The sequence below is a fragment of the Athene noctua genome, chromosome 11 (genome assembly GCF_965140245.1).
Source record: "Athene noctua chromosome 11, bAthNoc1.hap1.1, whole genome shotgun sequence".
Classification (NCBI taxonomy): Eukaryota; Metazoa; Chordata; class Aves; order Strigiformes; family Strigidae; genus Athene; species Athene noctua.
The window spans coordinates 13781949-14067673 of NC_134047.1; the positions used below are offsets into that span (position 1 = coordinate 13781949).

General features: G+C 51.4%; 2 protein-coding genes across 4 annotated transcripts in view; one reads left to right on the forward strand and one right to left on the reverse strand.

Annotated features, from left to right (window-relative positions):
- Positions 1-74107: 74107 nt before the first annotated feature.
- Positions 74108-191499, reverse strand: MID2 (midline 2). 2 transcript variants are annotated; one of them, XM_074915261.1, is made up of 10 exons: positions 191415-191499; positions 164997-165718; positions 114618-114713; positions 104951-105058; positions 96391-96539; positions 95761-95888; positions 94577-94720; positions 89221-89382; positions 80115-80322; positions 74108-77516 (listed from the first exon to the last, which is right to left on the reverse strand). In XM_074915261.1, the coding sequence occupies exons 2-10, from the start codon at positions 165660-165662 to the stop codon at positions 77114-77116; spliced, it is 2064 nt and encodes a 687-aa protein (XP_074771362.1). In that variant the 5' UTR covers positions 165663-165718; positions 191415-191499; the 3' UTR covers positions 74108-77113. The 2 variants fall into 2 exon arrangements, with proteins under 2 accessions (XP_074771362.1, XP_074771363.1); XM_074915262.1 differs by lacking the exon at positions 191415-191499 and adding an exon at positions 175795-175827.
- Positions 191500-271364: 79865 nt separating this feature from the next.
- TSC22D3 (TSC22 domain family member 3) overlaps positions 271365-285725 on the forward strand; it is a 16677-nt gene continuing 2316 nt past the window's right edge. The window contains exon 1 of one of the 2 annotated variants that reach the window (XM_074915168.1): positions 271365-271809. In XM_074915168.1, coding sequence (XP_074771269.1) covers positions 271487-271809 — 323 coding nt within the window. In that variant the 5' untranslated portion in view covers positions 271365-271486. Of the gene's footprint in view, positions 271810-285670 lie in introns of those variants that run through there. The other variant, XM_074915170.1, reaches the window with a different exon arrangement.

Genomic DNA, 285725 nt, shown 5'->3' on the forward strand with positions numbered 1-285725 from the left:
TTCTTCCCTGGGGGAGGGCAGGCACCTGGAATGAGATTCCACTGCAGCCTCCAAGGCCTCTTTCTTAAGGTCCCTGGACTTTTAAGCTTCATTCTACAGCCACAGTGGATCCATACATCACCCTGGGGCCACACTGATGAGTTACCCAGTGCTGTGTACCACTGGCCATGTCCAGGCCAAGGACAAGCTCAGGGAGGGTCAGGGTGACAGGCACAGAGCAATGAGTTGGGTTTTCCAGTCCTTCGGCCAGGCTGCTCACAGCGAGGCCTCAGCTTGGCACAGGAACTCGGCATCTTGGGCAAGAGCAGCAGTGAGGGCAGCAGTGAGGGCAGGATCCCTGCTAGCACTCAACGAGCCTTTTGCCCTTCCCTAACCAGGCTAAGTTTAACATGTTCTTATTTGATCTGTTCTTCATGCCAATATTTTTTCCTCTTCAGTAATAAAAATGTGCATTGGCAGCATATTCTTGTGGCTGTATGGGTGTCCCCTGAAGGGGATGCAGGCCTGAAGCAGTGCTGGGGAGGGAGGGATGGGGAAACCCTTTTCTGGCTCTCTAGGGAGGCCAGGTTTAATCTGAAAATGCATATACTAGTTCCTTGCCTGCATCTGCCCCTGTGCTGGCATGTGTCCTGAGAGGTCTGCAGCAGCACAAGTCAAGAGAAGAGTGGCCATGGTGGGTGCACTCTCAGATCCAGCTATCCTGGCACCCTGTCCCCAGCAGCCACAGTTGCCTGAGGCACAGTAGTAATGGAAATACTACTGGGAATTTCCAAAGCTGGTTGCCATTTCTCCCTGCATGGTGAACCTTGATGGGCTCCTAAACTATTCATGCTCCATTTGGGCTCCATGTGTAAATGTTTTTGCATCCAAACACAGCTCCACAGAGCTGCTACCACTATGTGAAGTATACACCCTTCCCTTCCCTTCCCTTCCCTTCCCTTCCCTTCCCTTCCCTTCCCTTCCCTTCCCTTCCCTTCCCTTCCCTTCCCTTCCCTTCCCTTCCCTTCCCTTCCCTTCCCTTCCCTTCCCTTCCCTTCCCTTCCCTTCCCTCGGTAGGGAGCCGTGGGCAGGCAGAGCCCTGGAGATGAGGGCTGTCCCAGTCTGAGCAGGACAGAGGGTGGAGCGTGAGAGCCCTGATGAAATGGTTTGGGATGAGCAGAGCAGCTGCCAGCAGTCTCGGAGGCGGTGGAGGGGAGAAGTCCAGCTTTCCATTGTGCACAGCAGTCCCCACGCATGCATGTGGGCTGATGCCTCGAAGGGGAGCTCTTCCAGCGGGCAGGGTCAAGCTGGAGAGGGCAAATTCACCCCAGACAGATGTGTGTCTCCCCATACAGCCTCACTGGGAGAGGCCAGATTTTGCATATTGCCTGTGAGACCACACAGTAGCTTTGCTGAGGCACCTCCCCTGCCAGCACCATGCAGGTCTCTGTGTGTTGCAGATGGGGAAACTGAGGCACGGGGTCACATCCTGTCAGGAGGTAAAGCGGCTGAAGTCAACCTGATTGTCTTGGTTCTGTCAGTCCCCCATCATGAATCATCTTCCAGTGAGGAGAGCATCTGGAGCCCATCAGGATCACTGGTACAGGTCTAGGGGAAAGAACAGGCTGTGCTGGGTGCGGGGAGCCCACTCCACTCTGCTCCGCTCACTTCCCATCCCCAGCCCACCCGCCCTTCCCAGCACTGACCTCTCCTACTGCCAAATGAGAAAGAACACACACGGACAGTGTGCCTGTTTTTGTGGCTTTTCCGACAGAGATCTGCTTATTTCAAGATTTCCTTACAGAGCAAAATTCAAGAACCAGGTTTAAACTGTCCTTCCTAACATCTGCAATGCACACCCAGTGCCGGCGGTCAGGGGCAAAGGCAGAGAACCCTACCTAAATCTTGAATTTACCCAATTTTCCTCTGGTTTTGAGGGGGTTTCCTCTTGATGCAGGTTTGTTACAGCAGCAGTGCTGAGGTATTTGGTGTTTGTTTCGGCTCATTCCCAGGTTTCAAGGCTGCTTTAGCAAACAGGAGGATTTTAAGACTAGTAAGCGGCAAGGGTTTGGGTTTTTTTTCTTTCTGTGTTCCTTTGGCCTCTTTTTCAAGACTTTCTCTGCAACTGGAGAGGTCTGAACACATCACCGTCCAGTGCAAGCGGAGATCCTCAGGTAATCACCTGACTCTGGGAGCCAGGGGATTCATAAAACCATCACATAATGAGACTTAATAAATCACAAAATCTGGTTGCTTGGCAACTTAAACTGGCTTTTTTTCTAAATGGAGTGTGTTTTCCTTAGGTCTTCTGTCAGATATTTAGTGTGAGAAAACTAAAATGACCCTTTAAATGTGAAGTAAGCTCCATAATGAAGTCACCACATTATTATGATGATCACTACATTATGAGCAGGGATGGCCAGGATAGGAGGGCTAGAAATGAGCCACCACTGCCGTGCAATAACTCTGGAGCTGCTGGACAAGCCCCAGGGGAGCAATCCCATGGGGAAGTAATGCAGGAGCAGTGTGGACCTGTGCCTGTGCTGGGTTATTTCCCCTCAGGTGCAGGGTCTCAATTCTCTGCCAGGGCCAGACCCCTCGGCGCGGGCAGAGCCAGGAGCCAGGCGCTGCTCCAGGGATGCAGCTCACTGTAACGGATGTGCGAAACCCCAGCGCTTGGAGCGATGGGCTGGGGATCCTGTGGGAAACAGCTCAGTTGGCTACTGGCCGGGAAGGAGCTTAGCCAGTTCTGCAAACACTGATTGCAACCAGATGCTGCAGGGGATGCTTTTCCTGCTCCAGCTCCGCTCCGCCCCGGAGCAGAGCGTCTCCCCAGAGGAAGGGGACATGGCATGCCCTGGAGGTGATGTCTCAGGCGGGCTTTTTTGGGTGGCAGGGCTTTGGATGAGCCTCATGTGCTGGTGAGGGGGCAGAGGATGAGGATACCAGGATCCCGGAGGGGATTAGCAGGGAGACCTGACCTTTCTCCTTCTCCCCTGCTTGTCCTGGGGCCTCCCATTGCAGCAAGCACCAGGCAGCAGCTTTTAAGCTATGAAATACTTGCCAAAGCGCATGGGCTCGGACAACTGCTGGCTTAGCCTCTACTTTTCTTCCAGCTGAGAGGAGCAGCAGGGAGGGAGCAGGAGGCACATCGAGGAGCGCAGAACCCTGAGCGCAGCAGAGGAGCAGCCTCGCCCGACGCCCTCGTCCTGCAGCTGACGTAACACTGAGCTGGAGAGGGGATGGACATGTTTGGCAGCAAGGGCTGCCAGATGCCTTGTATGGTTGGGATTTCCTCCACTCTCTCGCTTGCTTGGGACTCCTGCAAGCAGCTGTGCAACCACCCAGCCTTGGACTTTGCTGCAGTCTCTGCGAGGTGGCCAGCCAGGCAGCTTGGGTTGCCCAGTCTGCCCTTGCCTCGCAAACCCCGCTGGGAGACCGTGAGGCTGACTGCTTGGTGCACACACTGCAAGGACAAGAGAGCAAATGCCTTTGCCTTGTGTCTTCTCACTTAACATATGGTGATATGAGTAAAGATCATCATCTCTTTACAAAATTGTCCACCCCAGATTCACTCTTGGAAGCCTATAAAGCCAGGGCAGTGACACTGGCTAGGACCAATGCTTGTGGGGTTCAGCGTCTAACAGCCAAACTTGCACGTTTTGCATTTACCACACCGAGCCTCCACCCGAGGGCAATGGCTGGCTGCAGCCCACAGCTGCGGAGGTGAATCAAGGTTGTTCTTCAGCATCTGACTAGAGCAAGACGCTATGGGTGCAGGCTCTGGGCAGGAGCTGCTCTGCTTTGGCTGCTCCCAAGACCTCTCACCCCTGGTCCCTGCCATGCTGCCTGGGTGCCCGGGTCCCTCCTGTGCCCAGTGTACAGCGAACAGCAGGCGCAGGGCTCCCACTGGCCTCCCAGTGCCCACTGGAGGGTGCTCTCTGCCAAGGTTTGCGCAGTGGATGCTTCCGAGCAGCCCTTGGTGCAGCAGCTGGTGAGAAAAAAATTCAAGGTAGAGGTTAGAGGGGTTTTGCTGGGATCTGCAGGCAAAGTCCCTTCCCCAGCAAGAAGGCAGCGCTAGAGCCCACTGGGCACAGCACAGGACCCCCACTGGAGCCAGCTCCTGCCTCTCGTTTGCCCTTCCACCACGCTGTGTTGATTTGCCCTTACAGGCCTTTGCGGTGGGGCCGTGGTTTCGTGGTGTGGCAGCCGAGGGAGCGAGGCTGCTCCATGTGCCCCAGCTGTGGGTCAACACCTCCTTCCAGCGCTGTACAGCCCATGCCAGTCACCGTGGCCTTGGGGCATGTGGCCTTGGAGCCTGAGGGGCTGCAGCTTCCAAGCCATCTCTTATGCTCCCTGTGGAAAGTCCCTTTCCTGCTCCTGCTCTAAAATCCAGCCGTTTCTGCAGCTTTCCTACTCATCCTGCACCTCCTCCCAGGATTCCCCAACCAGCCCACACGATTTTATTGAGCAGCTCCCAGCATGGGCACACAGGCTGGAGGGGCTGTGGGTCTGGTCGGACATGGTCCCACAGCTCAGGATGCTGAGGGCAGGACAGGGAACAGTGCGTGGGGTTAGATTTTTCTTCCGTGGAATCCCCTTTATTTACCGAGCTGGGTCTCCAGAACTTCATCTGAGTAGCATGAAATATCCCCACTCAGGCAAAAGGACCACAGCTACTGTCTCCTTCCTGTCCCTATCCTCCCACTAAAAATTAATTGGAATACCAGATACTCCAAGAGCATCTCCTACAACCAGGTCTTCTCACTGATGCCATTTGCTTTGAAAATTGGATACAGCATGCCCCGTTCTTAGCTCACACACGGTCATAATAATTACAGTAGCTCTTTTTCTCTTTAAATTAACTCCCCTCTACTCTGGTGGGGACTGCTGCATGCTTTGGAGCCAGGCTTTGCACTTGCTGAAACTTGTGTGCTGTAGCATTTGTTTGTTGAAGTGGATATACAGCTACAAACTCATCACCCAGTTCCCTGGATTAGGTTTCTCTGAGGTGCTTATGGATTTTTCTGGATTCAATTAACTTCCCTCTGTGTCATCTATGAACTGGGCTCTGCTTTCCAATTCTTTCTCCTTTCCAGATTACTGCGGAAAACATTAACAAATGTGGTGATGAGATCTACGGTGGTAGTGTTCACCAAAAATTGAAGATTAAGTCCCCTTAGTTTTCTGTCTGAGTCTTTTTTTTCCATAACGGTATTCCTCTCCTGGCTTCTTGCCTGTCTTTAGTACTGCACCTTGCTCAGACCTTTGGCTAGCCCAAATAAGCCGTACCTCCTGTTGGAAGTAGGAGCAATATCGGGGATGTTTTGGAGAGAATGACACATTTTCCTTCACAGAATCCATGTCATCCCATCTGTGCTCTGTTAGTCTATTTTTAACCACAATTTAAAAACATTTTCCAGGAACAAATACAAAGTTTACTGGCCTGTAATTCCTTCAACCCCTAGCGACGTTTTAGGTCCAGGTACATGATTTGCTGCCAGGTAGAACAGGCGCTGCATTAAAGGGTTGCAGATTTTTGAAAACAGATCAACCATTCAAGTCTCCCCCTTTTTTATCATGTTATTACACCTTGTTGAGTCACTGTTATGCACCTAATTGGTTTCTTGAAATAGAGGCTGGTAATATTCCCCTACTAACTTCAGCTCTTGACAGCCTGCATGCTGAATCCTGCAGATGCCTGACGTGAGTGTGTGTGCACACACTTGGCATCGTGTCCTTCCTGCTTGGAAGGGTATGCTGGGATGAAGGGTTTCACTTAAGAAGTAATGTGGATTTCATAGGCTGTTCTGAGTGCAACTTGTTGTACTCCCTCCAGATTTCCTCCAACACTGAGAACAGCACGCGCTGGTTCTTGGTTTGCAGCAAGCTGCCTGATGCAGGACATCAACAAAGGAGGGGTGCAAGGAGGGATCCGTGGCGGGGTCTCTTGGGGCTTTCCCCCCATGGAGGAGGCATCTCTGCTGTACTCACATGCAAAGTGCCCCAGGACTGGGGAATAAGGTTGTGCGATGCTGTGGCTGGGCCCTGTGGGACCCTGGGGGCTCAGGGTGGGAGAGGACTCTGCACCCTTGAGGCACCAGTACCACCAGCCTCTGTGCAAAGGGACAGCAGAGCACCAGGCTGTACCCTGGGGCGCAAGGCAAGGGCAGTGCTTTAAACTCTTTTCCATACTGCAGCCACTCTCTAGAGGCAGAGAAAGCAATCTCCCTCTTCCCCAGTGCTTTTAACAGCTCAAGCCCCTGTGTTGGGCTGTTTGGTACCTGTTGTACAGAGAGCCCTTGTGGCATCCATCCTGTCCTGTTCCCAACAGGGATGCAAGGATCTTCTCTTACCTATCTTAACAAGGAGGCATAAGGCTGCCCTTAAGAATGAAAATTAACCTGTGCGATACAGCTGTGCTGAGGAAATGTCCCACTATTCAAGTGATCTCTCTCAGTATCAAAAAGTTAATTAAAAACTTTGCAAAGTTCAACTATATTTCATCCCCTGTATTTTGCAGCACGTTGCTGTTTAGTCTTTGGGGACACAGAACTCATTATTTGATGTGCTGACAATTATGAGTAAGTGCTTAAATAAACTAGTGCAAAATAATTATTATCTGACAAAACCCACAGGCAAAATTCAATCTACAGGACAAAGGAACATGCTTCTTCTAATACACTGTAGGTATTTGTGTCTTTATGGAAATGATACTTTGATACTGTGTGAATACTTGTGATTTTTGAATGAGTCCTAATATATGGGTCACTTGGGTAGAGTCTTTGTGGATGTATCTTGCTGCATACTCGGAATTACTTATCCTTTTCTTTTGCTGAAACAGAGGGCTCCAGGCATGCTGGCAGCTCATGGCATTCTCCACAGAGTTTTTCTTTGTTCTTTATTTCACCCTTAAGGTAATTTACTCTCACATTGAAATGAGAGATTTTTCTTTGCCAATAGATTTTTAAAAGATTTTTACCAGTTTAAAACCCAGGGGCTAATGTAGCCCTGTGGCGGGCAGTGGGAGGACACGCACCCATGGGCACCAGGAGCAGGTCTGTACTGTGACAGGGGAGAGCACACGGGTGTCCTGACACTGTCACTCAGCATGTGAAAACAAATGCAGGTGTGGCGCTCACTGCCGGAAAACCGAAACGAGAACCAGAACAGGGGTATTTAGAAAAATAATTAGATTCCCAGGTTAAATGATAGCCAATGCCCTGGGGAGGTTTTAGCACTGAGACTGGGTACTGTTAAAGCTCCTGAGGAGGAGAGAGTTGGGAACAGGCTGTTTGACATCTGTGTGCTGCAGGAGGCTCACAGTCTCTGGTGACTCCATGTCTGCCCATCATCTTCAGGACGTGAAAGTGCTTGGACTTTGGTTCAGGTCCTCTGTCATCCACCGGGTGGAGACGTTCCCTGTTATACATGTAACTGCAGTGATGTGTTGGTAAACAAGCTTCTGAATTGGGGTCTGAAATGGGGTTTGTCTCAAACATAAGCTTCTGAAGCTCCTGAACAGGATGGCCACACACTGCATGAGGGGTATTGACCATCTGTAAGCATCTTTGTGGAGTTATTGCCAAATCAGTCAGAGAAACTCCCAGAGACTCATGTTTATTTGTGTGGGGGACACATTTTGCTTAATATCCAACTGGTCAAAGGTTTGACCCATTCCCTTGCCCACAGTCACCTGCTTTAGTTATAGGGTATCTTTTCCCCTGAAGAAAAGTTATAAGGTTTCTGTGAATCGTGTAACAAGTTTATAGAAGGTTATATAAATATCTGCACGTGTGCCATGTCTCGGTGGCTCCCTGGAGTTTGCAGCTTGCGCAGCCGGCTGAGGTTCTGTCATGCCGTGGGACAGGATGGTCCCTCTGGGCCTCTCAGAGACAGCCCTGACAACCGGGCAGCCAGATCCATCACAGGGCCTGGCAGGGGTGACATGGCTGGCTGAGGACATCACAGGGGACATCTTCTGACTGCTGGCTTTGGTGCTTACCAATGCCTCCACCGGAATGGCACTGTCAGCGAAACTTGGGATGTTTTCCTGACTGACCTCTGGGTGATACTGGAGAACATCTGAGCATTAAAGTCCCACATGCCCTGTCTCAGCATCAGCACCTGTTCACCCATAAACCTAACACATATTATGATAACTTACCCTTAATCCCCGATTCTCAACTCCAACTCAAACGCCAGCCCACACTTTAACTTCAGTTCCATTTTCCTGGCCCCCAAACTAACCTGAATGTGAACCGTGACACAACAGCCGCTGGCCTGACACCAACCTTCATCCCATACCCAGTACTCAGCTTTTGGCTGAGCAGCCAGCACCTTGCCTGCAGCCTGTTCCTGGAGCTTAACCTCATGTTCTGACCCAATTTCTAACCTGCTCTGCTCTTATGCTCTCGTAGTGTTGATACTTTCCTGGTGCAGGTTTTCAAGACAGTGTGCATGAAAGCTCCTGCTCTATAGGCTCCAGGATTTTCTCACTCTGCAAGATTATACATGGCTGCAATGCAGCAGGGATAAGGGCCACCAATTTTCATGGGGCTGTGCTCCCTGGGGAGGAACGCCTCATGTCTTCAGAGGCAGCATCTGACCTGTCCTCCTTGCAGGGAGCACAACATCACCAGGATGTATCCTCACCTGCAGAATTACCTCAGTCCCTTAACACATGGGAGCCAAACATGCCAATGCCTTTAAGAAATGCCAGGCAGAATCGGAGGTACATGTGTTAAAATGTGCCCCATCTTACCCAGGGTTTGGCAGGGCTTCTTGCACCCCAGCCTGCCTCAACAGCTCATTCTCTTCCATTAGCATGCAACAGTGAGAGGAGTGTCACTCAGGGTGATCAATCAATGCCACTTCCCATTACGTTAATAAATGTCTCCTACTTCCTAATTTGCTCTCCTAGTTCTGCCAGCCGCGGCCACGCTCCCCACACATATTAAATGCATGACGAACATAGCCATTACTGTCTGTGTCATTCACTAACTGACTCTCAGCAAGTTAAATAAATGTTGGTTAGAATTTCTCCCAGTAACAATGCACTGCCATGTGCTTGGGAGCCGTGCTCTCTTCCCTGCTTTGCTGCCCAGCGCCTCTCCTGGAGCCCTGACGCCCATGAAGAGGCCAGCAGCCAGGGGTGGCTGTCAACACACAGCTTGCACACTTGCTGCCCAAACTGGTGCCATACTGGCAGTGCAGCAGCACAGAGCTCACAAGTCTCCTCCAGCAGCTGAGTCCTGTGCTGAGCATTGCCCAACATGACTCCCTGAGACTTCAGACCCATCAGAGGTGAAAGCTCATCTTTCTGCTGTCTCCCAGGCCCATTCACTATCTATCTGGTTTCAAAATGTTCCTTTACCATCCTTCCAAGCAGCATAGCCCAGAAGAACATCAGACAAGCTGTTCTGTTGCTAATGCAAGTGTTGATAAGGTCACATATGGCTCCTTGTGCATCAGCTGGTTTACCCATGAGCTCTGTAAGCTGTCGCTGGCCTGCGTCTTCTGAAGCAGCAGCAGAAAACAAAGATACTGAGAGTTTTTGCACTGGGGCACCCCGCATCTGACCTGATGCCGGCAAAGCTCCCTGTGGGAAATGTCTGTGCAAGGCAAAGGAAGCCTGGCAGCTTCCCTACCCTGCCTGCGGCCACACCGTGGGAGCCCCAGCACTGGGGAGGTTAAATTGGCCACACTGAGAGGGTTGGGATTTTGGCTGCACCAGGGTTTTAGCAGTAACTGTGGTTTCCCCAAGCTGTGGCACAGCAAGCGGTGAGGTGGGGAGGTCTGCAGAGGAAATGTGTGGCAGTGCTTGGGGTACACCAATAATTTAAATGTTGCAGTGAATAAAAGTTGATGAGGGATCTGGGAAGAGTGAGTTGCAAGTGAATGCTATCATCAGACAAGTTGGAAGCTGGACACATCCAGAATCAGTCTGAATGTGTTGGGGCTTGCCAGGGAACCAGGGCAAAGCAGTCTCTGAAACACTGGCTGAGAAAGAGAGGTCAGAGAAAAACCTTTAAAAATGAAGCAAAAAGGAAACAGTGGCCAAAGTGGCTGGTGCTTGAGGCACCTGAGTGCAAGCTGGGAAGCACCAGACCTGGAGTCCTCTCTCTTGAGGGACCACTAGTTGTGGTGGTGCTGGTGCATCAGCTCAGGAGGGATGCGCAAGTGGGAAACTGAGGCACATGGGGTGCCAAGCCTCTTTATTAATAAAAAGAAACTTGTTGCCTCAGCAGAAAGCCAGCAACACAGGTCAGGACTGGCCACATGCTTCATTGTGGTGCAGCATCCACTGTGCACCACGCACAATTTACATGCTGAAAACTGCAACCAGGGAGGAGGGGATGAGATGCAGTGGCAGTTCAACTAATGCCTCGTTTGAGAAGATAAGTGTTTAAAAAATGATCTGCTGATCAATATTGCTGGTTATTCCATATTACTGGGTGGGTTTGAAAGTGTGCTTTATTATGGGTACACCTTGTTGGCTGGAATAGGCAATTCAGTGTTTCATTAACACATACACTACATTTCATTTTTCCCCTCAGAGGGGGCAGAAAGATAAAGGGATTCAGAGGGCTGTGAGTTTGATACAAACCCACTGAACTGTGGACAGCAACACACAGGCAGCTTTCCTTCAAACCCTGGGCCAGCTGGAATCTTGTTTGTCAGAGCTCAAGCCATTCAAACCTCAAGAGAAATCAAGAAAACACAGCTCAAGACACCTAAGACCATAATCCCAGCTGCTGTGAGCAGTAATCCTGCATGCCCGCACCACCCAAGGGGCCCTGCACGCACCATGGCACAGCGCGATTTGCAGACCAGAGCCTGAGGGTTGCAGCCAGGGTAGACACTGTGCTCAGGTTCTTGCTCTCCCCGACATGGAGGTGCTGCCCAGCACCATCTTTTTTACCTGTCCTTTGCCACAGGGGCCTGGCCTGCCCCATCTCCCTGCCACCAGGAGAGAGGCCGTTGTGCACTGGTGCTGTCCCAGCTGTCCCAGCCCTGTCCCCAATCTCTAGAGGTGCCCATACAGCCTTGGGGTCAAGCGTGTCTCAGGGAGATCAGGATGCCTCAAATGTCCTTGTACCACAGGCGTAGCTTTCCCATAGTTCCTTCAAGCCCCGATTTACTCAAGCTGGCTCCTAATGAAGTGTTTGCATGTGCAGTCTTGCCTCTTCCAGAAAGAGGGCATTGAGATTGCTTCTGGATATATCTTGCCCTTATTTTCAGAGATTTGTGTGCCCAGTTCCTGGTTTGCAGAGCTGTGAGTTTTGCTGAACCTCCTCCCATCCTGAAAGGGCTCAAGATACCATCAGTGACCTGGATTTCTCCCCTACAGTCCTGTGACACAAACAGGGACAATTTCTTTGCTCCGTGGTGACCTTTTAATTTATGAGCAGAAGGAAATGGTTGTGGGAGGCAGGAGTCCTGTGCTCCCCCTGGCTGTACCACCAGGGTCCACACCCCCCTCATGTCCAGGGACAATGACCTACCTTCCCTGCAGTGGAGATGCCCCTTCTTGTGCAGGGCACCCTGGTCTCCCTTGAGACGTGTGAGCACCTCCAGGACCTGATCTGCTCGGCCTCCTTCAAACAGAAGAAGCACCAAGTGTCACTGATCCTAAAGGGCATTTGGAGGATGAAGCTGAGGATGCTTGCACATGAGGGCACAGTGTGTCCTGCACTGTGAGACCCTGGGTTTGACTAGTCAACATTAAGTCATGATTCTCCCATGGCCATGCTCTGGGCTGGGCAGGCTCTAGCTGTGGCATTGGTGTCTGAGCACCTTGTTCCTGGACAGGCAAAGGTGGTGTGGGGACCGTGCTGAGCTGCCTCTTGCTACACATGACTGATAGCAGCATCTCCTCCAAGTGGGAAAACATCCCACCAAGCCCTTTGGAGCACAGGCCACATGGAGCAGGAGGAGCCCAAGAAGGTGGGGTGGAGCTGTGGCTCATCCCAAAACAGATAGGATCTGTTTCTATCAGCTCTTGGCCAGATGGACTCAGACCAGTGCAGAGAAAAGGTCATCTTACAGAATTGGTGAGGGGTCCAGAGCAAAATCCTTCTGTGCCAAAGTGTGAATTTACATTTATATTCTGTGGCTTTAGTCCTCTTTCAATCTAAACTTTTAATATATTGATGTGACTGCAAACGGCTGAGCAACAGCCATATACAATGCAGCCATGTATTTAATTAAATATGTGCTGTGTTTATATGCAACATATATTTTAAAGACGTACTAAATTACCAACGTGGTTTTTTGCTTGGCTTTATATAAATATTTATAGGACCCTGGGGGAAACTTCCTCTCCTGGAAATAAATAGTGTTACTTTTCAATATTGAAATACATATTTCTAGAACAGAAATGAATTATTTATTCTCCTCATGTGAGATGTGTCCAGCATCAAAGCAGACTACAGATGGGGAGTGTTTGCCTCTGCTCTCCATCCTCAGTCTCTCTGTGCAGAGATCCAGAGGCATCTCCACCACCCCTGTCCCGGCACTGTGGCTGGGTGTGATGGTGACAATTTTCGGGCCCTGTCCTCTGGGTGTCACTGTGCAATCACTCTAGAAATGTTGAGCATCACTTCTTGGAAAGGGATTTGGCCCGAAAGAGGAAAGGAAAATATTTCTCATCGTCTGCAACAACCCCAGGCTGCTGATGGCCAAGCACTCTGTCTTGCTTTGGGCTCTCTTCCTCCTTGGTCAGCTTGCTCCTGACTGTTCTCCTCCAGCTGCAGCTCTTGCTTCCTTCCTGCCAAAATCCTGGCCCCCTTCAGACTCTCCCCTCCTCCCCCTGGCTCAGGCTCCCTCTCCTCCTGGGAGGCCCGCCAGCACGCTGCCCCGGGATGCTCGCCCATGGGACACCTGACGCAGGGTCCCCTCTAGTGTCGAGGTGCCCCATGGTCGTGGCTCTGTGGATGGAGGGCCTGGAGCTGGGAAGCCTCTTGCTGGCAGCCTGGTGTACAGGTGACCTGGGGGAGGCTGACCTTTGTTTAAGACCTGTGCTAATTTTGAAGAGGGGCAATACAGCAGGCCGGGGCTAGTGCAAGGTTAGAGGAACAGCACCACCACTCCCAGTCATTCACATTTTACCAAAGGCAGATAATCTATGTGAGAGCCTCCTGAGGACTGATGAGTCCCATTAATTCATGTCTCAGGGGCTGGGAGTCCTGTTTGAGAAGCTACACAGTGCCAGCCAGTAAGCCTGATCCATTCCCCACCAGTGGAAAGCTCTGTATCAACTGCTTAATGAGCATTAGGTGAAGCTTTTTATCAGCTTTGGGGCAGGAGGTGTTCAGCATGGGACTCTGCAAGAGGGATCCATCCAGCAAGGGGTTTGTGCTTTGCTCGGTCAGGTGCAAGTCTGGGGAGACTCATGCCCAAGTGTGAGCCTGACTGTTGAACATGCCAAGCCAGGTCATGGCTGCATGCTCTAGTTGTTTTATTCCTCCTCCTGTGGCTTCTGGAGTGTGCGCTGCAGGCAAAAAAGTCTCTGGGAATGAGAGGGAGACCTGGGAGATGACCCTAGCATGATAACATGGGCAAGGAGCACCAGTTGGGACATCCCCTACAACCTGCCCTGTCCATCTGCTCAGTGTCACCCAGTGTGACCTGAAAGGCTCCAGGAACCATATCCCTGATTTGTTAACAGCTACCCTGGTTGTTAGGAGTGCAGAAAGGTCATATCAGTATCTGATCCTGGCTATGCCGCAAGCAGAGTCAACAGGTATCCTCATGCAGAGATCACCGAGGAGTCCTGCACAGATGCTGCCACCAGCCAGAAATGTTCTCACAAGACAGGGCTCAGCCTCCCAAACACCACACAGGGAGGGAAATGTGTCTGGGAATAGCTCTGTCTCCAGACCAGAGGAAACCATCCCCTAGGAGCACTTCCCTGCTCCTCCTGTCCCAAGCTGAAGGGACATGAGTCCCAGGACATCCCCTCAGCTTCCAGGGCACACAGCTCCAAAAAGCCTTCAGGGAACTTTCCTCTCTTCCAGATCGAAAGGGAAAGACTGAAAATCCTTTGTAGAGCAGAACTGTCATTCTCTCTCCATCCCCCAATGTCGTATTCATAGAGTGACCACAGGGTCTCTCTGTCTGTCTGCACCATCCAGAAACTTTGAAACAGGCAACAAAAGCACAGGCCGTTGGTGTCTCATGCCCAGGACATGTGCAGCTTTCAGCTCTAGCAGAGGAGGGTGCCAAGATCACGCTCCATCAGAAGGGCTGAGACCTCTACACCCACCGTCCAGCCTGGGACGGCTGGGGAGGGATGTCTGGAGGCACAGCACCTCCCTCGCAGGGTTCAGTGGCTGTTCCTGCCCTGTCTCACAGATGCTTGCATGCTGGCAGCCCTGGGCAAGTGCTGGAGCGTCTCCTCCCTCACAAGCCCGCGCGTGCGCACGCTGCAGATATAATGGCCCTCTCCATCTCTGGCTGGCCCCCCTTTTTTATTCAGTATGCTGAGATAATTACAGCATTCCTGTGCTGCCTGGACAGCCCAGCAGCCTTAGGACTTGTGTGTGGGCAGCTGTGGAGAGCTGCTTTCTGCAGGGAATGGAGCTTGCAAGTGACGCTCTGCAGACCCAATTACGGTGTCAGCAAGACAAGCAGGAGGGCTGGCAGCCCTCATGCCTCCAGTCCCGGAGGTGTCCTCTCTCACCAGCTCCGCGTCCTGCCACAGCCATCCAGCCCTTTCCTCCACCGCACAGGCCCTTACCACTGCTTAAGCAGTGACAGGATCTAATTAGGGTCTCCTGAGGAAGGGAGGAGGAGGAGACTCATTGAATGGAAAAGCCCCTGCAGCAGATGACAGTCTTGGCAGGTGGAGATGCCTGTTTATGTTGTGCCTGTTTATTACGTTGGCTGTACGATAGCAGCAAAATCCGCATGGCAAGTCCTTGGGTCTGTGGAGGAATGATGTTTGGGCTGCTGAACCCTGTAGCTATGGGGCGAGAGGTAGGTGATGCCAGGCAGCCTGGGCCGTGCACACAAGGAGTTCAGCTACAAAGTGTGGGGGAGTGTGGGGAGGAGGATATCCCGTTTCCAACCCGGAGAAGGACCCAGGAACTCTCTGGAGCAAGCACTTGTGCTTGGTCTAATCCATAGATTAGTGGCTGTGGCTGTGGGGAGAACCTCTCCTGGCACAGACCCTTCATCTCTGTGTGGGGAATCGACCTTCCCCAGCATGCCCCAGCCCATCCTGATCACTGTTCCAGGGGCTGCGTGTCTATGTGAGGAGTGCTGGGGTTTCCAGCGGGGACAACAGGGCTGCTGATCCCGGGGTGTGGACAGTCATTATCTCATTGTCATGAAAATGGGTGTGTTTCACTGCTCTTTGTTTTACCTGCCCTGGGTTTTGACCTGAAAAGTTGGACCTTTTGCTGATGATGCTGTTAGGACACACAAATAGTACTGTAGATGGATGGGGAAATGGAATTAGACTTTAATAACAGGTGCACCTGAAGGCACTGGATATCTCCATCCTCAGTAGATTTCTGCCAGATTCAAAGAACAAACACAACCAGCCTAGCTGAGCACACTTTTGTCATCCATCACAAACACTTACTGTGCCAGTAGACAAGAGCTGGGAGAGAGAGAGAAAGAGAGAGAGATAGTCAAACAGACTGGCTTTGGAGAGCAAAACCAGGGCAAATTTATTTGCCAGAGTTTCTTGAGTTTTCCTGAAATCACACAATCCCTTTCCTGGGAACTCAGTGGTCACGTCAGCCTGGTGAGAAGACTTTTGCTTTCTCTAGACTCTTCCTTGACTTGCTGTTGGGTCTGCTGCCACCAGTTATGCCCATGACCTGGTAGTTGAGTCCTCCAGCTGTCCAGGGAGAGAGAGGCTGATGGCCACCAGTCTCTCTGCACAGCTCAGGCTTGCTGCAGTATGCCCCCTCCCTGTCCTGCCGTGCCAGCTCAGGCTTGCTCTGTGCATGCTCCCATGCTCAGGACTTCATGTCTTCATTTCTGCACGTCCTTTGTATTCCACCATGCACGAGAACGGTGGCCAGGGCACACCTAGAGTTATGGTCCTGGTGAGTCATTAGGGATGGAGGGGACAGCAGGGTGACTAAACTTGCAGAATATTTCTTGGCCCAGAGGAGTTTTCTGCTTAGCAGAGAAATGAATAAGGCCAGTGTAGATGCTTAGGGCTTCTCTGCCCAGGGAAGGAGCCTGCACTGGGCTGTTGGCTGGAAAGTGGGAGCTAATGGTGTGCAGGGGTCCTCGTCCTTGGCACACTGAGACAGGAATGGTTGGTCCAGCTCCTCTGAGCAGTGCCTCCTGCTTTGTGTGACATGTGATGAGCTCGGAGGGAAGCACAGGTTCTGTTCCTCCACTTTTGTGTGCCTCTCCCCTTATACACACGTTTTCTTCTGAAGAAAAGGAGTTGCTGGGAGAATCAGAGCCTGGTGCGGACCCACCTGTGGGGTTACAGAGGGCTTGTTTTTCACTCCAGGACAGAAAGTCTCTGTCCCTCCAGGCACGGTAGAAGCAACGTTAGAGGCAGCACTGCCAAGTTCCCAGCCCAGTCCTTGCCTCACCCACACCCCATCCAAAGCTTTGTTGCAAATGTTGTCATGAATGAGGGAAGCCAGCCCAGGAGTCGCTCTGATACAGCGTGCTCACAGCATTGCCCCTTCAGTGCCCGGGTGATGCCACAGGTACCTCCCTCCCAGAGAAACACAATTTCCCTTCCCTGGGACCAGTGAGCCTTTGAGGAGGGGAAGGAGCTCTGGGGTGGGACCGGGAGAGTGGGGTGAGGGTGGTCTGGCAGCACAGCACAGCTGGGGGCTGCTGCAAAGAGCAGGCGAGAGCACACAAGGACAGGCCTTGGAAGGGCTTTGAAGAGCTGCTGTAACTCCTGAAAGTCACAGAGCTGGGGTGGAAAGCAAACCCAGAGGAAAGGACCTGCTGGGAAGACTCAGGGTAGGGGCAGGTTTATTTACGATCACCTTCCTTTTTTGTTCTGATACACTTGGCTGCCTCTGAGGTTCCCTTACTTACAAAAGCAACTCGTTCCAGTTTCTCTTCAGGTAAAACTTCACTTTTGAGTTTAAAAGCTCTTTTTGGAGCAGGTCATTATATAGAAAACATCCAGGCAAATCCACCTTAAACCTCTTGCTGCTCAGGGTCCTTCTTCCTATCACAGATACAAAACCTCTGGCCGCAGCAGACTGCTAGCACTTGCAGCCTCTGCCCACTCTCCTTGTCATGTCACTGTAATGTATCCTGGCACCATCCTACTCTCTTCTCCTTACTTGTGGTCATTTTTTGCTTGAAATCAGCAGCTTGTTGGGGAAGAAGTTGTTTTTTCAGGCTGTATTTGTGCAGTACTGTAGCAATGTTGAAGGTGATGGGCACTGCAGGCTCCAGCTCCTGGCAGCATGGTTTTGCAGTGGAGTCAGCTTTTGCATAGTCTCACACTCATGGTTGTAAAGAGAAGACGTTAAACATAACCTGGGTTAAGCACCCAGAAAATGTTTGCCAGAGTTTGAGAAATCATGGGGAAGAGGCTGCTCCTTAGAACTGGATGCTCTGTGCAAGCAACTCAGAGGCAGTGGCTGATGTCCTGGGATGGTGGCTGTGAGATGGGAAGAAACACCAAGAATTTGCCCCAGTGTGCTTCTTGCACCTGTGGGGATGGGGATGGGTGCCCATAGCACTCTCTTCCAAGAAAGACCCTGACATACCCCATGTGGCTCTGCCCAGGGGCTATGCTTGCACAGACTCATTAGGGACCTTTGGAAGGTGGCTGTGTCCTGGGTGAGCAGTGTTAACCTCTGGAGAGTGGGGATCAGGGGGTGGGAGAGCTGTGCAGCCCCCCCAGTGCTTTACAGAGCAGAGGCAATGTCCTCAGCAGGGTGAGGAGCAAGTCCAGAGGCTACACTTCCGTGCTTTCCCACCTTGCAGGATGTGGAGATGAGTAAATTCCCAAGTTTCTTTTCCCTGAATTGCCCGGGTGAGGGTTTTCTGGGGCCTTTCTCATGGCTCTGCTTGGACCCTGTTGGATGCTGGGGAGAGGAAAGCCTGAGATGTGCTGTGGTGGTAGAAAATGGTTAAGAAACTTTTTCAAACAGCTGAGCCACAGGGTCAGTTCAGTATTTCATGGTGAGCACAGATATTTAATTACCAGGGTTGCAGGGCAGTTTGGCATTACTGTTTCTGCTGCACTGCAACCAAATGGGTTCATCCAGGTTAATGATCTTGGGGGGTATTTATCATGATTGGCCACTGATGGCAGGATGGGGCTCCGAGAGGGACGTGCTCAACCCAGCATGGCCCTGTGACATATTCAGCAGGCCAAGGCAACTTGGCACCCCATGTGGCCTCCTGACTCTGATGGGGACCTCTCTTGGCACTGGCTCTGTGTGGCACCCACACCAGCATGGTCTGTGTGTTGGGGTGCCGGCCTCGTAGCTGGCCTGCTTATTTTTAACTCTCCACATACTGCTGGGATGACTTGTGTCCTCCCTGATGGTGGGTCTCAGCTCCCGTAGGGAAGGCAAGGGCATTGCCACCGGTGTTTGCCCCATAAGGAGCAGCAAAGCCTGGTGGTATGCACCTGTGGAGGACAGCAAGAAGGGCAGGGTGACCCACTGCAACCACAGCTGATGCCATCCCAGCGTGGGCATCCCAATGTCTCACAGGACTTCAGAAGCCAGTAGCCAAGACTCCTCTTGGAGAAGAGAGCAGTGTGAGGGGAGGAAGGACCGTGTCCTAGACTGTTAATGATCTACAGAAGGATCAGAACGGTGTTCTGTACCCATAAGAAGTGGAGGAATAGAGTAACTATGAAGGGGCAATCAGAGACCTGGGACTGAGCTCTTCCCCAGATTCTGGGCAACTCACCCCTGTCTTTCATCCCCACACTGTCTGTCTCAGTTCCTTGTGCTGCAGATCTGGGATGGGGAGCCATCTCACTTCTCCTGCATAGGTGGGCCCAATCTTGGTAGGAATGGATAGGAACTACAGTTCCATAAAGAAGGATCACAGCAGCTTTGGGCTCCCCAGAGAGGTGACGAAAGTCAGCATAGGATAGTGGGAGAGGAATGGGGGAGAACCTTGCAGATTATTTCTGCCTGTCACTGCCGAACTGCTACGCTGGCTTTCAGCCCTGCCTGGCCATCTGGACCAGACAAGTGTGCTTACAGCCCATGGGCAACTTCCCAACCCTGGTGCTGTGCTAGGGCATTTTTCCTACTGACAGCAGACAGACAGCAAGTGCAATGCTTCCACCTTCAACCATGGGCCAACACTCCCAGGAGAGCTCTGAGACCCTCTGATGGGGTCTAGTGCGTGCCTGGAGCTGGAGAACTGGGCATGAACAGTGTCAGCCCTCAGTTTCTGCAGTGACAGATCCTTCAGGAAGGAATGAGTCATTTTGCTTGGACACTTCTGTGCAGCAGTTCAGGAGGGGTGGCAGACCCTCCAAAGCCCCCCTGTTCTGCAGTGGGGTGAGAACAGGCAGAAGATGCTCATGCTGAGCCCAGGACTGTTGGCAGCAGCTCCTGTGGGAACAGAGCAGCAGAGGCTAGCAAGGAAAGAAAGCAATGGCAGGGAACGGATGGAGCTGTGATTCCCTTTGTCGGGAAATCAATAAATCAGCAGATCTTGCACTCCTTTTGACATCTCATCCCACTTAGAAATCCAGCAGGGAGGAGGGCAGTGCAGGTGGCTCTGCAGCGAGACACCAACACAGCTCAGTTTGCTAAAGTCAAAAGCCAGAAAACACTTAAAAATAGCAATTGGATGGCCTTCTCTGACCCCATTAGTCATCTTTCTCCCCAGAAGTGCAGATAAGACCGGCCTAGACTCCCGCTGAATGTCTGCTCTTACCCAGTGGGTGCATTAGTAAGGAGTGGAGGGAGGAGGCTCTTGGGCAGAGATGCTGGCAGCTGGGTCTGGTGCTTGGCCCCCCTTGTGAGCAGGCTGTCCCTGTGGCACCAGTCCCCAACCCCTGGGAGACCCACTCTGGAGCCTGGCTTGGAAAATGCGAGCTCACCAGCCCAAGCCAGGGCCACAGCTCTTCATAACGTGCAGGATCTCATGGGTTGGAGACGCCAACAGCACCTCGAGTTTTCCTCTGCCTATTGCTCGCCTGTGTTACCTGGGGACAGTGTAAGGCAGCAGCTCTTTCTCTGTGCAGGCAGACAGTTCCCACACCAGCCCATCAGTGTAATTCAGTCACTGCTGGCAAAGGTAGGGTGGAAGATAGGGTGGGAATGATTTCCATTTCCTTTTACAAGCAGATCTATCTGAGATGAAAGCTGATGTTTGTGATTTCTTCTTTTATCTCGCAGAAGTTGTATGTCTTTTATGGCTCAGCATTTTTGGCCATTTCAAATTGAAAATTCCTGGTGAAAACAACCAGAAAATGCATTTGATGGTTTAACTCTTGACGGTTTAATTCTTGGTCCCCAGTTAGCATTAGCTGATTTCCATTTCAAAATTAGCAATTGTAATTGATACCTGAGCATGGGATAACTACTTCTGCATTGAGCTTCTGTCAGCCTTCATGACAGTCATTCAGTCACAAGATGATTTAAGCAAGCTCAGGGCTTCACAAGTACAATTTTCTGTCTCCCTGCCTATGAACTGCTTTTATTTTATTCTCTTTGCTTCTTATTCTAACTCAGAAATTGATGCTCATCTTCTGTCATTTATTTGTATTAGCTTAGGCCTGAGTGAACACAACATTCGTTAAGGAGATGAACACAAACACAAGGCGTGTGTGCACATACATTTGGAGCTGTGGCAGAAGACAGAGAGTCCACATCCTGCAGCTGATGCACACATGAGCAGACTCGCAATTCTTTAATCGATTCTCCCTTCCACTTCATGGATCAGGTAGAAGCCCTGACTGGATGGGAACGCACAAAAAGCTTTGTAGGTCTGTCATACTGTGAAAGCTGCTGCATCCCTGCACGCAGTTCAGCCACCACAGCAGAGTGGCTTCTACCACTCAGGAGTGAGACCTTCATAGCTGCTGAGGGGACTGGGTGCAGGAACAAGGCAGACAAGGTGCAGTGGGCTGCTCTGTGGGCTGGCTTATGAGCTGTGCCCTGGCAGACCAAATGAGAGATGGTCAGGGAGAGCTGCCTGGATGGTGCCAGGGAGGAGGAGGATGAAATGCAGGTGTCTGCCAGGCTGCTAGAGGAAGAACAGAAGACCACTGGTGAGAGATTAATTTCTATTTTTCCAGGGCTGCTGCTGCAGTGGCTGGAGGAGACCAAAACCAACGCTATGTCTGGGTCAGGACAAGTCACCTCAGGCATGTGGGTGTTTGTTAGAAGCCAGAGCTGTCATGCTGGGTGGGATGGCATAAGCCATTGCCTAGACGTGCTCAGTGCTGTCCCGAGGGTTGGGGTGTGGGAGCACACTGCTCCCCGCGAAGGAAGGCTCATGTCCCAGACGCAGCCCCTGTGCTTGGAGCTGCCTCGCCTGCCCGAGGCTGGTGCCTGCAGGCTGCAGGGCATCCCATCTCCAGCTCCAGCCGGGGCACGGAGACAGACACTGCCTCACGAGGAGCCCAGCGTGGCTCAGCAAGCAGAAAAAGAGTCATTAACGCAAAGCCAAAAAGCAAATAAAAGGCCCTTTGTCCTTTTCCTCATTAGTCTGTGTGTCTCCTCAGTGCAGGGGAAGTAATTATCCATTTCTTCATGTTGGTGTGGAGAGTCTCTTTCCCTCAGTGCGTGCCCAAACACCTTGTCTGCAGAGTTAATTGACACACACAATGGATTTCTTCTTGCTATTCCTATTCTCTGAAAGGGCTCTGTGTTGTGAGGGGTTTATTTTCGTGGGTTTTTGGTTGTTTTTTTTTTTTTGTGGTGCCCACTCAATTAACCGAATAGGGGCAATTTTGCCTTTAGGGAAGGGATTATTCCCCAGGCAGTGAGCAGCATTCAGACATGCACATAGAGGTTGTCTCCCTTTTCTGGGCTGTGTGGGGCCCTGAGCAGGCAGTTTGTGCTTCCCATGCAGGGCTGGCCACCAGTGCAGGGCAGGACACACTTTTGGGGACTCATGTCTTCGGTTACTTGGCCTCACAGCTCTAGGCACTGCTCTCTGCCCATGGACTCCACTTCAAAGCAAACACTGCACTGCCTGTGGGTCACATCTTATCCAGTAAAAGGAGATCCACAATTATGAAAATTAAATATCTGTTCTTTCCCAACAGCTGTGGCTTTTAGCAGTTTACGTAAGTGAGTCTGAATCTGTTGTCCAAAGAGCAGGAGGTGATTTCCTGGAGCAGCATCTCATGGTGACTGGTGAAGGAGCTGCTCTTGCTGTTGCTAGTTTTAGCCCAGGTGGTAAATTGTGTGCCCAGCACTCGGCAGAGGGGCTGATCCCTGCATGGTACAGGCCCTGCGTGGTACAGGGACATGCACCCGCAGGCAGACTGAGGGTGAGGGCTCATCATTTAAAGCCCCATCCAGCACTGCTGGAGCCAAATGGAGTTTGCTGGAGGCATGACTGAGTCCCGATGTCTCCCAGGGGTCTGGAGTCCCACCTGGGTTCTCTCTCTGCTGTGCTGCAGGAGTTTGGAGTGTGCAGATACAGCCAGGGACTACTGAGTCCATGCCAAACCCAACCCCCCTACCACTGCCGCAGGGAAGCCTAGTCAGTATAATCTCAGAGAAGCAACGGCTCCGCAAACCAAGGCCACACAAATTCTTGTATGTCTGTCTAACAGCCGTTCTGACAGCCCTAATGATCTCTCAGTTTAGCCTTGAGCTCTTAAAAAAACACCACCTCCTACCTACTGGTAATAACTAATTTGGAAGGTGTTATTGAATTAATACTATTGATGTCCCCTCCTGAAGGTCGGGCTGGTAATAAAGTTGTACGATGGTATTTATGCTAATATTAAAATTAATTACCTGTCATTTTTATGTGTATTAATGATTTGTTTGTGATGCTCTTTATAGCTGTAATGGAAGGCCAGTGACTGATATACCTCTGTTCTTTATGAACGTAATTAAAAAGAAAGCACTTTAAAGCATTGATTCACAAGTAACACCCACCAGGATCTGAACCTTAGGTGGTATGTATGATCCACACTGTTTATTAAATGTCATAGTCACAATTATGGGCTCCCACATGATTTACATCAGGTTGCTAGAGTGGGATGTGATCTCTAGGTGCATTGCTGGGTGAGCCACAAGTGGGAGTTGCAATGGGAGATGCATGGTGACGCAGTTGAGTGCACTGTGGGCAAGGAGTACAGCATCTTGCCTCACCTTCCTCCAGGCATTTTGGTCAGTAAGAGGCTCAAAAAGCTCCTGGACATGAGCATCCTTTGACCAAATGCTGTGCACATTTGTGCCGGGTCCTCGTGGTGCAGCAGCACTTGGAGCATTTGCGGTGAAGGCTTGTGGCTCTTCCCTGTGGTGCATAGCAGAGAAGAACATGGAGGGGGTGTCTGAGATTTTGGGGTGGTACAGGCTGCTGTGGGCAACAGTGGTGTTCTTGGATCTGTGTGTTGAATGCCAGTTTCTTGCACCTGCAAGCCTGTCTTGGATATCACAGGGCAATTCTCTCCCCATACTAGACTTGGAGCTTGTTTGACTTCCAGATGCCCTTAGAGATATTAGCACAGTAAGAGCAGCCCTGTTAAAGGTGACAAAGACCTCACCCCTAGCTGTTTCCTAAGTGCACTGATTTACACATTCTTTTAAATCCTGTGGCTGCAAGATGTCTTGACCACTTAGATTCAAAAACTACAGCCTCAGAACAAGAAAATGTCAAGCTGGATTTCTGCTGATGCACTCCCTCCCCCAGCAGCCCCTCATCTCTCTGGTGTCCACCAGCCTACACTGGTGTTTAAGACATTCCACAATTTTCATATCCAAGTGGGATATTTAAATTCAACATGTTTGCCCAGGAGAACTTCCCCCAGCTCTGAGTGGGAAGGTCATCTCCAGCTTGCTGTGTGTCACTGGACATTTGGGGCTGAGCTCTCAAGAGGTTTTGTGCAGGAGATGCATCACTTGTGGGTTTCGTTCCTCCAGATGACAGTGGAGAGGTCTGATTGCACTGTGTCTGACAGCCAGGGCATCAGTACAGTTAAGTCTCTTCCTTCTGGCTTCTCCTCCAGCCATCTGACCTCCTCTGTAGAGATCTGAGATGTCAGTGTTGATTTTAATACTCTCTGTTTATGCGTTGCTTATTTTCTGTTGAGGTTGGTTCCTGCTGCACAGGAAGCCCTTGTGCTCCCAGGTATGAGGAGAGCTTTTCTCTGCACTCATCCAGCTGGTTCCATCTCTCTGGCAGCGCATCCCATGTTGTTCTTTGTTTGCCATCCCAACTGGGCCACATTTTTGTCCCATCTGCTTGGGATACCTGTGGAGGTGGGACTTCATGATGGAGTCTGCAAAGGCAGCGCTTCCAAGTGCTGTGAATCTGTGGGGTCTGTCTCCATCCACCCCTTACTCTTCAGTTCCCCTTGCATGCAGCCCACAGTGTCTCCTGGATATTTTTTTCTCATAATCTCTTGGTTTCTTTCATCCAAAGGGACTATTTTTAAGACCTCACAGCCTCCTGCAGTCAAGGTGTGGAGGTGAGGTTTCTTGTACAACAGAGATGATGGAAGCCTTGTAACAAGGCTGTTTTCATTGGAGGTTGGCTGTTGAGACCTGAAAACATGCAGGACTGCAGCCCAGTTTTGCTTGTTTAGGATCTCTGGAAACCCAGGTTTGGAACTAGTTCACCCCAAGCCTGCTGGGGATGCAAGTCATTGAGCTGGGCTTAACCAGGCTCCAGATGAGGCAAGCAGCACTCGTGCTGATATGGTGCGGTGGGACCTGTTTCACATGGGACAGGGTTGTTCCTCTCTGCTCTCCACAGTTCTAGCTGAGGCCACTGAGCAGGAGGATGTGTGGAATTGCTCTGTACCTCCTGCTCTTATGGAGGCACCTCTAGAGATCCTCCATGTCATGCCTCTTAGGAAGCAGAAGATGTATTATCTGCAGGAGTAAGAGCACAATTTTCTCTATCTTGAAGGAAAAAAAGGATCAGAACAAGCTTCAGAAAACCTACTTCTCAGCAGACTGAGACACTCAAAAAAGAAATGGTTTCTCATAGAACTAAAGTTTTTTTCTCTGTTTTAACTATTTCTTAATGTTCTAAATATATTTTAAGGCATTTTTTTGAACTTACTCTGGAGAATTACTTTGGGAGGGGTTCTGACATAAGCCATTTGGTGAGATCAGCAGGAATCTGTGATTTATTCTGGAGACGAGCTTGCGTTTGTGATGTTAAAACCTGTTGGAAAGTCTCACCTATCTCTAATTCCCCTGGAAGATGTTACCTGTCCCCTCTATGCTGTGAAAACTTGAAAGCAGCAGCAATTGTCAGGCACTGCCTTCACGGCACATATTTCTGTCACTCATGTCAGTTCACCTGACTTTTTCTGTTATCATCAACTGCAATTGTTCCTAATTTATATTAAGTAGTGCCTAGGCAGCCCAGGCAAGATCAAGGCATTGAGACTGGTGAGTATCCCTGCCATGAACAATGTGCAGTCTGAACAGATGGACAGAGAAGCAGGAGACAAGCCATGGAGGATCACTTATGACCGTTCATTTTGAGGCAATGGTGTACAGTTCCTTATGCAGAGAGGGAACAATCTTCTCTACATCTGATTAGTATTAAGCATTTCACAGCTCACGAAGTCCCGGCGTGCATTAGCATATGGCAGAGTTGCCTTGGTTTTGGCTACTGCTAGAGGATGATTAATTAGTAAGACATTTTTATGTATGAAAGGAAAAACATTACAATCCTTGTGGTTGGCAGCATGCTGATGTTTTACATTTCTGTAAGGAATAGGAGGATATGTTCATTGGCACGCTTCCCTGAAATGTTTACCAGCAAACATTTATCCTTGTTTTCTTAAATAAAAAAATTACATATTATATGTTAGAGTAATAGCATGTTGGAAATAGGCCTTTTGGAAGGGAAATGGGATAGTGTGATCTTCTGCTGCAGAAATGCACTTCTCTAACTTTAAATGTAAATATACAAATTGTTAGGAGGAAAGTTAAGCTTGCAAGAGGAAAGGAAGTACGGAAGAGATTTGTAGCAGAGCCAGTGAGAGCATTATGAAGTAGAAATGGAAATGGAAGTGTACGAAAGCACCAGAAACAGCACTAGAAAAGAGATTGGGGGAGTGAGCCGTAGTGATAGCTAATGACAAGACTGATGGCTGAACCAAGAGGCACTGCAATGCGTGTGGTTTGTATCAAGACCACATCACATACCATTTTTTAGTGGAGAGCCTTCACTCCAGTAACAGGAAGATGGCACTAAGGGACAACTCATCATATGTGCATTTCTCTTCCTATGGTCTCAACAGGAGGACAGATGGTGCATGAAGGTGCCCAAAACCAGAGAACAAACCAGAATGGGCAGTAACATCATCTGAGCACCTGACATTTAGCAAGCATGGTCCTGAGACTCCCCCCCACAATCAGTGTTTGACTCCTGAAATAACGTAAGAGGCCAGTGCCCTGGGCTGCAGAGGTAGTGGGAACAACAGAGCAAAAATTCACCCTGGATGGAGACCCTGGATTCACCCACCCCGAGATCTTCCTACAGTTCCCATGCTTTTCCAGCTGCCGGCTCCTTTTATGACCCCACTGTTCAGGTCCTCGTACTGGCTGCTGAAGAAAGATGACTTTCTGTGCAAATTGAATGCAGGTTCAGCTTATCCTCACAGCCTCCTCACTGGTTTGGAATGCATCCAAGAAAACCTTTTTTTGATCCCTTCCCAAATTACAAGAGTTGCTTTAAAGCACTGGCATACTGTTACAAGGATGCTCAGGATGGCACAGGCAAGCTCAGATACCATATGGCTTGTAAAGTGGAGAGAGCAACAACAAACAACAAGACTTACAGGACAACAGATTCCAGGGCCTGGAAGAACCACTAGCTCCTGGTCAACAAGGAAGGACTTTCAGATCTGTCCCAGAACCTTGTTAAGTCATGTGCTCAGGGAGATGTCTTTAGGATGGCCAGTCCATCTTCTCTGTCAATGATCTGATCTAGGGTCAGACAGCACTAAGGCCTGAAATGGCATCTTCTCTCAAGGTAAAGCATGTCTAGTTTCCTGAGACAGAAAATGGTCAGACCTCCAAAAGCAGTCTGCAAAGCTCTGAGCTGCCAGGACTGTTCCCCATGCATTCGCACCCACGTGCACCTTGATAGGTAACTCCTGGAGTTCCCAACACCTCCTCTCAGTCACCTGCTTTCCAGATCCAAATGTACCATTCCAGAAACATTTGGCTGATTAAATCTATTTCACTGAATTGTGACAAATCACTTGGCTCACCCCAGAAGAACAGTTGTCCATCCTGAACCCCTCCCCACTGAGTTTTGCCATTTGCAAACTGCCAGTGATGACTTTTACATCATTGCTGGAGTTCTGAAAGTGTGCTCTCCCAAGAACCACTTCTGGGGGATCCTTTCTGCAGGGGAGCTACTAGCAAGCTAGTTTTAAATATATCTAATGACTGTCTGACTAATTTTGCATGGTACAAGGATTTGTACCAAAATATCAGCGTAGCATTGAGTCAAATTCGCTGAAAGACTGCATGTATCTCTAATAATACAATTGCTTTTACCCTTCAAATCCTTTGTCCCTTCAAAAGGATGAACATATGTAGGTCACACAGGTAGGGATGCAGGAGACAAGGCATGCTGGGACAGAGGTCTGAGTGAAATGGAAGGAGCTGCATGCACAAATCTCCAAGCTCTCCAGAGAAAGCAAGCACAGAAGAAGGCCCAAGGGAAGATGCACATTAGCCATGGTCTTGCTGGAAGATTCAAAGCACTGGAGCCCAGCTTCAGAGAGGTTTGGGTCAGGAATCCACTACAGCTTCCCAATGGACAACCAGTTTGTGTCTCCAGCTCATCACCACTGAGCAACCTATGTTCCTGCACAAATGCCACTGCAGAAAAATCCCTTCCCTTAGGGCCCTCAGGAATTTAGCAGCTCTCAAGGTCCATGTGCAAGGATTTCTCTTCAGTTGCTTCTCCCTTGTTGAATAAGTGGTGGCAAATTAGGTCACATGGAGATAAATTGAGCATTAACTGTTCTCCCTTCAGAAATACTGCTGCAGCCTCTCCAGGGAAATAAAAACTGTTTCAAAATGTGACTTGGATCAGATTGCTTCCCCTCCAGTGCTGGAGACCACTGGGCTTTCCAGAGTGACTGGGAGAAAGCTCCCGGCAAAGAGCAGGGCTTTGGGGAGATTTAAGGACGAGCAAGGGCAGGCAATGGTATTAGAGTCTCCAGCCTGCACTCTCAATCTGCATGTTGCTCCCCACTGCTCTGCTGCTGCATCTCATGGCTCTGCTGCAGCACCCGCTGCCAACTCCCTGCACACCCAGTGATGCCTCTTCATACAGAAACAAACCACAACTTGCTATTTCAGGCCTTCAGAAGTAAGCATAAATCAGAGACAAAAGGCCAAACACAGCTCAGATCCTCCTTCTGCTGTGACCTGCCTGTTCCAGGGAGAATGCTCAGGTCCCCAGCACCACTGATCTGGCCCCAAGTCATCCTCGTCCCTGCTGCCTCCCCTGCTGCCGATGTAAGATGATGAGGTGTGAGCGGCACAGGCAGGGCTGGGACATGGGGCAGGGTTTCACCTTCACATCATTTGCTATGCAGGCAGCATCCTTGCCTGAGTTGGCTCCTTGGACTGTCCTACAGTCTCTGGAGAAGTCCTCTCCTAGGGCTTCAGCTGTGCTCTCCCAGATCGCCCTCCAAAACATGTTGCTGAATTGGTCCTTGATAGCAAATTCAAGGGTGCACAAGTAGGCAGCTCAGAGTGGTGGGATCAATCCCCTTTGTGATCTCTTACAACCTGGCTCCCTCACAGCTGTTACAGGGGCCTGGAAAAAGCTTCTGAGATGGTGGCAAGTACTCCAGAGACTCTCCTACCCCTGTGAAACTTCGAATGGATTTGGCCTGTGCTGAAACCCCCACCCATGCTCACCGTGCTGCTGACAGCTCAGCTCTTTCTCATAAAAGCATCCTGCCTGTGCTGAGGGGCAGCAGGAGGACCACGGGGTTCTCAGTCCTGCACTAACCTCACACCCGGGGCCCCCCGTCCCTCTGTGTCACAGGGAACTGCCCCAGAGATGATGCTGGGCACTCCTGCCCCACAGGAGTCTGAAGCATTTCACACAAGCAAGAGCTGTGACCAAGAGATGCTCTCCATCATGCTGCCTTCAGATCAGTTATTTCTTCCAGATTAAGAAGAGTCTGTCTTTTGGCAGAAAACCAACATTGGCAGACAGGAGAAGAAGCATCTGCTAAATCAGACACATGCAAAGCTTTCCATGTGTTGATGATTCAGTCCAAGGCTGAGTGCAAATGCAGGCTGAGCTTCAAAGGCAGCTGGTTGGTGTGTCATGGGACGTGCAGATGGACCAGGGAGGAACATGTTCTCCTCACTTTGAAGGCACCTGGGCTGGGGATGGTGCAGCCTCCTGTCTCTCCTAGAGACACCCAGACTATTTGGCCAAACCCAAGAACTTTGGAATCAGTATTTCCCAGCCACATATCAGGCTGTGATGGGCAAAAGGTGTCAGGGGACCTCTTCCCAGGATCTCAGGGTCTACAGTGAGATAAGGTGATAAGTTTGGCACTGTACAAAATGGTACCAGCAGGAATAATGGGGTAAAACTTGGCAAAGGCTGAGTGCCAGGGAATAGCTCCAGACAGTGAGATCAGGTTGGGTAGGACAAAGCCTTTGGATACACATGCCAAGTCACTCTGTGGGCTTTTTTTTCCTTCCCACTCTTTTTCCAAGCTGCCCTTTCCAAAGGGTCTCTCCTCACATGCAGATTCGATGGATACATTCCAGGTTAGTTACTGAAACCCAAGAGCTGCTTACGGCTGCTTCGGCATCAATGAAATAACAGTCTCCTGTGCGTAAAATGGTGATAAATTCACCAGGGTCAGCTTAGCTTGTACACACAGTTCATGCTCTAAGCAAAACATCCATCCCTAAATCCACACCACTGGGGTACCTTCCTTTGAGGTTAAGTGAGCTAACTTTAGGGGAACAAAAAGGACAAAACGCAAGGCATTTACAGAGCTGGACAATTTCTCTGGGGGGACTCTGCTACTTGTCCAGGTAGCTGGAGACCCTGTGCCCCAGGAACACCACTTCTCACCTTCAGATGCTGAGTGTCCCCTTTCCCACTGTGTGTCCCCTTTCTCACTGCACGATGGACCAAGCTAACCTGGCCCATCATGCTCTGATCCATCTGCAGTTACATACTGGGCTTCACCTAGGGAAGGGTGTCCCAGGGCTCTACTTTCCAGGGCTCCTAGAAATCCTGCATAACAGCTTCCTAGCCAGGCATCCCCCTGCATTGATAACCAGGGAAAGGGTGGTTGTCTGAGCACTGCTGAACATCCCCCTTCTCCAAAAACCACCCTCCATGTAGGTCAGCACTGTTCCTGCCATGCAAGACAGGCTGCAAGCCAGCAAATGACACTGATGCCCCAGCTCCCACCCTCCCAGCAGGCAGCAGAGCCTTCCCCTGCACAGCACTGGTAGGCAATGGCTAGTTAATGACATGTAATTTACTGCCCTAGTGTTTACTGCCAGGGGGAATTATCCAGATTAATCACAACTGCTACTACAAAGTTCTGTAATAAAAATATAAATGAAATAAAAGACGGTCAAGTGATTCATTGATGAAATCCCTCCCCTGTTCCCAATGAAAGCACTTGCTGTAATCTCCGTGGCACTGTTTCTTTCAGTTCCCTCACTTTAATCCATAAAACATTGTTATAGCTTGGAGATATCCTGCACGTTGGGAGAGCTGGGAAAGGGATAATTCGTGCCAGGGAAATGGTGATGAACCCTTCAGGGTCAGCAAAGCTCAGGCAAAACAGGACAGAAGCTGGTCTGTCTGTGCAGCATGAGGCATATGAGAGACATGACCTCAGGCTTTCCTGTGTTGTTGGACCCATGAACTGCAACAGCTGTGGCTCTCGGCTCTCACAGGGGTGCTGACCCCGAGGCTTGCTGGAAGTGTCTCTGCCCCAGCAGCTCTCAGCGCAGGCAGAGCTCGGCCTTGCTCAGGGCTGCACAACTGGAGCTGGGGTCCAGGGGTTCCTCTCTGCAGCTTCTCTGCAGAAACAGCCAAGGGAGCGATAAATCAGCCAGCTCGCCTCCAGTGGCATCCAGAGGACACCAGCACTAAGCCTAGCACTAGCTCAGCCTGCTCCTGGTGGGCCACGTCTGTCCCACACTGTACTAATCGCAGAAGCTACGCTTTGCAATAAGACAGACTGTGCATCGTCTTTCTTTCTTCTAGTTCTCTTCAATCTCTTTTGTAGCATGAAAAGGTGGGCGTTCTTCATCAAAAAAATGTGGTTTTTGATTGAGCACTTTTTTCTTAGCTTCCAGGTGCTCCTTCAGTGACAACTGGAAGCTGTTAAATCCTTTCCAGGCAGTTGTAGCAGGTTGGAAAGCTCAAACGTGTCTGTCAGGGGCAGTAAATGGTGCTTTCTTCCAGCCAGCGTGCCTGCCAGGTTTGCTGCTGTGGTCTAAAACCATGTTTTACTCCAGAGGAACCTTGCCTGATGTCACACCACTGATGGTTGCAGCGTGCTGTGTTGCCCACAGTGTGTCTCCTCCCTCAGCCCCCTAGGTCAGGTGCTGAGAGCAGGACCCCATCCCTTTGCCCTATGCCAGCACCAGAAAAGGGGAGCTGACGGCATGACCCGAACTCAAAAACTTTAATGTGTAGGGTAAGAGCTGCAGCTTGGATCCTGTAAAGGGGTGGCTGAGCAGAAAGCTGGATCCATGCGAGCTGTCCACAGCTGGAAGACAGCCTGCAGCTAGCCGCCTTCCCCTTGGGAAGCATCTGCCTGATGCACGTTATATTTGTTACCTGAGATGAGGAGCTAATTCAAGCTGTGTATTGGGAAACTCCATATGCTCAGGGGACCACAGGAGCCTGGCCACTTGGTCAACCTGCCAGGTACCTCCAAGAGATTCCTAGAAAACACTTATATTTGGCTCCTGCACTCACAAGCCCTCTGCCAGTCAAAAGCAGAGGACTTGTGTGCTGTAGAGAGGAAGAGAAAACCCTGAGAAAGTGGTCTAGGTACCTCAAGAAAAGCTGATAACCTCTAAAAAAAGATTGCATTTCTTCCCAATGCTCTTCACCTGATCCTTTCCTCACTCCCTTGTAATTGCCATGCTCAGGCACTGAAGAGCTCATCAGAGCAACAGCACCCATGTGCTCTTGAAACTTGTTTGATGGGAATTTGAAAGTAGTTGCAAGCACTGGCCTGGTGGCAAGGCTGGTTGCTCAGGCTGGTGTCTTGTTTGGTTGTCTTCTGGGGAGGTTGGAGACAGGTGAATTAGTGTAGGGCTCTGACCTTCTAGGTCAGGCTGAGCTGTTCTGAACTTCCAGGTAAAAGCATCCTGCAATCCTGTAGGCTTGAGGCAGTTCTGCCACTTGACATCTGCAGACAGCAGGAACCTGCTGGGATTTATCTCCTTCCTCGGTGTCCTCCTTTCCTTGGGGAGGTCATGACAAAGGAGAACTCCACAGCTGAACAGGAGGCCAACAAGGCTGCCTGAGAGCAGGCAAGCCTGGAGTCTGGGCAGCAGCACAGGACTTTTTCTTGCTCCTGCAGTGCCTCTAAGTCCAGGATGTCTGTTGGATTTTCCCAGGATGTCCAGCCCAGCAATCCTAGCAGCAAGCATCAGGACGTGGTGTGGGCAGAGAGGGGTCCCTCTTTCCTCAACCTGAAAGTAGGTAGTTGTAAGTACCCTGGGGGATATTGCTGACCACGCGCGGCTTTTTGGAAAGACAGCCACATTCCCTAAAACATAGTCTCCTGGCCAAGGCTGAGATACTTTAATGGGACCTGAGTTTGAATAAAGCTGGTTTAAACAGATCATTGGTTTTACTTAGTTATACAGTGCTAAGAATGAATAAGATTCCAAGTTCGTGCCAGAAACAAATGTATGTTTGCTGAGATTGAAAATGTTACCTGGTTTCATTCCATCTGAGATGGGTTGTTTACTATAAATATGTTTGCACTGGAGTTGTGAAAATTAAGGCATGTTGATTGAAAACCTTACAGCAGATGTTGTCTTAGCATCCCCCAGGAAACTGTCACAATCGTCTTTTCTTAATGTGGAAGTGACACTTGCTCAAAAACAGTCTGGGAAATGAATGTTTCGTTGAGGAGGGGTTTGTGTTGTGTTGCCAGTGGAATATCATATTCCTGTTTGATGCATTAAGCAACGTGTAAAAATTTAATCAAAACCACATTTATTATACATGATAGAGGAAAAGAAACAACCAGCAAGGGCTTCTGCTACTCATTAACTGCCTTAAAAATGGCTAGAGATAAGAGGGAAAGTGCCTCTGCTTAACAAAAAGACTTGAAAATAAGAGTGCTGTCATTAACTGACCTAAAAAAGGGTTTGGCATGGGACCCCATGGGAGTTTTCAGGGAGAAAACGTAGTGCTTGGGTGAGCGGTCGCGGATAGCCGAAGGGATCATAATGCACTTGGGATCTTCATGTGCTGGGGTTCCTTCTTCACACAAGAAGCAAATTGTCTGTGGGGAAGCCTGGGCTGCCCTGGTCTGTGCTAGCTTGCGCTGCTGGGGCAGGGGTTGCTCTTTCTGTTTCTACATTCAGCTTTTTCTGTGGTGGGTGCAGCATGGATGTGGCAAACAGATGTGACTTTTGACACTCCAGCCCCAGTCACCAGGCCCAGTGGGTCCTCTGATGGGTTTCCTCACAGCTGCAGGGACAGTGATGTGCACGGCGGGGTTGGGCTCTAGAGCCTGAGCTGTGGTACAGCGATTCCAGGTGATGTTATGGGGCTGTGCAGGTTCTGCCTCGGGCAGTGGGTCCCAGGGTGTTGCAGGGTGGAGGTGCCCAGGCTGACCACAGGGCTGTCCCCAGGGACAGCCACAGAACCTGGCTAGGGAGGCGACCCGGTGGCATCCACCACCATATGGTATCTCCCACATCTGGTGGGCATAACCTCTCCCATTACAGCTGTGCAAGCTTTCACAAACCTGCACAAGACTACTGCTTTTTATTCCAATTTTATTTTCCCATGGCCTGTATCGGCCATGACTCCCTGATCTGGGGTCCCTGAAGGGAAGCGGGGAGGGCTGAGTGTGTTTGGCTGACAGGTGGTGTCAGATGGATGAAGGGGGGCTGCTGCTTACAGCCTTGCCTGAGACTTTTCTTCACAGACAGCCACCCTCAGTCCTCCCAGACCTGACAGTGAATGGGCTGGCTGGTCCATTGATTTACTTTAAACAGAGGTTTGGTAAGGGTCTCTGAAACTGCAGTTAGTAACTGTGAAAACAATATAAAACCAGGAAGGTAAATAACTATTATTTCAGGGGTTGCAGCTGCATGGGGACACAACAGCATCCTTTGTTGACAGAAAGAAAAAAACCCACCAAACAACAAAGAGGATCCAGAATTCATTCAGAGCAAGAAGCGCTGAAGCAGAATGAAGCAAAGGAGCTGAGGGGGCTGTAGAGGGATTAAAAACTGTATTAAACTGTAGGGTGAACTGAAATCTGAGAGACCAGGCACTCCAGGGCGGCTATTCTGGCAAGAAATGACTGTTCCAGTCAGGGGGAGCAGAGTGTTCCTGAGGGGCTGGTGCAAGCCACGGCATAGCAGTGAGCATGTCCATGAAAGCTGCAGACCCCTGGAGAAGTGGGTGATGATGCTCTGTGGAGCTGCATGGGAATTCAAGGCTGGAATAGTAAAGCTGAAGATGTGGGAGCCTCTGCTCCCACATAACTGAAAAGATCTTGCTGTGATTTATTATTTGTCCACTAGAAGCACGATCATGCTGTCTAAAGAGCCTCTTAAACCAGGAGACAGGGAGCAGAAGAATAAGAAATCTCTAGTAATGGTATTTACAGGAAGGTCAAGGGCAAACCAGCTCTGAAAGCCTGAAATGTCAGGAATTTCAGACCTGGTGACGGAGAGAAACGTCCCACTGGTTATCTGGGACAGATGAAGTTATGTTGGTGGAGCCCTGCTCAGCAATGAAGAGATGAACCTATAACAGCACAAGCAGCTCCCCGTCAGTCCTGGAGAGGAGCTAGCACTTCTGGGGTGGGTCTGGTGCTGGAAATGTATCTGATTATTCTGCTTGGAAAAATTGCAGCTGGCCTTGAATTTTTCCTGTCCTGCCCTGGGCAGCAGCTGGAAGGACTGCTGGGCTCTCGAATGCTCTGCACGCAGGGGGAGCGAGGGCCGTGCCCAGGACCATGGGGATGCTCCTTAACACTCGGTGCTGAATGAGACCAGGGAGCTGGTGGGGAGCAGCTGGGTTGACCTGCAGCTCCCAGCCCATGGGGGCCCCTGGGGACGGGAAGAGAAAATGAAGGTGGGGGAAACAGGAGAGACCAGCCTGGCTCTGCATTGCAATGCAGGCACAGGAAGAGGAAGCCTGGGCAGCGGCTGGTGGGTGTCCACTGCTGGTGGGTCATTCCCAGCAGGAGGGGATGGGCTGACCACGCAAAGGAGGCTGGAGAGGGAGGGGCAGGCACAGGCTTCCTACAAACCTGGAGAGACCAGTTTTAGAGCAACCCTGAAAGCCCTGGAGTTGCTGGCAGAAGCCAAGCATACAAGACTTGTCTCCAAAGACATGGTGGGCAGCAGTAGGAGTGGCTGTAAATCCCTTTTTCTAGTCTGCTTCCAGAATTGCTTTGTGTCTTCTTTTGAAAGAGTTTCTTGTCTGAGGAACTGCTCGAAAAACCCTGGTTCTGAGTCTGCAGTCCTGTTTGATCTTTCGGGGGGTCCTTTTGAAGAAAAGAACAGATGACCCTCAAAGCCCTCCCCTTCCCAGTGTGTTGCCACAATCCCAATACACAAATTTCTTAGGAGAAAGGGTCACCCAGACAGAAAGTGTGAAGGCATCTGGGAGCTTTGTAGAAGGACTTTAGGTGCAAGAGCTTGAACCATGGTAGGGCAAGGTGCTTGCTGCCTGACCATGGGTGGAAACACCATGCACATGCAACGGGATGGAGAGTGTAGATGAGCCACTGTGCATGTTTGGGACATTTTTCTTATGGCACCTGATACATTTTAAGGCTGGGTTTGATGCAGAACTACTATTCAGGTTTAAAAGGTTGTTTCTGCATGGAGAGAACAGTGCATAGAACTCACAGAGTGGGGGGAAGCAGTCTGGAGTGGGGGAAGGAATACATGTATAGCAGAGAGATGAGTCAGTCTCTCTTCTGGGAGGATTTCCTTGCCCTGTTGTTTCCTCTCTGAAGCTGCTTGGGTGGTGAGCGTAGTGCAGGGGCCATCGTGATGGAAGGTGACCATGGGAGGAGTGGGCTTGTGCACAGCCCCCCTTCCAGTCCTAGCGCAGCTATTGCCTTACTGGGGGCAAGGAACAGAGCCCCAAGGAAAGCCATTCCTGGGAAAAAGCCTCCCTGTTTTTTTGGCTGAGAGAGCAAGAGTCTGTTGTCAGCCTGCCTGAGCAAGGCAGTTTCCCGGGGAGATCTAAGCATGCTCACTCCATCGAGAGGAGAGTGCAAAGGATGGGGACTCACTGCTGGGAACTGCTTTTCTCTTGCAGTGCCCTGCCGTGAGGGGCCAAGTGGGCTGGAAAAAAAGTGGGAAGGTTCTTATGGAAGGGGTAAAAGTCTCAAGTGCAGATGGGAACTCTATGGAGCAAATAAAGGGACCAGACTCGTTCTTTGTGGTGTGCATAAATATTGTTGAGGCTGAGAGTTAAAAGCCGTGCCTGGCTGAGTGCAGCTGAAATGGCTCAGAGGAGCCGTGGCAGCTCTAAAGTCTTGAGGAGTCAGTCTGTAGGAGGGGATGGGGCAGAGGTAATGTCCTTGTCCTGTGTCCTAGCATAAGGGCTGCACTGAGGTGGATCCAACTGGGGGCTGTTGTAGCCCCCTCTGTGGGATGGTGATTTGTCCTGTCATTTTAAATAAACCCAATTTGCACTCATTCATCTGTCTTCTCTTCACAGAACATGGTTTGGGCTGCAGCCCTGGGTCAACAATGAGAGCAAGGAGCGGAGAGAAAAAGGCTGGTGTCAACAATGCTTATAAATCGGATAATATTTGGAAAAAGGCAAGGCAGTTAAAGATAAATTTTTTTCCCAGCAGTAAAAATTACATAGTAACAAAAAAAAAAAAAAAAAAGAGAGAAGAAGAAAGAAAGAAATGAAAGGAGAAAAGCTGGTGGGAGGAAAATGGATCTGGAAATCAGGCATCTTGGTGTCAGGGGGAAATTTCAGAGAGAAAATTATTGCAAAATACTGCATGAATAGTATATTCTGTCTGTCAGACAGAAAAATAAAGCCAAGGGAAAGGCTGGACTGGTTGCAATTGTAATTGATTTTGACTGTAATTTCGTAAGGGCAGGAACTGTTGGAGCAGGGCCTAGCAAAGACTGAATTCTCTTGCTTGTAAGAAGAGCTGTGGCATGCTGCTGAAAAATGACTTATTCCTTGAAAAATTGAGTTTGAGTACAGTTATTCAAATATCCAAGGTAAATTGAAAAGAATAATTGTTTAGGGGAAAGCTGAAATGTTTAATTTTGAAATTTTTAAAGAAAATAATCCCATTTTTCTTTTCAAATTAATGTTCTGAAATGCGGTGCAGGTTGGTTTGTTGTTTTTTTTGGTTTGGGTTTGTTTTTTTTTTTACGTTAAAATGAAACAAACCCCTTCCAAATTAAATAAAAAAAGTTTTTAGTTCAATAAGAAAATTGTAACATTTTCATTTTGGAGCAATCTAAAATAGGTTTTATTTTCTTGGTTTAATGCCAGACTGAAAAATAAATACCTTGCAATGCTCTGGTGCATGTATGCTGTCAAAGCAGACAGGGGGGAGTGGGTCAGCTGGGGCTTACTGTGGAGGAGTACATGAGACCTTTTTGTACTGAAGGGGAGAAAATGTTGAAAACAGATGTGTCAAGAAATTTATGACAGGTTATTTATCACTGGCTGTTGTAGGCACTGGCCGTATTGTCAAGCTTTTCATTGGAAAATCAATAATAATTGTGTCCTCCGCACATTAGCGGCAGCCAGTCGGTCTCTTGCAGACCGGTGGAGATGAGCTGGTCTTCTTAAGTCATCTTGATTTAAATGCTTGGAAGGTTTGGGGGAAAAGGAAAAACTCTTCGAAAAACAACACAAATCATTTTAAAATGTGATTATTTCTGCAAAGTTTTTCCCAGAGAACTGTGTTGCTCCCATCACGCTCAGGCTGGATGTTCGCTGAGGACACATGGATTGGTGTCTCCTGACTCTTTTTAGCCTGACCAGCTTGTGAAACGAGGTGTGTGCAGTGAGGTCGTCGGTCTGTCTGTCACAGCTTGTGCAGGCTCCGACCCTGCTGACACGGGGTGGATGGAAAGAGTGTGTAAGTGTCTGTCCTTGGCTATGCAGCCATGTGCTAAAAAAATTTGGCTCACCCAGATGGGCTCTGTCTGCTTGGTAAACCGAAAAGTCACCGGGGAGGAAGGCAAGATGTTTGCATGGCTAGAGCAAGCCAGGATATGGGGAATTTTCTGACCATCAGAGCACAGAAAACAGCCTTGCCAGGCGAGACGGGGAAGCAGGAAGGCAAAACCTCTACTATTTCAGAGGAGGCATGTGATAACTCCCTGGATTAGAAGGTGTTTGTGGTGGCAAGATTCTGGAGTCAGTCTTGCTCAGGGTGCTGCTGATTCGCTTTCCCTTTTAGACCTTTGTTTCTGTTCTTTTCTATATTTTGCCGCAGACCTGCGTTGACATCAAAATGAGCAGCACTTCCTTGACAGCTACTGACTTTTATTGTTGTTGGGTTTGCTACTGTCTGTATCTGCATGGCAACGGGTACAGTTTACCTTGCATTTAATTTTAAATGATTGTGCATCTCCCCACTTATCGTGCTTTCTTAAAATTAAAAAAAAAAATCATACAGCTGGTGAGCTGGTCTCCAGGAGAGTGTCTTCAATTTCATTTTGATCTTTGTGCACCCACTCACAGACATCTTGGATGTGACACTTTAAAAGCAGCAATACACTGGATTTCGCATGCCTGCATTTCTTAAAGATTAGCAAAACGTGCAGCTTAAATGATGATGGGGAAATCAGAGAACATGCAAACCTTCACAGAAAATGCCATGTGGCTGGCTGGCTCTCGGTCAATGTGTCAGACTTTGCTTTGACCTGCAATGATGCCTGCAAATGGGCATCTTAGAGAGATGATCCTTCCAGAGCCCATTGCCCTCTGCAGACATTCAGGGTGAGAGTTGCATACCAGAACATACAGATTTGATGTAGTCTGACCTGGTCTGGAGTGTCCCAGCTGGCATCCACTGCCTTTCCAGGAGCCTTTGGTTCTTCCATAGAGCCCATGGAAATGTGTCAGATGCCCCAAGACTTCCACACTGGCACAGGACACCTGCAGTTTGGTACCCAGTGTTTTCTTGGAAGTAAGATCGCCTCTGGGGGCCCACAAAATTTATTTCAGGATGCAGGTTCATTTAAGACTTGCCAGACAACTAGGTATTTGTGTCAAGTGGATGTGTTTTGAGAGTGGATCTAACATGCTGCTGAACAGTATTTCACAGTCACTTTGTTTTTTATCCTGGAGATGCCAGACATTTTCAGGTTCAACTTAGACTTTGTTCTGTGAAGTCAGGTTTAATATCTGTATTTTCTCCTTGTTTTATAAGGGAATGCAGTCTGAGCATGAATATTCTGCCCTGCAGGCTGGTTGTGCTTTCAGGTCAGGTAGTGTCTGCTTGCTTAGTACAGATTGTCTTGCCAGCCTACAGAGGAATAAGGTCCTGAAATGAGGCAGTGGATTGCCCTGTCTGTCCAGGCTCTCAGGCAAGCTGCCCTATACGCACTGGTATAAGTGAGCTGGAGTTAGTTTGTAATTGAGGTCATTTTTCTTGTTCAGGAGGAAAATAAATGTCATTCATCCCTGAACTTCTGCTTCTCAGCAAAACCCTTAGGGAATGTACACCATCATGGTGAGCATCAAAGCCATGAGAAACCCATCCTGGCTCCAGTACACTCCTGGACACTGCTGCTGGTGTCATGAGGGCTGCAGAGGACCAGCAACTCATGACACTGGTGGGATAGGGTGAGCCCAGCAGTTCTTTCCCAGTTCTGAGGGCTTCAACAGCCTCCTCTGAGCTGAGAACAAATCCTGCTCCAGGTCACAGGAGCAACCTCTTTTCTGACTCATTTCTCAACACTTACTGCTCCCTCCCATGGCTGGAGCCATTCTGCAGGTGCTACTTTTTCATTAGCCAAGTGCCCGTGGACAATGTGGTAGTTAGCTATGAACATGCAAAGTCTTCTCTTTTTGTTACTCAAACCTGGAGTTTGTGGTTAAATCCCAGTTCCTGGACTTTGAACGACTCTCTTGTCTGTTGCAAATCCATGTGCATGTGTGCTCACAGCCTTGGCACAATACCGCTTTTCTGCTGGGCACTGCAAACTCTGGAGATCAGCAATCCCAGCAAAAGACCATGTGTCTGTTAGGAGGCAAGGGAAGAAACCTAAGCAGAAGTAAAAAAAAGAACAAGACATCCCAGGATACATGCGGCACTGCATGGAGTTAGTCTGACAGCCTGATGACAGGATAAATATCAATTGTGAAATAGGTCGTGAAGTTTTTCAGCAACACTCTCAAGCGTTTTTGAACCCTGCCTGCCTTCAGGCCCCAAGGACAGTACTTCCCTGGTGTGCAATATATGGCCAGTGGATTCCTTGTGTTGCCTTTCTACATTACTGCATAAATGTAAAACACAGCAATATATGCGGTTATCCAGCTGTGGTCAGCCAGTCGCATCATCTCTCTCTTCCCTGGTAATTTTTTAACTAATTCCAGCTGACTTCCTCAGATTTTCTGAAGTTTTTTGTGAGTACTGGGAGCTGAGTAGAAAGTCCATTTCTGTCCAGCTGCAAGAAAGCCCAGCCTGTGAGCTAGTTGTCTGTCTCCTCTGGTGGCCAGTGGGTCGGCACGTGCAAAGCAGAGGCCAGGTAGACACGACCAGCTCATGCGGATGGCTCGGGTATAGCATAGCGCCAGCATGTTGTGTATTGATCCTATGAGGGAAGAGCTAGTGCAGATCAACACTTTCGGGGTTACTTAATAGGGGCAAAATGTAATTAGTTGAGTTGAAAATACTGAACTAAAACCTCAGGATGCGGCAAAGGTGCTGCAGGATGACAGTTACAATCCACAGGGAGGACTTCAGAGAGGAGTTCAGGGGACAGTGCCATGTAATGCAGGGTCAGTGCTGCAGCGGCATGCTCTGCCTTGGGGTGGGCTCTGCAGACAGGCCCTGATGTCCTCCTGCTGCCCTCTGTAATGGGATCACAGCACAGGAAGGGAGAGGTTTCAGAGAAGACACTTGACTGTCTCCTACTGTACTTGGACACTTTGAAGTCTGCATATTTAAATGCAAAACCCATCACGATTCTCACATAAACTCTTTGCATAAAATATTTTGTCTTTCAGTCCTTGCCAAGTTTAACCCCCCCACACTATAAGGCTGCTGTATAGCATAACACTTGACACTCTTGCTGAGCACCAGTCCTGCCATTCCTTTCAGACTGCGCCATTCCTCTTTCTCACTGGTTTTAGTGTCAGATCTGTTGAGTTTGCAGGTAAGAGGATAATCCCTGTATCTGCTGCTACAGGACCCTTTTCCTGGATCCTGGGATATACACCAGCTTCACCTCTGGGTCTGTATTAAGACACTTGTGCAAATTTGGCTGTGTGCACATCTAGTTGGGGAGAACGATGAGGTTGGGTTGATGTCTGCCAAAGATCTTTAATCTCTCTCTAGTTTACCCGATTCCAACAGGAGCTGGAGGTTTTGCACCCTGTGCTGGACCTTCAGTCCTGCTGAAGGCATGCAAGTCAGAAAAGGCTCAGGTGGGCATCCACATTGTGGCAGTGATAAAAATAAGGCATGGTCTCACTCGATGAGGACACTCTTCTATTGTGCAGTATCCATCCTTCACAGACCTGTCCTTTAGGAGATGGTGCAAGTCCTGGCTTTCACTGCCAGTGGTTATGCACCAGAGAAGTAAACATTTAAACTTTCAAATAATGGACAGTAAAAGGTAGAAAAATTTCTCAGAGCTGGGATGGCTTTGGGTGTCTTCACTGGACCTGAGATTTCTGCTGGGAATTAGATCATCTTTATGTAGCAAAGTGTTATACAATGTGCATATTTTTGGCATTTCTAATTCTGCTCATCACCACTGTTGCTAATGATATAGCAGAAGGGAAACAACTATGCCAAATGACCAGTAATCCCTGGATCTCACTGGAGGAGGGATGGGGTCCCAGCAGGAGTAAGAACAGCTCTGCATTCTCCGCTGTTTAAGTTCCCTAATGCTTGTTGAGCTGCAAGGAGACTGCGCTGGGCACCGGCACCATCTCTCAGACTTCCTATGTAGTTTTTCCACTTGGCAGTCCCAACGCAAGTGCTGCCTTAACAACGCCATTTTCATGTCTTGCCCTATTAGGCATAATCTGCTGATGATAGTATTCTGGGTGATTTTAGAAAGCGCTGCCTTGCTACATTATCATGAATGTGGAGTCTCATCAGTCGCAGTGTAATTCTTCAAGATCTGGTGGTTTGTGCTAGAAAAATCTGTGACAAAACATTGCTGTTGACCTAGAAGATGATGATAATGCTTTACCCTGATGGTAAATACAGGCCACAACATGCTCTGAAACATAAGGTTACTGTGTTGATCAAAGAGCTGGATATGCACGCTCATAGATTTCACCAAAGTGATGGTCCTGTCTGCACACCATGATGAATAGGCATCATTGTAAGGGCATGGATACAGCCCTAAGTGAATTGTACAACTAAGCTGTCATGTTGCAAAAAGTAACCAAAAAAGAATTAAAATTGCAGTAGTTCTGGCCTGTGGAAGGATGTCATCTGTCTGCATACCGGAGGCGCCTGTGTGAGTGTCAGTGAAACTACCCCAGCAACACGGTTGAAATGGAGTTATCAAGGAACTGAAGCTTTCCCAGTTGGCAATCGCTGTGGTGTTTGTGCCTGATAAACTGGCAACATGTGAGTAATTATCTAATTAACCTCAACCTGGCAGAGGTAGCACAGGGGAAGTGACATGTCCCTCCCACTTTATTAAGATTCACTCTGTTTCCCAGTGGATTTTGGCAAATGAGAAGAGGAGAAACACCCTCCCACTAAATGTGGTAGTGACAGCTGGTGCTCCCTGATGCTGGGGATGCTTGCCGATATGGCTCCCAGCCCTCTTCCAGGACTAAGCCTGAACCCATGCCAAGAGCCAGCCATTCCGATTGCAGTACTGTGCCCAGGTCCTATGGAAAGAGCCTGGTGCAAAGACTTATGAGACTTTGTAATCTGAGGCGATAATAATGGCACTGTAAGGACGCTGTGAATGTCACTGCAGTGCTGGCTGGCTGGGCACTGGGAGCTCTGAGAGGAGATCACACAGAAAAAGTGTGTTTGATGCAGTGCCGTGGTCCAGTTTTGCAGGTGTTTGCAGGGTCTGCAGAAGAATAGGACAAGCTGTATCTCAGGCACGTGAGGCAAAGAGAATCCACCAGATTCAGAGGTATGCTGGGGTGAGGACTACAGGGTAGTGCAAGTAGAAGATGACACCTATGTGAGAGACTGGGGTAACTGGGAGGACAGGGGGGTTCACAGAGGCTGAGGGGGGTGTTGATGGTAGGGTCAAGAGAGATTAAAACCCCTGCTGCAGTAAAGTGTCACTGGAGGTGGGAGGTGGGGGACACATCAAAGGAAAGGCCAAGGCTTCACCTGAGATGAGGAGGCTGCAGCTGGAACCTGAGGGAGGTTGCAGAGATGTTAACAGAGATGTATTTTCTGTGGGGGCTTCCAGGCACAGAGAGAGATGAGGGCAACAACAGACCTCATGGGAACTGCTGCAAAGTCAGTGGCTGGACAGAGACACACCAAGGAGAGGACAGAAGTTAGTGGGGACACCAGATGGGGTGGTCACAGCAGCTAGCAGAGGACAAAATGAAAGAAGGGCAGCAAGGCTGAGGGTTTCAGTGGAACCAAAGGCAGGAGAGGGGCTGGAAGAGGGAACTGCAGGCAGCAGGATGGATACGTGCTCAGGAGGCTCAGTGAAATGAAGGCAGCTGTGGAAGAGATCTGAGCCAGCAGGGGCTTTGAAAGGTAGCGAAGCTAGAGGTGATGCTGGGACAAGTGGGGAGAAGCAAAAGGGACAACGAGTGGGGAAGGAGTTGGAAGGTAGAGTCTGGGTGGCCAAGGGTGAACCATGATGCAGGAGGTGGCCTTGCTTCACATTCAGGCCAGGGTGAGAGAGTAAGAGCTCGTTTAGGAACAGTATACTAAATGAATTTTTCATTCTGATGTCTTAAGAAGTTTTTAGTTTACACACACACACAAGTGCTTATATAGAAGTCTTTGGGATATCTCTTTGCCTTCCTTTGCTTTTCTCTCTGAAGTGAAAACAGGGTGGTTGTTTTTCCCCTCCTTTTTTTATCCCTGGAGAGAAATGTTAGACATGGAAAGCAGAAGGAAAAAGGAGACCCAGCAGCTTTTTAGGCATAAAGATGAAACCAGACAGTGTTTTAGCAGAATCATGGAAAAAATCAGGTGGAAGCAGACTGTGTTTGTAGAAGCATAGGAAGTTCTGGGTGGGAAGAGGTCTCTGGGAGTCTCAAGTCCAATCTGCTGCTGAAAGCAAAGCAAATCTTAGAGCAGGCTGTCCAGGGCTTTGTCCAGATAAGCTTTGAAAATCTGTTTGGAGATGAATGTGGTGGTGGAGATCACACGGTGATGACTAAATAACCTTGTATTTAGCCTATACATCAAGTTTCCTGGCCAGTGCTTGCAGCTAGTCTTCTTTTCTCCTAGAACTGAGGTTCTCCATTGCTTTTCACTTCCTCTGTGACAAGTTAGGGGATAATGTAAACCTGTAACATACAGTAGGAACCTTTTTCAGCCCATGCCAGGGTGAAACAGTTGATGTGCAGAGCCCAGCTTTGTGCTTGAGCCGCCAGTGACATGATGGACCTGAGGACCTTTCAGCCCAGCACTGTTTCACCGCAGAGGCAAGTGATGTGTGACCAGACTTCCCTTTGGTTTGGGTTGGGGAGAGAAAGCCAGTTTGGGAGTATCACCATAAATTTTGCATTCATTTTGCAGGCATGCAAGCAAGGTGGGGTTGAGGGAAATCAGTTCTGAACCCAGCATTTAGACCTCCGAAATGCGTGGTTACAGCCGAAGTTCTTACCTGCTCGTAGTCGTGCAGTAGCGATGCTGCTATGCAGCGATCCAAGGCTGCAGGGGCTCTCAGACCCCAGCGCAGTGCAGACACAGCACACCAGCACGAAGCACCTTTACACCACTAGAGCAGCAGAAGGGCTTGTGCCAGAGCAGTTCCCAGTGAAAAAGACCTTTTTGTTGGCCAAGCCTGTCTAAGCATTAAAGACTGTGTGAAAAACTGGTTCTCAGAAGGTAATATTCCCTGTCAGGAGCAGAGAGATCCCCAGAGCACGTCCGCAGGTCTGTGTGCATCAAAGCCTCACTTGCAGAAATGAGGAGCTCCACATTAACCCCAGGCAAGCAAATCCTGCAAGCAGCAATTGTTTTAAACAGACCTATCAGTTGTGTGGGGTATGCATGAACATGCTTGAAAGAGTGTGGTGAGAGACTGGGCTTAATGAGATTGCAAACACCAGCCAGCACTTACTAGTGTCTGGTGATGCTCATTATTGCACAGGGCAGTGTCTTGCAATAATTAAAGCATGCCTTCCATGTTGTGATTAATTTCTTTTCTAATTGAGTGAGTTACATGGTTACAGCTTGTTATTTGTGGATAATTAACGACTTTTCCTTCCTTTATGTATTTAATATGTGTTTTTTATGTTTGTGCTATGTTTCAATGGCCCCATGGCCCCACAAGTGCTCCTTGCTCCATGAACTACGTGAAGGATCTTGGGGGGGACATGGGGTCCTATCCTGCTGTTTAACTCCAGAGGGCTGGCAGAGCTGGAGTGAGGCAGGTTCACAGTGTGCTTCACTGGGAAGACAGACCATTGCAGAACTTTCCCTTGTCTTGTCTGCTGTTAACGTCTGCTGTGACCGTGTGAGAGCTGTCCCCTTCTCTAACATCACCTGTGCTCCCTGGACAACCCATCACCTCTTTGGCTCTCTCCCACCTTCCCCATGGACATGCACTGCTGTTCCAGCAATCCTGACCATCAGTCCCTGGGCTGTGCCACTGTGACCCAAAGCAGATGACACTGTTGAAAAATCAGGGTCCATTCACTTTCCTCAAACCTGCCTGTATCTGGCGAGTAGCCCGAAAGAGAAGTTCACTGGTGATTCATGGAGATGAGGGATCTCCATTGCTGGGTTCCTAATGAACTGCCACAATTTTGGGGTTAGCAGCCCATGAGGCCATGCCGTGAGCATCTCAAACACAGCAGCAACATCTGCCCTGTGTTCCAGCTCTCTGACAGTCTTTTTGTTCTCGCAAGCGAAACCCAGCTTCTCCCCTCGCTGCAGGCACCTGCATCCAGGCTACATCCATGAGCTACTTCACAGCCCTAGCCTTACTGCTGGCTCCCTTGCTGGTAGCAGCTGTTTCTCTTTGGAAGCTGTCCTTGGAATACATTTGTCTCAGCTGAGAATATACAAGCCGAAAAGATGTTTGTCTGTGCCTAAAGAACAATCGGTCATCGTCTGGGCAGATTTGGAAAGCCCAGTGCTCGGCTATGAAGCCCCTGTTGAGTCCAGTCTCTCCCTTTTCCCAGTCCTGTGTATTTTCTGTTTTCTCTGCTGGATACAGATCAGAGGGGTTTTTTTCCAATAGCCAGCTCCAGATCAGTTATCTGACAGAGTTTCCACTGTTCTCTTGCCTGTTTATCTCTGACTGAATGTGAGCACGTCTCTAGGGACAGCCGCTATGGGCAGCAAGTTTCAAGCGAGAGCCAAGGGACTAGGGGTAACCATACCTTGAGGTGGGGCCTGTGAGGCAGGAGAGCTGCAGATAAAGCACAAGTTGGATGGACCAGGGTTGCCAGCTGTAAAGGCAGCGAGAGAACAGTGACGGAGCACCAAGTGTATGGCATGGGCAATGCTCCTGCCTGTCTCTTTGAAGGCTTTTTAGAGTTTTCCTGATCTGCATTCAGTGGCAGAGTTACTGTGACCTGCTGATCTTTTCTTGCAGGGTTGGCTCCAAACTTGCTCTTATCCAGCCTGCCTCTGTGCAGCCACGTTTTCCCTTCTCCATGCAGTCACACCCTGCTCATTTCTGAGCTTTCCTGTATTTTCTTCCTGCCCTCCAGTGTGCTTGCACCTTCTGGCAGCCCACACTGTCTGCCCTCTTAATCCTCATGCCACTTAGTCTGTTGTCCAAGCCACTGATGAAACCATTGATTCCTGCAGAACAGATCTCAAAAAAAGTGTGAGCTGAGGTCAGAGATGTCTCAGCACTGCCCCATCGTGACATATTTAGCTAGGAGCTTGACCTTCTGCAATGCAAGATCTTAACACTAATTAATCTTAACACTAATTGTCTCCCCAGACATAGCTCTGAGAGCATCCAGAGGACTCCCCTGTTGACAGAAGGGTGGTGGCCTGGCTGTCCAGGGATGTGGGCAGGGTTATTTTTTTTTCCCTACTGATCAAAAATCCCTTTCATTATCTCCTGATTTATTTAATTACAAACTGGTTCTGGAAAAAAACAAAACCAAAACCAAACAAAGCCAAAAAAACTAAATAGGGACAAACGCAGCTCATTTAGCCTCAGGGGCTGAACACAAACTATATGTTTCATTAGGGAACAGTGCTGCTGTGTTGCTGTTAAACAAACAAATCAACTTTGAAGACATGCTTTTGGGTAAATAAACACTATGGCCAAATGACCTGTCCCAGTATCTGGACACACTCCAGGGAGGAGTCCTCAAGCCCAATTCATCTTCCCCAGGAACACAACAGTCATGGGGGGAAGGGACATGGTGAAGTATCTGCTCTATCCCCTTGCTCAGAGCAAGGCCAATTTTGGTCACATTTAGCTTTGAAGTGAAATCCTGATGCCTGTTTAAAGCCTGATCGCAAGATCCTTTAATGCATCAAGACCCACCCACATCAGAGACTAGCCTGAGTCTGCAAACTGGGGAAGATCACACAGCCCAAGCCCCAGTTTATGACAGCTGAGACTGAACTAGTTTAGCTGGGAGTGTTGCCTGTGGAACAACTGTCCAGGGAAGGCTGAGCAGAACTTGGCTCAGGCAGTAGCTAGAAAACCCTCCCAGTGAGACTGGTCCCCCTCTGCTGCTTCTCCTTAAACATCTTGCCTAAACCAGCAAGAAAAACACAGCCCCTGTTGGGCAAAGTCACCATCACACTGGGTGACATCAGCATAAGAAAAAAGTGGGACACCCTCCCCTCCCAAATTTGGCCTCATGTGACTGAGCCCAGCCTCAGGCTCAGTGTCTAAGGTCATGTCTAACAGGATGTTTCTGCTGGTGATTGCAAGGTGGGCAGCTGGACTCTGGGCAGGAGCGTCCCGTCCTGCTCAGCACTGCCACCGCACAGTTTTGAGCTGGACAGGAGGGGATTGTTTCGTAGTACTTTGGGATTTCTTGCAACAAGCATCTTTTTTTCCCTTGTGTCAGAGAATATAAAGGTCTAATCTTTGCCAGATGATGCATGGGTTCATAGGCTCTTCTCCAGACCTTTCTCATCTGTCTTCCCTCTGAAGGAAACAATCAGTCCTTTCAGACTCTCTTCATAGCGGAATGTTTCTGGACATTTATCTTCACTGGGTTTTTTTGCTCAGAACCACTTTTCACCCAGAGACATCCCCTCTGGGAAAGGGCCATCTGCTCCACGCACAGCATTTTCCTGAGGCTGCCTCCTTGGCTGAGGCTTTTTCGGTCTTGAGGATTCTGTGTCTGCTGTGAAACATCACAGAAAGGTTCTCACATGCTTACATCCTCTCAGACTTCACCTGTTAGGGTCTCTGGAGTATTTATAGCAGATACTTTTTAGCTACTTTGCACCCTTCAGTGTCATTGTAGCTGCTTTTATAGTAGTGTATTACTATTCCATTCTTTTCAATATGAGATCAGTAATGGAGCCATTACTCAACACAGCTTCCATCTAATTGCTCTGCCTCCAGGCTGGTCTCTCTCCAGCCGAACTCTCCCTCTCCCTGGCAGGTTATTGCAATGCTCCTCTGCTGCTCCAGCAGAGCACCCTTTGTGGTAGGCAGCCTTCTTCACGGGGGTTTGTGAACCCAAGTGATCATGGGATCAGCCATGATGAGCAGAAACATGAGCAGAGGATGACCCACCTGAGCTTTCACCCATGCAACCTGCCGTAATGGGGTGCAGAGGGGATTTAAAGTGCCTCTCTAAAGAGAGGAAGGACGTTGCTTCTCGGCCAAAATAAGGATGGATGCGGAACCTTACTTAACGCCAACTGATCAGCTGTGGCTGACTGAAATGCAGCTCTGTGTGAGTGGTGGTGGGGATGCTGACTCTCCTTGGACAGCCTTGGGGCACCACTGGTTCCCTGCTGAGGGACCACTGCCCCCCCCAGTGCCTTCCCTTCCACTCCATCCCTGTCCCCTTTCGACCAGAGCTCCCAGCTGGGATCCAGCAGACAGGTGGAGCTCAAGACAGATGTACCCAAGTCCAAGCACCCTGACCAGAGTCCAACTTTTGCTCTGGGGTGGGAGTGTCAGAGCACTCACTATCCCCATTTCAGACCAGATTTAAGCGCATGGGCAGTCAGCCTCAGGGGAAAAGGAGGGAGCCTGAGTGCTGGTCTGGTTTGCAAATCCATGGATGTGCCTATGCCATGGCTACTGCTGCACAAGGCAGCTGAGGCTGTCACAGGCCTGGGAATACAAGAAAGAAAATTTTTCTTAAACACAAACCCTTGCTATAAAAGATGAAAATATTAACTGAATGTTCCCAGAACTCTGTGAATATCTGCATTAATGAGGAAAGTTACAGCTATGGCTCATACGGAAAAAATGTCTCCTAATTATTTCTGGGCAGAAACAGTACTTCCTGATCTGTGCTTTTTTGGTTTAAATATGATGCCCCAGCGCAATGTCATCAGAAGAAGCCAGAGTGATTAAAATACATCCAAGTCATGCTTGCCAGTGCAATGAAATCACCCGATAATAGCTCCCTGATTTCCTTTCTCTGTCTGTGCCATTTGTATTCATTGTGTTTATGGGGAGTTTACAGCAGAGGGGACAGCTGTTCCCAAGACAGGCCCGTGCACAGCATCAGCTCCAGTACTGCCTCTCCTAGTAAATAAATGCCACTATTTTTCTTTTTTATTCCTTTTTTGGTAAGGATGAAATAAACATCTGAGTAATAGCCTTCTATTAAAACAAATGTTTGCTAAGCTGGAAGGTTTGGCTGGGTGATGAGCTGCCGCAGGGGAACAGGCACTTGAGCTGGGCTAGCTTGAACACATTGCTCATGTTGTTGCAGGCAGGAGGTGCTGGAGAGGTTGCTGGTCTCAGGAGGAGGTTTTGAGCAAGTCCAGTGTGCAATCAGCAGGGAATCAACAGGAATCAGGGAGCTCCACAGGGATGTCAAAGGGGCCATCGCTATTTCCATCAGTGACCTACGCTGTAACACAGAATGACTTTCTAAAGCAAGCAGCTGACACAGGTCAGCTTGGCAATGTATAAAGAATAGATCAGGACAGGCACAATGGGACAGTTTGAATTCCCTAATAAGCTGGTTTATTCAAAAGGTAGCACAGACCCATCACACAGCCAGGGCTCACTGGAAAACAGTGAATCTGGAAAGGTTTTAGAGATACCCTGAGCAAGCAAGTTAGTGGGGGTTCATGTAGAAAGTGGCATGGTGCGGAGGGTGTGTAGAGCTGGGACTGAAGAGGCAATTTCTCTCTCTATCCGAAGGGTTAAACCAGGATGACAGAACAGGTGTGTGGGAGCCACAGATCAGATGTGCTGAAGACTCCAGGGTTGATTCACCAGGAAGTTAGAGACCTGGGAAGGATGCAGGAGAGGGAGCTGCCCCATGCGAGCTCATCACCCCAGCCTGGCCCTTCCCCAAGCACAAGGTTGCATCTCAGCCAGCCTGCCACAAGTAGCACCCTGGGAAGCCCTGGATTAAGCTTTTCTCTTCTTTTAATTTAAAAATACAGACACTTGAAGATGCATGTGCAGCTTCAGTGAATCCTCCGTCCAAAAAGCTGCTGAGTGGATAAATGGTTTGAAACGGTTGATACAAAAACTGGGTCTTAGCATTTTTAAGAGGAGAAGTTCCAATGTCTTTTCATTTTAAAAAGTGCTTGAAAATGAGTTAAAAGATCGGCTGAAATGGAAGCAAAAGTGTTTGAAGTTCTCTAAATATGTGTGTATATATATATATACACACCTATAGAAAGAGAAAAAAAAAGGGAGGAAAGAGAATTCTGATTTGAATCCTTTTCTTTTTGCCTTAGATACATTAATTTTATTTCAGCTTTTCATCTTGTTTTGTAATAAGGCTTTTACTTTTTTTTTAAAAAAAGATGTTTCTTGGATTAGGATGCAGCTTTCTCCACTTTTCAGCATCCTGGGAGTGAGGAAGGAGACTTGGCACAAAATCTTGAAGTACCCTACAGTTGGCAATGACAGAAAGTGCTTGTGCTAACATTTACATGTTACGGAAGAAAAGAAAACCTTTGTGCAACGTGAGTGTCTCAAAAATAAAGGGTTACACAACAGTGGTGTGAATATGTGGCTGGTGCAATTACTGCTGTCAGGGAGGTGTTTTACAGCACAGGGCTGAGGAATTTTAGCTACAATGTTATTTCCTTCCTGGCTAATTCTTCAAGTCATTAATCTTCACAGACTTTTATCATCACCTGATCTGACCTCCCGTGTAAGGCAGGATGATAAATCATTCATGGGCAAACTCTGGTTTAGTTATGTTGTTATTTACTGAACAGCTTCAATTCCCGGGGCTTAGCTCGGGTTTTTCGTGCTGTTCACCGTGAGCATCCGCCGGTCCTGATTTGTGCTGTTTGACTGAGCCTTGCCGGGCAGAAAATCATTAATGAAGACTGCATTTGGGGACTGGAGCAGGGAATTAATTTTTGGCCAGATAGCATTTTCTGCTTAATTTTCACAACTTTGACTCTCTGCAAGGATCTTCTGAAGTACCAGACAGCTTCCTTGTAGCAATCACAGACCTAGAACCAGAGGCACTATGCCCGGGGTTTTGGGTAAGGAAATAGGCAGCTACTCAGGCCTGTCCTGTCTGCAGCTCCTCTGCGGCACCAACACAACAATTTCTCTCCCTGTGCTGTGCAACACATGGCTTGTGCCTCCCCGTGCTCGGTGATGCCTCGGTGGTGCCTCCCCTGCCCTGCAACCCAGTGCTCCTGAGTCGCACCATCACCTATGTAAGTTCAGCAGCTCTGGTGGATGGAGGGATTGAAGTCCCATGTTTTATGGAGAGCTGAAAGTGGGAATATGCTTGCTTTTTTTTTTTTTTTTTTTTTTTTTTTTAATGAACAACACTGTGATGCTTTGTATCTATTTAAAACACATTTCTTCCTAGGAAGCCAGCATGGCATGCTGTTAAAACCTCATATTGGGTTTTTAAATAGGGAAGGAGATAATAATGTAATATGGACATTTGTCTGCCTACCTCCATTTGTACAATCCTTCTCTATTTACTGTCCTAATGCTGTGCTAAACTATTTTACCATCATCTGTTATCTTCTGTGTAATTTAATTTAAATTCTCGGCCGCCGGGTGCTGTAGGTGTATTAAACATGTTTTGAACTCTCTCTGCTTTTGAGAGCTCTTTTCTCCCTCACTCCAGTAAGCGCCTCTTGCTGCCGCTGCTCCTGGGTTCAACCAGGGGCATGGCTCAATGGTGCTGAAGGCAGAGTTAAGGTGAGAAGACGCAAGGTCACCAGAGGCCTGCAAGAGCAGACCAGTGTTAAGAAGCCGCCTGACAAGGTCACTGCTTTGGAAGGAGCTGTGTCTCTGGGTGCACAGACCCTGGAGAATGCTCTTGGCTCAGCTGCATGAGGGTCTCCTGCTCTCCTCCAAACGTGGCATTCTGCAGGACCTGTCTGTGCCAGGTGTCTCAAGGACCAGCCCAGCACTCCTCCTCCCTCATGCAATGGAGATGATGGCTGATAACATATTCCAAATGCCTCATTCCCTTTCAGTACTGATTTTCTTGCACAGGAACACTCACTCTTCTGCATCTATGCTGCATACCAAACACGCTCTTTCTGCCTCCAACGTATTCAGTTCAAGGTCTTTTCTCTAATAGCCTCAGTTTTACCTTTTCAAAATAGTTCCAGAGAGATCTCACTGATGACTTGGGAGCTACAAGGGATGGTGCACAGCAGTGTCATCATGGATATGAATCTTAATGGCAACTGCAAACCTTCAGATGGATCTGAGAAAGGAGGAGGTAATGGTATTCCAGAATACACCCCTCAGTGTTATGTTCCCATTTGCCATTAGTCCTGTGCACACTTGGAGATTAAAAAGAGACCAGTCTAATTAAAGCCAATATAAATTTGGATCTCCTAAAATATGACTGATTAATAATGTATTACGCTCTAGCAACAAAGAGCTGTAAATTACCCAGGCAGTGGCACAGCCGCCAGCTTGCTGTGTGCCACACTAAGAGCTGCCACTAATGCCTGGCTTCTAAATCATGTCTGCTTGGGTTCATCTCCAATAGACTAGAAAGACTTAATTCTCTGAGTTCAATAAATAATGTGTCTGTCTTAAACACGGCAAGTAATTCATTGCCTCCTGTGTAACTAGTAACTCAAAGATCTTCATTTAAAGCTCTTCATAGGGGAATGACTCTCCCATGTGTTAAGGATGGTTATGGAGTCTCTCATTTTCCAATTACTGGGTAAAACCTAGACCCATTTAAATCTGGCCATTAATTAGAGGAAGTAATTGCCACTCCATGTCTTTTCAGTCACTCTAATGTGAATGGAAACAGTCATTTTGGTTTGGTTATTGGTGGACAGGTGCCCACAGCACTTAGCTCTGCTTGGGTCCCAACCCAAGGGATTGAACAGCAATGGAGGCTTTCAGACTGCTTTGTACATCCATTCAGTGGTGACAAATTCATCGTTTAACTCCAGCAGCCTCAGCACACCCCACGGGCTGAGGGATGATGCGATTCATGTTAATGAAAGCTGGGTTTTTTTCTGGTGTAAATTAGTACTGCTGCCGAGCAAGAGGGGTGGGCTGGGTGGCAATGACCTGCCTCTGCCATCCCAGGAACCAGCCCTGAAGTGCCCCTTGTCCCTGTGGTGAGCAGAAATCTGCATGCACATGCCAGGGAAATGTTTGACATTCATCCACAAAGGTCTTTCACAGTTTAATGAATCCCTCTGTGTCACCAGGGTACGTGCTGAGGGAAACGGCACATGGTGTCTGCCCGTGAGGGACTGTGACACCAAGCAAAATTCTTCCTCATCTTAACAGGAGACTATGTCATGGACCCAGTCACGGAGCCGCTGCCCATGGAAGCGCTCTGACTCCCGACAGAAGAGTCATCTCCTCTGCCTGCTCTTGCACAGGTTTAATGGCAGTGCTAAGCCCCCAATTTGGAGGGCTCCTGTTCTGCTCTCACCAAAGCACAGAGGAGGCAGCTGCTCTCTGAGTAGCCACAGTCAGATTTGGGGTCAGATCTTCGCTTCTGCAAGGTCTTGCTTTTAATTCCTGCATCCCTGAAAGCCACCTGGATGCTATTACAACACCTTCCTGCTGAAGAAGAGTGAAAACATCCCACTTACCAAGAGGTTTTACACCCTTTACTATTGGTGCCTGGAGAGACAAGGGATGAATGCTGCTTTCCACAACATGTGCACAGCAAATAAGGCTGGCTGTAGAGCTGATGCTCTATTTAAGGAAGATGTATGCTCCAGCTGCAGGCTAACAGCTCTTGGCTTGGTGATATCCAGAGACCAAGTGTTATAAATAATAGGAGATTAGCAACACTCTGTTAACGCTTCAGACTCCTCTGATGCGTTTGTTAATGTCTGCAAATGAGCTGTACTCCAGTGTTTAGCAACATCAACTTGCAGATGTCACCGACAGAGAAATCTAAATCTTTAACTGATTTTAAAAGCCTTTAAAACTGCAGCACTCCTGTTCACACACAATTCAGAGGAGCATAAATAACACACAACTTACTTCTATGCTTCACCCTTCATTTGGAGCATGACAGAGGTCTGCATGGCTTAGTGCAGAAACTGCAAGGGGAAGGAATATTTAAAGAGAGATTCAGTGGAGGGAAACACATGGCAGCTCCTGGGAAAAGGACACCTGAGGTGTGTGGAGGAGTGAGAGGTACAAGGAGTAGGGGGTGGAGAGAGGATGTGAGAGATGATGAAGAGGAGCTGATCCCATAGAACAAGATCAAGGAGGGTCTGAACTCCTAAAGCACCTTTTGCCTTTTCTTGCCCTATATTCTGGTGGTGATTTGTCAGAGCAAGGGCTCCCTGTGCTCTGTTGTGTTCAGCAATAGAGGAGAGGAGCAAAAGGACAGTGTCCAGAGTTCAGTGTCCAAGTCCAGTTAAGCTTCTCCCAAAGAAGACATCCAAGATGAGGCAGAAAAATCCCACACCATATGTTCCCATCTCCCTCCCCCCTTATGTTTTTTTCTGTGATTCTGGTGCCTCTTGTCCCATACTGGGAGTCTGTGGTGTGCCAAGGGAGAGAGGCTCATCTGAAAATCTCTGGGAAAGCTCCTGGCTACAAGACAGGCTGTGAAGGGACTTGGTAGGAGTCCAAGAGGCTGCTTGGTCACTGGGGGAACACACAGCAGACACTGCTCCGGCTCTGGAGAGTGCTTCCTAACAGCTGTTGTGCCCTGCAGTCACACAAAGGCATTGCACTGCTCTTTGCAGTGGGGACCTCCAGGAGTGAGGGTCTTTTCTTTGCCCCCCTTACTCCAAACACGCAGAGCCCGGGACTCAACAAAGCATGTCCAGGCAGCTTTTAGCATGTGCTTCCTCCATCTCTGGCTGTAGCCAGTTCTGGGCTGTGCTAGGGCTAACTACTTTCCTGACACATGTGTCGTCCTACGACCTGAACTGGGGTGCTTTCTGTCCCCTTGGGAGGGTGTGAGAATAGCACATGTATTGGGTGTGGACCACTCCTGTAAAGAGCTTCCACTACAGTCTGATTTAGGGAACAGTATATTACTCCACTGAGTTCAATAGATCAAGCTGTCAGGATTTACCTGCTCTTGGAGGGGAAGGGGGAAGGAGCTCTAAAAGACAATCAGAAGAGGTAACTTCTTTGGTTTTTCTTTGACAGCCAAGGTTTCAAATTCCTCCAGTAGCAGAGCTGTGGATTTCAACACCCACATTCTCCCAGCACAGGGGAATGGACAGTAAGGGTGCTGAGTGTGCAAAGCTATGCCACATCCATCACTTTGGGAAATCAGAACAGTCAAACTTATCTGGCAGGCTGATGATTCATTAATGGAGAGCATATTCAGCACCCAGACAGCAGGAAGATGAAGGAGGTCTTTGTTATGGGAAATGACTTTGTCAGTTGAGGTGGGGGAGATACTTATTGGATCAATTTTCACCAGTGGTTATAAAAATGTATTTCATCATGATCAGCTGCTGTCTTGTCTTCCACTCCTGCCACTAACACACGCTACTTCTGCCACTCACCCTGCTAATCATGCCGCTGCTTATTAGCCTGGGAATGGCTCTTGCAGCCTTTTCATCTCCTGTGGTCGCCTGGCTCCACCAGTCCTCTGAAGTGCCAGTGTTCTGCAGGTCCATGAAGGACAGCCTCTGCTCAGAGATATGGCCAGGAGCTGCATTCAGGGTGTGCAACAGCTGCAAGTGTTGACTGGATCATGGGATCACAGGATAATCCAGGCAGAGAGGGACTTCTGGAAGTCTCTGCTTCTGCCTCCTGCTCAGGACAGTGTCAGCTATGGGGTCAGACCATGTTGCTAGTGAAAGTCTTGGAAAGCAGACAGATATAGGCCTGCTCTCAGGAAAATAGCTCTGAGTCAGCAGTAGCCTGGAGAAGAGGTTTCTTGGACAACCCAAATTTTCATGGGTCCCTTTGTTACAGATGGATGTGGGCAATTTGCTGGGGTTTGGGGCTGCAACTGCTAAAAGAAATGGTGTGGGCAGGGACCAGCAATCACCTTCAGTGTTTTCACCCCAGAAAGTGGCTTAGAGGGAAACAGAGTTTGATCAAATGGACCTTTGCCAGTGGAGGGGACAGGACACTGCCTGGGGATGTGCTGCAGATTTGCAGTGGGAGAAGCAGGCCTGGCATTCAGAATAATCTCCATATGTTGAACAAATAGTCCAAAATTGATGATAGAAGATTCAGTAATAACAAGTGCAAAGCACTGCACTTAAGCAGGGGCAAAAAAAACCCCAAAAACCAAAAAACAAAGAGTGCAACATGATGGAAAGAGGTATAACTGGCTCTGCAGTAGAACCACAGGGCTAGCCAGAGAGAGCCTGACTTGCCTTACAGGATGTCTGGGAGCAGCAAGCTTCACTCAAGAATATTTTATCACAGACTGAGAGGTCCTGTGTGGCAACAGCTTCTCGTTAATGTGTCACTGGTGGCTGTGGTGTCCAACCAGGGAAAGGCAGCCTGGGCAAGGCTATGCTCCTTTGCACTGCTGGTGCCAGGACTATGCAGGGCGAGCCCTGGAGAAATGGTGGGAGTCAGAAGGTTTGCAGAAAAGCTGAGAGAGCAAAGCTGGTTCAGTCAAGGAGATGGGGAGACCCACAGTAACAAAAGTCTACCCTGTCAGTGATTGCTATGACAGTGATGAATTTGTTCCTTTTGGTCAGTGGGAGCCAGTCAAAAGCAACAGGCACCTTTCTCATCAGGGGATACTTTAACTAGCAGTGTCAGCAGCAAATCTCTCTTCTGCCATGGGCTGGGTCTGGCTACCTGGGGGCAGAGGGGTCTGGACATCAGCGATGGTCAGAGCTGTCTCCAGGGAGGACTGTGGTGCATCCTGCCTGGGAACAGCTGGGGACCAAAGGTCTTGTCACTGTGTGCTGGTAGGATGTGTGAAAACAAGCCCTATCACTTCAACACTTCTGTAGAAGCTGCACCCCTCTGATTTCCCTATTTATTTATTTACTACCCATTTTCTATTAAACCAGCTTTCCAGAACTGGGGCAGAGTGCCACAGGCAGGTTTGAACAGATGTGGGGAACCCACTGCAGACCAGGGGGGATGCAGAGGGCCTGGGGCATCCCCTGTGTGTCCCCTCTGCCTTGCTGTCAGCACCTCCCACCCTGTCTGTCCTCTTGCAGTTCATGTCAGGCATCATGATCTGTTCTCCCTCTGCACCAGATGAGTTGCTCAGCAGTTCCTGTGGACCCTTCTTTGGTAGCAGGCTCTGGAGGGAGCTGAAGGGAACTTTACTGTCTCTAAAGCTGGAGGACAGTGTGACCAGTACGACCAGGAAAGGGAGGCTTGACACAACGAATGCTTTGCAGATCTCCCTAGCCCATCTGGCTTATTGGGATGGTACTGAGACATCTTGAGCTGTCATTTCAGCAACCCACGTTTTCATTCAGCCTGCCCCTGCTTGGATCTTTTTCTTGAGAGTTGACTCAGCAGTGTTGGAAATGAAGCTAGAGAACAAAAGCAGTTGATTCTGTCCTTTGAGTGTAGAGAGAGAGGACATTTTTGCTCTTTCCCCAATAAGGAGAGCTAGCCACATCCCAGATCGTGTCCCTGAAAGCCAATACCTAATGGCACAGGAACAATTTCAAAGACAGACTGTATCATCTTCACAGATGACTACAGGCATCCCCACGCCCTTCATACCCAGCTTGGATGCTGTGGCTAAAATTATCCCAGTCTGAGACAGAGCCTGGTGTCAGCCCAAATAAACAACCTGCACAGCAAAGCCCAGACGGGAGCCACAACTCCTCCTCATCCATCACGCAGTGGAGTGACTCTGCAATGCTGATGAATCTCGGCTGCAGAAATGCAAGATCTGACGCTGAGCGGAGGCTGGAGTTAATGAATGGGAAGCAGGATTCAATGTGCTTTAGTGTCTGTTTGAAGAGTCAGGAAACAGTGGGACTATTTAATTGAAAGTAACTGTACAAAACCCAGAATTAATTCTTATTAAACATCCACAGTGACATTTTCTTAAGTGGAAATTAAACAGGGATTAAGGTGAAGCCTCCTCAGACTTTCCCTGCTGTGACCGAGAATATTTTAAGGCACCAGACTGTGTTAAATTTGAAGAAATGAGCTGATCTGGATGCACTTTTATGTTTTTCCCTCTCTCTGTCTCGCTGCTCAGGCAAGCAGAGGGAGCTGCAAGTACTGGGGTACTAAATAGAGAAGCTCTTAAATTGTGTGCCTCCTCCAAGTCCTGGTGTCCCACCCTTGTTTGCAACCACCTCCTGAAATGGGAGGGAAAGAGAAACACTTTGTAAAGGGAAGCCTAGATAAAATGAGAAAGACCGTTTTTCCTCCATGTACTTGCTTGTACTCAGGAGCCCACACTCCCTGCCCACCCTCTGGGAAACCAGCAAGAAGTGTTCATCACAGACCCGGAGAGGGTGGTGGTGGAGATGGAGCTGTCAAAGCCCTCATGCCTGCAATGCCAAGGCAGAAAGGCATCCATGGAGTGAGACACAGGTGTTCAAAAGCAGAAGGTAAATTGGAAGTGAAACCTTCATTTCAGGCCTTCTGCTTCCTTGGGGCATGTCTACACAGCAGCAGCCCTGTTGGTGGATTTGTATCAGCAGCTGGCTAAAGATGCTAGCGTACCTCACCCGTTAGCATGGGCAAACAGCCAGTAGTTTAAGACTGAAAAGCTCAAGAGCCATGTGGCTACACAACATGGATTGGGAGCTGTCAGAGCCCCACCACCATGCCTGTGGGTATGTGTAAAGGTCTGAAAGCTTCCCCACTGCTGGTATGTTTTGTGTAGTAACAGCAACTGAGCAATGCAGGGAAAAGCATCTCTGTAACAGGTTGGGGGCTCCGTTCATGCATGCAGCATCCGCAGCCAAATCCTCGTGACAGCACACAGGCCTGCTCATCCTCTGCTGCCTCTTCCCCAGGGCAATCCCTGCTGCCAGCAGTGACAAGGCACAATGAGCTTCTGTCTGAGTAATTTTATCATACTCATTTCAGCCATGGGCAAAATGATAGGCAGCTGAATCTTCTCCAGAAGCCTTCTGCTCCTTGCTTGGAGGTGGTCAGTGGGAAGGATTCCGTCCGCATGCATAAGGACACTTTGGAGGGTTTCACACCTCTGCCATCGTGTTCAAAAGGGCCGTTTTCTTCTGAGGCCATGGAGAAAACCTTCAGGGTTTGCAAAAGCATGCAGTGCCCAGCCAACCCTGAAGAACTGACGGCTCCAGGTGGACATTTAGGGGGTTGTAGTCAGCCTGGTCTCTGTAGTGCATCGTGAACCAAGGCCATTGGGTGGTCTTCTCCAAGCCCTTCTTATTCCAGCTTCTGGAATGAAAGATTTAGTTCCTCCTTTTACCTCTGCCACTGCCTCTGCCTCCCTGGAAAGCAACTTCCCACAAAACTCTTCTGGAAGTTATCTTTACTGTTATAATCCTCCAGCTAGTTGTTTCTATATAGTACCAACACAGCTTGCCCAGATGAGCTGACACATCCCACATGCTAACACCCTGCTCCCCACCAGCAAAGCACTGCTGATCAGCCAGCAGCAGCACTGTCTTCCCGGGGCTGCCTGCACATGCAAGTGCTCCTGACTCCACACTGGAGACTCTGAGCTCCAGCAGCCCTTGCAAGGAGTCAATGACTTTGTAGCTTGTGTAAGTCTGGTTAGCTGGTAATCACAGCCTTTTCTTGCCCCCATAGCCTGGAGAAACTGCGCTCCTTTGCCTGACTGCACCATCTGCATTCATCAGACTTGCCATTCTCCACATCAGATCCCCCAACAGCGTCTGCAGCTCAGCACCGAACCCATAGTCCAGACTTGTCTGCCCTGTGGTTTCCCTTGAAGTCGGGTCAGTTTGAGACAGCAGTGCTGAGCGTTACCCAGTGCTAACCATGTGGAAGCACAGCAGAGGAGGGCTTTGAAGGGCTACCAGTCCCTCTGCCCATCTCAGCAGAGGTCGGACCCCATCTGAGCTGTCAGCATGTTTGAGAAAGAAGAAGAGAGGGTGGAAGAGGTGTCAAGAGGGATGCAGTGTCTTGGGAAGGGAGCTGAGCAGGGCATCTTGAAGCCTCCATCCTTCTTCAAGTGCGAGCTGGGTGACCTCTGTCAGTTCACTGGGGGAAGAGCCAGGAGAAGCAAAGGCTCTCTTGGCAACAGAAGCAAGTTGGAGTGCACTGTCCTATTGACAAAGACATAACTTGCTAGAAGATGAAAATTTGGCTGGAAATTAGAAATTATTTCTTGCCCATCAAGGCAGGAGAGTTCCTGTGGGAGTAATATGGACAGAAACTTGATTTTTTTATGATGGTGCTTACTAAGTTTCCAAAAGAGGTTATATGACAGAATGCCCAGAGCTGGAAGAAGATGACTGCCACCCACTAGCTCCTTTCGGTACGACTCCTCTGCTTCTCACTCAGCTTCCAGGTTTGTCCATCACATCTTCTCATCCAGTGCACTATTCAATTTATTAAATATTCTCTCCTACAGATTGCTGGCTGAGGGTGACACATGTTTAATGAACAGCTGCAGGTCCCTAATCACATTGGCAATTAGGAATGTAATTAGAGCACTTGCAAATGGTTTTCACGCTGATAAAACATGACAGAATAGAGCGTTTTCACTCACTGTCAGCTGCCAGACAATCTGTTACCCATCTAATGGCAATTTAATTACAAATTCCTTCACTACCTTTATTTCCGATCCCTCAAGTCCATGGCTTGACTGGGCAGCTCTTGGGTTCAAGTGCAATGCTACCTGACATCATTGCTCTAGAGCTGTGGATAGAGAAGCTCAGGTTAAGAGGAGGTTTTCAGGAAAGGAGATCCAATAAGCTGCTCCCTCCTGTCTGGCTGCTACTGATCCAGGCAAGAGCCTGTTCAGAGGGGCAGAGACTTGTCACAATGCTGTTTCTCAAATGGCTAAGCTCAAAAAGCCATGGGAACCACTTTTGGAGGAGGTCCCAGCTGGAGTGGCAGCGAGCAAAGCGAGGGCAGGGCTGGAACACAGGGCAACCTCCCTGCCACCTGAAATGATGCTGATTTGCCCTCAGTGAAAATGCGATGCTGAGAAACATCTCACTGGAGGCCTTTCAGAGAAGCAGTGAAAGGCTTGCTTTTAGGCACATCACAAACAGGCGCGAGATCTCGCTCTAAAAGCTTTCTATTTTGGTGAAGGCTCCCTTCATTTCTTCTCTGTTTCAAAGAGTTCTCTGGTCTCTTTTGTGCAGTAGTGAAACCTGACCCTCGAACTCATGAGTCCCTCACACTGTGCTCAGGTCCCAGATGAGGGCCAGTCACGCCTTCCCTCCTGCCAGCCTCCAGGGATCAAAAGTGGCTTTTTTCCTATGACCCCATTTTTAGCCCTGAATGCCCTTTACTCTCCTGGGCTTTACTCTGAAGTGCAAACCCTGCTTGCTGTGAGCTGGCATAGCCACAGGACAGTCTTTTTCTTCCCAGACAAACCCCCGCCTGAGCTGAGATGGTATTTGGAAGTCACAAAGCTTGTGAGCCATCACATGGTACTCCCAAACTGTCCGGCTGCAGCTCTCAATCCCGTTGTGAGCAATGCAGCATGATGCGACAGCCCTGTGCAAGGGGCTGTGGGGGAAGGCAAAGCCTCAGCAGCAAAGATCTTCACCCGATCTGCTCTCAGTTGTGCTCCACCCTGGGGCTACGGCTATTAAACTTGAAAACTGACCCTGTCTCCGTGCTATCTTGGCATTGTCTTCAGAAAAAACAAGCATGTTTTGTTCCTTAAAGCCTTTCTTGAAGCAGCAGCTCTCATTTAACTGGCACCAAGTAGTCATGAAAGAGAAAGCAAGGGCAATGTGGACAGAAGGGGCTCCCATTTTAAGGGGATTGAGGTGACACCCAGGTTAAGCACAGCACGGCAGCCTGTACAGAGTGAATTGGGCAGCGGCAGAGGTGCTGGGAGGGCTGTGCAGAGGGCAGGTGGGGAAGCAGATCCCAGCTCCCAGCTCCCATGGAATTGCACACAGGGGAGGATTTGCTTGCCTTGTCTTCACTGAACCACAGGCCATGGGGAGAGTGCCACCTGGCTAAGGAGCCCCTGAGGGTATAAGTATTCCCCACAATGATATGAGGCATCTGATGTGCCCCCATCATCAGGGATATCTGGTAAAAATTTTCCCATCCCATTAACCAAATCCAAATTGCTCCTACACTGCCTCTCCTGGGCAGGCACAGAGATGCAGTAGAACAGCAGGCAGCATCCCATCCTCGCCCACCTCCCCACGCCAAACAGGGCTCGTGGCCATTTCCACACCTGCTTTCTTGGACCTTTGTGGTGGTGACTTAATTGGGAAACGCATGTGGCTGTGAGGAGTGATGTTGGGGCTCAGCTGTGTCATGGGGCCACCATGCCAGCCTGGCTGGGGCGAAGAGCAGGGGCCAGGGCTGCAGAGCACAGCTGGAGGAGCAGAGACAGGGGTCAGAGCTGATTAGGGTTATAAAATATAGCAAAGTCTGGAGAAGAACAGACTTGTAGAGACAGACATTCCTCCAGGATTTGTTGCTTGTAGGGCAGTTACGTTTTCAGTGTGTGGGGGTGTGTGGAGTGGAAGGGGGCTGGGGATCCATCATGGCATGAGGATGAAGGCACGAGGGTGTCTCAGTTGTCTCAGAGGATGCTGCTGTGTATTTGTGCAGTTGCCATGTGCTGCTGAGCTGAAATAACACTGTAATTTTGTCGTCAACAGCACTTCCCCTCCATTCTCAAGGTGCTGTGTAAATGTTAAAGAGTGTCTTTAATTCATTATCGGGTAGAGCAGGATTAAGAAGCATTTACAAATGAAGACACTACTCAGGAGAAGTTATTCACATCAAGGTCACATACTGAGACAGCTGGGAACAGAACAGAGGGCTTTTAATGACAAGTGAAGGGCAAAGATCTGACAAATGACTGCCACATTTTTGAGACATAAAATATCAGAGCCCAAGTGTCATCTAAAACAGTGAATCAGCCTAAAGTGGTGATGCCTCAGTGTAACCGCTGCTAACCACAGTGGCTGAATTCCCAGCTCTGAAGGGCCTTGTAGAAAGTCTGCAGGTGATTGTTTCACCGTTCTCAAAACTTGCAGCTGATGTTGAATCTGACTGTGTACATGTTAAAAATGTCCCAGAGCTGCACAGCATGCTGGCATCAGCTGTGCAAGCACAGCCAGTGCTCGCAGCGTGGCCGTGGGCAACACGGGGCGACCTGATGCTCTGCTCTGCCAGTCCCACCATCCAAGGGCTCTTTCACTTCAAACTGCCTCACTGATCACTTCTGCCCTGACAGCTCAGTACTGGCCCTGTAATTGCAGGTAATTAATGAAGGATTGTCATGGCAAAGCTACCTGTATGTTAGAAACAGGATAATGATGAAGCCTCTGCCACGAGGCTCCCAAGTACACAGGCAAAGGCAGGGGCTGCATCGCTTGGATCCAGGCTCGACATTGCTGCATTCAGATGATCAAAGGCAGTGAGCTGAGGTGCCATAGTCCCTGTCAACGAGTGAGCCATAATGAGCATTCACATGGATGGCTTCTGCAAAGAGAATCCCTGGCAACGTATGTCAGCCTGCCTGTCTTTGTGAATAAAAAAGGGCCAAATTCAAGACAGGAGAGACGGAAAAGCAGGGACCATGCAAAGAGAAGGCACTTGGCTCAGTGTGGTTGAGAAATAGAGGGAAAGATGCATTTCTGGGGCACAGTTGCTGAGAAGTCAGGCAGAAGACTGTGGCCAGGGGGCTGTCTGTGCTTACAGGCTGTGCCTCTGCAACTCCACAAAGACTCCGCTCGGTGCAGCCGTGGGTGTGCTATTGACCGCAGAAGCACCCACCAGAGCTGTAAATGAAGTGCCACCCAGCTTTCCCATGGCTCCTCTCCCTGTGTCCTGAGCTTGAGCAGGGCTGGGAGACACTGCTGCACTGTGTGACACTTGGTGGGAGCTCTGATTCAGCTCTGAGGGTCCTAGGTACCCAGGGCTTGAGGTCCCCTTGTTCCCCGCCCTGTTCCCATGGCTCTATGTGCCTTTCTGGCTGGGTGTTTACTTTTAAACTCCTGGGAGCGTTTGCCTCCTCGCATCCTGCAGCTGACCCAGTTCTTGCTCGTTGCCATGGAGAACTGGACTCGTTTCCATTTAACAGTCTTTGTGCTGCTCCTGCCTTGACCCAGCGGACCAGCTCCGGAGCAGGGAGGATGCTGCAGCGAGCCTTGACGTGGTATTCCCAGGAGAGGGGGCCAGGTTGGCCTTGCAAATACCACTGAATGGTTGGAAGACAGTTTCTGGCTGCCTTTCTCCAGGTGGGTCAGTCCGTGTTTCTGTGCTGTCATGTCGGTAATTGCTTGCAGCGCTCTCACAGCTTCTGCCACCGGTGTGTCCTGCTGTGCGGTGACCACCGAACAGGCACGGCCAAGCTCTGCTGGCTTTTGGGCTGGTGCTTCTGGATGATACTTAGCATTTTATTTGCACTCTCCTGGGACTCCAAGAGGAAAATAAACATCTAGTGGCTCCTTCTATCAACTGATTCCCTGCTTAGTGGCTCAGCTGTGGTTTGTGATCTTCTTCCCAAGCAGAGGCCAGGACCCATTGTGTTGTCTGCACAGAGGCATCACCACCAGTCCTGTGCCAGCCTCACCCCCAACTCGCTCCCTAGACACTGGTACCCACTGGTGGCGGCTGAGACATGCTGGTCTGTAGAAACAGGAATGCCGTTGCCCCCACACTTCTCCGCTCCCCCTCCTTTTGGCAGGTCCCTGCTGTTTTCGGTCTGAGATGCAAAGTGCTGACGATGTCCTCACCCCCTGCACCCCGCAGCACACTGCAGATGGGCGGGGTGGAGCATCTCTGCTGCTCTTGCACTCATGCAGGGCTGGCCAGAGAGAACCTATGATCAAGAACAGCCAATTTTAGGGGCTGACACTTCAGATGAGTATTTCAAATCTCAATTAGAGTTCTATTAAGGAGGACTAATTTGGGGCCAGTTCAGACAATGTAGAACAGACACCATAAATCATTTACCCCATGCAGTCTGTGAAAGGCTTGGAGGTGTAATTTTCTGTTCTGTCCATTTATTAAACCGTTGTGGGGTTTTTTAAACCTGGAGTGAATTCACCAGTTAAAGGAATTTTCATTCATGAATGGAGGGATTGCAGCTTTGTATTCCTGGCTAGGATTATTACATCTCAGTGCAAGCCATTGTTGTTAGTAGGCAGGAACAGATGAGGCAGTCTCTTGATGTCACTTGCTGTATAAAAATAGTAATTTGTCCTGTCTCTTTGCCTTGCAGCTTCCCAGAGAAGGGGTGAAGCCCCAAGGCTCCCATGAAATCAGTGGGATTTTTGAGCTTTGGTGAGGGAGGTTTTTGAATTTCTTGTTTCATGCACTCCAGAAGAAATTAAAAAAAAAAAAAAAAGCCAACATCAGCCTTCCCCATAGCCCACCTGAAAATGTGCCAGTAGCCCTCTTAAACCCATGCAGCAGCTTAGAAATCATCCTTCTCCTTCACCCTCCAAGTCTCACAGACCGGGGTCTCAAGAGGAGCGCCCCGAGCATCTGTGCCGTGACAGGGGCCTGCGCCGGGGCTCTCGCCTCCTGCCCTGTCCCTGTGAGCAGGAAATCTCCATGAGCCGTCCTTGCAGACCCAGGCTCGTGGCATCCCAGACCCTCCTGCTCTCTGTGCACACACACCTCGGCTGGGCAACATCCCTCAAAGACACAACCGTAACTACCTTCATTACGCTAACAGTTTGCAGGCTGATTTTTTTCCCTCCTGGCTGTCTTGAGGAAGCAATTTCTAGTTTGATTTGTGGCGCTTGTGACATTGAAGCCTCATGTGTTTGAAAGTGCATTCCTGGAAAGCAGTGGCAAAGCTCATTTCATCTTCTCAGTGAAGTCTTTTTCTTTCTATGAAGCAACCTGCCATTCAGTAATAGTTTTAAATTGACTTTCACAGATGCCCATCAACGAGAGATATTTTTTCCTAGAAGCCAGACATTAATGGAGAAAGGAACCAAATAAAGCAAGAAAAAAGAGGAAAATTCTCCTTCCTGCTCTCTGGCTAGCATCAGCTGCTTTGTAAAAATAAAGACAACCAGAAATTGCATCCTTTTTACAGAGTAAAGCTTCCTTTGACTTCCAGAAAATGTAGATAGAGAGCCCTGGACCATACCCAGCTTGCTGAGGGGGCTGAAAGAAGTAGCCCTGTGCTGGGGCTGGTTGCACTCATCCATTTGTCCTGGGATGCTGGCTGAAGGGTAAAGCAGGAGAAAGGAGGGTTCTATGATGATGACTGCTCTCCAGATGCTCTGGGTACAGCCAGAGGACATGAGAGGGGACACTGCCATGTTTCTGTCCAGGGCAACTGTTTCACTATAGGCTGACCCCTTCCCATCTACTCTCCCTTTTGCCCCATATCCTCCTGTCCAGCCTTTCCTGTTACCCCTGCCTGGCACCGAGCGGACTGTGTGCCGAACCACACAATGCAACCTCCACGAGAACAGGCCTCCTGTTCTGCTGTCCCAGCGCCCCAGTGGTTCTCATCCCACTGGGACATTGGGTTGGTCTTGTGGTTTATTCTGGAGATGTGGGTTCAGGGTCAAGCTAATGAAACTCAGCTATGAAAAGCCTCAGAGGATAACATGTACCTCCCTCCCACCTCTCAGACACGTCTCATTTCCCTGATTAACGCAGTCATTACATGGCCAATAAAGCAATCTCCGGAGTGGTGGTGTGGAGTTTCCCTTCATTAGCTTGCAGTGGAAGGCTCTGGAGGGTGCAACTCGCAGCAAACCTGAGGCCTTGGCTTCCCAAAGGCTTGCTTTTCCCAGCAGCTCCCAACCCTGCCAGCTCTTTAGACATCTGGATGAACATTCATCCTTAGCAGCGCTGAGGCTCATTCAGCGAAAGGGCAAGTGCCCTGTTTATTCACAGCAACACCCAGTCCCAATCTGATCCACCAAAACTGTGATTCCTATCAGCAATTAATCTACTCCGCAGCATGGAAGGAGCAGCGTGTTTTAGACCACATCCATGCACAGGAGGATCCCTGGCTTTCCTCCACTGCAGGTTCCCTCTGGAATCTCTTGGCCTCTGTGTTGCCTCATGCACTGAAGTTTATGAATTGGTCATGGCTTGAAGAACTCCTTTCCAACGTTTCAAAGTTGTTATTGTGCCTGACAAAGGAGGCAAACCAGGAGGTCTTTGCCCAAACCCTGAAATTACTGGGGTGCAGGTTTTGAAACAAGTACAATTTTTTTTTTTTTTCCGATGCTGCTTCGCTATTCATGGACCCCACTGCTGCAGGATGAATGCAGGAAGAGAAGTTATTATGGGTGGAAAATGCCATGCAGAGCTAGCCTAAAGCAACGCAAACATGGCTTCCAGCTCAAAAATGTCTGTGAGCTGTCAGCTGCCAGAGCCTGGGAGGATACACTCAGTACATGGAAACAAATCCCAAAGTGCTGCTGCAGAATCCGTCCTGGAGAAGGCTGTTCGGCTTGCTGGAGCTGTGGGCAGATGGCTGCTCCTCTTTCCTGGCAGGCTTCAGGTGGTGATGGCAGCCAGTAGCTGCAGGCAGACGCAGCGTGGTTCAGCCACTTGCTGAGTGCAGACTGTGCTTCACAGCTTTTTTCTTCCTCCTCTGGGTAGAGGAGAATGGGCCCATGAGTACGTCTATCCACAATGCCTCAGAGGTCCTCGCCCCAGGGAGGACACGTTAATCCTCCCCCCAGAACAAGAAGGGCTCAAGGTTGCCCAGGACAGCTGGGATTGGAGCCAAATGTTGTTGCAGGTGAAAGTGGATTTCACAGGCTCTTCTGAAATTGTGAGGCTACTACATCTTGGTGCATTTTGGTGCTCATTTAACATCAGATGAGCTTCAGTGGCTCATTAGTGAGTAGTTCATCAGCCACTGCCTGTGGCTCGTGCTCATCTCTAATGAGGACCCATAGACGAGGCTGGCTGCTGCCTCTGACTCATTCCATGCATCAGAGGGGATGTCCTGCTTGAGGCTGGGGATGTCTGATAAACCTCTGAGTTCCCTGGTACCACTGCTGCTCTCTGTCCTATGAAGAAAACCTGCCAGAGAGTCAGAAGAAATGGAAACTGGATGGCTACAAGCAACCCTCAGGAGCCCTTTGTGCTAGCAGTACATGTGTACATGGTGGCAGCGAGGGAGCTTAGACCCCCACCACAGGCCATCTCCCTCCAGACCCTCTGGAGCATGCAGTACTGGTATGTGTGTGCTAGAAACTGCTGACACAAGGAGGCACCATGACTGCTGAGGGGAACATAGTTACCCCTGCCGGGGCGGGGGCTGTGGGCATCCTAGTGTTTTCCCGATCTGTGTGGAAGACAGTATGCACGTGCATTGGTCGAACTGTGTCTCCAGGGAGCTGCTTTCTACAGGGATCACTGCCAAAGTCAGCGTGATGAGGCCTCTCAAAAGGAGAAAACACTGATGGGTACCCTGGAGACAACAGTGGCTTGTCCTCTCCCTGTCCCTACTGCTGGTGTGGGAGCATGAAGTCGTGAACTGGTTGCAATGGGTGGATGGTCCATGCTGTTGAGCTGTTGTGAGAGCTGGGTGCAAGTCTCAGCAGAATAGCCTTCTAGAGGGTCTAGGGGCTCAGCTGATGTGCAGGTGGGGCTGTATAGAGAGTATTTTCACTGCAGTTTTGGAGTTTTCACTGGGTGGGATAACAGGCAGAGCCAAGAGCAGTGCCTGCCATTTCCCATGGTAAGGTTCTGCCTTCTGCTGTGTGACTGCCAATTTGTAGCCATTCGGGTAATGTTTTTGCTTTGGAAGGCTTTATTTTTCAATTTTAAAAAAAAGGTCCCCATGCTCAGCCAATCCCAGCAGTCACTGGAGTGAGCATTAAACACCATCCTCTGAAAGTGTTAGCAGCTCTGTGAAATGCAGCACCCCGCACCACCGACTCCCGACAAGACGCATCAGCCTTCCTGTGCTCAGGTGCCAGCCCTCTGCAGAGCGGAGATAATACTGCTGCTTTTCATGGGGGCTCTGGAAATAAATGAGGATTTGTGAGCCGCTCTGTTATCGTGGTGCCCAACACCATAGACAAGCTCACGTGGAAAGGACAAATTCTGCTTTCTGCACAGCGTGGGAGTGCTGAGGGTAGAAAGGTTTAACAGCCACTTCATTTCAGCAAGCAGCTCCTCTCCCAAGAAAGAAGTCCTCTGTTCAAAGAGCCAGCGATCATGTCGTCTGGATAGCATCAGCTTATGCACAGGAGGGGACATCCAGGCCTCTTGGGCAGGCCTTAATGTTGACTTTGCAACACTACCGTCATTTTCAAAGCATTTGCTCCTCTCACTTTCCTTTCCACACCAGCCAGTAGAGACAGAGCTCTGGAAAATTGGAAGGGAATAAATGAAAGTGAGTGTGACTCACGCTCAGGGAGCAGTCTCTGGTGCTGATTTAGGAAGCAGCTGAGTGCAGACCAGTATTTCTGGTGTGTGTGTGATTTGCCCATGATTTGTGGGCAGGAGCTCTGTTCCCTTGTGCAGGCTTCAGGAATAATCAGATCTTGCTCTTCTTGTGTCCTCACTGCTCCTTGGGTGTTCACCTGGGCCCGGTCCAGGGCTGGGCTCCTAGCTTGGCGTCTCTCCTACCATGGGGTCTGCTCACCCATGCTAGTGTCACCTCCAGCTTTTTGCACGTGTGTTAAGTTCTATATTAGAGCCAAGTGGGAAAATGGCCTCCTTTTTGATTTGGTAGCATTGGAAGAAAATTTGGGAAATTTTGAAATTAAAGGAGAATCTACTCACATTTTGTACTGATGTGTTGTGCTTAACTTTCAAAAATGTTTTGGGGAGGGTGATTGCTGAAAGGCTTTGATGAATGTGGCTTGTGCTAAATTCTTGGTGTGTACCTGAGGGCTCCAAAAATATAACTTGTTCAGTGGGTCAAGTTTCCAGGTTGGATTTCTGTCAGGCTTTGTTCTTGCTCCTCCTCTTGCTTTGATGTGGGTTCTCCAGCCACCAAAAAAGCAGAGCTGAGTCTCCCCAAGCCTGGAGCCGTGTCTGCTGGAGGTCTGTTCACTGTCTCCTACCCCTGCCCCATCCCCTAGCCCAAGCTTTGATGACCCATGTCCACAGTTCATATGAATTACCCATGTGAGAAGGAAGATTGAAAATGCACCAAAACATTTAATTTCACTTGTTGATACATCCCAGATCATTGAGAAGCATTTGATTGAACTTGAAAGACTGAGGAAACATTGAATATGAAGAAAGGGATCTTTTTTTCAAAAGCTGAGGCTCATTCCCAGTCTTGCTGATGTCAGCAGCACCTCTCCCAGTGATGTTAGTTAAAGTAGCATTAGGCTTATTTCCTGCGATTTAGAAAGCCTCCACAGAGCTGTGGTGCTGGTGGCAGCACAGGGTTAGAGAAGCACAGGAGGCAATCTGAGACCTTCCCATCTCATGCCTTTGATACCAGCTCTCCAACTGTAGCCACTTCACAGCATCCCTGGCAACAGAGCGGCATCTTCATCCTTTGCTAGGAGACTGGAGGCCTGTGAGCCCAGGACCTGACCAGATTGTCAGAGTCTGCAAAGGGTGGGCTGAGGCAGCTATCACGGGTCACTCTCTTGTTTCTTCATGTTCTTACCTTCAAGTCTGAGAGCATCTCCTCTCCCTTTGCTGTTGGAAGGGCAGAGTTTTAGCCAGGTGATCAAAGCTGTGGGTCCACTCAGGACCGTCTGCTTCCTGTCTCCAGACCTGCCTCAGACAAATGAGCAGTTGCCCTTCCCCAGATGCTGCAGGCCCCTAGACCTTGTCCCCCCAGTGCTGGGGTCCTGCAGATTGGCTGGACAGACAGTGCTAGCAACGGGGCTGGAGCTGCTATCACCACCCAACGTGAGTCCCAGCACCCTTGGGACCCCTCTGAAAGGGAGGCAGGAAAGGCAGGGCAGCTTTAGGCAAGCCTAACCATCCCCTCCAGTCCATGGCCAGTGATGGCACCAGTGCAGGTCCCATGCTGACTGGAAGGGCTGAGCCATTGCTGCAGAACTGCTTTGCTCTGGTGACATAATGAAGTAGCTACTCAGTCTTGATGCCAGGTTCCATGTACTGGTGGTTAATGTTTAATGGGAAAAAGCCTAGAGCAAAGGAATAAAGTAAGAAATACTTAATTCTACAGCGATGGTTTGCACCATATGTTTTCCACTTAATAAATATTTTACGCACTTAATGCTCAACAAAGATGGGCTGTCTTCCATGGTCTTGTGTCTTTGCTTCCCTTTGGTGAGGCAGGTCCTGGGCTCCCCACCCTCTGCTGATTCCTATTCTGCAGGCAAGTTGGGGCACATTTCTGCCCTGTGGCCCCACCTTAGTCTGCAGAGCCCCTGCAGAAGGTCCAGCTTTGTCTCAGCCAGGAGAGGATGGGGCAGTGCAGGGCTCCCAGCCCACGTGGGGCCAGTGCTGTTTGGTGGGGTCCAGGAGAGCCCCCAAGGAATGTGCTTTTGGTTGGCCAACCCAGCTCTGCCTTCTCCCAGAGACCCAAGCCAAAGGGCGTCGGGGCAGGGTCGCAGTGCTGTTCAGGGCTGGTGAGGTCGGGAGCCCAGTGCTGGGGGCTGAGTGAAGGGGCTCTCTCTCACGTTTCTCATTGCTGGGGCTGGCTGGACTCCTGCCTCTTGAAGCAGCTCTCTGGGGCAGATGCAGCAGGATCAAACCCCATGGCCCACAGCCACAGCTTGTTTTACCCCAGTACAGTCCCACACGTTGGCAGAGCCTCCCCTCCAAGCAAACGGCAGCAGAGATGGGACAGGGAGGATGGGTTTACGGTCAGGGTTGAGTTCTGGAGCTTATGCTCGTGGCTTCAGGGGCTGTGCTGGGGCAGAGGGACACTAGGAACGCTGGCATGGCCCTCCCAGGACAGAGACACAGACAGCAGAAAGGGAAACCAATATGCAATAAGGGAGATGAGCTGGCTGTCAGCCACACTGTGCTGGGGCAGGGTCTTCTCTGCAGAGGGGAGAGATGTCATGGTCCATGCTCGGCCCCACCATGAGCTCAGTCCAGCACCACAGTGAAGGATGGGGTTAATCCCCCCAAAACCTCCCACAGTTCTTAAGGCACCTGGGGGGTCTGAGGGGGACCTAAGCTCAAGGGCAGCAGAAACAAGGCTCCAGCAGTACCTGGCTGGCACTCAGAGATTTTCAGCAGTCTCTGTGGCCATCACAGAGCCTGTGGCTCATGAAAGGGAGGCTGGAGCACTTGGTGTCCTGATGACCTGGATAATGTGCCTTTGCATGACATCCTCTGGGGGCTGACAGCAGGGTGCAGAATATTTACGTGTACGGACTTTTTTATATGGGGCTTTAGCATCATGTTAGGGTGATCTGCCACCCCCACAGGCTCTTAAGTCTGGTTTGCAGTCCAGGACAAGAAATGCTGCCATTGGATGGTACCACGTGTTCCCCCACTCCTGTGGATGCACAGCCATATGTTTGGCAGGTTCCCCTGAACAAGAGTGACATGTAGCATCATACCTGGGGAGAGCAAACCTTCCCACTATCTCCTGCTGAGCTGCCCCATGGAGCCTGCTGTGCTCTCAGGGCCTCTGCCAGCCAGGACTCAGCTGGGCTGGCTCCCCATCCCCATCCTGGGTTATAAGTAAAGGCCTTTTCTTTTGTGTTGCTGATTTATTACTACACCCATGACTTGGTAATCCTGAGGCTCATGGTCTGCATCTTGTCAGAGGTTTGAAGAATGCCAACTGTGACTGCCAAAGAGAGCATCCCAGGGCCAGGGGTGTCACACATTGTACAATTTTTGCCACACACAGACATATCCAGTAATGTATATATATTATATTATATTTTTATATATATATATATATACACATTAACAAAGAAGTTGCAAAAAAAACCCCAACAAAAAAGGGAAAATCATAACAGGAAGAACAACCCTCCCCCAAAACAAAACCGAAACAAGTATGTTACATATGGAAGAGGAGAGGCTGACGGGTCGCACGGTAACCAGGAGTTCACCACATCCCAAGCCGATACAACGGAGTCACCAGGAGCAGAGGAGCCAGCAGCAGCACCCAGCCCCGCGGGAAGCGCCGGTCCTCCCCACGGCCCCTCCACCCGTGTCCCGCCCCCCCGCAGGGGCCGTGGGAATTGTGTTCATTCATAACCCCGGGCTGCCGAGCCCGCCGAGGCTCGGATTGGCTGCAACTGCTGCTGCGTCATCATACACCAGGCGGTTTTAACCAATGGGATCGCTCGCTCACGGGCTGGGGGCAAAGGCCGCCAGGCAGCAGCGGAGCATCATGTACAGAGCAGGGACCGGGGATGGGGCTGATCCCCCCACCCTCCTGGTGACACCCGGGTGGGTGTTGCCTTTCCAAACCCAGGAGAGGCAGATGCGGGTGACTCGGACAGGGCTCCCACCCCCAGCACTGCCTGCTCGGGGTGCGGGGCTCCCCTGGGCACGCAGCCACGCCAGCTCCCCGCTTCGTCCTCCTGCCTGGGTATGAGAGAGACGTGTGCGGCGGGGTAGGGGGATCCCACCGCGATTAGTGCAATTTCATCAGGTGCAAATGTCACATTAATGGCTCGTGTGCTCTGAGTTAATGGATGCGCTGAGTCCTCTAGCAATAAGCCAGTCAAAGCGGTGCCAGTGCCAGCGGAAAGCTTGGCACCTGGATTGCAAATGCTAAAATCCATCTCCAGTGCTTGGGCGTTTGTTTGAGGCTGACACATTATGAGCGGCCCCGGATGGGACCAGCACACGGGGAAAGGACTTTCATGATAGCCCCATGCGGCTTTGAAAAAACATCCAACTGAAAATGGCAACTTATCCTCTTAAAATTAATGGTGTTTGTGTGCTTAGCTGTGGGGAATGGCAGACGTGACCCTGCTGCATCCCCACCCAGCACTCTCACACGCTGGGGCCAGAATTAGTAAATAAAACTGCTCAGGAGGGATGCACCACCCACTGCCATGCACCACGTGAAAGCAGCCTGGATCAGAGGCAAAATCACCCTTGGCTTGGCAGTGCAGGTGGCAGATCCCTTCCCCTAAGGTGACACCCACCTCCTTTCCCACAGCGTCAGGTAGCCACTCACCAAACATGTCAGCCAGGTAAAGCAGAGGGATGCTGTGCTGAAAAACAGGCTCTTTTTATACCCACTCTCCCTTGACAAAGCTATCGGCTTTGCAGCTGCCATCACCAGACTCAATGACAAGTGTCTCCCAGGCCAGGTCGCTGGCGGGGAGCACCCACTTCTGGACATGGCCAACTGGCTCCAGCCTCCAAGTGCTGTTACCCTGTCTGAACCGGCCACCTACCCCTCTAAGGCTGGGCTTTGAGGTAGTTCCCTATCAGCAAGGTCCAAAAAAATAAAGGAAAAGGCTGGCAGAGCTAGGAGGTCTCAGCTTGACGGTCCCCGTGCCATGCCACCGAGGCATCTGACAGCACCACATCCAGAGGGGAAAAAGGGGTTTTCAAACACCACAGACCAAAGCTCAAGCACCAGCCTGCCTTGGGCCACGGTGCTGCCTGACCTCCTGGCTTGCCTGGCATCCCCACCACACCGTGCTGCCTGCTGCAGGTGTGACGTGGCCATTCACATGCCCACCTGCCCCGAGTCGTGCCATGGACTCTGGCTGCAGGTGCCTGCACTGGGTCTTTGCTCCCTGCGACACAGGGACTGGTGTGCCTGGCCCAGCTCCTCCTGGCTTTTAAGGAAATGTGGAAACTGAATCTTGGCCAGGGGACTCGGTGATTATGGTTACTGGGAGCACTGGTGGCAGCCAAAGAGCTCCCAGTAACCGGGGGCTGGAGCCGCTGGGACAGATTCAGTCCTTTGCCACAGACCAAAATCACTCCACCATGGTGGAGAATAAACCAAGAGCCAAGACTTGGGGTCATAAATTGGTCCTAGGGCAGGACTTGACCATCTGCTCAGCACAGGGAGATGTGTCTTTTCTGCAGGGACATGAAACTAATGGAGGTCTACATGGAGCTGCACGTGGTGGGGCAGAGCTGGCTGGACCTGGAATCTGTCAAACCTCTATGCCGGGGCGAGACGCTCCTCGGCTTGCTCCTTAAGGGTGGGGGCCTCCCTGACTCCTAGTGGGCTCCCAAAGGAGGAGACACACTGGGGTGGGGTCTGCAGCTGGCTGCCCTCCACTGTGGGACTCCAAGCCCGGCCAAGCACAGAGAACATGGCCAGCAGCAGCATGCATGTGGCCAGGAGAGGCAGCAGGACCGTCCTTCCCAGCGCTGCCTTAGCTCTCACAGACCATCCACCACATAACCAACATCCACCACTCAACCAACGCCAGCGCTCACCAAGTGTGAGGGGTCCATGCAATTATCTACCATACCAGAGAAGCTGCCGAACTTCAGCCAAACAGAAAGTCCTCCCTGGAAAACACTGCCCAGGTCCCACCCAGCTCTCAAGACAAGCTACCAACGCGCTCCAGAAAGCCAATCCCTACTTTTCCAACCTGTGCTTTGCAGAGACACACGGGACATCCCCCTGAGCACAGCAGCGCCTCAAAAGGTCACCTGAAAACCCACCCCAGCCTTTTCAGCCCCCAGGGGAAAAGAAAACCATCCAGGTGACAATCCGCTTCGGGAGAGATCGGAGCACACCACCAAGGAGTTGCACAAGCCGCACTCGCACACAAGCGGAGCTCGCCAACAGGAGTTTATTTTCAGCTGCGGTTAGAGGTTCTTCCTCTTTTCCCCTTAAAAAAAATATTGAGCTGTGTGTGGGAAGGAGCTCACTTGCTGGAGCGTTACGGCTGCACGGTGGCTCTCCGGCACGCCGACTCCGACCGCCGGCACCCACCAGCATTGCTGGTGCCACCACGGGGCACGGGCAGGGCTAGGGCAGCCTAGTGACAGGCTTTCATCCCTGATACGTACGGGGACTCCTGGGGCCTGCAGTTACACTCCTGCTGCTCTGGGTAATCTATGAAGTCTGGGGCGGGCAGACCCGAGAGGATCATCAAGGATTTGTTCCAGATGGTGAAGGTCGGACACACCGGTAGAATGAAGGAGACTTCAAACGTGTGGAGGTGGAGGGAGTTGGCTGGGTCGTAGAAGGAGAGCGCGTTGTTGTCATAATCCAGGAGGACACCGAGGCGCTTCATCTGCGGGTGGACCTCGACCAGCATCTCCTTGTTGTTGTGCCTCACCACAAAGTTGTTGTTGCAGCGGGAGAAGACCCAAGACGAGGAGTTCTTCCCGATCCACTCGTTTTTGGGGGCCGACTTGTAAGCCACACCGATGGCGTACCTGCAAGAGAGGAGAAGCTTTGCTGAGCAATGCCCAGCCTCAGTACAGGATGAAATCAGCCCCGCCAGCTGCCGGCACCCCATGCTTTAAAAGTCCATTTGACTGTGGAAGCAGCACAGCAATGGCTTTACAGGACTGAAAAGTTGCTTACAGAGGCTTGGCTGGGGAAAAGCATCACTCCCTCCCCATGCAACCGCCTGCTGCCAGCGGGGCAAGAGGAAGAGGTGACACAGCTGGGTGCTTGCAGCAGGAACTGTCTATTTTAGCCCCATTGTGCTGCACCAGCACTTTAACAATGCAGCAGCTTGATAATGCTGCTGTAATGCCTCCTGGCTCAGCTCAGTAGCAGAGGCTTTCTGGGGATCTGCCTGGTAGGGGCTTTCTCATAATAAACCCCGATTGTTTCACTTCTAAATGTGCCTTGTGCGAAGGCATTTTTCAGCCCGGGGGATGGATGGGAGGCAGAGCTCGATGGGAGTGAGCACTGGGAATGGTTTCTGAGCTGGGGCTGCTGCTGTGCTTGCTTCTTGAGCTCCCTTGCCCAACACAGAGGGGAGACAGGCACCCCCAGAAACCAGAGCCAGTTCTCTGGTGCAGAGAAAGGGGTTTTCTCTGTTAATAACCCCCGAGCATCAGTTCTGGTGTTCTGCCTCAAGCAGCAGTTGCAAGCACAGGGGTCAGGAAAAGGCACGAAGTGACACCCCTCTCCTCCAAACTCCCAGGACAAAAAGCTCCAGATCTGCTCCCCCTGCCACTGCAGAGCAGAGCTGCCAGCCCACTGCGAGACCTTCCCTCCTGGCTATGCCTGAGGCCCCTAGGAGAAGGGTTTCATTTTTCCGTGGTCATGTGTTAGCAGGCATGAAGAGAGCACGTGCTCTTTGGCTTTTGACTGCTGCCACTCGCTGTTCTCAAAACCCCTCTGGTTGGAAGAACCAGCAAGCTTTGGTCAAGGGCAACCTTGGTGTGAACCTCACCAGGACACAGGGCTCCAGGCTTGCTCAGAGTCACAGCCACAGCCAACTCAATTAGCTGCCTTCCAGCACACAGCCGTGCTTGTTCTCCACCTGAACGCACCCCTCTGCACAGCCCGAGGAGCTGCTATATATTTGAAAGCTATTTCCTCCTCTGAAGGTCTTGCAGTATTCAGTCATCAGCAAAACAACACCTGGAACAGATCCATTTCTAAGAACAGCTCCAGATATAATTATTGCTTGAGAAACAACTCACAAATCAAGTTGCTAAAGTCAGAAACTGCCTTTTAACGGAAGGTGCACTAGCTTGCATCCCTGATTCGTCCCTTCTGCTGCTGCCCAGATGCGTTTTGCAGGCAGAGGCTTGGGTTGAGGGCAAGTCTGGGCTGGGGTGCCTGCTGAGATGCAGTAGGGAGGTGCTGTGGGGTCAAGGATGCTCCTTGCCACTACTGGGAGCAAGAAGCTGTACTTGGGGCCGTGCTCCTGTGCAAGCATCTCTGACAAGGACGCTGGGGAGAAGGCAGCAGGCTGCTAGGGAGGAGTGGGGCTAAAGCAATCCCCATCCTTGTAGCCCATGGGAACGCCACCTTCATCTCCCATGGAGCACAGGGAGGCTTGGCTCTCACCCTCCCACACTCACAGCATTCACCCGCGGAGCCTGGAAACCTCAGCTGAGAGCAATCACTGCAGAGGAGGGGCTGCATCCAGGGCTGCCATTGCTCCTGGTGCTCCACCAAGACTGGTGGCCTTAAGCAGATGCCAACGTGCCCCGAGATGGGGACAAAGCCCTGCATTCCTGCTGATGAGAGGGAGACATGGACTTGCCCTCCCTCAAGAGAAGCAGCCTGTGGGAGTGAAGGCAGCCTCTCTTGAGGCAGAGCCACCTGTCAGCAGCACAGGGTGATGGGAGAGCAAATGGTGAGTGAAGCATCACCCTCTGCTTTGCCCCACTGGGCCCTTTGCTATCACAAAGCAGAGATGTATGTCCCTATGAGCTGGAGAACCTGCTGCTTGGGATGGTTTCTCCTGGCAGCCTGCAATGCTGGGGTATGAATATAGGGTGAAATATAGTGAAGCAGGCACAGGGCAGGTTTCCCCTGAGCTCCCTGCCCTCACAGGGTATTCCAGTGGCTTGTCAGGCCTTTGCAAACTTCCCCTGAAGACATCCCTGTCTCCCCTGCTTAGTCATGGTCCCCCTCTGCTTAGCCTTCCAGCTCACACTTTATAACCACATCTGGCCCAGCTAAGTGGGACCTTGCATGAGACAGCCCAGGGGAGGGCTGCACATGGGAAAACCAGCAGATTTAAAGCTCTGTGGCACCTCTGCCCTGCCATCGAGGTGAGATTTGAGCCCTGGCAGGCATTAGCAGGTTCAGCAGGTGAGGGAAATGAAGATACAAGCTTCACCTTGCAGCCTGGCTGGATCAGACCCAAAGGATTCTGGCAGAGAGGAGAAACTCATAAACCTCTTGAAAGCCACAGCCACCCAGATTTAAGGTCTCAACCACCTCCCTGCTCATAAGCAGCTCTGCCAAAACCCTGGCCTTTAACCCTAGTGTGTCCCACAACATCTCTGGGGAAATCTGAGGTCTCTAGGAGAGGGAGGGAAGACAACAGTGCTGCCTACCAGGTCGAGGATCCCACCACCACCTCCCAGTAGTGGCAGCCGCTGTCAATGAAGACGTTGCCCGCTGCACCGTAGCATCCTGTCCCACTGAACCTCTCAGGCGTGTGGCTCTTCTTCAAGGAGCTCTCGTCCTTCTCCATCTGCAGCCCGTCATTGGAGATCTTCAACTTCTTGTGAGCCATTTTGGGGTCCAGCTTAAAAGGCTGACCTGTTAGAAGACAACACATAGATTAGGATTTATGTTTGTTACCATCATCGTGCAGGCAGAACACGGTGGTAAACATCTGCCCCAGGCTCTCTGGACATCCTCTGGGAGCCAAAGGTTCCCCCACCAGCCAAGGACACTGGATTATAGATGCCCAGCAAGATGCCAAGGCACATCCACATGCCTTCTGCATATATTGTCATGGGCTGATCCGTCAACCATTGGTCCCTGTGCTGCTCCCATGCCCCCGGTGTGTGCAGCAGCTTCCCCACTCCTGCTGGAAGGAGAAAGCAAGTCACTGCTGCCCGTGTCTGCAAGCAAACCACCACCCCAGGCATCGTCAGTGAGACAGAGGGGAGCAGGGATGAGAGCAGCGCCTGCACCTTGGGCTTCTTTCCCAGCTCAGGAATCACTCACATTCCCGGACCAAACAGAGGGAAAAGAGGTGAAACTCGAAAATGCAGAGAAATTAGCTGCAGGGAGTGACGTCTCCGAGAGCAGCCAGGCTGGGCACCACAGCATGTTGGGCAGGGCCACATTGACCTGGCAGGGATCCTTAAGTGAGGGGCTGGGGAACGTCCAGGGTCCCCTATTGTGCACTGCCCCCTTCCAGTGCCTCATTTCCCATCAAAGCAACTCCCTTTTGCCTTCTGTTAATGATATAAAATGTGGCAGAAACAGGGGGGATGTTTCCAGGTAAAGGAAATGGCGCTGAAGATGCCATCAAGATGCACTGCGAACCAAACCTAGGCAGGGTATGCAGCCTGAATTCCTGAACAGATCCATACTCTATTAGCAATAATGAGAGTTACATGAGCACAGGGAAGGGAGAACAGACCCTTAAGTGCTGGTATAACAATACTGAATCACAGAAGTAGTACTGCAGCATCAAGCATGTCCCCGAATCCCCATCAGCAGCTGATGCAGACTGCTCCCCGTAGCGCACAGGCTGCTATTACATGCTACAGGAAGCACGCCTGAGGTTTTTCAGTGCTTCTCCGCTGCCAAACAAGGTCTCACGGCTTGGAGAATAGAGTCTGGGCTGCACACAGCAGTGGAAGCAAATCAAAGGCATCAGGTCCAGCCCATGTTTAGCAGAGGCTGGAAGGGAGGTGTGAGCACAGGGCCAGCCAGCGAGTGCACGCCCCGGGGCTTCCTCTGCAATTAACAGAATTGAGTTTGATGGATTTTTCAGATCTTTAATGCTGGCTTGAAACCCAACTGCAAATCCTTTGTAACATTACCAGCACACAGAAAGCTTAACTGTTTCCTAATTGACACACACTGGCTGTCCTGCTTGCTTTGATAAAACTCTCCTGAAGAGCCGCAAGGCCAGGGACCATCTGCCCTCCATTGCACCAATAAACACCATCTCTTCTGGGCACCAGCTTCACAACACATTCAACAGTGAGCACTAAGGATTTCTCTGGAAGGCTCCAATTTTTGGTGCCACGCAGCCTTGCTGCAAAATCAGCCCTCACTGGCTCCTGAGTCCAGGTCTTGAGCATGCATGGACAGAGGTGGGGATGGGGTCAGAAAAACACCGACAAACACACTTATTCAGTGTGGAGGGTCATGGGATATGGTGCACCTCCTGCTTGGGCTGCTCATGGGCAGCACTGCCAGCGATGCCCAGGCTGATGCCCATCCCCTGAATCCCCCACTGCCCTGCCAGAGCATCTCTTCTGAGCCAGGTTTAGCTTTTGTGGGGCCTGGAATTCACAGTCTCTTTTGCTTCAATGTTTTTTTTTTTTCCTCTTTTACTAATTTAGGGTCATTTTAAGACCAGGTGTGGAAAGGAGAAGCCAGAAGGTTGCGTTTCAAGAAGCCTGAAACAAAGGCCTCCATTTTGGGGCAGCAAGCGGAGAAGGACAGCTCATTTGGGAAGCCTCTCTGCTCCCTACTCCACCATTTTCCTGTCACTCTCTTTGCTCTTGATTCAGGACAGACTTCGGCTTCTCTATACAGCACCGTTTTTTTCGTACAGTTATATGAGTCTGCTCAGCCCTGAGGATCATCTGGTCCACCCCCACATGGTCACAAGCTTTGGGCACAGACTGTGCCTCAGTTTGCCCTTCTGTACAACACAGGAGCATCCCTGGGGCTGCTGAGGGCTGGTGATCGACCTTTTCTGGCTGGTGCTGCAAAAGAAAAGCTACTTGGGGAAACCGCTTCTCCATCCCTGCACCCTCCTACAGGGATTACAGCACCCATCCCCAGTGGAGTGGCAGCAGGGAGCCCTGCCAAGCCCACAGGGACCACGCCATCAGGAAGGGGCTGAGTGGGGGACAGTGGGGTTCCACGAGAGCGGTGGGTTTTCCTACAGAGAGTATCAGCAGGGGTGGAAACACTGCACCAAATATATCTGCAATAATCTGTCTGAGTAGCGTTGATGACAATGTGTGACTGATGAAGGCACCGGGTGGCTGTGGCAGGAGCCAGCTCTCCCAAGCCACCGAGCCCAGCTGGGGACACTGGCAGGTGGGCGTTCTGCTCCACTGCAGCCCCTCAGTGCTGGCATCAGTGATCAGTGTGGAGCCCGAGGGGGTGGGGGGCGTGGGACCCCACATTAGTGATTGCTGCATAACGCAGAAAGAGCAGGCATAAAATTGAATTGCACATGCAACTTAATTCTGGTGGGGTTTAAATCCTGTGCTCTTGGCTTTGCAAATCTAATGGTGGTTTGTTCTTTTCTTCCCCAGAGGTTTTTCCATCTCTAATTCCCTATTTTGTTCTTAAAGGGAACTGCAAAGAGGAGTCCTGATACATTATCATCAGCTGCATGTGAACCCACATAGAATCACAGATTCACACAATGGTTTGGGTTGGAAAGGACCTTAAAGATCATCTAGTTACAACCCCCCTGCCATGGGCAGGGACACATCAACAGCACAGTTGAGCTAAAGCAGCTGCTGAGCAGCAGTGACAGCAATCTCCTTTCCACAGGACAGAAAAAAAATCCCCCATGCTCTGCCCCAGCAGGAAACCCTACGTGGGGCACACATTGGCTTTCTGCAGAGCAGGGCAGCTGGGACCATCACACCAGGGCCCTCAGTGCAGCTCTGGTTATAGATCTACTGCCACAATCTATAGGTTCTCCTGCAGTGGGGGCTTGTTCGGGGGCCGGGCACACTTCCCATGCTCACAGCATCACTCACACCCTGCCTGTGCTCCTCTGGGCTGGCAGGGATGTGACAGCACTGGGACACAGGTTGTGCAGAAGCTAGACCAAAGCTGGGTGATCTCCCCAGCACTCCCCCATCACCTGCTTCCAAATTCCAAAGCAGAGACTCCATCTGACCTTCTTATTTTTCAATTATTTCCCTCTAGAAGCCCCAAGACTATCCCTGTTCTTTCAGACAAAACCCCAAGATATTGCAAAGAAGCAAACTGAGTTCTAGTGGTTTTTGTCATTATGGGTTTTCATGCAAGATACACTAAAGGACATATAGATACCACATAGGATTTCTATAGAGATTCGTCTACTTTAGCACAAAGCAAACCAAACAGGGCAGCTGCAGCAAAACACCTTAATAACTGCAGACAACTTAAAATCCAGGCTTTGGTACCTGGAGTGTCCCTGGCCTGGCTCGGGGGAAGGTGCTGTGGTGCACAACGAGCCGTGCCCTCCTGCAAGCTCCTGTTTTCAGCTACAGACATTGAGCCTCAGTGAGGAGAAATGCCCGTGCCAATGCTTTGTAGCGAGGGGGTTTCCAAGCCGGGGCTAGGAACCATTGCAAACAGCCAGCAGCATTAGCTACGGCAAGGCTGGAGAGCTTTCAAGTGTGACCCCATAATGAAGCTCATCCGTGCTGCTCTCTGATACCTGATGGTAGCTCACGTTGATTTTCCTCGGAGCCCAATTTGCTAGATAATTGAGTTGAGAGGCCTGAAAGTAAAGCTGCAAATTGGGAGTGACCTGCCCCCTCCTTTCCTCTAGCTATTTTAATATTTCTCTAGCTATCTTTTTCCAGAAGTAATGCAAAGAGACAAGCTCTGAGGAAGTGAGGTATAAAAATACTCGGCTCCATCAGATGAGAGGCAGTTACAGCCCTTTTCACGAAGACGACCCCTTGCTAAGGTCAGTGTGAACAACTGGAGTCCAGCCCTTGTTGCTGGTTTGTGCTGGCACATCCTGGCCCAAGGGCTCGAGTAATGTCTGCAGGCAGCATGCTGTGATGGCCAAGATGGGAGTTAAAAAGCACACAGGCTGGGTTGCAAAATCTTGCTCAGAACAGAGGACATTTCAGAGGACACAGTCGGATGCCTGCTCCCATCTGATCCCCCTTCCCAAAATCCACTCTGGCACTGGGAAACAACACAGATTTCAGAGACTCTCAATGGCCCCAACCTCAGCTGCCTCAAATCCCCAGCACGTGAGCCCAGCAGGGTCCCTGCACCATGCAGCCAAAAACGATGCTGTGCTGGACAAGGGGGGTTGTGGGGAGATGCTGGAGGATTTATGACTTGAGGACAGTATGGCTGGAAGAAGCAGAGGTCCCCGGCCACGGGGCAGCTGGTGGCAGCAGGGTCCAGCTGCCACTGGAGAGCCCAGCCAGGTGAAGGGGCTGTCCCACAGCTGTGGGATGCTGCCAGCACCCCACCCACACCCCCATCCTGCAGGCAGCACAAAGCAGAGGTGAAGGGAGAGGAGAGCATTACATTTTTCATAGGCAAGGGGAGAAAAATCAAGAGAAATAATTGCTTGGTGCTGCTAAGGTGTCGTCCAGGCTCCCCCCCATGAGAGGGACACTGATCTGCAATGGTTTTTTTTTTTGGGGGGGGGCGGGGCACTTAAACTGCATGAGATAGAGCACAGGCAGCACAGCCTTCACCAACCCGCTCCATGCCCAAAGCCTCCATCACCTTCCCCTTTGCTCTCAGGTTGCTGCACCTCTACAGCGCGCCCCCAGCCCCCCCTCCAGCAGAGAGCTGTGAGTTATGGAGGTTCCTCCCGTCAAGTTTTTATTAACGTATACATCCTGGGCCAGTCGCTCAGATAACTTTTATCTCACAAATTCAGCTTGCTGAAATATTCCCTATAGCCTTTCACTTATTCATCCATGGCACCTGCATGGGGCTTGAGAGCTGTGGGAAACCAGCCAGCTCCCGGGCTGGACACAGCAAGCTGCACCCTCTGGGGTGTTTATCAGCTTAATTATACTTCCCTTCCGTGGAAAGTCTTGAGTGTTGCAGCAGCTGAGCAGAGAGGAGGAAATCCTGGCTGGCCTTGGGAGTGCAGGAGCAAAGAGGGAGGAGGGGGTGGCCAACGCTGCCGCTAGGAAAATGTTCAAGGTTAATTAAGCAGGTCAGTGGTGTGCAGGGAATGGAGAGGGGCGGACACGGGCGGACGGGAGGGGCTGGCTGGTGGGAGCCTGCACTGCTGGCCTGCAGGACTCCTGGCATCTGCCCAGCTCCCCCAGACCTCAGAGGGCTTCTGCCACCCACTGAGATGAGCAGATGCACCAGCTCTGGATGCTCCCCTTGCTCCCAGGAATAGGTGCATGAGGGAAGATGGCGTGGAGGCAGGAGCACATGAGGCTCACTCATCCTGGCTGCAGATAAGAATACTTAGTTTTCTATCTACCTCAGCAGTAGTCTGTCTGCAGGACAAGGGCTGTTAATGTGGCAGCTACGTCATCAGATTTTCTTTTCTTGATGCTTCATGGAAGGAATCAATTACGGCGAAGCTCAGCAGGTCCTGCAAACCATGCCAGCTCCAGCGTGTCAAAAAAGCCATCCAGAGGGACAGCCAAGACAGGGCTGCATGTTGGTTTACATAAAAGCCAGAGAAATAAATGGACCAAGATCTCCCAGAAGCAAGAGAACACCTCCAACACTCAGCTGAACGGATGAGGAGCAGCAAGCCCGCACTGTCGGGTGGCTCGGTGCTGCAGTACTGCTGGTGCAGCACCAGCCCAGCCTGTGCCCTGCTCCTCCTGCTGTGAGGGCAAATCACAGGGCAGAGCAGAGCAGATAGTCTGGCTGAAAACATGCTACAGAGAGAAAGGCAGGGATGGATATGCACTCCCACTCTCAAGAAATGAGCTCCGTCCTCATTGCAGGTGTTCACTGCAGTCTGCCCAGAAAAAAGAGCAAACTGAAGCACTGTAACACAGTCAGCCCTTCTTGCTCTTCTCTTCTTCCTCTCTGCCCACAGCAGCAATGTCCCTGCTCTGACCAGACATCTAAGATGCCACCTGTGGCTCATATGCCGAAGTACCCACGTACAAAACCTGGTGGACCTGTGATGGTGCAGCTGGGCTATCAACCTGGTCCATAAGCCCTCAGCCAGCTGCCCCGTGGGCCACAGGACACCTCACAGAGTGAGCTTGACAGCAGTGATTACTGTCCTCCCATCAGACATCACCTCAAGGAAGCAAAGCTGCCGGACTGTAATGTTGAGTTGTCAAGTCACAGGGAAGCAATAAATTCATTCAACCCTATGAATCTTCCAGCAGAATCCAATATTGTGCCACTTGCTGAGGGATCATTCCGCTCCTCAGAAAGCATCTGCACTAACGTGGTGCTAACAGGGACCTCGAAGACTATCGCTCAGGCAGCAAACTTGTGCTGCAGCAGACCCAGCCCTTCGGATGAGATCCGACTGCCGTTTCAGATGAGATGAAGATATGAGCCACCCTGTACAACCCAGGAGGTCTCACCAAGAGATGCATCTATCAAGGAAGAGACAGAAATGTTGAGTGAGAACAAGACCAGTCTGCGATGGTCAAGGCAAGGACTGTAAAAACCACCTTCCCTGCGCTTTATTTACTACCAGAGCTGGGACTGTCCCTGTATTCTGGCACTTTCATCCCCTTTTGGACACTTGCTAATAAATAAGACCTACTCAGGCCCAGACTCAGCAAAGGAAAGAAGGTTTCTCTCTGTCACTAAACCAACACTATTCCCCCAAGCTCTTCTGTTCAGGCAGTTTGGGAATACAGATTTAGTGTGCACTGACAGCACTGATGCTGCAGAAATCAATACATGTCCTGACACTGATCTTCTGGTGATGAAGGAATCTCTCCAAACATCACTTCAGGAGCAGAAAGAGGGCTGTGAAATATGCTAATTGGCCCATCTCCTTGTTGAGCTGCTGATATTTCCACCAAGGTTACAGCAGCTGAAAAGTGTGCACTATCTTCTAATCGCCCACTTGAAAAGGAGAAAACCCTGTTGCCACATAACAACAAACACAGACAGGAGAAACTGCCAGCAAGGATGTGCTGGGGATGCAGCACAAAGCGGTGGCACCTTCAGCCAGCACCACCCCTGATGATGAGCAGCTAACACCCCAAAGAAGCCCTTGTACACCGAGGCTGACCACAGAAAGAAAACATATAAATAATAAAATATATGTATATATTGCTAAATCAAACATTCAGAAATACAGAAGTTTCCCTAAACACTTTTCATGGGCTACAAATAAACACCGAACCAGCGGTGGAGAGGGATGCGTGCCCATTAAAGTCATGTGCCTCCTTCCCATCACCCAAGCATGAGGCACTGGGACTAGTTCCTTGGTCATTCAGTTGTGTGGAAGGAGATCCTGGCATCCATATGGTCATCCATAATAATTTGTGCAGTGCTTCAGGTGAGGCTTGTTTGAGATTTTAAACATGCAAGAAGCTGCTGCAGATACATCCCTGCAACAAGGGGAGTTCAAAACTTGATTGGGTTATTATTTAATCTAATAAATTGAGTTCATCTCCGAAGAGGAGCTCTCAGCAGCATGCTGGCATCTCTGATGACTGACAGTTAAAAAAACAAAAGAGTTAGCCCCATCCCCTGGGAGCAGCTACTGAAGCAAACTGCCCTCACTCCCCCCTGCGCTGCTCTGTCACAGCATTGCTCTCGGCTTGTCAAGCCACTCATTTCTTATTTCCAGAGCGAGCACCTTTCAAAGCATGAGGAAGCACTTAAAAACAGCAACTGCAGGAGGGATACATTTTTAATAAACAAGGCAGAACCGGATAGGAGTTTGCTTCTCAGCAGCTCCCCTCCAGTCCCACCACTATACTGCCTTTCCTTAATTTCATTTGGTTTAAAGTTGCACAGAGAAAATGAGGAGGTGGAGGCGATAAATCATCTCAAAAGCCTAGTCAAAGCAGGAGCAATTGCAATGTTGGGAAAGGAAACAAAAGGGAGGGCTGCACTCTCCAGGGCCGGGCAGAGACATCTCAATGAGCATCTGAGACACAGCCACGGACCAAGCAGCTGTGGGCAGAAGCCTGGGGAGCCAACTTATTTTCAACGGGAAAAGGCTTCCCTCCTCCCTCTGCAAACCAGAAACCCCCTCCTTGTCAGGATGGCTCCACCTCTGCTACTCTCTGATTTTTGATTGAAGCTCACTCTGATTTCCCTAAACATATTTATCCCTCCTTGGCCATCCCCAGGGTGATGTGAAGTGCAACTTCTTCTCTGCTTCATGTGTGGCTGTAAAGCCCCATCTACTACCACACAGACATTTTTCAGTCTCCTTATTGTGCCCCAGAATTGCAGTCCTCTGGCAGCAAAGCCACACAAAGCAACAATTGCCCTACAACTCCATACATCAGCTCCAACATACATCCAGTGATGTAAAGTGACCAGAAAGATGGACCTTTGTGATCTCCTGAAATTCTAGCTGCCCCAGGGACCCATAGGGATGGGTGCTGACAGAAGCACAGAGCTGATGGGAGCCCCGGGCACTGTATGGTGTGGCAGGACACAGGAAGGAGCTGAGACACTGAGTAAAATGGGCATGTGAAATAATTTAAATAACCCGGGGGTCTCCATCACCCTGCCAGCAACTGTGGGCTTGCAGAGAGCAGCTCAGCTGTACCCCTTTGGGCTCGAGAGCTGATGAAGCCGCTCTCCCACCACCCACCAAGACAGGGTGAGTGCCCAGGCACGTACTGTTTGTCTTGAGCCTGGCAGGTTCACTGTTCCGGCTGCCGGCCTGGTTTATGGCCTTGACGAGGAAGATGTAGCGGGTGCCACTCTGGAGCCCATGGACGGTGTAGTGGTTCTGCTTGATGTTGGGGACAATCATCCAGCTGTCCATGGAGTTGTAGAGACCTGCGGTACAGGAGATTTAGGGAAAGATTTATTCACAGGAAAGGACAGAACACAAAGACCATGTGGTGCGAACGCAGAGCTCACCGACCACTCATCCCTCAGGCTGATTTACTGCCTGCCTAGGAGTTAAGAGCACCTGTAGGAAAAGTTCCATTGATGATAAACCCCAGCAACTCAAAGAGCCTTTTTTATTATTACATGAAGTCAGTGACTGGTGAGGCAAAGCCAGGGGTGGGGCACTGGCATCTCAAGATGCCACCGTGGGAAGTGACAGGGAAAGGGTGCAGAGGAAGAGGAATTAAACCAGTGGTACCTTCCAGCCAGGGCAGATGGCACAGGCAACTGCCAGTGCCTAGGTGCCCACCATCATCCTCTGTCCTTTCTTTGCTCCTGCAGGACAGCCTCCCTGCTGCTCTGGGAACTGCAATATGCAGTGCTGGCAGCAGGAAGGGACACGTTTACACCCTAATCCTTCTCCTGCACAGCGCTCAGTGCTTCTGGGTGGGAAGCAATAATCCATGTCCAAGGGACGCTGATGCTTCAGCTCCCTGTGTAGACTGGTCTGCAAAGTGGTTCAAAGAAAATTACAGCTCCCAGTGAAGGGATCAAGGTCCGGATGGTTGGAAAACATTCAGAAGCCTCAACTCTTTCTGGAAATGGAAAGGAATTAAGAGCCCAAAGACCTTGGAGGCGCTAAGACTTAATGCTGCAGTGTTTGTGCTGCCAGAGCTGCAGGGCCAAGCACGTACAGAAAATGCAGTGTTGTATCTAAGGTGGGATAGCATAGTGCTCCAGGAAAGGAGAAAAGCCCTACATGGTGCCACAGATGCTGTTACTGCCACTGGCACAGCGGGTGAGAATAACCTGCAGACTGCACAAGTACCTTGAGCAGCCAGCGCTGGGGGAAAACAATGCTGCGGGTTTCAGGAGCAACCTCCAGCACGGGCACCAATGGGCTGGGGGCAGTGAGTGCCCAGGACCACCCGCTGTAGCACACAGCAGCTCTGGGCTAGCTATCGCAACACGGGACTCTTGCTTTAAACCCAAAGAAGAATAAGGAGGAAGCTCAGAAGCAGCAGCTGGGAGGTTTCTCAGATCCAGCGGGTCTGGAGGCGAAGGGCAAGATGATACATGAGGAGCGGGTTGTGAATTAAGGGTGACTGGAGGAGGAGTTTTAGCCTCCTATCACCATCATACGTGTGCACGGCTGGAAGGCAAGAGCCTGGAAAACACTCCACACCTTCTCTTTTAAGGCTTACATTGGGGTGTTCATTTATCTCCGATGGCTTGCTCAGCCGGAGGACAAGGGAAGGTTGCAGTTATTGTCAGCCTGGATTTGGTTTAAAATATAGGTGGAAATGGCCTAGGGGAGCAGAGCAGTGTTATTTGAAGTAGAAAATAAAACAGATGTGATACCAGTTGCATCCTACACGCAGAGCTGCTTTCATCGGAGCACACAGCTTTCAGCCAAGACTAGTAGGTGTTATCTCCCTGCGGACAAGGACCAGCTTTGGATCCTTCATCAGAAAGGACAAGGTGGTTGAGATACAACAGTCCAGGAATGATCTGGCTTCCCAAGCAGGTTTCTTTCCCAAAACAACCAAGAAGGGGTTGGCCTTGAAGACTGGGGGCTTCTATCCTTGCCAAAGCTTAAAAAAAATCCTTTTTATTGCAGCTTTCATCATCTATAAAAATGTCTGACTCCAGCCAAGCTCTTGGCTTTAAAGAGCATGAAGGGGATGGTTTCCACAGGCCAACTGTGTGCTCTTTGAGAAAGTATTTCCTTTCATGGGAAGCCTCCTTGCGCTCCAGCTAGGTGAGCCCTAGCACACTATTTCCAGTGTCTCTTCATGCATGAGTTCAGCCAGGACTCAAACACTCTCATCACCCAGACTTGACTGTGTTATTTCAAGTAACAATATATTATTCATTTTCTCCTCTGAGATGTTAGCTGATGTTTTCTTTACTCCTTTTATGAAGAGCTACCAAAGTCGGCCCAGGAAGGCACTCCTGACGTGTGCTCCTCTGGGCTTTCTTCCAGAGCTGCCCCTGCTGTTCATCACCCCTGTGGTTTCCATAGCCCCCACCTTCCTAACCCCTGTGTCAAACGCACACAGCCCCCCAAAGTGGGTAGGTGACTAATTCCCAAGCCCCTCAATGGATCAGAGTCCAAGCCACGTGCTCCAAGTGGTGTACAGGCAGAGGTGGGAGCCAGACCCTTCCCAGAGGGGTGCCAGCACAGCCCCAGCATAAGGGCACAAGTTGCAGTGGAGAAAATCTGTTTAGATAAGGAAAAATTTCATCTAGCTGAGGGTGGGGAAGCTCTAGAGCAGGACCCTGAAAGCTGGGGATTCTCCGTCCTCGGAGATGGTCAGTGCTCAAGAAGCAAGACCTGAGCAATATGAGCGAGCTCTAAGTCAGCCCAGCTTATGACAAGTTGGTGCAGAGACCTTCAGGTCTCCCTCCCCAGCTGAACAATTCAGTGATACCAGCATGGGCCATGTTTGTTCCTCAGTTGGCAGGTGCAGGAGAGATGGAGAGTGGTGGCCATCTAAGAACAGAGTCAGAGAGGTTGCTGAGCTCTCCCAGGCTTTCAGAGAAGAATAAACCACTGGAGACAACATGTTGTGGCTGGTGGAGCAGAGGAAATCTGAGCAGGCAAATCTAGCTGCTGTAGCGCTAGGTACCCACAGCTAACCTCTGGCTGAGAGGAAATAAATCATCTTGTTTTTCAAAATGAGGGCAAAGGCTGGGGATACAAGTTTAATCAGCTTTGAAAGCTGAAAGCAGTAACTTTCTCTGGCAGCTTCCTGCATATTTTGAAGTGCACTTAACAGCCTTCCTGTGCCACGACACTGTGCTTCCAGAACCTATGTCTTCCTGACCAGTGAGATAAACTGACATCAGCCAAAAAAGTTCACTCTGAAGCATTTTGTCAGTACTTCCTACAATGGTAAGTGCTACTAAGGAAAACCAGGAATAAAACTTTCTTGCACGAGCCATGTTGTGGGGATGCTGTGCTCTTCCAAAGCACTACTTCAGGACGGACAAGCTGGAAGTGCTATTTTTGTTCTCCCATTACAACATCCATATTTTTTTCTCATTTGAAACAAGCAATTTCCCTGGACTCTCTCCTATAACATAGTCCACATTTTGTCCAGAAGGCAACCCCCCTCTAATTTTAAAAAAAAGGCAGTGTTATGAGAAATCGTAACATGTAGGTATTTCTGATACCTCAAGGACTCACCAGGCACCGAAAGGAACAAACCAGCTGTTTGCTGAGACTGGCAAACAGTCCTTGGCGTAATGGCTGAAGTGCTCTTCTCCTCCCTCTGCACCTCTGTGGAAACCCGAAGAACCCCCTTTCCTGTGAGGACAATCAAGCCAGCTTTTTCTTTTTTTCAAATAAACCTTCTTGACAACAAACAAGATGGAAGACGAAATGACTCCTGCAGATGTGACGAATCTGTCGTTGGTGGGGTCACATTTTCCAGCCCTGGCTTTTTCAACCTGCAGTTTACTAGCTCTCCCTAATGATAAGCCACAGTGCTAGAAAGCTCAGAGTCTGAGTTTCTCTTGATCAATTTAGATGCAGGGGGAGGAAATTAGATAGACATCCCTAAAAGGCACATTCCTTTTGTTTTAATCCCCAGGTAATTTCTGGCTCATTTTATCTTCAAGCCTTCAGCTGATTTGGGATGTCTGATGAACTCTGCCTGGCTAATATTAGAGCAAAACTCCAGCCCTGCTGTCAGATGTGGCGGTTTGAAGGGGTAGGTACAACCACCTGAAGCCTCAGCAGGGCTGCAGGCAAAACCTGCCCCAGGCAGCCCAGCTTTGCTGGGCCCAATATTGTTTTGCATCCTCAGACCACGTTTGGCACTGGATGGCACAGTGCTTCGAGGGGCTGGCAGGAATTCTCCTGGGCACAAACCCCTCAACTAATGGTGATGCTGATGAGCAGTGGTACACCAGAGCCCCTGCACACGGCCAGGATGCCCTTGGAGGACAACTCTGGTTTTTAAGGTCCTGATATTTGGAAGAGTGGCAGGAGGTTGCTGGCAGAAAACAATGCTTTGCCAGAGCTGTTCTACCTCCCCGCAATTTGCAACAGGTCTCTCCCACCACCTCCTTTTCCCTTTGCCGCTTCTGCTTCCTCACTGCATTCACTGCTTCTGTTTTCCATCACACTCAGGCAGCAGGACCAGGGGCAGAGTGCATCCCTTCAAAGTCATCATAATGACAAGCTCACTTTCTCCTGCTCGCCCTGGTTGAACACACACGACGCCTCTGAGTGTGCCTTGCAAAAACCAGACACCCATTGCATGGATGTCTCTGGATCCCATTACCTCCCTCTCCAAACAGTGAAGCTTGCTGTTAAATGCACTGTTAAAATATCTGTAATATTAAAAACCCCAGAACTACCATAGTCTTCATCAAATAACAAATAGCCAGGAGGAAGCTCTGCATCTAAGAGGTTGCTCTCTTGACCTTGTGGCAAGCCTGAGGGCAGGTTCAGCCCTATGAAACTGTCCTGGTGCACTGGAAGATATCATAGCATGGAAAATACACTGAGCATCACACAGTCCATAAAGCCCAAGCTCTCCCAGAGGAGCTGGATGCTGCAGCCTGAGCCGCAGGTTCCTTGCTGTCTGACCACAGTGCTGCCTAAGTGATTAGGTACCACCACAGACCCATCAGCGAGAGCCCTCCTCGGGCCTCAAATCCCATTCCTGTCAAGCAAATTTGTGGCGGTGTGGAAAAATTAGGTATGGCAGTTACTTTCAGGAAGAATTACCTGGAGACATGCCTCAATATTGTTATGGAGGGTATATAAATCACATTTAATTATCAGCCCACAGAGCAGCCGGTGCTGCCCTGCCTGTACGATCCCAGGGTGTGGTGTGAGATGTGCAGATCTGGTAGCTGTGGGACAGATGAGACCCTCTTATGCACCAAACACTTCACCAAGCTGGAGGTGGCAGACACCAAGTGCAGGGCAAAACAATTCAGTTATGGACCCCCAGCTTGGGAGGGTCCTCCATTATGTTGATTACAGCCCTAAGCAGTGTCCTCGGAGGATTCTTTGTTGCAGTTTTCTCCCCTAATTCCCAGCCTTTAAACTGCTGATTCTCCCAGAGAAGCTTTTTCTTCCTGAAGTGAACCCAAACTGAGCTAGCACACAGTGACTTACTGATGAAGTTAGCTTGGCCGGTGAAGATGGTGTACTGCAGCTCGTAGGAGCTGACGCTGAACTCGTCCTCTGAGATCCAGTGGACAGTGATCGTGTCGTGGGAGGCTGTGCAAAGCTCCTCTCGGACAGATGGCGGGTTCGGCGCTGCGGGAGAGCATAGATAACATACTTTGGTAAGTTTGTGCTTTCTTTCCATATACCTAGGGCTTTTTTGCTCCCTTAAGGATAAAGATGGGCTCGTGCAGGGAGCAGAGTCTCTCAACACTGTCTCATTTTATCTGTCATTGTGTTTCTCACTTAACTTTTTAGTGCAATAAAAAATATCCAGGGGCCAGTGTGTTTTCAGGTGTGCCAAAACGATGGGGTTTTGCTGCTACCTCCATCAGATCTAACACTCCCACCCTGAAACAAGCTGAGAAGCCACTTCAAAATCTACCTATTTCTTGGCACTGGTTGCGCTTAAGTATTTTGTCCCATAGCTATTCCAGACACATGTTTGTTGTTAATCTTTCACTGCAAGATGATCTGCTTCATGATGAAGAAAATCGGATTTGGGTGAGTAACAATGCCCTCACTTCTCTGGAGCTTTCATCCCTCCCTCTGATTTTCCAGCACACAGCTTGGTCCAGCAGCAGTTGGTTGTGGCAGGGCTGCTCCCAGACACTCTGCATCACCCCGGACAAGGGCAGGAGCAGCAATTAGCCTCTGCTAAAGGCAGCACCAAGAGGCCCAGCAAGGTCTTTGCCCAGAGCAGTTCATAACTTATCACCAACAGACCCACAAAAAGGGCAGTAAAAGGAAATGCTAAAGCATTACAGTGCATTAGAAGTACAATAATTTGTTAATTCACTGTTCCCTCCCTGTAATCTGCCCAGCCGGATCCTTATGGGCATCAGCCTCCTCCCCAGGTCATGGAGGCCATCATTTTTGATGTGCTTTGTGAACTTTTCCACTTGCACTCCAGGAGAGGCAGAGTACAACACGAGGACACGGACACATCACTCTCCTGGTGACAGCACAGCCTCTGCTCTCCCGCAGCTGACCAGGCACTTCTTATTGGTGAGGACGAGTAGCAACCTAGTTTGCTTTGAAATACACCTGCCAGCCCTTGGTGGGGCACAGGGGAGGATGGTTGCAGGGAAGATGAGGGGCACAGGCAGTGGGGAGAACAGCTGCACACTCACCGGTTAGATAATCCAGCCCCTCCAGCAGCTTCTTTTCTCTGGAAAAATCTAAAGCAAAGTTTTCAAAGGCATCGTTAAAATTGATATCTGGTATCAGAACTTGAGAGGATGCAGTTGCCATGGCGACCCTGAAAGAAAAGAAGAGACCATCAATACGCATCAGGGTGCATGCTGCTCCCGACACCCAGCAGCGGCGAGGTGGGGGATTGAAAGGGTGTGAGCAGCCTTGTGGTGACATTACATGCCATCGGGAAAATGGCTTGCACCTACTGACCACTGCTTCTGCCCCAGGAGGGTGGCCCAGCCTTGGGACAGGTCCCCAAAGAGGTGGGGGGGGGCTCCATCCTTGGGGGGTCCCAGCGCCGACTACCCTCTGAGTTCCCTTTGGATTGGCATTTCCACCACTTTTCCCCCAAGGGAATGATGTTTGCTCCCACAGTTCAGCTTTGTTAGGACCTGCCACGCAACTCCTGTCCTGCAAGGGACAGGAACCAGTGACACCCCTGACTGTGGTGTTTATTTGAGAGCAGCACACTGAAAGTCTGCAGTGAGGAGGATGGGGCATCCCTGGGCAGAGAGCTGCAACCAGCAACATCCCACTGGTGTCCTGAGCGACGCGTGCCAGCCCACCTCTCGGCCACGTTCCTGGCTGTCTGCAGGAACCGTGCGTGGTCGTTCTCCTTCAGGATGTGCTCTGCCTGGTTGATGAGGACCGTCGAGCGCTCAAGACACTGCCGGCAGTTAGCAACCTGCTGGGCAAGCTTCCGCAGCTTCATCACCTGCGAGAGGAGCAGAGGGAAGCAAAGGTGCTCAGGAGCCAGAACGTACATTGCAAAGCCCAGAAGAAACATCCTAAGCCAGGGGCTGCAAGGAGCAGTGAAACAGCACAGAAATGTCCCCAAAGGCTCTGGGAAGGGAGAGCAGCAATGCACTTTCCATATTTTGCTTGCAGATGGGAAAGCCCCAGGGAAAAGCCTCCACACTGCTCTAAGGGTCCCACACATGATCAAAGCAGGAGAGAGATGCATCGTCTCTCCACTCCTTCCCTGCAAACGGAATGTCATGCCCCCTGTGCTGGCTCTTGGTAGATTTGGCTGGGAGATGAACGCTCCTACAAAGCAATTCAGCACAGGGAAAGGAAACCTCATGCTGGCTCAGCCCCAGCAGAGCTGCTGGAAAACATCGTATTTGTAGCCACAAATCGTTTTGCAATTAAAGGTGAGATGCTGCAGTAAGACGAGACAGGAGAGTTACCCACAACACAGGGAAGCAGGAGCTGAAAAGCCAGCCCAGGCACCAGTTTATACCCCAAAATAGGGCACGTGGCTCAAATGGGCTCTGTTCTGTCCACACCAGTGTCCCACGAGCCCCATCCAGCCTGTGCTTGCGTCCAGGGGTCAGGGCTCTGCCACGTCCAGTGGAAGCTCAGAACTGGCCCAGCCACTGTTCAAAAGGGGACGTGAAGTGACTCCAGGGAAAAGCACCTCTGACACTTTCCCTGCAAAGCTCTGTGTAAGGTATTTACTGATGGCTTAAGACAGCACTGAACAAGCCATTAAGGAATAAACAAAGAGAAGAGGTTTGATGGCACCTCTTCTCTCTTCTGCAAAGTATCAGTGCTCAGCAGCAGTGAGGGGAGCAAAGAAATCAGAAGAAATGTTATTTCTTAGGCAAAATCTCCATGTCTCAGGGCAACACTGTGCAGGAGCACAAGGGAAAGCCCCTTTGAACCTCCCACCTCCTCCATGCAGCCAGGGTGAAACTAAAGGAAAGGCAGGCACAAGCCCCTGGTCACCCCTGAAGCTGCTCGTGGACTGCCATAGTCGTATTTCCATAGGGCCTACTGAATTAAGGCCTATGGCTCTGTCAACAAAATAATTACAAGATGTAACCCCCTTCTTTTCCTCCTGTCTCTGTATGAACACACACACACTCCCATACAGCCACTCCTGGTGACAACTTCACGTCAGACTGCACCCAGGTAAAATTCAGTCACCCTGGGGCTCAGTGCCTGCAGCATCCCTTCATCTCCCAAAGAGCACGGATGGCACTGGGTGGGGGTGAAGGGCTGGAAATCCAGAAGCGATGGGGGCTTGTCAGAGACCAAACAGCTTCATGCTGTAAATGGGAAAACTCAAATGTGAGCTAGTTCAGAGGGAAAAGAGAGGTTACATAGGAGCCAACACAGATTTTTGGGGTAGTTCTCCTATTTAAGCTGGAAGCACAGGGGAGCTCTGGAAAGCCTGGAGCTGGAGGTGGCTGAGGTCAACACTATGTGTTTAAAACCTGCTGTACCACTGCTCTGGCTATCTGACACTTTGCTCATGCCAGGGACAATATTTGGATTTGGGAGGAGCAGTCCTGGGTCCTACACCGGCACCAATAAAGACACAGAAGGAGGAAATCAGCACAGTGGGAACTGCATTGGCAGCCAAGCTGGAAGTAATTCTGTATCTGGAAAGGCATCCTGAGACGGGCAATGAGGCACTTGCTAATGAAATATAAATTCCCACTGCCCTGCTGCTGTGTGCATCTGCAGCGAAGGACCCCGCAGACACCTAGGGGAGAGGAAAGCAAATTTCAGCAGATGGAACTGGGCTGGGATACCTAAACCAGCAGATTCTGAAAGGATAAATCTCACTTCAGACCTCTGTCCTGTGCTCTGCAGCCGCATCCCACATGAGGCTCTTCTGAACCACACTGCACAAATGTATCTTAAAATGAAACAAGTGGTCCTCCAGGAGCACGCCTGTGGCACCAACCACAGAAACACCATGTCCTCTCACTTATTTAGCAGGCACTTGCAACCAAGCATCATGCTGGTCTCATCCAGTGAGAATGCAATGGCAGAGATTTAGCCGTGTCTTCTCTGCTGCATACGACCGCGGACCACTCTCCCAGCCCACCTCCAAAGGGAGCAGCCAGGTCATGTGCTGCTAGTTCACACGCCTTCACATTATTTCCTTGTTTTCTTTCTTTAACGAAGGAGTGGAGTATTTGCAAGCCTCGCGAAGCTGTCATGACAGTGGCTCCTGGAGCACCTCGTGTGGCAGCTCCTTGCTCCCCACTGCTGCCCTGCAGCACGCTGTCAATCCACACACGCATTCCCCCCCCTCCATCTGGAGTTTGAAAATCCATCGGGAAGCAAAAAGCAGGAGCTCCCGGAGGTGACGGGAGGCTGCTTGAGCTGCTCTTTCGAGGTGTCAGCACTGTCAGTGCACGTACAATTAAGTAGTGTGCTAATCCCTGGGCTGACAGCAGGGCCCTGCTCCCCTTGCACAGCAGTGCGTGTCCTGCTGCAGCCCCTGGCACCTCTGCAGGAGATAAAAATGAACAAGACCAAGAGTGAAAAGCGAGCAGATGAGCTCTGAGCACCTCGAGCCAAGAAAAACCCATGACTGCATTCTCCCCAAACACCTAAGGGTTTCCATTGCACCCCGCACCGTGGCTGGATGCCAGCTGATGGAGTCCTGCATGACCCACACAGCACCCACCTGGCTGCACCCACTCCAGTGCCAGCCATGGAGCAGCACACCAGGATGCAGCAGGAGGGGACCTTGGGGTGAATTACCAACAAGGTGAGGACACTTGGGCATCCTTCAGCCAATGCCATGAGCTGTGCAAAGGCACCCAGGGTGAGGCATCCCTTGGGAAGCTTTGCCAGCACAGGTGAGGATATCATCCATCAGAGGTGAGGATGTTCTTGGTACCTGCCTGCTCTACCCATTTGGCAAAAACACGTACCAGACCCTGGCACCCATCCCGTGAGATTTACTGTCCCCCAGCCAGCCTCATGCTGGCTCCACAAAAGCAGCAAGGAAGCTCAGGTTAAACGTGGGAGGTGACAATGTGTGGCCAGGCTGCTGTCACCTGTCAGCAGAGGCAGCAGAGCTGTTAGGTGACAAAGGTACAAGGGAACCCTGCACATTCTCCCTCTTCCTTCTCCCAGGCTTTTGGAGGATATTAGCTCCCAGCACCACATCTCTGCAGCATGATGCTGGGATGCAGCATCTCCCTACACCCACTGTGGCATCCACAAAGATCCCGGATGGGGCTGACCATGGCCACAGGTTCTGAACCATGCGCCCAGAGGCAGCTGGACAATGGGAGCAGGCAGAGGAGAGGGGGAGAGAGAAGGAGGCAGCAGAGCATGTCACCAGTTTAATCACTCCACTCTCCCCGCAGAGGCTGGCCAGCTCCAAGGTGCACAGCCACGTACAGGCGTAGGGCTGGCATGCTGGTGGCCAGGAGCAGAACTAGACAAAGCAGGTAGTGTTTGTTACACTGCATGACAGTTGGATTTCTTATCAGAACCAGACATGTGGCCTGATCTCACCGCAGCAAGAAGCCACAGGCTCTGACTCGCTGTTGACTTAGCGCTCGCATATAGTTTGAATTACAGCAATAGCTGATAACGTTGTGAATTCAAAAACACTCCCGGCAGGGCCCTGCAAGCTGCCACACACCCAAAGCTCCTGGAGTTGTCCTGTGAAACCTGTTCTCGTACCCTGCAGCCCTGGCAGCATCCCCCCACAACTCCCACGGGGCTTGAGGTTGTGTGAAAACACGGAATCACAGACAGGTTTGGGTTGGGAGGGACCTTTGAAGACCGTCTAGTCCAGTCCTCCTGCCACTGGGAGGATATGTTTCACTAGAAGTTGCTCAAAGCTCCATCCAACCTGACCTAGAACACTGCCAGGGAGGGGGTATCCACATCTTCTCTGGACAATCTGTTCCCGTGTCTCACCACCCTCATCATAAAGGATTTCTTCTTTATGTACAACCTATCCCTACCCTCATTCAGTTTAAAACCATTGTCCTTTGTTCTGTCGCTACAAGCCTTGGTAAAAAGTACCTCTCCATCTTTCCTAGGAGCCCCCTTTATATATTGAAAGGCAGCAATAAGATCTCCCCGGAGCCTTCTCTTCTCCAGGCTGAACAACCCCAACTCTCAGCCCTTCTTCCTAGCAGAGGGGCTCAGCCCTCGGACCATTCCTGTGGCCTCCTCAGGACCCGCTCCAACAGGTCCATGTCCTCCTGTGCTGGGGACCCCAGAGCTGGACGCAGTGCTCCGGGGGGTCTCACCAGAGCAGGGTACAGGGGGAGAAACCCCTACCTTGACCTGCTGGTGATGCTGCTGGTGATGGACCCAGGACATGGCTGGCTTTCTGGGCTGCGAGCACACGTGGCCAACTGATGTCCAGTTTTCCATCCACCAGCATCCCCAAGTCCTTCTTTGCAGGGCTGCTCTCAATCCCTTCATCCTCCAGCCTGTACTGATACTGCGGGTTGCCCCAAACCTTGCACTTGGCCTTGCTGAACTTCATGAGGCCCACATGGGCCCAGTCCTCCAGCCTGCCCAGGTCTCCTCCCTCCAGCATAGCTCTGAGGTCTCCCGGCCACAGACAACAGAGGGGAATTCAGTTTTGTTTAAGCCTCTCCCAGTTCCACTGGTCCTTTATTTGACAGTGGGGGTGCTAAGAGCCCCAGTTTTCCTCTGTGTGAGCTGCTGAGCGTTTGCAGTCGCTGCTGCTGGACTCTTCTGTAATTAAGGCCGGCAGCCTGCTGAGCCTACAGGGCAGGTGGCTCAGGGTACATAATTTTTGAGATAAACCCAAAGCCCACAGTCTTAGTGGTGGGACCAAATATCTAACCTCTCCCTTGAGGCAGCAGAGCTGGCACCTGACTGTACCACCTTCAAAGGGCCAAGGAAGCTGGGTGGTGCTTTCCCCTACTGATACGCAATAAGCAGAAATCACCCCTAAACCCAAACTCTCCTGGGCCTCTTCCCAGCAAGCTAGGGCTGAAAATGTGACTGCCTTGCCCCTCAGCAAGCTGCCCTGCCGCACTTCCCACCTCCAAGGAGAGCACCCCATGGAGACCCATCCTGTCCCCACACCAGTGTCTGGGGAGGTCTGGGGGAAGCCATGCAAAGAGCAGGGGTTGGCTGGCTTACAAAATAACATATGGATGAACAAAGACAGCAATACAGCATCTAAACGATAGCATGGATCAGTCCATAGCCATTGCCATTTGCTTCTCGTGTCATTCTCACTTCCCGGTGCACCAGCAAACTTATTAGTGAGCAAGAAGGTGTTGGCTTGGACGAATGACATCCAGACAACTGGGTTAGACAAGTGGCACAGACCCAGGACAGAAAGTGCAACAAGGGACAGACATGTCCACCCAGAGCCCTGCAGTCTGGGGGGATCCCCTCAGGCTGGTCAGGAGCTCTGCAATCCCCGTGCCCCAGCACCAAGACTAGAGGATGGGGAGGGCTGCCACCCCACGGAGCATCCTGGGGCATGGTGTAGGGGAGAGAGGGCAGGGAGCAGCAAGCTGTGCCCTGGCAGCATGTAGTGGGGAGAAGCATGGGCTCATCTTTGCTAGCAGCGGGTGGGCACAGCTCAAGATGTCTATTTGCACAAGGAAGCAATTCTCCTGCTGGGGCCTAATGGGCCAATGGATGGTTCATTTTATGACCAGAATTGTCAGAAAAAAAATTATTAAAAGGAGAATTAAAAAGAGAAAAACGATTACTTTTGTTTTGAGGGAGGACTTGGTGTAGCTGTCAGCCTCAGGCAGGGAGAGGCAGGAGAGCCCCTGACCTTGCCACGATCACTCCCAAGAGCTGCTGGCGTGTCCGGACCCAGCTCTCTTCAGCCACAACCCTGCAATGACCACGGCCTGCAGCATCAATCCCAGGCAAAGCCTCTGATGTGGCTAAGGGAGAAGGAACTGCAGATGTCCTGGCCTGAGGCCAGCTGTGCTGGGCTGTGACACCAGCACCTGCAGTGCCCCAAGCAGGTGACACGGCTGCTGGCATCCACCGGCCAGATCCATGCCATGGCGGAGTGCTCTTCAGGGTAGCCCAGCTACCTGCTTCCCTCCCGCTCCTCCTCTCACATACTCCTGATGATTTTCACTGCCTCCTGGGTCCTTCCCAAGTACCCCCACCGCCTCGGTGCCATGTTCACCATGGGGTGCTGCCCAGCCTCATGGGCAGTGGTACCCAAGCCCCAGCAGAGCACAAACCTGAGCCCTGCAAGGTGTGAGCCCAGCTTGGAGCTGCACTGGGCTCCTCAGTATCTAATCTCTCATGGGTTTCCAAAGTCATGTATGTAACGCATCCAGGAAGAGCCCTTTTTTAGGATTACTGGAATAAAAGATACCTAAAGGCTGGGCCTGGCTTCCTTACATCAAAAGTGCATTGTCCAGGAGCATGGCAGGCATCATCCTCCACACACCCTCACATGGCATCCCTTGCTCTCACCCACAACCAAGCACAAACCTCAGGCTGCTGCTCTGGTCCTTACATCTCTCTTGCTGCCTTGTGGAGGCAGAGGAGCTCCATCTCACAGCTACCAAAGCAGCGCTGGGACGGAGCAGCCAATTCCTCCCAGAACCGCACTCTGGCTGGAGACAAACCGCTGTCTGGGCATTTTTGCATCCATAAACTTTCCTTCTCAGGCGCAAGGCTGCCACTCTTTCCAACACAGTGCGCCACTGTGATCAGGCTGCTCCATGCATCCGCTGGGCCATTTGTCAGGAAAAACAGCCCAGAACAAATGGAAAACCAAGTGGCATCAGCAGGAAAGCAGTATTTTTCACTCCACAGTCGGAGTGCTTCAAACCAGCCACAGTCTCTGGCATATCCTCCTTTCTTTTGTGTTTGGAGCTTTTTAAACATTCCAATGTTTGCGGCTGGGGTTCCTCGGAAAGGCTGCTTCCTGTTCACACTTGGAAATTGTTGCTCAGAGGTGTCGAAAGCAATGGAGGAAACCTGCCCAGCCTTCCCACAGCCAGTGCTGGCAGCACAGGGGGCTACAGAAGGGCACTGCAGTGCTGCAAACCCACATGTTTCCATCTCCAGCCTGATTTCACCACCAAAGAAGCTTATTCCAGTTTCCAGGTAACTCTGGAAACCAAACCCAGCCTCCTCCCCAGTAGTCCCAGTACTGTCCCCACATCCATCTTCCACTGGTTTTGGTGCTGATTTTGTAGCTATGTAGGCACAAGGTTGCTGCTCCTACCCTGGCAATTTATAAGCAGATGAGCATTGCTTCTGCTGATGGTTTTGGGCACTAATCAGGGCCTCTCTCCTTTACCCAGCTGCCAATTTGTAGGAAAATAACATCTTTGAGCCTTCCAGATCCCTGCCAAGTACGACTGAAACTGGACAACACGGTCAAAAGATGTTAGGGGGAGAGGGTGGGAAGTGAGAGGCAGACAGACAGATGGACCAGCAGAAGGCACCGTTACATAAAATATGTTCCCTGAAATGGCTGGGATAAAAGCAGGCATTTCAAAGCTTCCACTCCTGCCGAGGGTGTCCGAGAGTCACACTGGCTGGCTCTCTTGCATATACACACAGTGCAATCCACTCCCAAACCTTTGCCTGCAAAAAAGTCTGTATCTGGGGCGATGCTCCTCTCTGGCTTAGCTATCAGCACTGTGATGGATGCAGAGCCGGACCTAATGCATGTTCAAGCTCAGTCAGAAAGGCAAAGGGCTTGTGCACGCACACTGTAAACTCCTGTGGGCACCGCTCAGAGCTACAGCCAATCCCTCCAGCCTTTCCCCATCACACGGAAAACACCGGGAAAAGCCAGAACACCTGGAACTGATAGAGGAAGGGTCCAAACACCCACCTAAAGAAAAGGGTGAGAAACCAGCTCACCTGTGGCTGTGCTGCAATGCAGAGTGTGTAGCCTCCCCTTTATCTGCAGTGCAGGGCTCAGATGGCCCTTCAATAATAATTCTACATTATTACATTAGCACTGCAGTGTTAGAAAAGCCCTGAGGAAGCTGTCTGGACTGATCCAAGCAAATGCACCAATGTGTCATGCTAATCAACAAGCCTTCCCTCCTCCAGCCATGTCAAGCACATGCCTTTTCCTCAGTGGAAGAGCCCTAGGGACAGCAGCAGCGAGGGACACTGGACTTGCACACAGTTTGGAGTATCAGGAAGATGAAGCTGTTTGCACCGACGGCTGCCCAAAGCAATTCCTTCACGGGCAAGGCAACACACACCACTAGTAGCTTCTCTGCACGTGGCTTGGACATCTCAGCATCTTGGTCTGCAGAACTGCTGGGCTGCTCCCAGAGAGGAAAGGCAGACCCTGCAGCAGCCACCCCCGGGGTACAGAGGGGGACTCGAACTGCAGACACACAAGCTGGCCCTCCTTACCTTTGTCTCCTTGATCTTGACAGCAATGACCTGCTTGCGCTGGCGGATGATCTCCATGAGCTCGTCACACTCCTCCATCAGCTTGGCCTCATGCATGGCCGTGTTCACCTGGCCAGGAACAGCAAAAGCACACGCCATTAGCAGGGAGACACTTGGCCCTGAGCCCGGCAGCCCCACAGCTCTACCAGCTCAGACTGGGAGAGATACAACATATATCCTCCATGCTGGGCCCCGGCTCTGCCCTGCAACACAGACAGGAGCGGGCTGGCTCATCCACATCCATTGCCTCTCCAGCTGGAGGAAGGGAAAAGGCCCGAGAAGGGTGTGAAGCCCTCCTTTCTGGGTGTCCAAGGTTGGGTAGGGCCATGCTGGGTGGCTTGTGGGGCACACACCCCTCCATAGGTACTGTCCCCTCCCTGAGAGCTGGGGCACAGGCTGCGGGAAGGTGGCAGCCTAGGAGCAGTGAGCCCTCGCTGCTGCACTGTCTGATTCAGCCCTGACAGGGTGCTGCACCCCACAGTCATGGCTGCACAGCTCTCCAACAAAGCTTGGCTACCACTGCACAGCGCTGCACACAGAGCAGGGATGCTCAGGGATCTCTCCACCTCCCTTCCTGCGCAAGCTATTTGTTTTGGGTTGCTCTGCACAGCCACAGCTGCACTGTTTGGGCTGCTCTCAGCACTCCTGAGTGACCCCCATCCTGCCCTCGGCTATGGGGCAGCTGGAGGTTATCCTGCCCTAGCTGTCCTGCTTCGAGTTGAGCAGCACAGACTTCTTGCAAAAGCACCAAGCTTTGCTGGCCTCTCATCCTGAGCAAAACTCACAGCTCACTCATGCACCTACACCGAGGCAGTGCCCGTGTGCTAGTTGGAGCAAGAAGAGGCCTAAAATTGAAAGACAGCATCCTTCTTAGAAGAGCAAGGGTGGCCATGACTTCAAAGCATCCGCAAAAGCAAGACCGAAAGCAACCACTTGGCACAGGTAGAGGGAGGGAGCACAGGCAGAGCCGTGGGGGGCTGCATGGCTGCAAAGGGCACATTGGGAAATGCCATGTGGGGTCTTAATGGAAGGGCTGAACCAGCTCAGGGCAGCAACAACTGTGGGCAAGGTGGGCTGGTGTAGCCACCCCCTCTCTGCTCTGGCCGCTCACTGTGCCGGGCTGTAACCCCAAGCTCCACAGCATAGTTCAGGGCCCTGAGAAGGAAAAGTCTTCCCCCTCCCGGTGCCATAGGATGTTCTTCGCAGGGCTCCAGCACCTCCTCGGAGGTGGCTTTCAGCCCACAGAGCAGGGAAGCTGGTCAGCTGCTGGGCACACCACACCGGTGCTGCCAACCTGGCAGGCAGGGTCTGGCAGGGCGAGTGGCTTCCCTGGGCTCCATGGATGCCTCCATTACCCTAATTTTCAGCCACAGAACAGTGCTTACAGTGCCTGGTGGTCACCGAGCGCTCCTCAGGCCCCATCTCTTTGCGCAAAGCCTTTTACAAATAGCCATCTTCCTCCTAAAAAAATTAAAAACAACCAGATGCTGCTGGCAGCACCTGCTGCTCTAAAAAGCCCCATTTCTTCATAATGCAAAGATTTGGCAGGATGCATGCTCAGACCGTAATAAATCTTTAAGCTTTCTCCAGCTCAAGGCAAATTTCTTACTGCGCTTGCAGTTCACTTCCTAAACTGGGGCACCATCCCCTCATGGATTTTGCTCTGGGCTCACGATGAGGGGAGCCTGGTTATGCTCAAACCCATATCCTCCTCCTTACACCATCCCCTTATAACCACAGCTCCCAGTGCGGGACACGCAGCTTCAGCTGGCCCAGCCCACAGCAGAGTAACAGAGTGAGCATCAAACGGCACTTTCATGATCACGGCCATCTTCCAGGCTGCTGCTGATGTTCCTCCCTCCCTAACCTCATTCCTAGTATTTATGGTTCAGTGGTAAAGAAATACAACCCACTACACAGCACAACCAGTTCTCCCTCCCACCCTACCCTCCAGAACTGTTGCACCAAGAGGAGGGACTTGAGCCAGGAGATGAGGAGACCTCATGTAGACCTGGACACCTGAGTCAGTCCTGGTGGAGGGCTGAAAATGACACGATCAGACTGGCCAGAGCTTCCCAAAGTCACCTTCAGGTCTGACCAGCTATTACAAACCACCTTGGACACAATCTGGCCTCTTCGAGACCAGGTCTGGTGTCTTCATGACCTCTGTCATGTGGACAGTTGGCCAAGATGGACGATGAAACATGACCATGGGGAGATCACATACGGTCTCCCTCTCCAGTTGACCAGGAAGATACCCATCAGCCAGGCAGGACGTTGCCAGGGGGCTGGATGGCTCTCAATGTGCTTTTGGGGAAAGCAGCAAGGAGCCACTTGAGCTCCTTGGTCATGAGGGGATGGATGCTGCAAACAGGGGAGACCAGCACGTGTGGCTCCTCCATTTAGTCTGGATCCTTGAGTGACCAATTCTGAAGCTTTGCATTGGAAGATGCTCCTCAAGATGGCCTTCTCATCTTTGGAGAAGGCACCAGTAAACCCCCATCACCTCGGGCTACAGCGCCATGTTTCCTGGCTGAGACAATGGTGGGGGTAGCAAGAGAACGCAGCAGGACACGGTGACAGACTTGTCCTGTAAGACTTCAAAGAGCAGAGAAGCCCAGGTAGTAGATGCATTGATGACTTCCTTTTTCATAGATCTCCCAAGACATCATTCCTTCAGCACAGACATCACTGCTGCAGGTGCAGAAACTATCAGTGCCCAGCCAGGCTCCTGCTACACAGGTGCCAGGTGTGTGCCAGGAGCACTGGGTGGAATACTGGTGACCTTGGGGAGCAAGAGCCCTCCCCAAGGTGGTCAGGAGCCGAGACGTTGAAGGATTTGTCCAAACTGCAGCTCCTCCAGGTAAACCTAAGATGGTGCTGCTGGAAGGGTGGAGCATGTGCCCTTCGGAGGGATGGGATGATTAGGATGCAGGAGGTGGGGGGTCAGCAAGCTGGGACCATGGGGTCTCCCACCCTGCCCTCGAACGAGCAGAGGTGAGCATGGTGTCAGCCCCAGGAGGCAGTATCTATTTTCTACAAAAAAAGCTGCATGTGTCTTGCTTAATTCAGGATAATTAATCCCTGATGGACCCCCTTTTCAGGCTTCAAATACACAGTTTTTAAAATTTTATTTTAAAGTTGAAAGGAAGGCATGCAAAAAGTGCAGTGAAAGCACAGGCAGAAGTTTCAGTCATCTGTCTCCAGGAAAGACCAGTATCCTTGGGGGGATGGACAGGAAAGGGGGGATACACTTTATAGAAGGGGAACTGAGCCCTAACACTTAAATTAAACCATGTACTAGAGGACATAAATAGACTCTCAAGGCTATGTGAAAGAGTGGAGAAGCCTGAAGGCAACCCAGAGTTAAACACATTTGATACAAGATCTTTTTTTAAACTTGGCCAGCAGATTATGCAACACTGAAGTGGGAGACAGCTGATGGTCTGCAAAGATAACTCCACTGAGAAAAAACAGCAGATAATCTTCCAAATCTGCCTCAAGGTAGAAGAGCAGGGAAATCAGACCCAGGGTTTGGAGCCTGCAGCAATCTGTGCTGGTGGCAGCAAAGGTGACAATGCTGTCTTGCAGCCCAGGCCATCATAGAGGATGCTGGCAGCACAGTCGCCCCTCGAGTGCTGACAGAGATGGCCATCACTCGAATTTCCCAGGAACACAAAATCAGGGCTGTCTGCAAGTGTTTGCAGCCCCACTGCTTGCTACTGCTGGCAGGAGGGAGCCCTGGGTGCCAGGACTGCAAAAACAACAGCAGGAGGAGAATGGGGGGGGTTGTCCTTCAGCAAGTACCATGCCCCCTCCTCCAGCCTGGCATGCCAAGCAGAAATCCTGGGCTTCTGGTTAAATTAATACTAAATCTGAAAACCCACCCAGGGCAAGAAATCTGCAGCTCTACCAGCATTCATACTGTGGGAGACTGAAGGCAGATGAAGCCACAGAGGCCACGGCAGTCCCTTTCCCCAGCTGCCTTCTGTCCAAAAAGGAGCGTTTTCAAGGAGAGGGTCCCGCCCCCAAAGTGCCAACAGAGCATGGAGGTGTGATTTCAGACCAATACAGCTCTGCTGGCAAAAGCCCTGGCTCAGGCACATCTAGATACTGGCCAAACCACTTTCTATTAGGATGAACCAGTTCCCAGGTAAATGCTGCATTTAGGGGTGAAGACTCAGCAGGTGCTACAATTGTAGGAAAGCTGGGTGTGGGGGAGAGTTTTTATATATAAGAAGTGGGGGGAAAAATACTTGACCCTTCTAATGTGTGTGGAGAAATGTGCTAAGAACAATACAGCCCTACAATAAAAAGCAAAGGGTAAAACTCAAACCTGGAAAGAGCTCACGTTGCAGCTCGTGGAGGGATGAGGAACATCATCTCAGCTTGAGGCGTGATGCACGGATAGACAAACCTCCTCCTCCACACCCAGGCAGCAGGAACCCAGCCCTGAGATGAAGCAGAGGACCCTATCCCACCCCCACAGCACTGTCACCCCCAAAACCACCAACAGGTTTTTGACTATGGAGCAAGGTACCCATGCCCCACAAGACATGCACCAGTTTGCACCAAGGCCAGTGCTGGGGCTGCCATGGCACAGAGGGCCACCATCCCACTGTGCCAGTGCGGCTGCACGGGCAGCATCCCCTGCTGCCCTCCCTGAAGGGGACATCGGGGTGGGTACCATCCCTGCTACCCACACTGGTATTTTACATTCAGCTTCTTTGCAGGGTAGTTACCTGCTCTCTTTGGTCTATGTTTCAACTACTGCCACAGGATTTGGTCCCTGCACCCTCTCCCAGCAGCAGCCTCCCATGTGCCATGAAGGAGGGAGCCACTCCTTGCAATGCCAACGGGCAGCGCAGGCTCAGTGGCTTGGGGACACCTGCAACCTCAGGGTGCTGGTGGCAGAGTTTCCTGGACGTAATGTGGGATTTACACTGAACATGACTTGATCAGCAAAGTATGTTGGGATTGCACGTATCTGTCTATATGCAGTGTCCCACGAATAGCTCAAAAGCAAAATCCCCTGCTTTCAGACTTACAGGGAAGCACAGAGGGGCAGAGATATTTTCTACTTCACACTTTAATGCGCTCTCTGAAAAGTTGCCTCTGAAGGGCAAGACTGCATATTTAGTAAGGCTGAGAAATGTATTTCAACTGTTATTTTAAGCAGAATGACTGACAAAACTGAAAACTCCTAAACTATGTAGCAAACGACAGCCTAGAGGCCTGAAACTTCCAGAATCAGAAAGAAATAGCAAATAGTTTTCAATTCATCACAGGTCAGTTCATTACAATGCTGGAGCTGGATTCAGAGGAGGAGGAGGTTTGGAAGGACATCCAGATGCATCCCTGCCCCATCCCTGGTGGGATCTTGGAGTCAAAGTGTGACCTGTAAGAGCAGTGAGTGCTGGTGACTGTCACCGGGGCTCTGCAAGGACGCTCTGGCTCCCTCTCTGCCTGCAAGACATCCATTTGCTATCTATTTTACCATAGTCACTCCAAATCCACTTAGACTTGGGGGAAGAGGCAGCCCAGGGAGAGATACCTCCAACAAAAGCCACTCCTACTGCAGAGCCAAAAACCTTTCTCCCTACCACAGCAGAAAGAGAAGCAGGACAATGCGAGCAACTAGGGAGCACTGGTGCAACCACACATGTGAAGGCCAGCAGTGCTGCAAAACCCAGTGTGATTTTTCTGCTCCTTATCTCAGCATGGAAAATCAGAGCGTGTCTCAGCTCCTTCCTCCTCGCACACTGAGCTGCATCCGACAGTGGCTTGCAGATGCTGGCAGCACACACGGCACTGCTGGCACTCTCAGAAAGGGTTTTTGCACTCTTTTCCTCTCTCCAGATTATCAAGACAGCAACAAGGACCTTATTTAGTGAGTAAAGAACAAAACGCTGATGCTTGCCTGCAGGAAGCTCAGGGGTTAGGAAGCACCTTCTTGGCCTGAGAGCCCCAGTCACTCTCTGAGATGCAGATGGTGAAGAACAAGCTGCAGCTCCCTGTGCAAATGCATTTCTGGGTGCTTCACAATGGGCTAATGACTCCAGTCAGCACGTGCAGCAACCCTGCATCCCTGCCAGCTGCTTGGCCCACAGGACAGCTCAGGGAAGTCGCGTGAGAAGCCCCACCAGAAAGGGCTGGAGTGACCAAGGGTGAAGCAAATAGCCGTCACGTCTGCTCATTCACTGGCAAACTCTCCCCAGATCCACATCAGCGATCCCTGAAGCAGCTTGTGTTTTTATTCTCTGGAAAGGTGATGGTTCAAGGAATTGCTGCTGAATTTAGCAACCCAAAAAATCAATAGCCCATTACGAATAAACTAATTGTGACAACTTTTCTCCATGTATCACTTCAGTAAACAAAGCTGCAAATTAATTTGCTATTAATTGGTATGTGCACTTTGAAACAACAGTGAAGTATTAACTGCCGTCTTCCTCTCAAATGTTTTCCATGGGAGCGAATCGCTTGTGAACTCCTGACTCCGGAGCTGCAGCCAAGAGGCAGCGTCAGTCTGCTGGCACAGGCTCTCCCTGCACACAGCTCGCACAAACACTTCCCTTGGCGATGCAAACAAAAGATGCCTGATTGCACACCGGGAACACAAAGAGTTTTATAGATCAAGTGGTCAAAGCGGCAAGGTCAGCAGAGTCCCTTTCTTCAGCAGGATTAAAGGTGATCTCCTCTCTTCCTCCGATGCTTTCTGTAATCCCCTCTACAAAGCCTTTCCCACTTGCTGCTGATTTAAGCCTGAACGTTGCTATTCTGCTACAGAATTCAGGGCTCAGGAAGGAGAGATTGCAATCGCCATCTCTGGCAGCAGGAAGGATGCGGGGAGGCAGAGTGCATGTGTTTGGGAGGAGGAAGGAAAGTGAGGAAGAAGACCAGCCACTGCAAACCGGGAGAAAGGCTGGGACCACCTTGCCCTGCAAGGGAAAGCTGCTACGGCAGCAAGGATAGAGAAAACATTCCCACCTGCACTGAGGGGCTGGGGACTAGTCACTCTGCCTATGCTGCCACTGGGAAAGGCTGGTCCTGAACAGAGAATGAATTAGAGAGGTGAAGAAAATGGATTAATGAGCAGGGTAAGGTTCAGAGAGGACCAGCTCAGGGCCCTGTGCCGTCCTAAGGAACAGCAGCCAGGCAGCAGCCTGCTGAGGGTCTGAGGTGAGATGGCTCAAAAACTACATGGGAGACACAGGTGTGAAAATTGCAGCCACTACCCTGGGACGCAGAAATGGGACTATGGCCCAGAGAGTGCCAAAATAACCCCTTCCTCTCTTCTCAGAGCACCACACCAGTTCAGAGCACTGCTTCCCCAAGAAAGTGTGGACAAAAAGGGGACAGCCTGGACTGTAGAGAAACTGAGAACTGCGTTGTAAAGAAACTTGGAAAAAAACCCAATAATGAAACTATTTCAGCCCAAAAAAAAGAAGAGGATGGGCTATCTGCAAGTATGTTATGGGATGTTGGAGGGATGAGCAAAATAACTTCCCCTATGTCCATAGTGGACAGGATGAGGCAGAGAGTTACAGGCTGAAACCGCAGCAGTAAAGTTTGCAGTTGGACTTAGTAAAACCTTCCTGGCACAGAGGTGCACAAGGTGCCATGGGAAGATGCAGCATCTCCATCGCATGTTCAGGACTGGGTGGGACAGCCATCATCACCATACACCTTGGGACAGGCACCCGCAGGGGACAACCCTTTCCAGTCCTCCTTGTCTGGGACTCTTTGCTTCCACATTCATGTCACAAAGCACTCGAGCAGCTCAGGGAAGAGCAGGATGAGAGAGGCTTTCTCAGGGTTTCTGCCCCAGGAAACAGCAAATTACACAGCAAAATGGGAATACAGTGGCTGGAGGCAATGCCTGGAAATCCTCCTTTTACAGAAAATATCAGAAAAACACTCTCATGCTAACAGAAAAAGTGAGGCTATACCAAAGTGCTTAGGAGGAGAGAGAGACCCAAATGAGCCTTGATTTCACCAGCAGGCTCAGCCTCATCAGCATTGCTCTGGGTGCCTCAACATGCAAAGGACCTTACTCCCAAAGGGGTTCCCCAAGTCACATCTGACCCCTCCCTTTATTCCCCTGGGAAGAGTAGTCCCCATTACCAGCCCTGGTTCACCCAAGCCCTGCAGAAGATGTTAGCACACCTTTCTCCAGCATGAAAGACCTGCCTGCAAATGCCGCCCACCCCAGTTCACCAATGAATGCAGCAGCCCTGAGGAGCATCAGTGCCTGGAATGACAACCCTCATGCCCCAGAAGGGAGGGCTGCACTGCAAAGCACCTCCCTCAGCCCTGCAGAGGGGAGGACCATCTCACCCAGTGCACACCCAGACATTCCAGTATCGCTGCTGTGCCTCTGTCTCCCTCAGACGTCCAGGCTGACTCAAGCACTATGGCTTTACTCCTAGGATGGGATCTGCTATAGCCAGAACACATCCCAGGTGAGGGCATACCCCCTTAAATGCTTGGAAGCAGCTCTGGGGATTTTATAGTGCTTCCTTGCCAGCACCTGCAGACACCCATTGCTTCCCTCCTCCTCTCCCCATCAGGCTGTGGAGAGGACATCTGCTCAACCCACCCCAGCATAGTGTGGTCCCACTCTCTCCTTCCCAAGAGGAAAGAGTTAAAACATAATTAACACAGTACAAGCACCCTGGAGGTGAGAAGGACCTCTTCAGCAGCTTCCACACCTGTCTGGGCAGATGCAGTTTTGATACAAGCTTCAGTTATGTGACCATGACTCCCTTCTTGGGCTGGCCACAGCTGCTGCTCCAACGCTGTTCTGCAGGCATGAGCAATCTCCTTGTGGGCTTTCCCCAAGCACTCGTCACTTTGATATCCAAGTGCTTTGCAAATATTAACTAGTTTACTTTAACAGCACCACCAGACAAGAAACAGGAGGTGTAACTAGCCCAGAGTTTCATAGGGAATTTGAAGCATGGACGCATCACAGTCAAAAGGATTTGTTGTTTCTGGGAGCGCAGCTGGAGATGCCCCAGCCTTTGAAGGCAGGGTGCAGGCTATAGCACGCTGAGCATCCAAAGCAAACTCTTACTAATGCCTTCCAGCTGCAGATGAGGTTTTGCAATACTCAGCCCCAGCGGGTCCCACCTGTGCACCTGAGGAAACAGGAGCTGCCAGCAAAACTGCACCTGAGCGCAGGAGGCAGCTATGAGAGGGGTAACTCAGCTTCCCTGCTCCCTGAGCTGAGCTGTTTGCATGCTCAGTGTCACCCGAGCTTCAGCCAAAAGCACCCGCCGTCCCCTGTGCACAGAGCGGCCAGCAGGTCTTCCCTTCCTGAGCCAGCCCAGCAGCCTCTGTCTCTTCTGCGTGGCTCTCAGTCATGCCACTCTCCTTCAGACCCTACAGACCTCTGGGAACCATCCCCTCATTCTCCATTATTTGGGACTAAACTCTCCAAAACAATTCAGCCTCCCACCAGCCCCTCGGTGTCACCGATGCTTCCCACCATACACTCATCTCTGTTCCCAGAGCAGCCCTGGGGAAAGGACACCAGAGCAATGTCATGCATCCCATCACTCGAGCCAGAAACTTCACTGTGCACCCTCCCCATCACACCCCTGGTCCCCTGATTGCTCTCACCAACCTCCACTTGCTGGCAGATCTGGATCAGCTTGGCCATCTGGTTTTCCAGTTCACTGTTGCGTTTAACCAGGTTGGTGAGATTCGTTTCCAGGGTTTGCTGCAAGACCAGAAATGGGAGAGGAGAAAGAGAAAAAACAAAAAGATCAGCAAAGTCAGAGGTCTGTCCCCAGTCCCCCATTAGCAACCAAGACCATTTGCCACCCAACACTGCCTGAGGGAGGAATAACTTGAATAACTTTGGGCAAAGGTTCTTGAGTTTCTGCCCACACCGGTGGGTTGTGTGAGTGTTCGGCCTAAGACAGGGGAGCCACTGAGCTTGGCACCGTGGTGGCCCTGAGGAGGTCACCAGCTGGAGGTGACAGTGGATGTCTACCCTTTGCTGCTCCTTTGGAGTTGGCTTGAGAAGCCAGGCTGGGTTGTGTTCCCTGGAAAACTTTACAGGCAGTCAGAAAAACAACAGGAGTATCTAAGTTTCTCAGAAATGTTCTCAAACCACTTGCTGCTGAACCCTCTGACAAGGTGGAAGAGACTAAATGTGCTGCTCCCCACGTTTCTGCCAGGAAAGAAGCCAGCATGGCTATTTTTGCCATCGGTTTTGTTTTGCATATGGTAAGGACGCCAAACAAGAGCCTGTTGAACCATCAGAGAGGGACTTCTCTCCTTTGCAAACCATCTCTGCCAGAGCAACACAGGCACAGGCAGGGAGAGTAACGCAGGCAGCTCCAGGCCGAGTCACAGGGACAGCTTGCCTGGTGCGGGCAGCCAGTGCTCGGCAGCCTCTGCCAAGCAGTGGAGACAAAACCCTCCCCAGGTCTCACCAGGCTGCCCACGGCTGACAAAACCTGGCAGCGTTCGGCCATTCCCTCCCCCCATGTTCCACCTTTTTCCAAGAGTATAAAAAGCTATTCTGCTTTGATAGCCTGCCAGCAAGCCTGCCCGCTCTGAATAAATTGCTACTATTTTGCATCTCTGCTCTCCCCTCCTCATCCTCTGTTGGTACTGGATATAAAAGGTCCCCAGGAGAAGGTTGTGGTCCCCACCACAAGCTGCCCGTGCATCCCTTTCCAGCTCCCCAGCTTTTGCTTGTGGGAGCAGATTATTGCCAGTGGATCACAGCCCAAGCGCTGCAGGGACCCCTGGGGAGCGTGGTCTGTTTTGGCACCCACAGGCTGCAATATTCATGGAACAGAATGCGATCCAGCAGAGCACAGAGAGAGAGCCCATTTGAAAAGATTATGATATCTATGGACACACAGTGGACTGTTACTTTTTTGGATATCAATAATTTAAGTGACACCACATTTCCATTAAAATACGTGGTTCCACTAAGAGGAAATGTTTTATAACAAAGTGCTCACTACCTGTTGCAACGCTTGTCAGGAAAATGATATCCTATTAATATTTTAAACTTCAGGGCTGGAAGAGGATCCCTGTGGTGTTTTATTCATCCTCAGCTAGAAACTGCAGTCCGAGACTTTCATCAAGACTCCAGAAGACCCATAAACACGGCCTTTCTCTGCACGCACGGATAATATGGGGGCTAGTTAGCCAAGAGAACTTGAATCATAGTCATGAAGCACAGGCAAAGCATTCATTCCTGAAAAACCACTGGCTCCTAAAATACTCCGAGCTCGTTTGCAATCCTGCAAATTGCTAGCCAACGGCGGGTGAAGCAGAACATAGAAACAGGCTTGAAAAATGAAATAAAACCCAGGGTGCCTTCATTAAGTGGAAAGTACTTTGCACAACAATGCTATATCGATAATGAAAAAGCCAGCTGCTAACAGTTCCTGCCACCCTCTTTCCTTATAGCTCAATATTATTAAACATAATTTGACTAAAGCATTGAGCATTTAACTTGCTAATTATCTTCCTCCTCACCAACTTGGCTGCACTGAAGTTGCAGCTTTGAAATTGCAGCCGATCTGCTTTAATGTTCCAGGGCTGCTGATGGAGGGCAGAGAGGGGAGGGAGGGGAGGTGAGCTTGAGATACACTCTTTGAAGCACAGAAGTCCAAAACACACTTGCAGCATCCCAAGTTTTCCAGGCGACAGCATCACTCCTCCCCATCCATAAACATGCACAAAACCTGCCCCTGAGCCCTCATCCCTTCATTAAGCATACGCTGATATTCCTATTAATGATGGCTCAAACAGCAAGCACCCTCTCTTGTCCTTAGCCAGGCAATTCTGAGTGCTGCAAACCCTTCTGCAGCACGTGAAAATGCAGATGGAACCATTTCCTTCTGTTTGATTTGTTGAAACAAATAAAATATACTAGAAGCTTTGATTACACCAGCTGGTTATTTTGTAGGTATTTATAAATTACAGCAATTATAGGGGTCGTTTTTTAATTGCATTGTAACATGCTCATAATTTCCCCAAACATTCACCCTCTGGCCTGAAGTACTGATAGTTGATTTCTGTGCAACTGGGAAGGGAGAAAAAGAGATAAAAACAAAACACCACCATGTCCTTGAGCAAAAGTCATTTGTGCTCAGTGACCCCAGGTGGGTTGCCCAGGTGATGGAAACCCACTTGCCCAGGGATGGCAGGACTGGAGAGCAAGAGCACAGAGACACAGCACCTGTGGGAAAGCAGCCGAGCCTTTCCCAGCCTCCACTGGCTGTGGCTGTACAGCTCGCAAAACACCCCGCCAGGACCAAACCCTCTCCACCAGCTTTGACAAAGCAGCTCAGTGGCTGCGCCCCATTTACCTGCAGGTGACCAGATGCAAAATAAAAGTATCTGGCACCCAACTGAAGGAGCTGAATAACATGGCACTGATGCACAAGCACTGGTGTTCATATTTTGTTGTGTGCACAATGAGCAACAACTTCCCAATTTTCCTTTTTCTCCAAATATTAAACAAGCAGTTGAACTAAACACAAATTTCTCTATTCCTGTTTGAAGAGAGCATCAAGGTTGGAGGTTCAAGACAACTTTAGGTATCATAAATATTAGGCTTCCTCTTGGTCCACTGTGCTTTGTCAAACATGACCCTGCCTGCACCCGGCCAGAGCGCATCCTGCACTCCCTGAGCTGCGGACAGCCGTACTCCATGGCAGGTTCCCACCCCACCCACCAGTCTGGAAGCTGGTCCACACTAGGAAACGCAGTTGAACTCATGGCTTTAACCAGCTGGGAGAGGGGTGCAGAGCAGCCTTTGAGCCCTGAGCAGGCTGGCAGGGGAAGGGGTCCCCACAGAGCTGATCGGGAGCATCGCACAGACCTGGCTTCACTGGAGTTGCCAGGTGATGGGGGGGTCAATTCCCACAGGCTTTGAGCCACACAAACTTCAGGTCTTCCCTGCCAGCCCTGGAGTGCCCTGTAGCTAGGGAAAGCCTTAGACAGGGTTCTGCAAAGGCTACAGGTGGCATGAGGAGCTTTTGCTGCTGCTGGCCTGTGCTGATGTTCACCTGCAACCAGCCCCAGTGCTGCTCTGATGGGCTAAAGGGCTCATCCCAGCGAGCTGGGAGAGCCAGCACGGGAGGCTGGCATCTGGCTCTGCCTTATTACAGGACTACATTTATCTTCATGCAAAGGCAGCCAAAACTGCAGAGTGTTTACTTTCAGTGATTTATTTAGGGCTTTTTTCATTGCTCTTGTGCATTTATAATTGCTTTCAATAAAGGACGCAGGTCCCTGCCCTGCTCCCTCCATGTACCACAAACACAAACCATATGTGCATCCATAAACACACGTGCACACACACGCGCACAAAAGTCAAAACAGCTGCAAAATGCTTCCCTGCATGCCTGCTGGCCGGCCCTGACCTCTAGGGCTGCAAGGCAGCAGGAAAATCGGTCCCCAGATACCCACCACCATTCATCAGCTTCACCAGAACAATGCAGGGGAAGGGCACCCACGGCAGCTGGGTGGGATTTCTGCTGGGCTAAGGATGCACAGCCAAGCCCTCAGTAGTTGAGGATGTGCTGTCAGGTCTCCTGGCATGGGGAAGGATTGCTGCTGGGTGTCCTCTGCCCAATTTGGAGCAGCACAGGAAAGCCAGATGCCACCAGTACACTGCCCAGGGTTTCCAGAGTCTGCCACGATTTCTCCTGAGGGAGTTGGTCAGATTTTAAAAACCACAATCAAAGTTCTTGATGGTATCCTGCAGCTGCAATGCTGCTGGAGCCACAGAAAACCCACACTCGTGTCCCTGCTCCACCAATACGCTGCTTTGCACTGAGCTTCTGCCCCAGGCACCCAGTGGTTCTGTGGGGATGAGGGGCACTGAGGTGGGTCATCTCGGCAACACCAGCACAGCTTCTGCTCAGAAGTGGCAGACGACCTGGATTAGCTGCAGCAAGTTTCCACCAGGGTCAGTCCTGACCCCATTTGCCTCCCTCTGATGTACGTTTTGGGGAGGGAGGGTGACAGGGTGGTTGTGCAGCATCCTCCCAGCTTCACTAACGACAGCTGCCTCCACAATGCCCAACTGAAAACCTGGGCATTGCTGAGCACAGCATGGACCAGGTTCTTCTCCATGGCCACAGGAGGTCCAGAGGCCCGGCACTGCTCCCATGCCAGTGGATGCCCCTGCTCCCGCCTCCCATCCCTGCCAGGCAGTGAGAAGACCAGGCACGGAGCCCACCCACTATTTACCGCCGTCAACCCTGGTAGTGACACATCCCTCTGAGACTCTGAGATGATGTTTAGAATCAATTCCCAGCCCCCAGCCAAAAAAAAAAAAAAAAAAAAGTATCAGGGGGAAAATATTATAAGCAAGTCAGCTGCCTGCCTTTGCTAAAAGAATTTCCCCAGACAATAGGACAAGTGACAGAGAGACACAACTGAGCTGCCGAGCGGCTCCTGCGCAGCTCCCGCCTTGTGACACTAATGCATTTTAAGTCGCTTTGGAGCAAAACATACTGAGTAAAAGCTGAAATAAACTGCCAGCTTTCAGTGCCTGGTATCACCCTAACTGACAGAGCTGACCTAGAAAATCAAGCCATTTGTTACAGTGAAGTTCTGACTGTGTTTCTAATTGTGCTGAAGACAGTCTAGAGCAGGAGCCCTGCACCAGGCAAAGAGGCTCTGGTAGTTATCCACCAGTCAGCCACCTGCATGGTGGGGGACAGGGACCATAGGAAAGCACTTGGCGAACAGATGAGGATGCACCTGAGGGTGGAATTCAGAGCACTCTAAAGACAATTTGCAACATCCCCCTCAATGTCACCTGCCCAGTCAGAGCAATTAAGAGTGGCTCTGAAAGTGGTTATCAGGTTTAAACCCTGAGTGGCTCCTCCTATGCCCACCTCTGTGCTGATTTGGGGCTCAAGCAATGTCCCCTGCCCCTAACCTGGAGTCCTGGGGGGCTTCCAGCCCATCCTCTTCACCCCCCACACAGGAAGCACAGTTATCTCAGCCCAGCAAGACCTGGGGCTGGATCCTGCTCTCAGTGGGGCAAATCCACCATTTCAGTGGCTCTGCTTCAATGGGATAAAAGAGAGGGAGGAGTCAGCCCGGGGTCCAGAGGGAAGCTTTGCTGGGCTGAGCAGGGACACGGGTGTAGGGAGCGGGCAGCCAGGATCAGAAACAAGTGCTCTTCCACACAGCATTTCAAAGCAGACTGCATTAGCACACACTGTATCTAGTGTCTCCTGGGGAATTTACATGGGAATTTACATTTAAGAGAGAAAAATAAAAGAACAAAACCCCCAAGTAAACAGGGCTAACTGAATGAAAAATTTGCAGCTGTTTGCTGTGCCACTGCCTGATTAGTACATATTGGATTTGTGTCTCATTGGTTTTTCTTGAGCATCTTCTTTTGGACTGAGAAAACCATCACTGCTTGAACTCATCTGATTATGGGGAGCAAATCCCTCTACTGTCTTGCCTCATGAGAGATAACAACACCCTGGGTTTGTAACACAAACCCTCCCCAAGCTGGCTGGGCTTTGCACATACCCTCACATCCATCCTCCATGGGACACCATTACAGGAGTGTGTGTTCCCAGCAGCTCTGGTGCTTAATTACTGGGTGGTCCCAAAACCAGCCTAATGAGAGCAGATGAACCGGCGTAACAATCTGCTCAACCACCAAAGCAGCAACACATCATTTACTCCTCCTTCCCATGGCAGCTCTGCCAAAGGGCTCATGTGTGGCTTCTTCCCTTCATCCCTCGATGTATCCATGGGGCTCCTGATCCCTCCATTGCTGCAGAGGATGAGGAAACAACATGCTGATCCTGGAGGCCATGAGGGTTTGAGCTTGACTTGTTTCCCCACCAAGCTCCTGACCAAAGACTGTTGAGCATAGCCAGACTTGGCACAGCTCTCCTCCAGTGGCATGGCGGGCAGGGAGTCAACACCTGGCTCTCATGGGCAGCTGTATCATTCCCTGGTTTCTTTTTATTTCTAGCAATACCTAACAAGCACTGCTTTGGCCACTGGCTCATAACATCCAGAACTTCTCACCACAGAGGATGCAAGAAGATGTTGCTGAAGGAGGGACAGGGAGTTGCCACTCAGATGCTTACTGGTGAAAGGGCTCAGAGGGCAATCCAATGTCCTGATGTCCCTGAAACAGGAGACGTCTCAGTTAACTGTGAGCTAAATACAACCAGTTGGAGTATGCAACCCAAGGGGCAACCCTCCGCCTGCTCACGCAGGCACTGCCCATGCCATGCCTGGGGCATGGGGGGCAGGAGCCTGTGCTGGCAGGGACCTCCCCGGGATGCTCCTACCCCTATCTCAAGACCTTGCTTCCTTAAGAAAGGCTGCCAGAGACTTCTTTGCCAGGCTCCCTCTAAATGACAAATGCAGTCCCTCCAAGGGGAGGCAGCCAGGCTTCTCCAAACCCATCACCTAAGGAGACAGTAAGGTTGTTTTACCCTTCACATAATTACTGTGGTTTTTACTGCTCTGGACGTCGGTGCTGCAGGTGATCTTCTCACCAGCTCCCTCAGGGCCTGGCTACACATCAAGGTAAAAGTTTTCATTAGAGCCCAAATTCCCTTACCCCACCGGTAAGAAAGGAAGCGCTCCTTGCCCAACACATGTGCGCAGGCACGCGATCACATGCCTGATGGAGCTTAAGAGCATCATCATCAAAAGGTCAGAGTGAAGAGACACTTAAAATGGACATGTGGTATTTCCACTCACCCAGGTTCGTAGCACTGTCAGCTTTGCGTGAGGATGCTCAGTGGCACAATGACTTTACACCTCACAGGGAAAGCCATGTCCTGCAGCCATTGTGCTGCAAAGCTGCTGGGAAACCTTCACCTCTTCCAAGATTTATAACAACACCCACTGCTGCAAGCGCATCTCATCCTCCTAGCAAAGCCACGCTGTGCTGGATAGGCCAACAGCTGGCCGTGGGGCTGGGGCTGGTGCTACAAAAGGCACCTTTAGTTTTTCAGGGGGGTGCTAGCAACAGCCAGTGCTTGCCCCACATGGTGGCTGGTGATGCCAAGGGGAGTGTGCTCATGGTAAAAACCTTTCATGAATTAAAGGAGCATTTTCCTTGTCTGTTGCTAAATCAAACCCTGCAGCCTGGCAGGACTACAGCACCCATGTTTACCATGCAAGCAAGGCAACCCAGGGCTGTGGACCCCTGCACGGATAATGCAGCGAGCAAACCTGGGCTCCTGAGTCTTCCCCTCGGGACCTGGCCCTGAGACACTGTAACAAGGTGCAGAGGAGACATGCTTGGGATAGGGGCCAGGTGCGCAAACACAAGAACAAGCTACCCTTATCTGGCACCATGCTGACCTCCTCTTCCTGGGGTGGCCCCTCATGCTGGCTGCCCCCACCCCCACCACCGACCTCCCTGCAATGGTGGGACACATCCATTGGCAGGATCACAGCTACCCTGCACAGCTCTTGGGGCTGGAAGCTCCTGGAGAAGTGACCTTAACAACTGGCATGACCCAGGATACAGCACTAGAAAGATTTGCAGCTCCAAAACACCTCCTGGACCCTTCCCCCGAGGTGCAGCAGCTCTGTCAGTGCCCCTCTCCTCCCTCTGCCAGCGACAGTCCTTGTCTGCCAAAGACAGCACCTCCCACAGATGTCCAGCTGCACAACTGCACCTACATGTCTTTCTGAAGCCCACCGCACTCCTCCTAGAGCTCAGCCCTCTGAACATGGCAAACAGTCAGGCCTCTGCATGTCCTTACTGTCACCGGGTGTGGGACAGCTCCTGAGCATCTCTCTGTCCCTGTGGCACACCCTCACGTACCATGGGGACACAACTGAAGCACATCCTCAATTATGACGGAGATTTCAACTTCTACCCATATGCAAGTACACATGCAGAGCATTTGTCTTTTTAAGGTACATCTGGTTTCTCAACTAAACAAACAAGGAAAGAAAAAAAATGGCTGTGGGTAAAATTCGCTGCCTGTCAATGGGAGCAACCCAGAGTCACGCTCATCTCCTCCCAGAAACTTGCTCTTTGGCCTCATTTCCCCAGGAACATGACAGAATGTTTTTGCTCCTACAGAAAGGCAACCTGAGGAATGGGGTGGGGAGAACGCACTAATTCTCCTATAAATCATGGCTGTCCTGCACAGTTCCAACAGGGTGAAAAATCAGATGATATTGTTTAATGTTGTCATTTCTCCAAAGCTGCTGATTAGTTGCAGACTCTGTCTTAAGCATTGTTTTGGCAAGTTTTGCTGTCTGGCCGCTTAGCGTGCATCTCAAGAACTTATGTTTCCCGTTTGCTCTTTTTGTCCCTGTGCTACTTAACAGAAACAGGGGCTTTGCTTCTGAAAATACTCCTTCAGGCAAAAATCCTATAAGATCCCTAACACCTGCAAGTCCTTGGAACGAGCGGACCTCCTCACCACAGAGAGAAGAGGAATGGCTCACTGGTGATGGATAACCTCTTGCTGCTGGAGCTTGTTCACACAAGTGCGTCTCCCAAGGAATGAGCTGTTCCCTGGCAAGCCACCTTGATCCATTTGCCTGGGTAAAACGAGAAAAAGGACAAGAACAAGCCAGCTGACACCCCTCCCTCTTATGGGGTGACTAGACTTTCTCCTAAGTCATCACAAGGTGTGAGGGCTCCAGCAGTAAGTCCACATGAGGGGAAAGCCATGGACAGCCTGCAGCTCCTGGGCTTGCACATGCCTTGTCCTGGGAGTCAGAGGAGAAAACCAGGAGCTGCCCAAAGGAAAGCTCAGCATTCACACTTCCACCAAATATACTTCCAGCAGAGACTGATTCCCTTCATCTCACTGACAAGTCAGTGCAGGGCACACCAGAGCAGCTTTCTGGGTGGTCTCTCTTCTGCATCCTTCATCACTGACTGAGACATCTTGGGACAGATCTTGTTATGACATCCACTTCCTGGCTGTGGAGGAGCAGGGACATCTGGCAGCTCACCTCTAAGACCTCAAATCCTCCAGCTGTCAGAGGGCACATGCCATGCTGAGGCTCGTGGCTGACCAATGGATGGGGGAGCACTGCAGCATCTCTCCCTGTTAACCCAAGGCCAACCCCATGGGTGGGATAACGACTGCCTGTCAGCTAGAGTGACAGCAGGCCTTGCAGGAGATAGGATAGCCTGAGGAACAGATTTCAATGGCAACCTGCTTCCACAGTCAGCCCTCTGCTACATGCTGCCTTGATGGGTAAGATAAGCAGAGGACTTACAGCAGCACTCATCTACCCAAAGGTAGCTGTTTGCATCTGTGCTGGTAGCTCAACTCCCCCAACGCTCACCAGAAGTGATACTCAGAAGTGGTTGATCCCCGAGGTTTGCAGCTGGATCAGAGCAGTGGAGCCACCCTGGAGCATTTGCTCCTCTCTTCTGGGATAGGATGCTGCCACTGTGGAGGGCTGACCTCAGCCAAGCCAGGGCTCCTTTCTGGCCACCCCAATTCAGCAGTGTGACTGACCTCCACAACATTAATAAGTTACAAATAAATCAAGAAAGCAGAACAACAAGAATTATTGGTGATACCAAAAAAGCTTTGATTTCCAAGTCAGCTATGAAGAGAGAAGCACCTGGGGACCAGGCTGGACATGAAGCCTCACGTAGCACCAAGCCACCCTGCAGCACACATTGCTTGGAGAAGAGCCACGCTGCCAGCACAGCCCAGTGGTACGTAGGAGTGGTCCTGGGAGCATCCCTGCAGTGCTAACATGGGGCCAACACTGGCTGAACATCCACCTGTGCAGCCACAGAAACATTGAGACCTTTGCCCCTGGTGCAGCCAGAGTGTCCCAGCACCCACAGCGGCCTCTCTGATCCACTTCTGGGCAGACCCTGACCACAGAGATGAGCCTGGAGAACAAGCATCCCCAAAGGCTTTATTTGCCCTTTTTGCCCAGCAAGGTCCGAGAGGACAGGTTACATTCCAGGTTGTACCATATCCCTTGACCCAGTGCCAGTTGCTTCTCTCACCTTCCAGCCTAAATCCATCCATCTACAAAAAGGATCTAATGAGGCACTGCTGAGCTGGCTTAACAAACACATCTGCAAAAATATGGCAGAAATGCATACGGTTTATTTAGGTCCTTCGGTGTTTACTTCCTTTAATCTTTTCAAAGCAATTCTTCTACTATTGGATATTATCATGGTTTTCTGTATCATTGCAGCAGTGTTGAAAATTGTTTAAATATTTTATTAAATTCATCCTGACTGTGACAAGCCAGTTTTTTATTCCTGAAGCCATCTAACCATTATCTGCTTGTTTGAGCTATCCTATTTAAATACTCCGAGACTCTACTCCCCAGTTCAGGCTGTGTGTTTTTCAGCTTAAAAGAATGTGATTCGCAGACATCTTATTAAATTTGCTGCATTTGATGTAAAAATTCCCAAACTACAGTGAGTCCTGAGCTTATTTGTGTATCTTCCACTACTTTTATTTATTCCTTTAAACAGAGCGGAAGGAAAAGATTTCCACTGCTCCAAGCAATGCTTTTTTCCAGGAATTTTCCTCCAGTGAGTAATTTCTAGTTTCTTCCAAACCAGTATCAGGAAGTCTAAGAGAGGTCATTTTCTGATGCTCTGTTGTAGGTACCACAGGCAGCTGCATGTCCCAAGAGATGGAAGGACTTATGGGGAACAAACCTCCCCATCTTCCCCATGTCTGAGCCCACGCACAGGGATGGATTATGGTGTGCCAAAGGAGTCAGAGCCGGCAGCAGCCCCAGCAGTCCCTCCCCAACTCATGTCCACCCACACCAGCCCCAGAAATCCCCATGGCTCATCTCAGGAGAAACTCAGGAAGCAGCTCTGCTGTCCCCACGGGAACCAAGCATCGCCTGCATCCCTGCTTCACCATGAAATCCCATCTGTCAGAAAAATAAGCCATTAGTAACTACTCTGTTTTATTCTGCTACAGTTACAAAACCACAAAAATTGAGGAGACGGAAAAAAAAAAAAGAAAGAAGATACTGCAAATGTCACCTGCTCCTTCAGCCCTAATTCTTCAGCCTTCAGTCCTTTCCGGTTTCTGTCTCTCCCATGCTGCAGAAGTGACTCTGGACCTCAGCATCCCACCATAGCAATTGCTGGGACATGGTGTGGATGTGGTTGTGGGGCTGGTTCCCATCACCTGCCTCATTCCCTACACACATCTTCAGAAGAGCAGCCCAAACTCTGGCCAAGCGCCTGCTTATAGCTCAGAGAGGTATCATCAGATCTGGATGAGCACTAGAGACTTCCAAACCTTTCTGAAGCTTCCTGCAACTCTTTGTTTTCATTGGGATTAGCTAAGTTTATCATCCTTTCAGGTCATTGTGGCAGAAAGCGCAAGCAGCCTCTGCAGTGATGCTGAAAGCCCTCCCTGCGATGGGGCACAGGGACAGCATGCTTGAGATGAGAGTGTAAGAGAATATTTGGCCAAACCAATTGTTTTCCATAGACTAAAATGAAAATTTTATCTCAATTCTGACCCACTCTCTAACAGGGGGAAAGGGTGGGAATGAACTAACTGGACTTAGGCAGTTAATAACATAACCTCTACAGCTGCATAAAGTGTTTGGGCCTCCCAAATTTTTAATGGTGACAAGCAGAAATCATTAATACAAGACCAATCACCTGATGTGAGAAATCAAAAAGGAGTTGAGTGAACTGTGCTTCAGAAGCATCTTTCTCTCCACTGATGAGAAAGGACATTCAATGGATTGGCTCATACGCAGGCATCTCCAGCACATGTGACTCGAGGCTGGGAAGACCAAACTCACCCAAAACTATTCAAAATTAGGAAAATTTAAGGCCATTTTGAAGTTCTTCCTTCTTCTTAACAAGTCACAGTTAGGAAAATAACCCTGCAAAATGCTTCACTAGCAAAAAGGTAGGAACCTTCAAAATCAAGTGATTACCATGTGCCTTCTCTGTTCTAGCTCTCCCTGACCTCCGGGCACTGAAGCATGTGGCCACAGCACACCAGCAAGCATCTGTCCCTTCCCTGCCCACTCATGCAGGTGATAAGATGACAAATTTGACAGCTTGCTATAAAACACGCTTCATTTTACCAGAAAAGCAACATCTTTTTTCTTGATCACTCTCTGGAGGTCGCAAGGGAACAAGTTCCTTTCACCTCTCAGAGATGCTGCTGCAGGTCCCCACATTGAAGAGGGAGGATTTGTATGCTGGTAGCAGTGCAGGTTCCTTTCTGAGATACTCAGTGTTTTAAAGACACTTGAGGTGAACAAATTCTGCTTTGCAGGGCATGCTAGATGTCCTAGGGTCTGCAAGAACCCTGTGTAGTGGAAGGCTTACATGGTCCCATGCCCAGAGAGCTAAATCAACAGCATCTCATGAGCCAGACAAGGCAGAAACCCACCTGACACCCGGCTCGAGGTTACACACACAACCATTGGAAGACCGAGACTTCAAAGGACTTGCAACAAATCACAGCCTATAATGCGGATTAACAACCTCAGACATGGAGAAAGGATTAAAAACCAGAATATAACTGAGCATCTGGAGGACCCCTTCTGAATGCAAAGGAATAACTAGAGGACAAAGCTAACAACAATGCAGCTTGACAATAAATCAGACCATGAGAAAACATACCCTGCAAAGCCACTCTGTTTTACAGCTGAGGAAGGACTGTCAGACATGAAATAGGAGCGGGATTGTAGCTAGCAGCACCCTGTTACCATTGGCTTTGAAGCCAAAAGTGAACAAAATTCCTTTCAAAATATAAAAGATAGACAATACAGCTTCGTTCCTATAAATATGTATATCCTCGTGGAAGAACCGACTGGTGGAACAGAAGATGCATCCTTTAAAGAATTTATATGAATACATGCTAGGCAAAGACAAAGAACAACATAAAAGTTGCCCTTGGAAGCTGCTCTGAAAAGGAAGGGAAGGTGGGTGGAGACCAACTCCAATGACCATGAGTCTTTATGGGTTCACTAACGATAGTGCAATTATGTTAACTACTCTTGCTGCAGATAATGGTATGGCTATGAAGAGCCCTTAAGAATATTCCTATGGGCATGTAAGAATCTCACGCAGAGATGGGATATCCAGGAAAAAAAGTCTGACAAATACTGATCTGAGGCACACAGGGAGCGTCAGAACAGCAGGAGACTAAATGTCACTGATAATGCTTGGGATCAATAATTAAAAGCAGGATAGGACTACCTAAAAGAGCATCAATGAACATCTTTTCCATTAAAGTTTCCTAAAGGAAAAAAAACCAAAACAAAACATAAATACCTTTAAACATGAAACAAATGAATTTGGACTATGAGAAAGAACAATGTGGAGAACATCTAAGGAGGAACTGTAGGAAGTCTACAAAGGGACAAACGTAGTCAGTTAAGTGGGGTCCCAATGGCTTCAGTGGGCCAGAGGTGTGGGCAGGACAATGCAAAAGGCCTGCACTGAGCATCCCTCAGCAGTCTGTTCCTACAATGTTCAAACTCCTAACAGACCACATGGAAAACATAAGCATAATGAAAGACATATCCATTATGGAAGGTATGAAAGTTTTAACAGAAGATGTAGGAAGTCCTAATGTGAATCACGAGCAATAGGAAAAATGTGCGCTTGACAAACAAAAACAAGAAGTGGTGTGGGTTGCTAGAGCACCAATATGTGATAAATTAAGAACTTTTTAAAACACTTGGAGAACTGAAGCTCCCAATCAGAGAGCCAGCTCCACCTCTTGGGCTACTCACTCTTGCAAGGTCTTCCTTCCTCCCTGCCCTCCCTTTCTGCCCTACCTTGGGCTCAGCCCTCCTGCTGGAAACTCCCTCAGGAATGTTTCATCAACGAACCATTTGCAATCTACCAAAAGGGTCAAACGCTTTGATAGTCATTTTCTGAGCTGCTCTGATTGAAGACACCCTTCACTCCTCACCTCCTGAAGCTCTCAATGTGATTTGTTACCAAGAAAGCCTCATTAGTCAAAAGCTCACTTGCATTTACTCTCTCGAAATTGGAGAATACAGTTATATGGGAAGAAGAGTTATTAGTATACTTATTTCACTTTCATGACTGAATGATAAACAGCACAGCGCCTGTGGTTCCTTCCTCAGTAAAAACTGTAATAAGTAAGTATATAAAATCACAGTGGACTGTATCAGCTCTTTTCAGCATTTTAAACATGGTCTGATAGCTGAAGTGACTGTGCGATGCATCCTAAGGAGCTACAAAATCATCCAGTGGGCCATTTGCAACACAAGGCTTGGTGCCTGGCTTGAGTTTTGAAAGGTCTGATGGCCCTTCCAAATTAATAACATCATCTGAAGAGCTCACACACCCAATCTGAGAGCTCACACACCCAATCTGACACTGCAAAAAGGAAATTTGGAATTTGGCTCATAATGTACACAAATTTGGTTTTGCACTTAATAAACAATCAAGCTTCTGTTGCATAAATGAAGAGATGAAATTCAATGAGCACTCACTTAACAGAAAGTTTATGAAAGTGTTAGAGAGAAATTCATGGAAGATTCATACATTTCCGAGGAACATCTGGTTTCCATTCAACAATAAAAAGACGCTTTGTGATTTTCACCAGATAGATAACAGTTTTATCAAAGATTCACTAATTACTTCATTCAATTTCTATCACACCTCCCGAACCAAATTAGCAAAATTCAAGCAAGAAGTAATGAAAAATTGCAAGGAAGGTACCTGTTATACCCACTTCTCCTCGCCGCCTGGTCTGCATATCAATATTTAGATTCAGCTGTTCCAAAACTGAATATGAAATGCATAAAATGAATTAGGAGTAGAATTCACGCCTAAACACCGGGGAGATATGCTTTGAATTACAAATACAAAATTAGCTTGAAAGTGAAGCTGAAGCTCCAGCATTTCAAATTATTGCAGAAAATGTATTGAATTCTGCAGAGATCAGAAAGATACAGAGTCAGAGGTCAATGACAAATGATGGGGGAGAAATCAATTCAAGGGGAGCTTGACTTGTGTTATGACCACAACCCAGAGTTTAGCTTTACTAAGCCAAAACACTGCAGAACATGATTTTAATCTAAAATATTAATTGGCAATAAAATGCATAAATGATATCTGCAAATGGCTCATCCTCCGGACTGCCTGTTAGTCCCACCTTGTGCATTTGTTTGGTCGCTCATCCTCCTTGCACTGATGGCTTTTATTGTTTTCATCACCACTTCCCTTCCACCATGGCACAGATGTTCAACTCTTTTCCCTAGTTCATTTCTGCCAGTTCCTCCTGGTCAGGAGCTGAATACAAGCAGAGTTGCATATAGGCAGAGCTGTATCGAACATCAGATGGGTCTGTCCTCGAAGGGAGTGAATGCTGGAGGTGGACGGATGACAGGAGGAGGGTTTAGGAGAAGGACAGCACTGGGAAAGGGTCGCAAGCACTTGGTGCCCATGACCAAGGACGAGGAGAGCAGCAGGTTCATGCTGAGGGGAAGAGCTCCATGAGAAATCCAAAAGGAAGGAAACCTCCCTGTCTGCACTAGAGGAAGGAGAAGATGCCAGTGAAGCTCCCAGATTCTATCCCCTCACACGACCACAAAGCTCTGGCTCTGCACATGCTGACCACCCCTCTTCTGCCACAACTCCTTGTTTCCAGGCAGACAAAAGGGGTAGCTGGTGGCTTGGCTGTGGTCCCCCATCACCTCAGCAGGCGTGGAGCCCCGCTTCCAACCCCAGGCTGCAGTGCCACACACACAGCTCCCTCAAGATGGGAGTCTGGAGGGTGGACCTAACCCACACCAAGTCCCTGAAAATCTCTACCCACAGCAAAGCCCCATCCCAGACACTGCAGCTAGAGAAGGGCTGTCATGCAGCTATGGTGGGACAGGAGCTGCCTGCTCTGGGGCTGTAACACCCATCTCTAGGGCTGAGACACTCATCCCACTTCTGTGGCATGTCCCACTGATGGGGACCAGGGCTCAGCATCTCCGGGCTTGGCAGTCAGAAGCACCAGAATAACCTGCCCAAGGGAGCATCTGCTCATGACAGGTCAGAGTCTGTCCCAGTACAGGATAGGAAACACATGAAAGCTGTTTAAATATTTCCTCCTCCAGCCCCAAGCTGCTCCTGTCCCCCGCCTTTCTCACAGCCTTCCACCCTCACACCCGCTCCCTCTTTCAGGGTTGCATGCTGGAGAGTGGGTACTGAGACGGCTGCAAATGAATGATAATTAAACACAGAGCCTACTATTTAGTGCCTTCCCTCTCCCAGCGTGCCCTAAAAAACTCAGCTCCCAGCTCTGAGGATCAAACAAAATGATCAAACACTCCAGCAGCTGGTTTTTAATTCCCCACTGCTCCAACTCCTGCGCACGCTCAAGAACCTTTTTTTTTTCTTCCCCCTGTCTGTGCCACAGAAGTAACGGGAGTTTGCAGCCACAGGAGGAGAGCAGGCTGAGGCATGAACAGCAAGCACAAGAAAGTCAGACATCACATACATCTCTACCTGCCCTTATACTGAAGGATTTCTCTCAGTCTACAACCTTCTCCGGGAGTCAGATAGGTAGACAGTGTGGATGGGCCCCAGACGGTAGGCAGAGATGCTTTTGGGACCTGGCTCTCAGGTTCTCATCATCCAGATGAGGATGTCTGCTTGCAGAGGAAAGAAAACCCAAGGTTCGCCAGCAGCCCTCCTGGCATATGGCCTCCCAAGAGGTAAAGACACAGAAGACGTGCACAAGGCAAGAAAAAGGGTTAGAAAGATCGTAGGGTCTTGCAATGAGCACTGTAGGGACCTCAAGTGTCTGTGCACACTGCAGCTGCACATCGCTCCCACAGCACGTCAGTGCCAGAGGATCCGCAGTGGGGAAAGACTAGAAACCTACTCTGATATTTAGACCATTATTTTAGTCCCGAAACAGATGTATAGGCACCTCACTCCACATTTAGATTTGCAAAACCTTTAGCAATGGGAGAGGATCTTCAAAAATGGCAGGTGTTGATAAACCCCTCTGATGGAAGGCATGCCAGGAGCAAGCTGCGCCTCACTGGCTTCAAATACCCACATCTGCCTTGTCTGTCCCCCTAAGGAAACATCCAGCGCTGGGAGGATGGTGTCTGCTTTACACAGCCTGGCCATTCAACACAACTGCCAGCCTTCTGAGCCAGCTGTTTGCTGGGAGAGAAGGAAAACCCTGCACTGCTGGTAGACAGTGCTGTAAGATAAAAGATAGAAAAGTTTCCTTATTTCTCCTCAAATTTGAAATATTGAAGCTGTTGGCAAAGAGAGAAGGGGAGACAAAAGAACAGAGAAGCTCCTATGGACGCCAGAGCAAAGAACTACTTCCTTTATCTTTGGGGGCAGGATTTTCCACAGGTCCCCTTCCTGAGGGCCAAGGCACTGCACCACTTGGTGGCATCGTTCTCAAAAGCCTGGGCAAGTGGGGACAGTTTGCCTAATGGGTATCGCAGCGATTAGAAGCATCAAATTATCTTCCGCAGCACACAACAAATAACACTAATGGTAGGGATAATGTCAAGCAGAATTACATTGGATTTTAAACAGCACTGATAGCACATGTTAAGCAGACATATAATTAGCACTGTGGCGCCTTGATAATATTAATAACGTAGCTAATTATACTGATATAAATAGCAAGATTAATTGTCACAAAACATCAGTATCAAGCTTTGAAAGGCATCCCCAAACCTTGCCACTGTTTGTCAGCATTTGGGCAACAGGGTAGTAAGAGACAACAGCAAAACATTCCCGAGGGCTTGATTTATCCCTCGCCGAGGCCTTGATTTATCCTTCTTCCCACCCAGGATGACAGCAGCTCCCCCTTGGCACCCCTGCAGCACACAGGCCAAGGGAGGGGGCCAGGGCTGCCCACCTTGCACAGCACAAAGATGGCATTCAGTGAGCAAGGCAGGGACATGTCCGTCCCCCTGGGAGCCAGGGCTGCTCGTGGACAGGCCACCAGCTGAGCTGTCATCCCGTCCCCTCCATGCCCCGCGGCACGCGGCAGGATGGTGAGCCTGGCCAGGCGGCTGCCCCAGCCACACACCTGGCAGCACCCAGCAGCACCCAGTGCCAGGCTCCAATGGAAGGAATCAGCAGAGAGCTGGCAACAGCGGCCCGAGAGCAAAGCCCAGTGCCGACCAGTGCATAGTGTGTCCGTCTGTCCCTTCCCCCAACACCCTCCCCGATCAAGAACATGTTTGAACACCCTGAGGACAGCCGGGATGTTCTTGGAGCTTGTCCCAGTCCAGCCCTTGCAGTCTGGTTTGCTTTAGATTCACATAGCTCTACTGAATGGCTGGTCTGAAGGAAATAAACCCAGCTACTTTCCCTTCTAATAACCTGAAGACAAATGAAGAGAGACGTTGTAAGCCACTGCAGGAAAACGTTTTTGCATCGGGGCATTTGCTACATGGGAGCAAAAAAAGACCCCGAGGCTAATTTAGAAACCCACATCCCAGCTGTGCGAAGGTAGGAGGGTGACAAATGGGAACGATTAAACACAATGTGCCCTTTGGGAGACGTAACCTCTCATCTGCAGTTGCCTCCTGCCGTTAGGCTGCTTTGTTAAGCGGAAGGGCTGGCAGGGAGTGCAGCAGCACCACCAGCAAAGGGAGGGCTGGAGGGCGACCATCGCAGCCTAAGATCTCTCCTCCTCACCTCTCTTTGCAGAAGAACAAATCTGGATGGAAAAACTAGGATAAGCTGAGCAGGAGGGGACAAATGTAAAGCCCATGGAGGCTGCTATCTAAATAACTTCCTCACAAATTCCTGCTTCACGCAGGACTTGCCTGTTCTGAACAAACTTTTCCACCTTTCTGGCACCAGCATGTGAAAGCCTCTGGGGGCACATTCAAGAACTCCATGTTTAGTTGGGCCATTCCACATTTGACGGGGAACCTACCCTGAATTTTCTCCCCGTCTCACTCCAAGCCACGCCATGGGGAGAAGGATCTGTTCAGCTGTGCTAGCAGTGAGGATACTCCAGGCTCCCCCCATCCCAGCCTGGCTGCGGGGGCAGAAGCCAGGGCCATGGGAAAGCTGAGCGCCGGTGCTGGGTTTGTTCCCCCGCCCCCATCCACACCAGCCAGCCCAGCCAAGCTTTTGCTGGCAGGGCACATCACAAGTGTTGCCAAAGCGTGAAGAAGGATGCAAACCCTCAGGTTTCTCTTGGAAGCAGATACAACGCGCCAACCAACTGCCTGGGATGGGGCTTATTTTGGCGGATTTCTTGCTTATGTTAAGCCATGGTGAGACTGTTAAATCAAGAGCTGGAGATGTTGAGATAGACCAGTACAAACTCAGCCTCGGGGTAAATGCACTGACTTCAGCAGGGTTATGCTGCAGGAAGACTTTAACTCTTTCTGCAGATGCAAGCACCAGAGAATCCCATGCCTTCTGCCTGCTCTTTCCCTCCGCTGCTGTTTTGCTGCTGGAAAACCAAACAAAATGCCTAACCCCACCAAAAGTCACTAAAAACATCACTAAGCAATGGGACAGACAGCACTTCTAGAGTTTCTTCTGTGGCCAGAGCCTTAGAAGTGCTTGGGGACCCCTTCCCCCCTGAAATGTGTGGGATGGTACAACAGACTTCGTCAGAGATGCAGAGGCAACACTGCACTTAGAAAGTCTGTGCATCCAAGAGTTCCATCACACCAGCCAGCATCATGGCTGCTACAGAAATCCCAGGCAAGAAAGCTCACCAGCAGCGCAGCTGGGGCAAGCAAAACCTGCGCGCTTCCATGAGTGCCAGCCCGGGCTGCAGAGCATCTTTTTTCCAGCTTATCCAGCAGATCTCAGGCACCAGCCCCACAGATTACACAAGCTCTGACGTCTTACAGCAACGGGCACAAGGGAAGATGTCTGAACAGGTTTTCTTTCCTGGAGAAAACAGCCCTGCTTGCTGCAAGCTGCCCTCCCCAGCCTGCCCGTTGCTTGAGGGCCGGGGACATGGTGCAGCACTGGCAGATGCCCCAAAGCGCCTGAAGACAGCGTATCTGGGCAGCCTAGGTAAAGTGACCATGTGCCCAGCCCTGCCTTCAGCCAGCCCCCGGAACCCTGTTGATCTCTCCAAAACCAAGACCCCACACCAGCTGGCATGCCCAGGCAGCGCCAAGCACCCCAGGACCTCCCCACTCTACTCCGTGCTGCTGAACAGACTCTGTTAAAGTCTCTCTGAAGGCCACCTTGAGGCAAAAGGCCAAAAACCAACTAAAAGACTTCAGAAAGTTACAACATCTGGAAAATGCAGAGAGGAGGGACTGCTGGAGCCTTCAAGCCAAGCGCAAGGGTAACTGCTCATGCCAAAACCTGTTTCAACTGCTTTAAGCTTGGCTAAAGCTTCACCCAGTGAAATATAAAGCTCCCATCAGCCCTTGTTCCTTCCTCAAGAAAAAACCGGTCCGTTTCTGAAAAAGATAAAAGGAAAAATTCTTTTTCCTCCTCCACACTAGGAAGGAAAGCCCTAAAATTTCAGTTATTTCCCTAGAAAAATCAAAGGATCAGTGCTCTCAGTCAAGGTTGAAGTTTGGAGGGCAGGATTATCTGTTCTTCTGGAAAAAAACCCAATGTACTAAAGCACGGAGCTGCTGCAAGGCTTTGGTGCATCCCCCAGGGATTTTTTGTGAGCTGCCCCAGAATCCTCATCTCTCAAATCCAGCAGCCCAGGCTTTGCCATCCCAGTGCCACCACGTTCCTTGCCCCAGTCACTCTCAGCTCACCCTTCTCCTTCGCAGCTCAGCTCCTGCCTGCCCCTGCTTAAACCAGGCAGCAAACAGCTGGCAGGATGGCAAGGGCCAGCATGGGAGGGTGCAGACACCTGTATGCATTGCCTAGCACATCAGGGCATGGACCACTTCTGCAACACCAGGCACCGTGAGGGAGCAGAGTGCCCAAAGAAAGGGACTTGAAGAGATTTGGGCTGGTGAGACCGTGGCAATCTCCAAGCACATGTCACTTCAGACCTCACAAAAGCCAGGGATGGAGCAAGACAACAGCAGAAGGCTTACAAGGCACAGGACCAAGTGAAACTTTTGCAAAGCAGGAGGCTTGTCTATAGAAGAGGTATCTAGATTTATTTTACTTGTAGTCGTAACTGCCTGTGATAATCTCTGTCCTCCTCCAGCCCTCTGATACAACCAAATCTTTTTGCAAAAATACTAAAAAAAAAAAAAACCAAACCAACAACAAAATCCAAACCCCAGAAATCAAAAGGCCCACACCCAATTTCAGCCTTTTACACTGGAAAAATTCACCCTGAAGAGTGGTGATTTGGCAAAGTTACTGAAATCACTATCTAATAAAAGACAGAAGCAGCGTTAGCAACTTGCCCAGCAGCATACACGGCTGGAGGCTGGATGCACGCTGAAAAGGCAAATGCCTTTGTATGGAAGGCAAACGCCTCCTGTATGATGTACAGCTGTAACAGAGCTACAGTGCTACAACGCAAAGGCTTCAAATAAAGCTGCTGAAGCTGTGCAACACAGAGCAGTATTAACTGAGTAGCAGGTGAGCATCCGGAATAAACACAAACTGAATCCCTGGGCCTGGACCTGCAGCTGGGCTGACATAACGCATTAATGCAACGAATAGATCTTAAACTGCATAATAAAAGCCCTATGGAAAGCATCTCGCTGCTATGTGCAGCACTGGCTTTGAGAAGCACAAAATCTTGTTGAGTTTAGAATGGAAAAACCTGACGAATTTCACGTGCAGCTTATGCGGCTCTAAAAGAATAAGCACTGATGCCAGTCTGCCAGCAGCATTCATCCCTCTGTACAAAGCCATCCACTGTGCTTCGTCTAAGCGAGCGCCAGCCCTTCACAGCCTCTGCTGTACAACACAGCAGCATTCTGCACTGAAATGGGATTAAGAGTTGCATTCTTTTACTCACCTCCTCTTTCCACCAGCCCATACACTTGATAACCATCAGCCAGGCATCCCCCAAACCATAAGATTTACAGCAACCTGGTGCTGCTCTTATCTGTTTCCTGTGTAGTGAGTCTTTAAAAGTCACAAAACTGCCTATTTAAAAAGCAAGATGAGCTTCTACTACAGCCCCAGGATTCCCATGGCTGCAGACTTAGGAATAATATGGATAGTTAGAGATATGGGAAGAGGAGCATGATCCAGCAGACATCCTGCTTGGGAGAAGAGTCCCCCATCACCTACCAGGTTATCCTGGACTGTGCTGGTTTTGGGTGTCACAGCTAGGTTTCATGACACCTTGCAACCCTGTTTCTGGGCACTACAGGCCACCAAAAGACAAAGCCGAGTCTGGATAGCCACTGCAGACCTGCTCTGCTCCCTTCTGAAAACTCTTCACTGGCAGCAGCAGGTGTTTCAGGCACAACTTCCCCCCCATGGTACCTGGGAAGTCCTGAAGGCACACAACAGGTCACACCCCAAATCTGCCCAGGTCCAGCTTCCAGCTAGCGAGCAGCAGAAACCCACAAAAGGGTTTCTGTGCCAGGCAAAGCCAGGGCAGGACCCTCTCATCCCTGTCCCAGCCACTGCAGCACCCTCCCACCCAGCCCATGCCAGCTGCTGAGCCAGCTGCAATGCTCCTCTGCTGCAAGGAGCACAACAAATCAGTAAATCACGCTTGTTCTGCAGGACACAGTAACTCCACAATATACTATTTTTATTGCCCAAGTCAGTGGCTTCAAGAACAATGTTTTTCCAACACGGGCTGGCTCCTATAATTTAAATGAAAAACAGGCCTCAGTGGAAACTAATACAAAGGGAAAGAAAGCGACAGCACCTTCCTTTGGTTTTGCTGAACTGACACGTAGCTGCACTTGGCAACATTCAAATCACAGCTCAGCAAGCGTGGAGGGGGTGGAGGGAGAGTGTGCACTTATCTCCCTGCTGTGTTTCTATTCGGGTGTTTATCAGCAGCCTGGCAGTTGCTGGGAGCAGCCCTATGGAAAACCAGCACTCCCAAACTGGGGTGCGTGAGCGATGGTGAATAAGGAGCGCTCACAGCACCAGTGAGCAGCACACTGGGAAGTCCAGCTAGCCCTTGTGAGCAGAAAGATTGGTTAATTATTTTTTTGCTTTTAGTTTCTGGTGCCAAGGGCACAGGGTACCACAGATCCAGGCTGGCAGTGTCTCCCATGTGTTTTAAAGCTTCAAGCAGTGGTCATGGCTTCCAGCTGTCTCACGTGATGGGGCTCTGCACAGCTCAGAGGGAGAGGTCCCCCCAAAGAGCAGCCTCTGTGCGTTTTAATCGATGGGAAAGGCCTCCAGATAAGGCTTGCATGGCCAACAGATCTGCTGCTTCTCTCACCTATATCACTGATGCAGTAACAGCATTACCCCTCACTGCAAACCTTGCCTTGCTTTATCTCAGAGACAGGCACGCTGCCCTCCCACACTCACTCCTGAAGGTTTCCCTTCAGTCCAGGTGTACTTTGCCAAAGTAATTTTTTAAAAAATGGTCTTCCGAGTGCTCTAGCAAATCACAGAGAGGTGCCATCAGAAAAGTGATTATTTGCAAACCCAATACCCAGCCACAAAAGGCTGGGGTGGGTGTTATAGCAAAGCCCCCTTGCAGGCAGCTGCCTTCTGCTCAGCTGCTAATGGCGAAGTCGCCACAATGCTGGGGTCCAAAAGCTTATCCTTTCCCTTTGCAATTTAAATCCCAAAGTCCAGCTGGTTATTTCTCAGAGATACTTTGAAGCAGAAAGAAAATAGATCTCCTTTCTGGCACAGCTGGTAAAGCGGAGCTCAAAGCACCGCGGGCAGAGGCCCCAGGGCCACCCACTTACGCTCAGGATGGGCTGCCGAGGGGCACAGCACCAGTACTGCCCCCTCCTCACACACTTAATCTCTCTCCTCAAGCACAAGGTTTTCCAGTGTGGACCAAGCGCCGCTTCGAGCCTGGGGCAGCCAGCTTTTTGCCTTTGTGAGCTAAAACCCAAACACCTCAGGGGCCAGAAAGCTGTTAGAGCACACACATCGCCCAGCCTTCAGTCTCGGTGAGTCAGAGCCCGAGTGAGTCACGAGACGGGCTGGAAAATCCCAAGAGCTTCAGAAAATAAACAAATACCTCGTGGGTACTCTTTATTTGCCTCCTAGTTCTTTTTGCAAGCCTTTGGAGTGGATTTGAGTCAGCTTTTAAGCCTCTCTCCGAAGTCTCTGAATAAAACACAAACCAGCCCTGTGATGCTTTATTTCACCTGAAAGATGAAGGTCTCATGTCCCCTCCCTCCTTTGGAAAGGAGTGGGCTTTCCAAAAATCCCTCCAGTAACTGGGATAACCACCTGCACCAGTGGCACTGTTTGCCCCAGCAACAGTGCCACTGGGGATGGGGAAGGCTGGAGCTTTAGCTGGCTTTGGTAGGAAGCAGCTAGGCATTAGCAGCCACAGAGCATCCTGGCTCCTCAGGTCACGGGCTTGCTCCCAAAACACAACGGGGATGGGGAGGGGGGACAGGCAAGCCCAAAAGCTCCTGCAGCAGCTCCCAGAGGAAGGTCAGCAGCAGAACAGTGACTTGGGAGGACTCTGCACATGGTAGGAATAGGGGAAGTACCCACAGCCAGCAAAATTGCAGCCTAACCTCTCAGCACCCTTTGCCAGGGTACCAGGAGCACAGGAGCTTGTCTGTCAACAGCCAAGGCACCCAAAATGTTTTCTGTAGCAGATCCATGTGTTATTATAAGGAAACGCTGGCACAGTAAACACACTCCCTGCCCACTCTCTCAGCCCCCTCCCTCTCCAGCAGCTTCTTTCCTGCACATTCACGAATGGGTCAAAAGACTCTTTCAAAATTTAACAGTGTCAAGGCACAAAAATAAAACGACCACATTGATCTTCCTGACAGAACCCTCCACAAAGAGGGGTTACTCAGAAAACTTTTATCTAAGCTTTCTTTTCTTTCCTTTATTTTTTTTCCCCTAGTCCCCTCATCTTTCTTTAAAAGCTAATCTTTGCTAACGGAACTTTTTGTTCCCTATGACACTGCTAATATATGTGTTGGCAAGCATGTCTGCAAGCATATATCTTCTGCAAGAGGCCCTGTCATGGGCTTTGAAACCAGCCCAATTAGCATTTTATTTCTATTTTTCGATTGCAGTGTTTTACAACAGTTTAAAAAGCAGATATTGAGCACTAAACAACTTCCACCAACAGATATTATTACAGGTGTAAGGGATCTTTTTGCTTACCCAAGAAGAATTCCCAAGGTGAAACAAATCTCAGTTGTGGATAACTTGAAAGTTGAACTCCCTGGTTGGGCATGACTCGGATTTAAATTATTTCAAAAGCCATCACTTTTATTACTCTCTATTTCCCTTACTTTTCCCTACTTTCCTTGTGCCCCAGCCCAGCAGTGAATGAAGCTCGGAGCCAAGGCTGACCTCTCCAGCAGGACTATCACCAAATGCCCATTATTAGGGAAAGACCCTGAAGTGTACAAACCCATCTGCTGTTGCCACATCACCCCAAAAATAATCCATAAGATCTATAGACAGTAATTACAGTGATTTTAAATGTAGCAGCCTGCCTCTCTCTACACAACCCCAGCAGTGGATGTGCAACTACCACAGTGACATTTGGGAGGAACCGCCCTTCAGCCTTGCTAAAACCAGCAAAATCTTTCCCACACCAGGAGCTTTGCTGAGCTGAGCTCCTGCAGCCCATCCTGCCCAGAGGGCTCTGCAACCTGCCCTGGCCAAGCCCAGCAGCCAGCGAGCTGTTGCTGGCAGTTGCCACGGGAGGCTCTTCCCAGCAGGACGGAGAATTTTAAAAGATCTGCGAGGGAAGCCACTGTGAATCAACTGCTCAGTGAGAAGGAAACCCTAAGGTTCTCCTGCTTGGTTTATCTGGGGTTTGGCTCCATACACAGAGCCCAGGCAGAGCTTTGGAAGAGCCCTTCTCTCCTGCAGGCATCCAGGAGCTGCTGCCTGCCCCCGCACTGCCTCTCCTCTGCAATAAGCCATACCTGGGGTACGGCAGCACCCATCTTCACTGTATTTCCCACCAAGCTTCATAAATCCAGAAGCCAACATGCACCTGCAGCTTTGCTGTGTTCACCTCCAGCACCACACTGAACACTGGCTTCTCCTATCAGCCACACTACAAGCTTTCCACACATGGAGGCATCGTGCTTTAAAAAGATCACCCCATTTAAAAAAAAAAAAGGCAAAAAAATGCGGGTTTTGATAGAACAAGGATTTAATGAAAACATGCACAGGTCGGGACAGTGTCTGGCTTTAGCTTCTGCCTTCCCCACTGCTCTCCAAGAGCAGCCAGCAGTGTCAGGGGGCATTCCCACAGGCTCCAGAGCAGCACAAACAGATACAAACACCAAATCACACCCAGATCCTGATGCAAACTAATTTTTAATTCTCTTTCCTTCATTTTCCTCACCAGCAAACTCCCAGGGAGCCTGCGAGAACTGTTTGCAGTGGCTGGAAGCTGCCAGGCAAAGTCCCCTGCCAGAGCTCAGTGAGACTGGCTGTGAGTGAACCTCCCGCACACTGCGGATTTGTACGAGCACACGCTGGTCTCGGAAGATTTTGATTCATCCCTTCCTTGTCCCGTTTTAGACAGGAAAAAAAAGGACAAGTTTTGCACCGGAAAGAACATCTCCCTCCCTCTAAATATCACGCATGGTCCATCTGTTACAGAAACACTATTTTGAGAGGGGTCGTGACATGCTGCCATGCACTGTCTGCACCCTCTCCCTGCCCTCTGCTCCAGCCACAAGCAGAAAGGAGAGAGATAGATAAGATAAAGCTTCAAAACAGGTCCAAGGCTTTCATCACACAGGAAAGCTCCATCTCCCAGGGAGGGAAAGCTTGGTCTATCATGCAGTGAAAGCTCACGCTATAGCCCCCTCCCTTCCATTTCCAACCCACTGCCAAATCATGCCTGCATGCTGCTGCTGAGCAGAAGGTTTGATCTGCTCACTTCAACACCAATAAAGCCAGGTTTTTCTATGCAGAAAAGAAACAAAGCCAAACGGCCACAGTATGCAGGGGGAGGAGAAACAGCTATATCCCGATAAATCTTCCCTTCTCCTCCTCAGCAATATGCAATTAAAACTGTTACAGCTTTCACGGCCACCCCCCTGCCTCCCCACTGTAACACTTCCCCAGACCCAGACTGCACCATGTGTCCCCCCCATCCTCGCCACACCCAGCAAACACCTTCATCCCTGAATTATACACCAAGGGAAGACTCTGCATCACCTCCTTATCGAGGCAAGCTTGGATATGGAAAGGACCCCTAAGCTGGTTTTAAAGGGTCCATTGCAAATGCAAATGAACTGAGGCTAAGAACACCAATTCATTCATAAACGCCCAGAAACTGTTGCATGTCCAAGCAGCAATTCTCCACGGGACTTGTACTCCACACAAGAGAGATGTGCTGATCCTCCCAGCAACAGCACATACTGCTCCAAAAAGCTTCTTGGCAAAGCCCGTTGGTAAAAACTAAAAAAGATTAAAATGCAGGTGGTTCTAGACCTGGATCATAACTGCACTCCTTTGGGTGGGATGTTTTGCTGTGTTTCAAAAAATAACTGAATATTCATGTGAAAACCCCATGCTATCTTGCTGCTGAGGCTGGCCAAGCCCTGGTCACCCCACGGTGAAGGAGCTCTGCAGCAGAGCACCTTTCTGCTCTACTCAAACCTGAGTTTTGATGGAAGGGAGGAAAAAAGCCCATCCTGGCCCATGCCATCCACGCTGGGGTCAGGTGCAGCTGGAGAAAGCTCAACTCCTACCTTTATGCTGCCAAGCCCCTTCCAAAGAGGATGGGAGGGGAAGATGGATAGAAAAGAGAGTGGTTCCCACATGAGCTTTCCATCTTCCTTTCACAAGGTTCTGGTCCAATATAAAAGGGACTTTGTCCATGCTGCTGTATTAAAACCACATGACTTCCTTTGTCGGGACACCACCAAGCAACACTAGAGCAGAGGAGCTGGTTTCATTGATAATTTATGAGACCATTTATTTCAATGATATGCTTGAGTGCAACACCTCACTGGGGGCTGCCCATTACCAGCAAGCTGAAGAAGCTCCAGGACTCATTCATACCCTGCAGCAAGGGATAAAACAAGGAAATAAAAGCTGCAAAGCAGCAGGGAGATGAGAAGGCAGCAGTACAGGCAGGCTGAAATGTCAAAGTGGGACATTTCAGTGGTTCCCTGGAAAGTCTGGCCCACACTGACTTTCAGGGTGAGGGTTTGGGTTCTCATGTGAGGAGCCCACTGATTGCCAAGCATATGTGTCCTCCAGCAAATCCCTCCTGGGATGCACAGAGATGCTCTAACTGAAGTTCCTCTTTGCAAGTGGTACAAATTCAGCATATCGAAACCCCATGCTCAGCATTTTGACTCAAAGGCATTGTCCACCTTGTGCTCCATCAGAGTAGCACCATCATGCCAACGTTTGCCATCATCCCAGAAGTCATGACCCAAGGGAGAGTTGATCCAGTATTCTCCATGAGCAGAAATAAACATTTTTATTTCCGTTGGTCCAGGGATACATTCTGCTTAAGGATGCTCCTCTCTCAAGCCCAGGAAAAAGCCCAGAGGGAGAGTTCGGGCCCAAAATAACACACACAACAATGCACGTGCCCCTCCTGGCTTTCGGCTATGACTCAACCAGCCACGCACCCAAAGTGGCTTCAGGGCAGTCTGGCATGTGCCACGGTGAAGGAGAGGCAAAGCCCGGCGCCTGGCAAGAACCCAAATGAAAATCCACCCTGAAACCACCTCCCAGGCAGTGCAAACAGGGACCTGGCCAGTGGTGAGAGCCACTCCACAGACACACTGCTTGGCCTTTTCATCCACTCTTCCCTCCACACAGAAAACAAAGCCGCCCTGATTTCCTCAGAGCCCATTCTGGGGGATGTTCTCTCCAATGGCACCTGGCTTCCAACAGCAGCGCAGTGGATTTTCATTTACATCTGGGACAGCGCAGATGGCAGCTTCAGAAAAAGCCACCCCACACCAGGAACAAGAAGAGACCGAGAACAACCTCATTCCCCCCTGTCACACCTGGAAGCCACACACTTAATATTAAAAAGCAAAGAAACACTCTATGCTCTTGCTTTTGCGGCCCTGGGAAAGGGGACAAGGCCCTCTGGCATGGCATGCATGTGCAGAAATGCACTCAGGCTTCAGTGCAAAATGGGGCTGCTCGTCCTTCCCTGCCCTCTGCAAGGCTTTCTGGGATGGCGGCACCCACCATGCACCAAGCCAAGCTCTCACAGTCTCCCAAAACACTTGGTCAGTTACTTTCTGGCACAGCACCATTTTACTGCTCCCAGCCCAGCTCTGCTGCCTTTGCAAGCAGCAGCTCTGAAGAGATGCTGAACTGCAGCACATCAGGTCAGGAAGGCAAGGGGAGAGTTTCGCTTGTTTGGGCACAGGGAGAGGTGATGCCACATGCCCTCAAATTACCAGGGCTGTCACAGGTTGTCGAGACCCCTCCATGGCCACCTGGTCCACTTTGTGAGGAAGCAGGCACCCCAATAAGAGCCCAGCATGGCTCATAGGGATTTTCCACCCCTGCAGCTCTTGCGGTAAAGGCTTCAAGGCTGGGAGGTTTCCTGACAGTTCAAAAAGATATGCTGGAAAAGTCACCCATGGGCAGATACATTTTAAGGGAGCTTGGCTGAAGCTGAGGGATACAGGCACGTCACTGGAGATGCTTGCGCCTGGAGAGAGGGACTGCAGCCCTTGGAGCTGCAAGGAACCAGTGACCCCCACCAGTGCAGGGCAGGGAGCAGCTCCAAGGCACCCACAGCAGAGCCCATCCTGGCAGGCAGCTCCGCACCAGGAGTGTGAGTCCCTCTGGATCTGCACTCAGCAGCACATCATGTCCCTCCATCCAGCTGAGCGCAGTGAGAACAGAGCTGGGGGATGATGCCCACCAGCTCTGCAACCAGGCAGCGACCACTACAAGAGCCTCACCCCCCTACTCCCCAAACAGGGGCTCTGATCTGCTATTTTTGGCCTCCTCCCTTCCTTTTGGCCCTCCTGCTACAGCACACTCCAGCGGCCACAGCGGCACCAACACACCTCCGTATTGCGTTAATTAAGCCTGAGTGGAATATAAAATAACTCAGCATCTGTCTGATGCACAACCCCCAGCTAGCACAGCCTCAGACCAGAATTCAGAAACAAAATGAAAGAGAAACAGGAAAAAAAAAAAAGGCAAAAAAGAGGGAAAATTCATTAAATTCCACCATTCAGTGAGTGACATGTTTAATTGCTGATGTGGATTTGGGATTATTCATTTTTAAGATTTTTTTACCAGCCCAGCTGGTGTCATCCTCTAATACCCAGAGAGCAGCAAACAGATTGCAGGAGACTACTCATTCTCTCTCTGAGCTTTCCATTGAAAAAAATAAATAAAAAAGATAGATCAAAGAAGTGAAAAAACCTTCTGGTAATTTTTTTTTCCTGTTTCCCAACTGGTCCCAAACATATTTCCTGCTGGGACTAACACAGAACACTGTCAAATTAAAAATCACAGCTTTAACCATCAAGTGGCATTAGATTAAACAGAAAGGCTACTTTTTAAGCAAGGGATGATGTAGAAGGGTTTGAGCAAATCTTTCCGCAGATGGATGGTCCCAAGGGAGGAGCAGTGCAGCAGCATGGGTGCGAAGGGTGTCCCAGCTGAGGATGGAGCCCTCTACCTCCCTGGGGACCTGCCACCCTCCTTCACCTTCTTCCCAATTCTAAATTTTAATATGAAATTTTTCCAAGTGGCCAGGCAACCCCTGTGCACCCCCTGCAAATGTTTCTGGCTGGGGGTGTCAATGGGACATGACTACCCCCGTGCCATGGGGATCACATCCTGCACAACTGCTACACAGAGCAGCACCATGGGGACAGCCTGTGCCACATCCCTGCCCTGCCAGCTCGCAGAGCACAAGGCGTGAAGGCAGCACCACCATGTCAACCCATAACTGCATGAAGATGCAACCAAAGGTGCAGCTGCTCCCTGCAGCACCAACACCAGCCCTGCTGCTGAAGATGATGGCACCTTGGCTGACCTTGGAAGCAATGCAAAAAAAAAAAAAAAAAATCACTATCTTGATTTACTCCCCATTGTGTGCATGAGCAACTACAGCACTACAGGCCAGCAGCAAGGAAAACTATTCATTAAACTATTCATTTGCCTCACATTTCACCAAGAAGAACACACAAACAAGCTCATGAAAATAACTTGTTTCTCTTCTAGGAGGTAACAGCTACACTACAACCAAGTTAGGCTCAGAGAGCTGATGATGAGATAGTGAAAAAGAAACTAGGACACCCAACCTGTGGGTCCTGGGATCACTTGACACCTGCAAAACAGCCAGCACAGCCTGGCAGAGCTGTGCAGACACATGCTGCAGGGTAAAAGCTGCACCATGGGGCTTGGCTCCCCCCGAGGGATCAGACAGCCCGTGCACAGCATGGCAGATGTGTCTAAGAAAAGGCAAAACAAGAGGTGAAGACCAAGAAATAAATAACCAGCCCTTCGTCTCCAACGGAAGCATCAGGCCAACAGACAGACAACGGGATTCCTCTCTGAGCACTGCTTCGGTCCCAAGCAACAGACACTCGTTTGCATTATCAGAGCTCCCACACAGTCCCCAGCAATTTCCTATGGGAAAAGCTCTGACCCCTTTGGTGGGCAAGTAGCACACTGCAGCTCGTGCCTGGCGCTGGGGTCGAGAAAACTTCTGCACACCCTCCAGCCTTGCACACATCACCTGTAGCCAGGCTCTGCTGTCAAACTCCTAAAATTCACCCTTTCTTCTTACAACTTTTAAGATTAAAGCAAAAAGCCCACACCCTTCCAGAGCTCCAGCACTAAAGGAATAGCACCAGCCCCCTCACACCTAGTGCCATTGCAGAGATAATCATAACGGATGCAAATCATCTTTGCTTATGATGCACTGTAAAGAGCTGGTGTTTAGACAGTGAGGGAAGCCTGCAAACATCCAAAGAGTAATTCGTCACTGGGGTCACATCAAAGCAGTGACTTGCCAAGCATCACACCAGTGTGAAGCCCGTGGAGGAGCAGTGGCTGCAGATAAACACATGCTCTGGCAGCAGGAACAAGCAGAGCCCAGCCTCACCTTGCGAGTGGACTCGGGCATCTCAGGTCAGAGGAAGTGGAAGTGCTACTCCATGGCTCCGGAGAGACGGCCAAGTCCCTGGGCTTCCTGGCTTGCCTACATCCCACAACTTCCAGAGCGTCCAGACACAGAGGGGGTGGTGGAAGACTGCAGATGTTGTGACCCCTTAGCTTTTGTTGGCAGATGGATGCTTCCCAAGCCACAGCATGACCGCAGGGGCTGGGGAAAGAGCCTGGCTGTACAGGAGACCAAATCCCAGCAGAAGCAAAGTTCAAGCCAATGCTAGCAGCATCCTCACCCACATGGGAAGGGACACGGTGTTCTCTCCTCCTCCCAGCGGGAGCATCAGCTCCTCTGGAGACAGCTGAGGAAAAGTCACTGCTTCTTCAGGAGTGCAAAAACCCACAGAAGGGCCACAGAGGCACTACAAATGCCTGCCAAGTAAGTGCTGGCCAGTTTCTCCTAGTTCCCCCCTGCTTGCTCTCCAGAAGCCATGCTAACGGCTGGCAGGAGCAGCCCAGGAGTGAACAGCAGAGACCCCCTCAGACCAGAATGCCAGGATGCAGCCAGATTTGGCTGTGCTGCTCAAGGTGTGGCTCTGTACCCAACCCATCTGACCCAAACTGCCCATTCATGGTTTCCGGACAGGTCTAATTCAGCCTCAATTTATAGACTGGACTTGAAATGGACAGGAGATGGAATAAAAGATGTAACATGAGAAGGCAAGACTCACTATCTAATGAATGATGAATTAACTGAACTTGTCTCAACCCAGGAAGAGCAGATGGAACATTGCCAAGGGTGGGGACACATCCATACATGTGCTTTGGTGCACATGGAGTACCTCCAACATGCCTCCTGGGTGCTGAGTCTTACACACTTCTCTAGAAAGGTGAACAGTAATACTTTAAAATAAAAGTTGAGACAGCAAATCATTAACAGCACATAACATTGAGTTGGAAAACTGACAACTGCATTCAAAAACAAGGTAAAGAAAAATCAATAGCTCTTCCCTTCATCAGCCAAGCTCTGAGCTCAGGAGATGGCACTGCCCTTCAGTAGTAGCTCCTCTCAGCCATCTTCTGTCTTTCAAATGCCAATCTCACAAAGCACTGTTTTAAAGATGGGAAACTGAGGCAGGGCAATTACGAACTTGCCAGAGGCAAGCAAAGAGTAGGAGGCTGAATTACCATAAGTTGTTTTGGGGCGGTTGTGGCCCAAAGTACAGCTGACAGAGAACAGCCCATGCACCTAGAGTGAGAAGGACCACACGGCCACAAGAGCAGGCTCATGGCCAGGGACAAGGCACTAGGACAGCATCCACACCTATGATCTTAAGAAATAAATTTAATCAATCTTGGCAAAGATTAAGTTCTACCTCCAACTCAAAAGGCTCTTCAAGGCAACAGGAGGCTTCAGGGGAATAGAGAACTTCTCCAGGCTGCAGTCCCAGAATACAGGTCATCTCCAGGAGCCCAGGACTGAGCAAGGACTGGCAGGACCCCCAGCACCTGTCCCTGCTCTCAGCAGAAGCTCTGCTCACTAAGGGGGGAATCAATTCCCAGATGAGAAGCAGACGAGGCCCAGTGCATGAAAAGCCCCGCCGAGAGGTGGTGCAGCACCCCTTGTCACAGCAGGTCTGGGGAGAGCAGGTGCTTGTAGCTTACGCTTCATGCTCCAAACCAGCTGGGTTTTACAAAAGCAAAGACCTTACAGCTAATTTGCTTAGTGAATGCTTGTCAGATCAAAGTGCAGCAAGAGTAAAAGGCTGAGCCAGCCACTACCTTGTGAGAATGAATTTAAGCTGCTTGAATGGCACATCTGCACTGCTGCTTTTCAGGTGCACTGCAGAGATGGACAGGCACAGGCTAGAAGAGATTCCCCCTCGCCCAGGCAGCACCAAAGCACACCTGCAAGCCCAGCACTGCCTCTCTGCAAGTCCTCTGCCAGGCAAACGAGACAACTGGCATTTATGATTTTTTTTCCACAACAAAGCTTCAGCTGAGACGAAATTCATATGCAAAGGGATGGATGGCACTGGGATGATCTAATGGCCTCCAGAGCTGAGACAGGTGTCCCAGGAAAGATATAATTTCTTGCAACTCTTGATGTCACTCTGCCAGCAGCATCAGCAAAGCATGGGAAGAGGCCATTGCACAAGGTGCAAGTTTCAGAAGCCAAGCCAGTGGTGTTTAAGGAGTCAGAAAAGATAAATCACTTCTCTGAAAGCAGAGTGGGTGCAGGTCACAGCCATGGCTCAACAATTACCAGTAACTGCAGCTGTATCTCCTTCAGCAGTCCTACCTCTGGAGGACAACACCCACCGTGGTCTCCATGCCAGTGCCTGAGAGCATCTGGGAGGAGAATGCTACAAAAGCCATAACGCGTTTCCTACCCCCCATCTCCACCCCTCAGATGCATAAATAACCTTCTGCATTCATCCTCGTCTTGCACATTCAAAACAAAGTCAGTACATTCATGTTACAAACAGCGTTCCTAAAATAAGAACCCCTCGGTCCAAGCTTCTTTCTCCATGACACCATCTCTAAGCATCTTTCAATTTTCCAGCCTGCTTGGCTTCCTGCCAAGGATCCAAGTGTCCGGAGTTTCTGGTGAGAAAGGCATTGCTGTCAGAAGCTAGGTGTGGCTGAAAAGAAATTTGGACTTAAACTCTCATGGCTTTAACCTAGTGATTAGTCTCATAAAATATCAGTGTTCCCTGGACGCAGCTACGGGGTTTATGGCTTCCTCGAGACCCTTGCCCAGTTTTACGCCTGCAGATACCATCAGAGAATATCCAGCTTTAAACTTCTGCACCCAATAAACCCACAAACCTCCATCCAGCATTAATAAATAATGGTTCCCCACACCAGTTATCTGGTAAGAATACCATTTTAAGCAGTATGGAAGTACTCAGGGTAAGCTGAGATAAACCTTTACAAATACACTTTAGAAAGAGCTTTCAATTCTGTTAGACGCCACACTGTCGACCCCATTAACCTTGAACCACCATTCCTGGAAATGTCTCCTTCTTCATAGTACTGGGAGAGCTTCAGGCAGGACATAATTCCTTCTCTGAGAGGCCAAAGAGGGTTGCTTTTTTTTGTTGATGCTTTACATTGTAGGCTGGATTTTTATAGATTTTTATGGATCACTCCACCACAAGCGTCAGACGACTGCCAGGATGTGGAGCTGCAGTGGGTGTATCCATCAGGCTCTTTCGCCTCATGACCTTTATTTTCCAGTCATCGTCATCACAAAAATAAATAAAGCCAAAGAGCACACGCTGAAAGACAACCCATGCACGTTTTCTCTTGGATGCCGGATGTTTGGTTCCCAAAAGCCCTTTAGAGAAACAAGGAAAGAATCTGGATTTATTGTTTTGGCATATCCTGCATGACACACGCCTTTTTGCACATTATTTTCTGAGCTTCTCCATAAATCAGAGATGCCCTTAAGAGCAGAAAGGGGTTCAGCAAACTCACAAGGAGTCAGCTGCATATCATGCTGATTCTGAAAATTAAAATGCTCAAATCTCAGCCCCTCGCAACCAGACGTGCCTTGAAAGTCATAGCACCGGGTGCTCAGCTGGGGGACACCACGAAACCTCCCTCCTTGTCCTAGGGCCAGCTGGCCAAGGACGCAAGCAAGCTGCGTCAGAAGAAGTGTGCTTCCTCCGAGCCACGCATTTTCCGTCCCCGAAGGGAGGGGTACTGGCACGTGGAGGACAAGCAGGAAGGCAGGCCAGTCGCTTTTCGGATCGCAGCATGGGTGAGGCTGCGAAGCCTCCCTTCAACAAGCACAGCGTGCCAAAGCTGCTCCACACGCGGCTCCTTCCTCCCCTCAGCCAGCTGGGCTCGGACAGAGCTCTGAAAGGGCCACGCTTGGAGGAGAGGGCAGGATGCAGCTGATTAACCCAGCAGCATTCACAGGTGGAAAAGGCATTTCACACTAGGAGCACCCCAGCTGGCTCCCTCTCTGCCACAGCCACCTGCACCTCTGGCCACCGGGCAGGGGTCCGTCCTGCCCTCAGCTGCTCCGGTCCCTCCCGCAGGAGCCCAGGGGCTGTCTCCAGAGCACACTTAGCAGAGCACTGCTTGCACAAGGCTTACAGGATTGGGCACTGTGACCCACTGATCGGAGCTGTGTGAAGCAGCACGGAGGTGATGGTACTGGATATCCCACCCAAGAACGCTATTTAGGCAGGTTCCCATCAAAGCAAAATACGCTTCCAAACCAACCAAATAAAAGGAAAGCAACAGGCAACAGCAGAAGAGACGCCTAATCCACACCTTAGAGAGATGATCAGAAATATTTTTGCTCTTCACATCTAGCACTCCTTTTGCTCCAAGCAGCAAAGACAAGGACATCTACCTACACCCCAAAACTGGCACACCCGCTCCCCAGCTCCCAAAGTCACACCACTCACACAGACACTTCAAGCACTGAAGGCAGCCCAAATCCTGCTGCATAAAGCCAGAGCCCCATCACAAGAGAAAGGCAGGTCAGGAGGACTGGCCACCTCGTTAGTTTAATTAGTAAGCAAGAATTCACTCTCAGTGCTAGCCCAGTGCTGTCATCCAGCCCAGCTGCACAGCCCACAGCAGTGCTTCTGACATAGATGCTATACGTTAACACACTGGTAGCATAAAAGCTATATGCTTACACTGCACATTGTATAGCATCACGACATCCTGCAAGGAGAGGGCTCTCCAACTTCTACAGACGTGGCCTCCTACGGACCACCCAGCCAGGAGCTCTGAAAAAGTATTAGAGGCACAAAGCCTTGTTCCTCTGGAACACAGATCAGGAAATTCTGGGGACACAGGCCTGCTTTCCTCAGACATACCTGTTTACAGATAAAAGATCAAAACGAGGTGAGCTGATCTACCAGCCATTCATAGAATCTAGGTTGGAAAAGACCTTTAAGGTCAAGCAAATGGTCACAGCACCCATCATGAGCTGGAGCCTGCTAGCTCTGCGGGAAGTGTTCAGCTCTGCAGCGGATTGTGTGCACCTTCCCACAGTGGGACAGTCTCTCTGAAGCCAGCATGCTGAGGAAAAAGCCCAAAGCAGGAGCCTGGACATTCCAGGGACCAGCCTGCAGCTGGCTGGAAGAACAGAGCAGTAACCCCACACATCTCTCAGCTCAAGGTCTCAAGAACCATTTCCTCTCCCAATACAGGAGGATTTTTATCAGCAGATGCACTGCTATTGTACATTAATTTCTATAAAAGGGCACATCAAACTACACTGATAGGATATTGAAAGTAGGTTTTTTTAAAAAGCATGTCAGCTGTCATTGTAAAATCACTTAATTACACCTGTAAGCCTATTTAAGGGTCTAATGTGATAATAATAGCAATATTCAGCATCTCTGAGCATGACTTTGAGCCTGCTAAGAAATTCATATGACGCTCGTCCCACTGTACGCAACCGATTCTCCAAATTACTTAAAGATACCGAACGTTGCTGGGACACGTTTTCCAAGTGAGAGTATGCGCCACAAATAGCTGAGCACAGGCCTAACGAGAGCCAGTGCCTTCCCGATTACACACAGAGCATAATTAACTGAGCTATGCTAATTCACACTCCTGAATATTCATTATTCCCATAATGCAATATATCCTGAATATTAAACAAGAGCTACTCAGAGCAGGAATATTAATCTTTTGGCAAAGCTGCCGGTTGTTTCGGTGAGCGGAGGGCCCCGGGTGCCAGGCAGGAAGGAGAGGGCCAGCGCTTCTCCCTAGAGAGACGTGTGCTTGGCGGGCTGAGCTGGTGGCTTCTCAGCAGCAGCCCCACGTCCCACGAGCTGCAGGGTCGCAGGGAGCGCACAGCCCCGTGCCACGCAGGCAGGAGCACAGCATGCGAACGGGCAGCAGGAGCGGTGACAATCATGGGGCAGCAGTGCCATCCAGCCTCACCACAAAAGAGAAAAGCAGGGCTACGCTCCCCAAAACCGCTGGTTAAGTGCTTTGGTTTGTTGGGTTTGTTTGTTTTGTGTTTTTTTTTTTTTTTAAAAAAAAGAGAAAGTGGACTTTCTCCCCCTCAAATGAGCATGTTCACAAGGTGCTGCCTTCCAGAGCAAGCAGCCCAAGTCACCTCTCCCCTTCCCAAAGAGGTCTGCCCACTGTGGTTTGATTTCAGACAGGGCTTGCCACAACATAGCTGAAGTCACTGCACAGTGCTGGGAACAGAAAGAGAGAAAAATCCTAATAAAGGAGACAATGCAGCAGCCAGACCTTTCCAGAAACGCAGCTGTCAGACAGAAGAGTATCAAGACTCACACCTTTCTCAGCCCATGAATGTAAGAGGGTGACCTGCAAGGGAAGGTATTTCTGAATAGGACCAGGCCAGAGCACTGAACTACTTAACGTACATCTAAGGGAAGAAAAAGCAGGACAGATAATCAGACCCTGCTGAAGAAACATAAGGACATGCTACAGAAAACATTTTGGGATACGAGTGTCACAAGGGAAATACACCTACAAGTCTAAAAAAGAACAACTTCCCCCATCCCAAGACACCTGTGATAGACCTGAGGCCATGGAGTCAAGGGTGCAGCAGGGAATGACTTGGAGAACCTCAGAGAGCTGGTAATGCAGAAATCAGGGACACGAAGCACGGGACTGCCAAGAAATGTTGCCGAGAGTTTAGAAGCCAAGCGAACACAGCAGAACGCAGGATGCACCAAGTGCAAGCTCCAAGGGACTGGGTGACCAAAGTCACAAAGCAAAGAGGAAAATTCAGAGTAAAAGCTCAGAAAAGTAAGAATTAAAAAAACACCCAAACAAAAAACCAAAGAAAAGGCATACGTAGCATGAGCTTGCTGGAAGGAGAAGCACTGCAGAACAGCTGAGAATAAACAGACTTAAACAGTGTCCTGCCCTTGGGCAGAATCTGAAAGGCATAAAACCATCTTATAGGAACTCAAGGAAAGGGAGCAAGAAGCAGAAAATGTACCCAAGCACCCCAAAAAAGAGCTCCCCAGGGGATGGGCCACACGGCAATGCTGTGCGGAGCATCACCTCCCATGCAGGTAATCCTCCACCACTGGAGACTTTCCACGGGATCCGGAGCTGCACTAACATTTTTTTATTATTATTATTTTTTTTAAATCTATTCATGCAGAACTGAAAGAGCTGAAGTTCAGCTCACACCCTTACAAACATCACAAAACAGAAGCCTTGAAAAGATGACAGTTTGCAGTTGTTTCAGCAAACAAAAGTTCCTGTTCTGGGAAGGAAACTGTGTGCAAAGGGTAAGTTTTCCCTGAAAGCGTTTACATTGCAGAGAAACAGCGGGAGTACGTGGAGAGAAGAATCAGGATTAAATGGAAATTTAGAAACTGCAAAAGATAACACACATTTGAGGCATCCAGAGAGATGGTATAAAGAAAACTATAACATAAAAGTATCTGTATTGTTAACAAGTCTGTTGACAGAGGGGAAAAAATATAATCTGTTAAATCACATGACAAGGGATGACTAGAACAAAGATTAGGTTTGATGGGAACATAAATTGACTTGAAAAACTACATGGCCATGGCTCAAGGACTGGCATAGATTTGTTTATGCTGGAAAGTAGTATTAAGTATTAGATCTCAGAGATTATTCCCCTTCTCCAGAAACAGCACTGAAAACAACTGCTAAACCTGTCACCTCATGCATAAGCCTCTTTGATGGACACCACACCAGCTACAGAAGAGCCCAGTAGAAGTCACAGGTGGACTTTGCAGATGTTTAAGACCTCATTTTTGCAGTGTTTGAACACATTATTTCAGGTCTAGAGAAACCACCACCTGATAGAGTTGTGCAAAACAGCATTAAAAGTAAAACCCCTTGGCACACCAACAGGTTGGCATCTCCCAAACTCAACATTGCTTTGAGGTTCAGATGATCAAGGCACTGGTACTGCCAACAGTTTTGGAGAGGTGGCCACAGCCAGGCCAGAGGCAGTGATGAGGTCCCAGCACAGACTGGGGCCACCACAAAAAGCCCAGCTCCCAAGCAGGGTGCATGCTGCTGGTTTAAAATTTTCCTGCGCATTTTCACATTTCCCTCCTCCCCAGAGCCCAGGGATAGATCCCTCTGCAAGAAAGCAAGAACCAGAGGCTTTGTTCTGGTCATCATTAATTTTCCTGGCAGTCTTCAAGCCCCAAGGTCTAGGACACGAGCAAGAAAACATTCACAAAGGACCATAAACCCGAGGTTCTGCCAGGTTCTTGCTTCATGGAGAAAGATCCTTCCCCTGCAACACACTCCAGTTCCTCCACAAGCCCTTTTGACCAGGAAATTACATACCCGCAGTGCCTGCATTTCCCTCCACGTCCTGTGCAGCACCAGCAGGACACACTAGCAGCACCTCCGCACAAATTATTCCCGCCCAACTAACCATCACATAAGCGTCAATCATAGTAAGGTATAAAGTTAAGCAAGAATTTAATCATTACAATCTGGAGCTGCAGCACTCATACAATTTGATGCGCTCATAAGTTTTTCATTTCTGACTTACCAGTGCAACAACTTCTACCAAAAAAAATTCCCTGTCTCCCTTCAGTAACTTGGATGCATTTTCATTCCTGGTTAGCCCCCTGAGGAAAGCACCACAGAGCTGCTGGGAGTGGAAACGCCATGTTTTGAACTCTGTTTATTTACAGAGTAACGAAAAAAATTACATCTTCAAAAGAGCATCCTCAAACGGGTACCCAGTGGCATTGCAAGAAAGTGGTGCAAAACACACATCATCCAGGAAAGTGGCACTAGAGGCACAGCAGCCCCTGGACCAGCCAAATGGCCCTTGGCATTCCATGCTGATGCTTTCAAAACCTTGTCTGACCACTGCCCACGCTGGCATCTTGCCAGCAGCCCAGAGGGCAGGAGCTAGTTAAAATTAAAGCAAACCACCATTGCAAATACTACTTGTGAAGAGAGCAAAGGATGAAATAGGGACATTGTTCCTGCAATAATGCAGACTGAGCATCTGGCCTCATCCTTAGGCATGGAGTAGAAACATGGCCCACTCAGGCTCATCGTGGGTCTGTTGCTGATGTTGATGGCAAAAGGTTCCGGGGCTTTATTCCTTTTCTTTGTGCTTTTGAAAGCATATCTAATGCTTTGCTGTTGCCACACCAAAAGCCTGGAAGGGACCCTCAAGCTGGGAAGCTGCAGGTGAGGCTGCGGGCACCAGCTGGTTGCAAGATTAGAGAGATGGAGTATTCAAATCAGCTGCATCCTTCACCATCCCGAAAGCCAGCACATGGAAGACACTGAAACTCTTGGCAGGCCCTCTCCCATCCAAAGCTGGCAACTTCCCAAGCAAGACATTTCCAAAAGCAAGTTGCTGAGGCCAGGGCTGCTGCCTGGGTACCCCAACATCCCACATCTGCCCTTCCCTTGCTCCCCTGACCTTGTTGTCCTGGGCATGGCCACTCACCTTGGGCCACATTCCTTTACTGAGAGATCTGTACCGAGCACCACCAGGCAGTGGGTCAATGGCATGTTCCTTGTTGCCTTCACCTTCCCAAAACAAGTCAACTGTCCAAGCCCACCAGCCCCCGCAAGCATCTTCCCAAGTAGCATCCCGTGCCTCCAGCCTCACGCACTCAACTTTCACACCCCACGATCTCTAGCCTCATACAGCTAATAAGAACTATGAATTTTGGTTTACCAAGTCCAACCAGGGTGAAATTTATTCATATCCTTAACCATCACCTCCATCACTTCCCACTGCTTGAGGCTGACACAACAGGTAAACAGACTGACCACCAGCCACTTCCTGAAATTAAGGCATTTCGGGGGAAGGGAGGGGACAACACTTTAATAAAAGAAGGTGACACCTGTTATTTAAAAATAATTTAATCTGCTTAACATCTTGCTTCTTCCACAGACTTCAGTTCCGGCCTGCTATCTTGCAGGACACGAAGGCTGGAGATTAATCGCTTAGTCTCATCCCAAACATAGTGCCGTCAAGTGATTTCTGCACAGCTTTTCACTTTCATTTTCCATCTCAAGCTGCTCGTGAGATAGGAACATTGAAACCAGTGAACATAGCTTTGGAAAAAGTGAGAGATTAATCTAGCCAACGTAGTTTCTCAGGTCTGCTATCTCAAGACCCATAATAGCTTAGCTTAAAAAAACCCCACTAAAAAAAATCCAAGCCCTCCCCAAAAAGCAGATTTCTGGAAAAAAAAAAAAAAAAAAAAAGAAAATCAAGGATCCCAGCATGCAGTTCTGATTTCTGGTCCCCATGACCTACAAATAATATTTAAACAGTTACCAACACTGGCACCCTCTGTGCCAATGGAAAATTTAAATTGTGAGCTACATCGGACACTGGGGCACATTTTGATCCCTCTCTTATTGCAGGGCAAAGCAGCCAGGAAAATGTTGCATTTCCGTACGACTCATGCTCCATAGGTAAATGCTACGGCCAAAGCAGTGCTGTGCTCACACGTGACGGGCTGACATGCTTCTGCTGTGCACATCAAGCAGGGGTTTTCAGTAAAATCTGAGCAAAATAGTAAGGGCAGCCCAGGCTGCAGGGAGGTAACACCAGCCCAAGACGTCCTTGCAAGCCTCCTCCTGCCTCTTGGGGCTTCTACAACAGTAGGACAGAAGCTCAAAGGCAGACAGACCAACATGCAGACCACCCTGCATTGCTCATGTTTCCCTCCAGCATGTCAAAGAGAAAAAAAATAAAAGCAGGGCCACAGCTCCAAGCTTTATTTTCAGCCTTATTTATTACCAACCTTATTTCCATGGCTACAACTTCCAGTGCATGGAGCTTCCCTGCATCCAAGCAGCCTCTACCTCCATGGGGAGAGCGTGCCAGGTCCTGGGGACCATCCCCTCCACAGGACTGCATGCACCCTGGGCTCATGCAGATATGATGGACCTCCCAGGACCTTTCACAATTTCCCATTAAGGGATCCTCAACTGGTTGCAATTTTGACATCCAAGCCATAGAAATGACTTGACTCCCGCTGTGTGGCATCCGAAGGGCACGCTGAACTGATAGACAGAGGCCAGGACAATCACTTGATAGGGAGACCTGGCAGAGGATCAGATACCTTTATCTGCATCAGAGACAAGACAAGATGCTCTTTTGCGTGCGTTCAACATCACTTAAGTGCTTGCTGCTCTGCAAGGCATTTGCTTGCCACTGCAAACAAAGCAATGGGAATGATAACTCTGTATTAGGGACCCTGTTTTGGACAACAGGTCTCCCCTGCTCAGAGAGATCTCTTATAACCTGTCACTAGATTACAGACTCAACACAAGTTAACAATAAAAACACACTCCGTTTTTTTTCCCCCTGCTGTCTACCTGCCTTAGGAGAAAGAAGCCAATGCAAAAAAGCCTCAGGAGCTTTCCAGGAAGTAGAGATGCCTGAACTCATGCAGAGAAAGCAAAAGAAATGGCAGGTAAGGCTGAGGAGAAGGCTGGCAGGAGAAGGCAGGGGCTCTGCTTGCCCTGAAACGCCTGTCAATAACCCCAGCAGCTGCAGGCCCAGCTAATTGTCCTAAAGCTGTGGCAGGTCATGATGCAGGCACCTGGCTCTCCAGCACAGCCCCAAGGGATGGACTTGCCTGCGCTGGTACTGCAACTGTTGTAGGCAAGCTTGAACTGTGGCTAAGTCAGGGCTGTGGCCAAGGGGGGCTCAGGCCCTCTCCGCCAGCACTGCTGGGGCTGCAGCATCTGCAGATGGCCCCGTGTCACCCTACCAGGGTCCCCAGAGCAGCAGGGCGGTTCCACCTCCCACCACCACAAACCCAGTCTGGAGCAAGCTTCAGCTGGGTTTGCATCTCTTCCTCTAAGTGGGTCTCAAAGAGAAGCAGCAAAAGCATATTTGCTGCTGGTAAAGGGTAAAGGAGCTGATAGCTACAACACAGCCAGAGCTTCCTGTATTTTTGCTGGTAACAGCCCCCCTGTGTTCTGTGTAGGAGTCACAGCAGTCACAATTGTAACCCTCGTTCTTAGCTAACTCTTCTTTGTGTGTGGGAAATAAATATATATATATATATATATAAAAATTCAGTTTAGCCCCATGGCGGTACAGTAAATTATAAATTAAGCAGCAATCTCAGTGACTCACACAGCGCAAGTGAGAACTCATTCACAAGTCCCAAGGCGAAGAAGTCCTATATTGCAGCATGAAGGAAGGGTTTTTTTCTTCCTCATTTTCCTACCCCACCACTCTCTTAAGAGCCTTGGAATAACTATCAGCTTTCTGCATACAATTTGTCTAGCACAGATAGTTTGGGTTTTTTTTTTTAATCTTGAGTCCCACTCACATAAACCCACTGAAGGCAGCGCACCTCTCAAAGCATAACAGACAAGGGGCTTTCCACCTGGGTTATTGCTCTTCCTTTAGCAAAGAGAGGATACCAAAGTGTTACAAAACACAGCTTTCTTCCTTTTTTTTTTTTTTTTTTGGTATTTCCAGCCTGTCAATCAACAGAAGCCTCCGCAACAGCAAAGGAAAAGCCTCCTCTGAGCTGGCCTGTAACCGGTTCCTACAAAGGGAATGGAGCAGATGGAGAAGCAAAGGACAGCAGTGAATAATTAAGGCAAAATCCTTTCTCCGAAAAGAGGAAAAAAAAACAAGCCAAAACAAAACAAACCCCCAAAAAACTCCTTCCACCACAAATCACAGACGGGAAGAGCCAGCCAGAGCTCTTCTGCCAAAGTCCTTCTTGACATAACTGCTCCACTGCGGGGAACATAACCTCACGCCCGGCCCTGGCACAGCAGCAGCCACGGCTGGCACGGGCAGGACTCGGGGCAGGGCAGCATTCTTCAGAGAGGACCGTAATTACAAGTTTCAAGCAATCTGAATTTATAATTGGCCAAGATTTTACTCGGCAGATAATGCGCTGCTGTCCTAGGCGCTCGCTTTATCTAGGTCAAGCCATTAGTTTTGCTCTTAATCTACATACATTTTTAATTTGATCTTTAATGTTGATTTTCAGCCAGCAAGCCGAGCTGATGGACTTCTTTGCCACTGATTGTGTCGAACATCTCGACCCTTCTTGAACACGCAGAGAAGGAAAACAAGCACCGAAGTCCTGATGCACTTTGACTACTCGCAGCCAAGCTCATGCATCAGGAGTGGCCACACTGCCCTTGCGTTGGGGAAGCAGAGGCCAATGCTGTCAACGAGCAAGCCCAGCCTGTGCTGCCAGCAGATGCTCCACTGCCAGAAGGGCTGCACAATACGGCAACATTGGTCACCCAAGACTGAGCAAGGACATGCCAAGCAGTACACACCCCAAAAGACAAACTCAGATGGCACCCCAAGACCTCTGAGACCTGATGCAGGTGGGGTTTGTGCAGCCAAAAACCTTTAAGGTGAGCTGCAAAAGGACAAGAGATCAGAAGTTGCCTTCAAACAGGCAATGTTAGCTTAATTCCACTTTCTGAAGGCACCACATGGTTTTTCTCTTAGCTGGACAGGTGCCACCTCAAAGCTGAGTGGGTGCTGGTTCCACCCGCTCTGCACAGATTTAATTATGTCATCAAATGAACCCTCAACCAGCAGCATGCCCATCTCTGCCTAAAGAGCCCAGCACATGCCCTCTGCTCAAGGCTCTGGTTGCACCCTCTTACCAGGATAAATGTTAATGTGAATGCCACCTTGCTGGGCAAGGGAGAAGAGAAGAAACAGTTCTTCCTCTCCCCATCGCAGCTGTAAAAGAATAAAAGGCAGCAGCACAAGGTAAGCACTTCTAGCTGAAGAGAAGTGTCTGTCAGCTCATGATTACACATGAATATTTCAGCAGGGGTCTCAGCACCACGGGTCATACTGCAGCAGGACTCAGCAACGTTCATGACTTGGATTTAGTGCAACTTAGGAAAACTGCTCACACCTACTGACTTTTTTAATAATATAAACAAGTGGTTGAAAATGCAAAAAATTAAAAGCCGTAATAGGCATTAAAGGGATTAAAGATGCTTCCTAGAACACCTTGAGGTGTGTAATACAGTATGGACAGATTGTTACAGAGCCTCTATGGGAAAGGCACAGTGCACTAGAGATTTCTGATGTAAAACAAGCTCAGAGGAGAAAGGGAGCACTGGGAGATGGTTCAGGATTTAGACACAACAGTATGCTTTTCAGGTATTCAGCTCTTCTAAGAGGAAAAAAAAAATTCCCGCCAAAGATTTTTGTGAAATGCACAGGCCTTTTGACAAAATGAAGTTTCAGTTTAAAACCTTATTTTCCATCAAAAAAAACAACTTGAAAGGCATTTCCAGCTCACTCTAGTGACAAGATCAAAGCTAGAGACTAAGAGCAACTGCTCACTGCTCAATGCCCAAGCGTACCACAGATCTTCAAGAGCGGGCTGGCTGCAACGTAACTCACTCATTAATGACTTAGAGAGAAAGGAGGGGGCAGATCCCTGCTGTGAGGACACAGGGGGACTTTGGGCAGGCCTAGGGGTCAGGTGGCTGTGGAGGGAGCAGCTAGCTCCATCAGCCCTGCGCAGATTCCTGGGTGGCAGCATCCCACCAGAGCTCCCATCCCAGGGCTTTTTTAATGATTTCAAGTATTTCAGGTCCCAGTACTGCAAGGATTTCAAGTATTGCCAGAGAGCACATTGTGGTCAGAACTATAGACTGAGACTGTACGAGAAAGATGACACAAAACACTAATTCAAATATTGACTCTGCTGGTAAAGCTCGGCATCGATTCTGTGCAATTCCTGCAGTGGAGGTAGAGCTTTAGGAAAAAAGCCATCCAAAAAAAGCCCAACTGATGCAGAGCCAGAGACAGGGATTACAGTCACATAATTGCTGTCCCCTCCATGTAGGAGTCGTGCCTAGGAGGAAAGCCACATCTGCCACCGCTGCCCTCTTCCCTGCTCTCCCATTCAGCTACAGCTCCTGCAGTTGATCAGAGAGCTGGGCAGGATGAATAGCACAGAAAGAATGTTTCTAGCAGAGGAGAGCTTCCTCCCTCCTCATACAAAATGACTTAAGACTGTTATTTAAAAGTTTAAAAAAAAAAAAAAAAAAAAAAAGGTGTTCTGGCAACCTGAAAAATTTGGCTGGTCACAGAAGCAATTTAGGTTGTTAGGAGTTTTTGTCATCAGATGAATGTGCCTGGCTAGATGACATGGGCTGGATTAGGGGGAAATATTGAAAAGGTTTTAATTTCTATCCCCACGTTTACTGTGTGCAAACATACATAGTCATTTCTTTCTAAGGTTTCCAATTTGCTAATTGAGACATTTCCTCATGGAAAAAGAATGTCCTGGACTAAGGACCAGGCTGTTGGCGCTGCTCCGCACACAGGGGAAAGCTTAGGTGAAGCGTGATGGGAAGATGAGATAGGCATATCAAGGTCTAAAGGCAAATATCAGCCACCACAAACCCCAGACACTTTGCAGGCATACACCAGCACCGATACTATTTGGCAGCACCTACCAAAAGACAGACCTCGTGGCTGGAACACGGCGGAAGACAGAAATAAAGTACAGGACATCCTACAGCATGTTTTTTCTGCTGCCGCAGATGTTTAATCACTGGGCGCATCACATGGGGTTTGGAAGATTTTGGAGAAAGGCAGGTGGGAAAACAGCCCAGGAAACTGGACATCTAGAAAGAGTTCCAGCATCAGTTTGTTTAAAAAAAAAAAAAAAGGAAAAATTAATTTGGCCTGAACATAAAAAAAGTATTCTGTGTTTTTGACACAGTGATAGAAGTATTTCTTCTGCCCTTAAAAAAAAACAAGAGCAGACAGATCGATTTTGTTCAAAACATTAACAAGACAAAGAGCCAAGAAAAGCACTTTTGGGTCAGAACAAGCTCAGAACATTAAGGAAGAAAGAACCAAGGAAGAAGCAGCTGGAAACACAAGAAGGGTTATAATGGGAATATGACTGCTGCCATAGTTACTGTGTGACCTCTAATGGGACCAGCTATATTTTTTTTTAATATTAAAAAAAAAGAGGAATTAAAAGCATTTTGCAGACTCATGCGGAATGCACAGGGGATGGAAAAGGATTTCTAACTTTATATAGGTCAAACATCATCCATACAGGTTCACATAATATTCAGTACAACCACAGCCACTGCATAAAAATTAAGCTTCAAAGTACTCCGGAGGGATCCCTGGGAAGTTTACTCTCTTCTACCTGAAGAGCAGCAGAACAGTAATTCGGTTCGGATCAATAACGTGCTACAAGTGAGGGGGGCTGGAGAGAATGATTGCCCATTTATGCCACTTCAGCTCAGGGGAAATTAGGACAGAAAACATGGGCTGTCACAGAGAAGATGCTCCCCACTGATGGAAATGCTGGTTGTGGCAGAAAGCAGGTAGAAGGGAGACCCCAGGCAACAGGACCATATCAGGGATCTTCAGAAGCTTCCAAGTCCTGGTCAGCCTCCAGCCACCTTCTCCGCAAGACAGCACCCTCCCTTGGCATGGTCCCTCTGCGAGACACAGAGGATAGCTCAGGCCAGTCCCTCAAGGGATGGCATCTGCAAAGAGTTTAAGTGCTGAGATCCCACGAGAGGACAAAAGACAGAGGAGTGTGGGGCACTTGGGAAGCAGAGATGAGCTCCATCACTGCTTCACAGAATGGAAGGGACCTTCAAATACAGTCTAAGTCCAACCCTCCTGCCATGGGAAGGGACATCTTTCACCAGATGAGGTTGCTCAAAGCCACGTTCAACACAACCTTGAACACTTCCAGGGAGGGGGCAGCTACAGCTTCTCTAGACAACCTGTGCCAGTGTCTCATCCATCACCCTCATCATAAGGATTTCCTCCTTATGTCCAACCTAACACTATCCTTGTTCAGTTTAAAACTGTTGCCCCTTGTCCTGTCACTACAGGCCTGGGTAAAAAATTTCTCTCCATCTTTCCTAGGAGCACCCTTTATATATTGAAAGGCAGCAATAAGGTCTCCCCGGAGCCTTCTCTTCTCCAGGCTGAACAACCCCAACTCTCAGCCCTTCTTCCTAGCAGAGGGGCTCAGCCCTCGGACCATTCCTGTGGCCTCCTCAGGACCCGCTCCAACAGGTCCATGTCCTCCTGTGCTGGGGACCCCAGAGCTGGACCCAGTGCTCCGGGGGGGTGTGGGGGGGGTCTCAATGGAGTACAGTGGGAGAAAACCCTCCCTCGACCTCCTGAGGTCCAGTCTTCCACCCACCAATATCCCCAAGTCCTTCTCCACAGGGCTGCTCCCAACCCATTCAATCACCCATTATCTCCCAGAGCCTGGCCCTCTCCTCTCTCACAGTGGAGAAGTTTTGAGCAAGCTGGCTCAAGAACATGAAAGCACTCCTCGAAGCACTTCTCAGGGCACAGCATCCTCAGGTATGGGCAAGTCCTGCAGGGGAGGTTTTATGGACAAGAAGAGGGTTCCCACACACCGCAGCCTGCAGCCTGGAAGCCTGCAAAGTGGCTTTCCAAAAGGAAATGCCCACAGCCCAACCTGTCCTGCTCCCATCCTCTGAGAGGGCTGATCAGACACAGCCTGAGCACAACAGGGATCATGCTCATAGGTCCCCCAAGCCAATCTTTGCCACCCCAGCTCTCTCACAGGACAGGACAAACCCCCGAGGGAAAGCCACACTCCTGGGGCAACAGCCACAGGGTACTTTGGTGCACGATGATGTTTCATTTCCAGCTGTTTGGGAAGAAGGTCCAATGCCTTGGGGAGCGCACACAACGGAAGAAGAAAAATAACATAGGAAAGACTTTGCTCTAATTGTGCAAGCAAGATCCAACTCAGCCTCGTGGTACCAGAGTCCTGGAGGAGCCCATAAGCTGCATCCTGCAACCCACATGTCCTTCGGAAGTTATTTGGCTTAAATAAGAGGTGCCGCTTGGGCATCTGGAACCAGGTTCTGCTCTAACAACCATCCCTCAGCAAACACCAGCCCCTACAGATGACCTTGCTGGGTGCTTACCTTCAGCTTTTCAAAACGATCACTGAGGGATGCCACTTGGTGGTCCCGGTGGCGGCCCACCAGTTTACATAAGGCACAGATGAGCTGGTCATCAGCAACACAGTACATGTTCACCTTCTCGTTCTCGTGCTCCAAGCACGTGAGTCCTCGGAAGTGCGCGTCAGGCACGGGTTCCACCAGACGGTGGCTGGTGAAGGGCTTCTTGTTGGGGTGGGTGGCCCGCAGGCAGCGGTCGCAGTAGGACACCTCGCAGGTGATGCACGTCTTCACCGCGTCCCGCGGGGGATCCTGCTCGCAGAACTGGCAGGCGATCCTCTCGCCGGCCACGGACATGGTAGGGCTGTTGCGGTACGTCCTCTCGCGGCGGCTTTCGCTGGGGGAGTTGGGGCCGCTCAGGGATGCCTTCTGGAAGCGGTCGATGATGTTTTGAAGGGTCACATTCCTCTTGAGGCCCTCCAGGCCCCGGTGGTTGAGGGAGATGACATAGCGACACGTGGGGCACTGGAAGGCAGTGATGGGCTCGATGGACTCGCTGGAGGAGCAGCTGGACACCAGGATGCGGTGGGCACAGCTGAAGCAGAGGCTGTGGGCACACGGCAGCAAGAGAGGGTCTTCAAATAACTCCAGGCAGATTGGGCAGGTCAATTCTGACTCCAGTGTTTCCATCTTTAGTTAAAACGATCCTGATTCAGCATCAAAAACCAGGGAAGGTGGTCTGGTACCTGGGAGAGAGGAGAGTAGAGACATGAGAAAGCAGCTCTCCTAGGCAGCTCCTCTCCACCAGAAACAGGCACCCAGGGGAGTCAGATGCATCACCTCTGCAACACCCCAACACTCTGTGCACCCCAACACTGTTCTGACAGCCCAGCCAGGCTCAGGCAAGCACAATGGCATGGCTGAAGTGTCTCACCATACCGTCCACCTGAGCCGAGCCACCAGCTCAAACCAGCACCCAGAGGTGCTGCGGGACAGGAGAAAGGGGAGAATGAGCAGCAGTAAGCTCCTCTCCATCACTTTCCAGCCCAGCCAGGGAATAGGACTTGGACAGCAAGGGTGAAGACAAAAACAGGAGAAACCACATGATTTCAAGTTTCTTTTAGTGAGCACTACCCAAGACAGAAGCAGGGGGCCATGCTGGTTTCCCATGTGCTGCTGCACAGCAAAGATAAACCTCTAAATATCCCCTCTAGCAGCTACACAGTCCTGTTTCCTTTTGGTGAAGGGGAAAAGGTGAATCACGTCCTGGAAACTCTGAGCAAAGTGGGTCAGGAGCTCTAATGTACCATTCTCCTGCTCTGTGTTTCTCCCAGCCGTCGCCTTTTAGGAGTGGGGCGGGGAAGGAAGAGCAGCGAAATTACAGTCTGCAAACTTCCATCTCTCAGCTGTCCTCTGCTGCACTCCAGCAACAACCAGGGATGCCCAAATCAACTCCAGCTGGAGGCAAACAAGCTCATATTTTTAGATCATCTCCGCTGTGTGAGGCTGGAAACGGGTTCTCTGCAAGTGACCTAACATGCTGCTGCACTGTTTCCAAGCTCCAGTTTTGCAGAGCACCAGGTTGCACCACAAGCCCCGGACTGCCTCCGCCAGTGACACAGCCCACTCCTAAATGCCGTCCCTTCCACAGACCCAGCAGCCACTGAGCTCCCTCTCCACCCGGGCTGCAGGACAATTCTCCACCCGGGCTGCAGGACAATTCTCCACCCGGGCTGCAGGACAATTCTCCACCCGGGCTGCAGGACAATTCTCCACCCGGGCTGCAGGACAATTCTCCACCCGGGCTGCAGGACAAGCAAGCAGCAAGGCACTGGGGCAGCACGCTGACACCCCCATCTTAATGAAAGCCCTATTGAAACTGCAGTGGGCACAGGATGCAAACCCACCCCCAGACCTCACGCTGGCCTCTGGCAGGTCTCTGGAAAAAAAAAAAAAAAAAAAAAAAAAAAACAAAAAAAAAACGGGCGGGGAAGAGTAGGTGCCAAGAAGAGAAACTGCACACTTCTCAACACAGCCACACACGGGCGTTAATTAGTGAGGAGGGGGACAGGGTGGGCTTCACAGCAGCCCCACTGACTTGAGCTCTGCTCTGCATTGGAAGCAAACCAGCAATCAATTAATCAGCCCCGCTGCTTCCCTGCGGGGACCCAGTGGAGGGAAGCACTTGAAGAGCTACACTCTGCTCCAAATTAGTGTGCCGCTGCTCTGGGTTGACACTGGCTGGAAATATCTCCTGCAGGGGAGAGAGAGAGTTTAATTATCCAGTAAGGGGGAGCAGGGCAGGGTCTGGCCACACAGGGCTCAGAGATGGGAGATGCTGGCAGGAGCTGAGCCCTCTGTGAGGATGTCCTGCACTGGAGGAACGTTGGATCTGGGCAGGAGGTGGTCCCAGACAAGGAAGTACAGAAGGAGAAGGCTGGGGATTTCTTTCCAAATTCATGACAATATGGCCTCTGGCAAGGGGGATGCCTACGAGGAAAATGGCTTGGGACTTTGGTGCTGGTACACCAGAGGCAGGAGAGGTGAAACTGGGTGTTACTGCCCGCTAGCTGCCATCCTGGAACAAGGGATGACAGGATTTTTTTTTCAAGCCCAAAGACCCAGCCAAAGTGCCTTCCTCTCTTCAGCCCACAGCCCAGCAGCCTTCACCAGGAGCGAGGCTTTGCTTTCTAATTAAATCAAAGGCAGGAAGAGACAAACAGCAGGAACAATCACCCAGAAGAAACAGCACACTGTCATCCCCCAGATCCAACTGGCTGCTTTGATTGTTTCAACCCCGCTGCATGTCACCGCCTCTGTCCCACCACAGACCAGCAGCCATCATCAGTGACAGCTCCTGGGTCACAAATTCAGCTACAGGCCCAGCAATCCCCCACCAACTGACAGAGCATTTTTCACCTTGTTCACTTGCAAGAAGCACTGCACTGAGTGTTACTGGCTCCCACTCCTATCAACTGATGAGTTCAGGCTTTGTGTGATAGACATTGGGACAGGTCTGAGAGCTAAGCATTGCTCTGCTGCCTACAGACACCAAACAGCCACCCAAAGTCAAGGTCTGAGTAGCAAAATCTCAGTCCATTATTGTTCCCTTCCATTAGCAGCATCAGGATACAAGAGCGGGCCCTGTTTGAGGACGACTGCCTGTCCCACTGCTTGCTGGGCTGGCAGCACAGCCCTTCTGCGCCTGCACATGGGTTTCTCCCACCAGAGATGCCTCAGAGCTCAGGAGCAGAGCCTCTCCCTACCATACCGCAGCCTTCCCAGCCCTACCCCATGCCACCCCAAAGCAAAGGGCAGCAGCCAATGGCACACAGCAACACAGGATCGAATTCAGCCTCTCCTTTCTCACCCATGCTCCAGATCATGCCCAACAGCCAGCGCACACATGGTGCCTCCAGGTCTCCTTCAGCTCCAGCAAGTCAGGCTCTGAGGGATGCCCACTGTGATACCCATCCCCGTACAACAGACGGAGTCCCATTCTGTCACAGCCCAGCAAGAACTCCCTCACCCCAGTGCTACTGCAGGAGCCAACCCGATGAAAAGCACCACAGTGCCCAACCCAGACAAGTTTCCACCGCCAGTTTCCACTCATTGTCAGGGTGCATGGGCTTCAGTTTGGGGAGAAGAGGAAAAATACTGTCAAAAGCAGCCGTAATCTGAGCGTGGATGGGATGAACCAGCAGAAGCAGGAGAGGGTCTGGCTGCAGAAAGCCCCAAGAAATCCCCCTGGGTGGGCAGGGGAGGTGGCAGCAGGGCCAGGCAGTGCCTGTGGCTCAGCACCCCAAGAGCTGGCAGGGCAGGAGCAGTCCCACCTTTTGCAGGTATTTTCCAATTCACCTCCTCCCGCCAAGCAGCTTCGGAGCCTCGAGCAATCCCAGTGCTCTAGGGCCAGCTCCAGCCTCCCCTGTAAGTGGTGCTGGCAGTCGTCCCCAACCATGGCGGGGGCCTCTGCCTGCCTGCCCCGGGCAGATGGCTGCTTCCAGCGCCTGCAAATGGCAAATCACACAGGTGCCCTGCTGGGACTTGCCCGCACCAGTCCCTGTCTATCGCACTATCTCTTCCTAATTGCCTGAAATAGGATTTGCAAGTGCCTGGAGGAGATTCTGAGTTCTTCCCCGCATCAGCTCAAGGGGCTTATAAAATTAAGCAATTGGATATTTAGATATGTTAATGTTGCAGCAACCTTATCAAGGCCTGCCCAAATGCAGCCCTGCACATATCTATACACACATTTTTTAATTCCCCCCCCCCAGCCCCAAGAGACATGGTGGAAAAGCAGCTGCTTCCAAAAAAGCTGCGGAGCACAAGGGCTCCCAACAGCTTCCTCTCTGCGGCCCCTGGTGCTTTTCTCAAGCCTTGGAGCCCATCTCAGCCATGGGAAAGCAGTGGGGAGGAAGCGCTCCTGGCCGTGTGCCCGGGAGCTCTCGCACACTCCGTCCGCAGCAGCCATCCCCTGCCGCAAGCCGGATCTGCCAGGCCCCCCGCACCGCGCTCCAACCCCGGCAGGACGAGGGGGCTTCCACTGCACAGACATAACACCACCCCACCTCCATCACTGCGGCCACAGGCAGCTCCCCGCCCATTCGTTTTGGGCACTCGTGCTTGAAAAATCTTACAAACTGCCTTTGAATCAGGGTCGGTCCCTTGCTTTGCTGGGACACTCCAGGTAGAGCAGCTGCCTCGCCATAACAGCCCGATGCTCCTGGATGCATGTACAACCCCAGCATAGGGAGCAGAGCACCTCTCACCTCCCCAGTTTATCCACAGGTTCTCTCTGGCCAGCAAACACAAAGGAAAAAAACAGGAAAAAAAAAAAAGGACAAGAACAGGATAACAGGATTTGTTTCAGAGTCTGACCAACAACAAGAAAATAATTTAAAAATAAGGATTGGTGCAAGAAGGTCCCCAACAGCCTCTGCAGCCACTCATCAGATGCCTCACGCTGTCACAAGCTCCTGCCTGTCTTTGAAGCACCCGGCTTCGCTGCCATCTAGGCAAAAAGATGCAAAAAGTTTAAATAGCCTTTTGCTTTGTTCCTGAGGGCCGTTCTTACGTTAGTCTTGTTTTCCTTACTGGGACAACATCCTTTAGATCCAAGATAACTGAGAGGAGCCTCAAAAACCAGGCTGGAGCAGAAGCAGGCACGAGGAAGCTCTCTCAAAGATGCACCTGGGTGAAGCAGTTGGCGCTGCCTTCGAAGCCTTTCAAGCCTCTCACTTTGATGTTTGCTTTGATGTCCAGGATTGATGTGGCACGAGGAGTAGCTGATTAGATTAAAATCTGCTTTGTTTAGAGTCATTAACTCCCTAAATATAAAAGCTATAAAATATTAACACGGTTTACAAACGGCTCCGTGTCACTTGTGCCCAAGGGTCAGGTGGCCCCAGCCACGCTCACACCAGCCCCTGGGGAACCTCCCAGAAGCTGGGCAGGGGTGCGACTACAAGCAGCAGTGGTTTAACAAAGCAGTAACATAAACCCAAACATTTTTGCTGTGGAAACGCCTGGGTGGGATTTCTCCCATTGCGTAACACAGAGGCACGCGGCATCCTTCCAGCACACCTTCGCTCGGCACGACGTCGATGACGAGTGGTTTTAGGTGGGTGTCAGTCGGCTGGTGGGCACCCATGCTGCTGAAGGCCAGTCTGTGCAGCAGATGAGATGTGGGCAAAGCACCCTCCTGCACCACCGTGACTGCCCCCCCCTGCTGTGGGTGCATGCAGACCCAAGAGTGTCACACATCCCCACATGCTGCTCCATGCCTCCCCGCTTTCACTTCCCGACGGATCGAAGTGTGGGAGACACGACTCACGGAGAGGACAAATGCAGGAGAGATGCACACGTCCGTGGCCCCTGCAACCTCACCAGGATCACGGCTCAGGGCGGTGGGAGCCTGCTGGGTGCCACCTGGAGCCTGTGTGCCAGCCCAGCAGCAGGGAATGGCACTCAGACCCCAGCCCCCCAACCTCCCAAAGGGACAAACCTCATCAGCAGCACTTGGTGTGAACACCCCCATCCTCTGCAATTCTCTGACACCATGGGCAGACACTGCTCTGCCAGGCACATACACATACCAGCGCATCAGTCAAGACCAAGCACCTTCCGTTCATGGGATAAAAACAACCCCAGTGACAAGCTGTCACTGATACTTTGGAACAGAATCAGCTGCGTTAATGTAAGCTCTGTTCAAAACCCAAGGGAAATAGAAAAAGTGAAAAAAAATAAATATCAATCAGTGACTGCCAAAGAAAGGGCAGAGCTGGAAGGGAAGGGGAAAGGCAGGAAGAACCAGGGTGAGCAAAGCGATGCTGTGGGTGCTGTGGAGCTGGTAGCAAAGCCAGCTGCCAGCTCCACTGGGACACAGAGTGACCTGTGCTTTTACTCTGAGCCCAGCTTTTTGATGGGCTCCAAAACTCATGTGCTGACTCAGAGAAGCATGAGCCCCAGGGCTACACGGGATATCCTTAGCAAATTATACCAAGAGTCGTTTGATACAAAGGTTCCCCTACCACCTCTGACAAATTATTATTTTTACAAGATCAAAGCCAAACATGCTTCATTGCTACCTCGAGCTCAAAAGTTCATCGTGAGTGATACAAAGGTTTGCCACCACAGAAAGAAGGGAGGAGAGGAAAACAGCAGGACGAGATGCTGTTCAGGGGGACAGCCCGGTGTACATCACCTAAGGCCACGGCTGTCCCGTCCAAAATTCCCCTTGATACCTCCAACCATCTTCAGACACTCCCAAATTTCCCCTGCTCCTTCTGCTTGAGGTTTCCCCTTGGCTTATGGTGCAAGAAAGTTCTTGCCCATGCATCCATGCCATGCAAGCCCTGTGCCATGGAGTTCATATACCAAAAATCAATACAACACATCATATCTGTGTTTAAAACTAACAGCTGCATTTTCTTTTAATTTCTGGGGCTTGGCCACAACTACATCTTGAAGTTGGTCCTCCTACCCCTGCCCACAACCAGACATGCAGCACAAGGAATGCTGCAGCTCTTCCCAAGCCCTGCCAGTTATGGGTTTGATTTATTTAAGATGCAATTCTCAGTTGCTCTCCAGGCATCAGCATATAATTATTGTATAACTGTGGATGGTTTAACAGGCTAAAAAAAACCAGTCCCATCCAGCATTTGGCTTTGCTACCATTTGGTGGTGACAAGTCCATGTGCCTTGGGCACAGTGAGCATCAGCCTTTGCCAAGCTGGACACAGCAGCACCTGTTTTCATAAACCACTAGAGAGAATTTAAAACCCAACAATATACATGTGTAGGTCACATTTTTCCCTCCAGCACACCCTCCTGTTCTCTGCCAGCCCTCACTTTTACCAGTGTTTGCTAAGTCCACCTGAAATTCCTCTTAGTCTCCGCCAGCACCAAAACTGGGCAGGGCTTTGCCAGCCTTTCAGAGTCAGAGCCTCACACTGTAAACCTTGCTGGACCTGCTTAGGCAAATGCTAACTCTTCATGTTGATATTTTCCACACCAAGTGCAATTATTTTTATTTTATCCTTTTATTTTTTCTTCCTCCCCCCCCACCCCCCAAAATAAATTCAGCCCAAATTACTCAGCCACTTCCAAGAATAAGGCTTAAAAAAAGCCATGTTGCTCCACCCGTACATTAAAAAAAAAATTTAAAAAAATATGGCAACCCTTTCCTTACTTGGCTCCACGACAGCAGGATACGAAATCTGGGCAGCAGTTGTCTGTATGCTTTTTGTAGTCCTCGAGAAAATAAGTTCAAAATTTGATTGCTGTTCAGGGCAAAATAAAAATCCCCATCCAGCAGCCACGTCCCACCCTCAAAGAGCTCAGGCTGCCCAGCGCGGCCCCCACTCCAGCTGAGCAGGACCCTCCCGCAGTGACAGGGATCCATCCGCTCACTGATTTGACAGGGGAGAGGTGCTCCCCCTCCGCTCCCCTCCAGCCCTGCCAGTGACAAAGTGCTCCTGAAAACATCAGCTTTTCCAACAAATTGCCCTAAATTTGCCCTTGGGATAGGTCTGTCCCAAGAGAAACAAGGGTCCTGTGAGGAAAAAGAACTCCTGACTGTCTAATTAGCAATACCTTCCTACCTAACGAAGATACTCGAGGGAGAGAGAGGGGAGGCAATTAGGCTCATCCAGCCAATTTAGACCTAGTATTACCTCATTTTTCTGTGCTTGACTTGCAACCTTGATATGCTGGTGCACGTGGAGCTGCTATGCATATTTAACTCTAAATTTCAAGCTTAAAGTCCCAGACCGGTGAAAAGCATCCTTCAGCCAGGCTGTCGCTGCAGCACACGCCTCTTCGCCTGCTCTTTCCTCCCAGTAAATGTGAAAACATCAAACAGAATTTGGCCTTTCCTCTGACAGTTCCTGCCTTAACAATTTCCTTAATAACTTCGCTAATTTGTCCAAGCCTTTCTGAAAATACAAATAATTCATCTCCCAACCACCCTCCCCAATCATTTTACTGCAATACTGAAAAAAGAAGAAAAAAAAGCTCTGATTAAACTGGATTTTCTGTATAAAAGCCATGCGTTGTTGTCCTTAATCTATCACACTAAAGCTCAGGCATTTCCACACGAGCTTTAATTATTTTCTCAGCCAATTTTCTTGGTGCTAAAATAAAGCTGGCTGCTCTGCAATTCCCACAGTTCTTCTTGTACCTCTTTAAATTAAGGACAGAGCAGAAGAGGCTGCGCTCCCATGCAGCAGTTGCTTTTAATGAGAGATTACTTTTTGCTGGCAGTTCAGCTGCTTCACTGTTAAATTCCTTCAGAAGAGCTGGCTGGAGCCCACCGGGCACTGGTGATTTGTTGCTCTTTAATTTCTCCATTTGCACAGTACCTTATTCGCCAGGGGAATTTCATCTTCATTGCTGCCTACCTTGTCTTGACTGATGGAATGAAACCGTTTCACTTCATCACAACATCCTATTTCTCCTGAACTTCTCCCATCGGGCTCCGGTGATGGAGTGGAGCTCCCAGGGCTGGGAAGGGATTCCGCAACCTGCTCCGTACCCCTACACTGCTGGTGGGGTGCACCTTAAACACCTCTTCCCTTGCAGCTTGCACAACTAATTTTAGTTGGGGTTTCTGTCCCCCACATCCTAAAAAGGGATTTATTCCCAACGTGTAAACTCTAAACAAGCCTTAATAACCCACATGCAGGCACTACCCCAAGCCAGGGAGCTCCAGCCCCGCCGTCAGCATCATTGGTCCAGCACATCCCACCAGTCACCACTCCTGTCCCCACTGCAGGAGCTCCCAGGCTGCCCCTTGAGCTCCTCTGTTTTGGGGCACTGCATTTTCCATCACCCTTTCTCTCTTTTCCTCTCGATAAAATCTCTCCATTTGTCAAGCAGCTCCACCAGCCTCCACCACCGCCCAGAGATTTCTGTAGTTTCTGCATACACAAGCCGCCGTCACCCCAGCATGCTCCCTCTGATACTCCCCCACGTACGCTGCCCCCAGCTCAGCACCTTCCGCACCCAGCATGCCCTGCCGTCCTTCTCCTCCTGCCAGCACCAGAGCCGAACGTATCCCATTGTTTTAAATGGCTAATAATACTCTTACAGCTGTGCAAAAATCAATTGATTGCACTATTTGTTCTGGCAATGCAATGAAACCTTCCCATCTGCAGCCACCTCTGGATCACGAGGGCCAGAAAGTATGATGTGGGAAGGGCTCATGACAATAGGGGTTTTTCTCAGCCTAATGTTAAGCCATCAGCTGCTAATGTCCTATTTGTCTAGCCTGATAGAACTGCAGTGTAGGAACAAGCACAGAGGTTGCGTGTTGTTTTAAGTCAGTCATGACTGCACAAGAATATAAACCATCATCAAGCTGTGCTACTCATTCACCAGTATCAGGTGCCAGCCTTGCAGTATATTGTTTGGATTTCATGCGATCCTGAAAGCACCTCAAACCCACCAACATTCCCGACAGCCCTCTGCGGATGGAGCTGAACGCTTCACCTGTAGATGCAAACCCTTCGATGTGCACCCAGCACCACTCACATTTCAGACGAGCTCACTGGGAAACAGCAGCAGCTCTAAGGAGCTTGTCTTGAGGTACCTGCATGGGGCACAGATGCTATGGCCAAAGCCCACAATGTCTCCATGAGGGAAAGACATCACTTACCCTCAGGATGTCAGAGGCAAGCAAGGAACAAAGCTCATCTGCTTTTTCTTCGGTTATGTCCTGGTTAATGGGAAGATTTTACCTCTCTCCTACAAGTGGTGCCTGGCTCAGAAGCGTGCACGAGGTGCTGTGCTGTGCCCTGCTCGGCGAGGTGACAGCTCCCCAAGTGCTCCCGTGGGACCTCTGCACAGCACATGCCCACCAACAACTCCCGAGGGATCTGACATCTGGAGTTTACAATGTGGAAAGCAGATCAGGGAGAGATTTCCTGCAATTTGCTCACCAGTTCTTGCAGCCATGCACACGAGAATCACACCTATGGATTTCTCAGCAGCTAGAGCAGTTCAAAGAAACCCCTCAAACAGTGCACAGCATCCCCCAGGACCCTTAAAGGGCAATTCCCACAGACATGGCATGGAAACCTTCCCCTGCCACCTCCTTTAGTGGCCTGGGTGTTGACAGGACACAAAAAGGTGCAGAGCATCTCTCCAGTCCCCTTCAACTCGGCAGGTCCCTAGAGTGCAGCACAGTTGCTTTTGATTCCTGTCAAACGCCGCAGCTCCCCAGAGCCCTCAGCACTCCAGCAATTAGTAAAACCAGGGACTGCAGCAGCCAGGCTCACCCTCCTGCAAGCAACAGCCCATCACAGACCTCCTCTCCACTCACTGTGCCACGTCCGTCCGTCCGTCCCAGTCTCCCCAGCCATCCGCTTCTGCCTGGCACTGCCAAAACGCAGCAGCCCCCGCCCTCTGTCATGGCAGCTCGGGGGCCGAAACTCTGCAGCTGGGGAGTCACAGCGATGCTGGGCAGCCCCAGCGCACGGTGCTGGGCCCAGGGACATCTGCAGGCACCTGGCTCCAAGGGCTGCAGCGGGAGCAGCCCCACCTTCCCAAGACCGGCGCAGATGCGAGCAAGCCAGTTCCAGCCCGGTCATTAAGAAAAGCAGCTGGGGACTTGGCACACCACCAAACTGGCACATCCACCGCTCCCGTGGCCCTGGCACCAGCAGCCCTGCCATCCCCTACAAATCCTCCTTCCCCTGCCCACCAAACCCCTCCTCTGCTCCAGGTCTCACCACCTCCCTCCTTCCCTCCTTCACCTCTCCTGGAGTTATTTGCTCTCCTGCCACCCTGGTCTAACCAGCTTCTCCTCCGCTGCCCAGGACTGTTGTAAGGCAGGCAAGTGAAACACAGCACTCACGTCAGCACCGGCAGCTCCTGACAGAAGACCTGTGCCCGGCCGGCTCCTGCCAGACCACACATTGCGGCAGCTTTTCGATCCAAACCCTTCTCCAAACGCACCCCGCAGCTCTGTGTCCTTCCCCTCTTCCTCAGCCACTGCCTGCAATGCAGCTCTAGCCCAGCAATGTCCCTGCAAACAGCCAGAGGCCCCTGGCCCTGCAAGGACGAGGGGAGGGCACGGCTGCAAATGCAGTGCAGCGCAGCAGCAGCTGGCGCTTTATAACAACTTTTTGGGCTGAAGAACAAGTCATGCCTTTTATCCCCCAGATGGATGCTGCACAGAGGCATCCAGCCCTCCGAAGAGCTGCTGCAGGCAAAGACTTGACCAATGTAGCATGATGTCAGCACTGCCAGGCCCCACAGCCATTAGCTACAGAGCGAGCTGAGCCCCCCGCGTCACCACCCAGCACCTCGCTTTTTAGCTGTATCAACCATGAAAGCTCTGCTCCTTCACTAAACCAGAAGCAAGGCAAGGCAGCACAGGCAGCTGCACATAGATCCCCCACTGACCTTGGAGCAGCAGGGTGGCCAAGGAGAAGCATATTTTGAGGGTGAACCCCTCAGTCTCTCCAGAGGCTGGAGAAGCAGCAGCCCACTCCAGCATCTAGAGTCCCGGTTCCGTACTGAGCGATGAGCATATTTCAGGAACTGCATCCTGTGAGTCACGCCAGGGTTATCCCCACTCCAGCATTTCCCACTGGGCCCCCAAGCCTCAACACTGGACAGGGGCACTGCTCACCCATGGGGGAGCAGTGTTTAAAGAGGTGCAGAGAAATGACTGTACCAAAGGCAAGGTTGGGCTCATGGCAAAGTCCACTGCAGGAAAGAGCCAGAAGACACAGACCCAAATCTGGGAAGGTACCAGTGCTGCTGCAACACAAGTGTGGCACGGCGAGGAGTTGGCCTGTCACAGGCATGCCCCAGGAACCCTCATGCTGTGCAAACATTTATCAGGGGACAGAATGAAGACAGATCCTCAACCAAAGAAGGGGTTCCTCCTGCACAGTACAGCCCCATCCTAGCAAAGACACAGACCCGAGTGCGCCAGCCCGGACCTTGGCATCCCCCCGCCACACTCCCCAATCCCTGCTGCTGAGCGGCACCGGGCAGCCCCACAGGGAAAGGGACAAACTGGAACAGAGCCATGCAAGCAAGGCACAGCTCCAAAAGGGCCAAGAGCTGCTGCCTCGACCAAGGTTTCCATCAACCTCTCAGCCTGATAAAGGGCTACGGTGCGACCCCAGATGGCAGCTCAGACTGTGCTCTGAAAAGCACATGTGCTGCAGCTCTGCATCAGCCCCATGAGCCCATGAAAAAGCAAGCTGCAGACGACGACGCTTCAGTCCCGTTTTGTTGCTCAGCGCTGCCAGCAGGAAAAAGGCTATTCCAACCTCCCTGCAGAGATCCCAACCTCGAGCACTGCTAACTGGAAGGTTGTGCAAGTCAGCCCAGAGGCAGTTGCTGCTGCAGAGCCTCGCCGGGCTGCCCCAGCCCAGCACCCCTCCAGCCTCCAAACCCCAAAACCGCTGAACGCGACAGCTGAGCTTGCAACGGATGCCACGGAGTCGGGAAATTCAAAGGCTATTGTGCTGCTTTGTGCAAGTTTAAATATAACTGCACAGACTCCTTGGGGTTGCATTCCTGGTGAAGCGGGTAAGATAAACAAGGCTTCCTGCAGGAACTGAAGACAATGGGGAAATAATTAGCATTAATCCCCAATGCAGAAACAATGCAGGTAGCAGATATTTTAGACTTTCACACCCTCCCCCCTTGTCACATTCAGGAAGAGGCACCCAGGCCAGTGTAACTTGGCCCACCAGCCTCTGCTAAAAGATACCAACTACTTAAAAGGAGGGAAGCAACATGCACCAGAGCTATGGGCTTTGCTGTTTCAGGCTTCCCCTTGCTAAGGAACCTGGTGTGGGAGGTACATGTTCTGGAGACCTGTTTTTCCCAGAGTAAGCACCACCCAGGCCCATGCTGAGGTCCATGGGCATCCAGATGCTGAGGGCCCCAGCACAGAAGGTTTGGGGATGGAGTTTGCATCCATACCCCAGCCCTGCTTTGCTTCCAGCATGGCACAGCCTGTGATGCCACACCAGACAGCCACAAGCAAACTCAGAGGAAAGCCCCCACGTTGCAGCAGGGATGCAACAGGGAGGGTGCAACCCACTTAGAGACCTCATTCCTCCCTAAGTAGCTGGGCCAGAGGAAGTCCTGGATCCTCTGCTGCTACAGCTACCACCTCTTCATTTCAGAGAGAGACAAACCAAGGCTTGTTCTCAAATCATGGCAATTTTTTAAACTGTTTTCCTACACCAGCCCCTTGGGAGTGCTCTGTATGTGAGCCAGATTTCCCAGTCCTCCTCCCAACGCTGCAGAATGACAGAGGGACGTCAACTCCAGCGCATTAAACAGGTCATTCTAAGCCTTTCAAGACGAAATGCTCCTGCCCTCCGAGGTGACTCACAACCATTAGCATCCCTTTGGAGAGGGCTCTCCAACCCTCAATCACTTCTGCACATAAGCACCTTTACCCTTCATCTCTCAAAAAAAAAAAAAAAAGCACCCATTCAACTGGCTCAGCTTTCCCCCAGCCTACTCCACCTAACACTGAGATGGTTCTGCAATTCTATTTGCACGGCTTCACTGCCAGGCTTGGGGCTGACAGCAAGGCACTGAGGAGCCCAGCAGCCAGCCCCTACCCTAAGAACCCTTGCTGTGGATCTACCAGGGGCACAGCAGCGGGCACAGCATGCAGCCAGCTGTGGTGGCGCAAATCTGCTGGCAGGTTCACAGCTCCTGCATCTCCCACACCACTGACCACCAGAGAGCAAGTGGTGCTGGCTCTGTAGGGGCTGGATCTTTTCGACTTGTTGATGCCCACCCACCTGCAAGCACTAAGCTCTGCTTTCTGCAACTCCAGCTTGGCTGGGTTTTATCACCCACCTACAGCACTGGCTTGGAAAGATTTGCACCCCCACATCCAGGCAAGGGGTAGAGATGACTCAGCGTTACAGGACAGAGGGATGCATGGGCACAACTTGACCAGCTCAGGCAGCAGCAACATGCTCCTGGAGGCTCGCTCAAGCCCCTTGGTGATGCTCCAAGCACCCTGGGCATTTATCCATGTGGCACACTACAAGGCAATATCCCCATGCAAGGCTGCTCATGCTCTACAGTGAGAGTGAGGAGGCTCCAGCACACCAAGGGGACTGGTATGGCAGAGACACTGCCTGCCCCATGCCCCACCTTCTGCTCTGGATGCCACCAAACACCCACTGTGGTGGTCCCTTCACACTTTATGTGGCACACCACAGGATGCTCCACCAGCGATGCAACACTTGGCATTCTCCAGGAACAGCCCTGGGTTCACTCCTCTTCCTCCAAGGAGTTTTCTGATCAAAGCCAGGTTATCAGCAGGACACCAGTAAGGCTATGCTGCTGCAGGACACCATCCACCATATCACACAGCTTGTACCAGGATGGGGATTAAACACTGAGCAAGCAAGACAGGTCCTGAGTGCACACAGCCAGGTTAGAAACAAGCAGTTCACCAAGTCACGTAACAGAACAGATTGTGGTGAAAGACTAGGGCATAACCCTTAAACTCTCTGCTCTGAAGCCCAGCGCAGGCTGTATCCCAGAGCACAGTGAATAACTACACAATCCTAGCCTACTTCCCCAAAGTTTATGTGCACACAGGTTGCCTCCATCACTACTGGTCCCCAGCACAGCAGCCCACACTCCCCAGCCAGCATGGCTCTGCCATGCTGCATCACCCCGAGGGCTCCTCCTTGATCCAGGGGGCAACCCAGACCATTTTCTCGGTGTGCAGGGGCTACGGAGCTCCTTGCCATCCCTTTCAGCTCTCCTTAGACTCAATTCATGAGATGAAGCAGGTAACTACAAAGGTAATTTCCTCCTGCCATTGCCACTCCCTCCCTGCGTGCTGCTGGAGGGAGGCAGAGGATGGCTTTTAGGAACAAGAGGCACACAGCACAGACAATACCTACTATATAACACTGAAGTGTTCTTTTAAGAATCTGAAAGAAAGAAAATGCTCTCTATTTTGCATTTGTAATAATCACAGATGCTGTAAGAGGCTTGCTGGAGATGTTTTACACGCAGAGGGGCCTTTGCCTCCGAGAGCATCCAACTGCCTTGATTCTCCACGGGAAGCCTGCTGCATCTGGTGAAGAATAATAAACGCAAATCCCGAGGATGCTAAAGGGAGCACAGCACTTTGCAGGTTACATAGGGACTGCACCAGTGGCCAAAAGCTTCAGAAAGTATTAGCAGGAGTGAAAGAGTTTAAAAAAAAAAAAAATTTGTATAAACCAATTCAGCCTGGCATTCCCAGACCATGGTCTCTCTCAGCCAAGGGCTGGAGCGTTGAGCAGCTTTTCAGGCATCATGGAGGAGCCCAAGCCCCCTTTCCTGCCCATTGTCATCCCCAAACGCAGCAAGGACATTGGGGCCAGTGTGGGACCTGGATCTTCACCAATGGCAGCCTCAGCATGGCAGAGGGCATCACCACCCTTCACTCTGAGGAGACACCAGCCCTGTGGCATCTCGAACTGTGACGCACGTCACCCTGCCACCAATGACCCCTGCAGACCAGCTCGAATTCCCTCCCAACAAGCAGGGCAGTAACACTGCTTGATGATAATTCATGAGATGAAGTGCTGCTAAAAGACTTCAAGAATCCAATAAAAGGAATGAAAAAGGTTTAAATATTTCATGCCAGAAAAATGCAAGTGTAAAACATGGAGACAGGGGGCCAAGGCAGTGACAACAGCCAGCACCCAAAAAAGCATCCTCCAATGACAACCAGAAGCTGGGTTTCCTCCTTTCAAATCATAATAAGACAAAGACCAGTGCAATATTCTTCTTAGACATCAAGTTTCATACTATAGGCAGATTCTTGCAGTTGGCACACTGGCAGCCCAAACACTGTGAGTGAGGTGCCCAGGATACCAAAAGCAGAAGCCACAGCATCCCTGTGCTTCATATCAGTGTCCAGGAGTAAGCTAGCAAGGGCATACAAGAAAATTTAGCAACCTCTTCCTCAGCAGCAGAGCTCAGCACCCAGGCTCTGCATTTCATACTCCTCATGTAAACACGCAGGGACTTGCTGCCTCCCTGCAGACCCAGTGCCCAGTGAACTCTGCCCCTGAGTGCAGCCTCCCAGGTGCTGGCTTCAGCACACAGCACAGCTCAGGAGTCATGCCCAGCCTGGGGATGGGAGAGGGGGAACAGCAGAGCGGGAAGCATACCTCTGGCATGGTGCAGGATGTGGCCCTGGCACAGCAGGAGCGGTCAGGAGGCCCTCCGAGGCTTGGAAGGAACCCAGCCTGGGAGCCACCAGCAACAGGGAGACCAATTGCAATGGGCTTGAAAAGAGATAATCGAGAGCAAGGAGATGGTGGTGGGGAAATGGGAGTGGACGTGCCAGAAGAGAAGGGAAGAGACACAAAAAGAGATAAAATAAGCCTGTACTGCAAGCAGTGAACAGGAGAGAGCATCTCTAGCAGGGCATGAGGAAGAAATCCTCCTGGTCCGATCACAAAATGGCTACAGAGCATTTATCAGAGGCAGCTGTGGAGTGCCAGGGAAGAGGAAGGGCAAGGGGGGGCAGGAAGATTGGGATGGGGCAGTAGGGAACTGGGACAGTGTGGCAGATGCTTCAGGAAGTGAAAGGAAGGACCACGATTTCAAGGGAGAACAGGGAAACCAGGAAGTTTCGATTTGGGGACTAAGAAGAGTCCCAAGAGGATAAAGAAGAGGAGCCTGTCCCTGGGAGAGGCCACCCCTCATCAATGAAGAAACACGAGAGTCCCCAGGAGGAAAGCAAGCCTGAGAGGCAAAGCACAGAAAAGCAGGAGCTCAGGAAAACCTCAGGCATGGTTGTGGGGCCAGCAGAGATCCCAGAGGACATCTCCCACCCATCAGCCATGGAGGAGAAGGAACACGCCAAGATGATTACGGCCAGGATTGCTTCTCATAGAAAAGGCCCCGACACATGCAGCTCAGCACCTACCACCCTCCTGCAAGACAAAGCCCAGCCTGTTCCTCCTTCCTACAGGCACACAAACACTTTCAGCACCAGGGAGCAAGAGATGGAGCCATCTAAAACCAGAGAAACACTCCAAGCAAAAAAAAAAAAAACAACACCACCACCCCCCCACACCCCCCCCAAAAAAAAAAAAAAAATCAGAGCACATTTCTGGGGTGGGAAAAAAAGCAACACAGCAGACAGAGGCACCAGCAGAGAGACCTGAGGCCAGGTCCCAGCATGCCACAAATATACCGTGATGCAAAGCGCAAGCCAGAAGAAATCAGAGCAAATTTGCTAAACAAATGCAATTGAGTTTGGCTAATTCTCCAGCACTCTGCTGCAGCTCGGGATCTCGCAAGGAGAGTTTCAGAACCAGTTGAGACCCTTGCTCTGTGCTTCAACCCCTGTACAAACTGTTGAGCTCTGGGGGAGCTGCTTACAGCTATGAAAAAACGCGAGTGCTAAAGGAAAGCAATCCCCAGAGAAGTCCTTGGCAACACGAGCGGTGCCTAAACGAGCCTGCCGTGTTTACAGACAGGGTTCAGGAGACAGCCGACGTGCGCGCAGGCGGCTCCCGGGACATGCTGCCGGAGAAACTCCAGCAGCTCCCGAGCGCCAGCTTTAAGAACACTTCGGATGCTTTAAGATAAACAAAATGCCTTTACATGGCCTGAGCCAACATATTTCTGCAACAATTTAGAGTTTCTGGATTTCTCCTGTGCCTGAAGCATCCCACTATCCAAAACAGACAGAAGGAACGGGGAAAAGGCAGCACAGCTCTTCTGCCCCACATCAGGGGTAACCAGTGGGTGACCCTCGGCACGGCAGGGCAGCTGTGCTGGGCTTTGCACAAGCTGCAACTCCACAGCTGGAGACAGAGACAGTCCCCAGGAATGGCTGCCATCACTGGCAGGTCCCTGTGCCCCAGGGACACCCTCACCTCCATCCCTGCCGGGACATCAGTGCTAAGCTGGGGCCTTCCTGGGAGGCTGGGGGTGGGGGGGGGCACCACATCATTGCAGCCAGCAGGCTTGTCTCCAGGCAGCTGAAACCCTGGGGTGACCTTGAGACCAGCAGTTTCAAGGCCAAAAGGCCCCTTGAACAGCCTGATGACACACATAACAGAGGCCACCACATTTTGCCCCCAGATCAGGTTTGCCTTGGCACTTCCCCCATTTCTCAGAGGCCTTTGGATCCTGACAGAGCACATTTCTGGAGCATCACTGCCTCTCTTTTTCCAGCAATTCATCATGCATACCATTGAAAATCCATTCCTTGCTTCTCATCTGAATTCCCCAGCCATTCTGGGGGAGCTGAGCAGGCAGCAGAGCTAGACTGACCATGCAGAACAACTCCTCTAGACACCACCGCTGCCTTTATGTGCACTGGGCTAAAAGATTAAAATTATTCTTAAATGCAAGATGCTCTTGCTCAGCTTGCCTGTAACTGCCTAGGAGAGTTTTTCTCTCCTCTGGACGGTTGCAGGTTGCAAAGTAGGAACATCTGACATCCACCCAGCACTGACACCCAGTGTGTCACCCATAGGGTGCCCCACACCCTCCATGGCCCCTTCTCTCAGCAACATCCCAGCCCTAAACTGGTTTATTATTTTCTTTGATGTCTTCCCTCCCCAGCCATAAACCCGGCTGTTTGGGTGACTTCTGGACCCTAGGCATCAATTCACCCTCCCTCTCTGTATTGCAATGATTATTCTTCCAACTACACTGCTGACCAATAGCCCCACACTAACATATGCTGGGCTTGTGGAGACAGTTCGTCCCCTCCTTCCTCACACCAGAGGAGGGGGCTCCCAGCAATACTGTCCCTAAAACAGAGAGTAATCAACTGTCCCTCCTTTGCCAGGAGCACACCTGCCAGCGCCTCGCTCTCCCTTTGACAAATAACCCCTCCAGACTGCAGTCTCCCATATTAAATTCCCTTTTAACAGCTGGGAAACCAGCTCTTCCCTTCGTCCCTGGGCTCTGCTTGGTCCCAGCATATCCCTCCAGAGAGAGACATCACTTCTAGTAATAACCACACACTAACAGGCTGACGTCGGTCTCTTAACACAAAAGCCTATGAGATGACAAGTGCACAGCCATCGCCTCTCCCCGACTTCTGTGCTGCAAGGCAAACACGGAATCCACTGCATCCCTCCTCCCCGGGGACCATGGGGCACTGTACTACCCCACCAAGCCCACCACACTCCCAGGGACTCTTGGATGAGAAACCAGACAAGTCACAGAAACGCTGAGGTCCGCAGGAACCTCTGGGGATGGAGACCAATCCCCGCTCAGGCAGGGTCACCTGGAGCAGGCAGCCCAGGACCATGGGTTTTGAATACCTCCATGGGTGGAGACTCCACAGACTTTCTGGGCAACTTATAGCAGCATTTGACCAGTCTCACAGTAAAAAAAAAGGGATTTTCTTGCATTAGATTTCAGCTGAAATAAGTAAGAAGAGGTGCAGACACTTCATCCATCCAGGATAAATCCCCTTGTGCAGGGCTTCCGAAGCCTGGATCCACATCTGCTTCCTTGCACGGGCAGCAGATCCAGCTCTGGGGCTTTGGAGCACTTATGAGAGGGATGCAAAGCTCCTGTGCCTGTCCCTTCCCCACTGCACAGGGGCTGCAGACTCCTGCCACCTTCACTTGCCCCATTTCCTCTCCCCCAAGCCATCTGCTTACAACCACCGCTGGAGAGAAGCTGTGGAGCAAGACAGGCAGACAACCAGTCCCACACACGGCGGAGCCCTGGACACTCTTGCCGGCAATGCAAAGCCCCGCAGCATCTCAGGCACCACTACCACAAGCCCAGCAGCCACCAGTGCCACCATCACACAGTGTCACGGTGGGGCTCCACACGGGTGCTCAGCAGCAGCACCCAGCAGCAGCCTGAGCCAGTGCAGCATCCAGGAAAAAGCCCAGCCTGCTCCTTAACAAAGCATTAAGCCAGGTCGCTCTGCAGCTCAAAGCAGCGCCACCAAATTCCTCCCTTCCAGGAGACCCAGCTGGGCAGCAAACCGGAGCAGCTGCTCACAGCCTCACCACACCAGGGTGCTCAAATGCCAGTGCCAGGCACCCACCCCAGCCCACCCCCTCCTTCAGGTACTTGAGCATCATTAGATGGCCTTACTCTGCCTGATTTTATCAGCCCAGATACACAACCAGATTTAGTAAGGTTCTTCTGATGATTGTCCATGAAACACATTTAACTAGCTCCATGCCTCTTTGAAAAACCAAAAGCTAATTTATTCCACATCAACTCTGACTTGCTGCTGAAGGATGCTGCACGGCTGCATTTCAGAGGGATGCGCGTGTACACATCTTCTCTTTACTCCCATATAGATCATCAGCCAGTTCATATTTATTACGCCGTGCTTGAATCCTACTTCAGGAAGACCTCTGTCTGCTGTCTGAAGTTAATTTTTTCCCCTTCAGTCAACAAACTCAAAATTGCGTTTGCATATTAAAATGAAATTTCATTTCTAGGCCATTACCCCACTGTGGCCTAGCTCCTGTGTCTGTGAAAGGAGGAATAAACAAACAGACCTAGCAATTCATTTCCCTCTTAGACGTGAATTCCAGTTACAAACAGTAGTAACACAGAGCCCCTTTCGTTTCAGGATCTCAAGCCATGTCACAAAGCAGGCAAAGCCTTGGGACTCCCAACATACACCAAGTCACTCATGTGCAGAGCTGGCACACAGACCTGCTAAATGTTTTCTTGCACAGCCTGCAAAAACCATCTCTTGGATTTGCCCTCAGTTTCTCACTAAAGTAGCAGGCTTCCTATTATTTCTCATACTGGCTTTTCACAAGCCACTGGGTTTTCCTTTTCCCTCTGAAGTAGAGTCCAGATAGAGATATAAAATACACAGTTTTGAGACCTGAGAGCTTGCAGCATCCAACTCTGCAACAGCTGCAAGAACAAAAAACCACAAAACCCCTCAAACAACCAAACTCCTTTCTATCTAGTTTCTCTGCTCTTAAACTTTGAGAACAAAATATCCAGCATCATTTTTGAACTGCATGGGTGAGAGCAAGTGTCCTCATTCACCCATAGGGCACTCTGGCTGATGATCACATTTGAACCAGCTCTTATCCACATCCTCTTCCTTTCCAAGTGCGGAAATCTGGCAGGAAATGCCCAAAAGGAAACAAAACCAGCTGCTAACACCCAGCCGAGGAGGAGCAGACATCCACATATCAGGCCAGGTTGCTTGCAGCAGGTTAACCAAGCATGCTCCTCCACCTGGACATATCCTAGCCATCACAGTTTTTCATAATAAACACGGTTTTCCTTGGGAAACACCCTTCAAATCCCGCAAGCCACTTCCACTTCAATTTAAAAGACTCCTGTTCAGCACAGCCAAAAACGTGCCCGGACGATCCCACCAGTGCAGCCCGGGCCAACGCAGGGAGCAGCCTTGGAGCTGTGGAGCACACCAGGCTTTTGCTGTGCACCTGGGTGATGCGGGTAAGTTGATGGCACCTGCAATGGTGCCACATCCCCTCCCTGGTCCCAGGCTCTCACAGTGGCCACTGGTACGACACAGGGACAGCCCGCATCCCCTTCGAGCACCCCTGCACAGAAGGAGACATGATGGGAGGAGGGAAAAGGGGACAGGGACATGAGAGGGATGACAGCTTGCGCTGTCTGTGAGGACTCAGGGAAAAGGGATGGCAAAGGAATGTCCCCTGCCCTTCCGGCACCCGGAGCCCAGTGAGGTTGGTTTGCTCAGCAAGGAAGCCAAGCCCAGCCGGTGACGTGGGGACAAACAAGCTGTGTGAAGGCAAACCAGCACCACCGAGCTGAAAGAGGGCAGGGAGAGAAGACAAAAAGAGCAAGAAGAGGTCCAAATTCACACACAGGCATTCCTGATCCCCCACACCAGGTCCAAGCATGCCCCAGCCCTGCAGAGCAGGATTTTTCCTAGCACAGAGCAAAGGGGCACAGCACAGTCAGGCTGTGCAGGGCAAAGAGCTTCAACCCAGCAGACGAGCGGGCACGCCAAGCTTTTTTGTCACCAAGCCCCATCCCCACACCGGGATGGGTCCTGAAGGGCAGCACCCCACTGGGCATTGCTGGGGTGTAGGGAAGCTGCCTTCCTCCTCCCAGCTGCAAGTCGGGAGCTCCAGCTGAGCAAGGGCAAGGATGTCCCCATCCTAGCCACTGCCTCCCGGACACAGGACCCGCTTGGACCCAGGGCCTGGCGCTGCTGCAGCGGGCAGGGGTGAGGGCAGCCCACGCACAGGAACAGAGTGGGGGCAGCGAGCAGAGGCACTGATGGAGCCTGGCGCTGCCAGCGAATACAATAAGCTATTTCCTGAGAAAGGCCAGCGTGTCCAGAGGCACAAAAGGAGCTATTCTGCCACCGGCTGTGCTCTCCAGCCTGCTCGGGGCTAGGGCAAGGAACAGGGGGGGGAGGCAGGTCAGATGCTGAAGCCACCAAGCGCCGCACATCTCACTGATGCTGGCAAGGCCCTGCCACCTCCACCCTGCAAAGCTGGGGCTGCAGCGTGCCCAGCTCTGCCCCCGTGTCACCTCCAAGGACAACACAAGCCATAGGCTCGGGGCTCAGCACTGTCCCTGTCTCCACACCCAGCAGACGAGAGGCAGGTCCTGGGCCGCTGGCAAAAAGAGCTAACGCAGTGTTTTCTTGCAGCCGCGCGTAAGAAAACAGGAAGGCGGCACAGGATCCGAGGGGCGAGACGCTCCCTCCCCAGCGCCGCTTGGGCTGCCAGAGCCCTGCCGGCAGCCACGGCCAGGGCCCCGCCGCCCTCGCACGGCACAAGGCAGCTTTCAGCGGCACACAGATGCCCCATTCTCCCCGCCGGTGACCTCCCTGCCCTGGCATTTTTGGGACCCCGAGCTCCACACCAGCAAGCAATCACACTGGAGGAGGCAGCCGAGGGAGGCCAGTCATCGGCTTCCCCGCCGCGTCGTCTCGTTAATCAGAGAGGCTGACGGAGTTGCTTGTTTGCAAAAGATGACGGTAAAGCCAGGCAGTCATTAAGCTGCAACATGCACTTGTCTTCCAGGGGAAGAATATTAAAAACAAGCAAAAGCAGCAGCACAGGTTCAAGTTCTGGCAAGGACACTAGACCCTGACCCCAAACCTCCCCAAGGCTGTTTGTCATTCCCCCCCTGATGGAAGATGCTCAATGGAGCATCCTCTGCAGTCACAAACCCTCCTGAAATACTCTGATAGCTCACCCTGAAGAGGGCTGCCAGCCTCAGAGGGATTTCGAGCAAGCAAAGGTGGGAATGTTATCAGAAGCAGTAACTCCCTCCAGAGGTACAAAATAATCACACTGCTTATTAGCTTCGTTTAAAGAACCGGCTGTGCAGCCTGCAGAGAAACTTCTGGTTCCAGCATCTTGGATGGGACAGCTGAAAGCCACAGTCTCTCCAGCAACCAGCCTCCAAGATGTGATGACTCCTAGAAGTCAGGAGCTGACCTGAGAGGTAACAGGCTCAGACCCCCTCCACCCTCTACTTCAAACATTCCAGCGGCCCCAACCACCGCCTGCACGAAAACCCACTCAGAGCCATAGCCCAGGGGATTCAGGATGAAAAACCCAAGGGCAGGTTTGGAAACATGTCTCCTGATCCCCTAGAGGGGATGATCAAGAGTCAAGACAATCCTGATTTTAAAACTAAGTCATCTATCAATCTCACGTGGTCTTGAGGATGATACCTCCCTGCTTATAAACATATATATGCAACAACATACAAACTGTCAGCACATCACCCCCCCCAAGCTGTGCCTGTGCCAAGGAGGCCACTGGAGCACAGCCCACCTGCAAGCACACTCTTCAAGGGAGGGAACTTATCACCCACTATAGCTTAATTTCTTTTTCTAAAGCAACATTTACAAAGCAGGCAGCACAACTCTCAGGACCCTGGCTGTACGCACACACTACTTTCACCCAATGCCACAAAAGGCTCCGCAGGGCACAGACCTGTCTCTAATCGCTTGTGAAGCGGCCGGCACACCCAGGGCTCTGTAGCAATAACAACACCTGCCTGAATCGATGCAACTGCTTCTTGTCCCTGACGTTAGTTCTTCCTCCTCATATTTCTATCCCACTTGCTGCCTTTTCCCAGAAGCATCCTCAAGGAATACCCCCTTGGGTGTGAGAGCATTCTAACACCACTGCCTGGAGCTGGGAGACTGCCACAACCAGCCTCTCTTCCTCCCAATTCGTGGCTGGTTTTAATACCCCTTTGCTAGGGGCAAGAGCCAAGCGAGGAGTTTCGAGCGTGCTCCTAGCAGGCAAACACAGCAGCAACAATCACAGCGCTGAGCCCACAGCACCTGCAGAGACCAGAGGGCTCTGCCCGCAGCCAGGAACCCAGCCCTCTGCGGGCAGCCCCACCACAGTCCCCCTCCAGCACAAACACAGGGTCACCACACACCACCTCCTCGCCGGAGCGGGGGGATAAGGAAGGGTGGGCACCACCGATCTTATTATGAGAGTCAAGGAGCAGCTCAAGCCCCCACTCGACCCCATGCATGCAGGGTGTCAGGCTGGCAGTGCTTCCCAGATGCTGCCCGGTGGTGACCTGGCCACCGAGCAATGCCAGCCAGGAGCCAGCAACGTCCCGGTGCAACGTGCAGTGCTCCGGCTGGCACCGGCCGCCAGCTTCAGCCCGGCTGCAGCAGCTCCTCAAGCAGAGCCGGTCTCCTTGAAGCCGCCTTCCAACAACAAAGGCTCAGTCGAGGTTTCAGGGCTCGCTCCAGAGCGCGAGGAGGCCTGGGCGAAAGCCAGACAGGGCAGGCAGAGCCGGAGCCATTAACACCCCGGCATGTCAAGACTTGAGGAAATGATGGAGCAACAAGAGCCATTTGCCCTCTCCAGAAACTCCACAACCCGTTCGGCAGAATAGCCCTTTGCTGCCCCAGCTACGTTACAACCATCTCTAGCTGTGCACGTTAGAGCAATGAAATATGTGGTTGATATGTTTTTGGAGGCAAGACACATAAATAAAGCGTGAGGACGAGGAAATTCAGCTCTCGCATGTCACTCAGGCGCATTTTCTAACAGCTCAACAGATTCGCAGCACAAGCAAAACACGCTCCACTTCAAGACTAGCAATAATATCTCTAAGGGCACAGGCAATAAAATGCCAGAGCAATATTCCAAGAAATACTGCCCAGACTCTCAGTACAACAGCCGGGTTTGCATTAACAGATAGATTACACATGCCCATTTCTTCCCTCTTGCTCTGAAAGAAGCCTCAGTGATTCCTGAAGACGCCAGTCTCGGGAGAACCCATTACCTTTTAACTTCCATTTAACTAAAGTTTATCACGACTAGAGCTGTGCCACGCCGCTAGGAAGGAAAACGGGAGCAGTCGGAAGGCAGCGGCTCCACACCGAGCTCCCTGCTGACAGCAGCGGGAGCCTGGAAACAAAAAATGCAGGGATTTCACATCTAGTCACCGGGCTGGGAGGCAGAAGGGGTGCGATGCGCCCTACCTGGGGAAATCGGGGGGTGGGGGAGCAGGGGGGTGCTGCTGGGTCAGTAACCGGCGGGCAGGCAGAGCCGACATGGCGCGGGGAGGCCGCTCCGTCTCCTCTCCCGCCGGGTGAGAATCGCTGCTCCCCGCAGGACGGGAACAGCGAGGGCCGGGAAGGACGCGGTGCCTCAGTGCCCCCCCCGCGGAAGGAGGGAAGAAGGCGCTGGGGCCCCCCCGGGTCTCCCCGCCGACCGGCGGAAGATGCCGGGGCGGGTTCCCAAACGCACTTTGCAGCCGGGAGACCTAAGCCGGGGTGGCGGGGAGTCGCCACCGGACACCGGCTCCCGGGAAGGGCAGCAGCCTCCCCCCTCCCACGTCCCTCCCGCCACTTGCTGCAAACCCCCGGGAAGGGCCGCGCCGGGGCCCCGCGCTCGGTATCCCCTTCCGCCGGTACCCGGGCACTGGCCGAGACTCCCCCCCGCCTCCTCCCGCTCCCCCGGGGCCGCTACCTACCAGCGGGCTGCGGCAGCCTCCCCGCCGCTGCCCGGTCATCTTGGAGGCGCGGCGGCGGCGCGGGGGAGACGGCGGCGGCGGCGGCGGGCGGCGGCGGAGCGCGGGGCGGGGGGGGGGGGGGGGGCGGTGCCGCGCTCGCTCGCTCCCGCCTCCCCCCGCCGCCCCGCCCCGCCCCGCCGCAGGTGAGCCCCGCAGCGCCGGTGTCCCCGGGATCCCGCCACCCCCCCCTTTCCCCGCGCCTCTCACCCGGGGGAGGCGCCGCCGCGGGGCTGGGCCGGCGCGGAGGGCGCCCACACAGCCCCCCCGCCCCTCCGCGTCTCGCCACGCGTGGGGGCAGAGCCGGCAGTCACGCACCCGCCCGCGCCGAGCCCCCGCGATCTTCGTGTAACGTGTTGCCGCGGGGCTGGGGGGGCAGCGGGTGTCCCCAGGGGTGCGCGGCAGCGGGTCTTCCGGCGGGGTTGGTTTTCCATCGGGAGATCCGGCTGGAAAATAGGCTGGGCGAGGGATTTTACTTTCTAGTTCAGCGAAGTGGAGGGATGTCCTGGTGTTCTCCGTACAGCAGAAAGGCTGTTGGGTGAGGTGACATTGTTATGTATGAAGTGCACGTATACATACATACATACAGATATATCCACGGCAATAACATCAAAGGGAAGCAAGGGAGGGGGAACCCAGGAGTGTAATTTATTCCTCGGTAACATGGATACGTGCTGTACAGGTTATTTATATTTGAAGACAGCCCCGAGTGTTAAATGAGCCGTCTCTTTAAAATAAACATGAGGAAAAATATATCCAGGCTCCTGATGCTCCTTAAGGTGAGATAGGGAGAGATTCTTGCGGATGCTGGAGGAGGATTTTGGTGTGCAGGGACCTGCAGCCGTTTCATTTTCTGCCCTTAACGTGCTGCTATACCATCATCGCTGCATACACACACACACACACAAACGTGCTGTATTTTTACAGTCAGACACCGAGCACATGGTAGCTGTCACACTGTGACTTTCCAGTGGAACAAGACAGCTGTACTCTACCAAGCAGTGGAGGTCAACGCCACAACCACGGCTGGCCTTGTTCTCACCTAGTTCACCACGCAGAGGAATTACAAATCCTTGTCCCTAGGAGGATCTGACAGCGGGACAGTTAATATGAGCCACTTATTCTGCATTAAATCCTACCTCTTCTTTTCTGGCAGGGAAAATACAGCCTGCACAGCTGTGGCCAAGTCATGTAATTCATAGCTGTCCTGGGACCAGTCCTTGTCGTCTGCATCTGTGCAGGCCAAGCGAGAAGAGAACAAACAGCCAGATCAGAGCCTGATACAGCCCGATCCTCCTTTGGTTAGACAGGCAGGAAATTAAAGCCACTTTTCTAAATTCAGCACTGCTAGCAGGCCACAGCAGGTAGCCAGGGTTGGATTTGGGCTGCTCAGTGCACTCTGTGCTGGTGGTTGGGGTGAAGCAGTGAGGGCAACAGCACAGATGTGCAGCCCCGAGACAAGGCACATCAGGCTGCCAGAGAAATGAGGCCACTAACAGCTAGCAGATGGCTGGAGATCACAGCAAAGCACCATCATCGAGGACTCGGTGGGTAACAGCCTGGCTGCACGGGGCTCTGCGCAGTGACCGGGGCTGCCGGGGAGCAGCGATCGTAGGAGGCTGACAGCCCGACTCGGCCACGAGCTCAGAGGCTCTCAGGCTTCCCACGGCACGGCAGGGAGAAATACAGCCCAGAGAGCAGGCATGGGGCAACAGTGGTCAGCTACATGGTGTCATGACATCACACCAGCTCTGGTGACAGCCTCACCGCAGAGGGTAAGCAAGCTGGCAGGACTGGGGAGCCGGGGGGCTGGAGTAGCTGCTGGGGTGACACAGTGGAGATCAGCCTCAGCGCCTGCCTCTGCCCCCAGGAATCGGCTGCTGCCGGTGCTCACACTCAAAAGCCAAGTAGTGGGTGCATGCAGCTGTGGCTCAATCTGTAGAACAGATCTGATGCTGGGGCCCAAGTGGGGTGGGACCCACCAGACAGCAGCTCAGTGGCAGAAGTATTTTCTTTTTAAGTCCCCCAAACAGTTTTCCTAAGAGATCCCCAGCAGATGACAGCCCCACTTACAGAGTAATGAGTGCAGAGATTAGTTGGGCTTCTGCACTGAAAGCTGGAGGTGTCAGAGGTGACCTTGGGCAAATATTTACAATTACAGTGGTGGTGTTGTACGTGCCTGTGTTCAAAACACAGAAGGGATAGGGTTCAAATGGCACTTTAATTGAGCAAGCAGGGCAGCAGGAGGGTAGAGCTCTTTATGCTAATGTGCTAACCACTCCAGAGTGAGTCACATTCATTAGGGGTGGGGAGATCATCTCCATCTGCCCACGAAGTCATTTTGGAGTGGCAAGTGCTCAACAGCCCTTCCAGGAGGACCTGTGCATTTTGAATAGGGACTGTCTTGACTTTTGTAATGTGCAGCTACAAGCATGTTGGTGGAACTCGGGGAATCATGATTATCCTGCCCAAGGCTGGTATGTGTTAGCATTCGCATTTCACAAATGGGGAATGGAGATGCTCGAGTCGTACCGCGTGCCTGGGATGCCTGTTGAATAAATAACACAAGGTTATAAAGCAGGATTCCCCCTCGAAAATTTGTTCTTGCAGTGGAAAGCATAGAGGGGGAAAAAAAAATCCTTTTAACTTCTGAATATCTCTTCCTGCTTCTTCTGAAGAGCAGGCAAGCAGCTGTAGAGATGAGCAGGGATGGATAAATTCCCCTAGAAGAATCTCTTCTCGTCTTCTTTTTATATTTTGATGACTTCATTCTTCTAGCTTTCATTAGCACCTCCTTTATCTCCAGTTCTTCCCCAAAGGCATTCAGTTCCTCCTCCTTGCTGCTGCATAGGGAGCAGCGGCTCCCTGTTCACGGATGGAAGTGGATGCTTTGCACCACCTCATGTTGAGGCCTGGAATTTCAGAGCCTGATCCGAACTCCAGCTCTCTCCCATGATGAGTAAACCAGAGGCCTCACCTGCCCCCAAAACAAGCTCTTCTGGCTTAGCATCCACTTGCCCAACGCCTCTGCGTCTCGCAAGGAATCAATCAATTTCCGTGTCTTGCACTTCATTAAGGCTTCGTGGTTCAACATCCTCCTGCAGAAGCACCGGCAGCAGGGCTGAGCTGCCCCCGCAGGGTCTGAGGGCTGATTTCCAAAGAGGAAAAACACTTCTCTCAAGTGCATGTTGCATCTCTTCTCTACACACAAAACCAGTCCTGAATGCTTTCTCAATCCAGCCCAGCTCTTTAAGGAGGGTCTAAGGACAGGACTTTGTACCACCTTGTTTGTGAGCAATCCCATCCTTCTGCCTCCCTGGGACCCACAGAAAGGAAATTCTCACCTGGGTAAGGAGTCAGGGTTTAAAAGGTGAGGACTATTTAGCCAGGTTTCAAGCCATCTTCCAAACATCTCCATATTTCAGCTGCTTGTTTGCATTCACCTTATACCAGAGTTCAGCCATCCCAGTTAGTTGCAGGTAAAGCGATTTTGCTCAAGGCGAACCCAAGCACTAGCAAATCCAACCCTTGCTGATGAGGACCCCTCTCTAGGGAGAGTCCTTCTCTCTCTTCTCCTAAGGAATAAGAGGCTTCCAGGAGGAAGGTGAGGTGCTACAGGGGAGACCCCAGACCATTTCCACAGCAAGAGAGCAGGAGCAGTCCCCAGTTTTGCTTCCGGACTGCTGGGGAATAGCAGTGGACAAGGTGCTGAGATAAGACACCCATTACCTGGGAGCTAGCACAGGAGAGGCAAGACATGAAACTGGGAGCTGGAAGGAAGCAGGAAACTCCCTGCAATAACATCAGCGAGAGCTACTCCTTGTTTTTGAAACTCCTGGGCAAGGGGGTGGCGGGTGTCTCCAAACCCTCCCCTTGCCATGACAAGCCCCCGTCCTCCCCCGTTCCCAGACTGGGTAGGGCAGGTGCATTGCACAACGTGCCCCAGCTGGGTCTCCCATGCCCTGCCAGGATCACCACGTGGAGCCAAAATGCTGCTCTCTGTGCTTGCAGAGGGACCTGGAGCAGCACAGCCCTGGGGAAAAGACTTCAGCTGGATCTTAAAGACAGAGGGGTAGACTCCCACATATCCCTGGTGAGTCACTCCAGCAGCCAGGACCCTCGCCAACAACATAAAGCATAAGCTCTCTAGGCTGTATTTCTTGTTTCATCGAGCCTCCACTAACCCAAGGAGTCCCACTGTACACTAACTGCTTCCCCCACAGTGACTCCAAGATGAAACTACTCCTCAGTTAACTAAATAGGTTCAGCTTCACAGACTTTCCACTAAAGCAAGCTTTGCAGGGGAGTGGAGAACAGAGAAAGCAGCACCAGTGACTGCTATTTTCCCTTCCAGCTTATCGAGTGATGCCCAGGAGCTCCCAAACCGACCATCAAACCAAACAGCCCTGCCACTCTGCTGGCAGGTGGGCAAAGAGAAGCTAACAGCCACCCCAGCCCCATCAAGGGCTGGAAGAGTCTCTGGCACCACAGCCAGAGGCATTGGTGCTGTGCATTTACAGGGTGAATGTGCTGATTATCCGCATGGGGCACAGAATGGCTTCACGTGACAGTTTGATTTTCCCTGTTCAGGCTGGTTTTTAAGCCTAAAAAATGTCACAGGAAAAACACAGACTATGAAGTTAGGCACCCAGAAGGGCGGTCTCTGCTCAGCCCTCTTCTGCCTGTGTATCACAACCACCTTTCATTATACTGTTCTAACTCTGTGGGGCTCCCTCATCACTTGTTGCAGAGGATAGATGCTGCTGTGCGAGGGGGGCTGGGTGGTTTAGTGAATGGGGTCGCTCTCTGCAGGGACTTATTTTGCTTTCTGGTGAAATGGAAAAATGCCTGGTTGCTACAGGTGGGGAAAAACAATGTGATAGGGTATGGGCAGTTCAGTGCCACTCTGGAGAATTTGGGGCTTATCTCTGCAACTTCTACAGAGCTCCTTTTTGAAAGTGGCCACTCTTGTACTGCTCATTCTCTGAGTTCCCACACTGGTACAGAGCCTGATGAGCACAGCATGACCAGGGCCATCAGCAGGTCTATACGCATACAGTCCTGTCTTGCCAAGCATTTCAAGGGTAGAAAAAGGAACCCAAGTACCTCAGGTCAGGCATGCAGAGGGATCACATGCTGTCTGTGCTTTTCCCTAGTATCTCTAAGCCCTGGGTCCCACTTTTCAGATATTCATGTTGCAGAAACATTTGTTACGCTTGCAGAGCACATAGATAAGTTATAAGCTCCAGGAGAAGCACATGTGAAGACATCTGTAGTTTTGCATTCAGCACAGCATTTCACTGGAGCTCAAGAAAAACCTGGCTAGAGCCTCACATTGGAGAGTAAACAGAATTGTTGCATGGAAACCCTGACCAAATGGTGCAGGGTCCTGGGGAAAAAACTGCCAAGGATCATGTAGTTAAAGTGTACCTCGCCATACATATGCATGAGGATAATTCGTGTAAGGTGGAAAGCTTCACTTCCCAGTATGTACATGCTGATCCCTGCAGCCCTGAGAATGTGCTTTTAAAGAGTGGTATAAAACAACCCCCAGTCTAACATTGGCACCAAGGAAGCAGGTAGAGGAGTGAGCCGGCGGTGAGTACAGCCCTCTCACTGTCATAAAAACCAGCTGCAAGGGCTTATAGCTGGGGATAGAAGTTGTTCAATCACTCCATCAGCATCCTAAAGCACCTGCTATATAAATGGTTCAACAGTGACTACCAGCTGCAGTGGCAGTTGTGGGCTAGTAACCAACTACAACAAGAGATGAGTGGTTCACAGGCCATGAGCCGCTCTGCAGCTGCCCAGCAAGCAGATGGATCGCCTCACTCGGCTTTGAGTGAGGCTCTCCAGCATGCTGGAACAGGGTTAGAGCCACACAAGTCACAACTGGTTTAATATATTAACCTTAGCCCCCTCCACACCAGTCCTTAGTAAACTCTTAGCACTCTTGCAGTGTATGAAGAGGGTGCAAGTCTTCCACCCACTTTGAAACTTGCTGATCCACCCCACGTGCAACGCTGGCATTGGTAGCCTGAGCTGAGTCTGTACCAGTCACACAAGGTGCTCCAACCCACCCAGCCTTGAACCCAAGAAGACTATTTTGATTCCCAGATTCCCAAACCAATCAATTCAGTAGGAAATAAAATAAGAGGGTAATATAAGAATTGCTCCTGAGGTCAAACACTGCAGACCATGACAGTACACTTGGTGGAGGGCTGTACTGTAAGGAGCAGGCCAGTACTACTGAAACATTTCCCCATGATCTTAGTTTCAGGCTGTTAAAACTGCTTTACAAAGCATGCAGAGGGAACATTTTCTCCCAAGGCACCAAGATTTCTAAGGATTTTTACAGAGGTTTCTCTTCCCCCTGACACACATCCAAAGCTGCATACAAGAAACCCCCCCTCAGACACACACAACTCCCAGCACAGGTACAAAGGGAAAGCAAGGTTACACTCTGCACCTGCATTCTCCAGCTCCATACCAAACACAGCTTAGGCTACCATCATGAGGCTCCTGTAGCACATTATTCTGTCTTCTAGGATGCTTCAGAGTAACCTCTGTGCCTTGCAAAAGAGAAACTGGCTCACAGCAGCCAAAACAGCCTCCCCCACCTCCAGCCAGCCCCTGGCATCACAAGGCCTGTGTTGACCCTACCATACTGCAGGGAACATCCCCACACTTCACAGTTCACTGATCACAGGCACTAAGAGCAGCCCTTCAAAATTAACTTACATCTCTCTCTCCTTTAGCCTCGCATATCAACAGGTAGCGCATATCCCGCTGCTAGCTTTTTCACCCTAGCGTTAGGCTAACTTAGGAATTAAACAAAGGAAATACATGTTTAGGAAGACCTAGGTCAGGCTTTTAACTAGAATAAAAGCAACAGACTCACTCCAGAACACTCAAAATTTTCCTCAACGTTCATCATCTGCCCTCTAAGGACCTTGAAAACCTTCCACCCTTCCAAAAAGCAAAGAACCTGATCCCCCAGTTTATATCCCCCCCACCTGCAGCACTGGTTTAAATCCTCCTGAAGGGTCCACCTGGATCTGTCTGGAGCACTCAGCAAGCAATTTCTCCTCTTTGTTCACACCTAATCAGCTGGAAGGTGAGTAGAAGAAATGTTTCTAAGCTTAAGGGAATTTAAGGAGAAACAAATCATAGCAGATTTTCTCTTAGAGTTCAAAGTAACACCTTTGGGCAGGAGCAAGCAAGTGCTAGGTAGGGAATTGGAGAGCTGGGGCTGAGGTTTGCCAGGGCAGGGCAAAATCCCTGTTTCAGCTGCCCATATTGGTGTGTGGTGCACATAGAGCTTTCCTAAGCCTGCTGCCCAACAGCAGACAAAAAACTGTATTCCTAAACAGCACTGTCTTTGTTAATGAGGTAGAGGAGGGAGCAAAAGGCACGTCGAGGTCATTTACTAAATTAGGATGTGAAATTAGAGGCTGTTGCAAAAGGCAGTGTGGACTCAGAAAATCACTGCAAGGGATTGCCATGGGCTGACTTCCCATGATTTCTTCCCAAGAGGTTGTACAAGGCAAGCAGGGCCTCTGCCGAGGTGCAGGCGTGGGGATGAGCAGAGTCTGCGGCTGGTGAAGCTCAGATGTTTATCTGGGGGAGTGGGAAGGTGCTGTGAACAGGCAGGCCTCCCCGGCAGGCAGCGAGTCTTAGGAAAAAGACACAGTGTGTGTCTCATGTGGCTGAAACCCGGGGGAAAGCTGGACACAGACTGCAATGGGAGGTTGGTCCTTCTCCAGCAGGGACACAGGCCAACAGCTTTTAAAGAGCCCAATAAGAGCGAAACTGGCACTCTGATCCCGCCGCAGCAAGCTAGTCAGATGAGATTTGGGCAGACGCATGGCAGAAAATAACAAAATGCAAATCAGAGTGAGAGAAGCTCATCTCAAAAATAATGTGATATGCTGCTATTCAGCAAGAGGAAATGGGAGAGGCAGTGATGCTGAAAGAAATAGAAGCACAATAGTGGAGTCTGCAGTATAAGGTGACAAGGAAAATGATGGATGCAGCTGGGACTGTGCTCACCCGACAGCTGGTGAGAGTGTGGGGAGGTGATGGTCCCTCCACCAATGGCTGTGGGGTGACTGTGCACAAAACTGTAACAGCAAAGATAACAAGGCTGGAAAGAAGTGAAGGAAGAGCAAAGCAAAAGCACAGGGGAAGCAAGTGTTGCTTTAGAGGGAATGCTTTAACCAGAGAGTTAATCTATGATGTTTCACTAAATGGTGCTGGAGGACTTGTTTGCAAAATCCTGTGGTACCAAAATTATTTGGTACCGGTGGAGTATTGCAATCATCCTGCAATGAACTCCTCACCCTCTGTTTTGCATCTTTGTGTGCTTCCCTTGCACCTGGGGCAGGCTCACAGATGGGCAAGTGAAAACCTCATCAGAGCTGGAAGGAGGAGATCCTCCCAGTGACTATCGCTGTCACCTTATTAGAGGATGTCAGCATCCATGCCCCTATCCAAGATGTGAGTGAAGACTTCCTCAGCTCTAGCCTCTTCCGCACCCCAGTGAGCTGCATGACTCCTCCCGCATTAGGACAGGAATGCTCTAATGTGCACCTTCACCCAGCAGGTCCAACTGGGAGCACTGCCTGCTGCTCCTCCCTTTGCCCTACGTGGTGCTTGGTGAATGGAGCAGGTATGTGCTGACTTTTTAAATTAATGTTCAATTTTAATGCAAAATTAAAGTCTGGAGGAGGAGGGATATACAGGTATGCACATATATTGCCTGTCTAGTCCCTCACCTTCAGTGGACATTATTAGCAAGCACCAACGACAGTGTGCAGGCATGCACTGCTCAGCCCTGCATGGAATGAGTCTTTTCAGAAGCTCATTTTTAAATAGCAAGTTTGAATTAATTGAATGTAAGAGTTTTGTAGGAGCTGAGGAACTCGCTAATCACTAGTGGCTGCTTTTCCAGACATCTTGCAATAACAGAGACTTTTCAGATGATGGGAAAAAGGCTCTGTCAGGATTCTCTAGAGAGGTCATATTTAAAGGTGATATAAGATAATGAGTAAGTTGATAGAGAAGTGCAATAATTAATGACAACCACCATGCTTATAAAATGGATTTTGTCCACCTTTCCTTCTGAGCACTACCGAAAGCCTGGTCAGTAATCCCAGATGCACAGTCAGCTCCGTGTTGGGAGACAGATTAAAACCAGCTCTGGCCAAGTCCAGGTTTCCTTTTAGTCTCCTTGGTGTCTGTCTTCTAGGGAACAGCATCCTCTTGAGTAATGCTGAGCATCAGCCTGGTGGTAAGGAAACCCCTTATCTCCAGGTCTGATGCCAGAAGTGAGAGGGACCCACTCAGCAAACCCCATGTGGCTCTGTGTCAGAGTCTCTCCTCCTCTCCCTGAAGATGGATCTTTTTTCCCTTCCATTTCTGTCTCCCTTCCCTTGCTTTTGTTACATCCCTGTTCTCATAGCATTTATCTTGTAGCTAGATAGCTTTGATAATTCACGCTTTGTTACTGAGTTTTGGCTTTTCACCCAAATGCCAGCTGCAGTGCAACTCTCATACTTGCAATTTCTCCATTGTTTTTTGTGGTTGGGCTGTTAGGACCAGAGGTGAGGGTTATGGAGGGAGAAGAGTATACCAGGAGGAGCAGAGAACATGAAGGATGCCTATGATGCTGAAAGCCCTCCTGGGTTGTTATGACACTGTAAGACTGTGTGCACCCTCCTCTGGGTCATATGCCATAAGAAATTCTCATTCCACAGACATTTTAGGAATATGCTTTAGCCCACACTTTACAGAAACCTCAGAGGACATGTTAATACCACAGCTGATTTTGGTATTGACGTGCTGAACCTGAGCTCTTGCATCATGCCAAGCTGAAAGGACTACTGCCACCATGGGCATAGGGAGAGGAATTGAGAGGCAGTGCCAGGACCTTGCTCTGGTGCTGGTGGACCTTGCTGCTGCTGCCTGGCCTCCAAAGGGAGGCTGATAAAGCAAAGGAGCACCACAGACAAGAGCTGAAACTACACAGAGAGGCTTAAAAGCAGTCATGAGACTCCAAAATCTCAGTTGCTCACTGAAGCAGAGGTTATGGCTGAACTTCAGTCCAGCCCATGAAAACCTGTGTGGGGAGCTGACACTGGCTGGGAAAAGATTCTTTCATCTAATACTGGTCTAACAGGAGACAAGAGCTGGAAGTTTCACCCAGAAACTGAGATGAGAAATACGACGCACACTGCTCATTATGAGGGCGATTAGCTATTCAAACAATTTAATGAGGGATGTGGTGGAATCTCCATCATCAGAGATTTGAAAACCAGCCAGATTGCTCTCCTTTCCCAGTTAAATGGGACCAAAGCAGAGCTGATCTGTGTGGTGGAGCACCCAGGTCATCCTGGCTGCCCTCAGACACTGGGAAGGGTTGATGGTCCGTTCAGCTGACATGGCAAAACAAAAATATTTTTAACTTGGATGGAGATAAAAGGTAAAAACTATACATCTAAGAGCTCTGAAGTATTACTGTTGAGGTGGTTTATCTCCCTGTTTTCCTGAGAGGCTCCTGCTAGACTATACCAATGTGCAGCTATCCAAGGATCTTAGTCTCCAGCAGAACAGGGGACTGCCTCACATATATTTTCTTTTTTAAAGCTCCAGTTCCTGGAGCCATGAGAGTATTTTCACACCTCACCTTCTACTTAAAGTCAAGCAAGTTTCTAGCCTTCACAGCAGCTCACAAATATATGCAAAGAGAACGCAGATATAAGTTTTTAAAGATAAAATGACCACTGGCAGCACTGTGAGTGTCAGCAGGCAGACAGCACTGCTGTGATACTCTCCAGTGGCAGCAGCTCTTCTGGGTGGAGGACCAAGGCCGGCACTGGCAGCCTTCAGCTCTTCCAGGCATGGTCCAGCGTGGCATTGCCAAGCATGTGTGATGGGGAGGATGGCAGGACAGTCCTGGTGATGCTGCCCACAGAGTTCTGCCTGCCTGGACGTGAGTCTTGCTGATGACAGGACGGTGGAGGAAGGGAGTTGGTGGTGCTGATTTGATGAAAGTGATGTCCCCATAGGTGTGCTCTCATGCTGCTCGTACCCCGGGGTTTGTGGAGGTGCTTTGCTGCTCACAAGATCTGCTGTTTGAGAAGTTGGTCTCACTCTCGTGCAGCTTATTATTGTAATTGCACCTCATAGGGAGAAAGGAAATGTGATTCTTAACAGGCACATCCACTTTAATGGATTCTGCTTCGCTGCCGAGAATAAACAATCACAAATCACAGTCTACAAGGACCTTTAAAGAACCCTTCTGGTTAAGATAGTTTTTTCACTTTGTCAATGAAAGAGCATGCCTAAATACCTATCAGTGAGCCAAGAGTTACCATTTGGGGAGCACTTGGCTTAACAGAGCGATGGGAAAAAATCTTTATTTTTAAATTTATTTTCTTACTGGGAAGAATGCTCCTTAACTGCACTGCATAACAGCTTCCCACAGCAAGCAACTGCTGTGGAAGTACCTGGATGCAGCCCTTGTAGTCTTGCACTTAGCTTGGGAGGGTTTTTTCAACTTTACATCCACCTGTCAAGGTTTACAGGCTTGAAAAAATATTTCCACTAATGCAGGAGGAAGAGAGAGCTTTCTCACAGCGCGGGATGCTGTTTCCCCAGACAAGAGCCTGCTATCAGAAGGGAGTCAGTGCTCAGTGAGCCTGGCAGCAGGCAGAGCTCAGCACCTTCCTAGGGTGTTTTGCAGGGAGGCAGAAGGTTGGGACCTGCCTGGGTCATCAGGGTGCTACTTGGTGGCCTGCAGCAGGTTAGGGAGCTCTGGGCTGTCTGTAGCCTTTGCAGAGCATTGCCACCTGTTCCCAGGTCTTTCCTGTCCTGATGGGAGCAGCAGCACAATCCAGAGAGGTCCTGAGGGACTGGGCATGTGTTGAACCTAAGCACAGACCATGGGCTGGAGACAGAAGGACAGAGTGCCACCAAGATGAAAGAGCTGAAGCTGATCTGAAGAGCACATGTGCTTCATCCTCAACTTTCATCCCCAGCCATGTGTGCAAAGGTACGGGACTGTGGTGGGGGCAGAGCACAGGGGTCACCTCTGGAGGAGCTCTGGAGCAGGGACCCCAGCCCCATGCTGAGGACAGCAGGGATGGGGTAGAGGAACCTTCAACCCCCTTCCTGCATGATGGGCTTTTGCAAGGTGTGTACATGTTAACGGACTGGCTGAAGTTGGCCTCCACCACCTCTCTCCAAGTCACTGGTGGGATTTGCATCACCAGCAACCCCCCTCTGAAGACAGAGGTGCTGCAGTGGGGGCATGGGTGGGCACACACGGAGAAGTGCCCCACAGCCCTGGCTACTCCCTACCCTGAGATCAGCCCCTGTTTGCTTCCTACCCTGTGCTCCTGCTATCTCAGGGTGGGATCAGGCAATGCCAAGCCATTTCTTGGGAGAGAGGCAGCTTTCCTGGCCCTGCCCCATGGCAGGAGATGGGGTTGGGAACTAGCTGGGGCCCTCCTTGCTCCTGGCTGGAGGGTGGAGGTGCAGTGCAGCGGCGCGGCTCACTGCCAGCCCCTTGCCATGTAATTAGGCAGCTGCACACGCCGAGCCTGCTCCAACTGGATCACATTGCTGCCGACTGAATCACCCGTGCGCAAGACCATCCACTGCCAGCCCATCCGTGGGCTTTACCTTCACAGGCTCTTTCCCTGCGTTCAGAGCAGAGGCTCTCTCCTCTGCATGCGTTAAAGGTAAAAGTCGTGGAGGTGGCACACTCGGCCAGACCAGAAGGGTTAACACTGCTGTTTCCAGGCCTCAGGTGACCACCAACATGAGTGGCACCACTGCACATCACTGTATGGGTGTCTAAAGTGAGGCCCCACACACCATTCCCCCTTGACAAGTCAGCCCCAAAGACTTGTCTTGTCCACAGCCTAAACGATGCCCAGTCAACATGGGAATCTAAAGAAGAGCAGAAACATAGTCCAATTATTCTTTTTTCTTCTTTTTTTTCTCTCTCCCTACAATGGAAAGCAAAGTTTCCTCTGGACATAACAGATCTGCTGTCAGCATTTGCAGTTGGGATGCAGTGGTGGGCACTGCTCTGCAGGAACCAGGAACTGAAACTTTCTGGAGCCCTAATGGGGTGCAAAAACAATTCACAGCGTGGAAGTTGGCAATAACTTCACACTGCTGTCATGTAGTGATGAAAGGGCCAGAGCTTGTCTTACCCACTGACTCATTCCCCTGGCTATGGACAGCTTTTGAGTCCTTACAAATTTAGCTAGATTCATGGTGGGTTTTTTTGTGTTTTTTTTTTTAAATCATTCATCAAATAACTTCTGCAGATAATTATGAGTTTGTTGCTCATTTATTAGAACTAGGCTATAATTATTCGTTATCCAAATGATTTGCTGCATGGATCATGTGGTGTTGAGTAGGTCAGATGAGTACAAGGCTTACAATTAGGATTTTAAAGTGTGTTTTCCCGGGAAAGTCTGCAATGCCTCCTTAAAACCTGGCGTGTTGTCAACAGTGTGTTATCAGGAAAGCAGAGGCAGACAAGGTGAATTTGGGCATAAATGTGGATAAGCCTTCATAGATAAATTTGCTCATGTTTTGCCCAGTGCCAGCTATAGCAATGCATGGTGCCTTTTCCAGGGCATTTTGCTTTTTAGTGGCCAGATCCAGCATATAAATGGCAGTGTGAAAGCACTTAGCAAAAGCTTTTCTCCTGTGAAGTTGCAGCTGACCCTGTACCAACAATACCTTCAGCCCTGTTTCTGTTTCCCATCTCTTAGACCAGAGGGTCTCCAGGCTCCCCTCTTTAGTGGGAGAAGGATGCCATGATTCTGGTACTGTCCAGGACACAGAGAGAAGATCATTTTGACAACAGTTGCAAGAGGAATGGTTGCCCTTTATGGCTCTATTTTGACATGGTGATTTCCACAGGGAGCATATTTTGCTGCAGTGATGCACCATGCAGCAGAAGCATAGCGAGAGTAAGCTCTCCAGCTCGCATGGAGAAAACTGAGTCCCTAAGAACTAACAGGGCTTTTAGGAGATCACACACATACAGCAATTAAACCTCAGGCTCCCTGTTCCCTGGTCAGTGCTCGTGGCAGGAGCCTGGCTGCCTTTTCATGTCCCCCATGTGTTGGCTTGTTGATGGTACTGATGGAGGCAGAAATCCCAGGCAGTCCTAGACAGGACATTGCATGCTAGAGATATATGGAACCCCATAAGGGACCCCCACTCTTTATCATGGGGCTGGGCAATGCCATCTGCTCTGCATGCCAGGGAGGAAGCTGATGGCTTCATGGAAGCCCATCTGCATGGCTTTGGCTCTGCTAGCTGGGCTTTGCTGCCCGATCTTTCCCAGTACCAGGGCAGAACAGAGACTTTCTTGCACCCTGTATCTGCAGAATCAAAGAGGATCGTGGGCTGGCTTTGAAGCACTGGTGTATCCTTTTTTTCTGCACCTAGTGAGAGAGTTGGATGTCCCACGTATCCCAGACCAAAGATTGTTTGAGGGGGACCAAGGGGGGAATGGGGGAGCTGGGGGGGGGGGGGGGGGGTGGATAGCTTGGTTCTGTGTGTGGGAAGTTAGGCTGAGCTCCAGGAGCTCCCAGACACAAAAACTGGCCTCAGCCTGCAGCCCTCATTGGGTTTCGTTCCCTGGAATCCATCCTCATGGCTGGCTACAGCCACCCCAGGCACCTCCAATCCCTAGCACAGTCTGGTTGTGCTGCACACGTATCACCTTCCTCTCAGCACCTTGCTCTGGCTGTGCAGGGAGGAGATGGGGAGTTCAAAGATCCCCCAAGCAGCCCCACATCATAAATGACCATGGCTTTGCTTTGCCTCCAGCTGAGCAGGATGTTGGATATGGCCTCCTAGAAGGTGCATTAAAACCTGTGTGAACAATGAAAGGAAATTAAGAGCAAACCACATGTCCCAGTGTAGTCAAATTCAGTATCTGCATCTCCATTAGGGCCCATCACCCTGCTCTCCACAGCAGTATCCTCCTCCTCCCCTCCAGGCAGAGGATGCTCTACAGCCACTTTCCTAGAAGGCAGCATGCATAACCACATGAATTGCTGTGGTATGTCACAGTTTTCTCTCTGTTGTGTAGGTGCCCAGCAAGAAGCTGTGGTCCATTTTGGATGACTTGTCTTAAGCAGTTAAAACCCTTTAGTCAAAATCCTCAACTCCTCAAAATCCTGGAGGGCAGCTATGAAATCCTCTAAGGAGACCCACCACAGGCAGGAACTGGGAGCGATGCTGCAAGACCAGCTGTGGGCAACAAGAACCCATGTGCTTAACAGCTCAGAGCAGTCAGCTTAGCCACTCAAAAATGGAGACCAGAAGAGAAGACCACTTCCCACAGCTCCTGCATGAAGTCCCTGAAGGCAGCTCTTTTGCCTGTTGGCTAACTGGGAATGTTGCCACTCCTCGCTCTTGCAATCACATCATATCTGTGTATCACTAATGCACTGACTCTGAGCAGGGTGGAAGGTGTCTATTTTGTTGGGTACTCTTCAAAGACATAGTGAAGAAGAACTGATGCTAAGAGCTCATTGTAATTACCTGTGCCCAGAAATATGTGGGAAGGTGGTACCTTCCCCCATGATGCCTGATCAGGTGGCTACCCAGGAGGCACTTGTGCTGGTTCTCTTCTGCTGGGAGACAAGGATGCTGGCTCCCTGGCCAGGTCCTTCTGTATCCCAGCAGATACAAAAGCCCTGTGCATCTCCCTGTGCAGAAGAGGAGCCTGTGCATCCAGAGCAGCATGGCTGGCCCGCGTCTGTCCCAGTACCATCCGTGGGAGTTTTATTACCAACTTAAAAGAGAGTAAAGCTAGACCGACACCAAAGGCACTTGAACACCCCACCCATAAGAGGCTTTGGGCACCTCTAGGGTAAAATATGAGCCACAGTCATTAATAACCATCTGCTCTTTCCATGCCAATCATGTGCAGCCCTTGGGTTCCTGGCAGACTACAGGCATCCCCCGTGGCAGAGCCCAGCCCAGCTCCCTCCTGGGCAGCCATCGGCACGCAGCTTGCATGCGCCTGCTGGAAACACTGCCTGCAGCAGCGGGCGTCCCTGGGCTCTCTTCCATGGCAGAGCACACAAGGGCTTACAGGGAGATTCTCTCCCTTAGAAAAGCCTTAGTCTTAGCTTTAGCTTTAGCCTTAGCCTGAGCTTCAGTCTTAGCCATGGGGCAGCTCCCAACCAAGGGACATCTCTGTGCCCAGTGAGGCAAAAGGGGTCTGTGCCTTTCTGCAGCCATCCAGTGTGGGGTCCGTGCTTCACAAGGGCACAGGGCAGACTCCCTGTGGCAAAGAAACATCAACCGGGTTTTGGTTGGTTTTTTTTTTAATATACGTCTTCCATTTTTTTTTTGAGCATCCCCATTTTCAAATGGCTGCTGCCTTGGAGGGAGAAACACTCTTCTGGACATGTTTCATGGGGTTGGGGCATTTCACTTTCAGCTTTTCGTCTAGATTTCTGGGTTTAGACATGAACCAACAGGCTGCAGATGACAGCACCCACACGCGTGCACGCATGCATCTTCTCCAGCTGCCTGGGCCTGGTTGAAAGTGCCCAAAATGAGCAATCACAAGCTTTCACTCCTTACTTCCAGTGCTTAAACAAACTGTCCCGGAGCAGAGGGTGCTGGGATCGACGTGAACCTCCTGCTGTAGGACCAGACACTAGAGGGCAACGCGATCACGCAGGCTATTAAGCGATAGCCTTTGAGTGCGAATAAATTTGCTCGTTTGCACACCGAGTGCTTTCGGACCTGCACGCCTGTTTTCAGTGAGCCATACGCCCTTCTGCTGGGACTCACGGATACCACATGAGACTGTCAGGTCTGTCCCTGTACCAATGTCCCAAAATGCAAAAGGCTCTAGACTGATGTTCTGCAAGCTTTGCAGAAAGGTTTTCAGTTGGCTTTTGATCAAAACACATCTTTAGGCTAATGTAGACCTCCAAGGGAATGTGAAAGAGGCATAAAATAAGTCCTCTTGCAATTTGGAGAGCTGTCACTGCTCATTGGGCATCCCCCATGATGGCTGTGCCTAAACAAACATTGGAAAGGAAAGACAAGCAGGGACATGGTTGATGCCTACATGCTAACTCATGCATGCCAGGATGGCAAAGACCCCACCAGCTTAAGCACAGCACACTGAAAACAGGATCACAGCTGCCTTTGGCCTGCGTCAGCTGCTTTGCATGGAGGACTACTATGGTAGGTAAATCTCAGTCTGGTTGAATCCATTGCTAACCACAAACAATTATGTAAGTCAGAGTTAACACCATCAAAAAGAGAAAACATTTACCCGTCTCAGCGAACAGCTAGGAAGAAGAGAGGGTGGAAGAGCTAGGAGGTGTGCGTGGTCTCTGATCTTGGGTTGCGCTGGGTCTCAGTGGAGTCCTGGCCGTGTCCTTCTGTCCCCTCCTGCTGGTGTCTGTCAGCCCTTGAGTGCCGAAATACAGAGATGGCTGGGCTGACAACTCTGTCAGAGACAGGAACCTGTCAAGAAATGAAACAGGAGGATTGCCAGCTTGATTGGTCGCCTCAGGGAATCTTCCATTAGCGGCTTTAAAAGACACGTGTCGTTTATTCTTTCCCTGTCTCTCTATTTTTCTCTCTTCTCTTTTGGAAAGAACCGAAACCTTCCTGGGTTGAAATTCCTGCAAAGATCCCTTCCCACTCCTCGGCTTTAAAGCTTCTCTATCTGTACAAATTCCTCCCTGCATTACACATAGAGCCTAACCCAATTTTTTTAGAATCGTATTTATGGTTTCCTAATTAGGGGAAGAGTCATTGCAGAGAAGAAGAAAAAGCAGATCCAGATCAGGGAAAGTTGGTGTCCTGGGGGTGAATTCATTAGACACGAATGCCCAGAGTGAAACACTCTCAGAAATCCTTTGTACCATGGGCTCAGGGGAGTCCGCCCTCTCCAAACTGGGTACACATCCTTAAAGAAACTACCATTGCCATTCTAGCTCTGCAAATCACAGGCTTTTCAGTTTGAAAAGTTAATTTGAGGAGCTTTTTCTCTGCAGCTCTGGTACACAGAACAGCCCAGCTAGCACTAATCCTGGGTGATCAGGTGCCTGCATGCAGAGAAATGCTTTCTGCCCGGTCTGGGTTTTAAGAAGAAAAAAAAAAAATCCAATACTGGGAGTAAAAGTTTTCTAAATCCCTGTGATGCATGGAGAGCTAACAATCCTCAAAGCCACCTCTGCTCCACTGGGCATGCAAAGATCATGTGAAGGCTGTGCACGCCCACCTTGCCTGCAAAACCCACAGATCTATCCGTGTGCTGGCCCCAGGGCCAGCTGGCCATGGGGTCTATTTGGCCTCATCTCTCCAGAGGACAATCAGCTCTTCTGCTTAAGGCAGCTGCTGGCCAAACTGGGAAAAACACCCAGGGTGCTGTTATTCTCTTGGTCCAGAGCTCTCAGGCCATTTTTGGGTCTGCGGTTTGTTGGATTGGTGGTCTATGGCTTAGGATTGGCTGTGGAGCAACAGCTCAAAGGCAGGAAGTTTTTGTTTCTTTGGTGAAGTTTGCAAAATGTGTGACAGAGCAGGATTCCCTGGCTCTGATGGGATGTGTCAAAGCTTTGCTCAGGCACAGCAGGCAGGAGCACTGCTTGGGCTGCAAGGGGGACCAAGCCTCTGGTGCGATGAGACAGTCACTGGCTGCGTCCTGACAGATCTGAGAGATGGAGAGATACAGACCCCCAGAAGCCCAGACAAGCAGGTTTTGTGCATGCTGATTTTGATTTCTAAAATAACTGATTTGAGGCCCCTGACTCCCATTGAACTCTCTCACACCCATGTTGTCCCAGGCCAGTGTGCTCCTAGATGACCCCAAAGTGGTGGACATAGAGTTGCCACTGTCAACTGCTTTCCAGTTCCTTTCTTCTGGAAGAAATTGCTGCCTGACCTCCAGTCAAGCAAAACCCCTGGAGCTTGGGAACTGATTTGACTCTCGCTAACATAGTCGCTGCCTCTGTGCTTTCTCTCCAACAACTGCCTTCCCTTCCTGTGTGTGTGCCTCAGGTTAACTGGCCTTTCTGTAATTAAATTAATATTTAGTTTTATTTCTTGCCCTCATGCAAACTCTTTTAAGTTTTCAGTACGGGAGAGACTAAATAAGAGTTCTTTGTTTTCTTGGCACTGGGCATCACTTTGTAAAGCTGTGCTGTATGTTCCCTCCCTCTCAGGGCTCAGTTAAAGCTCTCAGAAACGCCGATGTAGTGCTGGAGCCCTATTTCTTAGAGGGTTGTGTGGTCTCAGGAGGAGCACACATGTTGGCAAGTACCAGGGGTGAGTTCCTGCACGGCAGGCCAGGAGGTGGCTGTAACTCAAGATTGCTGCTGAGCACAGATGTGAAGCAAACAGTGCAGTGCTGGGAGGGAGGGAGGGTCCTCCAGTTCTTTGAATACTTGTAGTTCAGTTCTATCATTTGGAAATGGAGAGCAACATGGAAGGTGTTGTCAGGGTTATATCCCCCACTCCATGACCCTTCCGCTAAAGAAAGGTCCATTCTGTTTAATCTTTGTCCCTATGGAAAAGGTTCAAATAATTAATGTAATCTTCTTAAAGGAAAGTGTCCCCATGGAGAGTTATTGGGGTTAACTGCACTGTTTTCCTCCAGCTCACTCTGTAGTGAGGACCATACTCCAGGCTGTATAAAGATATGGGCTTTTCTTTCCAGAGAAGAGTGTGTCCCCGGAACAGACAGGTCTGTTGGCATTCGACAAACCTGATGTGCTCTTTCCCCTTAACCTCACAGTAGATGCAGGGGCTCAGGAGTAGAGGAGCATGAAGAAAATGGTACAAGAGGTTCCCACCCTGAGTGTTTCAGTTCCTCTGGATGCAGATGCAAGAAAGCACAATATATTCCCTGAATTTTTCATCATATGCAAAATCTTATGCAAAGTGAGCTGAGTGACTTAGTCTGGTACCATCTCACTGCTTTCCTGTCTTGGTGCTCTTCCCCATGCAGGGAAGTGACTGCGTTCCCCCTGCCCCATATCACATCAGAAAAAGGGAGGGTCAAGAGCCTGGAGCAGAAGTGGTACCAGGATTCAGGCATGCTACACCCCCCACACATGTGCTTTAACCACAAGACTGTTCCTTGCCATTGGTTAAAGTACATTGGAGTTGGCCATGCTGATCCTGCCTGAAGGGGCGTGGGGCGTGTGTCCAAACAAGACTGATGCTGCAGGGAGGGGTTGATCACGACAGGGTACACTCAGCAGACAACTCATTTATCTGGTGGCAGGAGGCCTGGATGCTACTTGGTGCCTTTTAGCAAATCATGTCTCTTCCAAACACCTCAATTCCCCTGCTGTAAAACAACGATAATAATGTTTACGTACCTTGTAAAATTCCTCATCCATGGGGATGAAAGTGAGAAGCAGCAGCATTTCTCCAGCCCCTTGTTAATGGCTGGAGATATTTCTCTTTTATGACTCGTGTTAGCTCGTACTCTCTTTGCTTGGATTCCCAAATGATACCTTACAAGCATTAACTCCAGCCCTTGTTTACTTCTCTTTTAGACATGCGGGTCCCAGAACATTTCCAGTGGGGACAATTTTGTCCTCCCAAATCTCTTTCCATTAGATATAAAAGGTGTGTGCTTTGCACCTCTGGCAGGGCTGTCTCAAGCTGTAGCCCCCTTACATGGGGCTGTTGCATTCCCAACTCAGACCTTGCAGAAGTTTGCAAGAAATTTGCAGCATCTGCTGCAAGCAAGCCCACAGCACTCCTGTGAGATGCTGAGCACTCGATGTAACTGTGATCTATCACAACACTGGTCATCACGTTCACTGGGTAAGCCTACCACACTGCTCACGTGCATGCTCGCAGGCACCTCAGGAGGTTCTGCACAGAGCTATTTGTTGTGCAATGTATTTCTTAATGCTTACAAGCATACAAGTATGGGAGTGAACAGGGCTTTCAGGATTTGGACCGACTGGCGCTGCCATTTGCAAAAAGCACATTGGCATTAGGATTAGATGGATCAGACATAAATTTTCATTAGTTTTCATTTGGTGTGTTTGGTCAAGTGATGTATTTGTTCCCTGACGACAGTTCTGGGACATGTGCTTCATCAGGATGCTTTGCTCAGAGAGCTGGATGAGGTCTTGCTGTGAGAGGTAAAGGAGGCGATACTTCCATCACCCTGGCCCTGCTGGCATGGCAGTGAAGGGCACATGGAAGCAAGTAACCCCTGGATTTGCAGAGCAAGCTGCTGAGCTCACCATCATGGTCAGGCACTTGCTCCATGCAGGATGTGTGCAGTGGTCCTGAGGAGCCTAGGCAGCACACTAACAAGGCAGGAAGCCAAGAAGCCTTCAAATCTGCTGCAGCCACAGGACCAGCATGGATCTGGGAGGAAAAAAAGCCATAAAGAGGCTTTCTCCACTTCTCTTGAGCTGCCAGCATGCCTGTCTGGCTGTCTCCTTGGCAGAGGAGGGATACGAAAGCCCACTCCCAGCCTGCGGGCAGCCTTGTCCTGCTCCAACGACAGTCTCAGAGCACTGTGGTGCTTTTTTGCAGCCTTTCTCCTCTCAGCAGGGGCAACCCTGTTCAGGATTCCTAGGACCAAACTGCCTGTGCTGTTTGCAGGACTTTTCCTCCCAGAGCAGGAGAAAATGAGTGAGCAGATCTCATGCTACATTGCATGCAGAGAAGTATTTGCTGTCTGCTAGATGGAGAGCCTCCTGCAAGGAGCATCATTAAACCACCTGCCACCGCAGCCAGCAGCTGTGAATCAAACCCCAAGACAAACAGCTCCGCTGCAGTTGTGCAGAGTTTATGCTCATCCTGTTCTAGCCCTACGCTGTGCAATGAAGATGGAGCTTTCCCAGCAGCCCCAGCTTCTCCTGGGTAGTAAAACCATACCTTAAACATCATTGTCTCTTAGACAGGCAAGACCTTTTCCCTCCTCTCTCTTAAACACTGCTTAGGTTTGTGGCCCAGAAGTGTCTCACAAAACCTGCAGTGGTTTTGGTCAGGACAGAGCTTGGCTTATGCTGGCAGTGCCCAAGGCAGGATGGAGCTCATCTCCTCTCTTATCGCAGCTCACCTCTCCACTGCAGACAGTCTGTCCTTAGGTCCAGTGCAGGACAGAAGAACCACAGGCTACTGAATGAAGCAGCCCATAATACGTAGATCAAGCAATCACTGTTCTCTATGGAGCACTACTGCCTGCTATGGTGTCAGGCTGCCCATGGGCCTTCAGTCCTTGCGTGAGCCATGCTGTAGGTCTATACCAGTGGTCAGGTCTGTCTTGGGCTCCATTTCCTTGATGGACCTTGGATCTATGCTGTCTTCAGAACGGGCCTCTTGGGGGTGTGTTGTAGCTTTGTCTCCATCCTGTCTCCTGGATAGACTTCGGACCCATGTTGTTAGCTGCGTCTTGACTTCTGCATCTGGCTCCATCTCCTGCTGTTCTTAGATAGACCTGGGACCTGATTCATCAACTTGCCTCCTCTGGGACTGCTGAGGGACTTTGCTCTGGAGAAGGGAGTTTCCAAGTGGTTAAGGACTGTCTCCTGGCTGGTGAAGGTACTGCCTGTGCTGGGGTGGCTCCTGTCTCAGCAGCCCTCATGGAGCAGTGAGCCCTTTCTGCTCCCTGACATACTGTCCCTGGCTGTCCTCAGAGGCTTGGAGGTCAGACAGCAACAAAGCTGGTCATAATTATGCCCTGATGCAACATGCCTTTCTAGATACCTTCTAGATCACCCTTCACATCACCCTGCTGTGTCAGCTGGGGTTGGGACCAGAGTGTGGATAACACTGAGTGGTCCCCTCCGCCCTGCACCACATATATCCCTAACCAGACACAATTTAGCTTGTGGTACTTGTGTGAGCCTTGCTGGGAGGTTTCAGAGCAGCTCTGCCTTGTTGTGTTGCTGTTAGACAAGGCCTTATTTGGGTGTGCAGTGAGGAGGAGAGTCATCTGGGAGGCCTGTCCCCACCGCTGCTGCACACTTGGAGCCTGGCCCCGTCTCTCCTCAATGGACCACAGGGCTGATGCCTGGGGAATCATCCCACAGAGATCAGGGCTTGCCTCTAGCAGACCAGAGGCAGCAGCAAGCCAAGATTAGCCTGTGGCAGCAGAGACAGGCCTGGGGGGGAGAAGGAGAAGCAAGAAGAAAGCTGAGCAAGAATGAAGGGGAGACACCAGCATCTGCTCCTCATTTTGAGAGTCAGTGCTAAAAGCATGGTCTCACCCCCCAGCAGAGCTGTGGGCTCTGCACTAAGCAAGGATCAGGGCTGGCATGTGTCTGCACAGGATGCTCCTTGCTCATTTCCATGTCCAGAAGCCAGTGCTCTGCAAAATTCACTTACATTTTAGGGCACCATATCCTGAGCCCCTGACTACTTGCTTATTGCTCTCCTACATGCTCTGTACGCAGCTGGGTTCACCTTTATATTCCTCTCACCTCTCCCTCCCTGGAAAGGGCCTGCTGGTGTAAAAACTGTTGGTCAGTCTGTAGCTCTGTAAAGGCTGCTCCCACAGTCCTCCCTCTGTGCTGGACTCCACATGGCAACCCAGAGAGATGACTGAAAACCTAAAACCTCTGGTCTTTTATCTGAGCACTAGGCTGCACCACCTTCCATCAGGTTTATCAGCCCCAACCTGTTCATCAGCATTGACCTTCAGCTCCTTCTGTTCCCTGCAAACCGATTCCCTAGGAGAGGACAGACCTTCTTGAGTTCTTTTGTTTGGAGGCTGCCTGGCTGGAGCCTTGGAGATGCTTCTGCAGAGCCCCCTGCTTGCCCCTACTCCACGACCTCCATCGCACACACCTGGATTTCCTCTCTCCCTTTGCCATCTCTTTTCCATGCCAGACACCAAAGCCACCAAGATGCTCTCCTTCATTCAGCTGATGCTCCCAGTTGCATGAAGCAACCAGCAGGCCAATATAATTCTTACACAAGCCCTTCGAGCTGCAACTTGCCTTGGGCTTGCAGAGCAAATGCTCCCAAAAATCTGGGAGACGTCTGGATGGGAAAAGGAGGCAGAGGAGGCTGAAGAGTGCAGAAGCATAACAAAACAGCAAGCCTGCCCCATCCCCCACTAATATTGACTAGTTCTACTTTATATCCCTTTTATTGCCTCTGTTTAGGGTTCCCCATCATTCTCCTACACTCTACAATGAGACAGCCTGGGACAGGATCTACCCGCATGGCATCTGGCCTGGAGAGCAGGGGGCTACACTCTCCTTTGCCCCTTCTCTGCTCTTGTCCTGGCTTCCCTGGCCCCAGCCCTCTCCATTCCCCTCCACTGGCCAGCGCTCCGCAGCCATCACCACTGTCTGTGCAGCTCCTGCAAGGCAAGCTCTTACTGTCTTTCTCCACAGCCTCTGTGATCCCGGGTCTTTGGGGTTCAACAATTTTCCTTGTTGCTAAAGAAGTGCCAGTTTGAAAAAAAGACCAAACCTGTCTGCAGGAAACAACTGATTTCAACTCATTTGGTGGGAAAAAATGATGAAAAGTTTTAAACGGCTCCAAATCAATGTGAAAATTGTCCAATAAAATATAAGTGGTTCATTCTGGGTTCTTCCTGGGCAATCAGTGATGGCGAGGTTACAAAACTTTTCACCCTGCTTTGGGAGAGAAAAATGTTTCCCAGAAGGTTCTTGCAGAGGAGGAAAGCCATCCCCATTCAGCGCCACTCCCGGTGTCCTGGGCTGAAGCCTGGTGAGCCCCGACTCCACCACCATGCTCTAAGGGCAGGTAGCATGGAAAGCCCCCTGAGAGTAGCGCTGCCATCCTGAATAGCATTAGCATGACGTGTGTGACAGATCTGAAACAGAGCTTGTCAGCTCCCTCATCCACCAGGTGCTGGAAATCTAAATATATGGGGATCATAAATGCTGAAAGTCATGGTTTAGAAGAAGCTTTCAACACTTCTGCTTGAAACTGGCTAACCAGGCTATAAAACCCCTTTGTCTCTCTTGCAGATTACCTGCCATTCCCGCTCTGATTAATGGTGCAGACAGACATCTGGCAGCTGCCACTTCCCTGCCTGGGACCACAGGCCATGTCACAAACGTGATGGAGGAGGTAGAGCTTGAGAGATGTCCTGGCACTCAAAGTCACTGAAGCACATGCCACATTTTATCTCCCCCAGTGTTTAGGCACATGCCGAGGACACCTATGGATGTGGTAAAAGGACTCAGGACCTAGAAGCCACACAGTGCCAGTGCTAAACAGACTGCCCTTGGTGCATGGGAGCTCCCAGGGCTGCTAGGTGGGAAGGGTCATGGGAGAAGCAGCGATGGGATGAAGTCAAGGGAGGGGAGTCAGACTGCTGCAGCCCTGAGCTAAAGCCCCCTTGATGCCAGAGAAAAGACTCTCACTGCCTTTTGTGGGCTCTGAATTAGACCTGTACATGGGAACTGTTCCTGCTCGGGGTGACCACAGATGGCTGAGCTACATCTTGCCCCTGCCCAGAGGCAGATGGAGCATGGAAGAGATGGCACATTCCCCCTATGAATGATGGAAACCCAGGTTCCTCCACCACCTTTGGTAAACAGTTCCCAGGCACAAAGTTAAGGGACTTCTCCCCTCTACAGCTGAGGGGAAACAACATTTCTACCTCAAGCAAAGCGTCTTCCTTGAGCAGCATGGCCTGAGTAACGCAGGATAGGGATGTGCTTTGTACTGCATGCACAGGGCTAGCTCTCTGCTCTCTGCAGTGGAAAGGTGACCTTGCTGGGTTTCTTGAGCCTTTTTCCCTCCCACACAGGCAACAGGACAAAGACCAGCCCCTCATGGAGGTGAAGACAGTTTAGGGGACAGCTGGGTGACAGTTCCTGAGGCACATCAGCTTGCGGCTGCTTGTTGCCTCTGCATCCTGGTCTCCCCCAGTTAGCTGATACCCTTCCTAGGGTGTGCTGGCTGCTAGGGGACAGCAGGTCCCCCTTTGGCTGGAGGGTCACCCAGGATATTACTGGATTTGCTGATGACCATAGGAGCCAGGGGATGTGTTGGGCCAGGCTGCCAGTGACACACAGGAGCACAGCCCTGCCACACATGCTCCCCTGCGCTGCTAGCTGGCAGTGAGTGTGTGCTGGACCTTGCCCCTGATGTTCACAGGAGAAAACGGCATTTAATCACACCCCTGCAGACTGCCCAGTGCTTCCATCACACTCCAGGACTGAGCTGAAGGTGCCTGGGTGAAACGTTCTGGGAGGAAACATCGCAATGGCTGGGAGCAGCAGAATGGGAGAGCTGCTGCACCCCAGCCACCCTGCTAGCCCCCCAGGAACTCACGGGCATGTCTCCAGGCTGGGGCCCAGCTGTCAGGCAGAGCTCGTGGCTAGAGATGGGGATTCATCAGCCAACAAGCAGGGCATACCACAGCCAGGGCTCGGGGTGCAGGGTCTGCATGCCCTCCCCTCTGCCCCAACTTGGCTGGCTCAGGTACATCGCTCCTGGAAGAGCAAAGTACCTGTTGCCTCTCTGAGTTATGTGGGGCCATGCTTACTGACAGACAGGTTTATGAACGAAGTGTGGGACATAATAGTGATGATGGTGGCCCTGGCAAGCAACATGCTTTGTTTAAATTACCCCCCATGCACAGATGGTTTTGGGAGGCATCCTGTTATCAGAGACAGGAAGGATTCAGGCCATATGGTTCAGCCAGTTCTGGCCTGGAGCAACAGCCCCTGCTAGCCCAGATTGAGGTTTTTCCTTCCTTGTAAATATTCACAGGCTTTTATTACCTCTACCCTCTGGCTGTTCTGGCTCTAAGACATTGACTGCTGGATTAGGTTCTGTCACCTTCCCTCCTGCTTGCTGAGCAGGGCAGGGGACAAGCAGCCCCCAGCCCACGCAGCCAAGGCTGGGTGAGCCAGCTGTTTGCATGCCGGCTTGGAGATCATCTGGTGAACAGCAGGCAGAAAAACTCAGTGTTAGAAAGCTGGGCTGCAGAGCTGTTAGGAGGCTTCCTGCAGAGAATCTCATGATGACAGAGAGGATGGGTGTTGCTGGAGAATGCTCAGCAGATCTCCCTGCTCCACAGCAGAGCTGCCAGAAGATGGGGAGCAGAGCCCCCCTGAGGTGCAGTGCCCATCGGGACAGACAGGTCAGTCCCCAGCCGTTACCCTGAGCCTGAGCTTTGCGTCTGTATGGTTGGGATCAGGCTACTTGTGCCGTCATTCCTGGTGGTGGAAGGAAACCTGGGCCAGCACTGTTGCAACATGCCCTTGGGCTGTGGGTGGGGTTGGAGAGTCTTTCACAAATTCCTTGTACTTCCCAAATTAGTGTTGGCCTGTGTTCCCACTCCCCTTCCCTGGCTCAGATTGGCCATGTTTAGCACCCCGTGTGCTCAATCTTTAGTGCCCAGAGAGCAATTACATTTCCCACACTCCTGGGTGGGGATGTGAAGCAGTGCCCAAGCTTTAATAAGAACCTGGAGTACCAAAGCAGGCACTGTTACTGCTAACAAGTGCCTGCCAGACGGGCTCTGCCAGTCCTGGCATGTTCTGCATGTGGCGTGAGGATCAGAGACCTCCATGCTCCTTGGTCCACGTTACCTGCTCCAGGGCACAAGGAAAATACTCAAGCAGACTTGTTTCAGTTCACACAGTTGCAACACACTGGAGGGACAACCTAGATGGGCCCCAGGGCAGTGACTGCAGTGGGCACAGCCTCACACCATGGGAGCAGCGTGCAAGCAATGATGCTAACTGGTAACCCCAGGCCAGGAGTCCTCCACTGACACCAGTGTCTTCCATCCTCCCGCACAGTGTGGACAACCCTGCAGAGACCTATGGGCCACCATCTGTGGAGTAAGGTGTCCCCTTCCCATGTGGCAGGGCACAGATGCATCCATCCCAGCAGGCAGGGCAAGCACAGCCTGCTTGCACCAGCCATGGTGACCAGGTACTGCCAGAAGGTCCCTGTGTGACTGTTGTTCCTGACTGACAATGAGATTTAACATACCCTTGCCAGTGTTGTAACACCACTGCTGGTGCAATCTGGTGTGACACATCCCCATTTGACCACCATGGTCTGCTAGGGCTGTGCATGTTGGGGACAGAAGGAATTCCTGAAAGCGATCCCTTCGTCTTTTGGAGAGCAAGCTGTGGACTTGTCTGCACCAAGGAAAGACCTTGAAAGATGGGTAAAGGCAGGTGGCTCCTGGTACTGCTGAGTGCCCCAGAGTGGGCAGCTTTCCTGGAGGCTGCCTTTACAGGCCCAGCACACAGCTGAAGCACTTCATGATCTGGATTCAGCTTGTTCATGTCTAATTCCGGGTTGCTTGTACCTGTGGACAGCGAGTGAGTTGGCTTTTTAATGAATGTGAAATTCCCACTCTTGCTGCAGTACTTTGCCAGGGACCACATTATTTCATGTACCGAGGTTGAGCTTATTCCTCCTTCTGCAGTGTATTTCAGGGAGCTCAAAGTTCTGCCCTTCCCTGCCATCTTGTCATTCTTCAGGTCTTGTCATCTCCTTCCAGGATGATTCATTGGGCCAAAACTGTGGAGCATTTCCTTCCCATACAGGGGCTCCTCTTCATTCTCACAGTGGGAATTACACCCAGCACACCTGAGCTCAAACCTCAAGTCAAAGGCAAAAGCAAGTCAGTAGAGAGATCAAATGCATCCATGAATCCCCCAGTACGGTGGGTTCTTTGCCACAGTTGGGCTGCTCTGTCCGAGCAGGATGATGCTATTGAGGAACCAACAGATTTCAGGGAGTGCACCCCCAACCCCTTTGGCAGATTTGAACTTCTTGCTCATAGCAAGCAGGAGACTGACAGCTTTCCTAGGCCTACTACTCACTGCTGCCTGTTTGGGGCACTGCACTGTCCCTTTGCTAGAGGTGGGAGAGACCCTGGCATGGGCTGCTGGTAAACCTCTCTGAGCACAGCTTGTTTGCAGGAACGATGGGAGGTTCGGAGTGCGATAACCTTCCTCATCAACATGCTGTTCCTCCCTCCTGCTCATGCAGCTTGTTATGGGGAAGCTAAAAATAGAGCAGTGAGCTGGCTTTCATTTTACACAGAGAAATTAAAAGAAAATGTTGGGGTTTAGTTTCATTGAAAAGATTTTCTAAATGTTCTTGTGTCTGTCAAAAGCTATAAATAATGATTGGTCTTCAAAAGAAGGTTCTGACCATCGAGCAAGACGTGTGGGGCAGGCGGAGCAGGCTCGAGCCCTGTGTGGAGCAGATGGCTCTGCCTGGCCATGTTAAAATTAGTGCCTGTAATCTGCTCTCCCCAGCACTGTGAATAACCCTTGTCTGTTGGGTATTTCTCAGTGAATCTCCACAAAGTAAAGTACAAATGATGACGGGACTTCATACACTGTGGAGATGGCTGACAGAAAGACAGAGATGAGAGACAGAGGTGGGTGCTACTGTGACAGCATCTGAGGCTGCCCCTGGGTCCATCTAGCACTGGAGAATGGTAGAGACAGTTGTGATTCAAAGTCATGCTACTGACATGGCTTGGGAATGACAATGATCACGTTGCATATTTTCTTTGTTTTCTTACAAATCCCTTAATCCATGCATGCTAAATCTGTAGCTAGCAGCTTTTATTGGACTAACTAATGGAGCTGGGGGAAAAATAACCTCCCAGGTAGACCTACCCTGCTTTCCCAGCTTGCTAGCTAATCTCCTTCACGAGGTGTGAAAATATTTGTAAAAGCAGGTTTTCCCACTTCAGAAAGCCATCGTAGCTTGTCATCTGGGGCAATCAGCTACTCAGCCATTTGTCACACACATTGCCCACTTGCTCACACCTTCCGAAGGAAAGTTCTGCAGCCAGTATGAAATCCTGTTGATCTGCCTCTAGCTGCTGTCGAAACTTTAGGCAGCAATTGCAGTGTGGAGACCATGTCATGCGATGACCTGAGACCCCACAATGGGAATAGCACAAAGGCCACCATCGCAGCAAACAATTTGCAAATTGCCTATCAGCAGAAATGCTGATGCAGCAAGATGCTCTCTGAATAATTGAGAATAATGACAAAATTTCTCCAAATCAAAGCCTCTCTGCTGACAATCTGCAAACAGAATTGCTGCCTGAATTCATCAAATGAATCGCCAGCCCAGACGAGCTTGCTCAGCTCTAATCCTCTTACTGAACCAGAATGAAAACCAGTTTAGAGAAACTTCCTTCTTTCAAGCACTGGCGTGAATATGCCACAGATGCCTCCTGCTTGAGAGGTTAATTTTCCACAGCACGCTCATATGCATGTCTCAACTGTTCATTCCTCTCAAGACTGAGAGCATCCTTTTCACTCCTATGGGTACCCGTCCCTCTTTCTGAAGCTTGTTATCACAGACACTGACTGCTTTGCCATACAGCTTGACCTCACACGGATCTTTCCTCTTACACCCTTTGGATGCTGGCATTTCTCTTAAACATTTGACATATCCTGCCCTCTAGGAACTTCTCAGCTGAAGTGACAGCAGTGCTTCAATGATCATATCTATTACAGCATGGGGAGACTGTTTAAGGGCTCATGTGTCTTGTTAGGAGATGACAGGCAGGCTATTCTAACATGTCCTTGGGATTCCTCCGGCTTCTGAGTTGCGTAAGCCCTGAAAATGATGCTTTGGCCAACTGAGCTGAAATGTGCAGGAGAATCATGGGTAGCTGGACATGCAAAGGGAAATATCACTGGAGTGACAGAATCATAGGATAGAATCATAAAATAGTTTAGGTCGGAAAAGATCTTTAAGGTCATCATCAACCGTAAACCTAACACTGCCAAGTCCACCACCAGACCATGTCCCTAAGCACCAGTCTGCACATCTTTTAAACACCTCCAGGGATGGTGACTCAACCACTTCCCTGGGCAGCCTGCTCTGATGCCTGACAACCCTTTTGGTGAAGAAATTTTTCCTAATACCCAATTTAAACCTTCCCTGAGATAGATAGAAGTAGGCAGCTGTGCCTCACTGGTCACACTGCATTCTCATGTGGATGGGTGGTGGCAGGTGGGCAGCTGCAAGAGGAGAACTCAGGCTGTGCATTTCCAAGGTGACATTAATTTTGGTGGCTGACATCACTGGTTTGCTAGCAGAGGGTATCATGAATAAGAAAGGTCCCTAGAGTGTATCAGCTGGGAATATACTTGCGTGAGGAAGAGATCCGTAAGTGTTTGTGTGCGGGGAACCAGTAGCATGTGGTGGCCACCAATGTGCTGCTTCAGTACAAATGAAAACAGCCTCTCTCTCGAAGCCATTTCTGGGTGGGGGTCTGCAGCCCACATTGGTGGAGTAAATCCCTGGCAGATCGGGTGGGGAGAGGGCTCAGGTGACAAATCCCTTCTGAGCAGCAGCCTGAGAGGCTGTGTCCTCAGCCAGGCGTGTGGGTGGGCAGGAGCTGGGGTTGCTCTAATTTCCTTCTCACTCTGCTGGCCTCCAGCGCTGAGGCACTTGCTCTTTAATGAGGAGAATCCGTTAAAGCATTAGTGGGTTCAGCGGCTAATTGCTGGGGAGAGTGCAATCGATTAAGGGAGGCACTTTCATCCTTGGATAGCAGAGCGGCACTTTGAAACCTCTCCTGCTTAATGACAGTGTAGTGGAGGGTCCACAGCCAGGTGCCCACACCAGTGTGCTTCATTCTGGGCATGGGGTTTTGCTGCCTGCCATTCCAGGAGGATGCTGGGGTGAGTCCCTGGCCCTACCAGCCCCTGTGCTCTGTCTCACATGGGGTACATCTGGGATAGTCCATCCCAGGCCAGACAGAGCCCACCATGCCCAGGAGCAGGTCAAAGAGGCATCAGGAATATGCATGTGTAACAGACATGGACTTTCAGACAGGAGAGGATCTTCACCCAGCGCCGAGAAAGGGGACACAAGGGAGAAGATGGAGGTGTCATTTTTCCACCCTGGTCTCAGCATGGTCAGCAGTCTGTTTGCACTCACCACCAGTACGCTGGGCTCTGCTGCAGGCACAATTGAGAGGCTCAGTAGTGGATATTTGAAAGTCTCCCAGTTGTTGAACTCTGTAGCAACGTAAAGGTGAGTCTTTGGTTTGGTGCTTAGCTGTTCTTTCATCAGTCACTTTGGGATTAGTTGGGCTCCATGAGCACTTTCAGCTAAGGGAGCCTGTTGAAAGCTTGAGAAAGCCCGTTTAGGTGCTGCTAACTGGATTGTCCTTCTGACAAGGCCTGGTGAAATGCAGACAGGGTTCCAGAAGGTAAGGGAAGGACAACTTTTTATTTTCTGCAGCTGTGCTGAGCTTTCTCTGCTGCATGGTCCCCATCACTTCTGTGGTCCTATTTTTACTTCACTCAACCTAAGCCAGTACCAGATGTGGCTGTCCAAGTCCTGGCTCCCAGTCAGCCCTGCTGTTCATCTTGGTCCCTATTTGCTGACTTCTGCTTGATTTGTCCAATGTTCCTCACTGAGCTCTGCCAAAGTATTTCAGTCTACAGCAAACGCTGCTATTCCTGTCCTGGATCTCCAGCTTGTTCTGATGATGAACCTTCTTTCCACTCTTAAACAGTTCCTGGTGCTCCCATCCTGTGTATTCAAGCCAGCTTTTATTTAGAAGATATCCCTGAAAGTGGATGCCAAGCAGGCCTGGGACTGCGATGAGCTGTTGTGTTCTCCAGTGTCAACAAGCTCTCCAGGATGCTGCATGACATGGCTTATTGACATGACAGAGCCAGTCAATGTAGCTGCCACACAAATGCACAGATTTATAGGATGAAAAGCCTCAGGGGAATTGGGAAAAGAGAAAAAAAGAACATGCATACAAAATAATTCTCTAACTTTTCCATCATCTTCCTCTAGCCCCAAAGTTTCCAAGCAGCTCTGTTCTGCACTATGAACTAACAGTTTGACATTTTTCATCCTAAAGTTGAAACAGTTTGGAGCCAAAGCATCATCAAAAATGTGTCTGAAATAATAATGTGTGTCCAGCTCATTATCTCCTCCTCTGTCGTTTGGTTACAAAACACTTGTTCCAGTCACCTACTCCACTCTGCCAGGTGCTAACTCTAAGACATGCATGTGATGAGCTGGACTTCTCAGGCTGTCTCTGCCTGTGGGGACACTGCTTTGATACACAACAGATCCTCATCACATTATCAGCCCCAGTACCTGCTCACAGTCATGGCAATCCCAGGATGTGTGCCTCAGTTTGACTCTAAAGTACACACCAAACCAGATGCTGCTGCTTAATCATGCGTGATAGGCATGGGTTGTGGGTTTGGGGACTAGGCAGAACCAGGTAGCAAAAATCTCTGTTAGGCACATGATCTCCAAAACTCCTTGCCTTCCCCATATGTCCAGGGGACAAAGCACTCCCCATTTCTGTGAGTGACAGAAGGGACTGCACTCAGAGTTTCTGCTTGTGTGTGTTTACCGGTGGAGTGGACTTAGCTAGGTGTCATGAGTCAGAGGGATAATGGCAGGGAGCTTTCCAAAGGCTTTACCAGTTGGTTCCCAGCCTAGATTCCCCTGCTTACCCTGATTTCACATAAATAAGAAGACCAACTAGACCTCAGGGACTGTATCCTGTGAAAGCAACTGCTTAACTGGGCATGGTTGTCTGGACTTGGCCAAGCCTGCTCTGAGTCACTCCAGAGATCACCCTAAGGTCATCTAGGATCTCATCCCAGCTCTGGGAAAAAAAAATCCTTGTGGGATCTGGTCACTGAGCCAACATCTCCAGACAGTGTGAACAAAACATTTGCTTTAGCAATCTTGTTTGCTAAACTTTGCAATTAAGCTTCAGCTACTGTGCTGGTAGGGCTAAGTCATTTCTGTTTGTCTTGCAGCTTTGCCTGGCCGCACTGACTCGTATGAGGCTCCCTGTTACCTCCCAGTGCTGGGAACCCCAGGGTGGACAGTCTGACTCTGGCCAATGCAGACCAAGCTGGGAGCTCTCAAGCATTAAAATGCACCATCTCAGTGTGTGGTAAGGGCTGCGATCACCTTGAGGCAGCTGAGAGAGCAAATCCCACCTTGGATTTCTGAGTGGGGAGAGAGGGAAATAGATCAGCTCACACTTGAACCTGGGCTGTGGAAAGTATGGCTGAATTGTGGGCTCCTCACATCTCCCTTTGCTCCAACCCAGTCAGACTGTGTCTGCAGGCAAGTTAGATGTGGCAAAAACTGCAGCAGAGCTGAATAAATTGCAGCCAATGCCCAGACCCCATCAGCCTGTTGCTGGGTGGGCAATGAAAGGGATAAGCAGAGCGGACGGAGGAGGAGAAGCCAACCAGCCTCAGTGCTGGTGGCACTGCAGCCTCTTTGGGATGATGGGAGCGCTGGAGGTCATTCAGCAGGTCAGGTCATGGCTAGTGTCTCCATGGGCCCTGGGGAGCTGGAGAAGGTAAGGCCACAGCAGAGCTAGCATGGAGGCATGATCAGCTGGGGCTATGTGGCAAGGACCCGCAGTGGGGACTGGGGACAGTATGTAACTCATCTGACTCCTTGTGCACAAGATTTTACACAACCCAGAGTCACACAAGAAAAAGATTAGAGGGACACACATCACTGGGAGCTCTTGGTATGCATCCATGCCATTTGGAACAGGAATTGTCCCCTGAACTGCTGTCTCTGGAGGGAGAAGGCTCCAGAGATGGAGCTGGACATGCTGGCAGCAGGCTGGGTGCTGCACCAGCAAGGGACACGTCCTCCCAATGTGCCATGTCACTGCCTGGCGCCATGCTGTCTTCAGCCCAGCTCTGCTGGCTCCAACTGTGCTACACACTTTGCTGAGAAGGCAAAAGTTGCTGCAAGAGAGAAGCCTAATTTCAAAGTAGCCACAGATGCGTGTGGGTGAATGCTCCTCCCTTGTTGCTTGTCTGACCAGGGGCTTCAGAGAGTTGGGCCAGGTGATAAAGCATAGAGGAGGCTAGGCCCCACACTGGGGTCTGATAAACAAGATTTGGCCCTTTTTCAAGGCTTTGTGATCTGCTTTGCATTTAAGCTTTGTGCCAGAAGGGCTGTGGGGTATATGGAGGGCACTCCTTCCTTCTCAGTGGGTATAGATGCCTGGCCTGTCCCCAAGATGTGCTCCCCCAAAGGGGACTGGGGCTAGTCCTTGTCATGGAAATGATGCTCTGTTTCTTCAGGGGAAAGGCCATGTTCTTCCTCATGAAGTGCCAGGAGACTCCTCTGAGGTCTCAGAGACCTCTAGATCCATTATAGGATTTGTGTCTTCTTCACACCATCCCTTGCCAAACCCTTGCACCATTCAGTGACTGTGCCTTTGTGCTCTGCCACAGCTTCGGACACCAGCGTATACACACGTGCCTGGACACAGGGTGTCCTGTCACCTTGCCCACGGGGATGAGCACACAGGGGTCCCTCCTTGGAGTCACCACACTTTGAGCGTCAGGGTGCACAACAGGCACCTTGAGGCTGCCTGCACACGCAGCCTCACACCCCCCAGGACTAGGCCCAGCTGTCCCAGACACATACAGCAAATACCCCTCTGCACCGCTTCCTGCCCACAGAGTGAATCTTCTGCCCATGACAGTCCCCATATACTTAGGGACATCCACCTCCATCTTTCTGAGCCAGCTGCCAGCTGTTGCAAGGCACTGGTTGCCCTTTCACCCACGCAGACGCTTGCAGGAGATGTTTGCTGCTCACCAGCGACTGGTACAAGCGTCACCCATTTCCCCCTGGGGCTGAAGGAGAGTCACATCTCAAGAAGTGGCTCAGCATGATTTATAGGCATTGATCGGGTCTCCCAGTGGTGTATCACAGTTTGGCACAGTATGGAGAGCCGTGGGGAATCTGTGTTTAGAGCAAATTGCTGTTTTGAAGAGTCTGTAATGAGCCACCCAAGTTGGTGAGCAGCCTCAGCTGGAATGAGGCTGACAAAACACTTCAGCCCAGTAGCAAAAGCTTTTTAATTGGCAAATGGCTTGTTTTGACATTTCCCAAACATTCTGTCTCCAGGTACCTGTGAGAGCCCTAGAGAACTGAAGGCGGTAGGTTTGCAGGGCTTCTCTCTGAACCCCCAAGGAGAGAGTGTTCACCTCAGTGGAGAGTGCCAGAGTGCATGCCCCAGGCTTGGGCACTCTCTGTGGACATGAGGGATTCTGTGTCAGAGGGGACAAGGCTTGGAGGGAGGGTGGCCTGGCTCAGGAGGTGTGGAGTCATGTAAGGGTGGAGCAAGAATCTGTGGGGACATTGAAGTGGTTTGCAAGGAAACCCCGTCCTGGCTGGCCACTGTGAGTGCAGCTCCTGCCTCCTTGACTTCAAACACCTGAAGGTGAAGTAGTCCTCAGGACAAATGGAACCTACTGTTCAACTGGAGCTGAGATTGTTATGGAGAAGACTGGAAACTTTTTTTTTTTAATTTCAGTCATGATAGCCCAGTTAATTTCTGTTTTTCAGTTCAGCCCCAGGCCCCTGAGTCCCCTGTTCGGGCCACCTTGCCTGTGCAAGCCAGCCCCATCGCCTCTCCCCAGTGAGCTGGGGGCAGTGGGCGCGTGGTGTGGGCAGCTTTCTGCAGCAGCTTCACAGGGGTGGGAGCCCCGTACAGCACCCAAACCCCCAGGGAAAGGAGGGACTCAGAGTGGTAGCAGTGAAGAAAGAGGGGAAGGAGAGAGGAAGGTGTCAGGAAAGCTGTACGGTCCTTTGGGATGTGTCAGCCCTCCCTTGCGGGCAAGAGAGATACCATTAACACCAGCATGAAGCTGCTCATTACAGCCAGGATTTAACTAGCTGAGAAAATTCCCCTCTTGTTAATTAAGCGAGCTGAGCACAAGCCCCTCTACAGCTCAGACACGCGCGTTAATAACCAGAAAACAGGCGAGCTTAAGAACAATCAAACGCCTTTATAGACACCATGTCGAAATTGCTGCACATCATGCCAACATTCTTCAGCATGAATCAGCTTCTCCCCGTGCCATGGAGGATGCTCTCCCAGACACATTCATGGTGTTGAGGCTCAGAGAGACACTTAACCCCCCAGGCTACACCAGGAGGAAACCTGGCCCGTGGAACAGGGTCTAGGAGCCTCTGCCAGATGCCCCAGCTGCCCATACTGTACCTTAGTGCTCCCAGAAACCACGCAGGCAGCCGGGACACCTAGCACAAGTTACAAACCCACTCTTATGTTTGTCCCAGAGTAACTGCACAGAAACAGGTTTTAGAGCCCCATCTTCCCTAATCATCTGTGCCCAGATCAGGGAGCAGAGCTGTGAAGACCATCTTCCCCTTCAGCCCTACATGAGAAGAGAGGGAAACCCAGGGCAGAAGGGACACGTGGTGGAGGCAGGCTGGGGTGCAGGACTGCAGGTGACGATTCTCCTGGCTCTCCACTGCAGAGCTGCTAACCAGAGGAGTTGTTTCTAGCAGGCATCTGTTCAGTGGCATCCCCACAGCCCTGTGACATGTGCTGGAGGCAGTGACACCTTCAGTGCTAAGTCCAGCAGCGGCTGAGCCTCCCAGAGGTTCAGTGCTAAATGGCCCATGGATACCAGGCTGATTTCCAGCTCTCCTCGTGTGGCACATTAAATCGGGGCCAAGCAGCTGGAGACTGAGGGAGAAAAAGGCCTGCACCTTCAGGTTGTACTTTCTACATGATAGATTAAGCCTCACCAGTTAACCAGTTCAGGGTGCTGGCTGTGCATGTGTTTCCCAGGTAGCATCAGCCTGTGGTGGGTAAAACCTTTCCCACATTGCAGCAATGCCAGGATCCTACACCATGGAGCTGTACAGCACTGCCAGGACAGTGACACCCAGGCACAGCTGTAAATACTCACCTTGAGCTCATCTGCTTGTAGAGATTCATGGTCCTAACGACCATTTCACCCCAAAGCTCCTCTTCTAAAACAATGGGGAAAACACCAAGTTCATGGAAGTTTCAGTGCAGCCTTCACCCATCTGCACCATCCACTACCAGCAGTAAAATAGCTCCTCTGGCCGCTGGCCCCTTGTCTCTCACCCCAGCAGTTTTGGTGTTTCCTCTGCCAATGTCTCAGGAATCCTCAAGCATCACTCACTGTCCCCAAGCACCCACCCCGTGGTGCAGCTCCCACACAGGTCAGAGAAAACCCACTTTCAGAAAGAGCCTCCAGAAGCATGAACGATGCAAGGAGATCTGAGTGCGAGAGGGAGCATCTGACGCTGAACTTCTGCAGGACGTCAGCTCTGCACCCTGCACTCTGACAGCCAAGAGGAGCCTCTGGTGGTATTTGGTACAACCTCTTCAGCTATTAACCCCCCAGTATTTTTTTTCACAGCTTATGTAGTCACTCAGTGCAAGGGGCAGAGGAGAGAAAAACAGAAAGAGAAGATCCTGGTTTTTTATTTTTTTTCCCCAAACTTTACCCATTCTGGGCATATGGCCAGAAAGTAATAAAAATCTGTTATGTTTAGAAACAGCTTAGAAACATATAAACAACAGCAGTTTGGTGTTGCAAGAGCTACAAATAAAGTGAGTTGTAAGTTCTTGAGTTTATTAACATCTGAAGGGGATAACGGGAATTTTATAATGTCTAATTGAATTAAATACAGTACACTCCAATTTGGGGATATAAAATTTGCAGTCATGAGGTATAATTAAATACCTTTCTGGTGCTGTTGTTGTTTTTTCTCTACAAGCTAAAAAATAAAATGAAGTGGATTTTTAATTGATGTAATATATGAGTTCATGCCCATTGCTAAATGGGCTGGATTTATAAGTCTGGGGAGGGGAATTGTAACAAGTGTGGCTGGGAGGTATAAATATAACACACCCATGACCATATGTGGCCCTCCTTTCCCAGCAGGAGTGGGATGGAGAGGGAGCTGGTCAGGCCAGTGGTGAGTTCAGGAAGAGAAGGGGGGGGTTCCCCAACACACCCCCAGTCCACTGCTTCCTTGGTGCAGCAGGTAAGGCCTTGAGCTGCCTTCAGCTTCAGTGAAGACTTAAACCAGACCAAGGCAGCACTGCCTCTCTCTGCTGCTAATTGAAAAAAGTTGTAATTTTTAACTGCGCTGGGGAAAAAGTCCTCATTAGTGGGTTGCAAATGTGTCGAGCCCTTGGAAGCCTTCAAGAGTGCAGAAAGGCAGGGGGCCAGCCCCAGGAGAGGGGAAAAAGAAAATGAATATTTGCAAGGAGGAAGAAGGGGAAGGTAATACCAACCAGAGCTGAAAGATCTCAGTCATATGGGCCCAAGGAGAGCTCCCATTGCCATGACTAAACATGGAGCTGGGCCGGCACATTGTTCTGGGAACCAGAGCCAGATTCAGCCAAGTGGGGATGCTTGCTGCAGAGAAAGGATGTGGGAGAAGGAGGAACATTTTCGACTGCCGAGAAGGGAGGCTCTGCAGGGATGTGTTTATCTCCACTGGAGTCACCAGGGGAGCCTGGCACTAGCTCCTGGCATGTCTCTCTGCATAGTCAACACCCCACAGGAGAGCTCTGTTTCCTCCCACCCCCATTTGGTTTGCTTTCTGCAGTCATCCCATGGGGAAACAGAGAGGAGCGATGGGAATCTCTGCTTGTGGCATGTTGATCCAGAAAATGAACATTTCAAAGCTTCTTACCAGGGGCTCCAAACACTTGGAAAAAAAGTGAAGTCTTCTGGGACAAAGGTAACAAAATTGTAAAATCCTCCCTGTTAGCAATGGCATACCTGTGAGAAGTAGCAGAGCGAGACGCACCAGTGTGCTCCACAGTTTGTCTGCCTACAGGGGCTGACAAGGTGTAAAGGGTGGGGGTATGTGCAGGGGGGTCTGTGCCTGGTCCAGCCACCCTCACCATCAGGCTGAGGCACAACACCACAGAGATCTCCGGCAGTCTCAAAAGTGTTGACCTGCTCATTTAGGGAGGATGCTGAGACCATCTGAATGGTCTGATCCAAACAGGTCCCTGAAGACTTCTACCTTCCCATAGGAGTTAACAGGAGTGTCAGTTCAGGCAGAGGAGAAGGCTTTAGCCTGAATCCCTGAGTGTGAAAAGCTCTGTGTCTCTACAGGAGAGGCCAAAGCCATCCCAGAGATTTTGTAAACAGGAAACATTGCAGGTGTAATCCACGTGGACCTCAGTACAGCATCTGGTTTGGCACCACTCAGGGAATGACCTGTTGGAGCTGGGACAATCAAGGACAAGGACACTGGGGACCTGACTGGATAGGAGAGTGCTGGCTTGGGACCAAGACAGTTGTGGAGATCATCTCATTTTGTGTTTCTCTTCCCAGCCCTTCCACAAAAGGCAGTGGTGTGTCCAAATTTTGGAAGCACTGTCAGTGTCAGGGAGAGCTGGGAGAGGAAGGAGGGAGTGAAGGGTCACAGGGGCCAGTGTAGGAGAAGCGGTGTGCATGCAAGAATGCTCATTGCAAAGTGCACTGAAAGTCTTGTAAAGGAGACCTGCAGGATGAGGTGGCACCAAGCCAGAGCCTGCTGAAGCTGCTGTCCATAAACATAGCAGGGGAGGAGGTGGAGGAGAAAGCAGTTATTTGTTTAAGAGCAATGCTGGCACAAAACCAAACGAGGCTAACCCAATCAGTACAGCTGCATTTCCAACCATGAGAACAGGGAGGGCCAAGAACTGCTCAGTCCCAGGCGAGAGGTGGTCTCTACCTGCATTCCCATGGAGAACCACGCTCCCTTAGCCAGAGACACGCCGGTGTGACTCGGACAGCAGCTCGGTTTCAAAGCACACCCAGCACCAAACTCCTGGGTTCACTTCTTTCTGTTCTGTTGGTTTATGTGAGTTTGGTGCAACTACTTATCCTGGTGGTAACATGTGAAGTGGTGCCCAAGGAGGGAACAGGTCAGTGTTTGCAGCGTGCAGAGGAGCTCTGAGGAGCTCAGCTTTATGATGCATTTGATGGGGGATGCTAGCAGGTCGCAGGAAATGGGAAGAGGAGATTATGGCCATGTCTAGGCTGAAGCAGCAAGAAAGTGTGATCTGTGGCAGTTTTGCAGGGCCTGTTCCCACAGGGAGGAGCTGGAGGCAGCTGGGTTCACCACCTGGGTCGCCTTTGATCACTGCAGGCAAACTGCAGAATTGCAACAGCCTAGATGAAAGGGAAAAGCAAAGAGGAGAAAAAAGAAAATAACGTTCTTATCTGCTATGGGCAGTGGTGTCACATGCTCCATATGGCACATGCAAGAGTGGTAGCTCTCTCAGCAACATCTTCCAACAGCTTCTGTAAGCAAAAATAGCTTCTGATTTGTCCGCGGCAGACCCCGCCTGAACAGAAAGGAGGTGTAATGCCCTGGCTTGTGTTTTCCATAGCTCACAGCTTCTGCAGCCCCAAGGACAGGCTGCTGAAAACATAGCACCAAGGTAAGGATGTGATCCACAGGAAAGGTCGGTGGGAGCAGCTGGCTGCTAACGCAGAGCAGATGTGCGGCACTGGATACACAGCACCGACCAAACACACACAATCCCATGGAAGAACATAGAAAGCAACAACCAAGTCATTATCTCTGGAAGTGGACAGACATCCTGAACCTGGCAAGGATTAGTGAGATACAGGGAAACAAAGCAGCAGAGGGAGACAGAGAAAATCCTGATCGCTGTTAGTGGTAAAGCAGGTACGAAGCTGGCACAGCTCTCCATGCAGAGCAGCTCCTTCTGCTGCGGTGACCTCGCAGACCACCTGTGGGGCACTTCAGTGAGGACAATGTCCCCATGGCTGGCACATCAGTTTATTCCCCACTTATTTCTGAAAGGGCTCAGACACTCCATATAGGCTCAGCCTCTGCTATAGGAAGTTTGCAGAATCAATGTGGAATACAGTTCAAATTAGCCTTGGATGGAGAGCGGGTCCCATAGTGACAGTGCATGGTCATTGCCCAGCATGGGGGGGACACAGTTGCACCCAGCAGCCTGGTGCTGTGACAGTGAAAAACAGTGCAAGGGATAAGCAAAAAGAGACAGACAGAGGCCTGACCCTTGCACTTCTGATGGGCAGGAAAACACTGCTGAAAAACATTTCTTATCCAAAGGTATCTGCCTGCTGAAGTCACCACAGTTTGTCAAAATGGCCCTGTTTTGCTGAGTTTGCAGTAGAAAACACCTGTGTGGCTCACAGTTTGTTTGGAAAGGAAAAAAGTAATGGTGCTGCATTCTCTGTGGAAGCCTGTGGAACACAGAATGGCTGAGGCATATTTTGTGTGCTGTGCCTCCTCCCCACCTCTAACGATGCTGCCCCAAAATCTTCAAATTTACTGGGCTTAAGAATGACAAAGAGTTATGAGTCTAAAAGGCAGCCTGCATGAAAAGATCAAATCTCTCCCAGTGCCAGTGACACCAGAAAAGAGCAGACCCACTGCAATTAAAAATATTTTCTCCTCTGCCCAGGTTTTTTATTTAAATCCAGATTCTTTGGAAATAAACACACATCAAAGCTTAAAATCAGGAATCCTGGCTTCACCTCTGTGTTGTTTACCTATTCTAGCTTTGCTTCCCTGTAAACTGGTACCTGGCATACCGAGATGGTGAGATGCAGAGCAGCCATCAGATACAAAACTGCATTGTCAGACTGAAGATCCCATGCACTCCTCCACTATGGAAACATTCAGCAATTCAGCCCAAGCTGGAGCAGCCCCTCGCTGGGAGGAGAACCTCAGGGAACGGCTCTCCCACACACAGAGAGTCTGCTGGGAATGCTGCCCCCATCTCAAAATTATATTTCTTTGCATGTCCCTGATTTAACAGGAACACTTGATATCAGTGAAGTGGGAAGACAGTCTAAAAACTGAACTTCTTCACTGGTGTTGCTGTTTTCTTGGCGGTGTTTCCTCTCCATTCAGATACAGGAGAGCTGACGACTTGTTTCCTATGGGCACAGTAGGTGCTTTGCAACATAGTGCTAACCCTTGGGGTTAAAAAAAAAAAAAAAAAAAAGATTTGGGTTTAATTCTAGTGTCTTGTTTATGATTATGTTTCTGCTGACTCCTTTTAAATCAAAATTTCAGTTACACTTCCCTTTTCCAAGGCAGACCCATTTTTCACACATAACACCCTCCTCAAATTCTCTAAAAAAATTAAACCCATTGGAAACATACCAGAAATCACACAGCTTCACAGATGGGAAGTGGGTTTCCAGGGTCCCCAGCCTGGATGCCCTCTTAGAGCTGGACTGGTGGCAGCTCTAGGTCAAGGCAGCTCGGTTCTGTCCCTCCAACACTTGGAAACCTCTTTGGGTGGAGACAGCCCCTTGCCAAGGTAGCAAACCCAACTGCTTTATATCCAATTGAACAGAATGCTTTATTCAGCTAACAAAATTACTTTTTGTCCTTTGACTTTTTGAGGTTAATGGTTGTGTAGCCCTGGGCTTAACCCACTGGACTAATTTAGGGCAGAGTCTGTTCTGGGGAGGTAAGGGATAATGCTTTCTACTCTTTCCTAAACCTTCACCAGCCTTGACCGAGTCTTTGGAGCTGCAAAATCTGATGGAAATTTAGACCTCACATGGATTATTTAACTCCATAAAAGATAACAGAATTTAAATTAACAAAATACGCCATTAGAGATGGCAAGGTGGTGACCGGTGACTGGCACAAGCCAAGGGCAATCAGGAGAAAGATGCTACCATTTACAAATCACGTACACTTGAATTTCCTCCTGTTTCCAGGCTGGTTGTTAAAAAAACAGACATCTATACCCCAGGGTCCCAGTGCTCTCTGGGCTGTGCCTGTTAGGCAGGGGTACAGCACTGGCTTTGCCTGCAGCTCAGAGCACTCCCATCCCTCCCCAGCCTCTCTGCTGAGTTCCCATGCTGTCCGAAGGATGTGCTGGACATCAGGCTGGCTGGGAGATGCTGGGGGATGATCACACTGGCCACCAGCCAGTGCCCCCAGCCCTCCTGGCACAGCTTGGCACAGACCTCCTGTGGCCTCAGGGATAGTGTGAAGAGTTTGTTCTTCTGTCCTTGATCATTTGTCCCCTGCTTCAGGGGCAAACATTGTGAACTAGAGTAGGGAAAAAATCCAACTGAGAAATAACACACACCCCCCCCACCCCCCTCAAAAAAAAAAAAAAAGAAGAAAGAGGGATTATTTTTCAGCTGTCTCATTTCTTTAGTCTGGTTCATTCAGTGCTGGCTTACTGCAAAGGCAGGGATGAGCTAAAACAGAGAAGGAGATGAGGACTGTAGCCAGGACTTACTGCTGGGCTGACCCCATCCTCTCCCTTGTTCTGGACCATTTGCAGTCCTGAGCTCCAGGGGAGTCCAGAGTTTGGAGCTGCTCAAGGGTTGCAACCAAGCCAGGGGAGAGCCTCAAGCACAGCTCCTGAGCAAAGGGCTACATCTGTCACTCTCCTTAGGAAGAGGCAGCTATGAAGACACTCAATTATCTGGGCAGTTCATGGTTGCCTTTGTCCTGGGCATTTGTAACCCTCTTTCCATCACATCCCCTTGTCATCCAGACAGTCAATCTGCCTGGTGTGTGAGCTGCAAACAATTGTGCTTGTGTACTTCTGCAGGGAAAGACAATTTTGGTATTGACAGATACTTAATGACTGCTCCTTTCTCTATGAACAAAGGTGATGGGATGTGCAGGGTGTTAGCACAGCGCTTTATCCATCAAGGTCCACAGCTGTCATGCTCAGCAATAGCAAAGGTTTGCTATAGACTCATGGTGTGATTTAACCACAAGAGCACAGTGCAAGGCTTTCCCTTCATTCCATCCCCTCTGCTCTTGCCTTCACCTGGCAACTCAAGTTGGTTATTGCTCACTGAAGCTGGACAGACAATGCCAGACGCAGGCAACAGTGGAACCCAGCAATACAGGCTGTGTTGCATCCTCACCCATCCCACCCCAGCAGTTTGCCCAAACATTCCCATTTTCTCAGTTCCAATGGCTCTGATGATAGGGACTGGCTCTGAGAAAGCAGCAGGAGAGAGAGAGACCATTTGTGCTGCCAGCACTCCCACTGCTGCCTGTGCCCAGAAACACAGCCGGAGCCCCACACCTGCAGCCTCCATGCTGCCCAAAATTCTCCTGCCTGCTCTATTGGCTGTGCTTGCAGGTCTTTGCCCTGAGCAGCTCGACTGCCCACACAGCTGCCCTGGCATCAGTGGCACTCAGTCCTGTCAAGGACACCCCAGGTTGCCTCCCTGGACAGCGGGTAAGCTGCCCAGCTTCGTATCTCTAAATAAAAGGTCTTAAAGACCTTTGTGGGAGAGTGCTGCCATTGCTGGAGGCTAGAGGTGCTCTTTTCATGTGTCAGCCCCTTCACAGACACGGCAGGACCTTTCTCCCTGTGCTAAGGTTGCGTGGGCTGTTTGCTTCTTCCTCCTGGGCGTGATTTCTTGCAGCGGGGAGCGTTCTACCCCACATGCAGCTCTTGTGTCTCAAACGATGGGTTTCTGGAGAGTCCTGCAGTCCTTGAGCATGGGTATGTGCTCCTCCTGCCAAAATGACCTCCTCAGGGCCTCTGCCCACGGTGTTTCAGTGAGGAAAGATAATTAGGGAAGCCAGTCTGACAGTGCGAGGACAAGCAATGGCAAAAATGCCAACGGATGCAAAATGGAAGTGATGATGCAGCCAGTCAGCACAGCGGCAGGCTGCAGCCTTGCCCTGTCACATTAATCTTGCCACGTGCTTCTGTGCTTTTGCGGAGTGAAGTGAGTCCTTCTGACAAGGCCCACCCTCCCTGCGACCAGCATTTAAGCCTCTTCTAACACATCGACCTCCTGCCTGCGCACAGGCACACACATCCCGGCTCCTGAGCGAAGGCAGGAGCGGCTGGAGGCCCCTTGCAGAGAGCAGAGCCTGCAGCCACCCATCCACCAAGCCCAGTTTACCTCCAGCTCTCAATCATGCTGTAAACCTGATTTGTTTCTATCAGTATTTAAAACTCTGGCAGTCCGAAACCATCCCAGAAAAGACTTCTTTTTCTTCACCTGCTCACTGATGGAGCATTTGGGTAGCACCAAGTCAAGGAGGGAGGCCTTGCAGCATCCCCACAGTGCAATGATCTCCGACTCACAGGAGAGCTCTATCAGCCAGGAAAGATCTAATCTGTTTCGTCTATGATTTTACACAGCAGTAACTCTTGAATCAGTTGTGAACATTAAGTCAAACCCTTGCAAGAGGTAAAGTGAGCACGAGGACACTTGTTAAACCAGCTTGTCACCCCACTGCAAATTATCTCAGTTCTGTTTGACAGGGCTGTGGTATAGGTAACTTCACATTTAAATGATATTAATATTTACCATGGTGACTTGCAAGCAAGCCTTTAAGTCTCCTATTCCATGGAGCCAGAGGTGGGAACCATGGCCCACTGAGGTTGTTGGCATGCTGGTAGCACCGGGCTGGAAGCACAGCTCTGGCCATAAGAAAGGGAGCTGCTGGCATTGATGGAAAACCCTTTCCCCTTCACCCCTGCCTGGAGAGGCCAAGTCCCTGCAGTGAGCTCCCTGGGCACCTTAGGACAGGCAGCTGCAGCTACCCGTGCTGCAGGCTGGCTCTTTGCAAAGCCAGTGCTGGCTGGTCTGCACCAACGGCCTTGATGGGGAGCACCTGCTTCCCTCCTCTCCAGGTTTCCAGAGGCTGAAGGACCTGTGTTTGTCTTCTTATGAATGCTTTAGCAACAGACACTGTAGGACAGTATTGCCCCAGACATGCCACCATGCTATTAATCAGTGTCACACCACCTCGAGTACACGTCCTCTGGTCACTGCTCTGGCCCAAGAGCTCTGCTGCGCTGTGCACACAGGAGATGCTGTTTGCCTCCTGCCTCTTGCTGATGTGAACATGCAGCAAATCAGAGTGCAGAGGGGATATGGGCTAGAAAGAAAGCTACACTGATCTATTTATTAACCCAGATCCTGCAAAAGTGGGAGAAACTTCAAAAGCCTGCCCTTCCGCCCAGCTTCCCCATGGTGAAGCTCAAATGTTGACGTAAACTCCAAGATCTTGGTTCAGGACAAAGGCTTCCTTTCAAGGCATCATCACTGACGCAGGAATGGTCTCCTGCCTTGTCCCTTTCCCAGCTCCTCCTGCACCACACCACCACCCCCGTTGTAAAAGAGATGTGCAGCTGTGTCAGAAACCTGACGCAGGGGGGGTTTGGGTTAAATCTAACAAGGCAAAGCAGAAAGGCAAGTTTTAATGTCAGTATCTCCTGGCATTGGTTCCTTACAAGGCCATGCAAGCATTTCCATGGGATGAGGGGGAAGACAGTACCACATCTTTTAACAGTCAGGTTTTGGAGCATTCAGGGTTTTACAAGGCTCAGACTTTGTGTAGCTGCATGGGGCTGAGTGGATGGAGCTGCAGGCAGCCATGCCCCTGCTTTCACCCTGTCCCTGGACTCACTGGACCTTTCTTGAACCCTCTCAGCACAGAAATCCTGCCAAAAGCATAGCCCAGCAAAGCAACGTAGCTGCTGTGCTGGCTGGTTAGCACACTGGGGTGCTCACACAGGTCTGATGGAAAGCCAGAGCTGGGATGAGGCAGCGAGACTGGGGTTGGCTCAGGGTTACAGGAGCAGCAAGGTCCAGAGACTGGAAATTAAACCCTCTCAGAAAGTGGCTATATGGAAAGAGGTGAGTTATTTCTGAGTCAAACTTCCCAGTTTGACAAGAAATGCAAACAAACCATCCAGACATGATCCCGGACAACCAGCTCAGGGTGACCCTGCTTAGGCAGGGAGCTGGATGAGGTGACCCCCTGAGGTCCCTTCTAACCTCAAGCACCCTGTGAACTATTACTTAAAAACCAAAGCTAGGAATTTGCTCTATGGGTAAATGTCTTTTCCCCTTTATGCCTGTTGGTTGGTGACATCATCCTGAGTTTGCTTTTAAATCTCAAAGGAGTAGATATAATCCCATAATTTATGAAGCAACTCCTGTTATTTGAGGAACTGTTAGGATTTTATTTCCTTCTCAAAGCCTGTTGTTCTCTACAAATTGTGTGTGTGACATGGCATCAGGAGGAAAAGGGATCCCTGAGGCAAAATACTTGGGGAACAGCGGGTTCAGAAATACTAAATGCATTTTTCAGAAAGGAGGATTACTGTTAAGATCTGTGTAGCTCAGGGAACAAAATATTTAAAAGAATCCAAGAAATGCATTCAACACCAGCACTGCCTACTGTGTATTGGCAAAAGTAGCAGAGAAATTGAAACCTAATCCAAAAGCCCATTTGACAATGATCTGTCAGAAACCTTCCCCAGAGGCCCTGAGCAGGGGATAGGGGTTAAGGGACAGCATGAACCACCATGGTGAGACCTGCAGAAAACCCACAGAAACTGCAAACACATGCCAGACCCCTCGGCTGGCTGCACAGCCAGACCCTTTGCCACGACAGGGCTAGCAGCCAGCGAGAAGCCATGAGATTCACTGCAGCCATCGCATCCCTCTGTGGATCCTGGAATAGATGTAGTTGAAACTGATCCTGTTGAGCGAACATGCTTTCCAGTGGGACTGAAAGGCAGGAGGGCACGGACTGCGACGGGCTAATGCTGTACGCGTGTTTCCTCCTTTGTAAGCTCAAATATAGCTAGCCTGAGGGAACATCAAACGCTAACTTAAAGCAAGTGCTTTTGATGTTTTAAACTATCTTTCAACCAGGGACTGGAGAGAGGAAAGCAACACAGCCATGCGAGTGCCTGTAGACAAGCCCCCTCCCTGCCCACCCCCATCTCCCCAAGAATGACTTCAAATGTGATAAACATATTTGAGAGGCCAAATAACTGATAACTGATGGCTTATAAATAAATGCATGAGGCAGTCTTTTTTGTACTGTCCTTCTATAATGCTGTTGGACCCAGAGAGGCATGTGCTCCCTGCTCCAGCCTCTTATCTTCATGCCCAGGGCAGGTTCCCATCACTCGCTGTCCTGGGGTGGACTGGGATGACTGAGGACAGGGATCCCTGCTACTGTGGAGCTCACTGTTGTGCGTCCTTCAGACCCCACCAAGCAGAGCTGGGCTCATCTAACAAGTGTCCGTGGCAGAGCTTGTTCTTTGGGATCCCTGTAGGGACACTGCAGAGCATGGCCCCATATAGCCCTGGGCTACCAGACATCTGCAGGGGCCAGGCAGAGGTGAGGCAGGAGGGACAGGGACCCTTTGGGCAATCATACTGCCCGTCCCAAGTGATGGGACCCAACTGCCCCATGCTGAGGATAACCTGCAGCCTGTGCTGCTCGGTCCCAGGCAGCCAAGAGAGACTCTGTGAATTGCTTTGACCTGTAAAACCAGTGGTACTCAGGGGCAATGAACTCTCCCACTGGGTGGGTAAAAATCCCCATCTCATGCAAAGAAAGTAGGGCAGGCTTAAAATTAATAATTCACACCCTCCAGTCCCTATAAAAGGGCCTTGTTAATACTGTTCAGATCTTGCTGATAGTTTTAATCCATTTTGACTGTATATTGACAAGGTCATTTGTTGGAGCTCAGCTGTAGTGTACAGTTGGTGCTTTGCAAATTTATAAACTCAAGTCATGCTGTGGTTCTTGTGCAATCAGCTAATAATGAGCAAAGGCCTTGGTCTTTTGCCCTGAGGGATGCTCATTCAGCCTGCACTACAGCCCACACTGCTGCAACCTCACTTGCAGCAGAGCGCCAGAGCAGGAGTCAGGGCAAATTTGGCTTTTACCCTTTTGGCCTTCAGAGAGGATATGCCTTCGCAGGGTCTGTGTTTTCTGGATCCCCATATTGTTATAGATAAACTCACAGGAATGTGGTTAGGTCTTGATATGTGAACACAGGAGAAATCTCTGACCAAGTGTTCGTGTCTGTTCGTGTGACTGTTTCTGCTGGGGGGCTGCAGGTACCAGATGTGCAGATGCCCGTTCATGTTGGAGCCACGCATTTTGAGCATGTCCACGTCACAGGTGCTGTGTGTCACCCATGGCCACATGGCTTGTGAGAGTGTAAAGGAAAGGCCTTGTCTGTGTACAAATTTTGTTTCCAAAAGCTCCGTCCCGTTGCTCTGATCAGGTGCTCTGGCAGCACACATAATTAGGGATGCTAACACCGGCCTGTTGTGGGATATCAGAGATGCTGCCTGCAATTCCTCCGGAGGTAACAGCAACATTTTACTAGTCCAGGTGTGGTCAGCAGGCAGGGAGTGCCTCCTGGGGCCCCAGCCCTGCTTTCTACTCCAGATAGAAGGAGTGCAAGTGCTGAGAACTGCTTGGGTGGGGGTAAGTCACTGTATGGGCTATTTTGTTGAGTGCACACTGGGGCAGGGCTGTGCCATGCACACAGCAGGCTCCCTGCCCCACAGCTGCTTTGAGGCTTTTAAAACCCACATACCAGACAGGCCATGCTCTGGTTCTGGGCTCCCAGGAGAGCTTTGCTCTGGAAAGTGCTGGGGCAAAAGCACCAGCTCTTAGCATCTCTCTCCCTTTTACTGCAGCAGTGGATGTGAAATTCAGACTTGTGCCAAGACACAAAAGATATTCTTCAATTCTGGGAACACATCAGCACATTTACTCTCCATGCCCTCACCTCATGCTTGGTCATAATACCAAAACAGGAGTAAAAAGCCAGTATGGGGCTGGGACAGTGAGGCTGCAGCCCCTGCTGCTGCCCCTGCCAGCCAGCAGTACATCCAAGGCTGCTGCAGGCACAAACACACCAGCTCAATAGTAGCTCTGGGTTACTGGCTCCCACTTTTCATTGTGCTCCTCTGCTCTTCATGTAGGCTTCATCACCAGGCAGACATATTCAGTGTTTATGGATGATAAATCCCTGTCTGAGGAGGGATTAGGTGATGGTCAATGCTATCTCTTCCTGCAGGATATTGCTCAGTTCCCCAGGAACAGCCCGCTGCCCACTTCCAACTTTAAAACATACAGCAGCTGTGTTAATTTTATAGCTCTTGATGACTCTCCTGTGACTGAGCTCTGCAGAGAGCAAATAACAGAGTCACCCAGGGCCATGCCCTTTCTAGAGAGCTGTTGGGGGACCACCAGCTGTGGGCGCACTGGGCTGCATCTGTAAGGCAGGGTGACCTTCTCACATGAGCAAGGACTGGGGAGACTAACTAGACTTTGTGGGACTGAGGAACCCCAGACTGGATCCACTGGCCAGACTTGGTCTCTCCAATGCCAAAAAGAAGGGAAGAATCCATGTGAGTCCCTTTAAACCAGAAATTTCGCAAAAACAAGGCTCTTCCACAAGATTTCCAGGCCTTGGCTGGATGAGAACAAAGCCTTTTCAGAAAGCTGGGACTTGGAGTGTCTAGCTGGGCTCATGGCCTGGAGGTATGGGCCAGTTCAGGGCAGAGGATGGGGCCAGGAACCAGGCATCAGCTGCCATGTTCCCAGCTGTCCCCTAACTGGCACCTTTGGCTCGCTAAGATGCAGCCATCTAGTCAATGCAAACATTGCTCATACTGCAAACACCATCCTCAGTGCTCGCCTTGCCCAGTCATCATCAGGAGGAGGAAAATCTGGGCTTTAACAATCCTGAATCAGCTGCTTTTAACTTATGATGGGGGTGTTCCCCTGAAAATACTTTAATCCTCACTGGTTATTAAATGCTGTTTCTCTGAACCACTTTCAGGGAGGAATGAGAGAGCAGTTCTCTGCCTCAAGCCCTGCCAAGGGAACCAAGACCTTTTCTGAATCTAGTTTGGCTACATCTGGACAGATTAATGGGAGGTAACTTTCCCTTCTCCTTTGAGAAAGGAGACCTTTGGACTGGTTGTTCAGAGTGGACGTGAGTTTCTGAGCCCATAAGCTCAGCAGCACTATAATACCTAAAGCTCAACGTACCTAGAAGCTTCAGAGCCTGGGATTTTTCCATCACAAATTGTCCAAGACTTCAAAGTCTTGTTTGACTCTCTCATGCTCTTGCTCAGAGGAGCTGTCAGCAGTAATTGCATCAAGCCAGCTCGCCTTTCTGCCCTGCTTCACTCCAGAGCTTGTATTTTTTAACATGGTTTTCCAGCAACAGCTAAAGCTTGACATGCCCATGACTGCCAAGGAAGAGTGGGCTGGTGGGTTTGTTTGCATCAGCCCGCCTCTGTAATGAGGCCTCAATAAAGCATCACCTGGCTGCTGCAGGTACCACAGCCTCTGTGGTACAGGCAGCAAAAGGGGAAGAAGGAGATAAAATTGCTGGCTCTGGGCTTCCACCTCCTGGCAGATAGAGGCAGGGGGGGGATCTACCTGCAGGAACCACCACGTGCAGTTGTGCAGAGCCTCACAGCCCCTCCATGTGCTGGCCCCCTTTTGCTGCACAGCCCTTGTGCACAGGAGCATGTCCTCTCCCCAGCACACTCCTTCACTTGTCTTTTCCTGACTTTCCATTTCTCAGGCCTCTGGCTCTCCCTGTCTAGAAACTCTTTTCTTATCCCTGCCGTCTCCCCATCTCTCTGTCCTCTCCATGCTGGAAACAGTCTAGACCTTCTCAGTATGTCCCCATGGAAGTTCTCCTGGCATCACCCCGGGGATGTCCCTGTCTCTGCAGGACCTCCCTCCCTTCCTCCTGTGTGGCACAAGGCATCATCATCTGAGCCAAACTTGCCTCCTACTTTGCACAAGGGCAGGTAGTTGTTCTCCCACTGCTCTTCTGCTTTAGTCTCACCCTTGCTTTTGCTGTACTGTGGCAAACTAAGCTGGAGCCTTTGCTGGAAAGGTGCCAGGTTTAGGTGACAACCTGGATACAAATTATTTATATGTAATAAACAAATCATCAGCCCTGCCTGGGAACAGTCCTGCACCCTGCTCCAATCCCTTCTGTGGAGGGCAGGAGGCTGCCAGTCCTGGTGTGTGTGAGAGGGAGGACATGTGCAAGTACAGAAGTGCAAAAACTGTTCCCGCTACAGACACCGTTCAAAACAGTGATTCTGGGAAGGGCCAACCCTTTGAGCATATCAGTGAATTTCATTTTTCCTGCCAATCCTTTCTTGCAAAAAGCTGAGAGCAGGGTGCTTCCCGGGAGCTTGGATACTTCAGTGCAAGTCCTCCTCAGTGCGCCCATCCTCTGCTTTGGCACACAAGTGCAGAACAAGTAAATATCACACAGCTGGGGAGAACACAATGATCTTTCTGGATATAACAGGCAATGAGAAGAGGAGGCTAAACTGGGGGCCATTTTTATGGATGGAGAGAGCTTAACGGTGGAGTTCTTCCTCTTCTGCAAGATGTTCAACTGAAAATACAAGGGAGGGTTGACAAATACGGTCAATTTGGGTCTCCACTGCAGGAGAAAACTCTGGCAGGAACAAAGCAAACATCACAGCTGCTATCTGTGGGGCTGTGGGGCCTCTGGAAGGACAAAACTGGCCTTAAGAATTGTCCCATCTTGGAGTAGTCCTTGCCCTTGTCCTCACCAGCATGAGAAGAGCTGGTTGTGTTCATTGCACGATGAACACAAATTCCACACATCTGAGGACAGATTTCCTGTTTGGGTTTGTCAGAGATGGTGAATGAGATGGCTGTCCACAGCCAGAGCATGCACAGAATTGATGGTAGGTAACTTTTGCTGTTTTAAAACTTTTGCTGTTTTACTGTTTTGCTGTTGTAACAGTTGAGGTGGTGGCATAAAGGAGCCATGAATTTGCTTTCTGGAGTGGACCACGTCTGGTATTTCCAGAAGTGAAACACCCATCCTTAAGGCTGAGGTCTCACCCCAGTTCCCTAAACTCTCCATCCACTACGTCTACCAGGCAGCCTCTGTTCCCATTTCAACCAGCCTGTATTGTAGAGGAGGGGGCACCAGGAAACTTGGACAGATTATAGGGAGGAAAGTGCTGCCCAAACATGTTCCTCTGCAAAACTGGCTGTGGCAGGCTGGTGGTGCCTGGTGGGGGAACAGCCTGGACTTCTGCTTGTCTTAGGAAGTGTGAAAAAGCCCAACAAACTCATGTCTCTGCCACATCTCCTCTGGACCGGAGGAAGTTCTGTTCCACTGTGAACCCACAGAGGGAATGAGACTTTATGGAAATGATTCAGCCAATATTAATCAAAACCACATGTTAATTGCAGAGAGGAAATGGGTCACGCATCCAGGCTCCCGGCAGGTAACTCTGCAATGTGGCTAGAGTCACTAGAGAAAGCAAGATGTGGAACAGATCACAGCTTGGATAAGAAAGTCCCTGAGCATTTTATAATCCAGAGCTCCTTGTTAGCAACATTCAGGCAAGTCATGTCTAGAAAGCTGTCAAATTAAGCTAGTAACATGAATAAATAAGAGACACCTCTTTACCCTGAGTCAAACCAAACCCACTAGACAGCAACGGATACACTGGAGTAGCTAACAATGCACGGGCTCAGGTAGGACTCCATCAAAACTACACAGAGCCCTCAGCTCCATCCAGCACCTGGGGTCTCCAGCTCCATGCCTGTGAGGTATGCACTCTCTCTGAGCAGCTCCACAGGTTGCCTTCTCAAGGGGCAGCATGACCTGGGCACAGCAATAGCAACTAGAGGGAGTCTGATGTATACCTGTGTGTCTAACGGATCACAGGAATGCTTTGCAAAGCATCACCTATGCAGCTGGGTCCCACAGGATGCTGGGGGCCCTGGAGCCCTTCTCTGGGGTGAGGGCCAGGTGGCAAGGATGCTGGCATGGCAGGGATGCTGGTGTGGCAGGGATGCTGGTGTGGCAGGGATGCTGAGCTACCTGTAGGTCAGAAGAAGGTGCAGGACAGTACCTGCACATGGCTCTGAGAGCTGTTCCCAAGTGAGAGACCTTAAAACAACACTTCTATGCTGCTCCTTGCCCCAGGCTCTGGGACACAGTGGCAGGGGTGCCCTGACTGGACCATGACCAGACAGACAGGACACAGAGCAGACAAGCAGTGATTCAGGCTGGACCCTCTGGGCCAATTTACCCTAGTCTTACCCCTGTACTCAACACTGGTGAGGCCGCACCTTCGTTACTGTGTTCAGTTTTGGGCCCCTCACTACAAAAAAGACATTGAATTACTCAAGCGTGTCCAGAGAAGGGCAACGAAGCTGGGAAGGGTCTGGAACACAGGTCGTAAGAGGAGCAGCTGAGGGAACTGGGGGTGTTTAGTCTGGAGAAGAGGAGGCTGAGGGGAGACCTCATCACCCTCTACAGCTACCTGAAAGGAGGTTGCAGAGAGCTGGGGATGAGTCTCTTTAATCAAGTAATAAGCGATAGGACAAGAGGGAATGGCCTCAAGTTGCACCAGGCAGGGTTTAGACTAGATATTAGGAAGCATTTCTTTCCAGAAATGCTTTCCAGAAATGTTGGGCGTTGTAATGGGCTGCCCAGGGAGGTGGTGGAGTCCCCATCCCTGGAGGTGTTCAAGAGTAGGGTCGGCATAGTGCTGAGGGATCTGGTGTAGTTGGGAACTGTCAGTGTGAGGTTAACGGTTGCACTGGATGATCTTCAAGGTCTTTTCCAACCTTGACGCTTCCGTGACTCTGTGATAACCTGTCTTTCCTCTTCTGCTGGGCTCAGGGCAGAGCTGCAGACTTTGAGGCACCGCAGAGGTTTTCCAAGAATGAGAAGGAGGTGGCAAAACTGGTGGCATTCCCTGAAATATAGCCCATGCCTGAGAGAAGCCAGAGCAAAGAGAAAGGATTTAGCAACTTACATTCTGGGGAACCTTTTGGTGGGAGAGATGGGAAAGCTTAGGTGGCATCAGAGAAGTCCTGGGGAGGGGGCAGATTTAAACTAGAAGTCATGGGAAGGCAGCAAAAAGGGCAGTTGGGCCAGACTGATCTGATTTAGGGGTAGATGCAGCCAGAGCTCAGTGTGCCTCTAGAAAGCCTGGAGGGAGACATTCCATCACAATAAATAAGCAAGGCAAATCAGGCTGCCTGCGGGGGAAAATCCTAGACTGTAATAATGATAGGGCTGATGTGGAAAAGTTAACTAGGATTAGAGAAACAGCAAATTTCAAGTGGAAGGTGACAGGAGGAGACTTCAGCTAACCTGTATAGATCTGATTGCTGTCTTGTCTGGATAGACAGGTGGAGATGGGTGCAGAGATAACATCTTTGGACATAAATTATGATCCCTGAACAAAATTGTCTGAAACTCCCAAGAAAAGATGCTGTTCTGGACTTCGTGTGGAGTGCCACACAGGACTTGGTTCAAGCTGTGTCAGCAGGTGAACCGCTCTGATCCAGGGACCACAGTACAACAATGCTTCCAGAAAATTTGAGGCAGGATATTCTGTTCCTCTTCAGCTGTTCTGATGAAAGTTTAGGAAAAGCAGCATCACCTGTGGTACAGAGGTGGAAACATGGCCTGTATGGGACCACCTCGCCAGTGGTGCTGCACACCCACCAAAGCCCCACATGGGCCACGATGGGGTCTCGGTGGGAGGTGGGGGCCCAGCTGACAGACAGCTCCCTTGGCCCCCACCATGGCCCTCGTGCCCCAGGAGCCATTGATTGCCATTGATGGTGTTCTTAATGAGAAAATTAAGTAGAGTAGCAGCCTTATCCCCACATCATAATAGCTTTTCCTAATGCCAAAATAAAATAAAAAAAGCTATTTCATGCTGTAATTACAAGTCATAAAAAGAGCTGTGCTGACAGATATATAACACCCCAGTAACTGCCTCTGGCAGCCAGGCCCCACTAACACTAATCACGATAACAATCCCAACACTAATTAGAGATAAGACTCTCCCTGTGAGCCCTTGCTCTACGTCCATCCCTGCTGCAGCCCTGGTTTGCTGGAGGAGGCGTGTGGTGCTGGGGCAGGGGATGCAGGCAGCCCCACCATCCTGGGGTGCCCCTCAGCTCCAGCACCTTTCACAGCTCTGAAGCTTTTAACCCAAACCCATGCTGGTGCAGACACCTCAGTAGCTCATTGGTCACAACAAGGAGTTTTGCATCAACCCCACGGTATGGATATTTGCACCATTACCACTCTCATATTTTAATTGTTTTCAGCACATCAGCAGCAGTTTTTCTGATTGAATGGTAGACTTATGTGGAGTGGCTTTACTGAGAGTGGGATGGGCTCCCCTGGACCTGGCAGATATAGTCCTACAAGGACCCTCCTGATCTGATCACTTAAGAGATGCAGAAGTCCAGATCTGATGACTTAAGGTCAATTCAGAGGATGTCTGTCTGCTCTCCCTCCACCCTTCTCCCTTAGTCCCTTTGATGCCTGACCTCTGAATCGCCATCAGATGCCTGTGCAGCCCTGGAGAAGCAGGAACTGCTCAAAGTGTGTGGAGAGTCTTGAGGGCTGGTGGTGGCCGGGTGTGGTTTGACCAAAGGGGGCGATGACCCCCTTTATCAATGTGAGCTGTTTGAATTCAGTTGGTGCCTTGAGGCTTTTTGGTCTGTTTGACAAAGTTCCTCAAACTGCAGGTCAGGAATGCCACTGAGTCTAAAATTGCATCTTGCAGCAAGGCCTTGAATGGGAAGGTGGGGGGCTGGGGTCTTAGGATTTACAGCCTCCACTGCCTGTTGGTGACCTGGGGCATCTCTGGAGCCCTTTGAGAGATCATGTCCTAGAGGGGGTACTGGGAAATATATTCTGGGACAAGAGGAAAGTACGAAATGTTTCCTCGCTTCTCCTTGCTACAAGGAACCAACACATCTTGCACAGTGCAAGGACACGTGCACATCTCAGAGACATGTGCCTGCCAGTCTCACCAACATGCGCACACGTGGCCCCAGATGCGTGTGCTGCCAGGTCCAGGTTATCTCCTGCAGTCCTGTAGCTCCTTTTGTTCATGGTCCCAGTATACCAGACTGCAGGGGCGAATAGGACCCCAGGGAGCAGGGGCTGCTGGTTCCAGCTCTCCCTCCTGCTGTCTGCCTTCCCACTGTGTTTGTGCCTATGCCCATCTCACTGCTTGCTCCCTCTTCCATTTGCATATCATGCATATTCATTAAAGAGGTAGCTAATTAAATATTCATGTATACAGTCATTGAACTTGCAATTAATCTGAAACTTGCAGTACTTCTTACATCCTCCCACCCCAAGAGGAGTCACGAGCCAACTCTGGCTGCCAGAGGATGCTGGGCTGGCTGGCTGATGTGGGCTGCAGCCCAGGCAGAGAGGTACCAGCACATACATACCCTTTCACTGACCCACTTTTCTCAGATCCATACTGTTTTGCAACAAGGAGCATGACAAGAATTGTTAGCTACCCTTCTTCATCCGGGGGAAGCTGTGGTGCATGACGGGAGCACATAAATACAGCAGCAAAAATTCTCAACACTGCAGAGTGCAAAATCTTTGCCTCCAAGTGGGGCTGATCTTACAGCAAAGCTGCCCCCCCATCTGCCCACCAGCCCCACATGGAGGGGTATGAGAGGGCACAGGGCAAGTATTTCCACCCCAGCAGCATGGCTCTGCCTGGTTCCTGCAGAAAGGACGGTGTTGGGGGTTTGGTGGATGCTGTGGCTCTTCCATGTGCCCCAGTCCAGCCTCTCTGCACCCCCAGCACTTGGCTCCTGCTCCAGGGTGCCCAAGGGGGATGGATGGCCTGTACCACTCACACAGAGACCTCTTCTTGCTCCCAAGCACTCCCGCCCCCACTGCCTGCTCGAAAGCTGCTCCTCGCAGCATCACTCTGCAGTTCCCACAGTTCCTGCAAGCTTTCTCTCATCTTCGCGTACTAATAGTGTGTCAGGAGCTTCTGCTTCAAACCACATCTAATCTGACAGCCCACCCTGGAAAAGCCAGCTTCAAACAGCACCGACACTGACAGAATCAGAGCAGAGATGGGACAGGGTGGCAGGGAAGCAGGGAAGGCAGGGGACAGGGCCATGGAGGTCCCCAAAACACAAGGCAGAACTGCACCACCAGGTCCCTGTGACCACAGAGCCTAGCTGGTCCTGCTGCCCACATTCCCCCTGAGCCACAGACAACACTCATCCCTGGCCACATACAGCTCTGCGGAGCCCATGCAGCCATCACTGACACACTGGGGTGTCACACACGCAGCTCCAGACCTCCCTTTCCATCACTGCCCAAGTTCAGGAGATGCAAGTGACTCCCATATGAATACAAAACTTAGAGCTGTCTCTCTGGCTGTCTTATTAGTAGTGGCCAACAAAAAACGTGGGTCATGTTGCCTGAATCTATTTGCTCTGACCAGGACATGGTCTGATGTACTGGCTAAGCATTTGTTAAAACCATCAGAAGTGCTTGTTAAAACTCTCTCTAGTAACTCCCCCAGCTTGTCTGGGAGTCTGAGCAGAAATTGAGACATTCAGGGCTATTACACCTGACCCAGAGCATCCCTCCAAATAAGCGGGGACTGCCTTGAAAAGTCAGTCAGACCAATCCAGACCATTTGCTCAGCTAAAAAAAACCCTTCCCAGCAACATTCTCACCCTCCCCCAGCCTTTTTGTACTCTCAGTGATATCCCTGTCTGTTATTCTTCCTTTTTCAAGTGGGTTTTGAAACCCATCTTCTTTGAATCCCCCTTGTTTAAAGTAGGAGAAAATAACCAGCAGGGTTGCAATTTGTCAGCTCGGCAGCATTGGCTGTGGATTGAAGTTTGAAGGAAGTTTGGCTGAAAGGGAGAAACGTGTTTTGAAATGCTTTGCGGGGAGCTCAGGCACAACTTGAGCACCGCTCCACTCCCCACACGAGCAGGCGATGGCTTCTGTCTGCACTGCCCTTGCCTGCACAAGTTTTTCGTCCATGCCTCCTTCTCTACAGACACCCATGTGGTCTGTGTCAGAAATGTGGAGGGTTGGTGGTTTTTTAAGGCATTAAAGTTGTTTCCTTCCTGTCCCTCACTTAAAATCACCCAGGTTGCTGGTAGGTTTTATATCAGTTTCTACACAGGAGACCTTCCTGGTAATGTGGGAAGAAATACTTCCAAACACATCACAGCTCCCAGAAGTAGCAGTGGAGGGTACTGGTCTTTTGCTGCAGTTCATGTTTTAGTTCTAATGATGCCATCAGTATTTTCTGCCGCTGGGTAAAAGACACTTGTTACAAACCTGGTGTGTTGGAAATAGCTGAGCTGGTTTGCAAACCCCACAGGGGAGCTGTGCTCCGCAGTTGGACACGCTCGTCCCTGTGCCTGACGGCACTTGCTTGTCCCCTGGCACTGGGCACAGTGGGTCACAACACAAAGCACTCGTGTGTGTGTGTGTGTATGTGGGTGCAAATCCCTCCCTGTTTCCAGTTCTGGCTGGTGACTAGTACCCCAGTATTAGCCTCAAAACTGCCCAGTCATCTCCAGGGCAGCAACAACAGTGGGTTGCTCCCCATCTCCCTCTTGCGATATGGACAGAAATGTACCCCAGACCCCAAGGAAGGACTGGGTGGTGGTTCCTAGCTCTCCCTGCAAACACTAGCATGACTGAAGGTGGCTCAGGGGTACCAGGCATGCCATAGTGGAAAGTTCAGGCAGCCAATTTAATGGCATTTTGGAGATGACATTGTCCATTCCTCCCAGTGCTTGTGGCCTGAAGCCAGGAAAAGGTAACATCCAGCCCAGCTCACTGAGGAGGCACTGAGATACTGGGCTGTGGGGAAGAGGTCACAGCCTGGTTTGCTGCAGGAGAAGTAGGTAGCTGGGGACATAGCATCTTAACTAGCCCTCTCTGGAGCTTCTTCACTGATCCCTGAGCCTTGTACAGAGCTGAGAGTAGTCTGGTCCCTCCATAACCTTCAAGCAACGATGGACACAGTCACAGCGGAGCATGGAGATGGACCACCAGCATCCTGGTCCAGCAGCAGGCTGATATGGCCAGGTTGTAAGGCAGTGAAATCCCTGCTTCAGTACCCTCTGAAAATCCAGATGGGGACCCTGGGGCGACATCTACAAGTGGAAAAGCTGAGCTGGAGGATGTGTCCTGCAATAGCTGTGCAGCAGGGCACACTTTTTTTGCAGCCTGGGCTGTAAGCAGCTCTGTTTGCCATCCCAGGGGGGTGAAAACCGTCCTTAATGGTCTTTACTGCTGGCATTACTGCATCCATTTTGCAAGTGTGATTGCTGAGTGCATTGCTGAGGTACTGATCTGCTGAGCTATCTTGAAGACATGAATGCAAATAAATCTGCTCTGAGAGGAGGCTGAGGGGCAGGAGGTTCAGGGCTGGGTTTTCTTCCTCCTCATTCTAGGAAAAATTGACATCTGGCTCTGACAGCAGTATCTACTGCTCTGATCTGCTCCACATTTCCTCCTTGCATTGCTCAGATGCTGCTAATGGCAGCTCGTAATATCTTTCTGGGTGAATACATTGCACTATTTGCCAGTGCCTTCTCACTCCTTTCTTGCAGACTCTGTCAATGTTGACCCAAGGGTCAGTGAATGTGAAGTAACTCCCTGGGAACCCTCTCTAAATACCAGCGAGGCATTATGAGTAAATGGCACAAATATCAGGGATGACGTTGATTCCAGGAGCTGGGCAGGGCTACCTGAGCCCTGAGCAAGACAAAGCCTTGGTGCTGGGGGCAGGACAGCAGGAGCTCCATTCCCACCCATTGGGGCAGAAGGAGCAGCTTTACTTGGGGGAGTCTTACTGATGCGACAAGGAGCAGTGCCATAGCCATGGTGACATTAACATCCCGACACAGTCCTCCGTCTCTCCCAATACTCTGGAAAGACATTTGCAAGTGGCATTTGCATGGATTTACTGTCACGCATAAGTGCCCAGGCTCTTTGCAAACAGTGCGTTTTCACCACAACTGCCTGATGAGGTCAGCACAATTCCCAACCCTCCCTCATTATACAGAGGCATGGGGAAGAGGAGAGATGGATCATGGCCACAGCAAACCCAGATCTAGTCAGGATGGGGCCTCGGGGTGCCTGTATCCCACTCCTGGAGCCTGTGCTATCCAGAGGACCCCTAATCCACCTCAGTTCAGACTGTGTCCAGTGCCTGGTGCTTCATAAGGGATACAAGCATTAATCTACCCCTCCCCAAACTGGTCCCAGCAGGAACCAGTGCGCTACAGAGCTGTGCATCGCACCTATTGATGTTTTGCTGTACAAGGCCTGAAGAACAAACCGGTCCTCTGTGGCCTCTGTGTTTGCTCCTTGTGTATCCCGCCCAGCTGGCATGGTGGGGGAGTGCATGATCCCCACCAAAAGTCTGTTTGCTGCCAGTCAGCCCCCAAAGTAGCCTGGTCCCCTACCTCCTGCCACACAAAGCTGGCCTTGGCAAGATTTTATCAGAGACAAAGCAAGCTCAGTTTACAGAATGATAATGCTGCTCTTGTGGGTGTGCAGACACTTTCAGGCTTACTGTGACTTATAAATAAATATTTATTATTAATTTTATTCCTTCTCTGGTGCCAGGGTGCACAGGATAAATCACTGCCACTCTGTGATAAAGGGTCCAGGAGCCAATCTTCAGACTTGTCTGAAATTTATGCCCCTTTAAAAACAAAGATCCTGACAAAGAGACAGATTTGCTGGCACAAAACAACTCTGTTTAATTAGAGAGATGATTCATGTTTTCAATCACAGTTTAATACCAGGCCCTTTACAGTCAGCAGTAAAGCAGGAGACTGCAGGTCCTCCAGGCCCTTGAAAACAAGCTCATCTTGGTTTACTCTGGTGAAGATATCATTGGCATGATGTTCTGCAGGGATAGGGTCACAGTGCCAAGAGGCTCAGCTGGACCCCAGCACCTGTAAACCTTCACCAGAGTCACCCATAAATCTTTCCCAGTAAATCTGGTGCACCCAAGAGACAGACACCCCCCATGCCCCAGGGACAGTGTCAGTTCCAGCAGGGAAATCCCCCCCTTCCTCAATCCAGCCAACACACTTCAGTCCTGGGCCGCTTCAGGCAAGAGAAAGCTCTCCACATCCCATGCTCGGCTCCCACCATCCCCGCAGCAAGTGGCAAGGGTCTGTGCCGTGGGCCACTGCTGTCCCACGGCAGCCCCCAGCCACAGGCTCGGCAGGCTGTGGGTGCAGGTGGAGGCTGGCTCCCACGCTGGTGTTCTCCTAACTGGGACCAACATTAGCAACATCCCAGGGATGGGAAGGCCAGGGTAGACTGGTCTGAGCACCCCCAGGCTGAGTAAATGCTGCTGGAAAAGCTCCACCAAGCTTCCATGGTCGTGGGGTCTTTGCAGTGGAGCTGGATTTCTTGTGGAGGCCAGCACTGGAAAGCAAAGCTTTGTTCCCAGTGTTGCTCATAAGTGGGGTAAAAGGTCCTTGCAAGGGAGGCAAACTCATGATCAGGCAATATCATGCTGAGCTGCTCCTTGAGAAATGGGGACACCACTGTGGAGCAGATGCCATTCCTGGAACATGGTGCTTGGACTTGGGTTCCAGACACTGCAGGACCAGGGCACAACCCAGCCTCTTTCTCTTTTGCCCCTGCTCAACTGGGCATCTTGCTGGAGGAGTAACAGTGAGCCTGGTGAGGAAGTTAAGCGAGCTGCCAGCCTCACACATGGCTACCAGCCACATTTACGAGCCATGACTGTCTAGACAGTTTCCAAGAGTCGGTGGCTGCCTTGCTCACTGTGCTCCCTACCATCACATCCCAGACATCAATTCAGAAATAAAACAGACGTGGCAAAGGCCCATAAAATTAATTAGCTCTCACTTTAAATTAAGCATCTCAAATGGGTGTTTCATGGAGATTTAATTAAAAGCCTGAAAGTTATCCTGTAAGCAATGGCTGGAGCTGAGCCGGAGAGGATGGGGTGTAGGCACAGGGCTGGAAGCTGGCACCATGTCCCTGGCTGTGCCGAGCGGTCAGACAGGCAGCGAGCACAGAGGTGGCTGCTGGATGTGATGAGTCTGGGTGAGCTGGCGTGTCCATCCCAGTGTCACCGTCTCCCCTCTTCCTAAGCCTGTCCTTGTGAGGGCATCTGCACTCAGAACAGGGGCACAGCTGGGGCACAAGGGGATGCAGGAGGGAGACCTGAGGTGGGTGGCACACTGCTAATAGGGAGGGACTTCTCTGAGACAGAGGGGATTTGGGGTCTGTCCCCATGCTTGTGCCTGGCCCTGGAGGCCGTCCCTCAGCACTGGAGGTTGTTGCCCCAAGAGGAGCAGGGAAAGAGTCCCAGACGGAGACAGGGTATGCCCAAAGCATGCACTAATATCTCCAAGGTTGAGAGGGATCAGGCTGGGCTCAGCTCAATGTGAGACATGTTAGGTCCATTGGGCATCACCTGAGGCCTCCCTGGGTGGGACATCTGATGCTGGGTGTGCCTTGGTTATGCACTGGCAATTAATGGGCAAAACACTCTGTGATGAACAAGCACTGGCCAAAGGCAGCCCTTACCCAGCAAGATGTGTGCTGTCACACCAGGTCTCTCTCCTTGTGCTCTGCCAGCAGGTCCCCTCCAGCTTATCCTTGGCAGGGCTCCACGTGGCCATAATAGCATCCCAGATTGCAGTAGGCTAATGTTCATGGTCCCAGCACACCTCTCAAGCTTGATGCTAATGAAGAGGAAGAACTGGAGAAGGAAAAGAGGGTTATTTCCATCCCTGAAGAGCCCTGAGGTTGCTTAGCAGTGTATCCAAGCAACACCCCTTTCTGATTATAGAGTTGACTTCTGCCCTTCTGTGCCACTCCTGCCTCTAGATCCTCAGTGAATTCAGGACAGAATACTGGGAGCACACACCAACAGGAACACACTGCAGAAAACAACATCTTCATTTCCCAGCCAGCCACACTTCCCCCCAGGTACCCCCCACCAAACACTCACAGATGTGCTATGGACTGGGGTGCCAAAGAACATCCTTCTACTGGAGAAAGAGCAGGTCTTAAAATCCAGCAGCTCTGAAGCATGAGAGCAAAGACTCCCTCTCTGAACCTCACCAACTCTGCCACCTTTGCTGTAGCCTGGCAGTCCCTGGGGGCAGGGCCCTTCTTGTTCAGCTTGCTCCCATTGCCAATAGCAGTGCTACGTCCAGACCAAACTCCAGGATAACCACAACCCTGGTATAAACCTGAGACTGGAGACTTCATCATCCCATAGAGAGGACCATCCACCTACGAGAGAGTCCTGTTTTGTGCTGTTCTTGGAGCCTGTGCCCTGCAGGGACCTCCCAAGGTCAGCCCCTGGGAGGCAGGTACGTTGCTGGATGACTGCACAGCCCAGCTCAGCTGTGTTTTTAACTTTGCTTTGGTGTCATATTCTGATTTGAGGTCCCTCATTGTTTAAAATGAAGCCCTGCAAGATGTTGAGTCAAAGCCAGGCTGCAGCAGGCAGCCAGGGCTGTTTTTACCATGGGGCCCAAACAGGGACCAGGCAGGCTGTCCTTCCATGGTCATGCTGAGCACCACTGGCTCGCATGTCTCTCAAAGCAGTGCCCAAGGAAAGAAACTCTTTGGGGTAAGAAAGGTCCTCTCCCAGCTTTCCAGCTGCCCAGCTGGGTGCTGGAAGCACCTTGAGGGTGCACTGCCTTGGCCAAGCACCCTTGCATTACTCTGGCCAGCCTGGCAGACAGCAGCACAGAAGTGAGGGAGCTTGTTACACTGAATCCCAAATGGAAAGGGTTGATCACCAGCCTTAGTGATGTGCTGCTAACACCAAAACCAAGGTCTCCCAGCTCCCCCAGCTTCCAAGGGGCTTAGGTAAAACCCCACAGTGAAGAGATTTGGGCTGGGGGGAAGAGGCCCCTTTGAAGTCTGCCTGGGGACTCCAGTAAAAGCGCAAACAACCGCAAGGATTTCCTGTATTACATAAACTTGATGCTTAAGATATCACTTTTAACATTTCTCCCAGGAGAGCACTGATGCTGGAGTCTTGCTGTTTCTTGACATACTGTTTTCTGGAGAGGGAAGAGGAGCTTGAATTTGAATAATGAGACTTTAACAAGAAAACATCCTGCTTTGCTTTCTTGCTTTGTGCTGAAGACTATTCCTTTCCCCAAGGAGCAGGCAGACCCAGTGCCTGGCTGCCAGAGGTTGGGGAAGATGAGCAAGAGAGACTGTGATCAGGAACACAAGTGCAACAGGTCGTAGTGCACGTGCTCTCTCTCCTGCTCCCCACCTTCCTACGTCCGCCTGCGCTGCAGATGTGATCCAAGCAGTTCTTGTGCATAAAGGCCACACACATAAGACAGGCCCAAAGGGTGTTGTTAAATGTGCATGTCTCACCATTATGTAATGGCTAATTTACCTTAATTATATTAAACTTATAACGAACTTTTATTTTATCTCATTCATAAACTATTTATGCTGCTTATTTTTTTGCTCTGCCTCAGCTTTCTGATTGAATTCCCAGCTGTTTAAACAGTGGCTCGTTCACAACACAGCCTGTTGCTACCTGGTTTATTTTTCACTGAAAATTTTAATCCCCATACTGCTACTGATGTGCCAATACTGTCAGTGCCTGAGTTACTTCCTCAGCATTTTGGGGGCGTTTGTGAATCCTGCACAGCTGTAGCCAGGTTGGACAACATCAGTTCTCCCTCTTGACTGCCTCTCGTCAGCCAGTGTGTATCTGGTTCGCACATGAACTTTTAAAGGTGGCATTCTCCTCAGCCTTCTCTAAGACTTGTGTTCAGTTCATGAGAGCCCATTAGCTTGTGCCTGAGGCTTAGACACATCCCCAGAAGAGTATCACCAAAGCACCTGTGCCCAGGCAGGATTGGAAATCCTGGTGGGAACATGAGACTCTTTGCAAAGCTGTACCAGCATCAGGCTCCCGTTGCTCAAACAGCTCCTTCCTCCTGTGTTTCCTCACCCACCATCTTCCCAGGGGCTGGCATCATGACCTCAAAAAACATGGAAACAAGAGGCCCTGGCTCCCAGCAGGACCACTATGCCATGCTTCTCCTAGATCATCCTTGGCTCTGATTGCCCTGCATGGTCTCCAAACTCTTCTTTCCCTGCTGGGTCAGGATAAATTAGCAGTGTTGCAGGTTTTAAATCTCTTTCTGCCTGTTTGTGCTCAGTAGTCTGTTCTCCCCTAGCCCCTTTTCTCATGTACTGGACTGTGGAGCTAATCTCCAGAACTATCTTTGGGACATTTCACTGGATGCAAAGATGTCTGCAGACTTCATCCTCTCAGGCCAAAGCTTTCTGGATTTTGCCTCCTCTGCAACTGAAACAGCAGCATCCTGCATCCACTGGAAACATTTCCAGAGCTCTGTGTTTATCTGGGTTTCTGCAGCCTGAGACCTACTTTTCTCTTGCAAAGTCCCAAAGTGCCAGAGAGGTGTGAAAATCCTGGGCTCAGATCAAGGTGTCCTGCTTACACCTGTACAAATGCACATTTCTGTGCAAGGTGTATCTTTATGATCAGAAGACATTTGCTACAGAATCTCCTGAAATATATTCAGTTTTAAGGGCTATTTTCCCCTATATGTTTATACAACTGGCTGCCACAGCGACTGCAGCAAGTGTGCTTTCAGTAAGTCTACAATAATTAGCATCAAAGGCTCAAGAAGATGCCTTTTGGGCCAAACAGGAGCATCATTTACTCTGTGGCATCTTTACCACTTGCATTTGTGCTGTGCCCACCACTCCTGGGGGAGCTTTCAGCACTTGCTGGGCTGTTTGCAGCAGGATCTGCCCCATCACCTGCTGACCTGGCTTCAGGGCTGCCCTCTACCTCTGCCATTTCATTCGCTCCCCAAGTAACCATCCTCCGTGTTAAGATCTCACCGGGCTCAATAACGGGCACCCCGGCTCCAGCCAGCCTGTACCACAAGGAAAACACACACACACACACCCCCGGTGCACCCGCCTGTCCCCGGGGCACTCCAGGGAGCATCGTCCCCTTGTCTGTAGCCCACAAGCTCCCCCCACCCTCTGCCCCTCCGCTTGGCACAAGCCAGCCCAGCTCTGCTCTCCTGGTGGCACTGGTGGCTCAGCACTGGGGACTTGCTGCCATCCAGTGGCTGCTGCAGACAGTGATGGAGACCTGCTCTGGCCCAGCCCCGGTGCCAACCCTGCTCCTGGCTGCCCCAGCGTGAAAAGCACACGCTGGCACGTGTATGTGTGTGTTCACACACGCATGTCAGCGTTCGCACACAGACGGGTGTCTGCAAGCGTCCGTGGCTGCATTCACAAGTGTGTGCCCACGTGCACGCGTGGTCTGGGCGCCCGCGTGGGCAAAGACGTGGCCTAGTGCAGGTGGGTGTGCGAGCAAGAGAGAGTGTGGGCACGTGTGTGTGTGTGTGTGTGTGTGTGCAGGCCTGTGCGTGGCTGGGAGCACTGGGCAGGTGTGCGGGCAGCGGGTGTGTTCCAGCTCTGAGCAGACGGTATGAGCAGGTTGCTTTGCCCAGCCACACTCGTGGTGTCTGCACTGTCCCCAGCTGCGTGGCTCAGCGTCACCGGCTCCTACAGAGCGAGTGTGAGTCCAGCAAACAAAAGCAGGCGGGAGGGCTGGCTCTGGAGAGAGCTGGCACCTCTGCTCCAGGCAGCAGAACCAGCGGCAGGGAAAGGGCAGGCAGGACACACTCCAGATGCACCAGGCTGGACGTGCAGCAGCATCCTTCCCTGGCAGTTTTATCCTTTGGTTTTAGCTGCTGCCTGGGGCATCTCAGGGTGGTTCTTAGAAGAGCTGCACAGCCAGAAGCAGTAGAATGTGGGGATGTGTGTTGCCTGGCTCAGCACATCATGACGAGAAAAATGGGAGAGCCAGCCCTGTGCCAGCTGCCGCCAAACTGTGCACCTGCTCCCCAGCATACGGCTCTGCTGCTGCTCATAAATCTTCCCTCACTCTCAAGGCTTCGTGTAATTGATGGCAGAGCTGAACTGTATTTAATGAAAGCCTTTTCTATTTGGCAATATTCATCTGCCACCCAGCTGCAGGCACCTGAGGTATGGAAGAGGGACGTCTCTCCTGCTCAGCACTCCTCCGTGGGCACAGAAACGCCCCAAGGTGCCTCACTCCAAACAGCTCTCCCTGATCCTGCCTGTAAGCTGTTAATGGACTGGGTGGCCTCCATTAGCCAGGACATCCTGCCCCATCAGCAGAGGGAGCCTTAACTGTGCGTGCCACACCCAGCTCGGTGTTAAAGGTGCCAGCTCATCCCACTGCCTGCAACTGGGAGCCCCAAGAGATGTGGAGGCATATGTCAGTCAAAGGAGCAGGACACCTTCTCTCAGAAGGATCTGCAAACACGTGTCAGGTGAGGGACAGACAGGTCAAGCATGTGGGTGCCACAGGGACACAGCTGGTTCCACAACAGCTCTGCAACTGGATGCAGGGTTCTGGGGTACAGCATCCCCATGGCACCCTCCAGAAAAGATCTCAGTGTGTCATGTTCCAGCCTCCCGCTTCCTTTCCCTTTCCCAGGGCATGCACCATGGTGTCACAGCTGAGAGGCTGGCAGCAAGGTCCTGGTCCCAGCCGTGACTGTGGGCATCTCCAAGGTGGGAGTCTTCCCCAGCACAGATCAGGGACATGGCAGCCCCATTCATACCCTCCCCAAAGGAGGCACATGGAGGTCCCTGCCACCAGAGTCATTAATTAGTACAACTCATTCTCTGTATAACTTCTAATGGCTGTTGATCCTTGCTGCTGCTGCGACCTCCCCTAAACACCCCCCAGTGCAGCCAAGCGAGGCCCCACAGCCCCATTCTGCCAGCTGCATTGCCCCAAGACACCTGGCCCAATGCGGAAGGACCTAGAGGCAACAGGTGTGCTTTCCCCTGGCCAGACTGGGAGCAGGACCGGCCCCATGGACCCACATCACCGGTGGACATTCGAGTGGGCAGCTGGAGCCACAGGTCCCTATTTGATCCCCTGCACCCAGAACAGGCTTATCTCATCTTAGAGATGCCCACAATTTGGACAGCCTCCATATTCATCCTCTGACCACAGGAAAACTTGGCAAGAATGAGACTTTGTACATCACTTTTGGCACTGATTGGACAAACATTGAGCACGATTAAATTATTTTCCACACTCAATTGAACATAATGCAACTTCATTCATATTAATAAAGCCCTAATCTCCATGGTCACTCAAATGAGTGTCTTAGGTAAGGATTTACTATGTGGCAGCTCCTGGCACTGCCACAGCTGGGCAACCCATCACCAGTGTTAATTAAAGGTGGAATTAGAAATTATAGCCATGGCTGTGCTGCTTCTGTCTTTTTGATAAGTTATAATATCTCCCATAAATTAACAAGAGTAGGGAAGAAATGTTTCCATAACTGCAGGGGCTTTCCAGGGAAGTGAATTGCTTTGCAGGGATGATCATTTTTTAATATCTCGAATTACGTGGTTTTGGAAGCGCTGGTGCTGTGTCATACCTCCTCCACCAGCAACTGTAAACAACAGCAGCTCTTTCACCCTCATGGGAGACACCAGCAAGGGACAGGGGCACTCACCAGCCCCAGGACAAGGGAAGTGGAGGATTCCTTGGGGATGAGCCTGGCTGGAGCAAACACTGGTCCCTGGCTGGTGCCAGCACTCCAGGAGCACAGGTCAGGCAGATGGCTGGAGGAGAGGCTCATTTGGCTGCCAGGGGACCTGGCTTCCAAAGTCCCTCACTGTGTCATGGCAGCAAGCTGGAGAGCCATGGAATGGAGCCAGGATCCGACTAGGAATGACATCTGGGGACACACAGCCTCGAGCAGGGGTCTCTGACGCCCAAGGGGCAAAGGAGGTTGGACAGGGGGATGGGTCTTCCATGGGACTCGCGCTGCCTCAGGGTTTGCCCAAGGCTCTGGTGCTGAGATGCCCCAAGCTGGTGTGCAAGACCTGAAGTGAACCCAACACAAGTAGTCTGCACCCAGCCCAGGCACACAGCACCCAGCCCACTACCAGGAAAGCCTTTGTCCTGCCATGTCTGCCCTGAAAAGCCATCATTAGCTTCAGTGGTATGACCCCCTAAGGCAGAAGCAGGAGCCCATTCTCTCCCCACAAGGGCCAGTGCTGCAGAAAGGAAGAACTGACTTATTTTCCCTGCACACAGCTGAAGCCTGCTGCCAGGTCACAGATCTGTGCATAGGGAATTTACTGTCCCCAGCCTCTGAGCCATTTCTCCCTGAGCATCCCTGTCTCCTCTTCACAGGGGTTCCACATCAGCACCTGGGAAATCGAACACTTCTAACAGGCCATAACTCACCCTCCTTCATTTTGTGGCTGAAGGGAAACAGAGCCTGAAAGCCTGTGCTAACAAATGTTAACACATCCCCTGAGGCTGGGATAGGGGACAAGGGATGGCATAATTCCTCTTACTTGGGAGAGCATTCCTCCATACTGCCCAAGGTTCTCACAGTATCTGTCTTAAGATAAGTGGATGATTTTTTGTGGGGCTGGCACCACTGAAGAGGCAGTGAGTCCATGGGACGTTCCTGGGCTCAGTGCAGTGGCTGTGGCTGTTTCAGCGGTCCCTGCAGAGATGGTCACTCCAAGCTGTGGTCACCCTCTTCACCAGAACCAGGGGATGCTGCCATTGCCTGCTGCCTGCTCATCAGCTCTCTCCACAGTGTGGCCATGCCAGAGGCCGGGCAGGTCCTTGTGAAGGAGGATTACCTCCCTCGCGTGCACTGGCATGCAGAGCCCTTTTCTAATGTGCAATCCCAGCAAGGTTGAGTAGCTCCTAGCACTTCACAGCTGTGCAAACATATGCCTCCCTGGGGAGGATTAGCCTTGCTGCAGAAGGAAAGTATCTGCTTGAATTGGCTTTGGGTGCAGTCGCCTACAATTCACCCTTTGGAAACTTACTGAGCTTTGGAAATGGAGACTGTTGCCTCCTGCACCTTGTCCCACTCCTCAGGCCCCCAAAGGCAAGGCTGAGGGGCATTTGGACTATTGCTCTGGGGAGCTTTTCTGTCTGTGCCCCCCATGTTGGCACTGGCTCTGTAGAGCAGGCAGAGAGCACCTTAAGGTACTTTGTGCACATTGCACATCACTGTGCACCTTCATAAGATGGGAGCCACTCAGCCCCACTCAGCTTGGCACCAGTACTGGCACCTCCCTCCTGATTAGGGACAGGGAAGATGAGGAACATTAAGAATGTGGAGGCAGCAGATATGCAGGAGCTGGCATCATTCTCTGATGCCTGAGCTAAACTACTAAAGCACTGAGCTGGGCTCGGGGGGTTGGAGAGGGTGGGAAATAAGGCTGCAATGCCAGAAAGGAACAGAGAAGGTAGATCACCTTTTACTTTTGAAGTCTGGTCTCCAGCTTGGGAGAAGTCCTCATCAGGCCCTCTGGAGAGAACACACTGGGGCCAGGGTGTCCAAAACTCCCAAAACAGTTCCTCTCTCTTCCCCTAGTGCCAAGCCTTCCCCTTTTGCCTGTGTTGCTGCACAGGGACTCTGGGCAAGCATGCAGCTCCTCTCCCTGCAGAGCTGGTGTGTGCATCTGGGCTGGCTGAGAATGGTCAGCTGGACTTTCTCAATGGTTCCTCACCCTCCACTGGTTGCCCAGTCCCATGGGTGAGGGCCAAATCAGGACATTGCTCCTTGGGACACTGCAACACGTACCAGGGGCAAGGAGGTCTTCCAAGGCTGCCTGCCTGCTGCATGCCCACAGCAGGGATTTAAAAGCAGGTGTAGGAGACTGGGCAGACGAAATGTGCTGGGGAAGGTGCCTGTGTGGGGTGGTACCCCAAAAAAACCTCTCCAAATGAGGCTCAGAGAATGAAGAACTGCTTGGTATCCAACCAAGAGGAGGCAGGAGAACCCCAGTGTGCTCTTGGGCCTCTCCAGACATTACACATCTGCAGCGCCCCATGCTCCCAGCATGCGACCATTCGGCCCCCCAGGATGAGCCTGGAGGAGGATGTATCTCTTGTATTTCCAGTAACATCCCAGAGAACCGTGCCAGAGGACTGGGACATCAGCATCAGGTTTGCAATGACACCAGCGAGGGGATTTATCTGCAACACCAGCAGTTGCTAGGCAATGGCATGTCAGGCTGCCACCACTGCTGCTCCAAGATGGTGAAGGAGCTGGCAGGGCAGGTGTGCTGGCATCCCCTGGGTCAGCACCGCACGCCCTGCTCCCCTTTCCCAAGGAGAATCAGGTGTGACAGCCTTCGTTCAGCCCCAGTGGCTCTTCTGAGATGATTTCCCTGTGAAGAGAAGCCATGACCTGGCATGTCCTTAGGAGCCAAGGTCAGAGGACTTGTCTGCTTCCCTCAGATGTGTCCTGACAAACCTTGGTTCTCCTGGTATTCCCAAGGGGTGGATCTCCAAACAGTGAGCTCATGTCAACCACAGAGACCGAAGGGATGTCCAGATACCCTCCATGCCTGCATCATACATGTAGGGTCTGCACCACCCTTGTCCAGGTCCTGGGACTTGCTTCCCTGTAAATGAGTGGGTGCTTTCAAGACGAGGGTATATAATGGAGAGTCTTTGGCCATCTCCCACCTTGCATCAACAAATTGCATTGAACTGTGAAGTCAGGATGGGCCCTGTGGGTCTGCTTATCCTCTGCCAGTAGATATGAGGAGAAACAACAGCACTGAGGGGCTGCCCCATAGCTGCCTCTCAGGGTGTACAAAACTCCTTCTACTTGGGCCTTTCTATCTAGACGAGGGGTTTCCTTCCGAAAGGGCTGGAAAGATGTATTCACAGCCAAAATCATTGCTCATAATTCAAAATGCTCAAAACTGGAGTTTATTGCCATGGGGAAACAGCTAGCAAGTCCCAGGGGAAAGACATAAGTGTCTTCTTGAATATTTGTACATTCTTTCAAATGCCACCAAAAATAAGACATTCCTGGTACTTGCCGTGACTGCCAAAATAGCCTGGAAAATAGAGAAGCCCAGCAGAGAGGCGAGGATGAGGAGGGGAAGTGCACATGAGCGTGTGCATGTGTGCAGGCACACATGTGCCTGGGAGAAGCTTGGGGCTTACGGCATTTGCATTCCCCTCCAGACGGCTGCCTGCTGCTGCCACGCTGATGTGGCGAGATGGGATAGCTCCCACCATCTCCTATACCCCCCACAACATCTCAGCTGTCCTATGTCCCCTCCTAACCTAAGACAATCCCAATATGGTCTAGCATTGCCTGTGCCCCATGTCTCGCCATGCCCACCACCTCCCCAGACCCCAGCAATGCCCCGTGTCCTCTTTGTTCCACCTGCCAGCTGGGCAAGAGGCAACATCTCCTGAACATTGATTGCATTGGGGTTTGTTTCACCTGGGGTAGGCCAAGGGGAAATGGGATGACATTCCTAAAGCATGGAAATGCCAGCAGGTGGGAGGGAGGAAATAACCTCCCCAGGCACGTGGGAACAAGACAAGAGTCACAGGCTGGAAATTAAGACAGAAGAGCAAATAAGTGAGCTCTGGGCACAGGAGAGAGGGGCACCTGCCTGCAGCATGACACTGCAGGGTGGGTTGTCACCCATAGCCCCTCTGAGAAGGAGCAGGCACCCCAGGACGTGTTTTTCACTGTGGTATGATGTGTCTAACTGCAGCTATAGACTTTATACACCTAGAGCAAGCAATTCTTTCAGCACAGCCTATTTTACATTAAAAACAAAAAACAAAAAACAAACAAAAAAGCCACTGAAATCTGCCCAAACCACTAGCGTGGCTTCTTCCTGCTCAGCCTCTAGGCAAAATGTCACCTGGCATTTTCAGAGGCTTCCCTCAGTTTCAGGCCATGGGCAGTAGTTGGCCAACTCTGAAATCTGATTTCCAAACTGGAGGAGCCGCACAGAGCTGTGCCCCGTTGCCTGCCCTCATCTTGCTCCGTACTCTGCCAGACTGGTCAGCAGCAAACACACACCTCTGTTGAGTGGCCATAATTATTTCAAAATCCCCCCTCAGTGCATCCCTGAAGCTCCTACCACCCTTTTGCTGTGCACATCACAGAGCCTGAGGGCACTTTAACGATGCCAATGGGTGCTCGCCCCAGCAGATGCAGCACGAAGTTGCTGTGCTGCAGTTTTACCCCCTCACTGCAAGACTTCATCTCCAAGCTCGCACCGACCCTGTGGGAAAGCAAATTTTACTTTAACCCTTTCCAAATGAGCTGAAAAGTCTTGCATTGAAGTAACCCACCACCCTGTGGCCCAGCTGGAAAAGCCCTTTGGTCGCTCCCAGGGTTTGTGCAAGTCCCCATGCCGGAGGAAGGGCAGCGCATGGAAACCCATGTGCCAAGAACCTCCTCGGCCGGGGCCTGTCAGGGCATTTCAGATGATTTGTTGGAGTGTTACACAAAGAGGAAAACATCCGAGACTCGCAGCGGACTGCATGACTCACCATCGCCCGGGGAGGAAGGGCTCCATCGCTGCTTATGCAAGTGCCGGCAGCTGCTGGGGCTGTGTTAGCCCCTGGTGGGAGCGCTCTGTCCCAGCAAAACCCACCCATTTTAGGGCACGGTCTTGGCGCTGGGGGAAACGCAGCTTGCAGGCCCTCAGAGAAGGAGCAGCAGCTCAGCTTTCTGCTGGCCCAGCCTCGGGAATGGCGAAGCTGTGCCACGGTTGCCCTGCTGTGGACACCCAAACTGGGTGTGGGGGAAGGTGCTCCCCTGGCTGGACCCAGGAGAGGAGGAGGTGTCTGGATAGGGGATTTGCAGGGTCGGGGCAGAGGATGTCACCCGGGCTAGGAAAGTCTGGGTATGGGAAAAGCTCTGGAATGCTTGGCAAGGAGAAGGATTGTGGATTTTTTTTTCCCCCTGCAAAGTCCTGGTTTCTTACCATCTGGATTGCTGCCTTCAGGAGAGCAGGCATGAAGACGGTCACCAGAGTGACACCCTCTCACTCAGTGCAGCTGGTAAAGAAGGAGCCAGAAAGCAGTCAGGGCAGAGCTGGGCAAAGCTCTGGAGAATAGTCTGTTCTTCCCTGCACAAGAGAGGGCAGAGCAAGAGGCTGGAGGGGGCCATTACACCCACATTTGCAGTCCGTGGGGCAGTGTCCTCTCTCTCAACTTGCCCCATCCCTGCCTGACCCCATCCCCACCAGGGCAGCTGGGTTTCAGGAGATCATGGGTTTGATGGGACCCCCCAAAACAGGGTGGCAGCAGCCCCACTCCTCTGCCAGCTGCAGAGCTGAGGTTCAGGCAGCCATGAAGCCCAGAGGAAAGCTGCATCAGTCCCCATGCCCCCATGCAAAGGGGAAGGGGCTGCCCAGGTATTCAGGGAAGCTGCCCCACACACCACTCTGTACCATGCCAAGCAGCTCCGGGGTGTCTCATCCCCCTAGATGGAGGAGACCCCTTGCCCAGATGGGTCCCTGTCCCTCCACACATGCTCTGGCTCTGTGAGCACCGACAGAGCCAGGCCCAGGCAGGAAGGCAGAGCTATGGTCACCCAGCCCAGGAGGCCTCCCCAGAGGTCCTGCAGGCATCTGTTTGTGGGACATGGGGAAAAGCAGGACAAGGTGGACCAGCAGCTCGCTGAGTCCCCACGCTGGGTACAAGGACGCAGGCAGCAATTCCCCCAGTCCTACCATAGCATTTGTGCTCCTGCTCAGGCAGGAGGGGGTGACAGGCCTCCCTCTCACCAGCTACACGTGGCCCCCCCAGACTGCCCACCCGTCCCCCTGCGTGGCTGGTGGCTGACGTCAGGCAGCAGATGCATCCTGTGCCCAGCAGGCTGGAGTGGGGGTGGCATCGGCGGGCGCCTGCAAATATCACGGCTGCTGACGGCGCTGGTTATTCTTAGCACCCTGCAGAGGCACAGGGGGGTCTGCCTGGCAGCATGGCAGGGAACCGGCGGGCTCCCCTGGAACAGATGGCCCAGCAACATAAACCAGCTCCCTCCAAGGCACCAGTGGGGAAGGGATGGGGAAAATGGCACGGCCAGATTGTGCCCAGAGCCCTGCCTGGCACTGACTCAGCTGCAACAGGCATCTGCAAGGAGAGGGGGTGGCTCTGGAGACACCCTGAGATCAGGACAGGGTGTAATCTCCTCTCCCAGAACCCCCCCCAGGGAAGGTTGCCCCAAAGTGTGCATTGGGAAGATAGGCTGCGGCTGCAGGACCTGCAGCTCACAGCTCCCACACACACGGCACACGGCTTCGGTCCCCCTGCAGAGAGAGAGAAGTGAGCCGCTCAGCCCACGGCTGGCACAGATCTGGCTGAGTCCAGGTGCCTCCACGGCCTCACACTTTTCCCCCCTGCTCTCCTTCCCAGCCCATCACCCCCTCCAGCCTGGTGAGGGCTGCAGGAGAAGCAAGGGCAGGGCTGAGATCCCCAAACTGAGCCAGGAGCAGAGCACCCCACACTTCATCCAGGGGAAGGGAATCCTGTTTAGAGCTGAGAGAGCAACACGGAGCCTCTCTGCATGCAGTGCACCGGCCTGAGCCATCCCCTGCTCTCCAAGTCTGCACCAGCCCTGGATGAGTCCCCACTCCCTCTGGTTTATCAGCCTGTGCCGGCCATGACTTGGGGCTGGCAGTGCCTCTGCCTGGGTGCGGGGTGCAGGCTGCCTCGCCTGGGGTGCAGAGCAGCCGGGTGCCCTTGAGAAAAGCAGGGGTGCAGAGCTGCAGGCAGAAATCAGCACTGTCCCACTCCTGAGAACAGCAGGACGCAAAAAGGCCAGAGCTAAACATAGGAAACCTACTTTTCAGCTGTCGCCGCCAACAGCAGGGCTGGATGCCTGCTCCCGGCTGATAGCCTCGTCCCATCACGTGGCTCCCAGATCTGGGGCTTGAGGGAGCCCATCGTGGCTTGCAACGCTGGCAAACGAGAATGTGGCAGCCCACGACATGTGCTGGTTGTGGATAAGGAGCGAAGAGCTGATGGCCGGGGAGTAGCAGGGCTGGTGTGGGGCAGCCCTTCCCATGGCAAGCGGCACGGCCTGGGGGTTGCCCCGAGCAGCAGCCCCCGGGCTTGCTGGAGGGGTGGCGGGCCAGGAGCCGCAGCCTAAGGGCAGAAGGAGCCTGCAGGAGCCGGCGACCTGCAGCCCGGGTTCCTTCCAGGAGGAGGAGGGAGGTGATGCGGCCGTGCCCAGCCCGGCACGTCAAGGCCGCCGGGGACGGGCGGGAGCCCCGGGCCTTGGGCACAGCGCAGGGCAGAGCCGGGGGGGCTGGAGGGGCGGAAAGGGGTGCCAGCCCTGGGCGCAGGCAGGGCGACGTGTCCTACCCCCTGTGCCCACGGGATGGCAGCAGCCTCCCGCGGCTCCTGCTGCCCCCCCCACGCCCCCACCCCCCCGCCCCACAGAGGCCGGTGTGGGGCACAGCTCTGCCCGGGGCTGCAGCCCAGCAGTACGGCGGGGTCACCAGGCAGGACCCCTCTCCCCAGGTTACGAGGGCCGTTATCCGGCCAGAGGGATGGAAGAAAAGAAAGCTCAGTGCCCTCTTGCTCCCGTGGGCCCTGGCAGCAGTGGGGTGACCCAGGGATCCCACCACGAGCAGTGGGGTCACCCAGGGAACCTTGCCAGCCCCGCTGCCAGGCTGTGCCGATGCTGCTGGCCCACCCTGAGTGGAGCAGATTGGCAAGGCTCAGCTTCCCTTCCCTCCCGTGGGGCTCAGCCCCTTGACAACCACTGGAAGGGGTGAGGAAGCACCTCAAAAACAGCCCTTGGCATCCACAGGTGTCACAGAGAGAGGGGACATCCCTCCTGCAGGAATTTGCCTTGTTCCAGCATCACCCCAGGGCTGTCAGCAGCCCCACCCCACGCCTAGACCCCCTGTTAGTGCCATCTTCGCTGGCAGGGCCAAATCCTGGCTTGTCCCCAGGACTGCTGGATTGACACAAAAAGAAAAGCGCTGTCAGGACGTCTCCTTGGCCACTGTTACAGCTGTTTATCTGTGGCAGACATTGTCTTGTGCCTTCCTTGGTTACTAATGGACTGGAAAGTACTTCATCCTCATGTGATGCAAATGCATCTTCCTCCTTCTTGCCAAATAGGGAACAGAAATGTTTATTGAACACTTCTGCCTTTTCTTCAGTGACATTAGCTGCCCTATGAACATCTCATGTGAGCGCCGCTCTGCTGCCAGAATCCCTGCTGTCCGGGTGCTTTTGGTGGTTTTGCTCTGCCGGATTTTGACCTGGTTTATCTCTTATCAATTCTGTGCACTTCTGACCCGCTGCTGTCCTCTGATTGCTGCTTTCTACAACTCTATCAATCCGTTTGCAACCCTTCTGTATAGGCTTCCTCCTGCTGCCTCCATTTCCCCTCCTGCCCACGGTGGGCTTTTTAAAAGCCTGGCCACCCCTTCCCTGGGGCAGTTCTGCTGCCTCTCAGATCCTTGGCCAACCCTTTTTCAGCAGCTCCCAGTCGTTTTGTCCAGATGTTTTCCTCCCCGAAGGGGTGAGGGATCTGCCAGCTGGCTTGGAGGGTTCATTGACCGATGGTGATGGCAGCCCAGCCCAGCTTCCACCCCGCATGCGGTCCACCCTCTCTCACCCTGTTTCTCCATGTGCTTCTCAGCTGGGAGCTCGGCCTCCTCCCATCCTCGCCCTGGGGGTCACAGCCCAGCCATCCCCACATCTCTGACAGTTTTGTCCTGTGTCCCAGCAGCATCAGAGCACCACGATGTGCCCCAACTGCTCTTCACCAGCCCACAGAGATCAGTACAGCTCACTGGTGGGAGAGATGTTCCCAGTGGGATGCAGGAGCTCCATGGAAATCACTTTTAACCCCTCTGAAGAAATCTCAGTTTCCACTTACGTACCCCCCGAGCTCCCAGCACCCTGCAGGCAAGTCAATATTTCTCCCCACGTCCTTGGCCACCCCGGCTCTACACACACATGCTCCACCTGTGCCTTTTTTTAGCTCTGAGTCAAGTGGCTCCCAGCCACAGTGGCGGTGCCGGGTCACCCCAGGCTTTTCTGCCATCCTGGGGGCTTTTCCTTCCCTTCTCCCTCTTTTCTGCCTCTGCTCTGGAGCCACGGGGGCTTTTGCGCGCCCCTGCCAAAACCTCGGGGGTGATGCCGCGGGCACGCTCCAGCCTCCCTGAGCCCCTCCGCTCCCTCCCCAGGAGTCACAGAGCGGGGACGGGGTGGTCTCCGTCAGCGGGGCAGCACCGTGACCCCTTGCCACCCCCTGCCACCTCCTCCGGGCCACCTCGACCCGCCGGGTTGGGGGGGGCCGCGCACCCCACCCCGAGGGCCCGCTGCTGGCTCTGGGCTGCCCCGGGGGGTGGCGGTGGGGGGGGCAAAAAGCACCTCGGGGATCCACGCGTGGGGGCAGGACCGGCCGGGGGGCGGGGCGGGGTGCGGCGGCGGCGGGCGGCCCGTGCGCTCGGGGCCGCCGTTACCAATCAGCGCGGCGGCGGCGGCGGGGCGGGCGGCCGGGCCGGGCGGGGCGGGCGGCGGAGCCGGGGCGGGCGGGCGCGGCGCTGGGCAGGCGGGCGCGTCCTGCCGCCGCTCGCCCTCCAGCGGCCCCGGGAGCGGCCCCGGTTGCGCCGCCGTGGCAACGCGCGGGGGGATCCCGGGATGTCCTCGTCGCCCGTGGAGGAGTGCCGGTCGCCCGTGGGGCTGGACTGCTGTAGCTGCTGCCTGGACTTGGCCAACCGGAGCGGGCTGGAGGAGGGGGCCGGGGGTGAGAACAACAACCTGGGCAGCCCCACCGTCAGCAGCTTCCGGCAGCTGCAGGAGCAGCTGGTCCGCAAGAACCTCAACACCGACAAGCTGAGCTCCATCATGCGCCAGGACTCGCTGGAGCCCGTCGTGCGGGACCCCTGCTACCTCTTCAACCAGGGCATCTGCAACAGGAACATCGACCAGACCCTGCTCTCCATCCTCCTGCTCTTCCACAGGTGGGTGTCACCGACGGGTGCCGAGGGGGGCTGCCCCGTGTGCTGGCTGCGCCCGGAGCTGGACCCGGGCTGGCTGCGTGCTCGGGAGCTGGTAGCTGGCAGGATGGGCGTGAGACGTGGGGCCTGCAGGGGCAGGCAGGGCAGGGAGACCCGTATGACCCTGGACAGGGGGACCCATATGATCCTGGAGCCGGGTAGAGTGGCAGTGTTGGGGGTTTCTAGATGGGGAGGAAGAAGCACGAGCGGCCGCGCGTGGCAGGGAGCCCAGTCCACCCGCCATGGGTGGTGCCAACCCAGTCCCTGGGTGCAGGTCTGGGTGGCTCTGCCCGGTGATGGCCAGCAGTGTCCCTCTGGTGGTGCGCTGTGTCTGCCCGGGCAGTGACAACAGCCTCCAGCTGTGTGTCTTGGCCCCTGGACTCTGTGTTCATCTCCCTGGCTACATCTTGACTGCACAGACGTTGCCTGCTGGGGCATGGACAGTGTCCTTTTAGTCCTGCGTGGAGAGGGGCAGCTTGTCACTTAGGAAACAGCAGTGCTGCCAAGAAAGCCACCTTTAGAGTTAGTGAAAAACTGGGTAGGGAGCCCAAGAGTCCTGCTGCCAGGTCCTGCTGTCAGCAGCTTCCCTGTCTCTCCCTGGAGCAAACTGAGTGGAGACAGATTTGGCCTGGGTGGTATTTCCCATCCCTGGAAAGTGTTTCTGCCCTGACCGAGCTGTTCCCTCTGGGTTCAGAGCAGGCTGCTCTGGGACAGGGCTGCCAGCGCCCAAGCAGCAGGACATGCTCGGGACTGGTCCCATCCACTTGCCAGAGGGCTGGGCTTTACCCTGCCAAGGCTGGCACAGGCAGCAGCGCGGGGTCCCTCTCTGCTCCCCTGCTCTGGCACTGCGGGTGGAGGAGACTGAACGGGGGGGGTCCCCGGGGCTGCCACCCCGCAGGGTCCCCGGCCCTGATGCGGGGGTCCCCAGGGGCGGGGAGGGGACAGAGCTGTCTCAGGTCCTGCACTGGTGCCTCCGGCTCTGCCTTGGGGCTGGCCCTGGTGTCCAGCCACCCTGGAGGGCCGGTGAGATAACGGGGAGCAGCCTGGGCTGTGGGCTGGCAGGCCTGGGACTCTCCAGCCTGGCCTTGGGAAAGCTGAGCTGCACCAGGGGGTACCGCAGGGTGGTGGCACTCAGAGCTGCCTGTGGCTTCAGCAGGTGGGACACATTCCCCCCTCCCAGGGCTGAGGGGACATGTGGCCCATTGGTGCATATATGACAGGCATTTGCGTGACTGTCAGGGCAGGCAGTGGATCTGGGGCTCGTTCTTCTGCCATAGGTGGGGTAGAGTGCAGGTGGGGTGCGTGGCAGCACCCACAACTTTGCAGACACCTCGCCATTCCCTCCCCTCCCTGCATGCACATGCACCTGTAGGCGTGCTCCTGGGCTGTGCACAGGCGTGCAAGCCACCCTTTGCTCCCCTCGACCGGCACGGGGAGGCGGGTGGGCTCACACGTGGCTGCCCCACGCATGCGAGCCACCCGGGCGATGCGCACACGCCTCCTCACCCCAGCCAGCGTCTCACGCTGAGCAGGCTGCTCCCTCCGAGCCCTCCTCAGCGAAGACACTCTTCCTGCACTTACATAACGCCGAGCTGCCGCTCAGGTGGGAAAGGAGGAGCTGGGACACCCGCCAAGGCACCCGGCACCCGTCCCAGGCTCCCGGCTGCGTGGCGAGCAGCGAACCCACCCAGCTGGGAGGGAAACAGGAGCAAGAGATTTCCCTTCGCTCCGGGAGGCTGCAGCCAGTTGGCATCATGGGTGGAGAGGGGAAGCAAGACGCCGTCCCCAGTGCAGGCTGCCGGGGCTGGGTGGCGGAGCCAAGCATCCGGGCTGCTTGCCTGGGGAGGCGGTGACAGTGCCCGTGGGTGAGAGGCAGGCGATGTGGGCACAGCTTGCTGCTTTCGCACTCATCCCTGCTGGAGCAGGACCCACGGTGCTCCTGGTGAGCATCGGTCCTCTGCTGAGGTAGAGAGCAAGCAGAGGTGCCAGGAGACCGGGGTTTCTTCCCATTTGTGCCCTTTGGTGGCCCTTGCTGCAGTGCCCAAGCCTGTCCTCTGTGCCCTGGTGTGTGTTGTGTCCCGAGAGCCTCTGGTCACTCCCTTTTATGACAGGCTGTGCTATAGCATGGTGTCCCTCCATCACACCCTGCTTCCAGGCATCCTACTGCCAGCCTGGTCTGGAGACTGCTTGGGTGATCCCCCTTTGCCCCTGGGTGGCATGGCATGTAGGAGCTGGGGGGCACGGCCCCAGGCACTGGAGGCAGGTGTGCCCACACCTGTGTTTGCTGTTGTTTTGCTGCAGCCTGAACTTTCTCCTCCTGGGGAATGAGCCAAGATACCCAAGAGGTGATAGCATACAGAGCAGGGGATTGTGGGTGCCAGAGGAACACCCCGATAACAGGCCTGATAAAGGCACTCTTGCTGCTGGGACTGAGGAATCGGAGCAGGTTTGTGCCCCTTGTTTTAGCTGATGTGCTCCTACACTGGCACAGGAGGAGGGGGAAGTCACATGGATGCACATGCTTGTGCGTGGCCGAAGTCCAGCCCACAGCGCAGGAGGACCAGGCAACTGCATCTGTACTCTTGAGTCTGGCTCTGGGGCTGCTGAAGACAGTTCATCCCATGCTGGATCAAGCCCTGGGCTCTGCAAGTCAAGGTCAGATCAGTGCTGAGTGGTCCCTGCCAGGCTCTCCATGGTCTTTGCTCGCTGCAGGGATGCTGTGCAGGATGCACAAGGTAGGGATGTTCTGGACCAATTGTCTACAGGGCTGATGCTCTTGCAGGAAACCTTCCTGCTCAGGGAGTGCATGGGATCCTGTTCAAACAGGGCTTCTCCCCTCTGTGCCCTCACATGAGGCTTTATGAACTGCTTTCCAAGGAGACCTGGGCAGTGCCAAGGGGCCAAGCTCACATGGAAGCATCAGGCATAGGGAGGGCAGGCACCACCATGCTGGCTAGGTGACCTATCTCAGCATGGTGGGCAGAAAAGTCTCCACCATCCCTCCACAATGTCAACATTACCCCGAGATTGCTCATCCAAGACCCAGGCGCGAGCCTGACCAAGCGTGGGCCAGGGAGAGCAGCCCTGTGACTACGTGGCACCTTTCCCAGGGCCGGGGGGGCTGAGGGGAGCCAGCGGCGTGGGAGGGGGTCAGCACTGCTGGGGGAGAGCAGCACCCTCCCGGGTGCATACTGGCATGTATTCAAGCAGGGCCCTGCCTGGCTCTGGGGTGGGGAGAAGAGATATGTGCCAACCTGCTCGCCCACATCGACCAGCCTGTGCCAGGTCTCCTTTCCTTGCCCAGCCTCTCCTGGGTAAGATCTGGCAGCCTGGCCAGCCTGTGCCCCATCCTGCTCCAGGCAGCCAGGGGATATCTCTGCCCAGCCAGACCCTTTCTGGGTGCCTTGGGACCTACTGCTCCCCCAAACAGGGTGGGCAATGACCCACCCTTTGGTCTGAGCCATGAAAGGGGCTGGGGGACACCTTCCCCCAGGTCCTGGGCAAGCCAAGGGAATTTCAGGGGAGGCAGGGGAGCTCTGTGCTGCACCAAGAAGCTGGGAGAAGGATGGATCAGCGTGGGAGAAGCCAGGCAGCACCACCTTTCCCAGCATAAGGTCAGACCAGCGAGCAGGAGCTGCCCAGGCAGCGGTGCCAGGGTGGCATCTGTGGCACGGCACCATTTGTTCCCGTCTGTCGGGTGTCACTTTGCAGCAGCGATGCAGGAGGAGGAGACAGAGCCAGGGCGTAAAGGGCATCCCAGGGCGGTGGGGCTGGGGAGCGCATTCCTGCCGGCCGAGTGGGCTGGAGCAACAAGGAGGCATTGACGGGGAGAGGGGCCGTGCGGGAGCACGTGTGAGCGTGAGAGAGGTGTGGGTGTGAGACCGGAGAGCCGTCCCGCTGGCCACTCTGCCCTCCCCAGCCCCATGGGGCAGGTCTGCCCAGGGAGGGGGCTGGGAGAGCCACCCTTCCCACTTGGGACTGGTGCACCGGGTATTTGTTTGCTTTGCTCTCGTGGGACACAGCTGCACGTGGCCTGACCCGTGTCTTGTAGCATGGTTTGCCGAGCCCTGCAGACCGCTGAGATGCTGGAGAGCTTTCATTTTAGCAGCAATGTACTTGTACTCCAGGGAATAGCTGACCTTGGCAAGCCCAAATCCTCCCACCGCCTGGAAGATGCCAGTCAGCCAGTGTGCTGTGCCCACCTTGGTTTCCATCATGGGCATCCTGCCACCCTGGGACCCCCGCCCCATGACCCAGCAGGCTTCAAGGCGATGTCCCTGTAGGCCAGACATTCAGGGGCTCCTGGCCAGGGAAGCCCAGCAGCACTGGGCTCAGCCATGGCACACCGTGCTTGGCACAGCTTGCTAGGGCTGACAGCAGTCTGCACCACACCATGCACAGTGCTCATCCCCGTCTGCTTCTGCAACACCCAGCTCCCTACAGCAAGGAGGTTCCCCAACATGCCCTGGGAGCACAGGAGAGCCCTGCTCAGCCCCTCCAGACCTTCAGGATGAAACCATTTGCCCACGAGGCTATGGCCAAGGGGGCCTGGCACAGCTGAGCCAAAGTCTAGTGATGCCAACACCAGCTGCACAGAAACCTGTCACCTCATCCTTCTGTGGATGCTCAGGTGCTGCCTGTCTGCCAGGGCACGCACCCAGTTCTGAGCAGGCGATGTGTAGGTGTCCCAAGGGCAGACAGGGACAGGCAGCACAGACCCCTGGGAAAATGCTGGCTAGGATTTATTTCAAGCTTTGAACTTTAGGTGTGGAAGAAGTTGGAGCTGAAGCAGGCTGGAGGGGTCTGCCCTGGTCCCAGCATCATGCCCACCTGCTTCCAGACCCATGCTTCCCCCTTCCCTGGTGACATGTGGCCTGATCCAGTGCTGAGACCAGTACTGCTGAGCTCGGCTGTGAGTTGGGGCTGGAGCTGGCCCACAGGGGAAGACTTTTACAGCGCGGCCAGCATCTCGGCTCCCACCAGTCACATAGCACGGACATGGGTGCTGTGGGCAATGCCTTTGCAGGCACGCTGTGCCCTTGGTGAGCTTCTCTGTGCTGGGACTCAACACCACCTCCCTGGCCACGTCCCAGCACAGAGGGGGTTAAAGCCAGCCCTGTACTTTGGGGGAGCACTGCGACCTGCGTGGGACTGAGATATTCTGGACACTTGTCAGCAGATCCTGGCAGCTGTGTGCGTGCACGGGGACTGTGACCGCAGCACTGTCAGGTGACTGTCAAGGGGAGAGGGGTCCAGGTGGATCCTGCACTTGGGAAGCAACTGAGACCCTGTTTACAGAAGGCAGAGGATATCCCAGGGTGTCTGACAGGGGAGGTAGGGCTGGAGAGCTGTTAAAGGCTGCAACCTGTCCCAAAGCCATGCTTTGCCATTGAGTTCCAAGTTATATTTATCCAGGTGCCACACATTGCTGGCTTTGGGACAGGAGTTCGTCATCCTCTGTCTCTGTGCTTAGTTATATATATATTTGAGGGGCTTGTGCTGCAGAATTACTCTGGTGGCAGAGCAGAAGCCCTGGGCCCCTCCCTGCCCTGCTGACCCCCTGGCCCTTGGGTTAGGGTGTTATCCAGTCCATGCCACTACTTGCCTGCGACTCCCCTGGGGACATGGTGGCCAATGCCACAGGACAGGACAAGACATCCCCGTGGTCCCAAGTGAAACCATCCCATTGATCCCCCCGTGGCACTGGGCAGGACTACTTCAGGCTGTTTGGAGGCAGGGGACAGTCTTGGGTCGTCCCTAAGGGTTGGCACGACCCAGGTGAAGGCTGGCAGCCGAGGCCAGGCACACAGAGAGCCACAGCAGCACTACAGGTACGCATCCTACCAGTAGCTCATTGTTTTTCATGTTATTGTTCTGAAATGTCAGTGAGGGAAGGGTTTTAACGAAGCGTCCCTGGTTTGAAATGCCCGGGATTCTTTGTAAAGGCCAGGCAGGGTATTAATAACCAGCTCTGCTGAAACTGCACAGCCCCAGCGTGCGTCCTTGCCTGACCTCCTGCGGGGCGGCTGGCTCACGCGCCAGCGGAGCTCGGCTTCTCTCCCTCCCGCTCCTGACCCTCACCAGGTTGTGTCTGGCCGGGCTTCTCACCCCCCTTCTGGGTCCAGCCGGCCGGCCCTGGGGAAGGGACGTGGAAGGGCTGCTGGGGCCCCTCGGAGCATCCCCATTGGGCCAGGCAAGAGAGCGCAAAGCACATGCACCTTTGAAAGGGGAAGGTGAGGATTCAAGGGTTTCCTTGAACATGGGTTAGTCTGGGCTGGAAGAGTAGTTTTTGGTTGCACCGGGTGCTGACGTGCTGCTCTCTTGCAGCTTCCCAGCCTCTGTCCTGTCATTATATAACGAGCTGCCTTCCAATTAGCGAGCCAGGCACTCCCGCACGCCGCAGGGCAGCAGCTGCCAACACTGAGTGTGGCTCCGGAGCGCCCGCTCCTGCCTGCAAAGTGGCCTGGGATTTCTTTCGACAGATGCCAGAGGCCCTGTCTTGGGGTTCCTCCCTCAGGCTGGGGATCTCCAGAAAAGCCATCTTTGCACCAGTGAGGGGCTTGGGGAGGGCAGAGCCCAGGCTGGTAGCCCCCTGCCCACTGCACACTTTGGGGTTTAAGGCCACCACGTTGCCCTGGTGCTGGGGGGGTCCTTTCAGCATCACGACCACCTCTGCTCTCTCCCCAGTTCCCTGAAAACAGACAAGAGAAGGGCAGCCAAAATCTGGGGACAATCCATTTGGGACTGTCCAACATGATACAGTGGGCCACAAAACAAGGACAGGCCTGAAGTTCACAGCCTGGGCTGGCAGGAGACCTGCAGGGCAGGGCATGGCTAACCAAGGGAGGTGATAATGTGGAGTTCAGTTACAGGACTCCACCCCACAGTGCCTGTGGGTGTGAAATGCTTGCTCTGCGGACAGATTTATGGATGAAAACTCTGCTGAGGGTTCAGTCTGCCCATCCTCCCTGCAGCTGGGCATCCCTGACTCACGGGAGACCGGGAGTGTGGCTGGGGGTTGGCTGTGTTCCCTCCACACACAGCCAGGCATGATGTTAGTGGGAACGCCATGGGTTTTTTTGCTAGGCTGTGCCATACCTGACACCCTCCCTCGGCATGCTGCAGCTGTGGGACCCTGCACAGGCTGGGTGGGAGCAGCAGCCTGGTGAGGATTGCTGCACGGCCGCTGGCAGGGCGCCTGCTGGGGCAGCCCAAGCTTTGCAGGCAGCAGCGTGGGGCTGGAGTCGACAAACGCAGGCAAGGCGGGAGGTTGGGCTGTGTGGTCCAGGGCTGGTAATAAGCATATCAGCCCTTTTTCCTCTTCCCCTCCTACCCCAGCATGCCTGGGGAAGCTATGGCTTTGGGGGCTTTCTATGTACAGCATCGCAGGGAAGGCTCTGCCAGAGCCCGGTCGTTTCTGACCTCCCCTCCTCACACTGCTGCTGGGGGGCAGCTGCTACTGGGGTGCACTGGGTGGGGGCACAGGAGGAAGAAGGGGGGCCAGTGACAAAGTTAGAGAAAGAAAAATTGCAGCTCTCAGCAGGCCGGCTCTGGGGTGTACACTTGCATGCCAGAAAAAACAGAACTGGGAGTACAGCCAAGTACCTTTATCAGAGGAAGCAGGCAGCCCAACAGCTGGACATGGGAGCCTGCCAGGGCTCCCTCCACCCGCCCCACGCTGCCTCCAGCCCAACAGGTTGGAGGAGTCCGTGTGCCCCAATCCCTGCCTGTGCCCCGCTGCCCGATGGGGGGGGGGGTTGCCATGTCCCCTGCCTGCAGCCCATGGGAGTTTGCCCTGCCTCTGTCAGTGGTGAAGGGAGGGGAGGACAGGTTCCCCATCAGCCTTCCCTGATTGCAAACCCTCCCTGGGCTTCCCCGGCATTGAAGAGGCCGTTACTGTCCCATTGCTCTGGTGTCCCCTAGCCTTAGTACTGGGACTAGGTCTAGCAAGGCCAGCAGCACTGGCTGTGCAGTCAGGGGCTTGCATACCTGCCTGAGCATTTACAGATGCACCCAGGAGGGGTTGCCATATGCTCTGAAGTAGCACATGCCCTGATTTATGAGCCTTGGGGCTCTGGTGGGCATGAACCAAGTCCCCATGTCACAGGACTTTTGGTTGTGTGGGGCTGCCACAGGGCCTGCGCAGCCCCTGGAAGGCACTGGGCTGAGCCGGGGATAGTGCCAAGTCTGCAGTAAACAGCTTAGCCAGGACATCTTCAGGATGAGGAAACCAAGAGCTGGCCAACTGGTGTGCTCTGGCAGCTCTGGCCCCGCAGCCCTGGGGACTGGCAGAGCAGCCCCACGCCAGCAGTGCAGGGCAGGCAGGCGCTGTTTGGGATGCTGGGAGTGGGACTGCCGAGGGGGCAGCAGATGACCGAGCTGCCTGCTTGTCCATGGGCAGCCCCCTGGCATTATTTCTTCCTCCTCAGCACCAGGATAGGGCTGCGGGGCAAGACTGGGGGCTCCACAGAGCTGTCCCACACCCAGCCCTTCCCGCCATGGGCTCCCACAAGCCCCAGCCATTGCCAATGTCCCCAGCCACCCCTCCTTCAGCTTCTGCAGGGCACGGCTGGCTCTGGTGCTGGCATCCCCAGTCCCCTTGGCCAGCACAGACACGGCTGCAGGATTTCAGGCTGTGAAAGGCAGAATTTTCTTATCTGCATGTTTGCAAGTAGTGGCTTTTCCTCTCCCGCTCTGCTCTGACCCTTTGAGCTGGAAATCTGGCTCTGTGGAGCAGCCTGGGCAGCTTTGGCTCTGAGCCTTTCCCGTATTGCTCTCCAGTGTCTCCGAGGCTAGGCAATAAACATTTCCCACGCCTCAGACACTCTGAAGGGCCTTCCTCCCATTGAACTGAATCCTTGGGAGAAAACAAGCCAGGAATGCTGCCACGGAGCAGCGAGAATGGCCTGGAGCTGGGGGAGAGCAGAGGCTGAGGAGCCAGGACTGCCCCTGCACCGGCCGTTCCTCCAGCACTCACCAGCAGCTGACGGGGCAAGGGCATCCTTTGGCGTGTGGCAGTGCAGTGCCTGGCACTGGTTCAACGCAGGAGGCTGAGTGCGATAGCACATCTCAGCCGTGGGGCCATGGCCATGTCCCCTGACCCACAACACACCGCAGGTGTGGGCTGCCAGGGGGTGAGAGATGATCCCAGCATCCCGCTCCCTGTCGTCCCTTGCTCCAGCCAGGCTCAGCCCTGCAGTGGCTGCAGCCCGGCAGTGTTCGTGCCTCTGCGTCCTGTTGCAGAGGAGGGGATTGTCACTAAATGTCACCTGGCGATTGGGGCTGGCATCTCCCCGGCTGCGGCTCAAGCTGTGTGTGGGCTGGCTGAGGGCTTGCTAGCAGCTTTGGGGTAGTCTGCAGGGCCATTTCTGGGGGTGACACCATCTCTCCTAGCTGCTTGATGACAGCCACGGGTTATTTTTTTCCCCCAGAGAGAGCAACAATTCGTGTCACAATTACACTGTATAGCGGCTGCTGTTATTGTTCCCAAAATAACCACAGGCACGAGCTGAGGCCTTGCCTGATGAACCTCCCATAGCTGCACACATGAGGCAAGAGCTGCCGTGCTTCTGCCCCAGGGATGGAGCTCACACCACTGGCCCCTCTTGCCCAGCCTGCTCCAAGGCGCCCATCACCATGGCCTCTGGTGCCGTAGGGTATCAGTGAGTCCGTGGCCCCCTGCTCTTAAGGAAGAGCAAGGAGGGATGTTGCCCACCCAGCTCTGCAGCTGCCAGGCCCCGGAGGAGCAGGAAGGGGGCAGTGGGAGAGGAAGTGGATCCCAGCAGCCCTGCTGGAGTGGGGCCAGCAGCCCGGCATGGCTGTCGGCCGGGGCCACAGGGGGCTGGGAAAGGGCCCCCCACTGCTTGAGGTGCAGCTGGAGCCCCATGCAGGACTCTGCTGCTATGGGAGGCGTTTAGACAGCCCGCAGGGGTTCCCGTGGAGATCCCTGGGGAGAGCTGAGCACAAACCAGGGGTCCAGCAGAGCTGCGAGCTGCTGCTCCCACCCCTGCGATGCCAGTTGGGCTGCAATGGAGCCACACTGTGCGTTGCGGGTGTCTCTCCCCTGCACAAGGGGACAACTGAGCTGCTCTGTGTGTGCATGCACGGGTGTGCGTCAGCATCAGCTGTGAGTCAGGGCAACGTGTGCGTGGGGGGGTATTTGCAGGGCACATGCGGGATGCATCGGCACGCATGCAGGAGGGGGCTTGTTTGTAGAATGTACATGCACAAGTGTGCAGCATGCAGGATGTGTGGGTGCATTCAAGATGTGCACCTGTGTGCAGGGTGCATGCCCCTGCGGGCTAGAAAATGCACATGGGCATGCAAGGGGCGTGTATGTGTCTGTGCGGGTGTGCCTGTGCGTGCAGGATGTGCATGTGCACGCAGGACTCACACGTGTGTGCATGAATGTATGGGCGGCAAGGTGTGCCTGTGTTTGTGTGCACCCAGCCACGCATGCAGGGGTGTCTGCAGCAGAAGCCACATCCCCCGAGTGGGTGTGCAGGCGAGGGGCTGCAGGGGGGTGGGCTGCATCCCTGCGGAGGCTGTGCCAGGAGGAGGTGCCAGCCCCCCTGCCCAGCATGACCTGTCCCCATCAGAGCAGGCTGCCTTGGCATTCCTCCTTCATTAAGTGCTGGGAAGGAAACAGCAGAGCCTTCTGCACTTCCATCCCTAAAAAGCATCCCTCCCCTGGGGGTCTCATGGAGGGGGGCAACATCCTTCCCAGCCTCACAGCCAGGACCCCGCGCCCCAAGCAGTGGTGGCTGTGATGAGGGCTGTGCACGGCTGGGAAAGACCCCAGGAAGGGCAGCAGGGGAGTCAGCGACTTACTTTGTTTATTTTTGCAATAGTCCCAGCTCCATGGGAAAAATATTGGAGGTGGCAGAGCTGAAGCGATTTCCTCCTGAAGCACTATGCTGCTGTGCTTCCCCACTTTGCTCCAGCAGTGCGGAAATTGCCGGCTTTTCTCCAGCCCTTAGTGCTCAAGCACTGCATAGGGAAGGGACAGCGCAGGTCCCCAGGACCCCAAAGCCACGGGGCAAAGGCCACGAACCAGGCTTCGGTCTGCCTTGGTCCCTGGCACTAATAATTTAGGGCTTTCCTTTGGGAAGGGGGCTGGGCCAGGTCTGGGGGTGCCATAGCATGGGAGATGGGGAGGTGGGGAAACTGAGGTACAGCTGCCAGGACTTGGAGCAGACTGGGGTCTGCTCATCCTATCTCTCTGCTGCTGCCCGCCTCTCTGCAGGAGACAGGAGGTGGTACAAGTGGTGCCACACACAACCGTGGGAGAGAAAATGCTTCCCCCCTTCTCTCCTGCCCTCTTCACAGTGAGACAGGCAACTTCCCTGAGCTGTGATGGGAAACCGAGTCATGGGACCCTCGGCGTGGGTGGCCTGAGCTTGTCCTGGCTGAGGGGACAGAGCTGTACCCCGTGTCCTGGGGGCTGCCACCCTGCCCAGCACCAGCCACCCTTGAGGACAAGCGCACACAGAGCGCCTTTCATCTGCCCGTGGAGGGGGGCAGCCGCCCGCTCCCCGCTTGGCACCCGCGTGGCTCGGGGTGGCACACTGGTCCACCGGCCCCTGAAAGGGCCGATTGAGCGTGGCTGAGGTCATCCGCCCAGCATGTTTACCCCGTGCCCGCAGCCCCGGGATGCAGCCGGCACCCAGGCTGTCCCTGCCACCCGGCGGGCCGGGGGGACGCGGCTGCGGGCAGAGCCGGCAGCACTGCCAGGGAGCAGAGGGGCTGGAGCAGGGTCGCAGGCACCGGCATGGCCTTCCAGCCGCCGTACTCCCCGAGCCTCTTCAGGAGGAGGGACTGGTGAGTAGGGCCTGGCCACGGGCAGGGTGGGGGGACACCCGCCAGCCCTGGGGCTGGGGGCGACAAACCCCTGCCTGCTCTCCACAGCATCAGCCCCTGCCCAGTGGCTTTTCATGGCCCAGGCTGGTGTTGGCATGGGGGGGATGTGCATCATCCCCCCTGCAGAGAGAGGGATGAACGGGTCCCACATGTGCCACCCCCTGGGGAGAAGCTCCCCTTCCATGCCCAATCCCCCCCACTGGGGAGAAGGTACTTTCTCTCATCCCCACATCAATCCTGTGTGCTTGGGGCACCTGCACATGCCTGGCCGTGGTTCAGGAGTCCCACGCAGGGTGCCTGTGTCCTTTGCCACTCAGGACATCGTGGTGCTCATCCTGCCCTGGGAGGCAGGGGTACAGTTTTCTGGGGAGCAGGTTTCCTTTTCTGATGGGGAAATGCCACTCCACCCACCCTCAGCCCTTTCCCCGAGGAAGGGGCATGGCAGCACACCCGCCAGCTGGGCTCCTCGGGCTGCTCCCCATGCTGGCACCCACCAGCCAGGTGCTGGGCGCCTTCAGCACCCCGTGTATCAGGGGATTTGGGGTCCTCTGTAGCATCTCTGGGGTGCACGCCCCCCTGCCAGCACTAATGGTTTCTCAAGTGCTGCGCCATGGCGTGGGCTCTCCCACAGAGTCTCGTTCAGCATCAGCCCCCACCCTGGTTTGCACAGGACAAGCCTCGAAGGGTCGGTGGCAGCGGGGTGATCACCCGGGTGCTGAGCAAAGTCCCACCAGGTCCAGGTCCAGAGGGCAGAGATAAACCCCGGAGCTGGCGGGGCAGCCCAGGGAGAGCAGCCAAGTGGAGGCGGGGGGCCATCACCCATGGCGGGCAGAGCCCCCCCGGCCCCCCTCATGTTGCTGGGAGCGTTTGGGGGGCCCCCGGAGGAGACGCGCTCGCTCCGTGTGCAAGTCGCTCTGTTGCGCGGTGGCGGACCTGGCGTGACCCTGGTGCTTGCACACGCGTGGGCACACGCAGGACCCGCTCCGCGCAACACAGCGCGCAGCCGGCCCCCGGCTGTGCACCCCCCCAGCATCCCCTTTCCCCCAGCATCCCCGGGCACCCCAAGCTCCCTCCGCCTGGGTCGGGGCGCTGCCCCGGGCAGGATCAGGCCCGACTGCAGTGCCGGCCCTGGCCGCGGGGCGGCGGCCCCCCCCGGCCGCAGCGCGGCCCCGGCTCCCATCGAGGGGGGGGGGGACGGCCGAGGCTATGCAAGGGCGGGGCCAGCGCCTGGACCCGGGCTTGTTTTGCACCTCGGGGTTTGTTTTGCACGCCGGTTTTGTTTTTCACTCCCGTTTTCTTTTCGGAGTCCGGTTTTGTCATGCACACGCCCGTGTTGTTTTTCCACCCCCGTTTCTGGTTTGCGCTCCCGGTTTCGCTTTGCATGCCCGTGGCCTCCTCTTTTCCTTCTGCACCCCCCCCTCCCCTTTGCAGCTGCGGCCGGCCCGGCTGTGCGGGTTTCCTACTTTTCCCAGTCCCTCAAGCAGGTCCCGTCCCCCCCCGAACCCCCATCCCGGTTCTAAGAGGGGAGCGCAGGAAGGGGGTGCCGAGGCGTGTGTGCTGCAGAGAAATGTGGGGTGGAGGGATGGGTGCTAGTGGGTGCCAGGGGCAGAGGGGGTGCCAGGACTCCGGTTGCAGAAGGCGAGGGGTGCAGGAGTGGGTGCACAGATGAAGGGGTGCAGAGTCTCGAGGACACAGTGCTGGGGAGGGCCTGCACTGGAAGGGGGCCGTGCTGTGCTGGGGTGTAACTGGGAGGCGCCGAGGTGGGGTGCAGGGGTGCTGTTCCGGGGCTGCAGGGGTGCCGTGGCGGGGTGCAGGGGTGCCGTTCCGGGGCTGCAGGGGTGCCGTGGCGGGGTGCAGGGCGCATCAGCGGGGCAGCGCCGGGCGCGGCGCTGTGGAGCCCCGGGCGGGCCCGGCCCCGCTGGCACCGCCCGACGGGGCGGACGCCGCCGGTATAAAGAGGGGGGTGGTGAGGGGGGGAGCTGTAGAGCGTTCTGCTGCTTTTCGTCTCGCCTCGTCGCTCT

What these genes read in the sequence shown, in the direction of transcription:
- MID2 (XM_074915261.1), bottom strand. Translation starts at nt 165,662, where the DNA reads ATGGAAACACTGGAGTCAGAATTGACCTGCCCAATCTGCCTGGAGTTA. An exon ending in ATCGTTTTGAAAAGCTGAAG is followed by an intron (nt 114,714 to 164,996) that starts GTAAGCACCCAG and finishes CTGGTCTTGCAG; the next exon opens with CAAACCCTGGAAACGAATCT. An exon ending in GCCAGGAACGTGGCCGAGAG is followed by an intron (nt 95,889 to 96,390) that starts GTGGGCTGGCAC and finishes CTTTTCTTTCAG; the next exon opens with GGTCGCCATGGCAACTGCAT.